Source organism: Camponotus floridanus, unplaced genomic scaffold, assembly GCF_003227725.1.
Source record: "Camponotus floridanus strain SB8 unplaced genomic scaffold, Cflo_v7.5 scaffold107, whole genome shotgun sequence".
Classification (NCBI taxonomy): Eukaryota; Metazoa; Arthropoda; class Insecta; order Hymenoptera; family Formicidae; genus Camponotus; species Camponotus floridanus.
The window spans coordinates 400897-680871 of record NW_020229223.1 but is presented as its reverse complement, the minus strand read 5'-3'; the positions used below and the strand labels follow the sequence as shown (position 1 = coordinate 680871).

General features: G+C 30.0%; 41 protein-coding genes and 4 long non-coding RNA genes across 86 annotated transcripts in view; 24 read left to right on the top strand and 21 right to left on the bottom strand.

Moving 5' to 3' along the window:
* The window catches only part of LOC112639151 (28S ribosomal protein S5, mitochondrial-like), a 1753-nt gene extending 672 nt beyond the window's left edge, over positions 1 to 1081 (top strand). For both annotated transcript variants that reach the window (XM_025412229.1, XM_025412224.1), the window contains 3 exons: positions 86 to 425; positions 578 to 799; positions 875 to 1081. In XM_025412229.1, coding sequence (XP_025268014.1) covers positions 197 to 425; positions 578 to 799; positions 875 to 924 — 501 coding nt within the window. In that variant the 5' untranslated portion in view covers positions 86 to 196 and the 3' untranslated portion in view covers positions 925 to 1081. The remainder of the gene's footprint in view (positions 1 to 85; positions 426 to 577; positions 800 to 874) is intronic.
* A 4625-nt stretch (positions 1082 to 5706) lies between these two features.
* Positions 5707 to 17123, top strand: LOC105250648 (tyrosine-protein kinase transmembrane receptor Ror2). 3 transcript variants are annotated; one of them, XM_025411620.1, is made up of 9 exons: positions 5707 to 5914; positions 6534 to 6649; positions 9207 to 9397; positions 9476 to 9737; positions 9829 to 10071; positions 10328 to 10512; positions 10710 to 11361; positions 11450 to 11819; positions 17071 to 17123. In XM_025411620.1, exons 2-8 carry the CDS (start codon positions 6568 to 6570, stop codon positions 11812 to 11814), a joined length of 1980 nt encoding a protein of 659 aa, XP_025267405.1. In that variant the 5' UTR covers positions 5707 to 5914; positions 6534 to 6567; the 3' UTR covers positions 11815 to 11819; positions 17071 to 17123. The 3 variants fall into 3 exon arrangements, with proteins under 3 accessions (XP_025267405.1, XP_025267401.1, XP_011255140.1); XM_025411616.1 differs by lacking the exon at positions 17071 to 17123 and adding an exon at positions 12387 to 12807 and having other exon boundaries at positions 5708 to 5914; XM_011256838.2 differs by lacking the exons at positions 5707 to 5914; positions 6534 to 6649; positions 17071 to 17123 and adding exons at positions 8630 to 9139; positions 12387 to 12807.
* Positions 16192 to 20541, bottom strand: LOC105250647 (RUN domain-containing protein 1). Its single transcript, XM_011256837.2, has 10 exons — positions 20359 to 20541; positions 20049 to 20251; positions 19351 to 19444; positions 19087 to 19254; positions 18346 to 18526; positions 18174 to 18268; positions 17108 to 17926; positions 16811 to 16908; positions 16602 to 16696; positions 16192 to 16541 (listed from the first exon to the last, which is right to left on the bottom strand). The coding sequence occupies exons 1-10, from the start codon at positions 20359 to 20361 to the stop codon at positions 16435 to 16437; spliced, it is 1863 nt and encodes a 620-aa protein (XP_011255139.1). The 5' UTR covers positions 20362 to 20541; the 3' UTR covers positions 16192 to 16434.
* A 562-nt stretch (positions 20542 to 21103) lies between these two features.
* LOC105250649 (muskelin) lies at positions 21104 to 25528 on the top strand. The gene is made up of 12 exons (XM_011256839.3): positions 21104 to 21204; positions 21410 to 21479; positions 21539 to 21681; positions 21752 to 21956; positions 22028 to 22220; positions 22314 to 22549; positions 23034 to 23314; positions 23407 to 23575; positions 23683 to 23889; positions 24107 to 24298; positions 24673 to 24915; positions 25040 to 25528. The coding sequence occupies exons 1-12, from the start codon at positions 21116 to 21118 to the stop codon at positions 25271 to 25273; spliced, it is 2262 nt and encodes a 753-aa protein (XP_011255141.1). The 5' UTR covers positions 21104 to 21115; the 3' UTR covers positions 25274 to 25528.
* Positions 25529 to 27615: 2087 nt separating this feature from the next.
* On the bottom strand, positions 27616 to 29701 carry LOC105250650 (transmembrane protein 64). 2 transcript variants are annotated; one of them, XM_011256841.3, is made up of 4 exons: positions 29408 to 29701; positions 28697 to 29290; positions 28453 to 28614; positions 27616 to 28381 (listed from the first exon to the last, which is right to left on the bottom strand). In XM_011256841.3, the coding sequence occupies exons 2-4, from the start codon at positions 29219 to 29221 to the stop codon at positions 28217 to 28219; spliced, it is 852 nt and encodes a 283-aa protein (XP_011255143.1). In that variant the 5' UTR covers positions 29222 to 29290; positions 29408 to 29701; the 3' UTR covers positions 27616 to 28216. The 2 variants fall into 2 exon arrangements, with proteins under 2 accessions (XP_011255143.1, XP_011255142.1); XM_011256840.3 differs by having other exon boundaries at positions 28697 to 29301; positions 29408 to 29700.
* Positions 29702 to 30220: 519 nt separating this feature from the next.
* Positions 30221 to 31767, top strand: LOC105250692 (THAP domain-containing protein 2-like). Its single transcript, XM_020027358.2, has 5 exons — positions 30221 to 30598; positions 30781 to 30946; positions 31128 to 31212; positions 31338 to 31406; positions 31490 to 31767. The coding sequence occupies exons 1-5, from the start codon at positions 30492 to 30494 to the stop codon at positions 31765 to 31767; spliced, it is 705 nt and encodes a 234-aa protein (XP_019882917.1). The 5' UTR covers positions 30221 to 30491.
* A 493-nt stretch (positions 31768 to 32260) lies between these two features.
* LOC105250651 (neuroguidin) lies at positions 32261 to 37964 on the bottom strand. Of its 2 annotated transcripts, none has more exons than XM_011256842.3 (4): positions 37655 to 37964; positions 36439 to 36976; positions 35935 to 36285; positions 32261 to 35858 (listed from the first exon to the last, which is right to left on the bottom strand). In XM_011256842.3, the coding sequence occupies exons 1-4, from the start codon at positions 37661 to 37663 to the stop codon at positions 35833 to 35835; spliced, it is 924 nt and encodes a 307-aa protein (XP_011255144.1). In that variant the 5' UTR covers positions 37664 to 37964; the 3' UTR covers positions 32261 to 35832. The 2 variants fall into 2 exon arrangements, with proteins under 2 accessions (XP_011255144.1, XP_011255145.1); XM_011256843.3 differs by lacking the exon at positions 37655 to 37964 and adding an exon at positions 37083 to 37632.
* Positions 37965 to 38726: 762 nt separating this feature from the next.
* On the top strand, positions 38727 to 42824 carry LOC105250653 (transmembrane 9 superfamily member 4). Its single transcript, XM_011256844.3, has 10 exons — positions 38727 to 38919; positions 39498 to 39745; positions 39874 to 40020; positions 40096 to 40251; positions 40449 to 40723; positions 41025 to 41243; positions 41322 to 41479; positions 41666 to 41925; positions 42049 to 42232; positions 42441 to 42824. Exons 1-10 carry the CDS (start codon positions 38917 to 38919, stop codon positions 42678 to 42680), a joined length of 1890 nt encoding a protein of 629 aa, XP_011255146.1. The 5' UTR covers positions 38727 to 38916; the 3' UTR covers positions 42681 to 42824.
* Positions 42825 to 44057: 1233 nt separating this feature from the next.
* Positions 44058 to 46574, bottom strand: LOC105250654 (metallophosphoesterase 1). Its single transcript, XM_011256845.3, has 9 exons — positions 46332 to 46574; positions 46105 to 46247; positions 45929 to 45999; positions 45722 to 45862; positions 45419 to 45586; positions 45260 to 45345; positions 44987 to 45109; positions 44756 to 44896; positions 44058 to 44394 (listed from the first exon to the last, which is right to left on the bottom strand). The coding sequence occupies exons 1-9, from the start codon at positions 46437 to 46439 to the stop codon at positions 44233 to 44235; spliced, it is 1143 nt and encodes a 380-aa protein (XP_011255147.2). The 5' UTR covers positions 46440 to 46574; the 3' UTR covers positions 44058 to 44232.
* Positions 46575 to 46939: 365 nt separating this feature from the next.
* LOC105250655 (cell division control protein 6 homolog) lies at positions 46940 to 50234 on the bottom strand. Its single transcript, XM_011256847.3, has 5 exons — positions 49980 to 50234; positions 49535 to 49867; positions 48355 to 49365; positions 47727 to 47938; positions 46940 to 47512 (listed from the first exon to the last, which is right to left on the bottom strand). The coding sequence occupies exons 2-5, from the start codon at positions 49836 to 49838 to the stop codon at positions 47279 to 47281; spliced, it is 1761 nt and encodes a 586-aa protein (XP_011255149.1). The 5' UTR covers positions 49839 to 49867; positions 49980 to 50234; the 3' UTR covers positions 46940 to 47278.
* Positions 50235 to 50769: 535 nt separating this feature from the next.
* LOC105250656 lies at positions 50770 to 51583 on the top strand. The gene is made up of 3 exons (XR_889146.3): positions 50770 to 50931; positions 51229 to 51333; positions 51417 to 51583. It is a non-coding gene; the product is annotated as an uncharacterized LOC105250656 (long non-coding RNA).
* A 518-nt stretch (positions 51584 to 52101) lies between these two features.
* LOC105250658 (mitochondrial assembly of ribosomal large subunit protein 1) lies at positions 52102 to 53594 on the top strand. The gene is made up of 3 exons (XM_011256850.3): positions 52102 to 52457; positions 52739 to 52999; positions 53375 to 53594. Exons 1-3 carry the CDS (start codon positions 52136 to 52138, stop codon positions 53545 to 53547), a joined length of 756 nt encoding a protein of 251 aa, XP_011255152.2. The 5' UTR covers positions 52102 to 52135; the 3' UTR covers positions 53548 to 53594.
* A 234-nt stretch (positions 53595 to 53828) lies between these two features.
* On the top strand, positions 53829 to 55682 carry LOC105250657 (syntaxin-18). 2 transcript variants are annotated; one of them, XM_011256849.3, is made up of 2 exons: positions 53829 to 53847; positions 54394 to 55682. In XM_011256849.3, the coding sequence occupies exon 2, from the start codon at positions 54473 to 54475 to the stop codon at positions 55445 to 55447; it is 975 nt and encodes a 324-aa protein (XP_011255151.2). In that variant the 5' UTR covers positions 53829 to 53847; positions 54394 to 54472; the 3' UTR covers positions 55448 to 55682. The 2 variants fall into 2 exon arrangements, with proteins under 2 accessions (XP_011255151.2, XP_011255150.2); XM_011256848.3 differs by lacking the exon at positions 53829 to 53847 and adding an exon at positions 54016 to 54114.
* Positions 55683 to 56460: 778 nt separating this feature from the next.
* On the bottom strand, positions 56461 to 62878 carry LOC105250659. Of its 3 annotated transcripts, none has more exons than XM_025411800.1 (6): positions 62631 to 62878; positions 60120 to 61904; positions 58218 to 59953; positions 57779 to 58055; positions 57029 to 57242; positions 56461 to 56819 (listed from the first exon to the last, which is right to left on the bottom strand). In XM_025411800.1, the coding sequence occupies exons 2-6, from the start codon at positions 61878 to 61880 to the stop codon at positions 56617 to 56619; spliced, it is 4191 nt and encodes a 1396-aa protein (XP_025267585.1). In that variant the 5' UTR covers positions 61881 to 61904; positions 62631 to 62878; the 3' UTR covers positions 56461 to 56616. The 3 variants fall into 3 exon arrangements, with proteins under 3 accessions (XP_025267585.1, XP_025267591.1, XP_025267594.1); XM_025411806.1 differs by having other exon boundaries at positions 62696 to 62878; XM_025411809.1 differs by having other exon boundaries at positions 62523 to 62634.
* A 575-nt stretch (positions 62879 to 63453) lies between these two features.
* Positions 63454 to 70001, top strand: LOC105250660 (serine/threonine-protein kinase/endoribonuclease IRE1). 2 transcript variants are annotated; one of them, XM_011256855.3, is made up of 15 exons: positions 63454 to 63629; positions 63689 to 63774; positions 64003 to 64098; positions 64300 to 64420; positions 64514 to 64556; positions 64793 to 65172; positions 65304 to 65508; positions 65615 to 65850; positions 65998 to 66317; positions 67006 to 67154; positions 67287 to 67573; positions 67680 to 67976; positions 68153 to 68325; positions 68805 to 68996; positions 69400 to 70001. In XM_011256855.3, the coding sequence occupies exons 2-15, from the start codon at positions 63721 to 63723 to the stop codon at positions 69784 to 69786; spliced, it is 2940 nt and encodes a 979-aa protein (XP_011255157.1). In that variant the 5' UTR covers positions 63454 to 63629; positions 63689 to 63720; the 3' UTR covers positions 69787 to 70001. The 2 variants fall into 2 exon arrangements, with proteins under 2 accessions (XP_011255157.1, XP_011255158.1); XM_011256856.3 differs by having other exon boundaries at positions 63455 to 63629; positions 63859 to 64098.
* A 2354-nt stretch (positions 70002 to 72355) lies between these two features.
* Positions 72356 to 81776, top strand: LOC105250661 (putative epidermal cell surface receptor). Of its 3 annotated transcripts, none has more exons than XM_011256857.3 (12): positions 72356 to 73019; positions 75702 to 76247; positions 76815 to 77105; positions 77539 to 77731; positions 77843 to 78057; positions 78165 to 78517; positions 78861 to 79128; positions 79259 to 79448; positions 79727 to 80225; positions 80450 to 80807; positions 80971 to 81189; positions 81604 to 81776. In XM_011256857.3, exons 1-12 carry the CDS (start codon positions 72914 to 72916, stop codon positions 81609 to 81611), a joined length of 3246 nt encoding a protein of 1081 aa, XP_011255159.1. In that variant the 5' UTR covers positions 72356 to 72913; the 3' UTR covers positions 81612 to 81776. The 3 variants fall into 3 exon arrangements, with proteins under 3 accessions (XP_011255159.1, XP_025267688.1, XP_025267692.1); XM_025411903.1 differs by having other exon boundaries at positions 80971 to 81164; positions 81604 to 81762; XM_025411907.1 differs by lacking the exon at positions 72356 to 73019 and having other exon boundaries at positions 75890 to 76007; positions 76091 to 76247; positions 80971 to 81164; positions 81604 to 81762.
* Positions 81777 to 82399: 623 nt separating this feature from the next.
* LOC105250662 (tyrosine--tRNA ligase, cytoplasmic) lies at positions 82400 to 85753 on the bottom strand. 2 transcript variants are annotated; one of them, XM_011256858.3, is made up of 8 exons: positions 85617 to 85753; positions 84788 to 85195; positions 84189 to 84451; positions 83878 to 84093; positions 83565 to 83756; positions 83208 to 83475; positions 82956 to 83097; positions 82400 to 82691 (listed from the first exon to the last, which is right to left on the bottom strand). In XM_011256858.3, the coding sequence occupies exons 2-8, from the start codon at positions 85159 to 85161 to the stop codon at positions 82578 to 82580; spliced, it is 1569 nt and encodes a 522-aa protein (XP_011255160.1). In that variant the 5' UTR covers positions 85162 to 85195; positions 85617 to 85753; the 3' UTR covers positions 82400 to 82577. The 2 variants fall into 2 exon arrangements, with proteins under 2 accessions (XP_011255160.1, XP_011255161.1); XM_011256859.3 differs by having other exon boundaries at positions 85599 to 85621.
* A 299-nt stretch (positions 85754 to 86052) lies between these two features.
* Positions 86053 to 88082, top strand: LOC105250663 (28 kDa heat- and acid-stable phosphoprotein). The gene is made up of 5 exons (XM_011256860.3): positions 86053 to 86140; positions 86233 to 86330; positions 87227 to 87358; positions 87467 to 87600; positions 87701 to 88082. Exons 1-5 carry the CDS (start codon positions 86131 to 86133, stop codon positions 87915 to 87917), a joined length of 591 nt encoding a protein of 196 aa, XP_011255162.1. The 5' UTR covers positions 86053 to 86130; the 3' UTR covers positions 87918 to 88082.
* An 88-nt stretch (positions 88083 to 88170) lies between these two features.
* On the top strand, positions 88171 to 89871 carry LOC105250664 (thioredoxin domain-containing protein 15). The gene is made up of 4 exons (XM_011256861.3): positions 88171 to 88555; positions 88793 to 89007; positions 89087 to 89313; positions 89413 to 89871. The coding sequence occupies exons 1-4, from the start codon at positions 88504 to 88506 to the stop codon at positions 89765 to 89767; spliced, it is 849 nt and encodes a 282-aa protein (XP_011255163.1). The 5' UTR covers positions 88171 to 88503; the 3' UTR covers positions 89768 to 89871.
* A 760-nt stretch (positions 89872 to 90631) lies between these two features.
* On the top strand, positions 90632 to 95124 carry LOC105250665 (zinc finger protein 658B). 2 transcript variants are annotated; one of them, XM_011256862.3, is made up of 7 exons: positions 90632 to 91061; positions 91690 to 91786; positions 91858 to 92180; positions 92311 to 92685; positions 92833 to 93187; positions 93420 to 93820; positions 94410 to 95124. In XM_011256862.3, exons 1-7 carry the CDS (start codon positions 90822 to 90824, stop codon positions 94950 to 94952), a joined length of 2334 nt encoding a protein of 777 aa, XP_011255164.1. In that variant the 5' UTR covers positions 90632 to 90821; the 3' UTR covers positions 94953 to 95124. The 2 variants fall into 2 exon arrangements, with proteins under 2 accessions (XP_011255164.1, XP_011255165.1); XM_011256863.3 differs by lacking the exon at positions 90632 to 91061 and having other exon boundaries at positions 91705 to 91786; positions 91929 to 92180; positions 94410 to 95120.
* A 1187-nt stretch (positions 95125 to 96311) lies between these two features.
* LOC105250667 (ATP synthase subunit beta, mitochondrial) lies at positions 96312 to 100436 on the bottom strand. The gene is made up of 7 exons (XM_011256864.3): positions 100239 to 100436; positions 99297 to 99509; positions 98345 to 98608; positions 97880 to 98223; positions 97542 to 97767; positions 97236 to 97465; positions 96312 to 96900 (listed from the first exon to the last, which is right to left on the bottom strand). Exons 1-7 carry the CDS (start codon positions 100336 to 100338, stop codon positions 96727 to 96729), a joined length of 1551 nt encoding a protein of 516 aa, XP_011255166.1. The 5' UTR covers positions 100339 to 100436; the 3' UTR covers positions 96312 to 96726.
* Positions 100437 to 103666: 3230 nt separating this feature from the next.
* LOC105250668 (protein yellow) lies at positions 103667 to 107177 on the bottom strand. Its single transcript, XM_011256865.3, has 3 exons — positions 107106 to 107177; positions 105399 to 106289; positions 103667 to 104461 (listed from the first exon to the last, which is right to left on the bottom strand). The coding sequence occupies exons 2-3, from the start codon at positions 106169 to 106171 to the stop codon at positions 103942 to 103944; spliced, it is 1293 nt and encodes a 430-aa protein (XP_011255167.1). The 5' UTR covers positions 106172 to 106289; positions 107106 to 107177; the 3' UTR covers positions 103667 to 103941.
* Positions 107178 to 109463: 2286 nt separating this feature from the next.
* Positions 109464 to 112486, bottom strand: LOC112639063 (potassium/sodium hyperpolarization-activated cyclic nucleotide-gated channel 1-like). The gene is made up of 8 exons (XM_025411888.1): positions 112256 to 112486; positions 112018 to 112155; positions 111708 to 111903; positions 111385 to 111576; positions 110959 to 111057; positions 110588 to 110709; positions 110238 to 110502; positions 109464 to 109889 (listed from the first exon to the last, which is right to left on the bottom strand). Exons 1-7 carry the CDS (start codon positions 112466 to 112468, stop codon positions 110269 to 110271), a joined length of 1194 nt encoding a protein of 397 aa, XP_025267673.1. The 5' UTR covers positions 112469 to 112486; the 3' UTR covers positions 109464 to 109889; positions 110238 to 110268.
* Positions 112486 to 113647, bottom strand: LOC112639055 (potassium/sodium hyperpolarization-activated cyclic nucleotide-gated channel 1-like). The gene is made up of 3 exons (XM_025411882.1): positions 113564 to 113647; positions 112848 to 113173; positions 112486 to 112781 (listed from the first exon to the last, which is right to left on the bottom strand). The coding sequence occupies exons 2-3, from the start codon at positions 113120 to 113122 to the stop codon at positions 112553 to 112555; spliced, it is 504 nt and encodes a 167-aa protein (XP_025267667.1). The 5' UTR covers positions 113123 to 113173; positions 113564 to 113647; the 3' UTR covers positions 112486 to 112552.
* On the bottom strand, positions 113576 to 121400 carry LOC105250669 (vacuolar protein sorting-associated protein 41 homolog). 5 transcript variants are annotated; one of them, XR_003123268.1, is made up of 15 exons: positions 121209 to 121400; positions 120804 to 120944; positions 120335 to 120617; positions 120031 to 120229; positions 119645 to 119799; positions 119263 to 119503; positions 118399 to 118663; positions 117775 to 118266; positions 117262 to 117598; positions 116874 to 117110; positions 116588 to 116632; positions 116434 to 116507; positions 116253 to 116354; positions 115716 to 115860; positions 115566 to 115629 (listed from the first exon to the last, which is right to left on the bottom strand). XR_003123268.1 is itself a non-coding variant. In XM_025411871.1 (13 exons), exons 1-13 carry the CDS (start codon positions 121227 to 121229, stop codon positions 116304 to 116306), a joined length of 2541 nt encoding a protein of 846 aa, XP_025267656.1. In that variant the 5' UTR covers positions 121230 to 121400; the 3' UTR covers positions 116140 to 116303. The 5 variants fall into 5 exon arrangements, 1 of the variants encoding a protein (XP_025267656.1); XR_003123270.1 differs by having other exon boundaries at positions 116299 to 116354; XR_003123267.1 differs by lacking the exons at positions 115566 to 115629; positions 115716 to 115860 and adding an exon at positions 113576 to 113789.
* Positions 121401 to 122763: 1363 nt separating this feature from the next.
* LOC105250672 (thioredoxin, mitochondrial) lies at positions 122764 to 124557 on the top strand. Of its 4 annotated transcripts, none has more exons than XM_011256875.3 (4): positions 122764 to 122801; positions 123273 to 123457; positions 123652 to 123775; positions 124287 to 124557. In XM_011256875.3, exons 2-4 carry the CDS (start codon positions 123285 to 123287, stop codon positions 124398 to 124400), a joined length of 411 nt encoding a protein of 136 aa, XP_011255177.1. In that variant the 5' UTR covers positions 122764 to 122801; positions 123273 to 123284; the 3' UTR covers positions 124401 to 124557. The 4 variants fall into 4 exon arrangements, with proteins under 4 accessions (XP_011255177.1, XP_011255176.1, XP_011255174.1 ...); XM_011256874.2 differs by having other exon boundaries at positions 122788 to 122864; XM_011256872.3 differs by lacking the exon at positions 122764 to 122801 and adding an exon at positions 122813 to 122909.
* A 284-nt stretch (positions 124558 to 124841) lies between these two features.
* LOC105250694 (uncharacterized protein C7orf50 homolog) lies at positions 124842 to 126298 on the bottom strand. Its single transcript, XM_020027360.2, has 4 exons — positions 126238 to 126298; positions 125781 to 125898; positions 125370 to 125547; positions 124842 to 125202 (listed from the first exon to the last, which is right to left on the bottom strand). Exons 1-4 carry the CDS (start codon positions 126281 to 126283, stop codon positions 124924 to 124926), a joined length of 621 nt encoding a protein of 206 aa, XP_019882919.2. The 5' UTR covers positions 126284 to 126298; the 3' UTR covers positions 124842 to 124923.
* A 190-nt stretch (positions 126299 to 126488) lies between these two features.
* Positions 126489 to 128595, top strand: LOC105250674 (phosphatidylinositol N-acetylglucosaminyltransferase subunit Q). Of its 2 annotated transcripts, none has more exons than XM_011256877.3 (5): positions 126489 to 127368; positions 127528 to 127808; positions 127891 to 128083; positions 128162 to 128276; positions 128388 to 128595. In XM_011256877.3, exons 1-5 carry the CDS (start codon positions 126583 to 126585, stop codon positions 128567 to 128569), a joined length of 1557 nt encoding a protein of 518 aa, XP_011255179.2. In that variant the 5' UTR covers positions 126489 to 126582; the 3' UTR covers positions 128570 to 128595. The 2 variants fall into 2 exon arrangements, with proteins under 2 accessions (XP_011255179.2, XP_025267929.1); XM_025412144.1 differs by having other exon boundaries at positions 127876 to 128083.
* Positions 128596 to 128816: 221 nt separating this feature from the next.
* Positions 128817 to 129670, bottom strand: LOC105250676. Its single transcript, XM_011256882.3, has 2 exons — positions 129544 to 129670; positions 128817 to 129291 (listed from the first exon to the last, which is right to left on the bottom strand). The coding sequence occupies exons 1-2, from the start codon at positions 129606 to 129608 to the stop codon at positions 128946 to 128948; spliced, it is 411 nt and encodes a 136-aa protein (XP_011255184.1). The 5' UTR covers positions 129609 to 129670; the 3' UTR covers positions 128817 to 128945.
* A 310-nt stretch (positions 129671 to 129980) lies between these two features.
* On the top strand, positions 129981 to 146233 carry LOC105250675 (DAZ-associated protein 2). Of its 3 annotated transcripts, none has more exons than XM_011256880.3 (5): positions 129981 to 130135; positions 142449 to 142517; positions 143311 to 143414; positions 143497 to 143643; positions 143858 to 146233. In XM_011256880.3, exons 1-5 carry the CDS (start codon positions 130120 to 130122, stop codon positions 144035 to 144037), a joined length of 516 nt encoding a protein of 171 aa, XP_011255182.1. In that variant the 5' UTR covers positions 129981 to 130119; the 3' UTR covers positions 144038 to 146233. The 3 variants fall into 3 exon arrangements, with proteins under 3 accessions (XP_011255182.1, XP_011255183.1, XP_011255180.1); XM_011256878.3 differs by lacking the exon at positions 129981 to 130135 and adding an exon at positions 130175 to 130588; XM_011256881.3 differs by lacking the exon at positions 142449 to 142517.
* Positions 146234 to 146608: 375 nt separating this feature from the next.
* LOC105250677 (recQ-mediated genome instability protein 1) lies at positions 146609 to 150572 on the bottom strand. 2 transcript variants are annotated; one of them, XM_011256884.3, is made up of 10 exons: positions 150514 to 150572; positions 149870 to 150013; positions 149590 to 149793; positions 149321 to 149478; positions 148947 to 149249; positions 148523 to 148759; positions 148292 to 148433; positions 147416 to 147622; positions 146869 to 146964; positions 146609 to 146796 (listed from the first exon to the last, which is right to left on the bottom strand). In XM_011256884.3, exons 3-10 carry the CDS (start codon positions 149782 to 149784, stop codon positions 146698 to 146700), a joined length of 1437 nt encoding a protein of 478 aa, XP_011255186.1. In that variant the 5' UTR covers positions 149785 to 149793; positions 149870 to 150013; positions 150514 to 150572; the 3' UTR covers positions 146609 to 146697. The 2 variants fall into 2 exon arrangements, with proteins under 2 accessions (XP_011255186.1, XP_011255185.1); XM_011256883.3 differs by lacking the exon at positions 150514 to 150572 and adding an exon at positions 150315 to 150503.
* Positions 150573 to 151606: 1034 nt separating this feature from the next.
* LOC105250678 (charged multivesicular body protein 1b) lies at positions 151607 to 153262 on the bottom strand. Its single transcript, XM_011256885.3, has 3 exons — positions 152972 to 153262; positions 152274 to 152739; positions 151607 to 152042 (listed from the first exon to the last, which is right to left on the bottom strand). Exons 1-3 carry the CDS (start codon positions 152991 to 152993, stop codon positions 151928 to 151930), a joined length of 603 nt encoding a protein of 200 aa, XP_011255187.1. The 5' UTR covers positions 152994 to 153262; the 3' UTR covers positions 151607 to 151927.
* Positions 153263 to 154973: 1711 nt separating this feature from the next.
* On the top strand, positions 154974 to 156452 carry LOC105250680 (bolA-like protein DDB_G0274169). The gene is made up of 4 exons (XM_011256887.3): positions 154974 to 155025; positions 155634 to 155845; positions 156067 to 156135; positions 156276 to 156452. Exons 2-4 carry the CDS (start codon positions 155675 to 155677, stop codon positions 156354 to 156356), a joined length of 321 nt encoding a protein of 106 aa, XP_011255189.2. The 5' UTR covers positions 154974 to 155025; positions 155634 to 155674; the 3' UTR covers positions 156357 to 156452.
* A 447-nt stretch (positions 156453 to 156899) lies between these two features.
* On the bottom strand, positions 156900 to 163159 carry LOC105250679 (set1/Ash2 histone methyltransferase complex subunit ASH2). The gene is made up of 11 exons (XM_011256886.3): positions 162967 to 163159; positions 161913 to 162062; positions 161654 to 161832; positions 161380 to 161552; positions 161058 to 161232; positions 159892 to 160100; positions 159233 to 159410; positions 158642 to 158786; positions 158221 to 158356; positions 157776 to 158027; positions 156900 to 157156 (listed from the first exon to the last, which is right to left on the bottom strand). The coding sequence occupies exons 1-11, from the start codon at positions 162987 to 162989 to the stop codon at positions 157052 to 157054; spliced, it is 1725 nt and encodes a 574-aa protein (XP_011255188.1). The 5' UTR covers positions 162990 to 163159; the 3' UTR covers positions 156900 to 157051.
* Positions 163160 to 165575: 2416 nt separating this feature from the next.
* LOC105250682 (frizzled-4) lies at positions 165576 to 174375 on the top strand. 4 transcript variants are annotated; one of them, XM_011256888.3, is made up of 8 exons: positions 165576 to 165767; positions 166507 to 166813; positions 166892 to 167157; positions 171169 to 171391; positions 172532 to 172713; positions 172804 to 173088; positions 173179 to 173383; positions 173607 to 174375. In XM_011256888.3, the coding sequence occupies exons 3-8, from the start codon at positions 166942 to 166944 to the stop codon at positions 174167 to 174169; spliced, it is 1674 nt and encodes a 557-aa protein (XP_011255190.1). In that variant the 5' UTR covers positions 165576 to 165767; positions 166507 to 166813; positions 166892 to 166941; the 3' UTR covers positions 174170 to 174375. The 4 variants fall into 4 exon arrangements, with proteins under 4 accessions (XP_011255190.1, XP_025267570.1, XP_011255192.1 ...); XM_025411785.1 differs by having other exon boundaries at positions 165579 to 165767; positions 166507 to 166757; XM_011256890.3 differs by having other exon boundaries at positions 165579 to 165767; positions 166507 to 166795; positions 166936 to 167157.
* Positions 174376 to 175556: 1181 nt separating this feature from the next.
* LOC105250683 lies at positions 175557 to 177322 on the top strand. Of its 3 annotated transcripts, XM_011256894.3 has the most exons (5): positions 175557 to 175781; positions 175855 to 176273; positions 176319 to 176495; positions 176625 to 176785; positions 176848 to 177322. In XM_011256894.3, the coding sequence occupies exons 1-3, from the start codon at positions 175733 to 175735 to the stop codon at positions 176391 to 176393; spliced, it is 543 nt and encodes a 180-aa protein (XP_011255196.1). In that variant the 5' UTR covers positions 175557 to 175732; the 3' UTR covers positions 176394 to 176495; positions 176625 to 176785; positions 176848 to 177322. The 3 variants fall into 3 exon arrangements, with proteins under 3 accessions (XP_011255196.1, XP_011255195.1, XP_011255197.1); XM_011256893.3 differs by having other exon boundaries at positions 176625 to 177322; XM_011256895.3 differs by having other exon boundaries at positions 175558 to 175781; positions 176337 to 176495; positions 176625 to 177322.
* Positions 177323 to 179106: 1784 nt separating this feature from the next.
* On the top strand, positions 179107 to 181156 carry LOC105250695. The gene is made up of 2 exons (XR_002192528.2): positions 179107 to 180135; positions 180226 to 181156. It is a non-coding gene; the product is annotated as an uncharacterized LOC105250695 (long non-coding RNA).
* A 3008-nt stretch (positions 181157 to 184164) lies between these two features.
* Positions 184165 to 187298, top strand: LOC105250687 (snRNA-activating protein complex subunit 1). The gene is made up of 6 exons (XM_011256903.3): positions 184165 to 184287; positions 184993 to 185122; positions 185261 to 185558; positions 185702 to 186030; positions 186124 to 186260; positions 187113 to 187298. The coding sequence occupies exons 1-5, from the start codon at positions 184272 to 184274 to the stop codon at positions 186239 to 186241; spliced, it is 891 nt and encodes a 296-aa protein (XP_011255205.1). The 5' UTR covers positions 184165 to 184271; the 3' UTR covers positions 186242 to 186260; positions 187113 to 187298.
* Positions 186695 to 190374, bottom strand: LOC105250686. Its single transcript, XM_011256902.3, has 7 exons — positions 190212 to 190374; positions 189709 to 189903; positions 188943 to 189227; positions 188365 to 188489; positions 188184 to 188301; positions 187670 to 187836; positions 186695 to 187376 (listed from the first exon to the last, which is right to left on the bottom strand). Exons 2-7 carry the CDS (start codon positions 189892 to 189894, stop codon positions 187151 to 187153), a joined length of 1107 nt encoding a protein of 368 aa, XP_011255204.1. The 5' UTR covers positions 189895 to 189903; positions 190212 to 190374; the 3' UTR covers positions 186695 to 187150.
* On the top strand, positions 190353 to 197080 carry LOC105250684 (prostatic acid phosphatase). 6 transcript variants are annotated; one of them, XM_011256897.3, is made up of 8 exons: positions 190358 to 190538; positions 192673 to 192832; positions 193473 to 193558; positions 194807 to 194905; positions 194990 to 195229; positions 195401 to 195586; positions 195682 to 196014; positions 196409 to 197080. In XM_011256897.3, the coding sequence occupies exons 2-8, from the start codon at positions 192778 to 192780 to the stop codon at positions 196583 to 196585; spliced, it is 1176 nt and encodes a 391-aa protein (XP_011255199.1). In that variant the 5' UTR covers positions 190358 to 190538; positions 192673 to 192777; the 3' UTR covers positions 196586 to 197080. The 6 variants fall into 6 exon arrangements, with proteins under 6 accessions (XP_011255201.1, XP_011255199.1, XP_011255200.1 ...); XM_011256898.3 differs by having other exon boundaries at positions 193494 to 193558; positions 196409 to 196585; XM_011256899.3 differs by lacking the exon at positions 192673 to 192832 and having other exon boundaries at positions 190353 to 190538; positions 196409 to 196585.
* Positions 197081 to 197178: 98 nt separating this feature from the next.
* LOC105250688 (probable ATP-dependent RNA helicase DDX23) lies at positions 197179 to 201962 on the bottom strand. The gene is made up of 10 exons (XM_011256904.3): positions 201801 to 201962; positions 200912 to 201603; positions 200441 to 200773; positions 199667 to 200089; positions 199370 to 199496; positions 199091 to 199214; positions 198867 to 198982; positions 198141 to 198401; positions 197760 to 197934; positions 197179 to 197501 (listed from the first exon to the last, which is right to left on the bottom strand). Exons 2-10 carry the CDS (start codon positions 201496 to 201498, stop codon positions 197278 to 197280), a joined length of 2370 nt encoding a protein of 789 aa, XP_011255206.1. The 5' UTR covers positions 201499 to 201603; positions 201801 to 201962; the 3' UTR covers positions 197179 to 197277.
* A 218-nt stretch (positions 201963 to 202180) lies between these two features.
* LOC109609957 lies at positions 202181 to 203993 on the top strand. Its single transcript, XR_002192526.2, has 3 exons — positions 202181 to 202214; positions 202676 to 202816; positions 203648 to 203993. It is a non-coding gene; the product is annotated as an uncharacterized LOC109609957 (long non-coding RNA).
* Positions 203994 to 206347: 2354 nt separating this feature from the next.
* LOC105250690 lies at positions 206348 to 262364 on the bottom strand. 4 transcript variants are annotated; one of them, XM_011256906.3, is made up of 7 exons: positions 262183 to 262364; positions 260821 to 260975; positions 235916 to 235975; positions 224161 to 224184; positions 217189 to 217282; positions 209745 to 210048; positions 206348 to 206761 (listed from the first exon to the last, which is right to left on the bottom strand). In XM_011256906.3, the coding sequence occupies exons 2-7, from the start codon at positions 260897 to 260899 to the stop codon at positions 206594 to 206596; spliced, it is 729 nt and encodes a 242-aa protein (XP_011255208.1). In that variant the 5' UTR covers positions 260900 to 260975; positions 262183 to 262364; the 3' UTR covers positions 206348 to 206593. The 4 variants fall into 4 exon arrangements, with proteins under 4 accessions (XP_011255208.1, XP_011255209.1, XP_011255210.1 ...); XM_011256907.3 differs by lacking the exon at positions 224161 to 224184 and having other exon boundaries at positions 262183 to 262363; XM_011256908.2 differs by lacking the exons at positions 260821 to 260975; positions 262183 to 262364 and adding an exon at positions 242253 to 242459.
* On the top strand, positions 206589 to 209826 carry LOC105250689. 3 transcript variants are annotated; one of them, XR_889150.2, is made up of 4 exons: positions 206589 to 206776; positions 207246 to 207432; positions 208338 to 208566; positions 209642 to 209826. It is a non-coding gene; the product is annotated as an uncharacterized LOC105250689 (long non-coding RNA). The 3 variants fall into 3 exon arrangements; XR_003123244.1 differs by lacking the exon at positions 209642 to 209826 and adding an exon at positions 207741 to 208020 and having other exon boundaries at positions 208338 to 208697; XR_889149.3 differs by lacking the exon at positions 209642 to 209826 and having other exon boundaries at positions 208338 to 208697.
* Positions 262365 to 269823: 7459 nt separating the features above from the next.
* LOC105250691 (renin receptor) lies at positions 269824 to 275382 on the bottom strand. 3 transcript variants are annotated; one of them, XM_025411968.1, is made up of 9 exons: positions 275200 to 275382; positions 274790 to 274917; positions 274290 to 274526; positions 273615 to 273923; positions 273373 to 273459; positions 272517 to 272600; positions 271766 to 271957; positions 270402 to 270510; positions 269824 to 269969 (listed from the first exon to the last, which is right to left on the bottom strand). In XM_025411968.1, exons 1-9 carry the CDS (start codon positions 275240 to 275242, stop codon positions 269890 to 269892), a joined length of 1269 nt encoding a protein of 422 aa, XP_025267753.1. In that variant the 5' UTR covers positions 275243 to 275382; the 3' UTR covers positions 269824 to 269889. The 3 variants fall into 3 exon arrangements, with proteins under 3 accessions (XP_025267753.1, XP_011255213.1, XP_011255212.1); XM_011256911.3 differs by lacking the exon at positions 271766 to 271957; XM_011256910.3 differs by lacking the exon at positions 272517 to 272600.
* Between the last annotated feature and the right edge of the window lie 4593 nt (positions 275383 to 279975).

Here is a 279975-nt window from a genome sequence, read left to right as displayed (position 1 = left end):
GAACTTTTATGGATATAGCATTTTGATAATAGTTTATATTTATAATAGAAAATAGTTTGTATTTCACTGTGCTTTTGTTCTATAGAACCTGAAGATGAATTATGAAAGGGTGTGACAAGTATCAGTAATGCAGGAAGACGCAGAGGTAGAGCAAGAAGAGTAGTGAAAAGAGAGACCTAAGGGGCAAATAATTGGCATGGGAAAAATTCCGATACAATTTCCTGGTCTGAACACTTCTGTGTTTAGAGGAAAAGAATTAATTCAACAGCTAAAACTGCTTGTAAATCTTGAAAGAAAGCAAAAACTAATGGAATTACCACAAAGTCAGACCAGGCCAATGCAAATAAAATTATCGCCATTGAAATGTGGTTGGAGGAGTGTTACAATGGATGGCAGAAGCATTGAATTAGATCTTATTGGAAAAGGTTAATATTTATGCTATTATTGGATTATAATGGTTAAATTACATACATACAAAAATCATGTGATACGATGTCTATTATCAATTTTTTTTTTTTTTGATGTTTCAGTTCTAAATATTAGAATCTTATATAATTAATATCTTTGTTTTCTGCAGATACATTTGAAAGTTTTGAAACCTGGATTTTGGGAAACAAAATGATAACTTGTATGACCAGTAATTTAGCACGTAAGACTAGAATCAATTCATATATAGTAACTGGGAATGGAAATGGATTGGCTGGATTTGCGTTATCAAAAGCCAAAGCATCCCTAAAGACGATTAAAAATAGGACTGGTCAAAGATTAATGTATATTCCTACATATAAGGAACACACTGGTAAGAAAATACTTGTCAATACTATATAATATAAAATTTATTTCTTCTCTTTTAATATCACTTTGTATTTTTCAGTGTTACATGATTTCTTTACACAGTTTGAAAATATAAAAATATATTTGTAAAGAAAATTCATGAAGGATAATGGGGTTTGTCATCATGCGATAAAAGCGTGTTGCGAGATAATTGGCATAAAGGATATGTATGCCAAAGTACAAGAAGGAATGTAAAAGCATTCTTTGATTGGTTTATTGCAATAAGTGTGAATATAAAGTATTTAAAGGCATATTACTTTTTATTTAATTATATTAGAAAGTAATATTTTTTATTTATAAAAATATATATATATATATGTTAGACATAAAGCTAAAAAAAACGTGGATTGTGTCGATTAATTAATTAATTGTTTTATTTAATTATCAATTTATATATGTATATTATTAACAATGATTTTTTGTTTACTTAAACTTTATAAGGTTGTACATAAGAAACAATCTTTTTTATTTATTTAGTATTTCAAGCATATTTTCATAGAACTTTAATTTAATTATTATATTATTAAAAATATTGAACAAAATAAAGAATTAAAGCTGGCTTTCTCTGTAGCCTCATGGCAGATTATATCAGTAATCATACTTTAATTATTGCAATATATCATGAAACAAATCAATATATCAAATATGCTATATCAAATATGTAGTGTAAATATTTTAATTTTTTCGTATACGATCTATTTTTTATTCTATCGATGTTTTCATAGTGATGCACCTTGAGCATTTTACTTAATATATTTGCAATAAAAATATATTAAAACAAATTATTTTGCAAATTTATTATTCTAATTTTTATTTAGAAAGAATATGATTTAAAAAAACGTATGAATTTTTTCAGATTTTTTTACATATTTCTATTGAATAAAAAGCATCAGATAAAACTGACTTTTCTGTACATTTTAAATGTGCCAAAAGATTTGCTCTTTATTTTTTATACTTACTGCAATAATGTACACTAAAAATGACAGATCTATATTAAAAATGATAGATTAGTAGTATATTTAGTAGTTGGAAAGAAAGAGAGCAGAAATGAAAAGTCTATCTAGAGAATTTAAAAGAATAAAAACCAAATCTAAAAATAATACATAAAGATTAATATTATGTATTTTTTTCATGAGGAATGTGGAGCGCACATTTATGCATTTATTTATTTAGATGAGATTTACTTTAGAGCACATTCAGTATTCAACTTTAATTTTATTTTCTCTTTCTTACGATATAAAAGTATAACATAATTACCTGCAAATGCTATCATTTTTGTATGCTTACAGTGATACAGAAACAATATTACGAGTACTATATTTACAGATAACATCTGTATAATAAAAAAAGTACCAAAGTCTAATGGTGAAAAAAGGGTAAATATTGTAGACCAGCATAAGTATCAACCAATTATTCCATTGCTCTGTTTCATTAGAGTTGCAATTTTCTTTTATAATATCATGAATATTATAAATAAGATAAAGATTTCAGTACGTTTCAAATAAATTTATATATTTTATGTATGTAATACTGCGCACACATATTAAAAGGTGATAATATCGTAGTTATAATAAGATACAATCCTGGCAATGTAGCGATGTTTTGATTCTGACAATAATTTAATTTGATTTATTTTTAAGAAATGCGCACAATACTTGAGAGCAAATTATTTTTGTGCCACGTATTACGTGTGTAAAATTCCACACACAGTATCATATTGTCTGCGGTATATGAAAAGCTTCATCGATGAAATAATGTGATAATACAATTGAGATATAAGAAAAATAATATAGTACTTGTAATAAATAATGTTAATGTGGAATACATAAATATTTTATATTTTAATTTTATGTAATCGAGATGAGATAAGACATTCATGATTACTTTAAAAATGTGTCCAAATATCATGTAACTTCAATAGCTGCACATTCGTCAAATTAATCCTATTACGTTAAATGAATCACAGCAGCTTGTTTTAATTTAATCTAATCTAACCAATTATATTATATGCTCCTCATTAAAATGTGTAAAACTATACGTCGCACATTTAATGCGATTAATATACTACGTAATAAAATGTAATACACTAATGAAATAATTAAATATTATTTTTGAAAGCATGATACAATCCAGGCAGCATACGCTTGTGTTTACATTCGATATCCAAAGACACTGAGAGGTTAGGTTAGGTTAGAACAAACAAATTTATCGTTTAACAGTTGGCAACCCTACGAGATAGGCTGTGCAGCACTGCGCGCGCGTATACAAAATAAATTTGAAATCGCTTGTAGCATAACCGTCTTCACGCGATCGACTTTATTTGAATTGCACCGAATCGAATTATGATGCCGATTTGTCCGAATGTAATTCGGGACATCGCGATGCTGTATAAGCGTCGAATGAGCACGAATTATCACGCAAATATGATAAATGAAATCTACTCACCGGCTGTTCCACAGGCCGCTCCTCCTCGGGACAGTTCGCTCGCCTCGGGACGTCCTATTTCGATCTTGATGCACACAAATCCACACGATATCATCAACGCGAACGCGCAACACTTTATTCGGCAATCCCGATATTCGCTCGCATCCGATAATCATCATCAAGGGCGCGAATAATGCGACGCAACTTCGCTCCATCTTCGCAATGACGCCATCATTGAATATCGTCAAAAATCGCTGTCGCGCGTTTCCATCGACACACTATAAAAGTCGCGCGATCATCCTTCGACACTCTCGACGCTCGTTCACTCGCGATATTCGTTTAAAAACGGTTAAAAGATGCGAAAAATGCGGACGTACGACGATCCGTGTAACTGCGTATGACTCCGATTCACTCGCCAACATGGCGGCCGTATGACGCGTTTGACGTAGCAGTGACGTCGCAGTGACGTCGCAGTCACGCGCCAACATGGCGGCCGAACCAGTGCGCATTCGTTTCTGCCCATGGCCATTCCTGCGCTCAACGTTCGCACAACTTTGATTTCTGAATATTGTCTACGGCTTTAATTAATAGCACATAATGATAAATATATAAAGATGGAATCAATTAATCATATTGGTCATATATGTAGACTTGCCCGAAGAAATAGAAAAAAAATTGAGATATATTTTTAATTTCTTTTTCTTTTAGTAAAGGATGGAAATGTCTATTCATAGGCTTGTTCTTTTTTTCCTCTTTCGCGCAATTTCGATTCAATATATAACGTAGAAAATTCATAGTATATTATGCTAATGATATGAATTACGAATGATTCGATTGTTTTATCGCGCTTTTCCAAAGTCAAATCTTATAATATTTATTTTTGCATTTTAAAAGACTGAGAGCGATTCATATACAGAGTTTGAAGAGATATCCAATGCACGACAAATTATACTTGCGTTGATTAGTATTCATCAATACCGAACTGTTAATCGCGAATACGTACAATACTTTCATACATTTTTTTCGCAAAGAACGATATACGAAATGCAATATTTCGCGCCTCGCGTTTCACTCATGCAGCCATCTTTCTTTGCTGTTTAGTATCGCCATCTGCATTCGCGTTAAACGCCAGAATTACGTAATCCCGATACTTCGACTGCCGGTAAAATCATCATTTTGTGCATGTCGGTAAATTGTTAGAATCGCGTCGCGCAAGCATGATTTTTTTATTTGTAACCTAACAAAATATGTAATTAAAAGTTCATGTAAAACACGTGTTTTTAATCAAATTACATATACTTATTCCGTTACTCTAATACTTGTACGTTAACAGATTTAAGTTACACACATTGCATAAAGCTTCCAGAGAAAAATATCCAGAGGCACAAATATTTTATTATTTAAACGAAAATCATGCGAAGATGAAACAATAGGTTAAAGAAGCCGTATAATCATTGTACTTTTATGTATAAACGTTTCACAAAATAAAATCTTTATAAATGAAGTATTACATTAAAAATATTAGTATAAAATTAAATATCCATGTGAGATTTAAAATTTCTTGTCCTTTTTTTTCTTTAGAATTTTTTTATTTTTTTTTTCTAAAGATTCTTTAAGCGAGAACTGCTTCTTTCACAAGACTATTGAACAATTTGAATATCTGATATTTTTTTAGTAGTTTAAATTTCGTGAAAAAATTCGAGAGTAAATTAGATTTTACCGTATTACTGCACATATCGATTAAATGCTATATCAAATATGTAGTGTAAATATTTTAATTTTTTTGTATACGATCTATTTTTTATTCTATCGATGTTTTCATAGTGATGCACCTTGAGCACTTTGCTTCATATGTTTGCACTAAAAATATATTAAAGCAAATTATTTCGCAAATTTATTATTCTAATTTTTATTTAGAAAGACTAAGATTAAAAAAGACGTATGAATTTTTTCAGATATTTCTATTGAAAAAAACGCATCAGATAAAACTGACTTTCCTGTACATTTTAAATGTGCCAAAAGATTTGCTCTTTATTCCACTTACTGCAATAATGTACACTAAAAATGACAGTTTAGTTGAGTTAACAAAAACTTTTTTTTCTCAATGTACGTGTGTGTGTGAGACTTTAAAAATATACTTGGATATAAATACATTTATATTATTAAACGATTAATATATCTCGTGAGGTTTAATAAATAATTAATTAATCTGTGTACACTGAGAAAAAAAGTTGTTAACTTAACTAAACCATTTAACTAAATTATTGCCTTTTTAATTGGAATATTTAACTATTATAAATCTAACATGACATTTATTTAACTTGATTATTTCAATATTTCAATTAAAAAAATAATAATTTAGTTAAACGGTTTAGTCGAGTTAACAACTTTTTTCTCAGTGTACGCGCGCGTGTGTGTGTGTGTGACTTTAAAAATATACTTGTATATAAATACAATTCTCACATACGTCACAGTACGCGTTAAATATTTCGGCAGCGAGCTAACACGTCATTCGACCTTGTGACGTCATTTGGCCTTGTGACGTAGCGCGCTATTGTTTACATACGCGACGACCTCCCCTCATTCGCACGGCGACATTCCAACGGAGAAAGTAGCGATACGGACCGCTCCGTATTATCGAATTCTTTTCCTAAAGGTACGATCGCGATTAGATCAAAATATAATAATTCGACTATTACAAATGACAAATAATTAACTCTTATAATAAATGCAATTGTGGCGACGATAAATTCATCGAAACGCGATCTTTCATTATTGCAAATAAAAATTGAAGCGAAAGGGGCAAAAATTACAAATTTTCTCGCAATATTCTCCGATTATCGAACTTTACGAATAATAATTATTTCTTTAACATTGCGTAGAATGAAATTCGATTTCGCCCGATGTTTTAAACTTTCCTAAACTGCATGCATATATATCATATTAATTAAACGATTGCTGTATCATCAATTTACATTACTTTAATATTTTAATCTTATGATTCGCGTTATTATGCATATATTATACATCAACAAATAGAAATAGTTAATTAGTGTAAGAATCAAGTGGTGCATGATTTTGGCTTCGTTTAAAAATCGAGCGAATTATTGTAATTTTTGTGTTCTTCTCTTGCAATAATAATAAAATAATAATAATATTATAAAAATACGTATCTCGTATGATTATTTTGCGATCGAGAGTGCCCTGCAAAGTGGCGATCGTTTCTGTATATGACTGAAATATAATTAACTGAAATATAATTGTTTGTTCGCAAGTGAATACGTGATTGCTACGAGGAAACAACAAAGGATGAAACAACAAAAGAGAAGGACATCTGGAAAAGTATCGGACAGAAAGCAGGGAGAGAGCCTGAAGCAGCCAGAGACATGCGGTGAGTAATTTATAAAAATTATTTATTATTTATTATTTATATACACTATTTTTAAAATAGATATATTGCTTATTATTTTATTATCGTTTTATTTTTCGATCATTTAAATATAGAATTCGGATTGAAATGCAGTAAAACAATCGAATCGTAGATCTAAATAATTAACTTAACAAAAAGATCCATAAAAGATATATTAGTTCTTTTAATAAATAATATCGTATACTTAATCTATATAAAAATGAAATATTATCTATTTATTTCTAAATATTAAATACTATAAATTTAATAATTATATATTTTGTAAAATTTAATTAAAAGAATCTTTAAGATATTCCAAAAGAAACGAAGAACTTTTCTCAACGTAGAAAAAGTTTATTATAAACAAATTTAGTTAATTATTAATAAGTTTAGTTAATTATAAACAAATTTATATTTAATTATTATAATTAATTTGTATTTAATTTTATTGAAATTTTATTATTAATTTTATTGCATTGTCAAACTCTACGCGATCTCTGTAATGATAGCTATTCACGAAATAGATACAGTGAAATAATCAATTATTATCGAAAAGAGGCAATAATATAAATCTTTTAAATCTAATTTAAACTTTTGATAAACGATATCAAATTTTTTTATTATGATGAGAAATAATCAATTATTATCGAAAAGAGGCAATAATATAAATCTTTTAAATCTAATTTAAACTTTTGATAAACGATATAAAATTTTTTTATTATGATGAGAAATCTTTATTAAAGATCATAATTGCAAATAAAAATGGAAATAACGAAGTATAGTACGAAGTATAGTAATCGTTTAATAAATAATTAATCCGTGTGTACGTGTACGTGTGTGTGTGACTTTAAAGATGTGTGTTTAATAAATTATTAATCCGTGTGTACGTGTACGTGTGTGTGTAATTTTAAAGATGTGTGTTTAATAAATAATTAATCCGTGTGTGTGTGTGTGTGTGTGTGTGTGTGTGACTTTAAAGATATACATGTATATAAATACACTTGTATATAACTTTAAAAATATATATTTCCGTTATGTTAATTATCCGATTTTTATTCGATCGTTTTATTGCGCGTTCTGAATCAAATTATATTTAGATCAAATGATATCAGAGAGAATATTTATTTATTATATTAGAATTCTAAATGTGTGTGTGTGTGTGTACACATATATATTAGGATAGAAACGAAATAGAAATACAAGAATAATCATTGCTCGTAAAGATTGCAACAAAGTAATAATTTATAATTTTGATTCCTATCGTATAATCGAGTATCGTATTTCGAGAGCAATCAACTATTTAAATAAAATTGTATATAACTTACGAATATATTCCACTTATTCCGGACGTTAATATCGCGACAACGACGAATAAACTTTTCAAAAAAGTTCAATTCAACTATTTCATATATAAGGCAGTTCTACCAATCACTGATACAAAAAATTCGTCAATTGACCAGTTGGTGAAACTGTTTCAGTCCTGAGTATTTTCTTAAAAGAGCTGTTGGCGTACATACATGCGTGTATTATGTTTACGCGCGTTACACGTTCGAACGAACCTTGACATTCTCGCGGGTAAAGTCACTAGATTAACAAAGTACCGCATAGTGCAGATAGTGCACACTTTGTGTAGCTATCTATACTAAGTGCAATTTTTCTAACCTTGATCCTGGTTTGTCCTGTGTCCTGTTGTGCGTGAGGTGAGAAAACTCCTTCTGTTGCGCAGAAAAAGAAGAAAATATCAAAAATGCCAGGTTGTTGCGTGGAGAAATGCAACAATCGCCTATATCTATACTATCGGACGCCATTTTTGCTCCAGCTTATCTTATTGAGATCAAAATTGCGGTACTTTGTTAATCTAGTGAATTTACTGCTTAGAGAGAGAAAGAGACATAACCTAAATTCATTGCTATCTCTTTTGTGGCGCGTTTGACTCTCTTACAATTTATTCTTAATCTATGGCGCAGGCAGCTCCACCATAACCTCCAAATTGAACTGATACCGCCATGATACACTGCCGATTAATACCGAAAAGTAGAGCGATAAATTAAAAATATCAATAATCAGGAATCACGCAAGATCTCATGTGCTCGATTATTGTGGTCGCTCGTTATGGAATATGATAATAAATCGTTTCGCGGAAGATATTTGGTCATCGCGTCTCTCGGTCACTCGATTAGAATAGTTCGATGTAACCGTTGAGGAAAAAGTAAAGAGGGGTGAAAACGTTCGCGGACTTTACGAATCGCCTGTTTTTTTTATCGAATATGTGAGCCTTCCTCGAGATTCGCATCACTTTACAACAGTTTATAAATATATATATATATTTATACATATAGATCTACGTATATATAAATAAATATATACATACATCTATATATGTATGTATATGTAAATGAATGTAAATAATGGTGTTTTGGACTGTCATTTATTCGCTAGCGATATTTCTGCACTTCAGTGCCATACAAGCAAGTATGTATCTTCTCAGTGTAATTATTGTATAAATGTGAAAGAAATACAAACTCTTTGTTTCCTCCAGAGCCAGAGTCGCAGGGTTACTGCGCACCATACAGCGGCAAGATCTGCAAGAAATATCTCACTGGTATCGGGAAAGTCTGGTTTAATGATTCCAACGACAATCCCGGTGGATGGCTGAATGAGAAGATCACGTCGAATCTCTGGGAAGAATTGATAGAAACGCTTCTAGAGCCATGTCGTTCGGCGGCAGAAGTGCGTTGTCTTAAAATTATATATTCCAAAGGATGAGGAATCAATGAGTTAATATTTGTTACTTCTATTCTGTTGTAGAAAATGCTGTGCATGTATGCATTTCCGTTATGTCACGAATCGGTAGGCCTACCCTTATGCTACGAGGATTGCATGGCTGTACGTCAGCAATTTTGCTTCAACGATTGGGCCATCATCGAGGACAACAAGCAGAGAGACATTTACATTCGTTCGCGTGGACACTTCGTGCTACCGGAATGCGAGAGCCTGCCCAAAGTGAACAAGAAAGTGCCTACTTGCTCGCATGTACACCTTACCGATATGGATGAGGAAGTTGTCACTTGTAAGTTATTGCACCTTTTTTTGAATAACATCACATGATATAAAAACAGATTATAGAAAGCTATAATAATAAACTATCGTATTGACTTTAGATGATTGCATCAGAGGCAACGGTAGATTCTACATGGGAAAGGTCAACAAAACGAAATTTGGATTAGACTGCCAATCGTGGAGCGCCCAAGTGCCGCACAATCATGATAAACCGCCCGATGTCTTCCCGCAGATTCAATTCAGTGAAAATTACTGTAGAAATGCGGGTGGCGATGAGCCAGTGCCATGGTGCTTCACAACCGATCCCCTCATACGTTGGGAGCATTGCGATATTCCTGTATGTGGTGGGTATAATTGAAATATTAAGAATTTTTTTTTATGTAAATTATATATCAAAACATTTAGAAAGTAGTAAAATTCGAAAATATATTTTTTAAAAGAATAATTCGAGTTATTGTATCAAAGAAATGTTTATTTATTTATTTATAAAATATATTTTCTACAAATATCTTTAATGTAAATTAATATTTCTTTAATTATTTTTTCCTAATACAATAAATAGTATTGATGTCAAAATAACGATTCAATATCTTTACTCAGATAACATGACAACTAAAGTAGAGATTGAATCAAAAGATATAACGATGGATACTCTATTTAATAACACACTGGTGCTCATATTATCAGCATTGGGCTTTGCAATCATAGCCGGTGCATTACTGTCTATCCTCCTGAGCCAAAGACTGCACAAACGTCATCGAGGCTATAATCCAACTGATAATCAGGTGCGTTTATTTAAAAAATATTTTAGTAATTGTGTTCATATGCATATATACACAATTAAATATAATTTAAAAAATGTTTTATATATTATTTATAAATTATATTATTTCAACTATATTTTCTTTTTTTGTTTATATTTACAATTTTCGCGTTGATTATGTAATAATGCAACTATTCTAAAAATCTTCCTTCTTTGTAGGACGTGAACATTGATTTAGATAAACTTCCCAACAACGAAGCGTATCATAAGACGAGCGCGCAGCTGAATCCCAAGTTGGAAAAGCTGGAGTTTCCGCGAAATAATATTATTTACGTGCGGGACCTGGGCCAAGGCGCTTTCGGTCGCGTGTTCCAGGCAAAAGCGCCAGGGCTGATCGCGGGTGAGGAATTCACGAATGTTGCCGTGAAGATGTTGAAGGAAGAGGCATCGGACGATCTGTTGCGAGACTTTGAGCGAGAGGCGTGTCTCCTCGCCGAGTTCGATCATCCCAACATTGTGAAGCTGTTGGGTGTGTGCGCGCTTGGCCGACCGATGTGCCTGCTGTTCGAGTACATGGGCCGCGGTGATCTCAACGAGTTCCTACGCTCGTGTTCGCCCAGCAACTACGTCATCCGAATGTCCACCACGGCAGATGACAATGGTCCCACAGCGGGAGAGCCTTCGCGGCTCTCACACATGGACCTAATCAACATCGCCCTGCAAGTGGCGTCCGGTATGGTATATCTGTCCGATCGAAAATTTGTCCATCGCGACCTAGCCACGCGCAACTGTCTGATCAATGATCAGATGATTGTCAAGATCGCCGATTTTGGTCTATCACAGAAGATATATTTGCAGGATTATTATAAAGGTTGTTTCTCATTCTCTCTTATTAGTATTATTAATATTTAATATATCTAGACGATGGAAAATGTAATAATATTCTCATAACAATATAGGGGACGAACAAGACGCTATCCCCGTCAGATGGATGCCTCTCGAAAGCATACTTTACAACAAATACACTGTCGAATCGGACGTGTGGGCGTTCGCTGTATGTTTATGGGAAATCTTCAGTTTCGCGTTGCAACCATATTACGGAATGACGCATGAAGAGGTGGTCAAGTACATTAAAGAGGGCGATGTATTGCGATGTCCAGATAATACACCGCAGTCGATTTACGATCTGATGAAGCTCTGTTGGAACAGGCGACCATCTGACCGGCCTACATTTCGCACAATCTACCAGACCCTTGACGGCATCAGGCAGGAATTGGAGGTCGAATGCAGGTCGGACAACGTTCCGCTACGTATTCGAGTGTAATAACGGTAATAATCGATTTAGTTTTTTTTTATTTTCTTTTTACAATCGCGTACACAGTGTGAAAAATTTACATAAAGTATTCTAGATATTGGCATATATATAAAAATATTCTCAACATTTTTCATTTTATTATTTTATTTAAATAAATTGATCTAAAATTCAAATTTGCGTTTTGACAATAAATATTAAATATTTTTTATATTTACATGAAAAATGTTGAGAATAAAAATTCAAAACTTTAGATAGACTTAACTTGTACCAATAGTTTAGATATAGAAATGTTGCCTGAATAGCATTTTGTGTTTTAAGGAAGATTAATAAAGATTAATAGAAATTAATATTTCTCTCAAAATGTATTTAAAAAAGATAACAATCATCTGGACAGTTCAAGTTTGAGAAGAAAGATCGTTATAAAAAAGTATAAACAAATTTCATTTTTATGCAAGTTAAGTAAAGTGTAGAATTTGCATTATATTATTTTGAATCAGAAATTTCACACTGTGTAACAGATTAATTAAAAATAAGAGTTAGCACGTTATGTGCATCTTTACTTACCTCGATTACATTTCCAGGTAATTAAATCTGTATTGTGTATCATGTGTGATGTGAAATATCTGCCTGCTTTTTTTAATTGAATTCACCACGATATTGAATTAGTTATCAGTCGCGAGAAGTCAGAAAAGGACCAATGTATAAAGTGAAAGCGCAATACTGTATGATGTTGCGTTAACTTCTCTTCGTCTTCTAAAATATGGATGTTCGTCCTTATCGAGGGACATAGTATTGCTCTTTTATACTTTCCCGAAAATCTCTTCTTTCGGATATCGTGTTAACTCGAAAAGATCGACGCTCGTTTCTATTTAGTGTTCAATTAGCTTCCGATTATCCAATTAGAGCTGCCATTTTTCTGATTCTCGGAATCAAAAATTCCGAAGATAGTTTTTTTTTATCTCCGGTTCATAATAAATGTAAATATATATATGGATTCGCGCGTGTTTGTATCAATGTAATTTTAATTTGAAAATAATTTTTATAAATGACAATTTTATAATTTAATATTTATTTTTTTTATTACTTTTTAATTAAAATTTCTAAGTATAATTTATACAAAAAGAAAGAGATCTTTATTCTTTTATATAATTCATTAAAAAATGTAGCATGTTATTTTTATACATGTACATTATACATTTTTCTTGAAAAAGTTTTATATTTCATAATTGGTTAAATTATTTTCATTATATTTTCAAAATATAAAGTTGTTTAAAATTATCTTTCTTTAAAAAGCAATTATTTATAGATAGAAAATTAATTTCTCGTATTATATTATCCTTATTTTTCTCGGTAATATAAAGTAAAATTTATTATTATAAGAGAGTTATTTAAGTTATATTATTATTAAAATTTATTTATTTATTATTTATATATATTTATAAAATTTTACAAATGTTTTTAAAAATATTTGCGAATGTTGCACATTTTCATTATTAAATATATTTAAGATTCGTTCTCTGTGCATCTTATATAAGAAAAATCGACGATTTATACTCATATATATAAATATTTTCAGATAGTAAAATATTAAAGTGGCAGCTCTAATTTCGGATTCAAGTAACGCTTTTAGCAAAGCATAACTCGAATCTGTACAAATAATAATATAAAAGCAGTGTGGCTATAAAAGTGCATTTAGCGACGTTATATCTAGAGGCTCCTTGATTGTTAGACGTGTGTTAGGTTGTTAGATCGTTTGCTGTACTAAAGAAAAAAAAAAGACATAAATGAAACCTATATTAAGTGTGTCGAAGAATTAAAAGAATTATAAGGAAAAAATGTTAAGCGAATCATTAAATGAGTGTACACTGAAAGATTGTTGTAAATTAAGGAAAATCGCGTTTCTTCTACCGATGCAAACCGACGTTTCGCTATAATTTTCTTTTTTGTGTGTATAATAATTTTAAAATTATCTTCAACATCGGTTGCATAGCTCTTTTAATTGCGTTTAGCTTACTAATTATGTTTAATGTGTGATGCGTAGAGAAATTCGAAGTAGGATTTTAGTATACGATGTAGGTATATGGGAAAATACCTTACGGAAAAGGCTAATCGTGTTATTTAGTTGTCACTTATTTATAGTTCGCGACCTTCGACTCGCTAACTGCCTTGTTAGGAAGATAATTTGCTGTTTCGTTCGACTTGTAATTTTAACGAAACACACCGAGACTGAAACCGACACTAGCCATTTCATCACTGCCGCAATTACATTCCAATAAATGTATTATTGTTGCTATACAAAGGAATCGTATCCACATACGCTATAGGTGTTGCGTGTATAAGGATTTTTTTTCTTCTTTTCCTTCTATTCAGCGTGTAAGAGTATGCATAAGCTATATGTAACAGTATTTCTTCGATCTTGTCAATTTATTTTTACGAGTAATTCGCGTGTTCGTTCCGATTGATCGTTAAAAGGAAAAAGAAAGGAAAAGAAAGAGATAACACCACCCGGTACGTCTCTATCAGGAAAGATATTTTCGCTATATCAAATGAAGTACTACGCTGCGATATCATGGATGTCATCGCAACGAGGACAGAAAAAATTAAATCGAAGAGGATTTATTTCCGAGAAAAAAAATATCCACATCTTTTTGAAAAATAGGAATCACGCGTTACAAGAATCGCCGTGAATTTTTCTTTGTTGTTTTTCAATGTGGATTGAAAAAAGGATTTCGGAAATAAGTTTCTCCATCGACGCGCTCTTCCATACATCGATGTAACTCCTCCATTCTGCGAAATACGACAACTCAATGACATAACGCGATAAGACATGCGAATTCTTCCAACGAACAATCGGTGTAGTGTGATCTTTGTAAATAATCGATAAAACGTGTCTCACGAATCTATACCGCTGACAATACCGTTTATACTATTTCTATACAGTATATACAGTACCGATTGTACCGTTTTCGATCGCTCTTTCCGTTGTAGATTTCAATTGTATCACGCTGAAAATATCCAATAATCGATATAATTGTATCACAAACACCTTGAGGGAAAAAGTACGAAACTTTACCGAGATGTACAACTTTAACGGAAGGAATAAACAACCAATTTCATATTACTTTAGATTATTTTCTCCTCTATTACAGATGTCTCTAAACAAAAATGGAGTACGTGTTTTTTTTGTGTGTTGCATATATTATATTAAATATCTAAAGCTAATATTGACCAATCAAAGAACTGTATTATTGTACACGACTATGTCTTTACATTGCATTGCAGATATATTTTCTGCAATTACATTTTTTTTGTTTATGTATGTGTGTGTGTGTGTGTTTAAAATAATTCACTGGTTTTATAAAATTAATTAATTTAAAATAATTCACTGGTTTTATGAAAAACAAACTCGATTTGCATCTTGCTCTTATTTATATTTATGTAAGATATCACATATATTTTATATATGTCGCAGACTTTGTAAATTTAGCATTATTTTACACAAAAGGCCTAGACTTTTTATAAGACGCCAGACGAAAAAATTCCACGTCCTATAAAAAAGCTAAATCTTTTTGTAAAAATAATTTTGATTTTATAAAAAGCGCTACAACAGCTTATAACAGCCTACAACATATATATTTATATATGAATTATATATATATATATATATATATATATATATATATATAACATTTTCTTATACTAATTTAGGTGTAGATATACATAAAATATTTTATATATGATATAAATGTGTTCAGTGCAACAAGTTTCTAGTTACGATATGATATTACACATTTTTGGTATTTATGTCTCTCTCTCTTAAATGCGTTGTGATACTTAGCATAAATGTGCAAAATATGGAATGATTATTTTCCGAAGTGACTAGCTTTGCTTGACTCAGTTCTTGTATCTTTAACACGCCTTGCGCTTACATCGAACAAAAAATATCTTGATGTAGATTCTAATCAAAATTTTTTTACAACATTTGTAGACTCTATCATTCTACATAAGCGAAAATCAAGAAACAAGTTTGTACATTTATAACTGATTTATACAAATATCTGATGCGATACCTTAAATCATTATTACGCCTAATAGTTATTGCAATTCAACTCTTCCTATATATACGTCTAATATATGCTGAACACTTAGGGACTAAGGAAAGGAACGTGACTCGAATCGATACTTTGAGATCTCCTAATGCGTGCTCATATACAGCATAAGTTACCGGAAATAAAATGTTTTTCTTAGACTAAAAGTACGAAGGAAATCGTATAGAGCACAATTTGGATGATTTTAAATATTTTTAACATTTTTATAATTACATTAACAATTACATTAAATATTTAACAGGAATATAATATTCCATTAAAAAGGAAACATTAACGAAAAGAAAAAAAATTATGTATCAAGAATTTATTTTTATTTAAATTGTGCTCCAGATCTTTTCGTACTTGTGAGAGAACTGTATTTAAGTATTCTATTCCTAGTGACTCACCTTGTACATTTTTATCGCTTATGTGTACAATTCTTTGTGTTATAGCTTGTGTTATGGAAGATACTGAAAGGTATATGCAAGTTTTATGGCCTACATTGTCATTTGTATGAAATGGTAATAGTAAGATTGTACAATCAAAATGCGTCCTTTATATTTTGAAACTGTCGCACAGCCAAATCTATCGGTAAGTTGAACTTGTAACTGGTGAGGCGGTCCAAGGTATGAAATGCATCTTGGAAACCTACAAGTTTTATCGTCAAAAGTATTACCTCTCTTTAATTATTTAAATTTTGATACGTACCTGTCTTTACAACATAGCTCCATGAAAGATAATAATTTTCCAGAAGATATTGGCATTGCAGGATCAACTTTAGCCATATCACCAGTTTATTCGCGCTAAAAACAAAAATTATTCTATACAAATTAACAAATAACTATAATAAATAAATGCACATTGATGAAGAGCTATAATAAAAAAACTTGAGAAAGCAATATCATGCCATTACTCACTTTAAAGCCGCGCAGACGAACGCCTTAAAGTGCGAATCGTAACTTCGCTTGTATGGACTATGGGAGGCAATAATATTACCTATGGTTGTCAGTAGGGTCTAGAAAAAAATATATAGAGATAAATAATGATACAGGATTTCCATTTGAGCGCAAAATGTCCAGTGATATCATATATTAGTATTGCAATCCAGCGTGAAGAAGATTCTCGAAGACAATCAATTGGAAAGACTTATTTATTTTATTCTCTCGTCAATTTGCAGTTTCCTGGACATCCTGCATCTTTTATAACGTGGATACCTGCTTCGACGAAGTTATCCTCCCAGCCGCAAGGTCGAGATTGAAGCTCTGTGACAGCTTCTGCGCGGGACTGGAATTGTAACGTCGTCCGTTTTTAATCTCGTAGTACTTGAGTATCAGTTCCCAGACGTGCATAAAATTCGCCGATGTGACATCGCGCTGCGGAAAGCAGCCAACGAACGGCACAACGCTGGATCCGGAACGCGTCACATCCGCGGTCAAGCCGTGCTGCACGAGATCCCTGATCGAGGTCGCGAGATGTTTCCTTACGGCAGACGTGAGTTTCGCGTTGGCATGAGACGCCGAATCCGAGTCTGATGTGTAGTCGTTCTCGTTGTCATCGATATCGTCATCATCTTCCTCGTCGTCGTCGTCGGGCCGGCGCTGCTGCCGCTGCGACATCTCCGCGATCGTCTCCAGCACGTGCTCGACGGCGATGTCCAGTCTGGTGCGTAGGTCGCGCCAATTGTGTACCGAATTCTTATTTCCGCCAAAGTTCCGACGTACTCGTTCGCTGCCACAACCCAGCTGCGACATCAGGAACATATGCAGGAGCGCGACTACCTTTCGCACGGTATTCAGGGTCCTGGTGCGACTGGCGCTGTTCGATTCCCCCTCAATCGGCCCCCTGCCCCGGTCAAAATGCCGTTTGGCGTAGGAGGCCGATGAACCGCTTGCGTGCACTGGACATGCACACGTGCACGCCAACGTTTCCGTGCTGACTTCGCCCTGAAGATAGTTTATGAAACGCTCCAAATCAGCGACCTGCGTCTTCAGCTGGCAGACAAGTTGCTCCTTCATCTTCAGTGGGCTGACAATCTGTCATATGAGATATCATTAGCAGTTGCTTCAACTATATCGCATACAAATATTACGTTATGCTACACAAATATCTCAGAGACACATGTTCTTTTGATCATAGCTTGTATAACTTATTTAAGGATTAAGCGAAAAAATATTTAGCTTTTTTACAATTTTGAATATCCTTTGCATATCTTTGATTTTGAATTAAGATTTTATTAAAGCCTCGAGATATTTTAAACAATGATTTCGAAATTTCACATACTTGACTTATGGCATAATCGACTTGCCATCTGAGATCATCCGCCGGTAATTTGCATAGATCGTCAACGTCAAAGTTCAACTTCTCTTTTAAGTGACCTGCGAGTAGAGCGTTTTTATTATTTTCCATTTCCTCTCTTTTGCGCAATATATTTCGATAAAATTCTGAAACTCACTAATTACGATATTTTGCCTTTCGAGAATGACGCTCTGCGGTAGATCGGCATCACCAGTCTCATACGCATATTTTTCGAGATCTTCTAATTGAGATTTCAATTGACTTATCAATTCTCTCTGTTTCGTTCTTTGCAATGCCATTTTGGATTCGACTTCCGCATCAGTAATTACATCAGTTACCTATAGTTTTAATGCGATTAAGCAAATAATATTAAATATAAGCATTAAGAAAAAAAGGGATTTTGCAAAATGTTCTCTTATCGTTACTGTTATAGCTAAAAAAATTTTTTAAATTGAAAGCATTAACAAGAATTTAAGCAGACTTTTATCTATGACAGTTTAAATTAATAACATATAGAGAAGGATTGGATGTGTCTGGATATGAAAATAAAATAAATAATTAAAAGAAGAATACTTTGAAAAATTTTATTGTGCATTTAGAAATTATATTAAAAGAACAGAAAAAACACAGGTATAAAACATAAATATAAATTTATAACTTATATAAATAAATAAAATATAAAATGAAAAAGAGATGAGTAATAAATAAGAGATAAATATAAAAGTATGATATAAAAAAAAATGAAAGTGACTAGATGTAGAATGAATGAGTAAAGGTATGCATTAAAGCGATAAAAATAAAATCGCTAAATAAAGCGATAAAGAAAAGTTAATGAAAATACTATAGAAAAGTCATCTACACTGAAAAAATTGTAGAAAATTTGCTTTCTATGACTTACGCTTCGATCACAGCCTACAGGAGACATCGGCGTGATAGATCTACTTTCTAACAATAAGCTGTTTGGTACATCCGGTATTCCCCTAAACGCGAATTCCTCCAACTCTTTGAGCAGTGTTTCCTTTTCGCTGGCTGGTGCATCCACAATTTGTCGTAGACGAAACTGAACCTGTACAGAAGTTTTCATTAATCAGTATATTAGTATTAATTAAGCGCAAAGTAAGACAAGTTCAATTGTGGATTAATATAGTTTCGATTCTTGTACCTGAGCAAAGTGGGTGGTTAGTGCTATGAGAGACGAGTTCAACATCTCCTGCTCCTCTTCCAGCACTTTCACCCTCTCCATATCATAAGCAAGACTAGAAACATAAGGGGAAATTATTTTACCTATAATGCATGAAAAAACTTATTTTCTATTTACATTTTTAATTATGATTTTTATGTCTTAATATGAAATAAATAGAATCATGTAAATGCTTTGTTGTAAATTATAAGTATATACTTTTGCTTATAACAGAATTTGCCAAAAATTCAATTGATGGATTAGCAGAAGAAAACCAAATGACCCAAAAATATTTTGTGATTAAACTCCTCTGAATTATTTATGACATTTCAAATTTTCTTACTTAAAATATTGCTACTGTAAGAATATTCTGAAATATCATCACTCTTTGTGTCATGAAATTAAAATTCTAAAAATTTTTAAATAATCCACGAGATGTTGACGAGAGACAAACATTATTGCAGAAAGTTACTTTCAGCAAGTTGAACAGCATTCTTGGCAAGCTCTGTCATAAAGAAAAGGTATTTATAACTCGAAAAATAAACAATTCTAGGTCCAGGTAACTCTCTTCATCCTTACAAAGAATATATGCTAAAATCTGATCATGATTTCTCATTCTCTATAGATTATATGTTACATATGTTATATATTCCAGATTGTTGAAAGAGAGAGAGACGCACTTGTCTATGTTGGCATTGACGTATTTATACTCGTCCCCGAACTCATCGCCGTCATTCGCCCCAACTGGGGCCCATCTTTCCCCAGACGGTCTGCTCTCGCTGCTCTCGTCCGAATTCTCAATCTCGTCGCTCTCGCAGAGCGCCCGCGAGTGTCGCCGTACGCCGTCCATTGTCTCCTTATCGCTCATCACCTCGCCTACCTCCTGGTTGGCATGTTAACAATACGAAAGCATATCGATCTGTACGACCTTTTGTGTGTCGGACACGTATCCGGATCGGACAGCCCGACGTCTCGCGATTGTTTACGTACCATGACAGTTTATGTCCCGATGCGCACGATGGCTACCTCGAACGCAGACGACCCAGAGACTCTAGATCGCAGACGCTTCCTTTTTTTTATTCTTTTTTTCCCGATATCCAAATCATTATTAATTGATCGGGTGCGCACGTGTACGTCCGTGACGCCACAGCCACAGCACAGACGTCAAACGGATAAAACATGGACTGCGATAAAGAAGATACGGACGCAATATGGAAAAATCGTGGACAAAACCCGCGCATGCGCAGTAGCACATGCGCGGAGCGTCCCGTTTGCGATTGGCCACAGCCAATTATATCTGTGCCTAGGGTAACCAGCAACGATTGACCAACGGCCGCATTCAGCGAACTCAACAGTTGGGCAACATTACTAGATTTTCCGATGTAATTCGACGCTGATTGGTCGGACCTAAAAGTAGAAACCAATTATATTCGATTGTTACTTAGCGGTTGAATCCGCTGAATGCGGCCAATCAGAGAGTTCTATTTTGAATTGGCCAATTGACGACGTGGTCAATCGGACGCCATCCGCGGACGTCGGGCTTTATAAGAATGTTTATATTTCATTGCAATGAAAATATGTATTTTTTATTTATTTATTTCGAATATTATACAAAGTTAGTAAAAAAAGAGAAAGTGCAGAAGTGTAGAAAGAAAGGAACAGATATCTACGTTGAGCTTCCGTTCTATTCTCTCGCTGCGTTTATGACGTATCTCAGAACGTTTGAAGGTTATGTCATTTGTATAACATGGCGTCGAGCGAGAGTGGTGATTTTCAAAAGGTGTTGGAGTATCGGATTTTCAAGTGCTCCAGTTATTCTTCCTGTTACGTACCCGAGTGAGTGTCCAAATCGGCGTCCCTAAGTCGTATCGCAGCTGTTTTCCTGACGATCGAGAAAGGGGAAGGGAGCAAACCCCCCTGTACATAATCTCTTAACCTAAAACTGACTTGATTTCAGCGAAATCTCTTTTTCTATTCGAAATAAATAGCGTAAAGCTCAAGGAATATCTCACGATCACTCATCGATTCGTCTTTTTTGCAGAAATATCATTGTCGATGTTCCATCGGATCAGACTTCACGTTGGTCCTCCGACATCGATAATCATCCACAGGTAAATTGTCCATATATACCCACATCATTTCATTATTTATCTTCTTGTCGATTTTTCAGTACCTTATTCTTAAGCTTCAAAGTCCTTCCATCGTCAAGTACATCACTTTTGGCAAATATGAGAAGACACACGTGTGTAACATAAAAAAGTTTAAGATATTCGGTGGATTAGAACCAGAAAACATGATGGAACTTCTCGAAAGGTCCGCTGAGAATTTATTCTCCGCATTAACTCGCTCTGTTTATTAACTAACTTGGACTTTGATGTTTCAGTGGATTGAGGAACGACTCGATACCAGAGACATTTGATTTGAAACATGTTTTGGGAAGCGAAGGAAATTGCTTTCCTATTCGATATGTAAAGGTGCTTCCATTACAGTCTTGGGGTCCTAGTTTCAACTTTTCAATATGGCATATTAGACTAACCGGTATCAATGAATTCAAGATTATAAGGCCTTGTCTCGAATGGTTCAACATGGTAAATTCATCATGGAATAAGAAGCTTTCTGTTTGTGAAAAATGAAAATATAATCACGCGTCCTATTGCAGTATCGGCAGAAGGAGATAATAAGACTGTGCATGAAACACTTTCGACAAATGGAACAACCCGAGATTGTTGAAACTCTGCAGAGGGTCACCGGCGTCCCGTTGGAGGACCCGCGACTGTCGACGCTGTATAATTTGCTGGTTACTAAAGGCGACCATCTGCAAGCGGAACGTTTCATCAGCAATGCGCTCTCAAGTGAGTCCAAACGTGTGTTGATCGCATTTAGATCTCCTTTGTTTCTTTTACATTCGTGATGCTTATAACATCGTTAAATGCGTTAATTTTTAGCGGGGCTCTTAAGCGATTATATCAATGCTCAATCTTATAGAGCAATTTGGACGAAGTTATCATCTAGCGAGCCCAAACCCGGGATGCGGGGCGGCCATCAGATGGTGCTCGACCCTACGGCCGAGGTGCTTTATCTCTTCGGCGGGTGGGACGGTAACCAGGATCTTTCCGACCTATGGTCTTATGATATAGAAGCCGGCAAATGGACATTGATATGCAAGGATACCGAGGCGGTGGTCGGTAGTACTCGATAAATTTAATTCAATTATACAATATGATATATTGCAAAAAATGCATAATTCTTTTATCTGCACGCATACATTGGATTCAACAATAAATATAATCAAATATGCTTTGCAATTATTTATTCAATATTGTATCTCTTTATGCTATGTCAAGCTGCACTTTGGAAGAGAAAATCGATATAAAATTCTTTCGAATATATAAATGTATGAAAAAATAATAATTCTTTAAATAGAATCGTAAAAGAAGCATATTTGTTTATATTATAAGATGTGTGTATGTGTGTATATGTAAAATAAAATATATAGCGATTTATAAAATAAATTCCATATCTTTTTGTAGATTTTTTACGCGAGAATTCCTTCACGTCGAGAAATTGCTGTGCAAAGAGTTTAAATTTTATTTATAAACAATTTTCAGACCAAGAATGGAGCCTTTGTTAATTTTTCTCCTCTAATTAATTTATATTATTTTTAGGGTGGTCCGAGTGCGCGTTCGTGTCACAAGATGTGCCTAGATCCACAAAGACGGCAGCTCTTCACATTAGGCAGATATCTGGACACACAATATCGTACGTGTGAAAATTTGAAGAGTGACTTTTATGTTTACGACATTGAATCAAACAAATGGACACAGATCTCAGAGGATACAGGGACTATGGGTGGGCCGCCACTCGTGTTTGATCATCAGATGTCCATGGATGTGGAAAAACGCACCATCTATGTATTCGGCGGACGAGTATTGGCTCATCCGACGAAGTAAGTTGAAGGAAGAGAGAAAAAGTAGCTTTATTCGCATTCTGTTTATTTACGGATTCGTTCTGATGTTGTTTCTTTGATTACTCACGCAGTGCTGACGAACACGGTCTGATACCGGAACCGCATTTCTCGGGATTGTACTCCTATCATGTGCCAACCGGTACCTGGACCAGACTCGCCTGTGATATCGCCGATAAACCTTGCTCGAGAGATATGCCTATTTACAGATCCCGCGCCGGTCATTCCATGCTATTTCACCCGGTCGGTAGCTTAATTGTTGATTGAGATATAAGAACAATAAGAACAAGAGCGAATGCGCGCTTTAGATGAGACGAGATATTAATAATGCATACTTGTAATTTTTCCAGCGATCGAGAAAGTTATACATATTCGCAGGTCAGAGAGGCAAGGAATATCTGAGTGACTTCTTCACTTACGAGGTCGATACACAGCATGTCGAATACATAAACTACAACGAATTTGGCACGACAAAAGACTCCAGTCATGTTCCCGCAGCCGGATTCACTCAAAGAGCGACCATGGATGCTGAACTCGGCGAGATTTATGTTTTATCGGTTTGTATCCACGCGCAGTGAAATTTGTTTGTCATTAAAATTATATAAATTATTAAAGTTATATATGATTATAATCATTATACAATTATATACATGTACTTTCATACAATTGTAATGTATGATTTATATGTATAGGTATGTAGACACAAGGTGTCCGGAAAATTTAATTTAAATTTTAATTATAATTTTAATTTTTAAATTTTAAATTTATTCTCAGGGTTTGAGTAAGGATAAGGATAAGAGGGACGACAATGTGCAAAACTCTTTCTGGGTGTACAATATTCGGAGCAGCAAATGGTCGTGCATATATCGCAACGAGAATGTCGGTGAGAAATATTGGAGCAAAATGCAAGATTACGAGCCGTGTCCGCGATTCGCGCATCAACTTGTTTACGATCCCACAAGAAAGGTATGTTGTGATTTTGTATCCTGGTGTCTCTTTAAATAAATAAGTAAATTTTTAAAATTATTAAGTAATTTCTTTTCAAAATTTAATTGTAACTTTTCTGTAAAAATTAAAGAAGTACACAATTAAAAATAAAAGCTTTATGTAGAATCATATTTTCCAAAGCTGATAAATTAACTGATAAAAAAAAAGTAGCTGATAAAGTACTGATAAAGTAACATTGAAAATTTATTAAAAGAAGATTATTATGTGAAAATGTTCAAAATATGTATAGTATATCATAATTTTTGCTACGCGATCAATTTAAATATAAATAAAGAATATCTCACGACGATACAAATTCAGCGATAATATTTTACGAATCACTTCCTTATCAGGTTCATTTTTTATTCGGCGGCAATCCAGGCAGATCTTGTTTACCAAATCTGCGTCTGGATGATTTTTGGCAATTGGAACTGCGCCGACCTACAGCCGAACAAATCCTGAAGAAATGTAAATTGATTATTAGGACGCATAAATTCAAGGAACTCGCCTTAAGCAACAGCATAGAAGCTCTTGAATATCTGCAGACGAAAATCTTTGAGATTATCGATCACGATGACACGCAACAAACGAGAGAGGTATCGAGATGAAATCGTATTTATATAATCGTACTTATTCATATTTATTACTCGCAGGCCAAATTTAATTCGTTAAACGTAATTGTTGAAATCTTATTCATCTCCAGTTGTTATTTTCTTGCAGTTTCAATTGTTGACGTCGATTTTATTCCGGAAACAAAATAGTTTGTCAGAAGATGCTTCCCAATCGAACACGATTCTAAGCGAAACATCCTCCGGCACGACGATGACGCAGCAAGGCACGAACGCGCGCGATGTACATAATTTGCGAACCGAGCTTTATGACAAGCTCGTGGAATTTTTCCCAGAATCATTGACGCAACCGCGGGCGAATCTGATTGATCTCTTACCGTTGTAATGGACGCAGTGACACGAGTCGTAAGACCTTAATGACGGAATGTTTTCTGGTGCATGTTATTACATTATTTTTTTTTCTTTTTTTGTTCTTATTATTTGAGACGAGAACTTTTTACATCACAATTCTGTAAATGGATGACGAACTTTGCCATACTTTTACTGATACGATTTGCTCTCCTATGTTGGATAAATCATACTTAATCGCGAGGAAAAAAATGGTTAGAGTACGGTTCTACTAAAAATGGTTAATACAACTCCAACAATTTTATTTATTTTTTTTTATTCTTATAAAATAAATTATTAAAATCGTTAGAGAATTTTCCTTTTACAACAAACTTTTACAAAACAAAGCATCCTTTTTGCTTGTTTATACTTATACTTTGTTATTGTTTGTTTGTTTGTTTATAGTATGTACGATTAGGTATGATTTGTGAAATCAATCCCTTGGAACTTTGTGATATCGATAGCTTTCTAATCAACTGGTTAACTAATACATAAGTAAACTAGAGATTGATTTTATAGATAATCTTTTTCATATTCTGTATATGTTTATAGCGCGGCCATAAAGTTGTTTATTATGTTTGCTGAAATAATATATTTATCGAACGAAGGGCTAGAGATGATAAATGCACTAGGAAAGTTCTTATCGAGAAACGTGGCAATTTAATATTCGCGAGATGTTTCACTCAATACCGATATATACTCAATTACTTTTAACGCGAAAAAGATCGAGAAACAGTTCGCTCCGCTAAATTCAAATACAAATGTTGTAAATTTAGTGAAACGAATAATATATTTCTTAATTAAAAACAAGAATATAGTGTAAACGAGACGAGAAAAGACATAAAAAATATTATGATCAATCCATATGAAAAATTCTTTCCTTTATCAGTTAATTATAATTTCAAATTCTAATTAATTTAATAAATTATACTTGATTAATTATAATTTTAAGTTATAATTAATTGTAAATAACGCGAAATTTTGTGCACTGATCATAATATGTTTATTCCATGATTCCATGATTGAAATAATCATCTCTCTACAAATTTTTCGCGTAACAAAAATAACAGAGATATTTCAGGTAATTGAGTTGTGGATGAAACATCCTGCTTATATATCGATATACTTTTTCCCCCTTGTAAAATATCTTTTTTTAGATATATTAGTTCTGTACTTTCGTTATTCCTTTCACGCTCAATTAATTGAAAAATAAGTTTCTACTCACCAGGAATGCCTTTTAAATAATGAGATGTAAAATCTGAAAATGTATTATTACAAATGTCGACGCGAGTTGGTAATGAGACTCGTTTTTCTTTCTCGACTTTTCCATAGAAATGTTATTAGCTCTTTCCAACACAAGGATAAATTTTAAAATCCTTAGATTCTCATTAGTATGTAAATATTCGCGACGATAGATACGTGGTATTTTTTCTGTATCCTAATCCCCTATGCGATAATTCACTTGTTTTATCGATGACTGAAAGATCTTGTATATAACGATTGTATCACCTATATTTCATAATCAACCTCACGAATTTAAAATCGCTATAAAGAAATGAGGTGTATAAGCGAAATTGTAATATGTATATTGTGAAACGTTAGGAGAAGCGAGAGATTATTGCTAAAATCCGAACGTGGCTTACCTTTGTACATAATATATAATTATACGATGTATGGAAAGTGGAAGATTTTTATAATGTGATTCCAGTTATGCTAGATTACTGCAACGGAATTGTAAAGAGAAAATAAAGAAGGAAGGATATTAGAGATGTAATATACATATATATGTGTATATATAAATACATATATATATATACACATATACATGTATATTGCATCTCAATTGCGATATGGGCTATAGAGCCGAGTATAGTTTTTGTCGTGATAAAAAAAAAACGACGAGATGGTGCCGCTGCCATTCCTCCGATATATAAATACACACGTTATAGATATCTCGAAGTTAGAAGGATTAGATAATACTTATGTGCATACAGAGATATATAACATAACATACATACGCGAAATATTGATTTCTTCATGCTTCGAGATGGGAACGAGACGAAATGTTGATATAGCCGCGCAAATACTCTCTAGTCAGATTAAAAAAATAAACGTTTATAAAATACATATGAAATTAATGACGAGTTTGGGATTTATTTACACACAAATTCGCTTAAAGAATGCTAAATTTATTCACCGAAATGCATTTTCCATCCAAGAGATTATCGTATAGAGATAATTTTATATATGTGTATATATAAAATTACAATATACGATAATTATATAATTATAATTATTTATATACATAAATTATATATATCTTTATAATATATATGTGTATATATATGTATAATATACAAATGCAATATATATCGCATGAGAAGACGGACAAATGCATAAATATTAACATTCTGTTAACAAACGGACTTGAACCGAAAGAGACCAATAATTGATTGATAACATGTAAAAGGTATAAGTGTAAAGTTTCTCAGTCTCTATTATTAATGTAAATGTAAATGTATATATGTGTATGAGCAATATATATATATATTATAATATACACTCTTATTGCAAGGAAGCTTTATACACCGGTATTCGCAATTGCATTGACTTCCCCTTGCGCTTTGTTCATTATTATTTACGAAAATATACGTGCTTACATCGATAACATCACGTGCTTCATTGAACTTTGTGTTTATTATTAAAATTACGTTAAAACTTTGGTAAGACTTAATACGTGTTATCCCTATTAATGGATTCATATACAATAATGCCTAGATTCGAAAGTCATAGATTTTTAGAAGCACCACTGGTAGGTTAGCGTAATACTGGAAGAGAATATAAGAAGTCGCAAGACTCGAAAGAAATAATGATATCAAAAAAAATTGTGCTACATAATAAGCAATCGTGCAATGGTCTATAATTTCAGCGTAAGAAAAATTTACGCAATTAGATTCGTTAAGATTATCTTGGAGTCTGGCAGACCATCGAGAATATAATGAGGAGAATTTCCCATGGACGTGAAGTCGGCTTTGAACAACGTCAACTGAAGCTCCTTTCGCGCTTTTTGAACGATGTAAACCATTAACGAGAGTCCCACCAATATCTGTAATGATAACGATGAAAGGAATTATTACTTTGGACGTGAACTTTTTTTACAAAAACATATAAACGCACCTGCATGCAGAATATTATGTAGCCAGTTGCAGCCGTAGATCTATCCTCCAGCACGTCTTGCATCGATCTCAAACTACTGCCCAAGTAGACATTGATTAATTGCGCCGGCAACAATCCTATCGCGCTCGCTATGTGGTAATGAAAACCACCTATGTTACTGACCTATTTACAGATACATAAGTACAGATATATAAGTATATACAATATATGTATGACATACATATAGATATATTATATTATATACCGCAAAAATAGTGTTTTGAAGACCAAAAGGAATCGGAGTGAGTCGCGCGAACAGCACGATCTTGAAGGCTTGAGGCCCAGAGATGACGCGGAGTATCGCTCTCGCCGTATCGCTTTGCAGGAGGGCGCCTATCGGCAGTCTGGTGGACAATAATCCCAGAGTGACATGGGCTATGGCTATGCCGAGATTCGCAGAGAGTATCACAATCGCTATGCCGTGCACAGCACCGAATAAATAGCCGCTGGCGATGATGAGGAACAGATAGCCGATCACAATCGGGAACGACACCACCGTGAACAGGCCAATGAAGATTATAGCGATCATCCAGGCGTTCTGATGTTCGATCCAATAGAGGAGCACCTTGATGTAATCCCTGCAGACGAAGACTATGGCGCCGAGGAAGGCCAGGGTCGCGATCGTGATCGCGACGTAGCATATCGAGTTCGAATTGACGCAGCTGACAGTCGTATTCTTGGACGAGTGCATCTCATCCTCAACATCGTCAATGTCGATGATCTGATCCATATTCGATCGACCTTTCTAATATTTTCGACAATCTCTCAGCGACCAGACATCCCTCGACGACAACGTACTCTTCGAGAAATCTCAAAGCGATAATTAATAAAAAATCGTAAAGGATAATTTTAATAAATAATACTTGAAGCACGTTGTATGTAAACTTAGTGAGACGATAAATTAAAGAGATTTTACCTCGCAATATGTATCGAAGAAGTAAACTGTCTTAAAACCAACGCAGATCGTAAAGTCCCAATTGTTAAATGTATTATTTGGCAACATGACATCGGAATATAACAGATCTATTAAAAGAGTGTTACGTCAAAAAAAAGATATATGAACACACAATTCAATTCTGTTATTCCAATTACGCATAAAGTTCTTGCTAATCATCAATAAAAAAAATTGTAATCTCCACGGTACATTAAATTAACTGTCAATGATCCAGTTATTGTAAACAATTGTGGGAAGCGTGGCAAATGAACATGAATCATGAGAGTGGAGTGAGAGGGAAACATTTTTGGGACGGGATCAAAGTGCATTTTAAAAATGAACCTGGGGGGAAATGAAGTAACGTGATGGGAGCGTCCCATTTGACCAGAGCCAATTGTATCGACCTGTGCCTAGGGGTAACCAGCAACGATTGACCAATCAGAGAGTCCTATTTTGAATTGGCCAATTGGCGACATGCCACCCTAACGTGATTGGCTGCGCCATATTGTTGCTTTTGCTTTGGCGGTATCGCATGCGCATGTGCAAAGACTCGTCCCAGACTCGTATTCGGATACAATGCAAGAGGACTCTATCTATTGATGTTTTTCAGATATTTGAAGAGTAAAGAATTAAATTTCACAATTTATTCTATATTTCATATTGTCACATGAATATAAAAAAATCCATATTTTTATTTCCGAATTTAATTCCTTAATTTAAAAAAAACACAGAAAAGGAATTATATTTATGTTTGGAGGATATAAATAATTGACATATCCCTCCTATAGCGAAGTATATACGCTACTGAAGTCTAGGCTGATTATCTTTACTGTATGCGAGCAAAACAAAATTAAAAGCTCCGATTACTCCGATATTAAATTATCCACAAATAGGAGTAATGAGTTAATTAAGATCCAGGCAATGGATTGAAGCGCAATTTTTTTTCTTTAACTGTGATTTATTATATAATTATTTAAAGTCGCTCATCTCGGTCTCTTATTTGGAGCATCAACAGTAGCTGTCAAAAAACAATTTATTTACATCGATATATACACACATACGCAAAATGCCTACACGTTGTATTGCTGTTGGATGTAAAAATACCGCTAGTCCTAGCGGGAAAACTGCAACGCAAATGAAATTCGAGAAAGTAATGAAAATAACATTTCATTCGTGAGTATAAAATCACAAGATTCTATTAGAAAATAGTAGAAAAAGATATTTCAAATAATTTTAGTTACTTTGTGATTTTAAATATTTTCCCTTAATCTATTTTAAAGAAATCTTGTTATATAAATAAAAAAAGACATTGATTGTTTTTTCATATAATCTACATGTATTATCGTACTTTGTAGATTTCCTTCTGATCCTATTAGAAGAGCAGAATGGATAAGAATAATGAAACTTGAAGACAAAATTATTACCAACAGAAGTCGTCTTTGTTCTCTTCATTTCAAGGAAAAATATATAGATCGTACATCTTTAGTATATGTAAGATTGAGGGAAAATGCTGTTCCACATGCAAGTATTTTAATCCTTTATATAAAAATGTATGTTATATAAAAATACACAAACATAAAATAAAATATACAGTATAAATGTAAAACATAAGCGTATAAAATAATATAATTGATACTTTTGTATGGTTTAAGAAAAAAAAATGTAAAATTATAATTCCGATCAATTAATGTATTTTTTACAGATATTTGAGGATTCATTAGATTGTGACAATATAGACACAGCTATGAAAAATGAAAGAACCATATTACCTGCACAATCAGTTAAAAGTATAACTTTATTACATCTTATTCTCTTATACATTATTCTCAAATTAAGATTGTACATTTTTTTTTATTGATATAAATTGTTAACTTTTTAAATAGCATAATAAAATTAAATAAATTTATTCCAGCAACAATTTTGACTGAACCTTTGAAGCCTATGAAACAGGGAGATAATCTTGAACAAAATTCTGTTATTCGTAAGTTTGATAAATTATGTATTTATTGATAAATAATTGTAAAATATTTTGATGTAGAATGTAAATAATATTTTATATCACAGATTCAGTATGTGACAAAGAAACAAATACGGCGCCTTTCTTATTACAAGAAATACGAACATCAACTGAGGATAAGGAAACAAGAATCTCACCTGAAAGAATACGGAATATGAATCTCTCTGATATAAAAGTAATTAGACAAGAAAGATGTACAGAAATTAAAAGTTTACGTAAACAAATACAAGCTTTACAGAAGAAAGTCTGGCAAAAACATAAAAAAATTGCAATTATGAAAACTATCTTGAATGAATTAAAAATAGAAAATATAATTAGTGATTAACAAAGTTTCTTTTTTATGTTTTAATAATATAGAATATTTTATATATAAAATTAATTTTCTGTCTGATATGCTTTAAAACTCAGATAAATACATATTTCATTAATTTTGAATTATATATAACTTATTTTTGTGATACTTTGTAGTGTACATAGGATACATTTATAAAACATTGAGAATAGAAAGATGTAGGAGTGTAAACATGTAGATGCATGCAGCACATTTTTTTATGCTGTCTTGTGTATTTCTGTTTGCCACAAACAAATTCTCATAGTTGAAGCTAAAAAGTATTGAAATTTTTATATGTAATATATACAGTCTCTCTCTACTTTAATGATCTAATTGCAAATATAAGAATATAGTGAAAATTTAGTATTATATTTAAATTCTCGAATAAAAAGTTGTTATTAAAATTTATTTCTTTAATATATAAGAATTTTGGTTATATTGTGAAACAACAGTTGAGCGAATACGATAATGTGCAATAGGCATTTCGTGACATTGAAAACATTTTATTCAGTCAGTAAGAAGCATTCTACATGATGATAATAATAATCATAGTATAATCCGTGATAATAATAATAATAATAATTAATAATCATAATTCATTCGTAATAACCACAATTTGTAAATGTACAAGGTAAACACACACATTCTCTCTTTCTCTCTCTCTCACTTTCTCTCCCTTTATTTTTTTCTCTCGCTCTTCTTTCTCGCAATTATCTCTCTTGCTCACATACGTTGAGAATTGTCATTTATATAGTACACATAAAATTACAGAGAGAAAAATTCACCAATATATAAATCAAACATCGTACTCTCTCTTCAAAGACTATGAATGTAGTCAATAAATCATCCCTATCATCATCTCGTCTCTGCTGCAAAGATACTTTTCTTCTTGATACTTTTCTTTCTTTCTTTCATTTTTTTCAGTTCGGCATTCGGCAGCGTTGTTGGATTTGAAGGACTACTTCTCTTAAAAATCCGCAGCGGCAACGCTCTTACACAATACACTTTTCTAATACATTTGTACATTTGTAGGTCCGTCTCTCTTTTAATCCTGAGAAACACAGTGTAGATCTTCAAGTGCACAAAATCGATCGGTGAATTTATCGCTCTCTCTCTCTCTTTCCCTCTCTTTTGTACTGAAACGTACTTGTAGAATGAACAAAGGAATTTAAATACAAGCTGCATTCTTCTATAATACAGACTCAACAAATAGAAATCTCTAAATTTCCACAGAATTTCTTGTTGATAAAATTAATAAAAACTCCTTATTCTCGTGTCTCTCAGGATTATCATATATAGAGGCGATATTTCATACTCGAGAATAAAAATCTACACGAATAAAAGTCTATTATACGCGCATCTCTCGACGAAGCGAGATTTTGCGATCCCGTAAAAAATAACGTCGGTGGCCGGTACGTGTGTAGAAAAAAAAATGTATAAGTTGTCCGCTGTGGAATTTATTTTTCTTTTATTACTGTAAATCCATATTTCTATTGATTTGAGGTAGTGTATTAAATGTAATAATCCTATTACCTTGCTGCTTCTATATGTTGCGTGTGGATATGTGTGTATCGTATGAATACTCCTTTCGCGCATCTTATCACACTTGCGACCGCGAGCCCAAAGTAGGTACATATATATGTATAAATATATGCGCGCGCGCGCGCGCGCGTGTGTGTGTACGTATAAAAAATCCAGCGTATATAGAATACAAATATTTCAGGCCTTGTAGGAGGAGTATGTTTCGTCTATTGCAAAAAATCTCGTTCGCTATTGATACACTATTGGTAATCGGCAGTAATCGAAACTTGAGAGTCGCAAAGATCGGAATTGCATCTTTCCTTTTGGGCTCGTAATTCGCGTCGGTTATAAGTGCGCTTCACAAAATTATCATCTATGCAACGAAGCCCGAGGACGCCGAATATCGGACAGACTCGAGACGTTCCGTCGTTTTCGCGCGCGTGACGAAACAATCGTTATCAGCCGCGTGGGTGATTCTTTAGAAGAGCGAAGAAGAAGTCCCGTCCGTACAAAATTCGACGTCTTCAAGCTTCATTTTCTTTTAATACCAAATACGACAAGGCTGCTGACATTAGGCTTGCTAGCACTTTGTAAATAATGCCCAGCGATTGTGCTATTTTGTTTAAGTTTCTCTTTAACTATTATTTCATGAATAATCATTATCACATTTTTTTCTTTTTTTTTTCTCCTTTAATTAATTCGTTCTCGCAGAGATCGTCGGGGAGAGAGAGGGGGAGGGCGTGCGACACATCGTCGGCGCCGCGCCAAGTTGGCTCAATCTATGAACACTTCTGTAAAAAATATAATATCTATGGATGGTTGAGCCCTTGGCCAGCATACGCAGCGAAGTTCGAGTTTAGTTTACTTTTTCGCGGAGGAAGAAGGGGGAAGGGGGGTTGAAGGGAGATCACTTCTGCACGGAATGTGAGCAATATGAGCTATATAACGCATATATTTCTAACGTATATAGTCTCTGTATAGAACAACGTATATGTCGCTCGACTCTTCTCCTCGCTATTTTAAAAAGGAACATTTCACACTCGCGGGGGGAGGGGACGCAAACGAGGCTCCCACCCGCTCGTTGATACACGATATAACAACGTTAAAAAAATGCAACCTATATATTTAAGGGGGATCGATTAACGCGATTCCTCCCCCTCCTCCCACGATTCCATGCGCGCGGTTTGATTGTACAAATATCCTATTTTATCGGTTTGCAGAAGTGATTATCGCCCTAAAGTCCTTTTTCCTTTGTTCGTTTGTACGTTCGTCCGTCCGTTCGTCTATTCTTATCGTATATGTGATATGACAGGCTCCCCCCCTCTCTCTCTCTCTTTTTTTCTCTCCGAGAAATCAAACAATCAGTCAATCAAAATCAAATCTGAGAACATGACGACAATTTTGAATTTTGACACGCTCGTGTTATCCTTATATTACCATCAATATAAGTTTAACGACTTAAATCCAACGCAAAAACAACATATATATAAATACAATGCACAAGCACATTGTAATAATAATAATAAAAGAAAAGAGAAATGAAACTTAACGTAAAAACATGACTCACATCCAAATATTTTTATAATAGCCTCAACAGTTTCACCAGGGGAAAAACACAAACGAAACATACATATAATATAGTAAAACTAGTAACTACTTCACTACTCTAAGACAGCGAGAAAATCCTAAGACATGCGATATCGACGAAATATCGTTTTTTGCTCGTTTTTTTTCTTTCTTTTTGCTCGTTTTACAAGTTGCGTCGACTGTGTGCAAAGTTCCTAGAGATAAATGTGTTTCTTTTTTGTCTCCTCTTCTCTCGTTTCTTCTTTTTTTAATCTTGAATTTTCCAACTTGGGCTGAATGTCTTGTGATTTTTACGCTTTCCATTAACAATTAATTCAATATCGCGTCTCTCCTGCTATGCGTTTACTGATTTCCTCCCTTCTTCTCTTTCCCTATATAGCCGGAGAATATTTCAAAATAAAGCAGAAAAATGTTCTGCTTTCAACTTTTACGTGTAATTCACAATTTTCAATCTTGGAGCCGTTAATCCGCTACTCGATCCAACATTACGATACAATATTACCCTATTACGACACATAATTTCCATTTAAGCTCGTATGTGCCATCATGTTTGACGTCGTTTCACTCGCCACGTTTTTTACGCTCGCGTAGAATACCATTCTTTTTGCGATGGATCTCATCTCTCAACTCCACAGATCAAAATTGATCTCTCTCAGACAACAGTTAAAGATTAAAATCATTATTAACTAGAATTATCAATTACACGACCATTAGTATGTCTTATACAGTAATAAATTACCATCGTGCTATTTTTACTCCGTCGACACGTTGCCCTTTTTTTTAAATTACTAGACGTTACGACGTTATTTTTAGCTTAACTTAGTAACGAGTATTAGTGGCATCTGCTTTTTGTTTCGAAGAAGAAGTCGAATAAATTTATTTTTTGCCTTTTACCTTAATCGTTAATGCTGTATGAAACTCCAGGTCTCGCCAAAGTCCCGAAGTCGTTACTTAATGATGCCGCTTTTTCTTGAAACCTACAATAAATAATTTCGTGATTTTAGTTCTCTTTATCTTATCGCGTTTTGCGAAATTTATCGCGAAAAGTCTTACTCTTTTTAGCCTTGCCCTTCCTCTGAGCTTTTCTCTTTTTGGCGGATTTGGCGGATGACTCGCCGAAAGTGGTGATTTCTTCGCCGAGAGTGCCCAGAGTCGTCATCTGACGACGCCTGTGTTTCTCTTGCTTGGTGACGGGCAAGCGTGTCATATAATTCTCTTCGTATTCGATCTTCCGTTTGTCCTCGTGCACCAAAATCGCCCGCTTCTCGCCCAGACCCTGGCTGTCTTCCACAGGCGCGTCTAGATACTCCTCCTTCAACTCTCGCAAAACTGTGTTCGACACAGCACGTCTACGAGCTCTCTCGCTGGCCTTGCGCATCTTCTCCGCCATTGTTTCATCGCCATCTGGAGAAATTACATTTTATTATAACGTAATTAACAAAAATTAGCAGCCGAGTAAGTCCAAGAAATTTAAATGTCATGTATCAAGAAGCAGCCGATAAGAAAAATTAATATCTGGTATATATTAAATATATAAATATTTTTATCAGAACCGACCATAATGGACCGCAGCGAGTTTCGGCGGCACATAAACGTTAGACTTCCTAGACTGTTGCGTTGTTGATTTGAAGCCGTCCGTCTCCTCCTCCTGATCGCTGTCGGAGTCCTCGCCGTCGAGTTTTGCGACCAGCGCATCGGGATTCGCCCTAAAGTTACTGGGGTCGTCGCTGTTGATGGTACCGGTTACCGCAGTCTTGACGAGCTTATCTATTTGGTACTTGAGCTTGTGATCTATTGGTCGGATTTTCTCTAGGACAGTCCTGATCTCGATCAGACGATCGATCGACGGATCACCCTCGATACGCTCGCCGGAACATTTTCTCAATACCACGTAGGTGAGATTGATAAGATAGGAGAGTAACATGTGATACTTCATCTCGAGAAAACTCAGACCCTTATCCGTGGAGATCTCGCCGTTCTTCACGCGCACCAGCATATTGTCCACGAGCTGGTTCACCTGCAGAACATTGGCATTCATCTCCCCCAGCAGGCGGAATGCCTGTGGGAGATCCCTCTGCTCCATCTCGTCGATAGCCTGCAAGACGCATCGTCGGGATTATTAAAAATATAATCATACGGTAATCATATGATAATGACAGAAAAAAAAAATAAAAGTGACAAATTAATTTTACGAATCTTACGATCATCGCGATAAGCTTCCGCGCGATTCTCCAGAGTTTCCGAGAGATTCAGCGCGCGACGTCTTGTTTATTTACGTCGGATCCGATCTCCGCACTCATAGGTTAAGCACGGGGACGAGGAGCGAAGGAGCTTTTCCGGCAAAACGCTCGTCCGAGCGGCGAGTCTCGCGCGGAGGGCGACGAGAGCCCGTGTAAAAACCCGTCGCGAATCGCGTACGTCCCGTCAACGGCGGTGTTTCATTCAAAAAACGTGAAACGCGGCGGATTTCGCTCGTGAAAACGCGCTCGGCGGGTGATTTCGTTAGGATTTTCGGCGAGAACAACCGTTCCCGGCTCACCCGCGGTGATTGTCCCGGGAAAAATGTCCGCCCCGGGACGAAAGTACGGGAAAAAAGCGCAATAATCTGCTGCCATCTTTCCTATTTACTAATGGATGACAGAGGTGGAGGAAAGAAGGGAAAAAAAAAACAATCAAAAATTCCCGACGCGAGAACCGACGCGAGAAACGCGGGCGGATTCGCGCGGCGCGGCCGAAAAACACGAGGATAACACGTCGCGGCGACGTCGCTCACCTGCACCATGCTTCCGCGTGGAAAATCAGCCCGACAGACGCATATCCAAACAACGTAACTTGTAATTAAACGAGTCCCCACGTGGGACGATATTTTCCTCTTTTCGGGGAAGAGTGGGGGGTGTATTTTTTCGCTCGGAAAAGTCTCGTCAGTGGAGCGACCGTCGCGCGGACCGTCGACGGGATCCGCGACGGTCGCGTCGTCCAGGACACGCTCCCCCGGCCACCGATCGACGCGCGGCGATTTTTCCGGACTCGGCGAACCGTTGACGCGTCACCTCGTCAAACGTCAAAATCGCGTTCGGTCTCTCAACGAGACGGGACTTCCGCTCGCGCGACGTCGACGCCGAGAGGCGCCATCTTCGAACGCCAGATCCGCGCGACTCGAATATTTACTTCTTTATTTATTTATTTCGCTACTGGAAATATATCAGGGTGTTCTCTTTGTCGCGCTATTATCGATAGGAAATACGGGGAGACTCGGAAAGTCTGTTTCCATCTTGGAAATACTTTTTTCAAATCGCGCTTCAGTTTTCGCGGATCTCGCGTTTCCGTTCGTCTGGCGTGTCTAGGGACTTTTATCCCCTGAACTACTAGCGTTGGCGCGCCGACGCTTCGCCGCCAACTTCGGATCGTACGATTTTCCGACGCATGCGTAGATGCGAGTGACCGGTCACGTGACTGTTGCCTTGACAGCCACGTGCTTTGATGCGGCGCCTCCTGGGATCTATAAAAATTGTTTATATATCCTTTATTATTCAAGTAATTATAATTACAATTGTTATCGATTCTTTCATTACGATATAATATTATACGTAGTATTATAATAAGATTTAGAAAGGAAAGATAATCGCAATAATTCGAATGCATTTCAAATCTTGTATTGATTATATTAACATCAAAATGTTATTATCATTTATATATCGCTATTTATCGTGACAAACTTGATTGCGAGAAAAATCTTCAAGCTATTTTTTTCTTCGATATATATTTTATTCTACATTTTTTCATTGAGGAAAAGAGAGAGAAAGACCTATTGGAAGTTGCGCTACTGCGCATGCGTCGGAAAAGCGATCCCGGGATCGTCGCACGCATGCGCGAAAAGAGGGCCTGTCTATCAACACTACGGTCTTGACGTGACATCGCGGGTGCGAATTTGAGGTGGCGACGAGATCGAGGACGAGAAACTGTGCGAGTGAAAGAGAAAGAGGGAAAGACGGCGTGGCGCGCCTTCGTAAAGAGTAACGATACGAATCGCGTAGAATGGTAGGTGCGATTTTCTGGCCGGTCCTGGCGAGGTTCCCCGATTTCGATCTCATGAAATTAACGCTTCGCATGCCACGCGGATTACGACACAACCTTTCGCGTTTCACGACTGTGCGAGGCGCGTCTCGCCGCGTGCGAGCCGCTGTCAAACGGCGCGATTGACAGGACGATTTACGACGCCGATCATCCCCTGCATTCCTCCTTTTCGTCTTCCGCTTCTATCTTATACGGCGCCCGAACTGTGCGACACACGTACACGTCTAATGATTCACTTCGCTATGTATGTTTGTGTTTACGCAATTGCGTGGTCACTAGCATAAGAAAGAGAGATCTGTCGTCTAAATTAGATAAAAGAAAAAGAATGATAAGAGTCGGATATAATAGTTTATTGACGAAAAGATGTGTCGTAGCACTTGTTGCATAAACGAATACTTTCTTTTTTTCATAATAAAATACTGATTTCTTTGCACGCGAACAAAATGTTCTGCTTCGCGCAAATCTTGCCGGTTTATTCTCAATATATTTTGCAATGTTATTTATGCAATTTTAATATCAATCACTTGTATTTGTCGATGCAGGGAAGATTACAGAGACATGGTGCCGTATTAGTGGTAATATCCCTCTTATTAGAAACCAATGGCTTCTATGTACCTGGAGTTGCTCCAGTGGAGTTCAAGAAGGGCCAGAAGATTGATGTTAAAGCTGTCAAAATGACCAGCATCCATACGCAATTACCATATGAATATTACTCTCTTCCCTTTTGTCGACCCAAGAAAGAAATTGTTTACAAGTCTGAAAATTTGGGTGAAGTGCTGCGAGGTGACAGGTATGATATTTTTTTTTTACATTAGGAAATTTTATGAAAATAATTCTTCGACTTTTATGATTATAAATTTAATCTTATTATTTTAACTTTTATTATTATAAACTTAATTATTTTCATTTTCTTTTCAGGATTGTAAATACTCCATACGAGGTTGTAATGGGAGAAGATATCAGTTGTAGATTGTTATGTCACAGCTCAAAAATGCCGATGACCTGGAACGAACCTGAATCCCAGCACGTTATCCAGATGGTTCAGCACGAATATTTTGTCCATTTGTTAGAGCATTTTATTACTATACTTGTTTAAGAAAAGAAAAATATTATTTTTGCTCATCTCTAAATTTTTTTCAGATTAATAGATAATCTACCAGCAGCTACTAGAAAGAAACACAAAGAGACAAATAATGTGGTTGTTTATCAAGGATATCGCTTGGGTGGAATAATAAATGATCAAGTGTACATCAACAATTATCTTAAGCTAATATTAAGCTATCACAAACATGGCGAGTTAGTATCCATTTTATACAGCTCTCTGTATAATTCAATTTCAAATTTATTTAAATATATACAAGAGTTTAAACTAAATCGAATAGGAAGATTTAATAGTTAAAATTGAGTAAATTAAAAATAACAATAAGAAAAAGAAGTATAAAAGTGAAATAACTTAAAAACTTATTATTTCTTTTTTACTTGTACAAATGTAGGGACGAATTTAGAGTAGTCGGATTCGAGGTTGAAACTCGATCCGTTGACACATCTCAATTAAAGTTCGACGGGAATACCTGTATGGTACCGAACGAAGCAAACCAGCAGTTTGTCAATTCCAAAGGCACAAGCCTCCTGTTTCTATATTCGGTTGAATGGAAAAAATCAGACGTGAGTTGGGCAAGCAGATGGGACGTGTATCTGGGCATGAGTGATGTCGAGATTCATTGGTTCTCGATCATCAATTCCCTCATTGTCGTCTTCTTTTTATCTGGTAATATAAGCACTATAATTTGACTCTTTTAAAATCCTTATATTTAAGAAACATTTCACTTTTAAAAACCTTGTATTTGAGATCATTTGCATTTAGTTTCTCACAAACTTTTTTGTTACAATATTTTTAAACATTCTATCATATTATGTATCAATCTAATAATAAATTATTATTGTATGTGAAATATGATTTTCAAGAAACAAAATATATACTTAATTAAAAGAATTTAATATTCATATATATTTCAGAATACTATACATTAATCATTTGTTAATTTTTGAATTGTATGTTAATCGTTCAGGAATTCTGACAATGATCATGGTGAGGACGCTTAGAAGAGACATTGCTCGTTATAATGCAGGCGAAAGCGACAGTTTGGCTGGTCTTGACGAAACGATCGAAGAGACTGGTTGGAAGCTAGTCCATGGAGATGTGTTTCGACCGCCAACCAACTCCCGCTTATTTGCTGCCGTGATCGGCAGTGGCATCCAAATTTTTTTTATGGCTTTGATCACAATATGTAAGAGCATAATTAAATTTTCAATGATTCAGTGTAAAAATTATATGATGACTATATATTTTCCATTTGTTTCTGCAGTCTTTGCAATGTTAGGGATGCTATCGCCAGCGAGTCGAGGTGCCTTGGGCACTTGTGCGATATTCTTGTACGTGTTTTCCGGTTTGATCGCCGGTTATTTCTCAGCGCGATTGTACAAAACGATGCGAGGTCGAGAATGGAGAAGAGCCGCCCTGCTGGTAAAATTTAATAGATTATTTATAACAATATAAATGTGTTTACATATTTATGTAACATATTTGTATTTTTCTATACTTACATATATAATTAATTTTCTTCTAATTCTCTCTATAATTATTAGTGAAACAAAGTATCTAATTCTAACAGCATTACTGTTTTATATTTTAAAAATTAATATTATACAGACGGCGACATTTTATCCTGGTATAGTCTTCACGACATGTTTCTTCCTAAATTTCTTCATATGGGGAAAACACAGTTCCGGTGCAGTCCCATTTACTACCATGATAGCTCTGCTGTGCCTCTGGTTCGGCATCTCACTACCTCTGGTCTATCTCGGTTACTTTTTCGGCTACCGTAAACAGCCCTTCACACATCCAGTTAGAACAAATCAAATCCCCAGACAAGTTCCTGACCAGTTGTGGTACATGAATCCAATATTATGGTAAGTTTAAAAAAGATTAAACTTTAACTTATTTTAATTTTGTTGCCAAGTATCATTATTAAAAATTTATGCTATCCGTTTATGTATGAATACATTAATTAGATCAATTTTTCTTATTTGCAGTACTTTAATGGCTGGAATCTTGCCGTTTGGTGCAGTATTCATAGAACTCTTTTTCATCTTGACTGCACTGTGGGAAAATCAATTCTACTACCTCTTTGGATTTTTATTCCTTGTTTTCTGCATCCTTATAATTTCGTGTTCGCAGATATCGATAGTCATGGTCTACTTCCAGTTGTGTGGCGAAGTAAGTATGAGAAAATTAAAAAGCCATATTTTTCTCTTTGATGAATTTCTAATATTTTATTCGATATTTTTTACCTTTTTTTTCAAAATTGTAAAACGAATATAGTTTTATACTTTAATCATTTGCAATTTAACAGTACATTCCTTTCATTTCCTGAGTTTGTATCAGTACTAATATCTTGATTCCTACATTTTAATTTCATCTGCAGGATTATAGATGGTGGTGGCGGAGTTTCATCGTGAGCGGTGGATCAGCGGTTTATGTGCTGGCGTATTCCATCTTTTACTTCATCACCAAACTGGAAATTACCGAACTAGTACCAACCCTCATGTATTTTGGCTACACCGCGTTGATGGTCCTTACATTCTGGTTATTGACCGGTACGATCGGTTTCTTTGCCGCGTACGCTTTCATCAGAAAGATATACGCGGCTGTCAAGATAGACTAGTCAAAATTTTCACTAATAGAGTAATGCGAGTGAATAAATAGATTTTTAATTTAATGAAGAGAAAATGAGAGAGAGAGAGAGAGAGAGAAAGAGATACGATTTAAGTTTTTTGTATAGAAACAATAAATGGAATAAGTGGATTCATTTACATCTTCCACAGAATTTCGAAACTGCAAATATTTGCATAGGATTTTGTGAGTGAAATATGTATACATGAATATTTGATGTGTCAAATATATAGGATTTCTATTTTCTGTTTATCACCTGTCATCATGACTGCAATGGAAGCTCCTTATTCATCATAAAGTTTACATCGTGTACACAAACTGTCAAATATAGAAATTATAAGGAGCAATGAGAAAAAAAATATATTGAAAAATTAATACATTTTTAAAGAGGAAATATGTTTTATAGCTTTAACATATTTTTTATTTTATATTAAATATTTACCTTAAATAGAAATAATGCTTTTTTTATAACATGCACTTTTTATGTTAATTTTTTTCCATTTACTTTATGTGTAATTTTTCTACTTTTGTGATTGTTCCGAATTGTGGAATTAAGGAAATATATCTATAAGGAATATATCGAATTAAGAATATATATGAATAAGGAATAGAAGAATGTAAAGCTTCCATTGTACAATACATATACTATTTTATTTCACTTTTAGTGTCGCGCGTTTTTTCTCTAAGTAAGTACTTATGATCTATGACACACATTCACACGAGAAAATAATCTATAAAATTCAACAGATTCATGTTGGCTATATCAATATCGTTCCTTGTCTCATGGAGTGAGAACAAGCATATAATTGTGTAAAAATATTCAAGTAATGTGATATTAGTGACAGTCAATGTGCGAAAGTATTATATAGTCTATAATGAATGAGCCAGTCTAAAGTGTTATTCGTTTCAGTTTTCTTTTTAGTAAAAACATTTTACATAAAAACATTTTACTTGCAGTTGTCTCGGCCGATCGTTGTTATAATAATAAGCATACATGCAATGAGTAAGAATAATGATACAAAGTTTGTGTATTTACATTCGCAATTAATCTGCAATTATATTTTTTCATTCCTTACTTTTTAGATATCACTGTTGGAAACTTTGAGCGTTTAATTTCATTAAATTTTTACTTGTAATATCGATCTTTTTTTTGTGACACATGTGTATAGTATCCATCAATATTTTATATATATATATATATATATATATATATATATATATATATATATATATATATATAATTTGTTGATAAATGTGTCTTGTGTCTTGTGTTTTCTGTAGTAAAGTTCTATGTACATCGAAATTGATATTGATTATCGTTATAAATAATTATACATATACCTATATATATATATTATAAAGTATTTTATACAATTACTAATGTAAATAATATGCAAATGATAGTGTGTATGAAAGATGTATACAAATTTGTCTCTATCACTTGAAGAATTATAGCCTCTATAAATTGCATTGTATATAGAATTATTATAACGCTGGTTCGTGTTTTAACATCACAATTGAATTTGTCATGACAGAGGAATTATTCAAGGCATCTTTAAACGAGAGTACGCATGCCGTCTCGGTCTGAGTTTTATAATCAAATATATCAATACACATGTAAGGCTAACCTTATAAATAATAATTACGGTAGATTCTACAGGCATGTAACACTTTGAAACAGAATAATTGCTTGGAGTGAACGTACCCTGGAATAAAAATATTCACAGATATATTGTGTTCCAAATAGAGATAATCCATCAAAGGTTATAATTTTATAATATAAGATATTCTAATTAAGAATTTCGATTACTATCTTCTCTAAAGATTTCAGATTGAAATACTAGAATCAAATAGATAAGAATATAAATTAAGTTAAGAAATATTTGAATAATTATATTGGAATATTTTTTGGTAATAGATAATATCCCTTATTTAGAGATCTCTGTTTTTTCACCTTTTATTTAGATTATTTATTTCATAAAACTATATAAGAATTATTGAAAATCTTGTTTCAAAAATAAGACATTGACCACTAATTTTAATATCAAAATCATAGTCAAGATTTACCATTAGAAGAGACGGATTGATTTTATTACGCCAGCTAAAGGACGGGATGGTGAATTCCAGCACGTCGTCCCGATGTATTCTTCTGCAACCATGATGAGTATGTCCGGCAACTATCAGTCGTGGATTCAAGATATCTAAAAGCTAATGAAACAAAATTGTTCAATTTTGCATCAATGTTATCATGTTTTCCATATATGATCGCAATCTACGAAATTGTCAAATAATATGTACTTGTTCCGAGGCTTCCTTCGATAAACATTCCCATCGTTCTCGAAACTTTATGGCCTTTATCTCATCGGGAGCCTGATCCAACTCGTTACAGATTTCGTCTGATTCTCGATACATCGGATAATGCTGAAATAAAAAAAGATCGATATATTTATCTGCTTTTTCAATCTAGAAATTAATCCTTTATATATTTAAAATTTTTCTAGTGCTACTTGTTTTCTTACGTGTTACTTGTAAAAGTAAGACAAAAATTTATATACATGTAGTATAACTAACTTGTAACAATATAGGCCTACTATATCTGGCTATTGCGCTGGCATTGCGGCAATCGTTGCTCATCTTTCTCGCACATTTCAAATCTTCTGTAATGTAATATGTAAAGATTTATATAACAATTAATCAGCTAAAAGAATCTTGGCTAGTATGCGAGCTCACTGGCTATCTTATTCACCGCGATCTCAGTGGGTCGGCACAGAAAACAGCCATCCCCTTCCAACGCCATGCTATTGATCAACACAAAATGATTGTCCCTTATACTCAGTCGCCGCACACTTGGGCTTTTCAAGCCGTTAATAAAACGCTGATTACGATATGGCGTGATTGCTGAAAGTTAAATGATAAACGTAGTTGAAAAATATGATTGGAAATATATTTTTTTAATCCAATTTAATTGCAAAGCATAGATGATTTTATTATTTACTGAGACAAATTCAGATGCGAATGTACTCTTTACTTTACCATAATGAAATCCCATATCGTGATTCCCAGCAACGACATAGAGACGAGTATCCTTGGGTACATGAAACAGGGAATGAAATCTTTGTATATAGTTTTCAAACTCTGTGGAGCTGCACCATTGTCCCTCATCAAAGACATCACCTAAATATTATATTGACAAAAAACAATGATTATTTTGAGAAAGAATGTCAATATAAGCATATGTACCTAATATAAAAACCACCTCTGGTCCGTATATCGACATCATAGTTTGGAATACTCTGTACATTTGCCACTCTCTGAAATAATAATTCTCAATAAGTTCTCTTTTAATAAATATTATATAACACAAACAATATGCAAAATCCAATATATTCTTAATATATAACTTAAGGGATACAAACCTTCGTAACTTATCGAACCAGTGACCTTCTTTGGGCCCTAATAAATGAGTGTCCGCAATGAACATTGCTTTGACAGGTCTGTCTGTTGCTTCCGTATGTAGAGCTAGGTCTTCTTTTTGAGGGTTTAAAACAGGCCATTGACACTAGAACCACAGATTAGAATTATTTCTAAACCTTGTCAAGGACAGATCTATTCCTATTAGACATTATGACTTATAGAGACTCACCTGTATAAGTACTATATAATATATAAGGTATTCACAGAAAAATAGGATAAATAATAAAGCTAAAACCACGTAGAAAAGCGTCGGAAGTAGTTTTCCGAAATGTATCATCTTTAAGATTTGATATAACTAATGAAGATTGTATATTAAACCGTTAATTACGTTATTTTTTGCTCATTTTAGTAGGGCTAAAAATGCAAGCATAAACAAGGACTCTCAGTTTAACCTAGCCTGACCCTCTTTAACTGTACTTAACTTTACACGATCGTGTATAGAACATCACGGGCCCATGCCTCTTTCGATTAAAGATAAACTTGTTTCTTTTATGTTATTTAAACTTTATTGCAAAAATAAGTATCCAAAAAATGGAGAAAATTAGTTATCAATATAATTACTGTCTTTAAAACATATAATTTTTTTCCGTTTCCATTTCCTCAACTATATTCAAAAAATTTAATGAATTTTGAAAGTAAATGAAATAATTCTTGAAATATAAGTTTTATACAGAAAGCATACAGTTTTATAAAGAAAGCATAAGTAAAAAATATAAATGAATAAAAATTTTTTAATATTCTATTTGACATAAATATTTGTACATAAAATATTTCCGCATTTTCTGCAATATCGTATATCACACTCAATATATTTCATATAAATTTTAATCAATTTTACACGACAGAATATATAATTTCACGCAGTCTTACATATAGGTCAATTCATTCAGTCAACTCGTCTTATCTTGTTGAGTACAACATGATATAGAGACGTTTATGGTAACAAAGAGATTTTAACGCGTTAACGATACAATGCGGCTATTAAAAAAATAAAAATATATAAAAAACGATAGTGATGTAACAATCGCAATGTTTTCCACACTATGTAAAATATAAAAAGAGCTATAAAATATAAATTAGAGATATAACAAATATTATTTAATTTCTCTAATTATTCTACAAACAGCTTATGTCGTTAATTATCTCGGCCATCATCTGTTTGTCCTGCAAGGCTGCGTCCAGTTCCTCCTGATCCCATTGTAAGTTTACTTTACACAAACGCGCCTCCTTTCTGCCTACTACTCTTAGAATGCCCCTGGTCTCTATCAATGAGCATAGGTTCACAAATTCGGAATCGTCAACGGCGAATATATTGCGCTTCTTGCAAACTTTTTTATACACCTCATGCAACTGAAACATGTAAAAGTGCTGTATAAGAAAGGAACACTTGCAATGATAATAATTTATTATATTATTATTTGTATGTAATTAAATTATTTTTAATTATATATTATTATTTATATGTAATTAAATTATTTTTAATTATATATAAATTTAGTAAATGAATTACACAATTCTATATTCGCTTATAACAAAACTCTAACATGAATTGTAACCAACTTACTTTTCCTACGGTAACATCTTTGTTTCTTCCTTTATTTAGGATAAGTAATAGAGAACAAAGTAACAATTTCTGTTGAAGAGGAAAAGTCTCTTGTTCTTGGTCGATATTCTGTGTGCCACCATAGACTCCATTTAGAATTGTAACTACCTCTTTTAAATCGACTGGCTTTTCTGTTACTTCCATCTCTTGCTTCAAGGGCTCTATGTTTGTGTCTAATTTAAAAAAAAAGAGAAAATTGGATATATGTATTGAATTATTCTAATTTCCTATTTATATGTTATTTATATTACATTTTTCATTTCTAAAAGTGAATCAATGTATTATCACTGATTTACTGATAGTGCTTATAACTGCTTATAATCAGTGACTATTTACTGTTTTCAGTGATAATATACTGATTCACTCTAGTGAAAGTAGTATATATTACTTTCACTAGAATGAATCAGTATATTATCACTGAAAAACAGTAAATAGTCACTGATTACAAGCAGTTATAAGCATTGTAAATCAGTGATAATACACTAATTCACTTTTAGAGAGTATTAATGTTTCCATATTTATGACTTACTCACATCATTTTATGTTGCATTGTATGCATGATCTATTGTCTTTAAAAAGAATTAATTACCATTGTCGTTTGTTGGACGTAACACCTGTGCCACTTGATGCGACTCTGCCAATTCTACCACTCTTCTGCTGATATCCAGGGCTCTTCTGATATCCCCGGAGATGGCGGCTACCTTGCCCGCGAGCAATTGTATCGCAGACGATGTAAACACACCGTTTGCGTTTACCTGATTCAGTCTTGAGGATATTATATCAGATATCTGTTGTTTGGTATATGGTGCAAAGTGCATCAACATTGGCTTCAGTTCACATCTGGCCTGCAATCTGGGTAATATCCTGTCAGTCAGATCCAAAGCATTGGCGATTCCAATGAGAATCAGCTTGGAATTTGATATAGATGGCCACTCAAATATAGAATAGAGCACTGACTGTTTTTTACTCTCCAATTGATCTATCTCATCCAACACTAGGAGCAGCATTGATTTCTTGGATGTTAAATATCTCTCTATAATGGCCTTGCCATTCTTCCCCGACTTTGTCGCACTGGTTATGGCCAGCTCTTGGATTATTTTCGCATATATGGCAGCCGCAGATTTCATGCTGGTGCAATTGATATAGACTATCTTGAGTTTGGATTTTAAGTCTGACTGCCGCATGATCTTAAATAGGCTGGCGGTTTTCCCAGTGCCTGGAGGACCTGAAACATACAGGGAACCCGATGTTCCTCGCTCCAGATGTCTCTGAAAAAATTCCTGCAGTTTGGCTAACTCTTTTTCCCTTCCAGGCAGCTCTTCCGTTTCAGAACTGTGCAATGCTTTACGCGCATTCTGATACTTATTGAGTCCAAATAATGAATTGAATAATAATGAATTACAATTTAATTCATCTTTCTCTTCTTTGGAGTGGGATTTAAATAATTGCTTAGGATTTAATCTGTTTTCTTTTGCAGTGGACAGCTCTAATTTGTTCAGAAGAGTAGACGGAGTCAAGGAAGACTTGTCCTTCCCTTGCAATTTGTCTCCTTCTTGCGATCTGTTTCTTCTCTGCTTATGTGGAGAAGGAGAGAGTTGTTCTGAAAGAAGGTACAATTTGTCTGTTTTATAACAATAAATAAAATATAAATTAAAAATAAAACAAAAAATAACAACATACATAATTGCCCTAAATTACAGGAGAGTTTCACGGTACAAGTTAATTGATAAAAAGTAAAATTAAATAAAATATGAAGTAATATTTTTTACCATCCACTTCGCCGCTACACTTGCGACGTCTCGATCTCGGCGTATTGTCTAAGCTGCTCGGTCGCCTGTCATCGATTATCCTATGTTGCTCTTCCGTCCTGCTGTTCTCGATATCGGACTCGGATTCGGACTCGGATTCGCTGCTAGTCAAAGTAACAATCTTCTTCACGGTCGGGGTATACTTGCACGGCGTGTATCTCGCCGTTGCGTTTGTGAAGTCTTCCTTTGCGACGTCGTCTTTTCGACCGTAAAAACTGCACTTCTTCCGTATGGGAAAAGAAATGCTGGTTTGCGTGGTCGACATCGCGCTCCAAAAAATCCGTCGATGCGTTTCTTGAATGAAAGTGAGATTAAGCGCAAGAATACATCACGTGGAAAGGATAAAGAAAGTCGACGATCCCTTCTCGTCGAGGAAGCGACAGGGTTCGATAGAATATTCACGTACCTTCTCGAGATCCTTCCCTCGTGGAAACAACGGGATCGCGATCTTGTGAACCGATTCTCGTGCAAAATGTCGTTATATTTATCCGAATTTAAACTTCCCGAAATGTTCCTCGAAATAGTCGGACGTCCACGTCACTAATAAATCACGCGATGCTCAAATTCGTGAACGGGACACGTCATTTATCGCGCAACAAGTGCACCGGTCGATCCTTCAGCTGTGTTGCAATTTTGGCGGGACGGACTTTAAACGCGGGAAAACAACGGAACACGGAATCGCACCGAAACGTGGACTCGGAATATATATATACGAACGTAGGGCATTGGTAAAATAATGCAAGAGGGTCAAACTGTCAGAGGATTCGATAGACATACACGGCAACCAATCGAAACAAGGGAACAAAAATTTCTTTGTTCTGATTGGTCAACTAAACTTCCAAGCATTTATTGGATGGTACCTGATTGACCACGTTGCCAATTGGCCAATTCAAAATAGGACTTTCTGATTGGATAATTGCTAGTTATTCTAGGCACTAATCGATATGATTGGCTGTGGTCAAATGAGGCGCTCCCGAATTTATTTCGCAAATTGAACGAATTTTCAATAATTATATTAAAAATATTATATTTTAATGTTAAATATAATATTTAAAAATATACTAAATATAATATTATTTATAGTAAATAATATACAATATTAATTATAATAAAAAAATTGGATATATAATATAATAAATGAAGAGTTTCCTATTGTATGAAACGATATTCTTTCTTTCCAATCTTGGTACTTTGTTTAATTCATGCCGTATTCAGCGCGCATGCTCCAATTCTTTTTTCACTACGTCCATTTTCTCAGATGAATCCGTCGGGTGCAGTTGGTGTGTAATAAAATCCAAAATAATCGAGCGATTCTGAGGGCGATCTGAGATCTTTTAATCTATAAGATGAGAGCTAAGGTGAGCTGATTTTCGTTATCATTGATCATTATTATTTTTCTCGGATATATATAATTATTTCTTGGTGAGAAATATGCGAGTGTTGGGGTATGGCAGCTTGTATTACGAATTTTATGTCGACATGCTGACAACAATTATGGAAAGAGTCTCCTTCTATCACATTAATAGGCTTATAATCTAATCAAGCTTGCCGATTATCGTTATTTCAAGCGAATCTTTTGTTTCATAATTTTGTTCCTTGCTGATTCCGTGAGTCATCATAACCTCGACTAACGGTGTGTTTAATTTAATTTACAGTGGCGTAAGAAGAGGATGCGCAGGCTAAAGCGCAAGAGGAGGAAGATGCGTGCGAGGTCCAAGTAAACAATCTCGTACGTGCAAACACCTATGCACGTAAGCTCTGTAAGTATAAATTTTATTTCACATAAGCAAATCTACTTATCCGCATAATTTAATTTTTTTGTTCTTATTCACAATTATTTTAGCCGTGGGAAGAATAGACTTGTGATAGTTTCACTAACTTTTCCAGCTATACCTTCAACTATGACGAAAATTCCAAAGAAGACTTGTTCAATGGACGTGTTTTTCGCATAGAGAGCATTTTATACATGTAAATCTTGGTTGGTTAAATGCAGCAACTATTCAAGATAAACTCACTGCTTTATATTTGAAACTTCCTCCTGTCCTTTCTTCCTGTAAATGTAATTTCTTTAATTTTAAACTGAGAGCTACATGTAAATTTATGAATTTATAAAATATATAAAAGTAAAATTGAGATTTATACTTTCAATTTGTGATATATTGATATAAAATAATTTTGATTTATGAACTGGTATGTAATGTGTATACAGAAAATTTGAAAGAACTTTATACAATCTACTTAATTATTTAAGAATGTCTTACAAAATTAAGTATTCAGGAAATATAATTTTATATACTTATTTATCTTTCTTATAAAACTTGTGATATTGGAAATAGACAAAGTAATTTAGAATAACGAATTTTACACATTAAAATTTTATATATTATATATATATATATTTTTATACATATTAAAATACATATAAAATATATTAAAATTTTATATATATATGGTATGTGTATTTTTTATTTTCAATAAATATATATATATATAATACATACTTAACCTAACTTACAACCTAACCTAATATTGTTTTTAGCCAGATTTGGTATATTGCTCAAGATGCGCATCCTGAGAAATTTACTTCGCGCTCAACGAATATCACGCAAATCTTTCAGCAGTAATCGTACACAATTACTAACGTACTCGCAATTGAAATTGACGAGGCAATTCGCAAGTAAGCCGGATAGAAAACCTGGTAACTGTGATACATCTAAAGAGAACGATGATAACCTCCCGACCGCTATTAATATGAAATACAAAGCCTTCCACGACGAGGATGCAGATGTTATTCTGGACGTGAGCGAGGAGATGCAGAAAATCAGTCTCGAGGAAATAAGCAAGCAGGAAATTCATGATCCTTACGCCGATATAAATTTAAGTCGTGAGTGCAAATCTAAAGAAATCACATGATAATGCGTGTAAGAATTGTATCAGAGGATTTTTAAAAATAATTAATAATAATTTTATAATTATAACTCTTATTTATATTATAAAACATTAAATATTTATAACAATATTTTAATAAAGTGTAATATACTTATTAATGATAATAGTTATAGAGTGTATTTATCACAAAAAGAATACCATGAATATAAAATGAAATTTGATAACAATTTATAACAGATATAGTAATAATAATAATGAAATTTATATGTGTGTTAGATGGTACTACTGGTGTATACGATATCGAGGATCTTGTTGCTCTGTTAGAGGGGGATAAGGCAAACAACATCTTTGTCGCTAAAGTACCAAAAGAATATGCTTATGTGGACTACATTGTTGTGGTGACTGGAAAATCACAAAAGCATATGAATGCTCTTGCTACTTTTGTACGCAAAGTTTATAAACAAAAGAGATATCAGACTGATTTGATACCCAAAATTGAAGGACAAAATTCGAAAGATTGGATAGCTCTAGATTTAGGTAGATAAATTTCTCTCTAAATTTAAAAATATATTTATGTGTATTTATCTTTTCCATGCTTCACAAGTCTTTTTTTAAATATTTTTTAGATTTATAGCAATTTGAAAATGCCCCTTAATAAAAATTTGTCCACATATTTATATAATTATATGAAAGTTTTGAAAAAAAAGTTTTTTAGTTGTATATTAAGAGATCAAAATAAAATATATAATCAATAAACATACAAATAGAAGAGATTAATAATATAGTGCATGTGCATAGTTGAATGTGAACATATCGTGTATAAACAGTTGTAGACTCAAAGAAGCTTATAAATTCATCAATCTTTTGAATTGTTAATTATTAAAATAAATTTTAAATCATTATTTATTGTAGGAAATATTGCTTTACACATCTTTTCTCTCTCTGCAAGAGAGCATTATGATTTAGAAACTTTATGGACAGTTGGTTCGCAATATGACGATAAGAGTAACAAGCCTGAGGAATTAAATATTATGGATAAATATAATGCCTTCTTGGCTGATCTTCATCCAGCTGACATTGCTTGATGATTCGTTCTTTGTACATTGTAGTATTAAATTCTTATAAGATAAATAAGTTCAATAAAAAATGATAAAATTAATAAGCAAAATTTGATTAATTGTATATCCTTCTATAATTATGAAACTTGTATTACATTGTCAAACTATACACCACAGATTTTATATCAAAAAATAATTTCTATAATTTCATTTCTAGAAAATAGATAACTATATTTTTAAAATATTAAATATTATGAATATGTTAATATCTTGTCAAGCTAGAAAAAGTTCTCAAGTTCGATTGTGTAAAGCTAATTATTTATCCAAGTAAGTTACTGATTTATGAAAATTAAAACTTGCTGATCCTAGTAACTTTCTAATTTCTAAAGACTTTAAAAGTTACTGTCAAAATAAATATTTTTTTAGACGAGTAACATATCCTTATATATTTTACTATTTATGATTTAATCTGTATATTTTTGCTTTTCTCGTGTTTTTTTAGTACTTGAGCAAGCATATGTTATTGACAAGTTATTACATAACCTAACTTTTAAATTGACATGTGATGACTAGTGTTTGCATAAAAACCGACAAGTATCTGCGATATTACTATTTTTTCCAAGCTTATTTTAAAAGAAAATAGATTTTATTGTATTGTAATTACAACAAATATATATTACACTCATCAATTATAATTGGAATATAATAAATGAAACGCTAAGAGGGAAAAGTGACATTGCGGAAAAATTTCTGTTTTTGTTGTTTTTCTTATTTCATCAGAGTTCATATTTTTAATCTCAAAGGGAAAAATATATTGTGTGTAATTTTTTTCTTATTCTGTCTTCAACATCAGATATATTTTAATGTTTATAGGATGAATTGATATTCGTGCCGGGGAGAAGGTTCAACTGGAGGAGACAGTTTCTAGAGGAACAATCCACGAGGAATCGTTATGGATGTGAGCGCGTTATTCAAGGCCAGCGTGAGGACGGTGGACTCGCGCAACAAAGACCTCGGCAACCCGGACAGCTCCCCGCCGAAGAGAACCGGTGCCAAGAGTACCTTCTGCTTGAAGGCGCACGCGGTCGTCGTGCAGATCTCAAAGCTGCGCGAGTTCCTGCTGGAGAATCGTAAAGCCTACCTGAACTTCTCCAGCTACCTGTCATCCGCGCCGCAAATGACAGACGCGGAACGCGACGAGATCGACGTCGGGGGACAGCGGATAATGAGCACCTGCTCACAGCTGGTCAAGGATCTCAGGAGAGAAATCGCGACATCCGCGGAAGATTTGTCCCGGCAGAACGTCGAGCACCGCGAGATCATGTTGCTGCTGATAGAGGATTATCTTAAGAACGTATGTCACATATACTCGGAACAGAAGGCTATGCGGGTGAAGAGAACTGTAGAGATGCAGAGGATCTCCAAGTTACAGGCGGAGCCTAAACTCGATCGATCAGACATCAGGAAATCGGCATTGAATGCGACAGAGAGATCCACGGATGATCGCGAGACTAGAAGTCTGTCGAACGAATCGAGTCCGATGAAGATACAAGAGATCAACGAGGATGTTACGAATACGTTGACGTATGAAGAAGAATTGTCAGCTGAAGATATCCAGATGTTCGAATCGGAGAATGAACAATTATATAACGAACTGAATAACGTGACAGAGGAAGTTAAACAGATCGAGAGCAAAGTGATTCACATTGCCGAACTTCAGGAGATCTTTACGGAAAAGGTTCTGGATCAAGACAAGGATCTAGACAGACTGATGACAACGGTGGTCGGATCCACGGAGAACGTGAAGGAAGCCAACGAGCAGATTCGACAAGCAATTCAACGGAACGCCGGTCTCAGGGTGTGGATCCTCTTTTTCCTTCTGGTAATGTCGTTTTCGCTATTGTTTCTCGATTGGTACAATCCATAAGAGTTACTTAATCTTAATTACTACTATATGTGAGGAAAGGAAGATTATTTGCAAAAAATATTGATACAATCTATAAAATGTAAATTTTTAATTATTAATTTGCAATTATTCTTAATAAATTATATTAAATTTTATGGATTGTATCAATTTGCATAATTTTTTTGTAAGTATAAAGCGGCGATTTAAGAAAAAATAGAAGAGTTTAAGAAGAGAGAAGTAAAAATATCTCCCAAAATATGTGTTGCTGTATTTTATCTCCTCAGACATTATTGTACATAAGCTACAATTAACTTATTTAGTAATAAAACTTGTATAACTAATATGTATATATATCTATATATTTACTTATGTACACGCGCATCTTACATATATGCACGGACACATATATACATATTTTCCATCGCTTGTTTTTTTTTTTTTTGTATTTTGTCAATTGTACTACTAACTGGTTGATAAATGCTAAGGAAATAAAGTACATATTGCTTTATAGAAAATTGTTCTTTAGCAATTATCAATCAGTATGTGTAGGTCTCTAAAAGTACGTTATTTGTAAAAAAATCTTTCACTTTTTTTGTAAAAAATGATTAAATCGATTAGATTCGATAGATAATTACATCTCGTACAAAATATATAAATGTCTATATTTGTAAAAATTAATAGAAAGCGGAATAAGAATTTGTGTTTGCTCATATAAAATTGTGATTCGACTATTCTGATTAAGATTTCTTTTTCCATTGTCTCGTTTTTACTTCAAAGTATAAACGTGATCACATAGTAATTTTGCATACTTTCAAAACTATGATAACTTACTATGTTACACATATTTTCTATTATATATATATATATATTATATAAATATAACTATTATATTTATATATAAATTAATAACAGAAAACAAAATGATTGCATCAATGATTTTTTTTAAAACATTAGAATAAGAACAAAATGACTACGTAGTGTATTATTACTGAATTATAAAAACAATAAAAATATGTAAAAAGATAAAATTGAAAAACTTCATAATATACAATCACGTAAAATCATTTTGTATCTTATACGAGATAATGAAAAAGAAATTTAAAAAATAAGAAGGAAAGGAAAATAGTCTCTATACAAATTACATTGTTCCTAAACAACGTAGGGTAAAAACAATAAACTAATCAGCTTTCTTAATTTTGTATATAATTGTATTTGAAACGCGGATGCTGGTCATATGAACAAAGTTTACCCTCGATTAAGCACTGAACTACCCATGTGGTTGATAGTACTGGAATTCGCAGGTGATTTGCTCTGCTCACAGCCCACGACGGACATGTTAGATTAGACAAAACTATTACGTTATTACTGCCGAAATCCATAGCTTCCATGGCTCCTAAAAAAAAAGGGGGGGTTTGATAAATTCTTGTACGAATATTGTAATCGACTAAGGCATATGTGTAATGCAATTATTTTATACATATATATATATATATATATATATATATATATATATATGTATATGTTTATATATAAATCTACTTTGCGAAAGAATCTATAATATTGGCAATAAAGAGAGAATATACAAATGAAAAAGTAAAGTACCCAAGTTATCGGCAATCAAGACCACCGCGCCCGCGTTCTCGCAAACTTGCCGCCAGAATATGGCAAACTCTTCGTCAGATACCAAATTGGGAATTATTACGATCTTCTCCGATAACGGCTTATTTTTACCCACTTGGAACGTTTCTACATAGGTTTTCTTCTGCAAACTCCAACCAGTTGGAAGCGCATAATCCGCCGCGTTCACAATCTTTCCCTAAAAACATGATTGCGATGATAAAAATAAAATTATTATAAATATAACAAATTATAACGAAAAAATTATAGTAATATTATAAGAAAAATATAGTGAAACAAAAAAACAATATATGTATGTATATATATATATATATATATATATAAATTAATATATTTTATATGTAAATATATAAAATATATAAATATATAAAAGTATAATATATAAATATATAATAAAATATAAATATATAATAAAATATAAATATATAAAATATAAATATATAATAATATATAAATATACAAAATATATATATTATTATATTTATATAATGTATATAAAATAATATATTTTATATATATTTTTATATAATATAATATAATATTTTATATATATATATATATATATATATATATATATATATAATATATATATATATATATATATATATATGTATGTATATATACATAACAAAAATATATAATATATAAAATACAACATCTTAAAAATATCCAACACGCACAATTAAGGAATTGGGATAAGAAATGTCAACTTACTTCTAAACAGCATCTAATTATCCACTTATGATTGTAGGCGGAGATGCCAACTGATAGGCACAGTATGTTTTTTGCTGTTCTGTTTGGCACGTTTGTAATGAGTTTTGTATTTTTGTACTCCTCCTTTGGTATTTGATCAAAGTCCTCGTAAATTTTACCGCCGCCCGCCAGGATCTGCGTGTGCAGCCTGTCACGCACGAACGGTTGCTCCATCCAATCATCCTCGTTCTCGGTCTCTGTATCGGTAGCTGTTTCTACGCTAGATATATCTTTATACCTAAAATAGGATAATTTAATAGATATTATGTGTAAAAAATATTTATATTTTAAAGTTATTAAAAATCTCTATAATTTACTAATATTTTTTATACTTCCAGTATTCTCTTAATTGAAATTCTCGCATAAATTTTGATAAATAAATGAGAAGAGAAGAAAGTACCTATCCAACTCTTTCATGAGCACGCAAGTGAGGATAAACGACATGCCCTTGAAAATATTAGAGTTTGCCTGTGGAATCGGGCCAAGTTTGGCAATGGTCTGCGGATCGTCTATCTTCTTCCTGCTGCGCGGCTTTCCTTTGATTCTATTCTGCGAACCTTTCGCAGTCTGTTCGTATGGTGTGCTGATAATTTCTCGTTGCACACCTTTCAGAACGTACATGTCCATTTGAGCCGATTCGACGTTCGAGTCACTCGATACGCTTTCATTTTCCAATGTGTCCTTTAATCTGACGGACACGCCGGACCCAGAGGGTTCCGAGGGTTTGATCTTGCTGCTAATCGAACTGCTAGTCCCGCTGCTCTTGGACTTGGGAGTCGAGAAGACCGGCGTACCGATTCGCTTAGAGCGCCTTTTGCCGTCCACCACATTATCGAGCGTTACCTGACCCAGTGCCTTCGGTGTGCTCGGCAAGGAGCTCTTGTCCGCGTAATCTACTTCCTCCTTAAGCACCTGCGCCTGATCAGCCGAAAGAAAGATGTCCCGTACTTGCACATGCAATGGCTCACCTTCGTCGATCTCCACCGTGTAATACGTGTCGCTATTATCCTTACTGTTGCTCATCGTCGATGATGTATGAGAGTCGACGATGATACCAACAGAGCCGTAATCATTGGCTTTCGTGGTCGCGTACACGGACAGACCCTCCCTCAGAATCTTTGGTATCGGTATCAAGAACTCTGGTATGAGTGTCTTGCTTTTGCCGTCATAAAAGTTCACTTTGTACTTGGTCTTGATTCGATCACCTACTATACCGGGATAATAATTGTTGTCCGACCATTTGGCGAACACACTTTTACCGATTAGTTCGTCGGCCGGATCGTTTTGCAGCGAACTCGCAGGTGAATTCGCTAGGACGTCTATGCCTAATTTACTTTCCGTACTTTCTAATCTGCTCTTCTTCCTGCCGGACGGTGTGTCGGTCTCTGCGAAGGAAACATGCAGAGCTGGTTCGGTATTTATATTCGTCACGTCCTCATTGCCGTTAGTCTGCGCGACATTTGTCCTCGTTAGTTTGCTCCTCGGTCTCTTCACAGCCTTTCCCTTTTTCGTGCTCTTCGGTGTAGCGGTTAACTCTATTTTCTCATCGGCAGCGGCATCTTCCGATGGTGTCGATGAACGTACAAAGTTCTCTCTTAAGTGCTGATTACGATGATCCATCAGCTCGACGTTGCTGACATTCGTGGTATTGAGTTCCGTGTTCGCGCAATTCAGAATTGTTGCAGTCACCAAGTGGTGATTTTTCCACTCGCGCGTCACGCGACTATAGGTCTCGTCCGATATCAACTTATCTGTCAGTACGTGTAGCGCTTCCTGGGAAGACAGCTTCTTTGCGTATTTCGTCGACCCACGTGCCTTTAGGGCGAGCTTCGCGGTTAGAGCAGCGGCACTGGACATCGAGCTCGATGAACTGATCGATGACATAATGGACAATCGGGAAGGTAGCTGATATAATTGGGGATTGCTATTGACAGAACAGGGCGGCGAATCCTTATTGTCGGAAATATCCGCCAGTGAAGATTGGCTGTCTTCGTTCTTTTGCCTACCCACCGTAGACTCGATTACCGCGGGTTCGCAATGTACTGCCGTTAGCTCCTTGTTCACATACTCCTTCGTGTTTTCGTCCATGTGAAGTACGCATTTAAGCTTGACGTACATACCGATCTCTCGCTCCATCTGTAATAACATTTATATAGGTATTTTCTATAGTTTTATACACACAATTTACACACACACACACAAATATCTTTTTTTTATACAATAAACTTTCTAGCTTTCTTTATATTAATAATAATGAATTTGTTAATATCTTTTTTATATTAAATATCTATTGTGCTTGTACCTGCACAGTCTTCGTCGATGTACCATTGTGAATTAGATCAGATTTGTTCTTCTCCTCCACATTGGATGTATCATTATCGCTTATATTGATCAACTCAATGTTGTCCGGATCCCTGAATACGAAAGAATTACTCTTGACGTTATCCGATTTTTTTATATTGTCTAGATTGCTGTCGGTTTTTGTAAAGATTGGCGCATCATAGACGGAGAAGGTATCGGATTCCGCGCTCAGAGTTACATCATTATCAGCTTTCTTGGATTCGAGACTACCGTTCATCACTTTATTGTCCGTCGTCGGTGGTCTCGAATCCAATGACGACTCTTTCATACTCTCCGTAGACTTGTAGTTGAAATCAACGCTGCTCTTATTCTCGAAACTGTTCTTTTCCATGACTTGTACCTCGGAACCCTCTCCTGAGTCTGGAACGAGTCCCGGACGAATCCTCTCGTTGTCCTCGCGCGAGTCATCTATAATCTCAACAATTTCCGGCTCCGGTTTGGTATTTTTACGATCGTAGATTACCTCGGTCGACGAATCTACAATCTTATCACCTTCATCCTCGTCGATCTCTACCACTTCCTTCGATTTATTTTCATCATTGTCGGCAATTTGACTCGTGCTTTCGTATATCAGTTCCACGCTGGTTCGCAGTTTGACTCGAGGAGTTTCTTTACCATCATCGGTAGTTTTCTTGATGCAATTCGTGTGCTCAATTTTATTGCTTTCGTTGGAAATCGTTTCGGTCTCCTTTACATTTACAGATTTATTTATCTCGTCTAATGTTTCAGTCGTGGATTTTTCGACAGTGACCGTTGAATCAGCATTCCTCTTCACTTCGCTCGGCAAATCATTGTCTTCTATTTGTGAATCACTTTCGTGCATGGAATTTACATTGACAATAATACTATCGTTGTCGCTGACGTCGGCCAATTTCGCGGAAACATTCAAATTCTCATTCTTCTCCATACTGCTACATTTCTCAGAGAAGACTTGCTCTTGTGGATTTGTTTGTTTGGAATGACAAGGATTCGGCGTCTTATTATCATCGGTTGTACTTTCAAGGGGACTCGCTAAAGAGTTTTGAATGAATTCTTGGTTGGTTGACTCTTGGGTCTCTTCTATTACGACGTTTTTGTCGACATTTTTGAACAGATCCTGACACGAATCATCAGATCCATCAGACTGATGACTTACCTCTTCTTCTTCCAGTCGTTTCTCAGCATCTGCTACATTTTCCACAGATGCTGTTCTAGCGATTTTAGCTGGCAATTCGTCCATGGACTCAGCTTTACGTTTTAGACTCGTAATATCGATATTACCAGCTCCTTTCTTAGGTGGTGAATGATTTTGTGGAGGTGTAGCTTGGATGATTTCATCTTCGTCAGAAAGTTCATCTTTCCTCGCTGAATCGTTTACATCGCTAAGTACATTCCCCACACTCTCGTCTTCTATTGTTTTTCCATCTGTGATATTTTTGATCTTTTCATCATTTGTGGCCATTATTTTATCATCTGTTTGTGACATATCTGGAATTTGTTGCAGATTTGATTGTTCAGTAGAATCTTGATGATTAGCATCTTCCATGGAGAGCTTTGTTCTGTCTGTCATGCTCTCATCTCCTTCGACAACGAGATGAAAATCTTGACTTTCGTTCCAGCTTGCATCTTCATTAAAATTTTTTTTATTCGGTTCTTCATTTGCATTTTTGTAGGCCTCTTGCGTATCTGATACGTAACTGTCCATTTCCTCTGAATTTGACATTGTCAATAGATTCTGATATGCATTCTAGAAATAAAATTAATATGATATTATATTTTATCTGTTCTGATAGATATTTTAATATCGATATAGACATTGCAACTATTATCAAATATTTTTTATAAAAGATAAAAACATTTCTATAAAACTAGAGAAGCAAACAGGTATGAATATCAATAAATATCAGTGAAAAAATTATTTATTTAAATAATTATTTAATGATAAATATAAAAAATTATTTTGCAGAAAAAATTAAAAAAATTCATAATTAATTCCCCTCACCATTAATTAAAAATTAAAAAATTTTAAAAATTCATAATTAATTCCCCTCACCATTAATTCCCCACCCCATTAATCCCTCTCTCGTTTATTCGATTCAGTAACATACGCGTGTAAAAGTGTTAAAAGAAAAATTTGAAACTTTAAAGAAAAAAAATTCTCTTTTAGAGAAAAAAAATTAACATGAAAAATTAACAAAAATGTTTGATCAAAATGGCTACAAATGATAATTTAATCTCATGTGTAGGCGTTAAATCAGTTGTGCGCAATAAAAAAAACTAAATACACTTTAAACCATACACGTTTACACGTGTATTTATTTAAGGAATGTATTTCGCGTGAAAAGAGCGTATAAGTTCCACGTACGATGAATTAGTAGATCCCGCGTGAGGTACGCATTTAATGGCGATGGAAAGTTACGGCGGGATCCGATGATGCAAACATTGGAAACCGTGACGGAAACACGAAACTCACCGATACTTGGCGTCGCGTCCCCTCCGACCGGGTGGTACCTACATCGACAACTCCGATCAACGCACCTGCTTGTCGCCTGTCAACGACCTGATCAGCCACGGGAGTCAGCGACACGTTTCGCTTAGTTTCCGCACACTTTCTGAGTAGTGCCGACAGAGAGGGAATCGTTCCGCGCGCAAAAATGCATCGGGGAAGCCGGTCGTGATCGTGGCCACTCTCGAGGTAATCGCGCGCCGAGACACCGCTTCCCTTTCCCCTCCTTCCGTTGTCTTGCGAAACTGAAGCCATCCAAGGTCACGTTCTAAAATTTACCTCTTGAAGCAGAGCATTCACTTGACCAATCAGAACTGACGAAAGAAAAATTCCTCTATCCCGATTGGTCAGTCAAAGGCTACTTCACTTTGAGAAATAAATTTTAGAACGCAACCCTGGAAGAAAATAGACAGGTAGACACATCGTCGCGTAATTGGCTGTCGAATAGGGAATTTTTCGAATCCGGAAGATGTTCCTATTCAATAGCCAATCGTTTCCGTAGGTATTTCTCCCTAGAAAACTTTCAAGATATCCTTCAAATCCGATTGGTGAATTCATGCGCGCAGATCCACCAATCGAATACTGTCTTTGAGGGAGGATGACGTTTGATTGGTCGGCCAAATGAACGTGCTCGATCGGATGACAGCGCATGCGCGTTGAAAATTTTATTTATCCAATCAAGTGTCATTTCATCCTTTTTTCTCATCGATGTTGACAAAGACAGACTGATGGAAAACACCCACTGTGAACACTTATACACGCAAGTTTATGGCGTGGTGTGCGCTCAAATATACATAGATATATGTGAGAGAGACACGTGTCTATATAAGATATTCCATGAATTTGCGTATCATTCTATCATTCCGCTTCTGAGAATGCTTCTGTTGATCGAGTCTCTTGGAGGCCGAGGAAACTTACGATGAGATGAATAAATATATTTATTATAATGATTTTATCTTCGCTAAGGTACCTACATGTAATTATTGTGATAACAAAACAAATGTCTTGTATAATCATTTTTACAGGATGATGACATCTGTACAACATTGTACGCACTATGTGTTTTTGTCTCGAAAATAAGAACGTTAATGTATACTTGAGACTTGTACAAGTACGTGATTTTCATCTCTTTTATCGTATTTCGAAAAAAAAGGCTATGTATGATAATTGTATTAATGGTACATTCATAATATAGTTGTATTAATGGTCATCTGTCGCAAATACTACATAAAGGAAATACTAATGCATTGTGATTATTATTGCATGGACTTAAACCTGTGGCAGGAAAAATTTCACATTTGTATATTGTATGATCGACGGTATTTATATATATTCATAGATACTTTTCACAATGCAAAAGCGGTTAACAATTCAGTCACTGATGCTTGTTATTTTGGCACTGTTTGCATTTATTGCAAAACAGTGCATGGTAGATGTACGTATAATATAATTTCCTTTACTGAACATTTATTATAAGAAATTGATCCATTTTTATAGAGTTATAAGTATGAATAATAAAAGTAAATTTTTTCAATTTATATTTTTCTGGCATGCATATGGCTTTGCATATTTGAAATAAATTGGGGAAGCTACTATAATTATGGGATTAAAATTTAATTCAAATATTTCTTATTAGAGTCTTAATACTGAACTGATAGCAGGAGAAGAAAATAGTCTTCTTGTATTTTCGACTCTTGGAGGATTATTTGTTGGTGTCAGTCAACAAACAGGAGAAATACGTTGGCAACAAGATGATGGTAATTATTTTGCTTTCTTACATTAGGAAATTATATATCTAATTGATTTATAATTTTTGTTATATTTATATACTATGGTTTATCATATTTCAGAACCAGTAGTCAAAGTGCCTATTAATCCATCAGAACCTAAGATGTATGTTATATTTATTATTTTTTTTATATTATATTAAATATGTTACATATAATAATATGAGATAATTAATATTTTATAATTTTACAAAACAATTTATGGTTTTAACATTTGTTATATCTATATTTATTAATTGAACTTTAACTACTTATATATTATGTATCTTGTATATTAAATAACACAAGATGCAATAATTGATATTCTTTTGAATTATTATTAAATGAATTTTTTATTTCTAGGCCAATGTTTCTGCCAGATCCCAGAGATGGTTCCCTCTATCTATTTGGCAGAGATTTAGGAGTATTAAAAAAATTGCCATTTACCATTCCTCAGTTAGTGGCCAATAGTCCTTGTAGAAGCAGCGAAGGTATATTGTACACTGGACGAAAAATAGATACTTGGTTTAGCATTGATTTAACAACTGGTGAAAGAGAACAGCTTTTAAGTTTTAATAGCGAGAAAAATACTTGCCCTTTGGAAATGCAGAATGCTATTTTTGTGGGTCGCACAGAATATAACATTATTATGGTAGACAGCAAGCATAAAGACAGAAAATGGAATATGACATTTTATGACTATTCTGCTTCAGAAATGGAACCTGATGTAATGAACAATTATGGTATGTTATTTATTTTTATAAGACAATTATGCATTTAAAAAATTTTTTTATAAATTATTTTATGGAAAATTTATAATTATAATTATTTTAAGTATTTTTAACATTTATAGTAATATAAATTTTATTTTCAGATTTATTACACTTTACAACAAGTTCAACAGGTCGTGTTGTGACTTTAGATAGATTAGGCAGAATTATTTGGAAATTAGATCTCAAAAGTCCAGTGAGAGCAATATACACTATAACTAAAAATGGTTTACTAACAATTCCTTTTAAAAGTATTGCTGATTCTTCATTAGAAAGTTTTGCAGAAAAACCAACTGATGTGCAATTATTGTAAGTTACAAAATATGTGAAAAAAAAAGATTTTGATAAAATTAAATAAAGATTTGAAAATTTAAAGGTGAACAATTAAAATTAACATAATCTTTTCTTGCTTCAGTCCTACCTTGTTTGTTGGGAAGCATCAACATGGTCCCTACGCATTACCATCACTCGTCGATTCGGCAACAACAGTATCGAACAATATTGAGCATTTATTGCTGGAAATTCCATTATTGACTTCACATATTGATGAAGCTGGTAATAAAATACCATTGCCAGGAGATTATGTTTTTATTCCTAATGTTGACACAGATAACAATGGTTATCAAAGTGTCGAATACAAAAATATGTTAGGTAATATCCAAATCATAAATGTACATTGTATATATTGTATTAGTAAAACAATAATTAGCATTAATAAAACATTATTATATTCTAGTTTTATTATAGCATTGTGCAAATTTAATACTTTTTGTAATTTAGATTATAATATATTTATAGGGTATCAACCACAGAGTCAATTTCTTCAAATAACCGGACGGTCCGATCCGATAATTTTGGAAACTGCATCATCGAATGTTACCGACATGAAGTTGCCAGTTGCCATGCAATTGGATATATCTAATAATACTGTGCAGTCAGAAAGCAATCATAATTGGAAGAAAATTCTATTAGATATGTATAATACGGCCAAAGTATGGATCAATCAACAAGAAAATACGGGTATAAAATTGGTCCTGATCATATTTGCAGGATGCATGATTGCTGCATTATGGTATCTATATGTGCAAAATAAACAGCAATCTCAGCAACTCTCGCAGGTAAAATATTTACTATATTATGCATTAGATTGTGAAATTAGAAGAACAATATAATGTTAATTTTTGGAGAAAGAATTTTTCAACAAATAGATTGTATATTTATATGAGAGCGCATATTAATCAATAAGTTTTCTTTTATTATTTTTAAAAAAATTAATTTTTTAATTAGAAGATGATTACATATTATACATATATCAAGCAACATGTTTATTAATTCGTTTGTTTTACCAAATCAAATTTTGTTAGTGATAATAGAAATCTACAATTCTGTTGCTGATTTATTTAAAAAATAAGATTCAACACAAAAGAAATTTATAAATTAAAAAGAAAGGTTTATAACATAGTAAATAATAATTAATTTTAAAAAAGTTAATTTATATAAAACGATTATTATTATAAAAATTAATTTATTAACTTATATTCTTATGCATTATTATGTTCATAATAAGCAGTTATACAATATCAATAAAAATAGAAATTAAATAAGCATTAAAGAAGAAAATGTTAATATTGTTATTTGATATATGTATATTTATCGTGATTATATTATAGTGTGATTGAACAATATTCAATTTTTTTATCTTTATCACACATAATGCAATCTCAATTTCAGTTTTTAATATATAGTTTGTATACAGGATTAATTAATATATTATTAAATTTAAATTATATTAAATTGTTTTTTAAGTTTTCTCGTGAAAACAGTCGCACGAATTATTCAGGCAATTCGATTATCATGCCAGAAGATATTGGAGAGGGCTTAGTGAAAGTGGGGAAAATTATTTTCGACACGGGACAGGTTCTCGGCAAAGGATGTGAAGGGACATTTGTATATAAGTATGTAATATTTCTAATATGTTTGTAATATTTATCTTGATTGCTTTAAATATTATTTTTTTCATGCAACGAAGTAAGTACGAGTAAATTTTTAATATGAAAAATCTAAATTAATTTTGATTCTTTATTCAGAGGTGAATTTGATGGTCGTGCAGTGGCTGTGAAGCGTCTGTTGCCGGATTGTTTTACGTTCGCTGATCGAGAGGTAGCTCTGTTAAGAGAATCAGACGCGCATGCAAATGTAGTCAGATATTTTTGTACTGAACAAGATCGTATGTTCAGATATATTGCCCTGGAACTAGCCGAAGCCACTTTACAAGATTACGTGACTGGCAAGTACGACAGGGAAAAGATATCTGTGAAAAATATTTTACATCAGGCTACCTCTGGATTGGCACATTTACATTTTTTAGATATCGGTGAGTCTATATATGTAACTTTGGAACATATCGAAAAAAATTTCTCGAATCTGTAATAAATTTGTAGGAAATTAATTCATAAATCTTATATAATTTTTGTATATAGTCCACAGGGACATTAAGCCTCATAATGTATTGCTCTCTGTTGCTGGACCTCGAGGAGAAGTACGTGCAATGATATCGGATTTCGGATTATGTAAGAAACTTCAACTTGGGCGCGTATCATTTTCCCGGAGATCCGGTATTACCGGGACTGATGGCTGGATAGCACCGGAAATGTTGAATGGGGAAAGAACAACATGTGCTGTCGATATCTTTTCACTTGGCTGTGTTTTTTATTATGTTCTCTCTGACGGCAAACATCCTTTCGGCGACCCCCTACGCAGACAAGCCAATATTCTTTGTAAATAGCAATTCAAATGAAATTTGAAGCTTTTCTATTCTAGCAAATTCTATTTTAAGTTTTAGTTATTATACATTAGTCATGTATTCTTATATACTTCTTATGCACTAATTAAGAATATCGACAATTATTTATTGAATCATCAATTATTTATTTGATTTGTTTTATTTCTGCAGGTGGGGAGACTAATCTGACCGCGCTCCGAGGAATATCCTCGAGTGACAAAGAATTAGCGTTATTATTAATTAAGGCGATGATATCAAGTAATCCTGCTGGGAGACCACCAGCTTCGGCAATTTGTAACTATCCGATCTTTTGGAATTCAATAGAGATTTTAAGTTTTTTCCAGGTTTGTAATTTTATTTTTCATATAAAATGTTTTAATATTTTCAAGATTAATTTCTCTATTCTTTTTGAATTCTAAATAGATAAAAAAATATATAGCAAAAGATATCTATTTAACAAAATTAAAGTTCTCTGATTTTACAGCAGCCATATTATTAAATTATTGTATAAATTGGATGTAAAAATTATGTGAATTTACTTGACTAACGTTCATTTGTCTCAATGGAGACAGAACTTTTTAATTGATTAATCACTAGGTCTTTTAGATTGGTTAACATGAATAATTGTGTCCATTCTACTGTACCTAAATGAATCTTTCTTATTATTTTGTATTTCCTTCATTTGTTCAATGTATTTATGATCTTGATCTCTATAAATATTAGTTAAATACGATATTTTATTGAAAAATGTATACTTATAGAAAAGTAATTATGATAATTGATATAACTAAAAATTTTATCATTATCATAATATATGTAACAGGATATTAGCGACCGAGTAGAAAAAGATCAATATGATAGTCCAGCTTTGATAGCCTTAGAAACTTCCAGAGAATACGTGATACGCGATGATTGGAGATTGTATATAGACTCGGAAGTTGCATCAGACTTGCGAAAATACAGAAGCTATCGAGGTGATAGCGTAAGAGACCTACTCAGAGCTTTACGGAACAAAGTTAGTGAAGAAATATGAATATAGATAAAAAATATAAACACTATATAATTAAAAAATTCTTTAGATGACAAGAATAATTAAAATTTACAAGTATAAAAAAATTAAAATTTTGAAAAATATTTTTTAACAAAAATCATTTACAACACAAAAAGCAACACACAATGTATTTGTATATATTTGTATATATTTAATACAACATATTCAATGGAATAAATTTGTTCTTCTATAATGTAAAATCTCATGTTAAAGAACATAATGATTTTTACAATTAGATAAGACGTGGCTTATTTACAGAACTAATAAATAAAGATATAAGTAAAAGGGAAATATAACATAATTTCAATAATATTTTAATTGTAATTTTCTATTTAACTTATTATTAATCTTAGAATGTGTTTTTTAGAAACATCACTACAGAGAACTAAGTCCAAAAGCGCAAGAGAGTCTCGGGGAAATTCCTGAAAAGTTTACAGAATATTGGCTGTCGAGATTTCCATGTTTATTGTGTCACGTATGGTGTGCGATGCAGAGTTTTCGAAACGAGTCGTGTTTGAAACAATATTATCATTCGCAATATATTTTCGCGAGTGGTTATGAAGAGCAACCATTAATGAAATTCGCACATGTAGAGCGAATTAATAATGTACTATCTACGTCAATCAAGATACGACAGACAGTCGATGTTGATTGGAATCCCAATCGAATAAAATATCGTGGTCAAAGAAGAAAACAGGAGAAGAGAAAACAAGAAGAACCCTCGCCATGGATATTACAACAATCGCCGAATTAAATTATTTTAAAATAGTAAAATATAATTATGAATTAAAAGTGAACAATAGTGTGAGTGTGTGCGAATATCTCAATCAAAATAAAATTTTTATCAGACTCATAGTTTGATAAAATGAAGTTTCGTTTTTGATTGAAGAAAAGAACTAGAATCATTTTTTATAAGTGATATTTTAAAAATTTTTATATCAGTTTAAAAATCTATCATAACACGGAATTATTATAGTCCGTAGAATTATTTTTTTATCAACTTTTTTGCAATCTTTAAATTTTTTAAAGATTTTCATTTTTTTAAAGAAACATGATAGAAGTATTAGTTAATATTAGTAATAAAAAAATTAATCTCTCCATCATTATTTATATTTTGAATTATGATATTAGAAATCATGTAAATTTTTTTTACATTATATATTGAAAGAAATGAGCTTTTTAATAAGTATAAATTGAAATATGCAAATAGCTTTTTTTTGGTTCATGGATTAATAAATTATAACTTTTAAATAACTTCAAAAATTTTGATTCACTTTTATACAACGTCTATTGTCATTGAAATACATTTTGCAATAAAACTTCTTTGTCTTATATCATGTAGCTAACAAAATATATTAAAAATCTTTTTTTTACAATTTTGAAAAGCAAATTTCTTAAAATTATAGAATTAAGCAATTTGGAAATCGAAATCGTATTCAATGTTAAAGATATTGGAAATTCATTAAATATATCAGAATTTCTAAATCAGACAAATTCCAAAATGGAAATACACATATATATTGATATTAAAGTTCTTTTAATTTATATTTTAAACAGTATGAATTTGTAAACTAAAGCAAAATATCTAGAAATTTTGACGAGAAAAGATTTTCTAAATTTTTTTGGGTCTATTTTTTGTATTCTTGTGTTTTTTTTTTTATTAAATAGTAATCCGAATCAAATTTTTTCTCTTATTTTCTCTTCTTTATAATTTTTATTTTTTTTCCAATTTAATACTTTAATATTTCAAGCAATCTGGTTGATTTTTTTCGAAATTTAATCTGTAATTACAATGTTTTTGAAATGCTAAAATATTAAATAAGAACGAACTTCGTCTCTCTTTTGATCCATTTATATATTAAATTTTTCTCTTTTTTTCTAATATTAAACTTTTAATTTCTATTTTTTCGATTATTAAAAATTGATTTAAATTCTCGAGTAAGTTACACAATTGATATAAGTTTTAAAATATATTAATAAATAATATTTTATATAGGCATAAAAGATAGAAGGCATGAACTATTCAAGTAAAAAATTATATAATATATTTATTTTTAATAATTATTTTAAAATAATATAAGTTTAATGTATAGTTATTTTAAAATAATAATTTTATAATATTATTATTTTGATATATGCATATATATATATATATATATATATATATATATAATTATTAAAATAATTTAATCATTTATTTTAATAATTATTAGAAAATAATAATATTATATTTTTTCTCATTCTGAAAGAGAAAGTATGTGTATATATATGTTTATATATTATATAATAAATTTTACATTATATATACAATAAAATCAGAAAATAGGAAAAAAACACGAAAATAAATTTTAAATACATACATATATGTGAACATGTGTGTACTGTAAAAAATTTATGTATGTACAATATGTACATTATGTATGTGTGTTTTGATTTATATACATACATATACATTATATATACATAGATCTAATTGTGAAATATTATTTCTATTACGATCATTATAATCGGTATTTTCTACATGAATCAATATAATAATAAATTATCTTGATGATAAATTATCAGCTGATATTTTCATTATTAAGAGAAACTCATTATTTCATGAAGAAATTGTCAATTTTGTAAAACACGTGCGTGAATATTAATTTATAACAATGGTACTGACAGCATTGACAGACATCTGTGTCATTAAGAGATTTATAATGTATGTATATAAAATTGTACAAGACAAATTTTTTTAGGCTAATATAAAATACAATATGGATGCAATGCGTGCATGTATCAAGTGTTTAATTGTAATAATTGTTGATAGACAACATCTATTATCTATTTGTAGAAATGTATTAAGTAAGCTTTTTTAAAAATAATTATTTTCAGATCTAATTAATTACGATTTTCAATTATTTCTTATTTCGACAAGATTTATTAATCATATATAGATAAAATATATATAACAAGTAATATTTTTATACAATATTTTTTAATTGAAACAGATGCATGGTCCTCGTGTCTTTTATCTCTTTTTTTGGAAATATAATTTCTTAATTAAATATTCCTTTATTACACATAGGAATCATCTCACTCGCTCACTCATTTTCTCACATGAACGAGTGCGTGCGTGCGTGCGTGTGTGTGCGTGCGTGCGTGCGTGCGTGCGTGTGTGTGTGTGTGTGTGTGTGTGTGTGTGTGTGTGTGTGTGTGTGTGTGTGTGTGTGTGTGTGTGTGTGTATATATGACTACTAAAAGAGTTTATAGACAGGAGTCCTTTAATACAACTTTGTAAACAAGAATTTATTATATATCTTTAATTAATTATTTTAATGTTATTATAGAGTTATTATATTACTTAAAAACATTTTTTTAACACTTAGAATTATGTTTCAGATCTTATACACGATATAACTCCGATGATATATACGTATATACGTGCTATGGGGAGGTGAATCCCGTTCACCGCTGCACTGCACTTTAACTCCAGCCTCGGAACGGATCATAAACGAAGACGAGAGAGAGCGGCCAGTCGATCAGTTGCCACGCTTTCAGCGTGCACACACGACATACAGTGTTTCGTGAACTGCGAGTTCACAGCACAATCCTTTCGAGAAACCTGTCCTCTCCCCTCTCACGCATATACACATACATGAAGAATGGACCATTCTCTCTCTTTTTGTCCTTGCTATCCAGGTCTCTAAAACCCGTTTCAGTCAGCCACGGGCTGTCCGTTCTTCCCGCGTTGTTGGTTTATTGCGAACAGTGGCTCATCAAGAAGGTATATTTGCAATTTTTTTTCTCAATACATTTCTGACTTTCTCATAAAAAAAGGACAGTAGGTGCACGTGTTTGTGTGTGCGTACGTTAGTTGTACAGAAGAATGCAGTAGAATGCATGTCCAGGAAAAATGCTTTCTGCTAAGGCTGTGCTTCTTAGGCGGGGTCGCCTTTTCCTTGACGACCGCCAATACCGAAGTGCAAATTGCCACAACACCCGGTGAGTTCTCCTTGAAGCTAAACCTGTCTTGTAATATATTTTTATAATATATCCTATATGTAAATTTATAGATGTATAAACAATGTATGAAAAAATAGTGCATGTGTAACAATTGGCATTTTTTAAATATATTTTTATAATTAATCATAATAGATTAATTATAAAAATAATTGATTTTGTAAATTAACAATTATAAATGCAAAGGTAAATTACTTATTGCAAAACTCAATTTATATTATAATTTTCATTCTATTATTGTCTCCAAAATATTTTTTTTTTAATTGTATGATAGCGATTTGACATTATTACATCGGACATTATACTGACTGCGTTATTTTGTATATTATTGTATACTTTTATTGCCATTAGACATTGCGAATGAACCGGAGAGGATCGAAACATCGGTGTTTTTATTTACTTTGAACTTCGATTTAACGGTCTTTATGTTCTCTTTGAAGAATAATATTCGATAAGTTATCTGTAATTACTTAATTTTGCATTTTTAATTTGTTTCTGTTCTTAAATTGCGTTGAACTTCAACGCTGGTGGTGATTAGCCTTTTTGAATAAGTTCTTATTGATAAAAATTATTTTTTCAAAATAGTTTTTAAAATTATAAAGTTAGTGATTAATATTCAATAATTTTTTTTATAATAAAATCATGTTTCTTACGTGAAAGACAGAGAAAGGAGAAAGATGTTATAGTCGGTCTTAAAGAGTTCAATGATTTAGAGCATCGTGATAAATTATTTTTAATAAGAGAATTAATTAATTAGTTTAGTGATTTAATTCTTGATTATAATATTTTTAATTACAATTTGAATTATTATTTGAGCGTGAAGTTTAAAATATAATTTTCACTCTTATTTTAATCGCACATGTCTAGAATAGAATCATTGCACGTCCCGCCTTTCACTCGCTTTCTCACTCTAACATCGTCACATGCTCGCATAACAAATGTAAATGGAAGAGCAGCATAGAAAGAGACCATTATTTTATGTGTGAACGTTAGTTGATTTACAAGATCATAATGCGAAACTTCATTATACGGATATGTGATAATATTAAAATTTATGGAATATATAAAATATTAGAATATTAGAATATATGTACGCTGGACTTTTTTATTTTATAAATTATAATTTATAAAAGAAAAGTATATTTTATAAATTATATATTACTTTTATAAATTGTACTATTTTATAAATTATATTTGCCAATACACTTTCTTCTTTTGAAAAAACTAGTCCACTGCACATCGAATAGCAAAATTCTGAGAGATTTATATGATTAAAAAATTTTGATTTTTAAAAACTTAATATAACGGCGTAAGAAAAAAATACAATAAGATATTAATTAATTAAGATATTAATTAATAGGAAAGCTAAAAGAAATTTATAAAATTTATATGTATATGTATTAAGTGTAAATCATATGTAGAAAGTAGAGCTGTAATTATATATGATTCGAATTTTGATTTTTTTTACATTTGCATATATGAATATATATATATATGTGTGCAGAATATTTAAATATTTAATATAATATTTAATACAATATAATTTAATATAATAATATTTTTAAAGAAATACTTTGTAAATATTCAAATTTTTTTAAGACATTTAAAACTAACTTTCAAGACTTTTTGATATGTTAAAGAATGTCCAGTTTCGAATAATATTCCAAGCCATTCGCGAGATTTTTATATAATTAAATTATTTAAAAACTTTCGAAAGAAAAATATTTGAAGTTTTATCATTACCTATCAAAGATAGATCGGTTAAATCTATATACAATTTTTATATTAAAATATGTAAAAAAACATATTGATATATAAATGAAAATATAAAAGAAAACATAAAATAAAAAAGAAAACATTTATTTTTAAATAATATAAATAAAATCTTACAACATTCTCTTTAAAATAATTTTACAAACTATATTACTATCGAAAAATCGGTAAAAAATAATATTATCGAAGAAGACAAAAATGTGTGCATCTATTTGAAGCATGAGTCTCCTTTTCGGATCGCGGTCAAATCCAATAATTTGTACCTGTGTATGTGTGACTTCCCTCTCCTGCCATTCCTTTCCTTTCACGTCATCCGTGTGACTACCGTTATTCGGCATATCTTGATTCCGTTGTTCTTTACGACTTAATTAATAGAAGATTAACATAATATCTTCTCTCTCTTCGGTATTTACGATCAGACATTCAGAGACATGAATGACCGCATAAGAGAGATGCTCGGTTTTCCTAAGACTTACGACACCCGCGAGTAAATCACATGGAAAGAGAAAATGTACAACATTAAAGTCAAGAATTACAAGATATGATTGACAAATATTTGGGAACATATATGAAACAAAAGGATCTGTGCTTAATTTTTATGTCATAAGAAGCTAACTATGTCTTATCACCGACAGCGATCTAATTCTCGACAAATGAATGGAAGATTTACACATTTTCATACATGTTTCACAATTTTCTCGAATTTTTTTTTATCTGAAAAAATCGTTATCAAACAAAGTTTTAACAAAGCAAGATTTTTAATATTTCTATTTTTTATCTGACTTTTATAAAATGTATTAAAAATTTATTGCATTTAAAGCAGCAAAATATTTAACAATTTTATTGGATATTTGAATTTTTCTGACATCGTATCTCCTTTTTTGTTCGTAGATATCAATAGCAAAGATACTCTAGGAGTGCAACCTCTTCAAACAGAATGGCAAAATAATATAACAGAATTGAAAGCGTACCCAGCGAAAGAAGTTGATATCAAGGCTGCAATTGAAGCAAAGAAAAAACCTCTAATAGACTTTAAAACCAAAGGTGATCAGAAATACCAAAAACCTGTAATCAAAGAAGATGATTCAAAGAAAAACGCAGATTCTGATGCTTTAATGACATTATCAATTTCATCTACGACTACTCCAATAAATTTCGATCAATCTTCGATGACAATGAAATCCATAAATGCCACAAGTATATCGATTCCATTTCTTCTTCGTGGAGAACCGATAATTTCTATGACGAAGACGACACTAATCAACAATCTTACTGCCCAGAATATGATGAACACGGTCGAGGCTCAAACGGAAGAAACAATGTCATCGAGAGGCAGAGCCTTAAACATTTCTTCTCCGGAACCGACGAACTCATTGCATACTAATATTACGGATCTTAGTGACATCAGTATGGATGAGGATGACAAGAATGTCGAAGGTGAACATTATAGAGAATAATAATGACGAATATTCATTTTTTTGCAATTAATGATTTACGGCGAAAATTATTATATTAAATCTAAAGAAAATGTGTTTAATGTAGTACAAGCAATAAATGTTTTAAAAAATATTGTGCTGCTGATAACGAGAGCAAATTTTAAAAGTACTATGAATAGCATACTTTAAGCATTACCATAGCATAAACATTTATATCTGAATTAAATAATATCGTCTGGATTTTCTCTAAGAAAAATAATTAATATTTATTTTTTAAGTAATTTTTTAAGTAATTATTTATAATACGATAAAAATTATTCTTTTCGGAAACAACTAAATATATAATATAATAATATAATAAAAATATACTATCAATATTATTTCTTAAAAATTTTTATTTGATTTTTTTAGTTGGAACATTAAAAAACATATTTTATAAATTATAAATTAAATAATTAATCAATATAAAATATTTTTTGTAAAAATCAAAATAGTGAATGAATTAAATTCCCATCTCTTTATAATTCAAATGTTTCGTCATTAATTTTAGTATATTTTTTACTATTAGGTGGAGAATACATTGCATCACACAATGAAACTGCTATAAACGTTTCCTCAACATTATTTCCGAAAATACCAACGTGCATCTATGGAAATCGTACTTATTCAGTAGGTGAAGAAGTTATCCGAGATTGCCAGGAAAAGTGCATATGTTCCGAAAATGGAATTACAAATTGTCAGCCGTTATGTGTTTCCCCTTATGTCAGGGCGGGCAAACGTATTGAAGATCCTTTGTGCGAAGAAAAATTAATCACTGAGGAATCATGCTGTGCCCTTGTTGTCTGTGCCACAGATTCGGGTACGTTTCCTTATATCTTCAAAAATTAATGAGCTCAGCACAGACTGAGGTAAGTTCATGATTTATAAATCCATAATTCGTTTGTTCACTTCTAAAGTAAAATAATACGAATAAATAAATTTTATAAATTGTAAACTTACCTCATTCTAATATTAAATTATTTAATTTCTTCATCTTTCTACTCGAGAGATTTTGTTAGTACATTTATCAATGTTTATTAACATTAGAATAGGAACAGTATTTGCTATCATTATTTACAGGAATGGAAAGAATTTTATATTATAGTTTAAATCTATTCTCTACAAACATATAATTCATAAGCAACATCAGAGCATAAACTTGTATTTTATTCAAGATTTTTTATATTTTTTGGGATAGTTTATTTTCATATTAAAAAACTTATTAAATATGAAAAAGAAATGTGCTGTTGCAGCTACTGAACCGGAAGAAACGTGCATATTCGGCAATAAGACTGTGACTAGAGGACAACGTATTGAAGATGGCTGTTCCAAAGTATGCATCTGCGAGGCTGACGGTCATTTAAAATGTCAACCCAGATGTCCACCAAATGATACTACTTCCATAATCAATCAGCATGAACGCTGTGTTGTATTAACCGATCCCAGGTATAATCTTCTTCTTTGAAAGAAAAATTAGCTATCATAAACGATTGGATCATGTGTGAAATATAATACTTCATAAACAAAATAATAACTAACATATTACTTGATCTTTAGAGATGCCTGCTGCACTATTACACTTTGCGATGTTACTTTGGGCGATCACGAAATTAAATCAGAGAATACCACAGATTTAAATGTACATTTGATAGACGCAAAAGTGTTGAACTCAACGGCAATCAAACTGAAGATGTCTGTAAAAAACATTCAAGATATTACTGTAGAAATCTCACAGAACAATCACGTGTGGAGACAACAAAAACCTGATAAAGGTTGATAAAGTTTTATCAATGAAAATGAAGAATTGTTAAAATTTATTTACTTTTCCTTTGCTAGCTTTCATTAATTACAATGCTATGTATAACTATATATTTTACAGACGGTATTCTTTCAAATTTGGAACCCGCACACACATATTATGTTCGTCTCGCAGACGGAAGTCGTACTGGACCAGCTATACAAGTGTTTCTGCCAGCTGAAGTAGTAAAGACGAATATTTCCGAGAAATCTGACAAGAATTCCTGCAACTACAGAGGAAAATCATATAAAATTGGCGCAGAATGGTATGATGAATGCATCAACTTCTGCGTATGCGCGGAAGATGGCAAAGCTGAATGTAATACAATAGAGTGTCCCACAGACTTTGGATTGGATGTGTTAGATCCTCACTGTCTAGATTGGGAAACAGTTCCAGAAAATTTTGTTCCAAAGCCACCACAATGTTGTCCTCAGGTATGATCTTTAATTTTGAACTGAAAGTTTATAGGGTGTTCTATATAAGTAAAGTACAGACCAAGGTTGTATATTTTTTGTCAAAAATATTTTTTTCTTTTGATACAAAATTTAAATTTTTCCAAAAAATAAATTAATTTTTATTCATTTATCTTATTTATTTATTTTGATTTAATTTAGATTTATTTAGATTTTATTATCTAGATATGTATATTGCTTAAGATATATTATTAAATCTTTGATAAGCATTATGTATGTAGTCGTTTTCAGATATTTTAAAAATATAATAATTATTTTTTTGCAAAAATCATTTTGTTTCGTATTAGAAGAATAACTTTTCTAGGAGGTACGCTGTAGAAATAATGGTTCCTGTAATTATGAAGGAGTTATCTATGATAATTGGAGCGAATTACCTTCAAACGTTACCGGTTGCGAGAAACGTTGTTATTGTGAAATGGGCAATGTGTCTTGTCGAGAAGCTTGTAAACCTGTACCAGCTCTACCACCTACTAATTTGCCGTGTCCTCCTCATCAAGCAACATTAATGCATCTACCTGTTAATCCATGCTGTTTACAATGGACTTGTAATCATTTGTCATCACAATTGCCAGGTAAATAACGATTAAATGGGAATAAAATATAATTTCTATACATATAAATATAATTTACATAACATAATCTATATAAGAAATATATAATTTATAATACATTTTCTAACAAATATATTACAATGTATTATAGGCTTGGAGCATAATATTGTACCCCCAGGCTTTTCACTATCTGGATTTGCAACTTCACCTTCTTCCAGTGAAGTCATAATGCAAGTATTGGAAGCACTAGATGAACATACAGTTCGGCTAGTATTTACTATACCTCAAGTTCTGGTAGGATTGCATGGAAGAGTCGAATTACGATATACTAGCGATAAGACGTAAGTACTGGGACATTAATTACGGAATTGCACAATTTATATTGGTAGCTACTATATTTATTTATTTTACAATTTATGCTAACACCACAATTTGTATTATATTTCATTAGCTTGCTTGATCAAAAGTGGTTTGCATGACGAAAAATCATTCATGTGATTGTAAGTTGCAAGAACCATTTGTATATACTTATCTCCATTTTTCTCATGTGTGCGGCATCATCATAATCCAATATATCCAATTTTAATATCTCTCAATCTTTGTATTTCTCATTTTCTAGAAATTTCGATCCATCTACATGGAAAGTACAAGTATTTGCTCCTCCTAACGACTTAATTGCAACACCTCAACTCGAGTTCGAGTTAGGTGATTTAAAGCCAATGACGGAATATAAAATGAAAATTACAGTGAAACTGAAGGATTTGACTAATAGTCCGACTAGCAAGATTTATAGTGTACGTACGTTAGAGAAACGTACGGAAACGATAACTTTGCCTCCGCAAATACCAATTGATACTGAACTTAGAATAATGCAAACAAACTCTACCTGGATCAATGTTATGTGGAAGAAATTCACAGAGTACGAGTTACAATTCATAGACGGCGTTCAATTGAGATATAAAGAACATGATGGTAAAGTTTATGCAACAACACCACTAATTCATCGTGCTGTGACGAATTATGTAATTGAAAACTTGAAACCATCAACCATATATGAAATCGGTATTTATTTTATACCATTTCCGGGTCAATCAACAGAGTTACTAAGTGAGAAAACGGTAAGTTATTTACTGATTATTAAAATTATTTTATATTTGTAATTTTTTATTTAATTATGAAAATACCTTAAACGTTAATCTTAATAATACTTGATAAATGATAATATATATATTGGATTAAAACATTATGAAAATTATATATAAAATTACAAAAAAATGCAAATTATGAATCTATAAAAATTGTTTTGTGTATTAATAATACATAGTATAATCTATTATAATAGATTCAAGTAGCTACATTGATGGAGCCAGATCCATATTCTTTTGATATAAAAGTTGAGATAAAGACAATCAAATCGACAAACGTAGAAGTGCTATGGAGTGGTGTGCCTTATCCAGAGGACAAATACGTAAATATCTATCGTGCAATTTACCAAAGTGACACTGGCAAAGAAGATACTAGTATCTTCAAAATTGCCAAAAGAGATTCTGATGCCAAAACTGTTATCAATGATCTCAAACCTGGCACTAGGTATCGATTATGGCTTGAAATATACTTAACAAATGGAAGAATAAAAAAGAGTAATGTGCAGGATTTCATCACTAAGCCAGGTCTCTTACCGGCTACTGTGTCTCAACAAGGTAATATTTTTTTTACAATTTTTTTGTTAAAAGAACATTATTTTTCTTTTATTATTATCATATCATAAAATTACTTTATTGAAAATTTATAGATGTTATATAAATTCCACAGAAATTAAAAAAAAAATCTCTTCACTATAAATCAAACTGAATCTTTTTTCAGCCGGAAAAATTGCATCATTTCCTCTTTACGAAGGAGATTATTATGGTCCCTTGGTGATAGTAGCCATTGTGGCTTCCTTGGCGATACTATCCACTCTGATATTGTTAATGATACTCATGAAAAGACGGACGAGTAGTAAGGCTGATATATCATCTCGTAAAACAACATCAGCGTATGACAATCCTTCCTACAAGGTAGAATTACAACAAGAAACTATGGGTAATTTACTATTATTTTTTTGCAACATGAAGTAAATGCATCAATATTTAAATCTATGCATCAATTGCTAAATTTATCTAAGCTATAATTTATTAAATGGTTTTAAAAAATTCAAATAAATTTATTAAAAATCTCATATTACATTTTAAAATATAAAATTATTATATATTGATAAAAACAATTTAAAAAATATGTAGTGAAATTTAAGTAGCTTTTTTAATTATGATGTCAGAAAGCTCTAGACATTGAGTACATTAAAAAATTATATAATGCAACTTGATATATTAAAACATTTTATAATGTATATTCTTAAGATGCTATTGGTGCGCTTATTTGCAATAGATTCTTTGTTTTATATAAATATACATATTTCATTGTACCAAAATATTAAAAACATTTATGAATTTTTTTTAGACTTGTGAAGATATGGTTATGATATCTAATGGGAGGAATAAAACAACAGATCATGAAATGGCAATCATCAATTTGAATATTAAGGAAACTGCCTAAAATTTTATAATTTATTAAATAAATATTTTTTTTTATTTATAGGATATATGTATACTCACGACAAATCATAAATAATAAAATTTTAACAATATTTCTTAATATACGTGTTAAATTAAATCTAGATAGACACTATATAGAATAAATATTGTTAATATTATTATAATTTATAAATTAATGTATGTAGATTATAATATATATAAAGAAATATTAAGAAATACTAAGAAATATTGTTAGATTTTATTTTAAAATAAATATTGTTATAAATAATTATATTAATATAATCAAGCTGCATCATTCGGCAAATTGTTTAATATTTAATTTACCTGAATAACTATTTATCAGAGGAAAAACAAGATGTTTTAACTCGACTTAGCCTCAGGAATACATTGTTAGAATAGTGTAATGTGAATGTCTATAGTCATTTTTTTGTCATATATATATAAAAAAATATCCTATTTCAAAAATTGTGAATTATAGAAAAAAAATATAAAAAGTTGTAGAATTTTAAGGAGTCCATTACTTGAAAAATAAAAAGAGCCATCATGCAGCATTTCATGTACCAGATATCACTATTTTATTTAAGAAACTTTCTTTATGTTAAATGATAAAACTGATGTTCATTATATAATTTTTAAGAATCATAATTAATAAATGTCATGGAACTTATTTATTTATACATATATATTTGCTACTCTTGATCAATCTTTTATAACTTAAATTAATTATAAATCAATATTTTTTGTATATTGATGGGTGTATATGTATGCCCATTAAATGCTAGAAAAATGGTGGAAAAATGCAAAAGAAGCATTTCATAAGAGCAACAGATTTCTAGCCAATTAATCGATGTAAAGAATGTAAAGCTAGTTATAATTGCATTATTTAATTGGAACATTTCTGAGAGTATCACTTGTTATCTTGCCGCCCATTGTAGTGAGTAGTAGATTCCCACTCCAAGATGCTGCACCATCTCCGTTTATCACCAAATCAACCTAATGATATAGTATTTTGTTATAAAATACTTTTTATCTTTAACTTCTTGAATTAAAAAAATGCATTTAATGCAAAGATTTAGTAGATCAACCTAATGCCATAATATTTTGTTAAAATACTTTTTATCTTTAACTTCTTGAATTAAAAAATGCATTTAATGCAAAGATTTAGTAGAATGTCCAGCACAAAATGATAAATTTAAATGATCAATATATATATATATATATATATATATATATATATATATATATATATATATATACCTGCAGTTTTTCCCACACTTTCTTCTTTGGATTTAACACATCATCTGCTGTCCCATCTTCATATCCCTCGATAATAATTTTATCACCTGGCATGCTGTTTGCAGGAGGTCTCAAAGGCTCTACTTGCCTCGTTGGTTCCTCACTATATTGAGTTATTTCGATTATTTATGCATATATTTTGCCTTATTCATATACAGTAGATGTATACATAAGTAAGACTTTAAGATGTTATTCATATAACAGAATATTTACACTGAAGCACATAGAACCATTCCATGTGATGAAATTCCTCTAAGAGTTGCTGGCTTTAAATTGGCCAAGATTACCACCATTCTATTTTCCATTTCATTCAAAGGTACAAAATTGACTAGTCCACTGACTATAGTACGTGGGCCACTTAATTCACCTAAATCTATTTTCTCAATGTAGAGTGAATCTGCATCAGGATGTTTCTTAACTTCGACTATCTTGCCTACTCGAATATCCAATCTTGCAGGAGTAATTTCCATCTCCAAGGGCTCTAAGTAAATCAAATGATAGATCATAATTCTCTAGCATTTCTAGACAGAAACAATTTTTTTACGAAATACACATAACAAACTAAATTACTCTGTTTTTTTGGTGGAGGATATGCTTTGCTTGCAAGCGTTTTCAACTTTGAATTTTCAAATTCCTTTCTTATTGGATCTAAGAGTTTATTGATGTATATCTCTACAGCGTTCTTCAAATCACCAGGATGTATATCTTGCTTTGCAAAGGCGGCTTCTAAATCCTCATACTTGGAAAAAGACACATCGCCGCCTAAAGTCACGGAAATTCGATAAAGAATATTTATTAAATTTTATTTTATTTGCTCATTTTTTTATAAAATCACATGCAGTATGATAAAATAATATAAAAAATTAAATACCAAATTACATACCAAATTCTATGGTTCTTGATACATTGAAAGCATCGCCATCTTTAAATAACGGGAATAAAATGTGTTTGGAAAATGCTAAGACTCCATTGTCTGCAATATTTCCAGGTTCACAAAATGCTTTCTTTAACTTTTTCTTTACTGTCGCAGCATTATCCAACAAGTCAATCTTGGAATCTTCTTCGGATGAAGACATTTTTGCTCCTGCCAAACCAGGAACTGGAAAGAAAATAAATGTGGAAGAGATGTATGAAAATTACAATATATTTGAGAGACATGTAAAAGCTTGTTCATTTTTCCTGTTTAATACTAACTCATTGGATTCATTAGATGAATACATTTCTGATATCCCATTATAGGCAGATACTTCTCTGCAAAAGTAAAGATTTTTCTCTGATCAACACCACCAAACTGTGCATCTATCTTTAAATGGTGTTCATCAAGTGCTTGTAATCCTGGATAAAGAAGACCAGATAACAGAGGATTAGAAACTTGTTTAACAACTTCAGCACCAGCTTTTTTCGCATCATGTTCTGTCACAAGCGAGCTTAGACGATATACATCCAACGTGTATTCCCTTGAAAAAAAAATTTGAATTAATTATAATTAATATGAATATACAGAATTAGGGAAAAAGTGATAAAATACTTTTTTGATAATTATAGATTTTAGATATAGATATTTGAAATAAAAAAATTGTTTCAGGAATTCAAATGACAATATTATTTCAATTTTAGATCACTCTAAGTTCTACAATTTTTATCCAAAATATTTTCCTTTAAAATTCATAATTTTCAAAATATCAGAACATTCCATGACTTTTTCTGTATCCTGTATATAAAAATATATATTACAAAAATCAATATAATGCAAAATGCAGTAAAATACAAGTTTTGAAATAATGCCAACCTACTTTGATAACTGATAATCTGTGCCTTTAACAAACTTTAATTTATCCAATGGAACATCAATGGATTTCAACATTGCTTTTATTACAGCTTCATAATATTGAGTACGAAGTTCCAAAAGTTCCCAAGGTGCCTTCATGTTATCTAAATATGCATGAAGATCTGCAAAGAGTACCGTCACCTCCACTCCTGCTCGTAAGAAATCAGCTATCTTGCACATAGGTGCAAAGTAACCAATGTGAGGCCTCCCTGTTGTAGCTGTACCCCAATACAGCTTGAGATCACGTTCCTTTAGAATGCTTTTGAGTTTCTCATCCCCTAACCATTCTGCCAGATTCCTGGTAATAAGTCTATATTTCTCATCCCATGTCAAGGTCATTTTTATTCCCCTTAATATCTGTCTTGCCAGTTTCCTAAAACAAATTACAATTTGTTAATTACATCATTGTTTCAGCATTCACCATTACAATTGCATCATTTCCTAAATTTTAATTGTGTCAAGTAGGCTACATACACACATATGTTCCATATGTATATCATTATTTTTATACATTTCAACAAATAGATTAAATTAACATATTGTAGTATACTATGTAAATGCACAAATTTCATAAATTCCATAAAATCTTTTTTATTAAATCAAATTTAAATGAGAAAAAGACATTTTCTTCGTTTACATTTCTTAAGATATATATCTATGAAAAATTTTGAAAGAATGTTCAAAAGAAAAGATTTTCAAAGCAACAATAAATCGAATCAACATATTTTCCTGATGCGAAAAATTTATTTAAAAATTCAAAATGCATGAGAAATAACCTAAAATGTCATACAAACCAAGAGAGTATGAAAAATAATTTGCCGGTCGAAATAGTTTCACGTGCGAACGCAGGAAATACGTCAAAATCAATGACTACAAACTTCTGTGCATAGACTTTTATATATTGCAGTAGCCAAAAATAGTAGCCATTGCACGTGAAATGATTTTAATTGAAACTATAAGCGAATCAACCAATCACAGTCAAATGTTCTTACATGGATAAAAATGCTTGACTGTCATTGGTCGATTTCAAACTTTTTCATGTGCACCAGCCTTAACTCCCGGATGGTAAAATTTGATGCGAGAGCGGCCATTTTTTGGGTGGGCAAAATGTCATCGCATCTATCTTTTTCTTATGTTTATGGATGTAACCTTCTGACTCGAAAAAGGAGGAAGGACGAATTTTTTGCAACATTTCATTCTCGACAAACGGAAATCCAGAAAAAATAATAAAAAAAACGAAGTACTGTATTGAGCTCTTTGAGATATTTGAATCACGAAGACTTGCAGCACTTTTTATCACAAACTACAATGCCGCGAGGTAAATGCATCCTTTAATCTTTTACTTTCGAGGGAATTTACTCCGAATTTTTTTCGTGTTATTATTACTATGATTATCTGCTTGTTATGCAGGAAAATTTGTAAATCACAAAGGCCGAAATCGACATTTTACGAATCCGGAAGAGCTGGAGGAACAGCGCCGCCAGGAAGAGAAAAAGCAACAATGGAGAGTCAGTATTTTTAGGTTAACCGATAGTCATTGCGTGATTACTTAAGTATATCGTGACTATTAGTTCGTATTACCTACTGTGTAAGCTTTTTACGCTACAGATTTAATTTTCTCATATATATATATAATCGATTTATGCAAATAAAATTACGCAATATTCGATAAATATGTTAGATACATACGAATACAAGGTTATAGTTTCTGCTACATATGATTAAGAAATGGAGTACTATTTGTAATACTAAAACATATTTGTGTTCAATTAAGTTATATTATTCAAAATTTATATAACTATTTTAACAGTATTTATAAAAGCAGATAATTCTGTAAATTTTGATAACACTTAGAAAATTCTTTTGTGATTGTGTTGATTTTTCGAGATTTATTTCTTTTTTTTTATTAGATTTAAAAGATTATTTATTTCCACTATATTATAATGTATATTATAACACGTAATATATATTTATAGAAAAATTTTTTATATTGATTTAATTTATTCTAAGAGCATTAAGAGATATAAGCTCGATTGAAAATAATTGACTGTTTAAATTTAAATCTTTTCTCAAAATTATATATAAAAATTGTATATATATATATATATATATATATATATCAATACATTATAAATTTGCAGTTTACTTAACACACATCTAATAATAACATTGAAAAAAAATTTAAATTAGTAATCAAATACGAAATAATATATTTATGCAATGGAATATATATAAATGAAGTTACAAATATTTCTAATATTTTCTGATATTTTTGATGTCATAAAAGAGCTAGAAATAATAATTGTAATGATTTAATTTATAACAAACTAAAAGTTCATCTCAAATCCTATATTATTATGTTACATTGTTCAAAACCAAGATTAACTTAAAAATTATTTTATAGAAAAATAAAGAACAGGACAGTTCTGATGAGGAAGAAGAAGATGATGAAAAACCCAAAGCAAGTGGCACTAAATCAAGAAATCTTAGTGCCACAGATAGTGAGAGCGAATCAGAATCGGAGTCAGAAACAGAGGTATTAAGAAACAGAGTACTTAAACTAAAAGAATTTTTCATATAGTTGTATTTAATAATAAAAACTTTTTATGTAGTCTAATTTCTTATTAATATCCTATTTGTATAGGGAGGCAAAGCAAAAGGCGTAGAGAATTTAATTGAAGTAGAAAATCCAAATAGAATACAAAAAAAAACTAAGAAACTATGCCAATTGAATCAGTCATTAGATACCGCAAAACCAGAATTATCTCGAAGGGAGCGGTATGTGCATTATAGCTTTAAACATAATCATTATTCAATTATCGAATAATGTTGTTTCATGTCAAAGATATATCCATTTTTTTAATTCTATGATTTTCAGAGAGCAATTAGAAAAACAAAGAGCCTATGCAAATTATCAAAAATTACATGCAGCTGGTAAGACGGAAGAAGCTCGGGCAGATCTAGCACGATTAGCTATAATTAAACAGCAACGAGAAGAGGCAGCAAAGCGACGAGAGGAAGAAAAGAGGCAAAAGGAGATGGCACAACAGAAAAAAACCGAATTGACGCAAAAAGCACTCGGGAAAAAATCCTAAAACCTTCCGATAGTTAATTGCATGACTAATTGATTACTGCAATATTAATCTCTTCACATCTGATTAAGTAATGATAAAATTTGACGAACCAATACAATATGTTTGCTATATGCGTTTTATGATATGTTAATCATTGTTTATATATAAATACAATTGAATCTAAATCAAGTCTAGCATTTACTATTTTATTAATCAGATTGAAATTATATATGTAATGATATGACATGTTTGTAGTATATCCATAATTTGTAATGCATATATTAATTTATTGTATAATTCACATATCAAATTACGATTTTATATCGGTAACAGAAGTATACTATAATCTCGTATAGAGTTTGACGATTTTTTAATTAGAAACATACCTTTATAATATATTCATATACATTTGCGGCGCATGCGCGAAAAATTCGGCTCGCTTTCCAACACTGGTATATAAGAGTTATAATACAGGTTATAGAGTTCATCGAGTTCAACGATCAATCTTATTCATTGAGGTTATAACTAAAATGTTTGGAATATAATTCAATTTGATTATATGTAATTTTTTTATGTGGTTTATACTATAAACATAAAATCGCACAAGATGATCTTATTAAGAAGCTTTATAAACTTTATTGTGCCTTTTCTAATCTTAGGTAAAAAAGACAGTTTAGTTACATATATATATTTTTTTAAATTTTATATATTTACGTTAGAAAATTTATGTAATAATTAAATTTTTAAAATCTACATTAATTCTATTATATATACACATAATATATATATAAAATCTATAAATATAATATTTTAAAAATATGTTAATCTGATATAAGTAATAAAAGTTTGTAATTTAATTAATTTTTTAAAATAAATATCCGTTGCATCGTTTTTAGTTACTAATATAACCAGTGAAGAGACTACAGAAGAAATTGTAACACAAGCAATTGTCAAAGATGCTGAACAAGAAAGTGAACAAGTACATACAAGTGAAGAAAAAGATTCTGTAAAAATAAATGCTGAACTGGCAGTAAATGCCACTAATACGATCTCAACTAACAATATTACAAAAATTAATTGTTCATTAGAGAAGATATATGGTCCTGTTGAGGTTGGACATATATATAAAATATTATTATATAGAATAAACAAGAAATATTCTTTTTAATCTCTCTTACACTATATTGCAGATTGTTAATGCAACAAGGCTTATGGAATTATTAATCTTAGAACCTGGTCCATCTAATCGTTCAAGAAATGACAAAGATGGCAAACAATTACCAGGAACATGTGTTTTAGTATTATTTTATGCTAGATGGTGCATATTCAGCAGTCATGCTGCACCGCATTTTAATGCCATACCACGCTCCTTTCCTCATATAAAAGCTGTAGCCATTGATGCTATAAAACATCAAAGGTATGCATGTAAAATATTCACAAAAATAAAATTTATATTAGTTTTTTGTCAGTTTTTGGAATTGATAAAGTAATCTAAAGAAAATATGTTTTTTTTTAGCTTCAATGCTCAATATGGAATAGTTGGGGTACCAACATTGATGCTAGTTCACAATGGCAAGCCTGTCGCCAAATTCAATGACACTGTTTATACCCTGGAATTGTTTGCTAAATTTGTGTCTCATCTAACAAATCTGCAACCAAATGGTTCATTGTATGTTACATCGGCAGATTTCAAGGGACCGGTAGCAAATACACCTTCCAATGAAGTGGACTATTGTCTAGTGTTATCATGGATCTTCATAATTGCTTGCGTGTTGTACTTTACGTCGCGCAGCAGATGGTGGCAACAATTTGTCGAGCTTATTCAGAATACTTGGCGTGAGAGTAATGCACAGCACGAACATGTCGATTAAATATAAGATTTTATTACTATTAAGTTATCAAGTTATTTATTCAGGAACTTTGTAAATATGGTGTGTATATAATACAAATATATTTATATAGAGAGAAAGAGAAAAGAAGAAAAATAAATATATAAAATTTAATTATTTCATATGTATCTATCAAAAATATTTTAAAATATATAATAGTTACTTGAAATCAAAATAGAATAATTCATGCTTATAAAAAAGACAATTAATTATGAACCATGATACAAAAATCACATACAGTGAATTTTCATTTGATATTAAATAATTTTTATAAAATTACATTTCTTATATGAGACTGTAAATATCAAAGCTTAATCATATTATTGTACATAAAGACTCTTAATCATATTATTGTACATAAAGACTCTAGATCAATTTTGACTTTAAATTTCGTATATAAAATAAAATTTTTTTATGTCTGACTTTAATTTTATATTTTAAGATACTTTCTGTTAAAAAAATTAATTTTTCGTATATCATAATTAAAGGAAAGAAAAAAATATCTTAAAAATAATATATTTTTATTCTAAAGAATTAATTACGTATCTAATAAAAAATAGCGAGCAACGCATTCATTCTTTCATCAGACACATAACTGATATATTTATCTATACATATTTATATTATACGTTTATACAAGAACTATTTATGCAAGTTTGTTAGACCTCAACTTAATTTTGGCGGCGACATATAAACTGAATGGTCGTAATGGCCGACTTCGAGATTCACTTATCAATTTCCCAACTTCACGATTGTTGTGTGCGGCATTTGTTTGCGATGAAGTTTGTCTCCAATGGATATGTTATTGTGAAGGACTAGAGACTAGACTGCCAGTATTGTGGATCGTTTATGAAAAAAAGGGATTTTCGGCGAGCGTATAATTTTGCCGAATAATCAAATGAAATGAAATTTTCGTATACAAGTCATCTCAACACTTCTTCCAACATTCTACGCTAGGTTAGATCATCCAAACGAACCTATGGTGGTCATATTAACGCAATAGAAATTTAACTTTGAGAAGTGAACATAGTTAATTATGGGTTCGCTGAATCTTATCTGCCCAATGTGTTGTGGTGAAACTTTTAATAATTCTGAGTCTCTCAAATACCACTTGTTAAGTATTACGGACAATCTCTATTGTCCTGGCTGTTCACAGCGTTCTGATTCTGTGGCAGCGCTCATTCAGCATCTTGATAAATGCAAACAAGATTTGGAGCGCAAGGTGAGACTTGACGTTCTGACAGATAAACTCCGGAAAGAGACCGAAGCCAAAATGGTTGGTAGAGAAAATTAAATAAAAAGTTTAGCATGCATTTCATACAAGTTTGCCATTCGTACAAGTCTGTCATTTTTAAAAGTTTGTGTTATTTTTTAAGTATTATCTAAAATCAAGAGCTTTTGAAGATCTTTCAAAACATTTTTTTCCAAGAAAGATGTTGAGAAAGGCCTTAATTTTTAAGTCAGAAAAGTTTATATAAATGAATTATATATAAATAATTAAGGGAAAAAGCTTTTTCATAAATAAAGTTATAAGCAGCACAATAGATGTGATTTTTTATGTAATTTTAAGTATTTTTAATAAAACTTTAATTTTTCAAGGCTTGGTTATAAGAATGTAAAAATTGAAATATTTAAAACTGATTGGAAAATTGATTGTAAATTGATTGAGAAACCTCTCGTTACAATTAAGTTAAAAGTTATAAGATTCTACATATATATATATATATATTATGCTTTAACTTTCTATAAATATTCTTTACATAAGATATAGGCTGGTTTGCTAATTTTAAATAATATTTGAGAAATGATTTAAAATTTTTTGTTGGAAATTTAAAATATTCTAAATAAAAAATTAATCCATCTTTTGTTCCAAGATATCTTGTGAATATAATAATTGATTTCAGGATGCTAAAGTGATTAATCGAAGCTTTCTTGCGACTGTGAGTGACAATGGAATTGTTATAATGGGTGATCCACAGACGATACAAATGGATGAGAATGGTTCGTAGAATTACTGCTTTGTTGCATAAGGGTTTTCCAAGAATGAATATTATTTCTAATGAAAACATCAGGAGAAATTAAAGTCATAGAAAAGATGGACACGGAAGAAATACAACCAGATCAAAATTCTTTGGATTTCAAGATGTCTGAAGAGCTTTGTGGAGTTAGTGACAGAGTACAAAAAAGACTACAGCCAATGCAAGAATTAATAGCTGTTCCTGTATCAAACTCCAGTACAGAATCCAAGGCACTGACAGAAAAGAGCGTAATTGCTGTATTACCGGAAAATTCCGAGTTTCTGGATGCCACTACCTTGATTGACGTTGACCGTATAAATGAGGCAGAAGAGATGGATGAAGCTGGTCTTCTGCATGTCAAGCAAGAACTATGTGAGGTAAAGATATTAATGAAAATTAGATGTCATTCAAGTTATTTCTTGTACAAAATTGACAGATATCTCATTATATCAAATAATTTGTATTAATGTATATTTGCAACTAATATTGTTTATTGTTTTTTTGCAGATGGAATCTGATGCTGTATATAGCTGCACTAGCTGTGAAATCAGTTTCAACTCCATTCTAGAACATATCAAACAGTTCCATGATGGTCAGGAAGTATTGCTCGAAATGGCAGAGCAGTTAAACGATCTGTCGACGCCCACGAACCAAGTTTCCGCAATACCAGATTCAAGTTCTGAAAACATAGTAAATGCACGACAACGGCAAACAATGAACACGCTGCGTACAGAGGAATGTGTAGACAATGAGGGTAGGTTCTACACGAGAAAAGTAGTGCAAATTGAAAGATTCTGGGACCGTACACCAATCCAGATTACATCGCAATCAACAAAAGCTCCGATGATTGAGAAGTTCTTTTCGAATGTGGAAGGTGTTAAGGTGTGATCCGCTTGATTTTTAACGAAAGAATAATCTTGTGCGAGATCTTAAGGATTAACATATAAGGATAATGTGAGATTATATAAGAAGAGGATTATGTAAGAAATTACATATAAGGATTAACATCTACAATATATAATATCGCAGGTACGAGAGAAGCGTTTGGCGACTGCGTCAATGCGAATGTACAGATGCAATCAATGCTTGCAGCAATTCTCCAAGTTAGGAAACTTTCGTGTGCATGCCTGTGTTCATGGCAACAATCGCTGCGAGCACTGCGATCAAAGCTTCGCGACACTCAAGGCTTTGCAGCTCCATGTGAAAGTACACGAAGGCGACATCGATCCAGGCCAAAAGTCATTTATTTGTACCATTTGTGGAACCGAGTTTTGTTCTCACAAAAGCTTACGTTTGCATTCGAGAATGCATGCTCCGGTAAGGGCCAGACATGTTGATGCACCAGAAGGAACTCCTAACGCGACTTTCACTTGTCCAGAATGTGGTAATAAATTCTTTTCTTGCATTTATTCTTTGAATTAACTTAATTTCATTTATACTATAAATAGACCCATTAATTTTTCTTATTTACTGAGCTAGTAATCAAATATAATACACTTAATTTTATAATGAAATTATTATTTGTTATATTACAATACATCTCTCTAATTTAATATGTATGATCAGGTTGTATCATTTTATCTGTCTAGTATTCTCAAAATATTAATGCTTCACAGGTAAAACTCTATCAGAATCATACAAAGATACACATATGGCACTACATACTGGTGATTCAGTGACATGCGCTGTCTGTAATCGGAAATTTGACTCCGCGGATAGTTTAACAATGCATGCAGCAGTGCATAGTGAAATAGCACTTCCGCAGTCGCCTACTCCGCCTGTTCCTATTTCATTCTCATCGACCAAAGAGACGGCAGTAACAACAACAACGACAATGGCGACGACGATTGCAATAACGTCAACAACGATGACAGCAACGACGACAACAGCGACAGTGGAAAGTAGTGATAGCCAGAAACCCTATCAGTGCCAGCATTGTGGTCGCAGATTTACCAGACCTCACGAAAAAGTGAAACATGAACGAATTCATACTGGGGAGAAACCACATGCTTGTGAGGTAGAAGACAATCATCATATAATCATATAATCGGATCTTGGGCTAAATATTGCTCAAAAACACAAATGCATAGTTTGAGAAATAGAATAAGACATCTAAAAATTGCAAGGAAGTGTTAATATGTAGTGTTAGAGATTGATCGAAAAAGATTGTTGAACAGAAATAGAAAAGTATTGCTTTAATGCATAAAGAAAAGATGCCAAAATCGACATATATTATTTTATTTTTGAATTATATTTTCTAGCTAAAAATTCAAAATAAAAATTTATAATTATGGATATTTATTAAAGACTGCTATTAGACCATATCAATTTTGATAATATTTAAAATTTGCCTATTTTCACAGATAAAATAACAATGAAAAAAAAAAGAAAAAGGAGAGAAAAAACAAAAGACTTTGTTATAATAATAAATTTAGTACACAATTTACATATAATAATTTTAATTTTCTAGTAATGTACATGAATGATAAAACCATACATTAACAATAAAACAATAATAAATTAATTCATAAATTTTTTGAAATTTTCTAATTGTCGATTACATGAAGTTAAACAAAAAAAAAGATGATGTCTATGTCTGCCGGTAGGTTTGTGGAAAGACTTTTCGCGTGTCCTATTGCCTGACCTTACACATGCGTACACATACCGGCGTGCGGCCTTATGCCTGCCAGCACTGTGGTAAACGATTCAAGGCATCCTCCGTCTATAATCATCACCTGCTAACACATGGCGAAGAGCGCGCTTATATGTGTCCGTATTGTCCGAAGACGTTCAAGACACGAGTGCAGCTGGCTGGTCACAAGAACAGCCACACGAAGCCATTTCGATGTACAGAGTGCTCGCGACCATTTGCATCGCTGTACGCCGTTCGCGCGCACATCCAAACGCACAAGAAAGATAATAATCTCAAGTTTAGCTGCTACATATGTGGTGCATCATATGGTCGGGCTTTCGCTCTAAAGGATCACCTGAAGCAACACGGTCAGAATGTGCTGGCACCACCAGAACCTGCACGGGAAGAGGAAGTACACGAGGACTTTCTCCTCAAGGAAGAAGGAACCGATCTCGTAGTCCCATCGGCTTCGCTTCCTCTCGTCACGCATCCCTCCGATGTGGATGATACCGATTAAAATCAATTATTATTGCAATTCGAGTCTAGTCGAATCTTAGTGCGTGATTACAAGATTCACGAATGATATGGTCGCTGTGTTGATCTGTGAGTCGCTTTCGTGGATCTGTGAGTCTATCTTTGTTTTAGCGATTATATGTTCCATGAGTTATTGCATAAGCGATAACGAATTTTTTACTAAAAGTCAGAAGTAATTGACATCTAGTTATATGTAAGAATTGTTAATTCGTTAATAAAGTTTACTCGTTCGTATTTCATATATATGAAATACATAGTTAATCGTTCTTGATTATAAATTTGTGAATTGAATTAGCAATGGCAGGATTTTATCAAAAATGATAATTGGCGCAAGAATGTAAATGTTATATAATTTTAATGATTTTAATTACATATAATTAATATAAAGAATTCACTGTTTTTTTAGTTTTCTGAAGATACTTGAATATATTTTCTAGTAATATTCTGACAATAAATTCACTTTTCTCCATATGACAACATATAATATGTTGCTTCAATTGTTATATTATTAAATTTTTATATATTTTGTAATACAGAAAAGAAAATTAAAAAATTATATGTATACATACATATAAAAAAGTAACAGACAAAAAAATTCGTTTTAGAGTTTTTTAAATGTTATTTAATAAATTATACAATGTCATATGAAACTATAAAATTTAGTTCGAATAGAAATTAATTTGAGATTATTTTAAATTTAAAATATAATGCTTTAGTTTCAATGAAACATACCTTTAATGTTATATAATTTATATTGTTATTATATGTGACGTTTGTGTATTTTCAGATGGATTCAACTTTTATCTAGAAAGTTTCATGTTAATAAATTTTTGTTTTGTTACATTAAATTTAATTATATCTAAAAAATAAAAAAGACAAAAAATAGTTCAATATTATTTTTCTTTTCTTATACATAACACACTAGTAAATATGTGTATACGTATGATGTACACACTTGCTTATTTCTTCATTCACTCACTTTCATTCTTTCTCTCGCTATTTCTCTTCTCCTCCTTCCCTCTCTTATTTTTTTCACACTAAATAAAATTTAAAGTGGTTATATATCTTGTACCTTTTTTTCTATATATTTTGTATCCTGCAATTTACGAATCCTTCACGTGACATCTCCAAGTGCGACTTTACATATCAATGCTTTCTTGAAAGACCTTCGTTGCTCTTGCCGTTACCACATAATTTATAATCTTTAATGTACATTTTCAGTTATATTGTATTATTTTCTCAAAATTAAGATTTAATAAAATAGGAGTGTTAAAATGCAAATTGTTTTTGTAAAACTTTTATTAGTGTCTAACACTATAATTATTATATGATAATTAGTATTAACATGATTACTGATTTAATTTATGAAGACCAGAAGTAACATGTGTAAATATGCATCCTGATTGACTACACATATTCATTGTTCCTGATTTCTAATAATTTCATTATTTTTGTAGTAAAAGGAAGATAAAAGTAAGCTTCACGGGTTTTACTGTGTTTGCATAACAAACTTTGGCAGTATTTTAATTAATCTATTACAATATAATAATATAATAATTTATAGTGTTATATTGCAAAAAAGTTGTGTCTGGTATTTTTGTATCTGCCTTTTATCATTTAAAAATTTAATTTGAAAAACTGTAACTTAATGAAAATCACAAAAGATCGAAGAATTCAAATTTTAAAAGGTTGCTTCCTCGAACGAGTGATGACTGAATAAATTCTCAACAACACTTTTACGATAGATGTGATTTAATTTATTGTTTGGCCAACGATTCTGCTTTTGCTACTACTTCCTCGATCGGGCCGACCATATAAAATGCTACTTCCGGTAGATGATCTAATTCTCCGCCCAATATTTTTTGGAATCCTTTGATGGTTTCCTGCAATGGTACTAATTTTCCGGCGTGACCAGTAAACACCTCGGCGACCTAGAATGATTCATTTTTTAGTACATTATTAAATGATGTATAATTAAAAAATATGTTAAATAATTAAATAAACTATGTTCACATAACATAGTAATGATATTGCTATTTTGAAAGAGGATTACTAAGATTATTGGAAAAAGAATAACATCAGACACACAAAAATTATTTCTAACAAATTTTAAAAAATATGCATTTTATATAAAAATTTTTCAGATAAAGTTAGTTTCAAGAACATCCTTCTTGCCAGTACAGGAAAATATCTTCTTTATAGAAATTATATTTAAAAATTTATGAAAGTAGTTTTTGGTAATTTCCACATATATAGTATATTTCACCTGGAATGGCTGGGACAAAAATCTCTGGATTTTGCGTGCACGAGCAACCGTCAGTTTGTCTTCTTCCGATAACTCGTCCATACCCAAAATGGCAATGATATCTTGAAGTGATTTATAATCTTGAAGAATCTTCTGTACACCACGAGCGATGTTATAATGTTCCGCGCCGATGATATTGGGGTCCATGATACGGGATGTGGAGTCGAGAGGATCGACGGCCGGATAAATACCTATTTTATCAATAAATTCATATTTGAATTACAGACATTGTTGTGCAATATATTTAATTCTCAGAACAATATATACCCAGCTCAGCAATGGCACGTGACAACACAGTAGTAGCATCCAAGTGAGCGAAAGTAGTCGCAGGTGCAGGGTCTGTCAAGTCATCAGCAGGCACGTAAATAGCTTGTACAGAAGTGATGGATCCCTTCTTCGTCGTAGTAATACGTTCCTGCATGGTACCCATGTCAGTAGCTAATGTGGGTTGATAACCTACAGCAGATGGAATACGACCTAGCAAGGCAGACACCTAAAACATGTATACATTACAAATATATATATTATGTAGCATACTCAAAAATGTCGCTTCATTTATTTTAATTTGCTTAATAAACTGTATATACTTATACTTTTTCTCTTACCTCGGAACCAGCCTGGGTAAACCTGAAGATGTTATCAATGAACAATAGTACATCTTGACCTTCCTGGTCACGGAAATATTCAGCGACAGTAAGTCCAGTGAGTGCCACACGGGCACGAGCGCCTGGCGGTTCATTCATCTGTCCATACACTAGTGCTACCTTAGAGGTTTTATCTTTGAGGGAAATGACACCAGATTCTATCATTTCATGATAGAGATCGTTGCCTTCGCGCGTCCTCTCGCCCACGCCGGCGAATACTGAATAACCACCATGAGCCTTGGCTACATTGTTAATCAGTTCCATAATGAGTACAGTTTTGCCGACTCCAGCACCACCGAATAAACCTAATAAATAATATCATTATTAGTGCAAGTGATCAGCAATATGTAATCTTGATATTTTTGCTAAGGAAAGATTGATCTTTTAAATTAATCTATAATTAATTCTATTTCAATAATGCCTCACCAATCTTTCCACCCTTTGCATAGGGAGCCAATAAATCCACGACCTTAATGCCCGTTACTAGAATCTCTTGCTCAACAGACATCTCTACGAATTCGGGAGCATCCGCGTGAATAGGAGCCAATTTATCAGTAGGAATAGGTCCACGCTCGTCAATGGGTTCACCAATGACATTGATAATGCGACCCAGGGTTTCAGCTCCCACAGGAATACGAATAGGATATCCAGAATCCAAAACATTTTGACCACGCACCAAACCTTCCGTACCTATAATACAAAATTGATAGTAGATTACAATTTTACTAAATTGTAATAAAAAATAATAATCATTAATACTTTATAATGATGTTAAGATGTGGATCTTGAATACAGGATGTGATTGTATTGAAATAAGCAAAAATCTGTAACTTGTAAATATCTGAAATAATAATTCTAATGAAGAAATCTAATCAGCTGGAGATAATTACTCTTTCAGAGGACATTGGTGTTAAGGAAAAAAGTAATTTATCTTTTAGAAATCAATTTTTTAATCTTTGAAAAATAATATGGAAATGAAGGATTCAAAATACAAGCTGAAGTTTATAAACTAGTATAGTCAGATTTGATAGGAAAAAGTAAGCTTTTAATATTACTCTAAATTCTTCTAAGTTATAAGAAATATATCTAATTTCTTATATGATTCTTATATCTTTTAAGGAATATATGTTTAGTACAATTTCACAGAGTTCAAGTTATAGTACTGTAGATGTGTGTGTGTGTGTGACTGACATGTTATGTTAGAAGAGTGATCTACAGTAAATGGATAAATTTGCTAAAAAATTTTCAATCTCTAGGTAAAGCATAGTGGGTGTTTAATAACACTTTAAAATTTTTATATAAAAATTCATAATTGTTATAAACTCTTACTATTAAATTCATAAAACTTACATATTATATAATATTTGTAACATATTACCATCCATAGCAATGGTGCGGACTGTATTTTCTCCAAGATGTTGAGCAACCTCAAGTACAAGCCTGGGTGTACGATTTTGAACTTCCAAGGCATTGAGAATTGGTGGAAGAGCATCTTCAAATTGCACATCAACAACAGCACCAATGACAGCAACTACCTTCCCTTGTGCGCCTCCCTTTGGCGCAGCTGCAGCTTTCGCCGCATAGTCTCTTTCTATTTAAAAGAACGTTTGTATACGACTAAATATATAGATTAAATGTCTCTTTAATTCTCTCATTTTTATAAGAGAGAACATAATTTCAAAATTTCAAATATCTTTACAAAGATTGACTTACAAACACAAGAAATGCATGTTACATAACAAAAAAATATACTTGTATGTATAAATATTGTAATAAATTATTCTCTAAGTTATGAATTCCATTGAGCATTATTTAATGTAACTTTGTTACGCTACATTTTCAAATATATTCTAAAAAATATTCAAATAGAGAAATAGAGGAAAATAGGGAGAAATAAAATATTGATTATAAAAACAAAAATTATTAAACAAATCATAAAACAGATAACTCTATATGAACTCTGGAATAAAATAATAAATTATTGCATAATTATGTTGAGCTTTAATTCATTCACTAAGAAAATGCAATGAACGAATGTGACTTTAGGCCGCCATATTGAGCAGTGGAACCTGCGACAATCGATCACCGATTATATAATCGTTGTAATAAATGTTTTTCCCTCATATCTCGAATATAATCTGTATGAAATTTAAATATATTGATTGTCATATGTCATGAACAAATGACACTTTAAATCAAATCGTGAATTGAGGAACGCTTTCGGAACAAGGGGTGGATTGCGAGAGACGGCGAATACATCGACAAGATTTCGCGTTATCGGCAATTTTTCAATGCATTAAATAGCGAAATGCATACTCACTGTTAATAGCGAGAGCGCTCGATACTTTCGCTATTTCATTTTGAAAGAGGCAGGGCTTTACAGCCCTCAAGGCTGCTTTCGATACAGCACTCAACATCATGGCCGGTCGATTAAAACGAGACTGCCACTGCTGAGAGACAGGTTTCGTAGATCTCCCGTCAAGTTCAGTCAAGTTTCGTCGAATAGAGACTGCGTAACTAGTGTTATTGCAGACTCATTGCGCATGTGTGGCGAGCTCGACGTCATTGGCCGCATCCAGCGGACTCAATAGTTGGGCAACATTACTAGATTATCCGATGTAACTCGACGCTGATTGGTCGGACCTGAAAGTAGAAACCAATCACGTTCGATTGTTACTTAGTGATCGAGTCCGCTGAATGCGGCCAATCATAGATCTCGTAGCATAAAACACCCTAGATTTGAACATCGATCAAAGAGAAGAATTCATTTGGACACAACCATTCACATTGACCGATGCTAGAGTAACTAGAACAATTGACCAATCAGAGAGCCCTGTTTTCAACTAGCCAATAGACAATGCGTTTAATTGGACGTCATCCAATGAAGAATGAAGATTAAAATTTGACCAATCAGAAGAGGGAAAGTTTAGTTCCTTTTATTCTGATTGGTCCAGTTCTAATCTTTAATCTTGTGAATGTTTCGCTCTATGTTTCTTTTTTTTAATGGAGTTAGAATTTTACAAACGCGCGCCATTTACTCTGTACTGTTTATTTGTTGTATATTGATCTAATTTATTTATCGTTTGATATTCATAACAAGTATATTAATTAATCAATCATTAAGCTAATTTATTAATCATTTACTATTTGATACGCGTATCATTGGTGTAAAAACTATGCACAAATTCATCGATAAGGTAAATTTTTTTATTTTTTAATAGATATTTTTGTCAACGAAAACATGATAACAACAGTAATGTAAAAATATAAAATAATAAGAGTAATAATGATAAAATATTATAAGTAATATTTTAAAAATAATAAAAGTATATATAAATGATAATAATAATGTAGTATGTATACACACACACATACGCATATACACACACATACATACACAACATAACACATATATATGTATATATATACACACATATTAAAAAAAAGTACAATTAATTACAAAAATAAATTTAATGGTAAGAACAATTAATTGGAAATAATTTTTTTCTTAATAAAGAAAAAATATATTTCAAGTATATTATTAATATTATGTACATATATATTCAGTGCAACAATTTACTGTATATACAATATATATGTATTTCGACTAATCTTGCCCCAGGTAGCAAGATTATGTCTTTAAGACATCTTTAAGATGTCTTTAAGCGTATTTCTGTTTTTTTTTTCATTTTGTACAATTAAAATATCGCATAAAACAGAAAACGCGGTTCTAATTTGCCAATTTTGATTCAATTTTTAATTATTATTATTCGAACCAAGGTTCATTTAAATCTTTATAATTGTCCTTGCCGTGTATGCATTCTTTTATGAGCGCATACTATTTATACGCACGCATGTACGCAATTTTTTGTAGGCTTCAACTGTAATTAATAAACAAAATTATAAACCTGAGAATTTCTCTCTCTCTCTCTCTCTCTTTCTCTCTCGCGCGCGATTACACCTGTAATTCAATTCATTCACTGGATCCACACAATACGCTTCTTAGTCAGAATTGATAACGGAGATCTCAAAGTTTTCTGAGAAAAGCAGCTTTTATTAACGTCAGTATGTATACATAATGTATACGGCCTTATTTACAGGATGAATTGAACAGAGAAAAACGAGGCAAGATGACTCATTCGACGAAAGCGAATGGAACATTCCATCGGTGGATGGAATCATAAAATGTATATATTGCGTAGAACATATTTGTGGATACTGCAATGGGAAGTAAAATAAGAATTTTCTGAACTAAACAGTTTATTTAAAATTTTGTCTTTATTGATGTTTCTTTTATTTTTTATCAGTAATAATAATATAGTAATTATTATAATATAGTAATTATAATAACAATAATAGAGTAATAATAAATTGATACTTGATGACTTACTCTATATATATATATATATATATATATATATATATATATATATATATATTTAATAATACTAACAAAGATTTTATGTATACACAAAAATATAACATGAAATAATGTGTTAATTTAAGTATAGAAATTGTTTAATGCAGGACTAGACCAAAGAGAGAAAGAGAGAGAGAGAGAGAAAATAAGAAAATAAAGAATAAACAACAAAAAGAAAAATTTTTTCAAAAAGGAGAAAAAATAAGGAACAGAGTTAAAAAGAAGAAAAAGAAAGAAGAACAGGTAAATATTCATTGAAATATTAAAAATATACATATATAAATATAAATTAATATCGATATTATATAAATAAATATACATGCCAAATTTTTTTCTATTTATATTAAAAACTTTTATCAGCACCGTTTTACTTTTAAATGCTGTTTATAAATTATTGTAATGATCATAATTTACAATTGGATATAACGAATAAACAAACAAACAACAATTGCGAATTATCATTATTAAAATCAGAGATATTGATTTAATAAACATAAGCAGAATTTTTAATATTTTATATTCGTTCATTAAGGCATTTCAAAATTTATTTTTAGTACTAGAAATCTATAATCTATCTATTATAAACATCGAATATTAATAGTAAATTTCGAAACGTCGATAATAATAGATAATAGATACATCAGAGAAAGTTTGACATGTAGATAATATATATGTCAAAGAAAGCTTATACGTAATGTTATTATGCATTCGTTGTATTGCTTCTGGATCTCATGCTTTATTATCGTGCTATTTTTATCATTCAATTTTTACATTATTATCATTCATATTTTTATATCATCTATTTTTATTTTTTCTTTTTTTATCAAATAATAATAACGATAAAGCTTGCGCATGTGCAGTAATTATTGCATCTGATAATTTTATGTTTATGCATGCAGTGTCTAATCTGAATACAATTGTTCTCGGCACAAATGTGCCGAGAATTCGCATTCGTTGTTTGTTTATTCATCGTACTGATCTTATAATAAAAAGTTACAGCTGCATAATTTAAATTGAAAGTGCAAATCCAAGTTTCTAATTTAAGCCGTCTATTTGGATCGATAACACTTTGAAATCATGACGATTGGACGCGCTTTGATTAATTAAGGGTTCGAAGGGTAGTTATAAATAATACAGTGAAAAGAACACATTCACGCGTGGACATAATCCACGAAAACTCCGATAACAAAAATCGATTCTTAAGTATTCCTTTTGATATACATGTAAACAGAATATCCTTCGATTAATATAGATTTTTACATCTCTCTAAAAATTTATATTATACATCGATAATTAAAATTTGGCTTTAAATAATTTTAAAATAATTTTAAATATTACTCCGGTAAAATTTTTCATGATATCGTTAAAAAGATATTTGCTATCCGTTACGTAATTGTTGAATTTTTCTATTCTGTACTATTTTCATTTCGTGTTTTATTCAATTTACACCTAAACATATAGACATTATGGAAAAATTCTGGGCACTTAAAAATGTATGCAAAATATAATCGATTTTTTACTAATGTGAACTTATAAATCATTTCTTCTAGCGTTTGAATCGGCAAATCTGCACATCTTTATATATATTTTTGATACAAAGCAATTACTTGGCAACAAATACCAGAAGTACGGCCAATAAGGTGGCAAGGGCGAATCTGACGGATTCGGCACTGGCGGTAAAATCCGGCCATTCCGGCGCCGTTCCATTCTCGTAATATTGATAACTCTTGACTCCTAAATGTGTTCGAATCAAACGATAGTTGGGTACACTGATATTGACACGATTGTTCAAAAAGTTTTGTAACATGTTAGTGACACACCAAAAGTTACCGTCTTCGTCGAACGTGAAGCTATCGGGCCACTGCGTCAACACATGATCGCGCGATATAATTCGTCGACCGACAGCAAAGGAAGATTTTTTGGTATCCCACATAACGATAGCGTCGTCAGCTAATAAGCCGAAATAAAGCACGCCAGTAGCCGACATTGCCATACCATCGGTCTGCGATTCCTTCCGCCCGAGTTCCTTCACGAACTGATCAATGTTCGTCACGTTGTCTCTCGCAGCGGATACCGGGATTGAGTACAAATGAAACGAAGATAATGGCGAGTAGTAAATCTGCCTGAAACAGATTTCCATTCGTTAAAATCTCTTGCATAAATTTGAAATTTACTTATTAAAAATACTGCGGAGAAAAAATTTCTTAATATAAATAAAATTAGGGCTGTACTCGCGAGATATATAATAGAAATATTTATACTCGTTTGACTTATAATCCGCACCTTCTTAATAGCTCATCAAAGATATATTTTTCATTCATTCATCATTCTTTTATAAATCGAAAGTTGCTCTTGTTACTCCCAGTGTTATTTGGAATCAATAAAACGTCAAAGACGTTTGATCTTTTTGAAATACTCTTTTACTTTCAGAAAATTATTTTTTTACACATATTAATACAAATAATAATAAAAATATTTATAGTTACTGCTTTGAAAATATTTTTTTAAGTATGAGTACAATAGTAAAAAAATAAAAACAATACAATAGAAATAGCATTGAATATTTAGCATTGATTATTTAAAAATATACATACGATAAGATACATATGAAGATAATATGTTTTAAACATTAAAAATCTAGCTAGCCATTTTTGAGCTTGTGAGATAAATCGAAGGTTAATAAATAGAATGATACAGCATGATGAATATGTAAATCCAATCGCAAAATTTATACAGTAATACACAATAACATAATTTTATTTGCAATTACTTGCATTGTGCTATAAAAATTTTACTATCGCAAAAAATGTTACGTATCGTAATGCATTTCTATTAATAAAATATTTGATATTAATATTTTTTTTATTATAGCAATCAAGATGTTATATCTTGCATGTTAAAACTATCCAGGACACTGATATAAATGTTTCTTTTAGACATCACTCAAAGGGGATCATTTCTCGAAATTTTTCGCACAGGTTTAGAAACACCCTGTATTATATTCAATTCTCATGTGATCCCTTGCGTAAGAAAAAAAAATTTTAATTTTTTTTAAAATACCTGTTGGACTCGCTTGCAGGTGAGAGCGCTATGCCGTCCACGTTCACCGGGTTGATCACACGCGTTTTCGCTACCATAAACCCGACCGCCTCTTTCTCCGCCTTCATGGAGTCGTGCCGAATCTTCCAAGAGGTATTATTCTTCACGGAATACACGATGATGCCAGGATCGTCGAGACCATTGTCAGTAATGTATGCCATGCCACCGTTCTCGTGATCAAGGACAATATCGTTGAGATATGTCACACCGCGGCGAGCTACGTAATCAGGGAATTCGTAAGTGCGTATTATTTTGCCGTTGTCTTCGAGATCAAGGATGACTAGGCGAGCCGGACAATCTCTTTTATTTTCCATCCGCAGAGCTGTAGATCGACCGGTATCTAGCACCCACATGCGACCTTTAGGATCGATTTCTATGCTGTGGACTAATTGAAAAGCCGAGCAGTCGCCCAGCTTCTGCATATCCCAGGTGGGAAAGGGGTCCAGAAAGGGCGCCGTTTCATTATTGTTCACCGGTTTTGCCGACGTGACCCCCAATGTCACTGGCACCCCGTCCTTCCATCGTGGTATTGTCAGGTACATCTTATCCTTCCAGAACTTCACGGTGGTGATGAAGTTGTTCATTGGTATGTAATCGCCACGCAATAGAGCATATTTTCGTACTTCCTCTGACGGCCACTTAAAGTCAATCGACTTCCACTCGAAGATTACTTGGAATTGTTCATGACACAATACTACGACAAGTGAAAGAGTCAACAGTAGTAATCGTTGCATTTTATCGTTGGAATCAATTCGATGTTTTACTGCACACGTAGTATTATGTTTTACGGGTGCTGTCTTTCCACTCTTTTTTTACGAATCCAATGTATATATGCCGGAGAATTATTTAACCCTGTTTTTAAGAATTAAATATAAAATTCACAATTAATGTACGTGATATATAGAGAAATTTCAGTGAAGCGTTTATGTAAAATGTATTAAAAGATCCATTTAAAGCAAAAAAGATTGGAAATGCTTCCCCTTCGAAATGGATGTTAATTATCAAAATTATTTATTATATAAAAAACAAACAATAATTTAAAAGTTCTCATAAGCACATGCGCGTATGAAGTATATACAGTAATATGGTATATATATTTTTTCATACAATAAACTTAATATAAAATCACATTGAGAGATTTATATTTGTATAAATCTTTCATACATCTTATGTATTCTTTGTTGTATATGTACTTTTTATAAAAAAAGATTCCATTGTAACATATATATAATTTGCAAATTCATGTCAATATTTCAGGAGTTATGTGTTTAGAGAAAAAAATATACATATATAAATTTGTAAATTTTATCATTGATAACTCAGGAATTATATGTAAAATCCATTTTTATACACCATTTTTCACTTTTTAATGTTTAAATATAAAATAGATATATAATTTTATAAGAGAAAAAATAATCCCGTTTAAATATCAATTATCGATTTATAATATTTATTTATTTATTATCAATTAATGTTTTAAATTGTCTTTTTTTCGATTTTTTCTATGGACCTATAAAAAAATCGTAAAGTTGCGGAATATAAGTCGCAAAGTGCGTGAAATCTCGGAAGAAGTCGTAACTCCGTGATAGCTTAGTTCTTGATGAAAATGTTATTTTCGTATGTGTAGATATATATATAAGCGCACGGCGAGGTGCTACATTTGTATACCAAGTGCAACGTTAAATGGTCACGCAACGACGATCACAATTTGACTGACGAGAGACGCCTTCGTACTTCGCCAACATCGTCGGTTAGGGAGGCGATCTCCCACTCATTCGTTTGGTGTGTGTATTTACACTAGCGGTCAGAGAGATGAGGGGAAGACGTCACGCATGTAACACTGACATAAGCCTACGTAGGTAGCAAAGGACGCAGAAATGCAAAGATTGCTGCATTTTCTGCTTGATCGCGCTACGAATTGGTCCAATAATGTAACCGAAAATAGCCAGCCCCCCTTAACTAATTCTTTACAGATAAATAATTATAAAATATAGGAGCAAATTAATAAACAATTGGAAAATAATTGGCAATTAAAATTTATAATTGTTAAATTATTCATGTGCATTTTATTTCATTTTTTTTATTTTTAATAATTTCTTAACTTTTATCTTTGAAGAAAAAATTGTTTTTGTGCGAATTTAATTTTGTATAATAAATCTGTTTATTGCTATCTAAAACTGTCATATATTTTGTATTATTACCATCAAAAATATATTATTATGATAAAAGCAATTTATTTCTTAAATAAAAATGATTACTTATTAATAATTCTTTCTGATAAATAATACTTTTAAGAAATAATCACAAAATATATATAAGAAAATAATTAAAAACGTAACTAACTGACATTTATGATAATTTATAACTGGATGTGGTTTGTTTACGTGCGTTTCATTTTCTTTCATTTTTAATAATTTCAATAATTCTCTAACTTATCTTCAAAGAAAAAAAAAAGGAAATTGTATATTTTTTTAAATAAATGCTAATATAATTTATATTCTTAAAATTTAGCATTAACATCAAATTATAAGTATATTTCATACAACAAAAATATCAAATATACAATGAGTTCATGGTTACTCTCCGCTCATGTCTCTGAGAGTGAGGATGACTTATCCCACTTATTTGTCTTTGAGGTGTAGGAAAACCTTGAAAGTAATACGTTTATAGTAGATATTTGATGTAAAAGAATTGCCTTGAGTTCCATGAACGTGATTCTCATGCGAATTTTGTCATGTATATGATACATATTAATGTACATACAATCGTCATTAGTGGATGCTGTATATCGTAGGTATTTTTGAGAATTACATCAACGGGATGCAATGTTATTGCAGCGTCGAACAACAGGCTATTACGCAATGATACTATGTGCCTTCTTCCCTCCTCACCACGGTCTGCTTCCCGCGACCGACATGGATCAGGCATACACATAATGCATCGTATGTTGACACGACGACTCTTCTGCATTATGCTTCATCGTTGCAATCTTGTATCAAGATCGAGAAAATATTCGCAAGAGTTAATGTTGAAATGGAGATTTAAATGAATAGATTTTTCCATGCCCATATACATGGAATTAAATATAATCTTAAGTAAATTTAATGAAAGAGAGAATTTTCTTGTGTTTGATTTTGGAAGATAGAATTTTGCAAGAGAGATCTTTTTTCTAAGATTTAGTATATAATATCTTGTAAAATAAGCAAAATAAAAAAATTTCCTTGCTTCTACGAAAGCTATCCCGTAAAATGTACATAAGATAGATATAGAATATGGAATATAAGCGGGATATGCAAATCTTTAGCATAACTTTTATAAATTGAAAGGGATACATTTTTTTCAATAAATCAATATTTTCTCTCTAAAGTCTTCTGGAGATAGGAGATTTATATGCGAAAATATTCCAATTAATATTTTTTTTTTTTTTTAGTTTAAGTAACCGACATTTATTTTAACTATATTGGTTTACTTTTTTTAATAATATTGAACTCAAAAAAATATTTATTTAGAATTATGAAATTAAATATAATGGATCTAATATCATAATAAATTTTATATTTTATAATGATTTATTATAATTTAATAAAATTTAATAAAGTTAATATCTGAGAATTTTTTTTATTAGCGTTCCGCATTTGAATCTGCAATTCCGATAATGCTATTTACGGCAGAGATCAAAATGATCGAAGGTGCATAAAATATTCAATACTTATTGTTAGACGTTTTCAATAATAAATTGTTAAAGAATACGGCTCTATGTATTTAACAACATGATAATTATGAAACGAGCGATAAGAGCCTAAAAACGCGGATGGTATTGCGTAAATTTTTTTTAACAATTAATGTTTGAAAAAAAAAAAAAAAAATTACGCAATACCATCCGCGTTTTCAATAATGTTGAGAAGGAATCTAAAAAAAATATATTTAAATATACTTAATAAATATATACTTTATAAAATTGGATTGATTTTAATGTTTTTACGCTCTCTATATGTATCTTATATTATTATTCTGTATATTAAAAATTTTATAAATTAGGAAGATATTAAGTTCTTGTTGTTATTTCAGACTTTTAATGCAATTCTTTCTATGATGATGCTCTAATATAACAAACATCCATTAAACTCGATAAAAGTCAGCATTAGTCTTATTCCGAACCCATTTAATCTCGATCAATCGCAATTTCCGGCTTTGATCGGTTTCTATCCTGTATACACATATCCCTTTATCACATATATGCATACATATACAATGTATATTTCTCGTTGTCGTTGCTGTCCCTAATTCATTGGAGCTATTAGATGTTGCTCTTCGAATGGGGATGCTATTTCGAGCGACCTCGGGCACATGTCGATTTTACTAGGCCAGTGGGAAACGAAAGTGGAGCTTTTGCCACATTTATGTTCGTTTAAATCAGACTTATTCTACCGATGATAGCATTTCTGTTCCATTCTAAACATAAAAAAAATGCCATACCTTAACAATTATATTTTAATCAATTATACCTTAACAGTTTTTTATAAAAATTTAACGTTTAAAAACAAAATATAAATTAATGGCATAAAAAATTACTAAAATTACAAAAGAATACAAGTATGTTTAAAACTTTAGAAAAATAACAATAGAAAGATTTTTCGCTTTTTATTAGCATTCACAAGCTACAAGAAAAAAAACACAAGGACATGGCATTCAGTGTTTAACAAGTTTTTACAAACAGTATCTTTTTCAAGAAAATTTTTCTTAATTTTTTATCTACGTAACAATAAATAAAATGAATTTAATTTACAGAATCTCAATTACATGGAATGAATAAAACTGCTTTTGAATTCTTTCAGTTTCGTTCGTGCTCTTCATTCAATTTCTTAATTTTCTGCGAACGTTCTCGGGCGATATGCTCCAAGCTATGATAAAATTCCGAGCCTTTGGCAAAAAGACGCTTGAAATCACGACGATGCAAGCGAAGTAGCTCGCACACTTCCAGAGCGATAACAGATTCCGCTCTACGCCGATCCGGATGGACCATACCAGCTTCGCCAAAATGATCACCATCGTGTAAGTGACATATCTTAAAAACATTTTATTAATTTTAATTGTAATTTTAAGCGAAACAAAGGTTCATTTTTTTCACGTAAACAGGTGCAATCTCTTACTTCTCTTCCTGAGAATGTGATTAATACAACAGCTCCGCTGGCTATAAAATACATACAATCACTATCAGTGCTAGCTTTATAAATTATATCTCCTGCTAGATATATCACCGGTTTCATTAAATCTACGACAAACAGATAAAATTTTCAATTTTTAAAACAAATAATAGACCAATAATAAGTAGATTAATGATGAATAGTAGAAAACGAATATTACATTAATGCATATGACAATAATATATAATTATATAAATATCGATTATTAATATTGTTTTATTTTTAATTATTATTTATATTTATTATCTATTTTTTTAATAAAATATATTTTTTTAATAAAATAATATTTTTTTAATATAAGAAGAAGAAATAATTACTTATTAAATCACCAAGAACATTGCGGGGCAAATTATGAAGAATCATGGTATCTATTAAACCTTGGCTGCTATGAAATAAAATTTCTTGATTTAAATGACCTAGAATAAATGAAATAAAAAGTATATATGATATTGAAAATATTGAAGGAAATGTAAGCTGTATAAATAGACTGTAAACTTTCCTTGCATAAAGATAATGTTAATGGAGAGTAGAGTCAGATGTATGCGTGTGTGCGTTTTTCTTATTGTTAAATTATTTATTAAATAAAGAAGACATTTACCTCTCTATTGTCTTTTCTTAACATTCATGTCATCAATGCGAGAGTGCGCAGTCTATTTATATAATTATATGAAAAATATACTTTTATAATTATATTTCAATTCCTTTCTTAGAATTTTAATAAAATTTTATTGCTTTTAACTAACTTGAAAGAGTGTCAAAAATAACATTTTCTTTGAAGAAATTGCCTTGATAACGATACTCATAGTAAAAGATAAGCTTATCTTGTAAATATAATGGAAGTTTTTTTTGACGAATATATTCCTTTACTTGATGCATGATTCGTTGATATTTAAGTTCAGGCTCTGCTAATGACTCCAAAAATTGCAGGATTGTTACTGTGATCATAAGAGCATATTGTAAGAAATTATTATTAAATCATTAAACATTATTATTATATCATTAATAAATTATTAAATTATTCTTTTTAATTAACAAAACTTGATATAAAATAGTGACAAACAAATACCAATCAAATAAATTGTATAGCCTTTCCCGAACAGCAAAAGTGTGCATCGTATTACTTTATCACAAATTCCAAAACTGTCGAATTCCATGAAACTCGAGCCAATTAAATTACTTACTCCAATATGTACAAATATTAAATACACTTTCCAATGTGGTTTATTATAAAGTTCTGTGACTATATAATACACATCGGAATTCTAAAATTATCGTGTTATATAAGTATAAAAAATATTTTAATATAACAATTTATATAAACTGTTTATCGAAAAAAAAGAAAACGATTACAATATATGTATAAGTACTGAATATACTTTTATCGGTTTTTCTTGTATATGCATAACGATGTAAGGAAAGACGAAACTTATACAGCTACTCCAGTGGAATATCAATAATGTTAAGATAACAAGCCATATTGCTGTCTCTCGAGTTTGAGAAATACCAAAAATTTTCTATTTAAAAACGATTCAAATTTATTTACTTTGCTTACAAAATTCAAATCGGCAATTTGAGAATATTGTTATGTATACGTGATATAAAAGTATGAATTACTGCATTGATGTGTTGAACATTGCGTCGTACTGTAGGTATGCGAATTATTTTCAAAATAGGTAGAAATTCAACAATAAGCAATACAGAATTTGAATCCGGACCAGGTGGTAAGATACGTGTTGGATAGAACCACATATATGGGAGTGTACTGATAAAATCAATGAAAAAATATCCTTTCACGTAATGTCTATAATAAATATGTACAATTTTCATTTATACTGAAATTTTTGAAGGAAGCGGAGTCGAGCGATTTTTGGTAAGATTAATTTATACGTAATCACACATGAATCATCGGAATCACCGTGCGATTAAAGCAGTATCAAGAAGAATCTCATTTCTATCCGAGGACACATATCCAGTAATAAAATTAAGAAATATATCGATGATGCAAATGACGTAACTTGGATACACAATATTCCAATATTCAGGGTCACTACTTCTTCCAATTCTGTAGAAGCATACAATATGCGGGACCATCACGAAGATATACAGAAATGTAATAGTCATTATCGCATCCCAGTAGAATCTGTGATAATTTTTCTTTTACTGCACATATATTTACACAAAAATCTATTTCCCTTAATTATTATACCTTAACATACTACAAGGATGAATTATCCATTGATTAGGTGATCTTGAGTGTCTTCTTTTTTCGAAGGCAACAGCTGCCTGACTGCGAAAGATTAATCGTGTCAAGGGATGCTGAGCGGAGACAAGAACGAGCTTTTGAAGATTCCGCTTCCAACGACTGTAGAATTTCGCGTTCGGAGGTAATTTAGGCAAATTGCTGCCAGACGTTCTAGGCAAGTCGCATATATGTGTGCGTAGGCTTGCTCGCTTTTTCGAAATGTTCGAGTCTATCGCCATGTTGACACATGTCAACGATTGTTGAACGCAAAATATGGCGATTGGCAATCGCTTTGGGACAAATTCAAGTTTTAAATAAATATTACCATAGGAACAAGTAGCAAATGCTTTTAAATCTAACTAAATATTTTTTTTACGTTTCAGGAAAAAAGATACTTTTGCGTCAAATCGCTAACATGGAAAAAAAGCTCTCCGATGAATCAATTCATCTTCGTAAATGCATTTCTAAATTTTGTATCGGTAAATTTACTGCTAATTATGTGTGTGAAAATTAATAATTTTTTCAATCTTATAAAATATATAAATTATATATAAAATATATAAATATATATAATATATATAAAATATATAAATTATATATAAAATATATAAATTATATTATTTGTAATACATATATATATAATTTTTTTCGAAATTATATTTATGCTCTTTTGTACTCACAGATGATTCGAATCGGATGATTTTATGCTTCAAAGAAGAACTTATCGTCGCTTTAAAGGGTGATTCGATGAATGATATCGAGCAAATAGGTAGATTTTGTATTCAAGTAGAACCGATTGGTCCTCAGGATCGCGAATTTCTGGTATATGTGTATTCCTTGATAACTATTGATGGTTGTTTAAATGAAACAAGACTCATCAGCTCGATGATGGACAATCTGCAATGCCTGGAAGAAAAACATACCGAGTATAATTCATGATTACAACACGATTTACTAAAATACAAAAGATAGTCCAGAAATAATGGCAATGTTCATATTATTTCGATGAATGCTATTTTAAATAATACCATTAACAATAATATTAACTCAACGTTATTCGATGATATGAATGCAAATGGCGAACTGATAACAATGAATTGTTATCAGTTTGCCATTTGCATTCATGTACATCTAAGAATTTTCTTAACAAAAACATTTTTTCTTTAACTTATCAAATTGGAATTCCTATTTTTTAATAAAAAATATATATTTTAAAGATATTTAAAATTTTATTATATTAAAAATATTATGCAATGTGGCGGAGATAAGGCTATTGATCCACACTACATATAGCAGTAAATAATTTAAAAAAATATTTATCGATTGTAATAAAATTATGAACTAATTTCAAAAAATATTTCAATGCCAAAGAAACATATTTTAAGTAAAACAATTTTGCCATTACGATTATTATTTGATTTTAGTTTCAATCCGATTATTTTTTAGCCATACCATTATTTATGGATTCCGTTTCGTAAATTCAATATATGTAGAATTTTTAATAAATTTTTAATAAAATTTTGTCGCAAAAGAGCATATATCTTTTCTTTTCGTATTAGGTTTCTTTACAAGAAAATTGGTCTAATGGTCTGTGAAAAGTCATTGTTTATAGGTCTTGAAGAGGATACATATCACGTCGAGATTACGTACTTTTGTCCTTATTGTTTATCGACATTAACAGAGAACAAAGACTTGAAACTTTGTCAATATGAAAGTTTAATTAATGAAGGTTCCAATATATTACTAATGCGATATCTCTCAATAACAAATTTCGAAGGCACTTTATATTTTCAGAATATTACAATAAATGGGAGCGTAACTACTAGCGAATATGTAAGATTGATTATATATCTTTGACAAAACTTTTTTAAATATATACCATTTAGAAAATCATGATTGCACGTAGATAAACTTCGTATGAATCTAAAATTAAGAATTGAAACTAATCTGACAATTAAGCTTATTTAATTGTTTATAATATAATAATATTAAAATCTATACTTTATTGATCAACTCCGGATTAGAAAATTTGATAAAAGAAAATATTTCCTAATAAATCTAAGACAGTATAATATATTAAATAGAGAAAATAAAATTACTATTAAATAATATATTATCAATGCAGATTTGTACCGCATTACAAAATATGGAGTTGCATGGAAATCATCAGGAAATATATACTATTGAACGAAGAATTTATAAAAAAGATAGCTTTACAGAACGAGTCAAAATTTATTTGACATCACGAGGAAGAATACTTGTGTACGATTGGTTGGATACACCTTACAGAGCACAAAAAAATATATCCATAATGGACAATATAAACAAGAATATAAACGTGCAAATTTCATTCAACTCAAAAGAGTCTTCGATGCAAAATATCGAAATGCTTTCCAAATATTTGGATATGAAAGTAATTCTTTTATTTTTTTAAATCAATGCTTTTTTATATTATATTAATAAATAAAATTAATATATTAGAATTATATATAATTATAATTATTATAATTATATTTATGTGTTATTTCTTTTTACTATTTAAGAATGCATTGCTAATAAACTGCACATTTAATTGCATAATTGAATACTGCTTTCAAATGTAGAAAATGTTTAATTAAAACTATACACGTATAAAGATATATGCATACAAATTTTAAAATAAGTTTTTATATTAATTTCTCCCTTTTTTCTCTTTTTTTCCAGGCTTACAATATAGCTCAATACACAGAATATCTGATAGATCATCCTGAAATAAAACAATTAATTGCAGATTACATTCAGATTCTTCTCATTGGTAATAACTCATTCATTGAATAAATTTTAATAATTTACTTTTTTTTACTCTCTTTAATAATTTACTCCTTTTTTGTATTATACACACTTAATTGTTTATTATCGATCTTTGATTAGTGAAACCTATCGACGTTATGGACTTCACGATACAACATTTCAAAGCGTTTGCCAGAGAATTAAGAATCTAGAATATTATTAATGAGTTATCAAAATAATTTGAAACAAATTCGCATTTATTGAGAGACTAATTTAAAATTGTCCACAACTATTATGGAATCTATATCAAATGAACAATTGAATAAACTATGATTTAAATAAAGTAAATTCATAAGAAATATTAAGGAAGTCTCTATCCTGTAATGAAATAATAAAAATATTTTTTTCAAAATCTATAAAATTTGATTGCATGAATTGAGAAAAATTTTTATTATAGATTTTCATTCAAGACTATTATTTCTCAATTAGAACCTGTCTGTTTCATAAGTAACTTCAACTTATTTATTATATAAAAATTTTTTATACATTAGTGCAAAACATAATTTTGGTCACACAATGAAATATGACACTATACTTCACTTTGAACTTTGGATATTGCACATGTCACATAATATAGTGCTATTACTTTTATCATTTTCTGCCAAGTGTCATCTCCTGCGAGTTGCATATCACACAATTTTCCTATAAAAAAAGAAGCATTATGATACACCAACAATAGAATAATATAAATAAATATATAAAAAAAACATATTATACATACAACAAATTCAAAGTTAGGTAGACAATCCTCGTGAAAACAATGCTTACAATAAAATACAACTATATTCCGTAGCTCTAAAAGAAAAGATTAAAAAATGAATTATATATAATTGTATAATTTATATTATAATTAGCATTGCAACACTTATAAATACCTCTTACAATTATCTTCCTATGGCAAGCTCCACACATTTGATCATCTAAAACAAAAAGAAAAGAAAAATGATAATTTTATTTTATGTAATAAACAGTTTACTAATCTTAATTAAATTGTTACATATTAAATGTATTAATTTCTAATACATCTAATGCAATCTATTAAAATGTTAAGATGTTTAATCACATACACAATTCTTTATTCAAAGCGGTTAAGATTTCTAAAAATAGATATATAATTTTTGTTTTTTGAGATCAATATTTTTATAAAGTCATATATATTACCATCGACAAATATGCCTTTTTGCTGACAACGAACAAGTCGTTCATGGAGATTGAAATAATCATTAGATAGTATCTTTTTGCAACCTTCTTGAACAGATACTTGCAGATTATAATCGCACATCATTTTGACTAATGCTTTCTTCAGCCCTGGAATTTCCAAAGTAGGTTCTATCCTTTGTACCATAAGTCGGGGATCAACGTAGGTGCCAATCTTTTGAAGAAGAAATGTAATTGCCGCTAAAATCCGTGAAATTATTTCTTGTAATGAAAATTATTTTATCTGAAGATCCATAATATGTTAAAGTAGATTCTTTTTTGGAATCTTCGCATGTACATACGCACGTATATGTATATATATACATTTTAAAAATAACAATATGATTCGTACTAGGTTTGTCGAGCGAGTAATTAACTAGATCGTTCCATAATTCTTCGTCATCGTGTTCTTGACAAAATGCAATCGCACTCTCCATATCGTCGAGTTCTCTCGTCATGAGCGCCAAAGCTTCAGAAGTGTTTCCTATCCTGCCCAACAAATACACCATTTCCGGATAAAATTGACGCTGGCTACAGATATCTAAAGCTTGTTGTATTGGATAATTATCAGAGCGACGTAGAAGCGGCAATAACTTGTCTCTTGAATAATCAGCATATAGTCGCACTAGTAAGCCATGATATTTGCCCTTAGAGTCTTTAGTATCTCTCTTGTCTAAGGCATCTAAATACTAAAAAGAAATAATTATATAATTATTTAAAAGCGCTAAAAATTTCTATATCTATTTTAATAAAAAAAATTCAAAATATACAAAAGAATTTATAATAGATTGATTACAATATGTTAAATATGTTTTTTGAAATTATATATTTCTCATATGAATAATATAAATTATTATGTCATTACCAAGTATAAATAACGATGATTATGTTGTAATTTCTGTACAATGACATCAGATGCTACTCTATCTTTTTCCAAAAAAAATTGTATGGCACGTTCAGTGTCTAGATCCATTAGACCTTCGATCATATCATAAACAGAATTATACAACTGATACTTCTGAATCAGCTGAAAGACGTCTTTGTGTCGCAGTTTCAAGTACATGGCGAGTGCTTTATCGTATTTTCCATCATGGATGTATAAAATAGCTAATGCTTCCAATAATACATTCTGTCGTTGATTGTGGACTAGTAAATGCTCCAATACGCCATTAACTACCGCTGCCACTGTGTATAAGGTTGGAGACCATTCTTTGACCAACTGCAAGAAACCGTCGGGATCCATCTTTAAATACTCATATAGCACCATCTCATACACTAGTGGATCAAGGGTGACATCGCCTCGAGGCAAATAAGATGAAATAGAGCGTAACTGGTGCAGTCTGGCGAATTTATAAACCTGTCTCGGAAAAATTTAAATCATACTAAAGCTACTAAAGCTGCTAAAGCGAAAAAATTTCGCAGATACAAGTACAAATTATTATTTGCAACACGGATTATTCTATTATGTGATATTAAATAAAATTCTCACCTCTTCTTCCCACAACTTTTTATTTCTTCCTAGAATTTTCAGGCAAAGTTTTCCAGCCTCATCATATTTCTCATATGCTAACAAGTGATCCAAATAAATTCGTCCCACGTCTAATACAGTATGCCTTTTGCAATCTTTGCCATTGTTCGTTGTTACTGCTTCTAAAGCTTGCTCAAATTTCCCGTGGCTCAATAACCATTCGATTCTGTCATCTGTATCGTATAAACTAGCTACCACGATATCTTTTGGACTTACGATAAAAAACCTATAAAAAAATTTTCGCATGAGAAACAAAAATAACATAAAGATAAAACGTAATCAATTGAAAAAAGATTTCAAAATTTCTAAAAATAAGAAAATATATTTATATTCAAAACTATTTTTTTCTCATTTTAAATATCAATATAAAAGTTTATAATTAATTGTATTGACATTTTCTCTATTAAAAATATATATATTATTCTCTGCTAAAAAATTAATGTTTCATATGCTTAAAAATTATTATTAAGTGAATATTATTCAAAAACAAATTAATATAATTATATTTGATTAATACATAATTTTAAAACTGAAAGAAAGATTAATAAATGGGTTATAGCTGATAGTATATATGTGTTTATTAAATAGAAAAAATTTTTACACATATTAAATCCAAAGATTTTAATCTTAGAAAGAGAGAAAGACAGAAAAGAAGAGAAAAGATTTGGGATTTAGTATAAAAAAAAAGTTTTTTAACATCTTTACTTAATCGAATTTTACTAAAAAAAATTATCTCGCAAATTAAATATCAAAACTATAATTAAAAGTAAATAATAAATCCTCTATTATATACTCTATATGTATTAAGTTAATTTTACCACTTACCTATTTTCCTCCTTTAAACAATCCAAATGATAATCATTGCAGCTGTATTCTTTGTAGCCACGTAGAGTAAGTGAGTTTGCACATAGCACTGAAAAATCCTGATATTTTGGTTCAACCACGTGCAGTGTCGGACGTTGATTTTTTCCATCTTCGTCTAATTCTTTTAAGCATCCCAGCAATACCAATTGATTTTTCAATGGCGCTATACCAGATATATAAAAATCTACTTGAAATGTAGATACTGAAAAAGAATATGCAATTCATTAAATAAATAATTAGTATATTATATTGTATCAAATAATTATCATATATACATATTACCATGTTATATTGATTTTTTAACATTTGAAACAGATTGAAGAACAGGTATTTTATTGATTACCTGGATCTACTACAAATTCAGGCAAATCTCGATTCACCATCTCCTGCATGGTACGTTTTCTGATATGACAAATGCGTACAATGTCCACCCATCCAATTAACAATGTTTTACTGTCTGACCACTGTAAATTGCATCTATAGTGCTCTGGCAATGTACTGTGTAAAATAACATACAAAGATATAGAAAACAAGGATATGTAACACATATTACAAAAGAAATTTTGAGTGAATCATTAATTCAAAAATTTAAATGATTTATAATCAATTTGTTTAAGAAAGATACAAGATAAATAGTTTCATCAAAAGCTTTTCAAACAATTTCTAAACCTTTTTTGAGATTTTGCAATATACAAAATATTGTAACTGTTAATTTGTATCAATACTTACTCTGGAGTACGAGACCATTTGATAAGTCCCAATGAACATCTAGCATCGAGATCATAGACTCTCACACCAGTATCAGAGGCCCATGCTACAAAGCGACCAGACCATGCAACGGATTTGACTCCACCTTCCGCTTCACAGAGTACTGTTGGCTTCATCCTGGCCAAAAAAGTCTTTTCATAGAGCACCAACTTGTCATCACCTGAATTGTATAAATATATTTCTTTTATATATAACTAGAAAAATATTATATATAATATTTTAAAGATTAATTCCATTTAATTATAAAAATTATATCCAGTTAAACCTGTAATAAATCTTCTGCCACTGCCACTTTTATAATAATTTGGGTCAATTGCTATGCTTTTAACTAGTCTACCCATGCTCATATTGTGATTATCCTCTGTACTGTATAATCCATAAATGAAAACTTTTCCATCATCACTGCAAGAAGCGATGAAGTCCCCATTATGATCTATGGAGATTTGATTAACTGCCACTGTATGTGCCTGTAGTGTTTTAGACTTTACATTATTACCCTGATGATCTAGAAGATGGATCATTCCCCAATGTGATCCCAAACAGAGAAACTAAGAAAAAAAGATATGACAAATAAGTACAACAAAAAAGTTTTACATTTTTATTCATATTTCTATCTTACTTAAATCTTTAAAATTGATAAAATTAAATATTTTATTTAAATATTTTTAAATTAAAATTCTGTTTATATTCTTAGAAAAATAATTATGTAATTATAATATTTTTATAATGCTTACCTTTGGATGCACAGCAATACAACTAGCTGCATCATTTTGCAGAATATGTTCTAAATCATTGCGTATCCGTATATACTTTAGTCTGGGTTCTACCTCATCCATTTCTGAAGAATCTGAATCTTCTTGATTGTTTTGCTCCTCCTATAAATTTTCGTGACCATTACACACACAATCATTCTATATATATTTTACATGTTTATTTACTATTACTTTAGAAAACGAAAACGAAATTACATATAAATAACAACTTTAATGTCTATAAAATTAATTATAAATAAAAAAGAAATTTAATACGTAGATAATCAAAAGATAATGAAACATATAAATAAAAACATTCAAGAAATGGTGTTTAAGTATTATATATGGAATAAAGAAAAGAATTAATAAATCGCGATGATACTTTACTTTGCTAGATGTGGACTCCATTCTTGTTTTTCTCAAACTTTCTCGACGCAATGTTATTACAGAGTACAATGAGTCAAACAGAATTGTCAAAATTATTTCAAAGTTAAATGAGAGAGAGAAAGAAAGATATAATCACAGATAAGAGATGAGTGGCGATGTGAGCTCAATAATAGAACTCAAGTCAGGTTAAGTAAGCTCCATGATACTAGCATATATATATATATATATATATATATATATATATATATATATATATATATATATATTTCTCACAAAGATGGTAAAGGAAGAATGTGATGCGTTAATAATAAACATAAATAAACATTATTTATAATTCGTAAATATATCAAATTTCATCATAAAATACATTATATGTACATATTTTTGCATTTACGTACTTTAATTTTCATTACGTATGTAAATTTTTTTCCCTCTCTTCCTCTCTACCTCCCGTAAATTTCCTTATCAAACATTAAACATCTGTCAAACTCAATTTCTGTGAAGTCCGTATCAGACAGACCAATCAGAATAAAAGAATTTAAGTTTCTTTTGTCCTGATTGGTTTAATTTTAATTTTCAAATGTCTACATTTTATAGTCGTTCTATGGTCGAGAAGACGCTCTGGAAGCTTTGAAACATTTGATTGACCAACCAGATTAAAAAATTCTTTATTCCTTTTGTTTTGATTAGTCAAACGCATCAAAGCATCTAGAACGTCTTCTCGACCGCAGCCATAGAGGCGCTTTGAATATGAAATGTCCCTAGAAGATTTAAAAACAAGGAACGTTCCATTTAATTACGTTGCGATTGGTTACAGCTAATTATATCGATCTGTACCTAGGGTAATTAGATTGACCAATCAGAGAGTCATATTTTGAATTGGCCAATTAGCGACGTGGTCAATCAGGTGCTACCCAGGCGCTTTGAATACAAAATGTCCCTAGAAGTTCTAGAGACACTAAAGTTCTACCCATGAACGTCTTCTCGACCGCAGCCATAGAGGTGCTTTGAATATAAAATGTCCCTAGAAGATTTAAGAATAAGGAACGTTCCATTTGATCACGTTGCGATTGGTTACAGCTAATTATATCGATCTGTGCCTAGAGTAACTAGATTGACCAATCAGAGAGTCATATTTTGAATTGGCCAATCGGCGACGTGGTCAATCAGGTGCTACCCAGACGCTTTGAAAATAAAATGTCCCTAGAAGTTCTAGAGACACTAAAGTTCTACCCATGTCTTCTCGACCGCAGCCATAGAGGCGCTTTGAATATGAAATGTCCCTAGAAGATTTAGGAATAAGGAACGTTCCATTTGATCACGTTGCGATTGATTACAGCTAATTATATCGATCTGTGCCTAGGGTAATTAGATTGACCAATCAGAGAGTCATATTTTGAATTGGCCAATTGGCAACGTGGTCAATCAGGTGCTACCTAGGCGCTTTGAATACAAAATGTTCCTAGAAGTTCTAGAGACACTAAAGTTCTACCCATGTCTTCTCGACTGCAGCCATAGAGGCGCTTTGAATATGAAATGTCCCTAGAAGATTTAGGAACATGGAACGTCTACCCATGGACGTCAGAAAATCAGGTAGCGCTGAAAATCATTTTTATATTTCCAAGAGAGATTTTTTTTTTGACAACGTATAGAAAAGTGAGGAGATACGTGTATCAATAAATTAGCGTAATAATATATCAAGTAATGTAACAACAGAGTTTAAATACGATTGCATATCGATTTTTGATCATTATACAAATATACATGTACTTTTCGTCATCTCTCCAAAAAAATGCGCAATTGTATTTTAACCTCAATTGTACATAAATTATATATATATATAAAATAGCAAATGAGAAAATAATTACAAGTCATAGCATAAATTTTTTAAATAACGGAATTTCATTTTAGCTGTATAAAATATCATTTATTTAAATGAAATCTAAAAGTGTAAATTTATAAATATATAAATATAATGCTAACTGCTAATATAGATAATATAGAAAAAATTAAATTTAAAAATTTATGATATTGTGTATTTATTTATCTTGGAATTATCAACAGTAAACAAGGAAAATGCAGCGTCTAAGAATTCAAGTTGTTCGTAATATCTTGGGTACCAAGACATATACCACTGTTCCTAAACAAGAGCAAGTGGTATCTGCTACATTTAAAGTTCAGGACCCCAAGGATTTTAATGAACGTGTAAAAAACTCCAAAGTACCTGTCATTGTAGATTTTTTTGCAACGTACGCATTTAGTATTTTAATTATTAAAATACTGCACATTCTTATTTAATTGAAAAATTATAAAAATATAGTAATTTTTAGTTGCAAACACCATTTGTTAAATAAAATAATTATTCATTATAATTAATAAGACTATGAATGACTTATGAAACATTATAATTTCTTGTTTTTGTAATTATTTCTTGTAATTTCAGATGGTGTAATCCATGTCGTATGTTAACTCCGAGAATAGAAACAGTTGTTGCCGAAAAACAAGGAAAAATATTATTAGCTAAAGTTGACATTGATGAAAATACAGATCTTGCTCTTGATTATCATGTAAGTGTTTTTACAATAATCATGTAAAATTAGATATTAATTAAATTTTATTGAATTCAATTTCAAAATCATAAGTTCATAATATGCTTATTCTTTAATTTTAAATAAATCTTATATAAAATTTTAGAATTAATTAAGCATTTTTTTTCATGACTTTTTAACTTTGATGAAATCTATTGTTAAGATTCCTGTATCTTCAATGAAATTGAATTATGAATTATGATTGCAAAAATAAATTATTGTGAAATATATTGAAATAAATTTTTTTTTATGATTACTTGTAGTTAATGATATGAATTGGTAAAATATATTAAAGACTTTTGATTCATCAATTAATAAATAGCAATAAATTTTAACTATGAATAATAACATTTAAAAGAATTTATTTCAATATAATTTGTAAGAAAAAAAATTTATATGATTTTTTGAAGTTGTAATTCAATATGACATCAGTAAAGGACTTAAAAAACAACGCATTGAATTATTTATTCAATTATATATAAATTTTTAGGTAGGATCAGTGCCTGTACTCATTGCTATGAAGGATGGGAAAGTTTTAGAAAGAATAGTTGGTCTTCAAGATACTGATAAACTTAGACAATTTGTTAACAAATATGCAGAGTAATACATCTAAAAATTATGTAAAACACTTTTAAAATGGTTGCAGTTTATTAATTCTTGTACAGATATTTACTATATGTAATATGCTTTGCATTTTACAACCATATTTATAGTGAATTTTCTTTAGTTGTCGAGTAAATAATATATAAATAGATGTATCTTTCAATGTAAATTTAAAAGATTTCGATTAGTAAAATATTATAGATTATAATTTTCAAATATACACATTTATACAATAGATTGTCAAATAAAATTATTAATTAAAAATTAATTTAATTATTTAATCCCATTTTACAAATTGTGCTAAGTAAGTTCTATAAATGTACTGTGCATATAAGTTATATGTGTGCGCATGATTCCACAAACTTAATTTTTAATATCTAAATTAACAAAAGAATTTTGCTAATAATAAAAAAGAATCTTTTCCTTACAAAGAGCTGTCCTTATTATATTTTATCCAGATTTGATATAGATTTAAACTGTTTTTTTAACACTCTTTTATTAATAAAATTTTTTTAGACTTAAAACTATATATCAGATGGTAAAACTTGCAAAAGTTGCCTTGCTCGCTTATAAGCAGTTGACTCTATAATATCGTTTTTGATTTCATCATTTTCTTCAGCTTTTTTTATAACATCCATTCCTTTTTGTACTAATACTTTACGTGCTGTGCCTTTGCAAGCTTCAAAGTATTCAAGAACAAGAGGAAAAATTGTATCAGGAATGGAGTTTTCATCCAACAAATTATCCATTAACCAAATCTGCTTAAGCTTCTCGAATTTCCATTCACTTCTAGAATGTTTCCACTGCAAAAATGCAATAAATTTCGAAAAAGTAAATATATCACTAAACTGTTTGAGATTATTTATACAGACAAGAAAAAATAACCACATTTATCTTATATCTACATAAACATATTGCAAAATATATCTTTTAAGAATTAAAAATTTTAACAAACGATTCTACAACTTACCATAGATATATAATTCAAGACCTTCTGCATGGTATTTATTCTACTACTTTCCTTTTTTTGATTAGCTGCTTGGATAGCTCTTTCTCTTTTCAACTGCCTTTTCGATGGCTTTTTTGGAATCTTTGCATTTTCATTAGTATCTTCTTTTTTCAGGGTAATCGTATCAGCAGGAACATTGCTAATAAAAAAAGTTATTTTATAAAATTTGTCAATCATTATCAATTACATATTTTTGTATTGCTATTTCTTATTCTATATGGAAAACTCTAAAAATTTATAATTTAATATATTTGTTACATTAAAATATTTTTTGTAATAAGAAATAATTTTAAAAAATAATTTTTTGATATATATGTATACACAGTGACATAAAATTTTGAAATTGTGATATAAAATTTTGAAACTTTTTACCTAACTTGTTTCAGTTGTTTTATTGAACCACCCTCAATTTCTTGCACTGTGGATTTTCTCTTTCTCTTTTTTATTTGTTTTTTTTGCATAACATTCTCCTGAAATACTTTGTCATCATCTATGAAAAATTATTATATAGTATTATTACATGTTACATATAAATATTATTTTTAAAACAAATGATTAAATAGTACATTTTATTCATGATAAAAATAAAAAATAGTTATTAACACATTTTAAGAAATATTATTATATATTTAAATAGTATTTTATTACTTGCTTATAGATCCAAAACACTCTATTTTAATTTATTATATATAAAACTCACATATTATTAGGATAACCTAAATATTCTTATATTCCTCAAAACATAATACAATAATTTTTTTCAAACATTATTAATATTTTCACAAGCAAAATGAATTTAAATAAATAAGTTAGGTCGCTAAAAACTTACCGTCAATCTCTTCCTTTTTTATATTATATTTTATCTTTGTGTCCATATTTTATAGTAAATTAATATTATAAATTGAGATCAAGTTAGGTAAAGTTAGGTTAGATAAGATATTCACAAACAGCTGACGAGATCAAAGTGTTGTTAAAGAAAAAGAAATAAATTGACTGCATTGAAAATTATTGGTGCTGTATTTCGTTTCTTCCAATTGATAAGAAAGACATATGATTTCTTATTTATTATTAATACTTAATTACTTTTTTATTTAATTAGAAATATTTGTTTGTACAATACAATGTGTTAAGATATTCAGGTAATTATCTGTAGAAGAGAGTACCCGAATATAAAATGATAAACAATTTGTTAATTTTTATCCCACAAGAATTGTGTATCAAACAATCTGGATATATGTTTGGTAAAGTGATACATGATAAACACAGTGATTTGAAAAAATTTTATATTATTAATTTATCTAAGATAGGCTTTTCAGAATTAACTAAATGTATGTTAGACACTATCGGGTATTGCTCTAATATGAACGATGAAATCAAAGAATTTTTAGACTATAAGCATTCAGACTGGATACAAATTACAACAAAGTGTTCTGAGAATAGACAGGATGAATATCATTTGGCAAATATTGTTCTCGATAATAAAAGAATAGATTTATCGACGATACGTGCAACAATTATTTTGTATAATCACAGAGCATTACAGGAAACAGAATTGTTTGAGAGCAGAGCTGTATCAGGCGATCATTTTTATGAACTAATGAAGCTAATACAAAACATGAAAGATGAACTGAAGAGCAAATCTAAATTTGTTTGCATCTGGGAAACTCTGTTGACTTATCCCATATTCTTTCTTTTATATCCTGTTTTATGGCTGTCCACGATAACAAAAAAATTATTGCCAGTTTTAAAGTACTCTTCTCTTGGCTTGCATGTCTATAACTGGTTGGAAAATATTAAGTGGATGCTAATCACAATTTTACACGACAAAAATTTTAAGCTTAAAACCGCAAATTATGCATCGGCAATTGTGGTAGATATAGCACTAGGAATCTTTGTGTTACGATTATTGCAATATTATATTGAAGATCAACCATCACAGTTGCTTCTAGACAATGCAGAGGTAAATTTGAAAAAGTACCTTAAAGATATGTTTAAAGATGTACACCACAATAAAATAATTTATATTATTAAAAATAAAATTGAGTTAAATATTTTGAATTTTACTTCCATTTCTCTCTCTTTATCACACAATTTTAATTAAAATTTTTCTTTAACACAGAAAGTTGTGGAGACTTTAAAGGATCTAATTAATTGGTTGATGGGTGTACCAGCTGGCTTGAAACTTAATCATGCTCTAAATAATAGTATGGGAAAGTTTTTCTTGTATCACATACAGCTCTGGTGGACCTTTCTGACATTTTTAAAGCCATTTCTAGATTTTGCATTCAAAATATTGCTATTATTTGGAAGATTGGGTGTCACATTTCAAATATCTATTATTGCAGACCTTCTAGCTCTCGCTAGTTTTCATACATACTGTATCTATGTTTATGCAGCAAGGTGTATATACTTTTTTAAATATTTAATAAAATTCATGTCAAATATTTTATCTCAAAAAATTAAATAGCCAAGTTTATTACAGGCTTTTCAATATGCAGTTAAAAGGAATTACAGCTCTCTTTAGACTTCTTCTTGGGAAAAAGAAAAATCCTTTACGTGAAAGGGTAGATTCTTGTCAATATCAAACAGATCAATTGTTTGTTGGGACACTGTCATTTACCATTCTTTTATTCTTAATGCCAACAACATGGATATATTATACTGTATTTACACTAGTAAGATGTTTGTTTTATTCTTAACTTTTTTAGCATACTCTTTCAAAGCAATTACAATATTATTTATACTCTTTATAGCTCAGGCTAATATCGATCGGGTTTGGTGGTTTTTTGACTAGATTGAAATTTTATCTACAAATTATGCCTGTTTATACTTTCTGGAAGTGGTTGTTGCAATCTTATAGTACCTGTAGTAAGTACCATAGTGGTAATAATAACATATGTTGCATCATGGGAAGAGAATAATAATTCTTTGCCATCTGTCACACGATTAGAATATTATTAACCATAATTCCTCCCATAGGCACTGTTGATATCAGATTGCATTCTCACTGCACAGAGGGATTTACAATATTATCAATGACTATGGTTGTTGCACCTTGGAGATGTACATGGAGGAAATGTATCGCAGATACAATTATTCGCCATCCATCCATTGAATGGTGCACAATATTAAATAATATTATATGGGGTCAGTTGTTATAGAATTATGTTATATGAAAAATAAATTAATTTTCAATTTGTATATATATATATATATATATATATATATATATAATTAAAAATTAATTAACATTTTTTATATGTACATTATAAACACATACATATGCATATACATGTAATGTATATATAAAAAATATATTTTTAACATGTTTTTTTCTAATATTTTGTACAGAAAATATATATAATATTGAAATTATTAAATAATAAAATAATTAGCATTTACTGTATCTATTATAACATCTATTATATCTGTTATAGAAAAAAAGATATTAAATTATGAAGAACAAATAATTATTTTATTACATAACAAGGACAATAATATTACATAAAATAAGCTAAGGTGATATACTTAAAACTATCATGATTTAGCTTCTTTTTGTGTTGATTTTTCGACTTTTTTTAGTGTATCTTCCAAATTAGTGTAGAGTATCGAATCGATGTCATTTTCCTCTCTTAAGATACAGAAATATATTAGAAAAGCAGCCAAGCTGAACACTATGCTATATATTTGATACCATGGTTCTTCATATTCAGATGGTTGACGATATTCGTTTATTCTCATAGAGGCAGCTTTTGAAGAAGAGAATTTAATAGGTTCATCATTAACATCGTCATTATCAGTTTCTGTCGCTCCATGTTGATTTTTAGTAGATACAGTACTTTGTTTATTTCTAATATTAAATATTACTTGTGATAAATTGTTTCTGTAATAAAAATGAACATGATTATCAGACAGTTATATTATAAATTATTTAATATAGAGTTCAACTTATCTTGGAATTATATAGTTTGGTTGGAAATATATATTTCAATATTTATTTTTAATAAAAAAATAATATTAATAAGAATTTGTGAAATTTTTAAGACACTATAACCTTATCTTAGTAAATATATATATATATACACGAAATATAGGATATAGTAAAACTAAAATACTTTTTTTCACTTTTAATTACCTTTTAAATAATATATTTTTATCTCGCGATAAGAGAGAAAAACCATTTCTAATATTGCCTAACATTTTTGCATCATTACAATATCACACACATAGGCAAACGGAATACATAAATAGATAAATAAGATTTATTTCGCGAGAAATGTCCAACACTGCTTTCGAGATTACGTTCTAAAATTTATTCCTCGGAATAAAGTAACTCTGGCTGGACCAATCAGGACAAAGCAATTTCTGTTTCTCTTATCCCGATTGGTCAGCCGTACGCTACTTCTGTTCCAAGGAGTAAATTTTCGAACGTAACCCAAAAATGCCTTAAGTATACACGTTATTGTGGATAAGCCCTTAGGTCGCGCATGTGTCACGACGTTGACGCTGCGATTGGTCAGTGGGAGGCGCATGCGCGAGAACGTCCAACGCTAACGCACTGCCACAGGCACGCTCAATAAACGGCGCTAGTGTTTGTCAAGTGTCATAGCCGTTCCCATCGGCCCGACAGTGTTGCAAGACTTAAATCGGTGATTTAATTAGGAATAACGTACCTCTTTTTTTTAGTAAAATTGTGAAACTTTAAGCAATAATGACCGACAAAAAAGGTAACTATATGTCATAATCATGCGTTATTGTTCATTGCGTGTGTAATGTGTATTGAGGCAGTGTGAGGGAAATATACAGACACACATACGCATATCATCGCGCGTTCACGTACACGTATACACGCGTATGCGCGCACACACCACATACATACACACACACACACGCACACGACATAATACGAATACAAGTACTCGTCGAGATAAGCCGTATACCTCGCCACTTGTTATTCGATGGGACGCCGACGTCGACGCGACTCCTGGTGCAAACGGCCCACAGCGCGACCGTGGTGTCGCTTGACCCTAGTGCGTTGAAGCCCAGGCGCCGGCATGGATCGCTCGAGTGCCTAGCCCGAGTTGACAGAACAAATCAATACCGTACATCGCGCTGGGCATACAAAATGGCCTCCGGAGACTTGTTCATTCTCTTTCTTCCAAGAGAGAAAGAGAGAGAGAGTGAGAGAGAGAGAAAGAATATTTTTTTGTAGTTATACAAGGATCTTTTCTGCTTTCTTTCCAAAATCTTATCTCTAACCAGATTTCTCCATCAGAAATTATCTCTAACTAGAATCCTCAAATTCCTCCTATTCTCGAGATTTCGTCATCTTCGCGAATCCTTCATTTTCTTTTGTATTCGCGAAACTTGGAAATTTACATTCATAAGCTTAAATTTCCAACTTTTTTTTCTATTGTTCTTGCTGTGTATCTAAATTTTTAGATTGCCAATTGTTGGACACTTTGAAATTTTTGAAATGCGAATTCCTTGTAATCTTTAATTTTTTTAAATAATTGAACTATTTTTTAAATTCCTAATTGAATTATTAACTTGACTTTCTTTACTAATTTACTTTTTATTTTTGAATTCGCAGATTCCCAGCTCTTTGAATTATAAGTTTTTATTTTTAGATATTTAAAACTTTTATCTAAAAATATTTCAAGCAAAAAGTTATTCTCCAGGGATATGTAAAGTATTGATTTTAGTTTGCCCTTGAGGTAAAATTTGAAAAATCAATCTATTTTAAATGCAAGAAATCTGTCAAATTTTATTAACATACAAAATTTTTATCAAGCAATTTGATAATCAAATTTTTCTATGTAATAATAATAAGAAAAAATACAATAAGATAAAATTGGATTATTAAGATGCTTCATATATATATATTTATATATATATATATATATTATTTATATATATATATATATATATATATATATATATATATATTATTTATATATATATATATATATATTATTTTATATATATATATATATATTATTTTATATATATATATATATATATATATATATAACTTTATATATTGTATATTAATAAAATTGACAGGTTTTTTCTACTCAAAAAGATTTGATTTTTCAACCATTTATTCCCAAATAAAATAGTCAAATAATTTCAGCAACTTCCTTCAATTGTCACTCTCTGTACATATATATCTACTCTATGCATATATATTTACATAAATACATGTGTAAAGTGTGTCGGAAATGGTGCTATATACAAATGAAATGGAGATGATTTTTCATGTAAATGCAAATGAAAAATGTAGGATAAAACTTTTTCACACAAGGTTTTATTGTCGATAAAATCGGCTTTGACTTTCAAATAGAGATATACATGTGTTGACTAATAATCAGAATCAGCTGAATGAATCTCGCAATTATTTCTGTTCTGATTTGTAAACGATGTCATGATGTAAATAATGTTACATTCTGTCTCCTATCATTTCTACTATTTTTTACTTGAGGAAATAAGGAACACATTAAGAAAACTATCAATGATTAAAATTATATAAAATTACAATTACAAGATAGTAATATATAAATTCGAAGAAGTGAAAATTCTAAACATATGGTTACCTATTATAGTTCACATTTCTTTAATTCGTCGAGCAACATTTTGTGTAAAAAGAAGGGCGATATTTTTATCAATTTCTAATTTAACGAAATAAATGCACCATTGAATTTATTGCATTTTTTTAATTTGTACCAAGTTATATTCTTTATAAACAAAATCAGAAATAGATATATATGTAACAAGATTCATTGAATTTCGAATTTATCAGAATTTCAAAATCGAAAACAGTTTTGTATGAAAAAATTTCATTTTACATTTTTAACTCGCGTTTGCATTTGAAATAATTTTCATTTTGCTTGTATCACGATACACATTGTATACATATATATTCGGTAATAAAAATATGTGATTTAATAATACACAGACACACACACATATACGCATACATGCGTACGAGTAGACACACGTATATGCTTGTATCTATGTATGCAGATGTGTGTATATCAAATGTATAATACTATTATATGTATGCATATATATACATGTACAGAATGTCCTCTTATCATAATCATCCTAAATATCTTCGTTATTAAAATGATATAAACATTTGTCTAAAAAAATAATTTGTTCTTCCAGAAGGTACATGATTAGTGAGAAGTCTTTTTTAAGATTACAGTTTTCTACGATTTCAAGATGATTAAAAAACTATTTTAAATAATTTATCGATTCGATATTATAATTGATGATCCTTAAAGGATTATTAAATATGAGAAATATTTGTTTTAATCAATTTTAATATATTATGGGAAAGGTAATGTTTAAGAGTACTTATGATATTTTATATAAAAAAGCTGAGAGTCGGAAATCGTAGTACAAGTAAAATATAAATATAATTTTTTAAGAGTAAATCTAAAGGTGTATATATAAAATAAATTTTTTTATACAAGGATTTTGTTTCGAAAAAATTGTTAAATATGAAAGTGCACGTGGCTTTTGTAATGAATGATGTAACAAAATTAAAAGTAGTTTTGATATTTTATACTCTATTATATACCATACTGTAAGCACACATACATATATATCTTTTTCTTCTTAGTAATTTAAAGTATTTTAAATCATTTTACTAAATGGAAAATATAATACTTTTATCTTTATATCAACAGCTGATAAATCGAGATGAATTAGGCAATATATAACATAAGATTATTATAAATCATACTCAAAATAAAACAAATATGTTATTAATTTTCCAATTTTTAACATTATTTTTTCAAAAACACAAAACTGTATGAATTTAAAGAGAAATTTTTTTTCTCATTTTTACATAAGAAATCACTTCTATTTTAGTTGTGCTACGGTCTCCGATTAATCTTGTGTGCGTGTGTATGTGCGTATGTTATATAATCATGAAATCATACATTGTCAAGTGTTAAATTGTATACTTTTTTTTCGCAAATAACACATCTATGAAAACACATCGTGAAACTATGATAAACTCGGTGATTCTCAAACATTTTACGAATACAAACTCATTCTCATTTTTTTTAGTTTTCATTAGAGTGATATTTGTGATACATTATTGAGCTCCGGAGGTCATCTCTTGGTATTACTCGGTGGTATTTTTGCAGATTCAGCGGCTGGTTGCAAAAGTAAGAATGTACAAACAACAAAAAGAGAGAAAGAGAAAGAGAGAGAGAGAGAGAAAGTGTGTATGATTAAAAGACTCGTAGGATTTAAGACTCAAAGTTTCCTAAATAGTTTGGTTCGATAATAAAATCGAACAGACACTGAATCCGTAGCGATCGAGTCCACTTGTAAGCATTATCGTTCATCTGCTCAAGCCATTCCAGGATCCTTATCTCGGATCCTCCTGTTTTGTTCCTCCTGCATGACGGAACGGGGTCTCTGAAACAGCTCCCTGGAATAGTTTTGGCAGAAATCACTTTCACATAAGTAAAAAGTACACGGTAACTTCGACGGTGCGACATTTCATTATCAGGTCTGGTCTGTCTGTCTGTCCCTAAGCAGGTGCTGCGCTCCTATAGAGCACAGTAGATACATATTAAGGATACATAAAGCTTAATCTAAGTAAGCGGAGAGCTGAGATGGCCCTCCTTATCATAATAATATTATTAGTAATATGTGAAGACACGGCGGCGGGCGTGCAGACTGCTGCTGCGAGTCTGCTACCATTTATATGTGTATGGCGGTGTAGCGGTTGAGCGCGGAAGGATAGCGCCTACAGTTTGGCTGTCAATATGTTTGCAGCGGACCATTACAAAGACGATTTGATCCCAGTCAGTAGGTGGAGCTCCGGAGATCGGCGCAGCCTAAGCCACGTATCTAACCTCACCTTACTCTATATATTACCTTAACTCACTACGTGTTTATATACCAACATATATTACGTACACACACACAACACACACGCATACATATATGTGTATATATAATATATATATGTATGTATATATTTTTATATATATACGCATATGTATGTATATATTACCTGTTATATATACGTTGAGGCTGATGCAGAGGAATCGATTGCTTCTGTCAACGCATCCTTTTGCAATAAGGATGGCAGTCGAGATAAGATGTCGCGAAAAATTTTCGAAAACACGATATCTCGTGTCTCGAGCGATATCATTTTTTATTATATATAATTATATTAATAATATATTTTTTTATTATATAAGTTTTTATTATATTACAATTTAAGTTATATAATATAATTTTATAGGGTAAATGCTATAGCATTTTATCCTTTGGATTTTTTAACAATAATTTGAAAGTACAATATAATAATTTTTTTATTTTCAAATGCAGATGATACTATAAAGATAGAAATTTATACATTGTGTAACAGACACATGCATATGCAATTAATACTAGTTAGATGTAACATTGCAGGAGCTATTGTTCTACAATTAATATAATGCAATTCCTGAATCCATTGTTCCAGAATTATTGTAAAACGTATTATAATCTTAGAATTGCAGATTCATATATTGTAATTTTAAAAACAAGCATTCACGAATGAAATTATCCGAGTTAAAGTTTTTTCTTGTAGAAAAATTTAATATTTTTTAAATTATAACAAATCACAATTTCTAATATTACATATATCTATAGAAAAAAAACTAATGTGTTAATTATATTATATGATATATAAATTTTTCTATACGATTCGTTAGATTATTTAAAATTGAATAATTAAACCTTAAAAAGGGAGAATATAAATAATTTTGAAGTAAATTTGATTCACTTGAAATTTTATTATATGTAGAAACTTTCTTTATATAACGGACATTAATTTATTTTATATTTAAATTTTCTTTATCGACAAATTTTTGTTTTGTGAAAGAATTTTTAGCTTATCAATAAATAATTCCTCCAAAGATATTTTTCTGAAAGAAGCGATCGCTAATTTTCTGCTAGCCTCAACGTGCATAAAGGTATAGAATGCACCAGGCGTCTCTCGATTCAAAATAGAAAACGCCCCACGTTTAAATTGCGAATAAAATGTGACTTTCAGCGCAGCTACATGTGACATTTTAAAACCTGTCGCTTAAGAGACATACGAAAATTTCTCACTTTCAAGTTCTTCAGACTTTAACGATCAAAATGCAACATGATCGTAATCGAGTCTTGTTCTTTGAGAAAAAAAAAAGTACATAAAGTGAAAGTCGTGTACGTTTGATTTGTATTAAATACACTAAATATTTCTCGGGAAAGAGTGCGCGCATGGAATTTAAATCTCTTTTCACTTTTGCTGCCATGGACATCACGTGAAGCTTTCGCGCCGTTCGAATGGGCGCGTTTGACAATCAGAGGCGCAGGTCGTTACATGTATCCAAATCAATGCAGCTCCAAGATATTGATATGGATACATCGATATTTCGTATTAGAACTTGGTGATATTGGCTGACTACTTTAACTGTCCTTTTATATACTTTTACATTATTTTTTATTATTCTACGCTCGACATGTCTGCGCTCGTGTCTGCAGTCGCAGTTCTTTCCCATACAGTTATTTTTTTCTAATATCCATGATAATTCAATTATCATGAGATAATTTGGGAAGAGAATGTTTTAGGGATCTTTATTATTGCAATTTATTATATTGAGTTTCTCAAAGTTAATTAAAGCAGATTCTTGTTCTAAAAGTCTCTCAAAAGTTTTGCATAATAGATTTATAAATATATTTGTTATATAATTGTTATTAATTATTTTAATTTTAATTTTTTTATTAATTGATTGTTCGACATTGATATAATTTATTGATGAAATTAGATTATTCGAATTAAATTCTAATGTTCTGGCACGTGCTCGCGCGCATACATGACGGGCCTCGCGAATGTACACGAATGCTGTATTAAGCTCAGCGTCACTTTTGACGATATTTATACTTTATTTGGAACTTGCTAGCTCACTTTTAACAAATAGTGCACATTGCTTGTAACCGCGCCACAAATTTCCCGTAAAATCTAGCATGATAAAATTAGAAAGAAATGAACGAGATAAACGGGAGATTTTTGAAAGATATTTGTTTAAAAAGATTTTTTGGAAATAAAAAAAGTGCGAAAAATTGATCGATTGCAAGGGAAATTTGTGGCCACGTGGCTGTACGTCATAGACACGTGGTATAGTTATCTAGATATATAGATATCTCGACTTCCTCCTTCGATGATTGTAAACCTTACATCGATTCTTCTCGATAGCTTGAGAGTAGTTTGATTTGTAGCGAAGAGAGAATCAGTGAATCATGAAACGTAATCTCACACCTACCGTTCTGCTGCAACTCGTAGTTGTCGCGTGGCTGACTTGGAGGACAAAGAGAGAGAGAGAAAGAGAAAGAGAGAGATATAAGACAGCCGTGCGGAGGGAAAATACAAAGTGAAATTGCGTTCACCTTTAGCATCCCAGTAGATCTCCATGCAAGTACGAGCTTTGATCTTTCCACCAGTGATTATCTCGGCTCGCATGCTCCGAACGTTTTTTCCTTGGCGACGAGGAGTGCGCGATCGCCCACTGTTGTGAGAAAGAAAGAAAAAAAATATCGAAGGGGGCGGTCGTGTCCCCCGCTATATATCATTGTTTTTATAATCGTGCATGTTTTTTTCTTTTGATATGCTGTTTTAATCAATTTAATCTCACGATTTCGCTTTCAACATTGTTACTTCATCCACGTTCGATCCCTCCTTGGAATTATATCCAACTTCGCAAAGGCAGGATCGAGCGGTCTAATGTTATCATTTTGAAATCGTCGTATTGTTGTGTGATCATCGTAGTTTCATCAATCTCGCTGTCGCTCCGGAAAACTCGCCCTTGAACGGTAAATTTTTTTTGCACCTGTCGCGAAAAAAAATACGTTATATATCGTATTATTATATTTTTGGATTATGCTGTATAAAGAGTATATATATCGATTTTCGCTCAATTGATCAACTTGGGCGAGATTTCCCAGCGACACGATGACTGCATGTGCATGATTGATAGGATTTGTACACTTGTTAATAGTGAGTTTAAGCAAAGTAGCTAGTAAATACGCTAGTCGGTACTGAATAAGAGTGTCCTCATAACGATCTAGAGATCATCGGGAGCGAGAAATTCAAAGATACATCTTAAATATATAAAGATATGTATACTTTTTTTGCATCTCTATAGTTTTAAAGATACGTATATTCTCTCTTTCGACATTTTTGATGAAGATTTTTGAAGAGAAGCGACACATTCTTTTCACACACTTTCCTCTTTTTTTTTTTTTTATATATTGCCAAACATTTTTAGTTCATTTTATAAATTGATATTGAAATTCACAAATACATAGTTTCTTAGCAATTTTCCGATGATCCAGTTTGTCTCGAGAACACATCTTGTCCACGGAAGCATTTCGATGAATCATCCGCGTCCGACAGAAAAAGAAATAGACAAACTCTCGATATCGTTTATCGATTATTTTAACGTGAGTTGTTGAAAGTAGAGAGGTAGCAAGTAAAAAAAATGTAAAAAATAGCGTCGAACTGCTCATTGGGACAAATCGAGGAAGTGAAAGAGAAAAAGAGTGTACATGAGAGAGAGAAAAAAAGAGCGATAGACACTTTTACCATTAAGCCGTACTAGCATTAATATTACAATCGGTTGTGACTGATTCGATTATTGTTTGCACCGTGACACATAGACATTTAACTTATTACTTCCCAGAGGCTGCACGAACACGCGGGTAAACCAACGGTTTGAATGTGTGGTTAACAATATCCAAGATAATTATTGTTACCGAACTAATTATCATCCAATATGCAAGAGATAGACATTTAAAAATAATAAAACGACGTTATATAAAACGTCGTCACGTTTTCCAACTTTAATTGTCGGTACTTGATCCTTTGAAAACAAGTTCTAAGAATTACTGGGAATTGTCACATCTATATAAATAAGTTTTGATTAATCTTATCATTCTTCGATTTAATTTTCTGAATCTTTGAATTTCTGTCTCTTTCAAAATATTTAAATTAACTTTAAATTAACTTTTCCGATTCCTCGTATTCTTAGATCGCTAGAGAATTCTTTTCATTCAGCGAATACTTGTCTTCATATCTGGATATGAAAGTAAAATATTTGCATTATCGATCACGCACTCTCTCTCAGTAAAAACAGTCGTATTGAAAGCTACACCGAATCGTTGTTCGTCTCCGCTCGTTCGTTCAGCTTCTGGTCATATCATGAACAATTTGGTGTGGGCTGACATTTATGTTAGAAAATATATCCATTTCCCTCGACACCAGCGCGATCGCGCACACAACGCCTAGAGGACCATCCTTTTTCAAGAAATTTGCTCTTCTAAAAATATTTTCGAAAACGATTATAATTTTTCAAATATTTAATTAAAGTGACTTACAAAATTACATTTCTCGATAAATTAAATGGACAATTTTCAAGAACAGCTCCAATATAATTAGAGGAGCGAAATTTTACTGTCTCGTCTCTTTTTATTTTCCCTTCGAGTAAAATAGAAATTTTCACTTATTCTCCGATTTGTTTTCGCGGATAAATTTTGGATAAATCTATTCTTTTCAAGTTGTCGAGCCTCGATATGTCACTTGCAATGATATATATTTGAAAAGAATGATTGAAATATTGGAAAGGATTATTGGCGCCTCTTGATGGCGGCGGCACGTAGCGCATGGTGCGATTTAGATAATTAAAAGGATTAGAGGAAAAAAAATAGGCGGCCGAGCGTCTCGCGGCGTCGCGATGCGGCCGGTCGCTGACGTTAACTACTTACTACTACACACGATTCCGAGGAACTTTTAATCATGTTTAACCTTTATCTCTGGATATTTGCAGAAATTTGTGGTTTGCTGAGTCTTGTCACGACTTTTTGAATGTGTGGAGTCTGATATGTGTATATAGTCTTATATGCTATATATGCATATATGTATAAATATATTTTATATATACATATATATATACATTTATTTTATATATATATATATATGTACATAACTATTGTACCACTATACTCATTGTATAAATTACACATTCACTGCCCCGAAAAAGAGAAAGAGAGAGATGTAAAGCCTCTTCTTCTCAGTTTGATTTGTGGAATCGCGGCTCGTCATCGCTGACGATGACGAGGGTGACGATGATGATGAGGATAATAATGATGGTATAATAATATTGATGATGATGAGGATGTTAATAATGATTATGATTATAATAACATTGATTATGATTATGATATGACGATGATTATGATGATAATGATAATGATGTTGAGATGGACTGCCGTTCTCACATCGCGAGTCCTTTGATTATTTGGGCTTGTTTTAACATCACTTTTTGGAGCAACCGTTATCCTTTTTACCTCCTAGCTTTATTTTAGCTCTGTTTTTGTCGTTTTTTGTTTTTTAAATACGATCGAGCCTCGGGATTTGCTGGCATTTAAATTAATACTTAATCCGTTATATCCAAAATCATTCTATTCTTCATACATTGCTAAAGACTCGTAAATAATATATAAGACATCAAAGTATAATTTTATATTTATAAAGAGTACATGATGGAATGTAACGGGTTAATGATGAATAATTGAGAAAACGAAATAAACGGACGTTATTGTTAAGATTTTGGATAATTGCAGTAATCGCCTTGAATCTATTTCAGATATATGTAATCGCGAATGAGGATGCTTAAAGAACAACGTTCAAAAATGTTTCAATAAGAATTTCAATCCCGATCATTCAAGAATGCAAATTTGCAACTTTCAAGCTTTCCTTATTCTTAAAACATGCATTTTCTCAAGTTTTTACAAATCATTAAGATTAAAGTTTTCAACTTTTCAAATAATAAAATTTTTAGTAAAATAAAATCCAAATTAAACTTTTAAAATTTTTAGCAAAATAAAATCTAAATTAAATTTTTAAATATTCAAGCATTCCAAGTTTTATACAAACCAGTGTCGAATACTGCAAATTGTAAAATGTTCCAATTCGGAAACATCCAAACATCGATCTTTGTAAGGATTTAAAGGACGCTTGCAATAATACAAGATATTAACAATCTTGAAATTTCATATATTTGAATAAGTATTTATTGACGTATTAATTGAAATGAATCCCTCAGGCTCGATCTGTTAGACGAATGTATTTGGCTTCTACTTTGATTGCGTAACGCTATTTGCTTTGAGATCGGTTTCGTATCAAATCTTAGTTCTAGAAGTAAAGGTTGCTCAGTGACGAATCATTGTTCGAGAATAACCATCGGCAAAATTGCAGAAATTGAGCTTTGAATAACAGAATTTAAAAAAAACTCACACAGAAAGAAACATTTAAATATTTGATGAAAAATTTTGGCAATTTCTAATTTTTAATCCAATATAAAATCTATTAATATATCAAATTATTCTCAAGCATGATTCGTTTTAACTCCTTGAGCGTGGATCCATTTATGTGGATGATTAGCAATCTCGATGGATCCTCGAGAGGGTATGGTCTAAGGTGATCAATTTCTCGAGAAGAAAAAGAACACTTGAAAAATCTAATGCAAAGATTTTCGATTGTTCAGTTCAAATTGAAATTTTTCTAATCATATCTCAATTGATAAAGATCTTTGCTTTTTCGTCGTCTTCTTTGATTTTTTGTGTATCAATAATTATGTTTTTCTTTAAAAAAAAAAACCTTATATGATATTAATATATTAATTATATTAATTATAAAAATATCAAAATGTTCATTTTATTTGTATTTTAAAAAGAAATTTATATTTTTCAGGGAAGTAAAATATTAGTGTCATCAATTTCGAGAAAGATAAGCGATGAGATCGAGATCTAACCGACTAAAATCTCTCAAAATAAGGAGTTGATCACCTTGTAAATGTTTTTATAAAAAAAAGGTCCGCCTGCGTCCCGGCAATTCATGCTGGGCGGAATAAAAAGCTCAAGGAAGGCCCCGGGAGCGACAGGCGGGCATGATATCTTCGGTTATTTCTTTTCACCATTATTTAGTGACTAACATTGTTTGAGCTTTAAATAGTACCTTGATCAAAACGGTGTATGTCATGTGTAAGATATACTTGGGTGTGGGAGTACTATTCTGGAGATCGGTAACGCGTTGGACAACATCTCTCTCTGTTATGGTGAAAATATATTTTTTTGAAGTATCTTTAAAAGTACGATTTTATAAAATTAAAATTATCTCAACGCCATTATTTGGGAAATATTTCGAATTAAAAACAATTTTGAAGCAGTTATTCTGAAACGATTTCAATTGAAGCAATTTCAATTGAAAGCAATTTCGAAATTATATGATTTCGAAGCTAAAACGATTCTAAGAAACAATTTTGAAACAATTTTCTCTTCAAGATATTTTCTATTATTTATCTCATTATTTATAAATAAGATTGCTTGTTTAATTAAATATTTTATCTTGAGATATACACAATACTTACATTAGCAATAGCATTAGATTTGACATTATTAAACTAATTTTTAAACATGTTTTTTACATTGATAAATAGCAATTTGATATCATTTCATTATTATCTTGATAAAGAAGAACGCAAATAATCGAGAGCCTCTCTATTGAAAGTTCGAGCTTCGCTAAGAAATTTGCAAATCATAATAAAATTAAATTGAAGATTCGTTTCGCGACTGCTTCGAATCATTTTGAAACATCAATTTCTTTATTGTTGAAAAATTAATAGCAAAAAATAACTGTCCATATCATTCCAAAATTATAACGGAGAAGAAGATCCAATCGCGTCCCGATCTCGACGACGCGCTCTACGCGTACTCGACGCGGGTAAGAGTTGCACAATCTGTCGAGATGATGCACAGATTGCGTTCCTTGATACCGCGTCGTGGACGTGGACGGTGCGCCGGCACTCGTCCTTTCTGGCAGTGTGGTACCACGTACCATGTTGGCTTAGATTGAACACACACACACATGTCGTTCACGACCTGCGAATTCAGTGAAGCTGCATTTCGCATTGCCTTGTGTTGCAGCGTATCCGGTGGCCCCGCATCCACCGACCGGCTTTGTCCCTGCGCCAACGCAACCCCCAACTTACGGTGGTAAGGCTGTGTGATTTTCTGTTATTTTATCCTTGTCCAAGCTAGCAGAGCCACTGTGACATAATAAAAAAAAGACATATTTCAGGACTAGAAGTTTATTTATATTTATATTTATAAATTTGTTAAATTTTTGAATTCTGAACTCATTATTTATTATTATTATTGTTTATTATATTATTATATTATTATATTATTATATAGAAATTTTATGTTAGTTTCTTGGAGCTGGAATTGAATTGACGTTTACTCATTTTTCAAAAAGAATATTTAATTTCTGCAAAATTTTGGAATCTATAAAGTTTTAAAACCATATAATTAAAATTTTTTTAGCTCCATTTCTGCCTCTTATATCAAAAAATTCACTTATATCAAAACCACTGTAATTCTCAAGACTTTTCGGATTAATTAATGAAATTAAAAGAGAATTTTTATGAGAATCTTTTTTTGTAGTTATATTCAAGAAAAAAAATATTAAGTTTAATATCTCTATTTTTTTAAATACACATCTATTGAAAACTTTACAATAAAAAATATGTCAGAATTTATTATATTAATATAATTAAGCAGGCCAAATATGTATCTCGCTCTATAGGACGCATATGATAAACTTTATTATTAATTTGTATTAAAATAAGAAGGACAAAGATATTCTATGTCATTATTTCTTTCGAATCGCATTGAACCGTCAAAGCTACTTTTAGATTGTACCGAGTATTGATTGTATTGAGAGTTCAATGAGGATAATGTTTTACACTAACTATATTGAATGATTCTAATAACATATATCCAATAGTTGCAGGCGCCGCACCCTATGGAGTATTTCCCAATCAACCTCAATTATATGCGACGCAAGGTCCGCCGCCACCGACATACGATCAGACCCTTACGCATCCTATGGTGAGAGTTATCATCCAGTTTTATTTCTATAAAAGACATAAAAAGGAAGTCTGAACTTGAAATCCATCAATAATGCTTTTAGATGTATCAACCAATGTATGGACAGGGATATCCTTTGCAATATTATCCACCAGGGTACCCATTGCAATATTATCCGCCGTTGGCTGCGACTACAGCATATTATCCTGCTATGCAGCCCGCTCCTGTAAGGCCCACTATCATGGTACCTGTAAGTATAGATATATATATATATATATAGATATATATACGTAATGTTTTTTTTTCTACGATTCCTCTATTATACGTTAACTATTTTCAAAAATGTATATTATAATTACACTTTGCACCATATATATAGAAATGCTTATTTTCTAGTTATTCACTTTTAAATAATTAGTAAATTTTGTCACAGTTGCTTAACACAAATAATATTCACTTTATAGAACGGTTTCGATGGTACCCGGTTCGATGGCATCTCGCAGCCGGTGTTGCCGCCACCACCACCTGGAGTGGCCGCCAATGCTGCACAATTGGCCGCGATGGCTGGTCATAGCGTAGCCCTATCGCAAAAGAAGGGTTCGTTCCTAGGAGGAGGAACGGAGGGCGGTTATACCTTTTGGTAAATCGTCAAACCACCTCTTGTGTAACATACATACATGTAGAGACACATGTATATTACTCATACAATTACATTAACTGTTGGAAGCGCTGTGTTGTCGAGGCGACGAGATTATGTAGGCAACTTCTGGTAGAGCTCCGCTTTTAGGCCATTGCATGTGAAAGAGTTTTAGTCTTAGTAATTATAAGACTGTAAGCGAACCAACAGTCACTCTACTACCTTGTGATGGAATGCTTGACTGTGATTGTGGTCGATTACGGTCTTATGGTTATGACTAAAATTTTTTACATGCAATAGCTTTCTCTCACTGCTATTGGAGACAACACATACACACAATACACACATATATACACTACATTATATATATCGATATTTATTAATATTGATAAAACGTGTGAGCGGACTGATCACACATACGACACATTTGCGCGGGTGTCACACGCGCAATGCACACGCATACACATACACACACACACACATAAATACACAGCAGCAACATACACATTTAAACATAAGCAGCAACCGTGAGAGTTCTCACACGATTCATCTACGGCGATATTTGCGATCGATAGAAGCAATCCAATGATCTCAAGGACACCGTCGCCGTCTTGGTGATCAATTTGCGTATTTCATGTACTATTGAGCCGAAGAGAATCGTCTTGGCCGAGAAAGATTCGGACACAATGACACTCGTCGAATACCCTATAAAGATAGTTTTTTGAAAGCTCACCGTTCCGTGAAAATCGGGATGAAAGCACTACACGAGTTTTGAAGGATCCAAAGATCCGAAAGTTTCGAGCCCAAGATTATCCGTAATTATCGAGAAAAACGTCCGTTAACGGACCATAGATCCGAACTAATGGAAATTCAGAATTTCCGCAATTAAAATTTTTTAGAATTCAGAAAGTGCAAAATATATAATTTGCTAATGATCAAATTTAAAGAATTGAAGAACATTTAGACCTATGGAATTCCAAGAGGAATTTGGAGTTTTAAAAGCTTTAGAATTTCAATGTGTATCACACACAAGAAATTTATTCTTTTTAGCTGAACTGGAACGGAATAAAATGAAATAGATATATTTAGAAATTAGAAAAAAAGAAAAAAAGTATAACAAGTTCTGCTAAAAAGATCTATGTACTTGGAGATTCGAATTTTCATAATGTAAGGTTTTAGAACATTAACGACATAATCTACAGTTGAATTGTTTAAGGAAATAATAATTGAAATACTAATTGAAAATAAAAATTGAAATTTATGATTATTGATTTTCTCAAGATTCAAAATACTCAGAATCTAGCATCGGTTAGTAGCTTTCATTCAAAGATTCAAATATCGAGAAATGATTTATCGATTAAATTTGCTTATATTTAGTTATTAGTTGAAATTTGCTTATATTTAGTTATTAATTGAAAAGATAAAATATTAAGAATCTATGGTCATAAATTTCTGAGAATCTTTAGTAACCTGTGAAAGGATCCATGGTATCGGAGGATCCGAAAGCTCGAAGCAGTCGTTGTGTCTTTCTTACGAAAAAGATATTGCGAGAATGTTATTTTACGAACTAACTAGTTAGACCAGGAAAAGATGGACTAATGCCATTGATGAGAAGCGATCGATGTCGCTGCGCTCATCAAAGCAGAAGGAAAGAATCAAGAATAGAGTGCATGAGCCCAATGTCGACTATTGTAGGAATTCACGTGACATATTGCGTTGATATTTATATTTAAATTATTGTTATTTAAACAATTTATTTGCAGACCCTCCTTAGAGACAGAATCATCAGTGCAACATGTTTCAACAATTAATTTTGTATCTGGAGAGACTGTGAGTGAAAAAGAATGGAGAGGGAGAGAAAAAAAAAAGAAAGAGAAGAAGAAAGAGAGAAAGAAAGAGAGAAAGAAAGAGAGAAAGGGACAAAGAAAGAATGAGTTTTGTTATCACGAAAAAGTGTGCAATAAGCGTAAATCTATTGTAATAATAAAAAAAAAAACAATATTAATTGAAACTGTGCACTTGTTATTAGGTTGAATAAATGAGTGAGAGAAATAAAAAGAAAACAGAATACATGCGAGTGAGTGAATGAGTAAAAGTGAGAGTGAGTGAGACAATAGTGAATGAAAGAAAACAATGAAAATGTATCACTGCGCAATGATCAATTGTACCAGTTAATAAATGCTATGATCATGAAATTCGTTAATTGAAATTTGTTCTTTTTTATATACATATATGAGCGATTATAATCTTTTATTATTCTTTTATTCTTGCAATGTATACTAGATATGTAAAGCTTTATAATTTTATTGAGTATTTCTCTTTAATTTATATTGTTGAATTAACCTTCAACATGAATACAAGATTTTTTGTTAATATATCGTTTTCTTCTATAATAATTTTATCTTAAAATTGCAATACAACGATAATAGAGAAAATAATTTCAATAAATTTTCATTTTAAATTTGTATTTAGAAAATGGCAAATTTATAATATTAAAAGAAAATGTTCATACATGCATTTTGCCAATTATTTTATTTATTAAAAATATATGTGCATTTATTATAAATTGTAAAAAAATATTCTCTATAATTTAAAATTTTTGAAATATGTACAATACTTTTTGTTACAAATACACAAAAATATAATTTTTTTGCTTTTTATTACGAGTTACATAATATTAACAATTTTGGGAATTTTACCTTGTATCAATTCTAGTTCCAATAATGCATTCAGATTTTGAATTTGATGTTGCGCCCTGCGCAATTTCTATAGGAAGTGGGTAAATTTAAAAATGCCATTCTCAATATTAATTATTTAAATATTCAGCCTTAAACTTACCAGTCTTAATTCGTTATTTACTTGAGGATCTGACTTGGCAAGCTTTTTCTTTTGCGAAAATTCCTGAACAGAGAATCCGATATATTTTTCCAGGATCTAAAACAAAGATGTAATTCGCGTTTTTAAAATATACCACTCATTCTCTAACAATATTTAGTTTTTCTTTGTGACCACAAAATTTTTCCAAAAAAAGTTATATGAATTTTAATTGTTGATAAATTAATTTTTTACATGTAATTTAATTATTATTGCACACATATACATTTGATACTTTAATAAAATATATGAAAGATTCTTTTTTCGAGATATATAGATTATATATAAGATATATAGATTATATTATAAATCTTAATTATTATACATAGGGTTCATTTTCGTTGAAAGTTTATTTATTTTTTTACGTATATTTAAATATATAAATATCTAAACATTTAAATATGTTTATATTTTTTTAGACATAAATTTGTGTGACTTTCAATTTTTATATCAAAATTCAATATAGTCGCAAAAAATCAGAACCTAAGAAATTTCTTGTTGTATCACTTACTTCAGAATCGAAACAAACTTCTATACTGGAAGTGTGATCTGCAATCAGTGCTGTTACTGTCCAATGTTTATCCTGTTTTTTTAATGCTGAATGACTCTTCACTTGAGCTCTCACTATTTTATGTATTTTTCCTATAATAGGCTTGGATAATATGTCGCTCAGAACATTAATGGTTGCTGCTTGTTTGGTTGTGCTCGAAATGCTTGCCTTTGGGAAAAATATAGAATTGAATAAATAAGAAAAATTTTAATATAAAGAAATATATAAATTGTTAAAAAAATAGTATTGAAATTAGATAATGCTCATTAAGAGAAAATTATTATACTGATTTTTATGAAATTTGCAGAAATGATAGAATATATTACTACTATTCTTTTGAATAAAGTTACACATATGTACCTTAGAAATTAAATTATGTAGAATAAGATGATTTCTTTTTCTGTTATGGTATATCTTTCAATTTAAATTTGATTTGTTTATATAAATATCTTAAGAATTTAATATTTTTCATTAATAAATGATATAAAAAATATATAAAATTTACATTAGCATATTAAAAAAACATAAATAATTCAAATAAACCTAGAAATTTATTAAAAAATTTCTAATTCTAGATAGAAACATTTGAAGTATGTGTGAAATGCATAGAATATCTTTTATACATGGTTTTAATTCTTTTATATATATTTACTAAGCATTTTTTATTTATCTTAATGAGCACTATTTATTTTATAGTCTTGAATCCCCTTCTTTAATATCCTTAGCACACATATGGATCGCTTAGAACATATACACACGTAGAAAAAAAAAGAAAAAAAAAAATATATATATATATATATATATATATATATATAATGTAATCTTGCAAATACATACCATAAATTTTTCGTTTTGTTTTGTCAAAGTTTCCATATTTGTTTTAATTTTTTTTGAGGTATCATGAGTTGCCAAATTCGAGCCAAATTTGGGCGAGGAATATGCTTTGATTTCATCTTTTGAGAGATTTTTATTCTGTTTACTAAAACAATATGTATATAAAATGAAATAAATAAATACGAAAATTAGAAATAACATTAAAAAAAAGAGAAGAAATATAAAGATGAGAACCTCCGCGATTTTTCTGTGTTAACAATGATTTCACAATTATCGAAATCATTGTTGCGAAATTCCGAAGCATCTTTATTTATCTTAGAAGAACTTGCGAAAGATAATGGTTTGCTACGAAAATCATGTGCTGAGACTGATACTTCTTCAACTATCATTATATTATTATCCTCCTCATTGAAATTTTCAATTTCCATCCGCGAAGCAGGCGATACAGATCTCGTGGGGGAATTATTGGGCCTAAAATATGCCGCTTGATATACAATTGGAGAACATTAATAAGCAATAAAATCTGTTATATATCATAGAATTGTGAATTCTAAAATAGATATGTAGAATAGTCTTATGATTAAAACGATGGTAATTATTATTTGGATAAAATTTCAATTAAAAAGTTAATATCTGTTTTATTAACTTCAATACCAACCAATTCTCTACAGGGTCAAAATCTATGTCCTCTAAAAACTCTTCCATAGTTTCTTTTGTTTCTCTGATTTGTTTCTGATTATACACACTTCCAAAGCTATTTTCAATGGTTTTTATTTCTTGATTTCGCCGTTCGATTGCCGTTACTGCTTCTAAGTCGACAGTCTCCTCAAAATCATCATCGAATAAATTATCATTGCTGTTAATATTGTCATTCGATTTGGGCGAGGCGTTATGAACATTCTGATTCACAGGTCTGGATAGCCCATTATCATTATATGGATCAGAATTTTCTGGTTCTCCACTAGAAAATAAAATAAATATCAAGAACAAATTAGAAAAGCTATAGAAACCTTAAGTTCAACAAAGTCTTACAGAGCTCTAGCCAAGACATTCTCCAACGCATTGGATTTTAATAGAGATTCCACTTCCCCACCGATTTCCTTATATTTTCCATCTTCCAAGAGAATAATTCCACGTCTACAATTAATTGGACCAATTATCATCACTTTATATCCAGGAAGCAACATATTCTGCAAAAACAATTGTACAATTATTATTTTAATTCAATAATTTAGATGAAAAGTAATTTATTCAAAATTTCTCATAAAAAAAAAATATAATGCAGTAATGAAAATTCTTACAGTCATTTGTTTAAGCGGTTTATACTCTATGGCAGTAATATCCTGTACTCCATCAGTAAGATACAATTGTATCATTCTTCTAGCTTTAGGTTCCCATTCAGCTGGTTTCTCTTCTTCTGGTACTATCAAATTCTCATTATTGATTTTACGAATTTCACAAAGTTGCTTGTATTTAGAATTTGCTATATCATACATCTTGTCCACCTATGCTTGTATTGGATAATTTTTGTATACAGATTTGAAGAAATATACACCAAAACAAATGTTTTACAAAATTTACCTGAAGTATATAGGTACCAGTTAATACAGTATGCACTTGTTGTATCAAGTTCCTTGGTAAACATCCATTCACATTGTTGATCTCTCGCAAATCACTTAATTGCCATTGGCCCTCTACAAATTCCAAAATATGCCTGTCTGTTACCTATAATGATAATTGTTAGTGTTATTTAAAGCTCTAAGTAATCTAATTTATTAAAATTTTGTTCATTATTAAATATTTCAAAAATTTCTCAATTTTTCTTATAATACAAAGCTTTGTAAGCAATCAACTTTACAAGTTAAAAATATTTAATATTATAACAAAACAAAACTTGCATGTATAAAATATTTCTCATTGATTTTTCTATAAATCTTGAAATAAAATTATTATACAATTATTAATACATAATTTCATGTAGTTTTAGTATAATTCATAATTTTAAATGATGATACACAAGACATACTTCATGATTTTTGTCTCTGATAAAGTATTTGATGCAATCTTGCAACCACGCGTCGTTCATTACATAAAACTTTGCATTTAATTGGTTTTTTATCCGTTTTAATAAATTCTCATTCATTTTCACGTTTTCTTTCTTTTTCTATATAAATTTGAGTATTATTTATTGTTAGCAAAAATATTGTTGTATTATTTATTATTACCAATCAGTACCGAACCATATTTATGTACCAAACATTGTTGAGAACAGTGACGTATAAATGACGTTTAAAATGGCTGCGTTCCAAAATTCACTGCCGATACTGAAATCTATAGTTTACGTGACATACACCATAGATTTTCAGTACTGGCAGTAAATTTTGGAACACAACCAGTATGACACGTGATGGGCATTTCAGGTGACAAGATTTCATAGAAAACAAGTTAAATATCGATATAAATTAATTAATTAATATAATTGATAAATTTTTTATTTCATATTTTTAATTAATTTTAAAAAAATTTTAAAATAATTAAATTATTTTTTTGGATTCGCGTGCGCATGAAAAGTTTATTTCCATGCGCGTGCGCGAAAATTTAGATTTTGTGCGCATGCGTGATTATTAACATGATTGATAAGTTCAAGATGTTGTATAGAGCTCTTAATTTAGTTTATAAATTAACAATATATTTTTATAAATTTTTAAAACATAAACAAAATATAAAAAAATTTAAATATAAATTTAAATATAAACAAATTATAAAAAATTTCTTAAAGATTATAAAATTTATTTTATTACATAATAATTCTCTCTATTCAATAACAAATTTATTTTATAATGCTAGTATTTATATTTCATTTCTAATGTTTAACGGAGAAGAAAAAATTATCTATTATATATTTTAATATATTTTGGGAAAATTGATTATATATATATATATATATATATATATATATATATATATATATATTTATATAATATATTTATTGATCTTTATAGTAGATGCACATTTATATATATATATATATATATATATATATATATATATATTTATTTATTTATTAATCTTTATAGTAGACGCACATTTTAGAGAATTATATTTGATAATTAAACTATGTAATGAAAGATTTAGTTAACTGATTGGAAAGTTTATACCAAGATTTAACAAATTCTCCCTTTTTAACAAACTTTTGCATTTCCAAGCAGAAATTAGTTAATTAATCATTCACTTTATTAATTTGTAAAAATAAACATGAGAGATATCTCAAGAACTTAAAATTCTTAGAAAGTTTAAAAAATATAAATAAACAGAAGAGACTATTTATATCTTAAAATGTTATTCTGCGCAAATCTTTAAGATAGAACCTAATCTTTATAATTTTCCTAAGAAATACATTATATTAAAGCTTGATATTGTTGCCACATATAAACTAAAGATATAGTAAGTTATTTAGAATCTTCTCTTTTAACTTTTTCATTTGAACTTATTATCCCAATAATGAAATGTAAAAAATATATGTTACACATATGTAACATTGTAATGCACATTATTGTAATATTGGGAATATATTATATAACTTATAAAACATTTTAATTATATATTAATCATGTATATATACAATAAAGTATTTTGCTATTACTCTCTGAGTCGCGCCAATCTCTGTGTCAACTCATCTTGTTCTTGGCTCACCGCTGTCGAAGTACCGATACTGCCCAGTTGACCAGAGGGCAACTCCATGTTCAGCTCCAGACTACAAATAAATAAAGTCAATTAAAGTTTTCTGAGCAATTTAGATACTTTTATTTAAAAATAAATAGTATTCTTTTATATGTATACATCATGGATTAAGATAAGAATACATCAAAATAAGAATCAAAATAAGAATCAAAATTCTTCATTGTAATCATAATAATCAATTCTTCATTATAATCATAAAATAAACTTAAACTGACAAATAAATATTATACATAAATATTCTCACCCAGCTTCATCTGCAACTTGCTGCATCAAAGAATCGACATCATTTTGAGGTACATTGGTAGTTGTAGTTTGCGACATAGCATTTTCCATATATGAACTTTGTACATCTAGATCTTCAAATTGACTTTCAAACTTGTCCATAAGTCCAGAGATTTTTTCCAAATTCATCGATTTCATTGCCGCATCCATGGCTTTAACAACACCAGCCATAGACTGAGTGACTTTACGAGTTGTGAGTGCAGTCTGTACTCTGCTAGCCACTGCATCCACTCTGGCACTCATCCTAAGATAATTTAAGGCCTGGTTTTTCTGTCGAATTGCATTCTCTGCATGGATACGAGCACCTTCCATATTACCTTTCTGTATTGCTTTCTTAATCTTTGTTTTCTCTATTTTTTCCTCCTTCTCACATTTTTTCGAGTTTCTCTCTAACTCCTTTACCGCAAACTTCAAATTGAATAAATTTTCTACACTTTATTAAGGAAAATAGTTCACAAAAATTTGCAACCTCTTGTTCAAAAGGGAGTTAGAAGATAACTTCCGACAATTCCTATGATGTGTCATGATGTGAATATCCTTTGAAGATGCATTGACAAGTTTTGCTTCACTTTATAAAGGAAATCAAGAATTTCAAAATGAAAATAAATAAATAAAATATTTATTTAATACTTTAGTATAAATAAAATATTTAAAGGATACTTTCCATTTGAGAAACGGACATAGCTGATTGTTCGGCCCCCGTTGTGAAGAAGTGAAAACCTAACCACAAAAATAAAATATCGGCTTTAACGCGTCGCTCTTTGTCGACGAATTAAATAAAATGACAAATCAGTAACTTGTCATAAAACAGGCTATATTGTTATTTATAATATGTTTCTGTCACTCGAATTGGAAGATGGGAAGAATAAAGGCTATCTTTTTCGTTCTCGTTCAATTGACATGACAGTTTCGCTCGAGATATTACGATATTACTCATCCCCACACGCCATCTGTGGACATAGAAATGTGGATATGAATTACGAAGCCACGAATATTTGCCATGAATATTTTCAGTCGGTAACACATAATGGACACAGTTTCGAGTTGTGTTCCATGCTACGTGCATGAAATGTCGGTAACGCGAGTGTTAAAATATTGTAACGCAAATAATTGCTAATGTATAATTTTTATAAATAACGTGTAACTGATACTTATATGTTTGGCAACGAAAATTCTTAAACTGCATATTCTGTGTAATTTATTCATTTAATCAACTAAGAATAAACATCATGTTTTAAATTGATTATTAATAAATTCGTGTTACCAACACTTCGAGCATACAGCACGGAACAGAATCACAATGTGTGAACATAGCATGTTAAGAAGTATTGTAAATGTCAAAAAATGATCGCGAATTTCTATGTTATATATTGAATCAAAATTGCACAAAAGAGGAAAAGAAGAACAAGCCTATGAATAGACATTTCCATTCTTTACTAAAAAAAAAAAAATTAAAAATATCTCTCAATTTTTTCTCTCTTTCTTCGGGCAAGTCTACATATATGACCAATATGATTAATTGATTCCATCTTTATATATTTATCATTATGTGCTATTAAGTAAAGCCGTAGACAATATTCAGAAATCAAAGTTGCGCGCAGGAATGACCATCCGCAGAAACGAATGCGCACTAGTTCGGCCGCCATGTTGGCGCGTGACTGCACGTCACTGCTACGTCATACGCGTCACTGCTACGTCAAACGCGTCATACGGCCGCCATGTTGGCGCGTGAATCGGAGTCATACGCAGTTACACGGATCGTCGTACGTCCGCATTTTTCGCATCTTTTAACCGTTTTTAAACGAATATTGCAAGTGAACGAGTGTCGAGAGTGTCGAAGGATGATCGCGCGACTTTTATAGTGTGTCGATGGAAACGCGCGACAGCGATTTTTGACGATATTCAGTGATGGCGTCATCGCGAAGATGGAGCGAAGTTGCGTCGCGTTATTCGCGTCCTTGATGATGATTATCGGATGCGAGCGAGTATCGAGAATGCCGAATAAAGTGTCGCGCGTTCGCGTTGATGATATCGTGTGAGTTTGTGTGCATCAAGATCGGAATGGGTCGTCCCGAGGCGAGCGAGTGGAGCGGCCTGTGGAACAGCCGGTGCGTAGATTTGATTTATCATATTTGCGTGCACAATTCGTGCTCATTCGACGCTTATATGCACGCTTATAGCATCGCGATGTCCCGAATTACAATCGGACAAATCGGCGCCGCATCATAATTCGATTCGGTGCAATTCAAATAAAGTCGATCGCGTGAAGATGGTTATGCTAGGAGCGATTTCAAATTTATTTTGTATACGCGCAGTGCTGCACAGCCTATCTCGTAGGGCTAGGGACAGCTGCCAACTGTCAAACGATAAATTTTTTCGATCTAACCTAACCTAACCTCTCAGTGCTTTGGATGTCGAATGTAAACACAAGCGTATGCTGCCTGGATTTTATCATGCTTTCAAAAATAATATTTAATTATTTCATTAGTGTATTACATTTTATTACGTAGTATATTAATCGTATTTCGTTTTTTCAAAAAACGATTAAAATTGCGGTACTTTGTTAATCTAGTGACTTTATTTGAAGGAGAGAGAGAGAGAGAGAAAGAGAAAGAGAAAGAAGAGAAATGTCACATTGAAAGTAATATAAATAATCATGAATAAATGTATAAATGTAAAAACAAGGCTTCTAAGAAAATTGATATTTAAAAGAAGTAAGTATTAGTTCAATTAAAACTGTTTTTCATATTTTTTGTGCGAATAAAGTTAAATAATCATTGTACAGGTTAAAGTAATTAAAGTCTAAGATCTTATGTCTTACAGTGGTTATATTTTCATTATTTTATTATTGTTGTAAACATTTTAATTACAAATTTATTATTTCTTTCATATACGGTAGACTGATTAATTAGAAGTATATAAAGTGATTATATATAAAAAGCACATACATTTTATTATATTGGAAGACTCAAGGGAATATATTTATTAAGAGAAATTCTCTTAAATTAAATATTTATTAAGAGAAATTCCCTTTAACTAAATTAAGTTTAAATTAAATTTATTTTTACAAGTTTCATTTTTGTGTATTGTAATGCATAATTTACTTAATAAAACTTGTAAAAGTTGTATTTGATTTTGTCTTAATTAATTTTCATTTTCTTATTTTACATCGATACAAATTTCTTGACTATCTGTAGTACATAACTGTATACAATTCACTTTTACATCCGTTTCCTTAGAATCTTTATAATATAAAAATTTTTTATCTAATGCATATTATTCGTACATATGAAAGTAAATTAAAAGAAAGCACAAACCATAGATTATAGTATATTTCACCGGAAAGACATAAACAGTGAAGCAATGCTGAAACCAATAGAAAATTCAATCAAGAGAAAACTGGAAACCGCATTGAGACCTCTGTACTGTAATATCATTAATGAATCTCATATGCATAATGTTCCCAAGGACTCCGAGACACATTTCAAAGTGGTGATTGTATCAGAAAGATTTAACAAACAGCCATTGATTGAGGTAATTATTAGAAGAAATAATGTTTTTTAATTAAACATTTAATTTTAAATCAATCAAATTTTTTAAAACCTGATATGATTAATCATGAGCATATGAAATATAACATGCAATTTATATGAAAATAAAAATGTTTCTGAAGCAAATAAAATAATAATAAAAAACATGGATTTTTATCTATAAATTTATGAAGAACCTGAATTAAAATTGAAATAATCATTTAGAGACATCGAATAATAAATGAATTATTGCAAGTGGAACTACAAGAAAGCGTACATGCTTTATCAATAGTAGTAAGTGATAATAATGATTAATTCTTTTTACTAGCTTAAAAAATAAATTATGCTCCATTTTTTCATATCCAATCAACAACTAGATTAGATTATAGAATATAGATAGAAAATTTTTGCATTAATGCGGTTTAATGTTTAAGGCAAAAACACCAGAACAATGGGAAGCAAGCAATAAAACAGTGACTGCGAGTCCTGCTTGCAGAGGTGGTTTTGGAAAATAACGTTATTTAATAATTTAATTAAGGATAACTTAGGTATAAAAATAAATTATGCAATATACGTAATATAAATAATAAAGACATATTTTAATTTGATTTATACATAACTACTATATACTTTTTCTTTTTAATGAGATCTTTAGTATATACACATACATACATATACATATATATATATATATATATATATATGTTCTGCATTTAAAATATTTTCTATACGTTAAATAAAATTGCTAAAAATGTTTTTTATTCATAAAATTGAAATATAACAATAAAGATTTTAAAAAAAAAGTTCAATATATAAATATTCATATTTTTATCTTTAGAATTTACTATATTATTTGAATTATATCTTTCTGGAAATATAGCATTGCTACAATTACTTCTTTAGTTGCAGGATTTCAGTCAACAATATGATAAATTGTAACTTAAATTTCGTATTCTCTCACATAGAGAGAATTATATATTATTATTGAATAATTTAGTGTTTTTCCTTTTAACTTTTTTCATATTGTATATTAAAAAGTGAAAATTTTTAATAAATATAAAAATTATGTATGTGTATGTATATGTAATTAAAAAAATTAAAGATTTTTTTTGTAACTCACATATTGTTGCGTCAAGTTCTACATGCATGAAGCATACCAAATTTATAATATAATACAATAAAAATGACAAAAATAAAAAGATGCCTAATGTCACAATACAAATGTATCCAATCTTAGTTTGCCTTCGTTCTCGGTGAGATAAAGCATGTCTGCCATTGATTGCTCAGCTATCGCCTCTTCTGCCTTCTCGTGCATCTATGATAATGACATAGTTTAAACAAGCAAGTAATAAATTAATATTATTAATACTTAAAACTTCCATATTTTCATTAAATGAAATTTAGTATTAAATAAGTATTTAGTTTTAGATTAGTAATTATATTATTTAAAATAAGGTAAATGTAAAAATTATAAATAATCTACATTTATATTAATATATTAATATTATATATTAATATGTAAAACTTATTTTTATGAGATAGTTGTAAAATTAATTTCTTCAAAATGCTTCATATTTTAACTAGATGTAATATAATCTATATAATATCTAAATGTCTATATATTTCAAAAAAATTGATCATCTTAAAGCTGAACGTTTTACAATTGTAAATAGCATCATTAAATTGTAACATAATGCAATAAAATTTTCTTAGTATGTTCAAATCATGGTATATAATTAAAAAAAAATAAATGACTAGTAAATGCAATAGTAACAATTATTTAATAAAAAATATTACAAGAAAGATTAAAATTATGTTCATCATATAGTTTTTATTATATCATCTAGAAAGATATTTAGAATTGTGAGTTGAATGATCTGTCAACTTATATCATCAATTATAAAATAGAATGTAAAAGGTGTGATTACACTTACACCTCTGAATGTAATATCAGTTGGAGGACATTTGAAATTTGGTCCGAAATTCACAGACACTGTTGCACTTTTATAGATCGAAATTCCAGGATAATAGGCGCCTTTATTGATATCCATAAAAGCATCACCTTGAGTGATTCCGTTTTTGTAATATATAATTTTGCTACCTTCCAAAGACCGCAGAGCCTTTAAAGCTTCCTGCACTTGATCTTTCTCCTCATAATATAAGTGGCTCTTGAACTTCACTAAAGGCTAATTTAAAAACAAGAAAACATAAAGGATAAATAATTCGTAAATAATTTTATAAAAAATTATTTGTAAGACATTTTGATAATAAAAAGAAAAAAGAAAATGAAAGTATCATAATAATTTAATTATTTCAAAAATATTCGAGCAATTTCAATTAAATTTTTTTCTATTAATATCTATTAAATGATATACTCACTCTGTCTTTATAAGTATTTGGAATATGCGATGCATCATATGCGTTTGGAAGAACTATGAGGAAACCCAATGTGTCACCCTCGCTATAACCATTACTATAATGTTTACCGCGGCTTTCATGAAATCGCGTACCCTTCCTATTAAATATTGAATCATGAAAGTATGTTGAAATTTTTTCTTTAAGACAAATATACTATCTTTAAAAAGTCCGAAAATATAAGTCTTATACTAAAAAGTAATAGAATAATAAATCATTTTCTGAATTGAGAAAGCATAGATTTTTTAAAACAAATTATTGTTATAAGATTTATCAATATTTCATATCAAAAATAAAAATATAAAAAAATAGAATTATGATTTAAAACACATTTTAAGATTTTTTTAAATGTACTAAATGTAATAATTATAAGTATATATAACACCTTGATCTCCATGAATAACCAAACTTATCATAGCCAAGTGGAGCTTGCAAATTCGCGTATTCTTGTCCCCATCCAAGTCTTGTCGCGGATCCTTCTGGCATTTCCTCGATCGTAGCTTCCCAATACCAAGTGCCCCTACTTACACCTATAAGAGATATTGATTGATATAATTAAAATATTTATACAGACTATCACAAATCAAAAGCATTTTTCAAATAATATTGGAAATATAGAGACAAAAATAACGGAACGAGATTAAAGTGCAAAATGATATAATGAAAAGAATAAAAATTGAAAATAAATTATATTGTTAGCAAGACAATATTTTATGGAAGAGAAAAAACTACAGGAAGAATAACATTGTATGTGAATAATGTAAGAAAATCTAATCTATCTCTCTCTCTCTCCCCCTCTCCCTCTCTCCCCCCTCTCTCTTTTTGAGACAAATTTATATTTTAAAAAATATATAATTATAATTATTTTTGTAGAGGATATTATAAAAAATGTTATAAAATTTTTCTCTTGCAAGATTGTGTTAAATATCTCGACACAACGTTATCGTATATCTTTATAAATTGATAGCGTTCTCACTGTGTGTAGCTCTTATCATGCAATATCCTTTTTCCCCAGTAACTGCCAATCTATCTTCAGCAACTTTGAGCTGTGGTGCGCGATCATGTAATGCAAGCAATACAGTACTCGGGCTAAGAGCGCGGTACAGCCATCCGGGTATAGGTTTACCAGCCCAGTCGCTACTCTCGTCAAACTCCTAAATACAAATTAATATAGATAAATTAAAATATTTGGAAAATTTAAAGAGCACTTTTTTCTGTTACTTGAAGACATTATTATAATTTAAGTCTAGAATTTTAACTCTTTATTTATAATATATAAAAACAGCTTATAGAATTTTCAATCTTAGAGATAAATATATATACATGTGTAAAAGAATAAAGTTTCATATACATGTGTTAAAGAATAAAGTTTCTATTTTTTATTATATTTATATGTCAAGCTTAAGAAAAAGCAAAAAGTAAATATGTATAAAAAGTTAAGACATCAAAGATATATTAAAATATTTCTTATCATCTTTTTAATCTTTAATTTTTTAATTTTTAAAAGTTTTATCTAAAAAATTAGTTTCTATATTTTCTATTGTTTTTTTTGTATTGCATTATAATTTCCTCTTTCTATACAACTTATACAAAGATTATTAAAAGAATTGTTAATATCAAAAAAGTACATCTTACTTGTCGGAAAGGTGCATGAGGATCTGGTTCTGCCAAGATATATCTGTAGCCATCTTTATTAAACGGATGTTCCAGTGGATAACCATGAGCAGGCAATTTAGGAGTAGTCATGTCGGATCCTCTACCCTTTTTCCCAGAACCTGTACCAGCGGCTTCGCCAGGAAACTTGCGCTTAGCATTACGACCGCGCAATCCTCCACTAAGTGGCACTAAACGTTCCATTTTAATGCAATATCACTTCACTTTTGATATCAATAATATCGTTCTTAAATATTTTTTTTTCAAATTTAATCACGTTTTTTTGTAATATATTCAAATTTAATAATGAAAATAAATAAGTAATTAATCAATAATTTATCTTTTTTTAAATTGACTAATTAATTGCCACAATAAATTCCTTATATATATGTAGATAATGATATGTAAATGATATGAATAATGATATCAAATATAACATTACAACTTTGTGAAATGCCTTAGGGCAAAGTTTATTAGAAATCTATTCAATTTCTCTGTCGTGATTTAAACTTGAGTAGCTTTTTGATAGCAAGTTGATGCGTGCGATTACATCTCTGTGATAAGATAAAGAATAACAGATCTATATACATTTAGTTATGATCAAAATTTGTTCTGAAGATTTGCAAAAGAGAAAGAAAATTTAATAAATTACATATATTTGTTTTTTTTTTTTTAATCTAGGATAGACTTTACATTTTTTAATCTAGGATAGACTTTACATATTTTGTATAAATATTTGTTTTGTATATATTGTCTTCATTCATTTATATTTCATAAATATTGAAATACATACATATATATGTATATATAACAAAATAATTGTGTGTAATCGAAATAAAGTCTAAATATTTATAGATTGAAAGATATAAACAAAACTAAACTTTTAAAAGTTCTAAAACTTTTTTCTAAAACTCTTTTTCTATATCTTGAATTTAAAAGAGAATAGATCGTTTTTAGCAAAAATTTTGGTAAATGCTAGTTTTTTCATAAATTTTTAATTTATATTATTAAAAAAATATATTATTAACTTATTAAGTTTAAATTGAAACTTTGTTATACAATTAATATAAAATTATACAATTAAAATTAAAATTATGACATTATACAATTAATGTAAAATTAACAATAAGAAAGTAGTAGATACATACCAACATGCTGTAAACCCATTTCTGTCGCTCGCAAGTGACCATTTTTAATCATGGCTTCATAATTTGGTTTAATTGTTGTAAGTTCAGGACTTGCCAGACCAAAGAGTTGACCTTCAGACGTACTCTCGTCCATCGTAAATAGCGTTCCGACATCTTTAAGTAATGCTCTGTGGATCTAGCAAATCAAATGTTTGTCAAAGATAATATAATTATTGTAGAATCAAAATTTAAAAATACTAATATAATACTAGTTCATGTCTTATACTTATATTATTTATTAGGTTTAATGCAATTGTAGTAAGAAAAAAGGTTTATTAAATACTGTAGCATGCCAGGATTGGGTCACTCTGCGAGGCATTGTAGTCATGCTCTCCCAATGACAATCAATAAATGGTATGATATCTTTATCCTTGTGAAAGAGAGTTCTCTGTTCATTCTCCTTTTGATACATCTGCAGCAGGTTTGCAATTGCTGTTATACACATCTGAGGAAATGCTGGAATATCAAATAGAAGCAGTATGATTAATTAAAATATATCTTATTAGAAAATATTTTATTTCATATATATATATATATATATTGTAGTTAATACTCACGCGCCTGATTTTTTTTAAAGCTCTCTAAGCCAGTCGGTGAACAATTCTTACACATGAATATATAGTTCATCATAAAAGGTACAAGTTTGCCCAATTGATATCCAATACAAGATTCATGAAACCAACGAGAACAACTAGCGCAAAGTAGTTCTACAATATTTAAATTCCTTTCCTTGTTGCTACAAAATGTCCATAATAAATCACAAAATATTACAAAGAAATAGTCGCATAACATATTACTAATAAGATTTACAATTACCAGTAACAATTTCCATTTTCATTGTTACTGCTTTGTCCAACGAGTCTTTCTGCTGGTTCATCTTGTTTAGACTTATATTTGTTCTTATCATCAAGCTTTAATTTTACCTTTTCTTCAATTGCTTCTGTTGGTTCAAGCTTATCACTTGGACTAAATTATATATCTTTAATTACTAATTTATTATAATTTTAATAATAGCTTATAATAACATTAATTTTTTACAAAATTATTTGTATAGTTTATTTTATCAGATTTTTAAAAAATTATTATATTTATTCTATATTTTTAAAATTTTTACAGATTTAAATTTTTTTCCTCCCTCTCATCTGAATTTTAAAATTTAACTTTTATTATACATTTCATTTTATATTTTTTTACATATTGGTTCAGTTATTAATATGCTTGCATTCTTAGATTTTTGTTGAATTGACAATATTGAAAATAGATCATTTTATATTTACATACAAATCTTCCTTGTGAATTTTTGAATAAAAATATTTTTATTTCTCGGAGTTTTGAATTGTTTATCAACAATTAAATCAGAATAATGAAACATAACCTTAATTTATGTTTAACACATCACATATCATACATATATACATATATATATATGATACATATGATATATATGTATAATATTCTATAATCATGCATCTGTTATATCTGTATCAAACATAAATTAAGGTTATGTTTCAATATTCTGGTTTAATTGTTGAACAATTGAAAAATATAAAAATATTTTAATTCAAGAATTCACAAGGGAAAGATTTGTATGCAAATATAAAATAGTCTATTTTAAATATTGACAGTTCAAAAAACTAAAAATCTGAGAATGAAAGAATATTAATAATTGAATCAATGTATAAAAAATATAAAATGAAATGTAAATAATAAAAGTTAGATTTTAAAATTCAGATAGGGGGGGGGGGTTTAAAAAATGTAAATGTGTAAAAATTTTAAAAATGTAAAATGAATATATTTTTTTTATAAATTTGAAAGAACAAACTATACAATATATATGTATATATATAAACAATGACATCCAGGACGTTACCTGCCGTTCTTTTCTTCTGCCATTGTCTTACAGATGTTTTTCTTTTATTTTTGTTGGAGTCCACTATAAGCAATCATGAATACAGTACTCGAGTACTATAGTTGATATGACGATGAAATACGATGTAATTATAAATTGTAATAAAATCCCAGTGGTAGCATTGCAATTCCAGCCGGTTTTCACATTGCGCATACGCGGCATCAATCATAGACTTGACATAGATGAGACACTCGCATCGAAGACTGAGATTAAAGCGAAATTGAAATTGACCAATCAGGACAAGGAAATTTTAGTTCCTTTTGTTCTTATTGGCCGTAAGTACACTAGGGTTTGCGGTTCAGTTGCAGTTGAAATTGAATCAGAGTAGCCGGCCGATAAATTGCTTTGTTCTGATTGGTCAATTTCAACCGTAACCGACTCGCAAACCCTAGTGTACTTACGGCCAATCAAAACAAAAGGAACTAAAATTTCTTTGTCCTGATTGGTCCAATTTCAATTTTCGCTTCGATCTAAATCTTTGATGCGAATGTCTCATCTATGTCAAGTCTATGATTGATTACGGTTTAACACGAATTTTCTTGAGAAGAAGCGATGAGTGATGACTTGAAAAGGTCGCTGTACGCTAGCGTCCTCTCAGAAATATTGTGGATAGAGTAATCAAAACAGGAACTGAAAGAAAGAATGGTAAAATAATTATTAATTAATAATTAATGATTAATAGTTAACCAGAAAAAATGCATTATTCGGAAAGACGTACCCTTGCTTCAGAATACACACAAGTACAAAAATTATTGAAATAATTGTAGGTATATATCGAGTATCCTATTATATTTTAATCAAAACTTTTTCGCAATAATTACTCAAATATCAATTTAATTTCTTAATTTAGCTTGCTTTTATATTAAATTAGATTATTTCCATGTCAATTTAGTTCAATTTCAGCTTTTAATCTACGTCGTATCTTGCCCCAACTTTCTCTAGAAATATATTTTTATACTTTAAATGTAATTTATATTTGATTAATACACAAATTTATTCAATGCACGGTAGAATTTTAAATAACATACGTACGCATACACGCATACATCTGGAAACATGTTGGGGCAAATTTAGTATGCAATCATGTGGCGTAAAAGGGCCGTGCAGGTTCACACTTTCGAGATACATGAATGGCAGACCCTTCATTACACGAACGAGACGTGAGAGAGAATGTAGCCCCTTAGGCTATCCCTGAAGATACGCCAAGTAAATTATACTTTATACTTACATCATATCAGGCGAAAAATCGCCTCGTAATTTCACGTCCTAGCTCCTATCAAGATCAAAATCTGCAGGTCGAGAAATTTTTTATCCTTTAATGAAATATACATTTTTTTAAGTAAGTTATCTGACTAGCGACATAAAGTTATTTTATTAATTTTAAGTAAGTTGTTTAAGTAAAAAAAATTATAGATTATGAATAAGAATTACGTAATATCAATAATTTGAAAACGTTTGTTATCACAAAAGATTATTTATCGTTGAAAAATTATGTTTTTAAAAAATAAAAAGTATTGGCTAATAAAAGTATTGTATAATAAAATTTTGCTTTAACTCTAACAATGAACGACGTAACAGCCGCGAAAATTCTTGATCACAATTATGATCCATAATAAAATTCTTTATATATCTCATAGAATAAAATTTTATGCTACATTTTAATTTTATTGTATTTTTAAAAAAATGTTGCTTATATATAATAAAAATTAATCGTCGCCGGACGAAAGATCCCCCATGTAAAAAGAGTTCGGTTTTTCTATCGTTCTCATTCGGTCTCGCTCGTCATCGATTCGTTACACGTGGCCAATATTTCACGATGCTCAACTCAAATACAATACTATAAAATCCGAACGTGAAACGCAAAAATATATATTGGTATAATTTTAAAAAATATATAAAATAGAGCACAAGTGTAATAAGAAATCATATCTTTGAATAAAATTAATTCGCTTTTATAAAATTTAAAGAAATGATCTATTTGCAGAGAAATTGAAATCTGGGATCAAAAACCAAAATTTTATTATAATGAAATGTTTATAAAATTATTTCTTTTCATTATATCATTTTTATATAAAAAAAATTAAAATATATATTTAAAAAAAAATATTTATTAAAAGGTATTGATGGAGAGATTCTTTTCTTGATGATCTTTGCAGTTTCATTTCTTTTTATTCTATTTTTATTTCTATCTTATTTTACGTCTATAGTTTTTATGTTGTGTTTCTAGCCTGTTAGAGAACAAAGATAGCGACGCGCGAACTGAAAACTACTACAAGATCTCTAAAAAGTTGAGTGCCGCTATAGATATTATATGATGGCGCGGGAACCACAGGGATAAGACAAACGGACCCGCCAAGCAAATCAAATCTTCCCTTCACGGCTTAAAATGATCATCTAAAAAGCCACCTCATCGTACCTTCAATTTTCCCCTTTTCTTATTCCTCTTTCTTGCATCATGTTCTCGGGCGTCGTTATTTTCGTTATTATTAATAAATTTCATTTTCGTTTTGTTTATATTCCATGAGAAATCTTTGTCTTATTTGTTGAATTTTCCAGAATTTTCTAATGGATTCAGATAAGAGTGAAAATATCTTGTACTCTTACATCCGTGATCCTAAGAAGCGAGAGAACTCAAACAAATCAAGCACTTCAAATACGAGATGTATGGAAACTTATGTGAAACATGCACCTCAAAAGGGATTAAAACACTATTGTGTTTCATCTTTACATAATTCACATTGTATCCTCGGTGCTAAAAAGAGGTATAAAATTTGAAAATATTGTAATTTAATGTAAAATATTTTGAAAATTATAAACGGACTTTTCACTTCATTTTTCGAGAATTTTTCTGTTATAGTATTTTTAGTCATGAATTTTGAAACACTTTGTATAATATATTGTATATATTACATTTTTTCTTTTGTTCTCTTTCTTTTTCTATTATTGATTTTTTATTCAAAGACTATTATCTATAATATATTCAAGAAATTATAAACGTAATTTAATATGAGAATTAAAAAAAGCATGCTATAATTATTAAAAAATTATTTTTTCCAAACAAAGGGAGAAAGAGAAAAAAATTATCATGCATCGATTCTAAACATTATTCTGCAAAAAGATATTTTAATTTATATTGTATCAAGTAAATTTGTTTTTCTTATAAAAATATCAGAAAATTGCGCTTGTTGAAAATGAAAATTGCACACATTATAGAATTCCATTATTTTATCAGCACATTATATAGTTTTATATATGTTTCAGGTAAAAGTTTCTCAAAAAAATTTCTTATTTCTATATATGCTAATAAAAATTAAAGTAATACTATATATATAATTTTTAAATATATCTTTTTGCATTAATTTTTTTCATTTTAATTGAATTTTACTTAAATTTTTATTTTTTTATATACACATATATATATATATATATATATATATATATATATATATATATAATATAATATAAGCAAGCACTTAAAAATTTTTTATTCGCATTTCTAAGGAAGCGGCAAAAATTTATCATCGAGGTAATCTAGCATCCGGCGGTTTCTTTGTTCCTAATTATGCTTGCGGGATCGGTCCTATAATCCTCGGCAGTTGGGCCTGGAGATAATAGGACCCGCAGTGACGGCAAAAAGTGGAAGGTGCAGAAGAACGCACGGCCGAACGTGCGCGGAATCGCCCGAATGCGTGCGTCCACATTGCTTATCCACCAGTATCCGTCAGTCAGTCGGCTGCCGACCATTGATGCGGGTGAGTGTATTTGGCGGTGTATTGTGTTACACGGAAATGTGAGTCTTTATTATCACGTGAGTGTTGATCGCGGACAAATTTTATATATATATATATATATATATATATATATATATGTATATATGTATGTGTAGGTGTGAATATATCATTATTATTTACGCATATTGTGCAAAATAAGATGTGAATGTCATCAACATTAAAAATGATATTGCCTATTGTGATGCTTATTCTGTCGGCAATATTGGGTCTGGTCCAAGGATGGGGCATCAATCACGGACATGCCGGCACCGGCCCAAAATGCGAAAAACTTAGCGTATCTTTTTGTCGGGGACTACGTTATAATTTGACGGCGATGCCGAATTTTATGGGCCATGAGGATCAACGACAAGCTGAACGAGGAGTATGTTATAATTTTAATTCTTAAAATATTATTTTTTTCTTCTCTCTGGGAATGTATTAAAAAGACTAAAAAACATTTATTTTTTGATTTTTACTTTTATGCCATAAACACGATAAAGATGTAGATAGATGTAGATAGATAACTTATCGAAATATAAAAAATTGCCGCTTACTCTGAAAGACTCAATTTGCAAAGTTATTGTAAATAAAAATTAAAATTCATTCGTTATTAAAATAGTAGATAATTCAGATAGTTCTTTTCATAAACTTTAATTTCTCACTATCGCTTTATTAATTTATAATTTATTTCTTAACAACTAAAAAAAATAATGATTAAAACATATATAATGACCTGATTTAAAAAAAAATATTAATCAGAATCATGTAGAACAGCTTTCAAAAACGGTAAAAAATTTCTCAATTCTCCTCTTTTCTTCTAATAATGCATGCAGATATGCATTTATCTAAATAAATGTTTATTTAATTATTTATTTATGAAAATTATATCTATATTATTCATTATTTATTATATTATCCATTTATTATATTTACAATATTCCGTACATATATATGCGGAATATTAAGTTAAAAAAATATTCTAAATTATAGATTTTTAAAATTATTTATTAAACAATTGATGTATCTCTCACATTCTTATATTACTCGATATTATTATTCTTATTATCATAATATAATTTCTTTAAATTGTAATCCTTTTTTTCTTTTCTTTTTTTTTTGAAACTTTCATATTGTACATCATGTACATCAATATATTTTAATTGATTCAATGAATTTTTCATTGTCACAGTGAAATGATCACGCGAAGAAAAAATTACTCGTATGCTTCAGGCTTTAACGCATACGCTTGTATACACATACACATACACACACACATATACATACATTCGTATATGAGGGAAAGAAAGGTATTTATAGTTGTGGAGAGGGGGGGTTTACTCTCGCTCGCTCGCAGTTTTATTATCGTAATAACGTTAAGGCGGCTTCCTTTGAAGTCGCCCGAAGCGAGATAGCTCTGACGAGCAAACTGCGTATTTTTATAACAGCTACGTTCCCCCGTGTGCACGTATGCGTGGAAGCGAGTGCGTGCGTATATGGGAACATTGGCGGATGTGGATTTGATATGCGCTTTTTATGGATGAACTCTTTCGAGAAGTCGGAAATAATGATGATAAATTGTAGAGAGAATGTGAAAAATTTTTAATTTTAAATTGGTAAATCTTTTAGTGCCAATATACAATGTAAATTGATATAAATAAAATTAAAAGATTTATCAAACAAAGATAATATATATCTGCAATATAAATTTTAATATACTTTTATAAATAAACTTTAATAATAAAATGTCAAAAAGTTAACTTTAGATAGAAAAACTTTAATAGAATTCTAATGGCTTGATATAGATTTGAAAAATTATATAACTAATGGCGAAAATTACGAAAGCTAAGAATATACTTTTTTGGGCGGATAGAAAAAAAATTTTTAAAGAAAATTAACAATTCAAATTAAATAATTATTTTTAAGGATGTATCTCTTTAATCCTATGCGTATATTTATAAAAATTATAATAATTTTTTAATGCCGATTTATATATAATTAATTATTGAATTGATTGAAGTTTCAGGAATCCACTTTTTTCATTATACCATTAAGTCATTATACCATTCAAAAATTAAAAAAAATGTTTCTATTTTAAAATATCGTTATTAATTTATAATAGCATTATTTATATTATTTCAAAACATTCCAAGAGTTTATCTTTTGAAAGTGAATGCTTTGAAAGCAGTAACATAATTTATTATTTTCATTTAAAAATGAACACGAAAAAAATTTAATTTTATTTCCAAAAATACATTCAATTGCATTTTCGCACAATAAGTATCCCTTGGCTTGACATCCCTTGTCGTGTCCCATGCGTTGATACGCATAAATATTAAGTCTCACAAAGAGTTTCGCTGACTCGATCAAGGTAGAATGCGCACAGTGTAAAGACAAAAGCGGGAAAAAAAGAATGGATAGAAGTAAGTTACAATAAGAAATAAGTCGGTCTCGTCCGTCTGTTCTCTCCTGCGTTTCTTCTTCTATCTGCGAATTGTCCGTCAAGCCGCTTTGAAAATTCTTTGAAGGGACCATATAAATGGGATATAATACTTGTTTCCTACTCCTTTTTCTGGTCATTCCCGAAAAAAGAAAAATGAGATAATGAACGAACCGGTCTATATACGCACATCTTAGCATCGCTCTTTCGTTTTTGCGAACACGAGATATGAGGGGAAATCTAAAATTATAAAAAAATAATTGCACGAACATGTATTAAATAATTTCGATAAATTTATTTATTATTTATTCGTAAATCAGAAAAAAATTAGAAAAATTATTTTTATATTTTTACAATTGTTAGAGATTGCTGTGTGTGATTATCTTATCATATAACTATTTTATAATCTAATTACAAGAGTGCTGCGAAAGAGAATTTCAATTGAATTAAAATTGATAAATATGGTCAACAAATCAGTTTTAAAATATATTGTAAGTTTCGATGAAATTGAAATATCCAACTTTTGTTTGAATTTAACTGTTTCATCTTATTATTAATCAATAATATATATATATATATATATATATATATATATATATATATAAATTTATACAAAACAAAGTACTAATTATTTCTTTTCCTTTTTTACTGTAAAGATTAAAGCAGCTTATATACATTAATTATACCAATTTTTTTCGCTATATCAATTTCTGATATATGTTTATCATGCGAAAAGAAGTGAAAACGATTTTGTGCGATTTCCAGATAGGGCTTTTCTCTGAAATGTTCTTGGCTGGGTCCAATCCTTGATTGGTGAGAAGAGAAGCACGATACACGGTTGAGATGAGAGGCTTCGGCGTTACGGGTTACCACGTAATTTCATGAGGCTATAATTTGGGGCGCATCGTGGAAGAGGAGAACATCGGGCCTGTGTGTTCGTAATGGGCAAATCTAGGGGGAGGGGAAAGGAGGAAGAAAGCGGCTTTGGTGGGCCGCAGCGACGTGCGAGGATTCATTAGGATCGAGGCGGGAAGAATGGGCGGGATAATTACCCCCAATGCCCATCGCTCGTTATATTTCATAGAAGCAAGTCTCCTCTCCGCTTCCTTAGATGCATTATCTTCCCTTCATCCCTCTCAGCGTAGGCTTTGTGTCCTGTGTTTATAAGATGAAAGGAAGAGATGCCTACGAAAAAATCCCTTTCTAAAAAACATTCGCCAGGTATACAAAAAAGAATCCGACTTTATATATGGATAAGTAGAAATTTAAAAAATAAAAACTGGTCAAGCAACTATTGAAAAATTTATTTTTTTCTTTATTATATATGAAATGCGTATAATGCAATTAGTCAAATAATTAATGCAATAACAAAAACAATTTAAAACATAATGACAGAAAAATTTCGGATGGAAAAAGCGATAGAATAAACATAGATAGTACAACAAAATAATATAATTAATAATGTAAAGATAATAAACATAGATGATGTAACAAAATAATATAAATATTATAATATAATTAATAATGTAAAAATAATATAATTAATAATGTAAAAATAATATAATTAAATAAAATAATATAATAATATAATTAATAATGTAAAAATAATATAATTAATAATCTAAAAATAATATAGTAGATAATGGTATAAACTTATTATTGGTCACAGTTGCACGTGCGCGCGATTTGTCACTTTGACATGTATGGGGCATCGCACACATATTACATATCTTTTTCTCTCACGATCGATTTAGTTTAAGTATAGAACATTTCCCAAAGTTAATATTAAAATTAAAATTAAAATAGTATTAAAATTAAAATTATTCATGTTCTTTTAATCAAATTCCCAGACTACAATTAATTTATTAGTCTTGATTGATTTAATTTATTAATCTTAATTAATTGAATTAATCAAGTGGTTAATCCTTAATTTAAAGTGATATCGTATATTCACAGCTGACGACTTTCATGCCACTGGTCCATTACAATTGTTCGAGACATCTCAGGCTTTTCTTATGTGCCGTCTTCGCCCCGGTTTGCTCGGAGCATGTGGCAATGCAGATACCGGCGTGCAAGTCCCTCTGTCTTTCCGTAAGAAGAGACTGCGAGCCGGCTTTAACCAGTCTCACGTTGCCGTGGCCACACATGTTGGATTGCGATCGTTTCCTCGATCGTGGTAGTAAGTATTCATCATGTGGTAGTAAAGTATTCATCATGTAGTTAAATTAATATGTACCGAAATTTAATATTACTCAAATTAATCTTCAATTTTAAATAATAATAATAAATTAAAACAAAAAGATTAGAAACTTTACATCTCTCTTGAAACATTTTTAAACACATGCACATATATAATATGGTACATATATAATACATGGAATCTATATATACATGGAATATTTGAGATATTTTGAAGAAAAATCTTTTTTAAGAAAAAAGAAGAATTATATAATTAATTTATAATTATATTCTAAATGACATTTTGATTAAGTGTGTGTGTGTGTGTGTGTGTGTTTATATATATATATATATATATATATATATATATATATAATATGTATATAGGATGTCTGGAAAATCGCCCGTAGTACTTCAGAAAGTGATTCGAAAAAGAAGAAAAAAATGTAATTATATAAACATAAATGTAATTATATAATTCCAGAAATAAGTCGTTTCCGAGTTATAGCCACTTTTATGTTAAAAAAATTGCGTAATTTATTATAGTCTGTTTTGCATCCCTCCTTTTTAAATTTATTTTGAATTTTAAATTCAAATTTTAAATTTAAATTTTTAAATTCGAATTTTTAAATTCAAATTTTTAAATTTTAAATTCAAATTTTTAAATTCGAATTTTTAAATTCAAATTTTTAAATTTAAATTTTTAAATTTTAAATTCAAATTTTTAAATTCAAATTTTTAAATTCAAATTTTCAAATTTTTAAATTCAAATTTTTAAATTTTAAATTCAAATTTTTAAATTCAAATTTTTAAATTCGAATTTTTAAATTCGAATTTTTAAATTTAAATTTTAAAATTTAAAATTTAAATTTAAATTTTTAAGGTTTCCAGACATCCTATATGTGTATGTATATATATATATATATATATATATATATATATATACAGCATATATATATATATAATATATGGGGAAAGAAATGTAATATTAAAATCATATATTATATATAAAAATATATAATCTAATAATTAAATATATATATATATATATATTTAATTATTAGATTATATATTTTTATATATAATATATGATTTTAATATTACATTTCTTTTCCCTCTAATTAATACTCTTATATTATAGGAAACACATTGTGCGTGCAACCACCAGATGAAACATTAGATGATGCTAAATCATCAGCTTTACCTACTGTTCAATGGCCAGCGATGCATGAAGAACCACTGCAGACCACACGAATACAACAACATCAACAGCAACAACATCAATGTCCACCTCATTTTGTACAAATACCTGATGTCGAAACGGTTAGAATAAGTGCATGACTAGATGAGAAGATAAATAGATTAGAATAAAGATAATGAAAAAATATATTTTTTTACAATGTTTTATTTTAGATCTTTTGTGCACCTCGTTGCGGTACTGATGCATATTATCGCGCGGAAGATAAGAGATTTGCTGAGCGTTGGATGACTGGTTGGGCGTGGTTATGTTTTTTGTCAACACTCTTTACTTTGTTAACCTTCTGGGTTGAGCCATCCAGATTTCGTTATCCTGAAAGACCGATAGTTTTCTTGGCGCTTTGCTATAATCTTCTTTCTGTGGCTTATATCATTCGGGGGGCAGTTGGCGGTGAAAACATCAGCTGCGTTAGTCAGATTGATGGGCCAAGTTATGTTCCAGTAAGTAAATAGATTTCTTTTTCCAATAAATAAATATATATAATAAAATTTTTTCTACTGTTATATTTGTTGATATTTATTTATGAATAGATTCGCGATGCCTTGAAGAATATTCCCTGTACTATTTGGTGGATAGTCAGGTATTATTTAGGATTAGCTAGTAACGCATGGTGGGCAATCCTATGTGGTTGCTGGCTTCTGAGTGCCAAGAATGAGTGGAGCAGCGAAGCTCTTCACAATATTGCACCTTATCTTCACGCAGCTGCATGGATTCTTCCAATACTCTTCACAGGAGGTAAAAATTTTTCGTAGTCATATTTTTTATACACTATATATATATATATATTGATTTCTATTCTTTTTGAGCTATAAGTTTTTAATATCTTGACAATTCATAAATGTTAAAAATCTCTTTTTGTATATATATCATTATTAAATGTTTAAAAAATTATATTTTTTGAATATATTATGTGGTAATTTCTCTACAAATATGTAAATATATATCTTTCTCTATACAGGAGGTTTGCTGTCGCACAATGTGGTGGCCGATGAATTAACTGGATTGTGCCAGATCTCTGACGAATCGGCATTATGGTTGGAAGTGCTACCGCATACTCTGTTGCTGTTTTTGGGTTGTATATTTGGTGGTATCGCTGGAAACGCTTTGATCCGTGTGCGAAAGGCCGTGCGTTGTGCCGGACGCAGCGCAACAAAGCTGGAACGTCTAATGACACGATTAGGCATATTTGCATTGTTATATGCATTACCAGCACTGGGCGGTCTTGCCTGCGTACTGCACGAGGCTTCGGTGAAGCCGCGATGGCGGAAACTGGCACTGCTTGCCGCCTTGGATTGCCGTACGACTCAGAATTGCGCTCCAGGTCCGATCTATCGAGCCGCCGGTCTCGAAATTACCCTTCTCAGACTCTTCTTGTCTCTCATAACTGGTGTCACTTCTGGCATGTGGGTATGGTCTAATAAGACATGCCGCGCCTGGAGCAAATTACTTAGCGCACCCAGTAAGCCTATTAAGATGCAGAAATCTTTTCAAAGCTTTAAACATGACGGCACTGCTGCTTAAGAACTTTCAAGTTCGATCTCCAAAACTTATTCTAATTAATTTAGGCGAGATAAAGGCGAGATAAAGATCTAGAGAACGTCTCGCGAAGGAATCTGAAAATGTAAATAAAAATTCTAACTTTACACATATGTTTTGGAGTCTTTTCTAGAGATGTTTCTATAGTATTAGTTTATAAAAAAGATAGTTTTACAAGATAGATTTTATATATGAAATTAGAGAAAGCAGTAATTTATATTATTGTGATTTTATTTATCTTGAAAATTATAAAAATAGTTATAATATGTAAAATAATCGATAAAAATGATTACCTTTTTATATGTATATATGTATTGTGTATATATTGTAAAAATAATGTATATTCGTTTTATAATATGTAAAAATTTTTACAACTTTGAAAAAGGAACAATTGATTTTAAAAGTTTTAAAAATAAGCATTTTTGTGTATGTTTCTCAAAGCAAGTATATATATATAAATTTCAGACCTGTATTTAAAAATTTAATCGTATTTAATAATTTAAACATTTTCTTATAGAATATTTGAAAAAAATATTTTTAAAGTATATATAATTCATATTTATTCTTTTTAAAGTATAATTATTCTGAACCTTAGTAATATCAAAGATTATATTTTTTAATTCATATAATTTTAGTAAAATTGCCTCATTATTTTTATTGAAATGTCTTTATGTTCTAATTATTTTAGTTTCATAGTCGTGATTCTTCTCTTCATTTCCTATTTAATTTTAATTTAGTAAATGTAAATATTTGCAGCTTCTTTAAAGCCATTTGTTATAAATTTTAGTATAAGTTCAACAACCCGAACTTTATAATTTTATAAATAATTCTGTTTCCCGCCTAAATATCATTCGCTCATGCCCAGCGCGTGGACTACACTAGTGTCCCTAGGGATACCACTAGGAAGCTGAGACAGCCCATGCGCGCATAAAATGCGCATGAAGTAAAATGGAATGATCTCAGATTCAGTGGACTCAATCGTAGCATTCGAACGTGATTGGTTCCTACTTTCAGATCCGACCAATCAGCGTCGAATTACATCGGAAAATCTAGTAATATTGCCAACTGTTAAGTCCACTGTGGCCATAAAAAGATCCCCTCCTTTCTTTTGCTCGTTCTGACTGCAGCGCACTATTCCTACGCCGTGTAATCCACTTTCACAATTGGATTTATTTTCATTTTACACACTTTAATTTCCGCCTAATTTGACAGCACAAAGTACTTAAGCGCTAAATTAATGAATCGCGTTGTGTAAATTCACGAAAATCCTCAAAATCAAGCATATTTTGCGACTCAATTGCGGAACTACTTCGTGCATCAACGCGGAGGGTTACACTTTGGAAATCGCTCCGCAGCTATATAACGCCCTTCCACTTTCTATTCATCTTCATTTCCCATTGAGTCACACCACGGAGTATTACTCTCAGGTACAGGGAACGCATTTTATTTGTGCACGAAGTAAGGACGACCACTGAGAAGGTACAAAGAACGCATTTTATTTGTGTACCTTAGAAGTAAGGACGACCACCGAGAGACACAAAGAAGAATATGAAATCTTCGAGCAAGAGAATTATCGATACGTACGAGCTAGATACAGGTTAGTGCATTAATAATTAATCAATACTTTGTTGAACAATCGCGCAACTAGTAAAAGTGGTTCTTGATTGCAGAAGAACAAAGAGATAAAATGGAGCAGAGAAAGAGAGATGGTCAAAAACGACGTCGGAAAATTGAAGGGGGACGTCGGGAGATCGAACGAATGCAGTACCTGGCCGATTGGATTGACAGTGTGCGTGAGAAGAAGCTGCAATTCAAAAGGAAATATAAATTACGAATGACGGCCATGCTGACTCGCACTTTGCGCAGCATGGAATATGAATACCGAGTTCAAGAGATATCGGGAATACATCGTCAGCCTCTCAAGTGTGTGGAGAATGTGGGAATTGTACATAATCGTAATTTGTACAATGCAGCTGAACGTCGGGATATAGAATATCAGCAACTTATCTCGAAAAGGAATAATGTTTGGCAGGGATCTTTGTGTGAGGATCTTAGCAGCTTGGATGACTTCCTGCAGCAACTTGGACAGGTAAAGTCAGTTGTGCAACGATAATTAGATTTGAAAAACTTATAGTCTTTCCAATTATTAAAGCAAGTGACATCTATGGAGTCTATGGAAGAGAAGTCAGAATATTTCTTTCAAAGCTAATTTATTGATCTGGACTTGTTATCGTATATGAAGTGGAAAGACTTTTGAATATTGCTCATACTGTTGTAATTTCTAATGGGTAATCTTTCACAACAACTCAAGGTAAATTTGGTTGTGCAGCAATGATTAGATTTAAAAAACTTATGGCTTTTCCAATCATTGCTGAAGATATCTATTGAGTCTATGGAGTAAAGAAGCCCAGTCCTTTTCAAAACTAATTTTTTGATCCAGACTCATCGTTGGTTACAACGGGGCCTTTGGCAATTGCTCATGCAACTATATTTCTAATCTAAATAACTTTCCTATAACAACTCGAGGAAGGGAAAAGGAAAGTCAATATAATGACCAGAACAAAAAAAACTTATGACTTTTCCAATTATTATTGATGGAAGGTATCTAGAATCTATGAAGTAAAGAAGTTCAATCTTTTTTCAAATGCAATATTTTGATTCAGACTCGTCATCAAATTTTTCGAAGATCTTTTATTTCTTCTCTTACTCAAAGAAACAATGGAGATTTTTACTCATGTGCCAAGAAAAAAGTCTATTGCAATATTAACAGCATCAATATATTTTGCTTAGAGAAGACTTGATGAAATGTCTTTGTGATCAAATAGATATATTTGATACGTGACGATCAAACGAATATGTTCCTACTTTTATTATTAATGAGTAAGAAAAATCTATAATAGATGCACTATATGTAATATAATACTGAGGACACTGCTGAACCTTTTTAAGAAGAAGAAGAAGAAATCTAGAAAGAGCAACAAGAAGACTACAAAAGTTTTTAGAGGAATCTTTTGAGCCATGCATAGGCAGCATTGTCACAATTTTTACAATTTGATACTTATCCTAGTATATATCTAGGTATTTTTTACTTACAGTCTCACCATTTGAGATGACAATGAATGTACATGGACAGAAAAAGAAGAGAGTTAAAAAGAGCTAAAAAGAGAGAAAAAATAGTTACTATAATACAGATGCTGGCCTTGTCTCAGGTTTTACGTTCATGTATTTTGGCCCTTGTAAGTCTGTTAGTCATATTTTAGTTGATAAACCATCAAAACCAAAGTACCTTGACTTACTTGGTGCTTGTCCTGTAGCAATATGGTACATATTTCGTATAATAATATGTTACATAATTATTTATATTTTAGATATAAAATACTCTTACAGGGATTAGAAAAGTAAAATTTTTATATTTAAAAATATTTTTAAACTTTTTATAAATTTGTAAAAAATAAGTACATTGTAAGACTTTTATACTATAACTTTTTACCTGTGTTTAGTATTTAGCTTTTTTTTATTCTGAATGATATGATAGATTAAATAGTATAAAAAGATTAGATAAAAAAAATTAACTAACAATTAATTGAAAATTGTGGTTTTTATTTTCTTAAAACTGATTGCAAAATTTATGTATTATTTGCAACTTTGCAAGACTTTAACCATATGTGTATATTTTCATATATTTTTTAAATAGTTTATGCTGTTTAGGAATAATAATGAAGGATCTCGCAATTATAAACCGTACCAAATGTTATTGTGATACGTTATATCGAATTTACTTGTAAGTGATGATCTGCGATATAGTCTAAAAGAGGTCGTTATGCCGAATAAAATAAATACATTTTATAAATAACAGAGTAAAATATTTTTTTTTTTTAATGTTTCTTACCAAATGTTATTAATACCAACAATCCTTTTCAGTCTGGCATTCCAGAAAACAAACATCCTAGAAAACACATCTTATTGGGCAAGAGATATTGGCTCTTCACATAAAGATGACATCGTGGTCGTCATCGTTGGTGGCGATTTAGAAAACATTTAGATTGCCATAAGCGAGAAAAAAATGAACTAATAGAAATGAGAGAAGTAAAATATATTTATAATTTAATAGAGAAGAAGGGAGAGAAAAAGTTTTTATTTCTAGAAACTGGTTCAACAAACTCGACACACAAGCGAAATTATCTTTGAATCATCGTGATAATGATCTCGTCTGCGTGATGACTCCGATGATTGTAGATGATATTCATCTGGTGAGCTCCCGTTTTTCCGAATCAGTTATGCGTTTCCCTAAGTCGAGAATTCGATTTTCATTGAGTAATATAGGATATAATGGTCTTCAAATGTGGAAACACAGTTGTATTAATCCAAAGGTTACAGGTATATTTTAAATAAGATAATTTACAAGCATGTAAAACTATTTGAGAGTTGTCAAAAATTTTTTTTTACTTGGTATGTAAAATGTGCTTGTCTAATGTTGTATAATAGGCCTATTCTTTTTAACTGAATTGGCTACATTATGGATACTTTCCGATTCACGCATGATGCGCATGAAATGACAGAAAATGTATAGTTCATGTCATGCATATTATTTGTTACTTCATGCGCATCATGCGTGAATCGGAAAGCACTCTATAGTTCAAAGTTTATCTTTTTCTTTCCAATGTGGAATAAGAGGGATAAACTCTAGCGCAGCCAGTTCAACTAAAAAGAACAGATCTCTGTATTCATACATCTACTATGTTCATAGATCCACATCATCTTGATCATATTGAGACTATAATTAAAATAGGATACCTATATACACACACACATATATATATATATATATATATATATATATATATTATATATATATAGATATATATGTGTGTGTGTGTGTGTGTGTGTATATATGTATGTATGTTTTAAAGTTTTAAATCTTTTAAAAATATAAGAATGATCACACAATAGATGCTGGAGATTTTTATTAAATGAAGGACACATGAATGTATCGATATGAAGAAAGTATATGCACAAGAACACATTTTGTAGAATAAAAGAAGAAAATTTTTTTAGAATATAATTTAAAGTTTGTGTTATATAAAACATCAAGAAATTAGTCTCATATCTTGGGTGAAGGTAACAAGGCGTATATCTTTACTTTTAGATATCTTAAAATAGGTACAAATGTGTTGGAAATTTCAAAATAATGAGTAAAAAGCTCCAAAATCATTTTTATTCATGAATTTATGAATTTATAGATTTTTGTATTTTTCTGCAATATTTACGTCTTAGGAATTTAAAGCTGGAGGGAAGAGGTTATTAATCTTGCAAGATATTCGAAATGTTTCAATTAAGAAACTGAGACTCTTTATGTGGAAATTGTTTTTTTTTAATCTTGAAAAGCACATGTGGATTCTTAAAAATATTACGAAACCGATTGAGACTTTGACGACTTGCACTTTCTTGATGTCCTGTGAAGAGCAATTATATTTTTTCCCTTGCTACATCAAACAGGTTTGATATCATTCTCTTTTAATAAAACATCTTTTAGGAGAACTCTTTTTCCCGCAGCAGTCACTGCATTAAATAGATACTTTAGGTATGAATTAACCATATCTAACATTTTACCTGGAGAAGTTTAGAGAAACATAAACATCAATCATATATCATGATCTGTTGGCATTCGAATTATCGTTGGTCTTCAAAATATTGATTAGGGTCAAAATATGGATTTGGTTTTCGATGTTTCCTGTGTTGGTTGTTTTCGAATTTTAAGGTTTCTTCTGCAGGGATGCTTTTATATTATCTATAGTTTATTGTCACAATTGAAAAGTTCTTTGTCAACTGAGATTTTACTGCAGAGGAGGATTATTGTGGATTTTTACTGCAAAATGATTTATTGTAAAACTTGCATGGGCTCAATTTTTTTCAACAAGGTCATTGCAAAGTATGAAGCGTTCCAAAAAAAGGTATGCTTTTTTTTAAACAAGATGTATAATTATTTAATCAATTAAATATTCACATTAAAAAATCTAAATTTTTTTACATTTTTTTTGCAGGTTTATTTCTCTAAGTCCTATATATGAATGAAAAATTGTTTATTGCATTATCTAGGGGAACGTAGAATTTAAAAGAATCGTTATTAAAAGATGCAAAGGATTCTTATAAAATCAATGGAATTATGGCGTTATAGAGTATTCATTCTAAGGCATCATTTCAAAAGTGATTTATGAAATATAATTGAAAAACAGGATTATAATAGGATTTCACAGAAGAAAATTATTAAGAAATTTCACTGTTAAGACACCATGGATTTTAATAATTGAAGAGGATCACTATAATATTTCACTGTAAAAGACGATCATCGCGAAACTTCATCGGACAATTAGATCGTCATGGGACATTATCACAGAAGAGGATCACTGTAAGATTTCATGAGGGAATTGGATCATCGTGGGACTTGATCGGAGAAGTGGATTCTTTGGTTCGTTGTAGGATTTAATCGGAGAAGTGGATCATCGTAGGACTTCATTGGAGAAACGGATCGTCGTAGGATATTATCGCAGAAGAGGATCGTTGTAGGACTTAATCGGAGAAGTGGATTATCGTAGGACATTGTCGCAGAAGAGGATCATCATAGGACTCATCGGAGAAGCGGATCGTTGTAGGATATTATTGCAGAAGAGGATCGTCGTATGACTTCGTCGCAGAAGAGAATCACTGTAGGATATTATCACAGAAGAAGATCATCGTGGGACTTTATCGGAGAAGCGGATCGTCGTAGGATATTGTCGCAGAAGAGGATTACTGTAGGACTTCATCGTAGAAGAAGATCAGGACTTCATTACAGAAGAGGATCATTGTGGGACATTCATGAGGAAATTGAATCGTCGTGGGACTTCATCGGAGAAGTGGATCATCGTGGGACTTCATCGGAGAAGTGGATCATCGTGGGACTTCATTGGAGAAACGGATCGTCGTAGGATATTGTCGCAGAAGAGGATCGTTGTGGGACTTCCTCGCAGAAGAAGATTATTACAAGACTTCGTTGCAGAAGAGGATTACTGATCGTCGTAGGACTTTATCACAGAAGAGAATCATCATGGGATTTCATCGGAGAGATGGATCATCGTAGTACTTCATCGGAGAAGCGGATCGTCGTGGGACTTAATCGGAGAAGTGGATTATCGTAGGACATTGTCGCAGAAGAGGATCATCGTGGGACTTTATCGGAGAAGCGGATCGTCGTAGGATATTGTCGCAGAAGAGGATTACTGTAGGACTTCATCGTAGAAGATCAGGACTTTATTACAGAAGAGGATCATTGTGGGACATTCATGAGGGAATTGGATCGTCGTGGGACTTCATCGGAGAAGTGGATCATCGTGGGACTTGAACGGAGAAGTGGATTCTTTGGATCGTCGTAGGACATGATCGGAGAAGTGGATCATCATAGGACTTCGTCGCAGAAGAGGATTATTGTAGGACTTCGTCGCAGAAGAGGATTACTGTCGGACTTTATCGCAGAAGAGAATCATCATGGGACTTTATCAGAGAAGTGGATCGTCGTGGGACTTAATCGGAGAAGTGGATTATCGTAGGACATTGTCGGAGAAGAGGATCATCGTGGGACTTTATCGGAGAAGCGGATCGTCGTAGAATATTGTCGCAGAAGAGGATTACTGTCGGACTTTATCGCAGAAGAGAATCATCATGGGACTTCATCAGAGAAGTGGATCGTCGTGGGACTTAATCGGAGAAGTGGATTATCGTAGGGCATTGTCGGAGAAGAGGATCGTCGTAGGATATTGTTGCAGAAGAGGATCATCGTGGGACTTCATCGCAGAAGAAGATTATTACGAGACTTCATCGCAGAAGAGGATCACTGTAGGACTTTATCGCAGAAGATGATCAACGTGGGACTTCATCGGAAAACTGGATAGTCGTGGGATATGATTGGAGAAGTGGATTGTCGTAGGACATTGTCGCAGAAGAGGATCATCGTGGGACTTCGTCGCAGAAGAGGATCATTGTGGGACTTCATCGGAGAAGTGGATTCTTTGGATCGTCGTAGGACATGATCGGAGAAGTGGATCATCGTAGGACTTCGTCGCAGAAGAGGATTATTGTAGGACTTCATCGCAGAAGAGGATCACTGTAGGACTTTATCGCAGAAGATGATCAACGTGGGACTTTATCGGAAAACTGGATAGTCGTGGGATATGATTGGAGAAGTGGATTGTCGTAGGACATTGTCGCAGAAGAGGATCATCGTGGGACTTCGTCGCAGAAGAGGATCATTGTGGGACTTCATCGGAGAACTGGATCGTCGTAGGACTTTATCGCAGAAAATGATCATCGTGGAACTTCATCGGAAAACTGGATCGTCGTGGGATATGATTGGAGAAGTGGATTGTCGTAGGACATTGTCACAGAAGAGGATCATCGTGGGACTTCGTCGCAGAAGAGGATCACTATAAGACTTTATCAGAAAATGATCATCGACTCGGTTATCATGGAACTTTGTTATAGAACTGAATTATTGAATTTTATCAAAGATTTTTCTTTTAATTAAGATTTTTCTATTAATCTTTTGATTATTGTAGGATTAGAAGATAATTGTGAAAAAGATAATTTTGAAATTTTGTTGCAGAAAATTCCCATAAAACTTCATTTAAAAAATTAATCACTTTTAATCAAGATTTTATTGTAAAAAAGGATAATCATATCACTTATAGTATGAAACTTTATGACATTTCATCTTAGACATTGTGGATCTTCATAGTTTTATATTGTGGGATTTAGAGTTTAAATATCAAAAGACTTTGAATTTCTATATTATAGATCTTAAACAATGTAAAATCATTTTTTTTTTATCAATTTGAAAATTATTTTCAGCTACATTTTGAACATTGCAGAACATACGTTTTAATAATAGTTTCAATAACAAAGAACCGATAGTATGTCGAGGATCGTAATATATCAAAATAGGATCAAAGATGATTAAAGAGAGGTTTTTAGTGGATATAAGTTATATGGAATTTTGCTAGACAATTTACAGCCGATGAAAATATATAACTTTTTACGTCCTATAAAAAAAATCAAAATTATGTTAAAAGGAAATTTGAATCCTTCACATTGGGCTGACTTAATTTCCATAAAATTTGGTCTTTTATTATCAAGAAATTTGTATTATTAATATTGCAAAATTTTTCAAGAATTTATATTGGAATAAAAAATACAAAAATTTTTTTATATAAATGTTTTTACTAAATTTTATTTTAATTCTCCAATATTTTTTATTAATGAATTATTAGCATCTTTGTTATTTTGAAGTTATGAAATTTGTGTAATTACATGAATAATGAAGTTAATATAATGGAATTTGTAATTATATAAGTATAGATAAGTACAGAATTTTCTTAAGTTTAAATTGATACATATGTGTTTAATAATTTAATACCCTTTCACATATATTTGAAAAAAATAATGTCGCGTTATCACTAAATAATTACTGCTAATTACTACTTTTTTTTAAATATTTTTATTTATTATTTTTGTATTCATTCCATCAGATTTTCTTATGATAATTATTTTGAAGCAACCATTGTATTTACAACTATCTGATACAATTTTTATCGCTGCACTTTTTTATACTCTATGGTCTCTAATCCAGTCACGTGACTTTTTTATCGTTCGAAACACGCAAGATAATCGATGCATGAAAAGATAGCCTAAAGTATCTTAAGGAAATCAGCAGTCATGGCTGCTCTCATACTCGAACATTTCATGCTTTGTTTTTATTGTGTACGTTAGGTTATGTATAAAACGTATAATTATCAGTAAAGCGAGAAAAACACAAATAGTTGGTTTTATTTAGCTGAATTGCAATTTTTGCATTTCTCGTTTCTCCTTCTTTTGGATTCTATTGGAATATATTTTCATTCTCTCTTAATTCTGTTCTAATTCAGCTAAAAAGAATAAACATAATTTCTGTTAATTATACATATAATTTGTTTTTTGCAATTTTTTTTCTAATTTAAATTTTTGTTATTTATTTGTAATCAACAGTAATTCAACAATTTGTAAAATAGTATAGAAGATCATGGAATATTCTCAGCGTAAGTAAATGTTAAATTGTAAAAAAAAACATGCAAAAGTCAACGCATTTGTTGTGTTTTAATGAATAGAGGGAAAATAATAATCGAAACAATTATTTGATGCTGCAAAATATTAAATATAAATTAAAATGAATTAATTTGGATACAGTTTGTGTAATATAATAATTTAATAGATATTAGATGGATATTTATTTCAATCGACCTTTGATTTACTAAGAAAACACATTTAATGCCTTACAAACGTATACAAACAAAAATTTGAACAATTAGATAAGAAAATGCTTATCAAGTATCATAAAAAAACTAATTTTAACTAAAAATAACATTTTTTTAAGGTTAGAAAAATCTATTATATCAATAGAATATAGTGATGTCGAGCATGCACAGTGATAAAAATAACGTGTATGCTATATAATTTAGTTAAAATTTAAAAATTATATAATAAATAAATATATCTAACAAAATTATTTAAAATATTTATGATAATTTATGAATTTTATATTTCAAAAGTATAAAATAATAGGATATATCATGCTTTGCAAACAAAATTGTCAATTGTAAAACTGTATACTTTAATCATAGATAGAGATAATACAATGTAAATTACACATCGTAACTAATGAAACAAATATCGTTTTATGAATTGCAAAACTTGTGTTAAGGAAAGAAATAATATGATTTTTTAAGTATGCTTTTCTTTTACAGAGAAACAGTTGATGCAAGCTTTTCGCATTGACTGCCAGGCATTAATAATGCGTTTTGAACTATCTTATAATACTCACTTTCAAAACTTCTGTGAGATCTGGAGAGATATGCAATTTAACTTGATTTTTACGTATGTATTTTCTTTATTTTTACAAAAAGTGTTATTCTTAAACATCAATAATTTTTTCTAATTTTTTTGTAATAATTTAATTATTATTAAGTAAAAATCTCTTAAGAAAAGTAGTTCATACAAATTAATAACTTGCAGTTCTCATTCTTCTGAGGTAACTTTAATGGCACTTTGTGAAGATGCTCTTTGTATAACAAAGCAATTTCTGATAAGTGTAATCAGTTTAAAAGAACGTATTGGAGCTCTGTACCTTATGTATGCAGTATATTACAAAATGCCAACAGATCAGCTAAAAATTAGAATGACCTTGTCAGATTGGAAATGTTTGATGGAATTACATAGTCAGATTAAGAAAGAAGAATATCTTGATGCTAATTATATCTTATGCAAGTTGATTGTTGATCGTGCATTTATTCATTGCATTAGCGATAGAGAGGTATATAGTTCTGGCATCGAAAAATATTAAATATCAAATTCAATATTAAAATGGCAACTTATAGAAATATGATTTAAAAAGATTGATTTATATTCGTCAAAAAATATGTTCGTTATTAATATGAAAACTTTTTTTGTCCATAGTACGGCATCGAGAGACATTTTCGTAAAAAGCAAGAACAGCCTAAATTGGATGCTAATTTAATGCCAGAGATCAAGGATTTAGCAACGCCTGGAAAGCTGTTGTCAATGATCGATAAATTGAGCAAAATCTATGAAGAAAAGAAACGCGTTTTATGTGACGCAGAGGGAGATTCCAGCTTGCAACTTTACGACGCTAATATGGCAAATGATATTGTTAGTAATATTCGTATAATGCAATCAGAGATATTTGCCAGTTCACAGCCCAGCTGTAGCAAGCCATCAACAGTATCATCGTCGAATAGCGAAACTGCTCAGAAAAGTAAAAAACGGTAATTTTTTAAATATACATATAACCTACTTATAAATTGCAATTTTGGATTATTGCAAGGAATTTGATTGTGTATAATAATAATTCTTTGCAGTATTCGATTCCGCAAGGATAATATTTTATCCAAGATAGGCCGAGCGTTTGAGGAAGGGATACAATCAGAATCCGAAGAACAGGATGACTCAGAGATGGATTTTCTAGAAAACGCGTGAATAAAGCTCAGCATTAAAAGTAAGTAAAAAAAGATGTAAAAAATTAAATAATACAAGACTTCATTCATGTATTAATTTAAATATATATAGATATACAAGAGAAATATGAAAGGAAATAATTTTGAAGCACTTTTTTTATTTTATGATATTGACAAATAAAGATTATAAAATTAAATTATAAGAAATAAAATTCTATTGAATTTTATTGTTAAAACTGTGATTTTATAAGTTTTTGTAACTGTAATTTTATATTTTACAAATTAAATTTTGTAAAATGTTTTTTGCCAAAATGTGATATGGATAACCAAAAAAGATAATCACACAATATATGTATATATATATATATATATATATATATATATATATGTTTTTGAAACATCTGTTATTATAAATATAGATATAGATATCTATATTTATAACATCTGTTATTATAAATATAGATGAGGGAATTAGTAGTTACATATAACTTTTTGTATAATAAAGATCAGTTGAATTTCTTATAAAAACTATTTTACTCTCATCAAACCAACATATCAGATAAGACAATTCAATTAAATTACTAAACTATAGCAAAATGAAATTCTCAAACATAAATAATTCCCTAAACATAAAAGCTTGGGCATAATTGAAGAGTAATATAATAGTAATCTAAGTTACTTTTTTTAAAAACTTCATTTTGTAATTTGATGTTAAGATGACTACTTTTGCTATTTGGGAAGACTTTCAAAATTTGCAAGCATGAACATTCTTTATTTTTCAAAAAATTATTTAAAATTTTCGTCACGCGTTTAAGATTAATCCGTCACTGGCAGAAGCCTCGAAAGGACATATTTAACAATCCGAGTTAGCATTACTCCAATGCTGTTTACAGGCAAACCTAGCAGAAAATGAAGTTGTTCGCGTACTCTCCTAGTAGACTTTCAATTGGTTATTGTCATCAAAACCAGCGCTATGACCCGCATTTCTCACTATAAAACTGGTGCCGTCGTAGTGCATGCGGCGTTCGCCACGACGCACGAATAGATGTGATGTCTGACCCAGAGACGCAGTGCAATGCAAAAAGGGCGTTGTCAATGACGCCGTGCCATTGCTAGGCGATGTACGTAATTGGTACTTGTTGCTATTTCGCGCAATCCTGTACACAATAAAAATATTAAATTTGTATAAATATCATAAATATAAAAATTTTTAACTTATACTAACTTTCCTAATATTCAGCATAAGAAATAAGAAAAGAAATCATTTTCTATAATGTATTTGAATAATGTTTATTATATATGTGTACGTGAGAATATATTCTATTATTTTAAATTAATATAAATTAGTGTGGAAAATTTAATGTTAAAAGTGTTTGTTTATAATTTATATATTAGCTTTTTCTTTTTTGAGTTTTAAATATTTCCAGATTAACCAATTAAATGCGAATACCTGACGAGACCATCGGGAGTCTGAGATATTCTAATGTTGTTGATAATCCAATTCTCAACTCCTTCATCTGTTTGCCAATACTGAGCTGTACTGAGATGTGCCGCAGCTTCTTGCAAACATGTTGGTCCATGACGAGAGTCTGAGTAAAAGACACTGAGCGAAAAGTCCTGTGAGATATTAATCAAATTAGAAAAAATGAATTTATTATAGTTTTCAATTACACAATTCAATAAAAAAAAACATTAAAAAAGACTAATTGTTTTTCATAATCTTTTTGTTGCTGACGTAGAATATAGATTAAATTTATTTATTTACCATAAATTTGTTTTTCAAAATTGTAATGTAATAGAGCAATTTGGAAAACGACATCGTATTCAGCATCCAAAAAATATACTATGAAGGATGTTTCTTGTGTTTGAATAAAGTTTGAATTTTTTATTGAATTGTGTTATTTATATAATAATATTTGAATATATCGTCATATCGTGAATTTTTATTCGCTTTTTCGTTTTACCTGACTCATATCCGAGAAGGAGTCTGTTGTGGTCCTAGTCCCAGCTGTATCCACCAGATAAACTAGCGCGCATTGCTCTGATGTGAAACTGACTCCTTTATACCACATTTTCGCATATCTAATAGAACAAAAGTATTGAAATTAATATGACTAATTGAATAACGCGAAAACTTGGACTAACTTGTTATTGCCATGCATATCGTGAGCAACTATCTCCACCCGAGAACCGTATTGATATATCCTACCATTGGGATGTAACAAAGCGGCAGCTGCTCCGGAACCGCTCAATGAAAGGACAATGTTATTCTATGAAGATAAGGAACGAGGTATAAATCTGGATTAAATCTAGATCTATTTGTGAGTTGATATTTAATTTTAAAATTTAATATAAATTATTTTTTAATAAAATATATATTTTTTAAAAATTAAGATTATATGCTAATATTTCTTTACAATTTTTTAAATATTTAAATATTAAGTAAATTTGTATTTATTTCATAAAAATCAGTTAAATAAAAAACTAAAGATTTAATCTATATTTTATTTAGCTCATGAAGTGTGTAATATGCTATTTTTATTATGAATAGCATTCATAATAAAAATAAATTAATATCTATAAAATTATTTGATTAAATATTGATAAATCTAACTCATATATTCAAATATTTATATTGATAAGAAGAAATAAAATCTTATTTTCATTTTTAAGGGGAATATACATATGTTAATATTACAAGATATTTTTATACAAAAAGCTACCTTAAAGTTAATGACCCGGACGGCGCGATCAATGGTCATGTCCACGCGTATCCTATTGTGCAGCCTCAATGATATCGTACCATGGGGAGTGGCAACAACACCGCCAACACCACTGTCAGTATCATGCTCCCTCCAGTTTTCTGTATAAATGGAAGCTTCATCGTTTGCATAATAAGGTACGCCGATCGACTTCCTAGGTTGTCGCCAGATCGCCGCTGATCCTCCATTTAACCCGTTCCATTGTTCAGCCGGAGGCTCGAAATACTTGGACAACTCATTGTATCGCTGCAAGATTATTTAAAAGAAAAATCATGAATGCAAGGATAAATAAATCTCTGTATATTATATTTTATAATTTTTATAAATCGAACAAATATTTATGCTTTCAATGTAGAAGAAAGTTTTGAAAAAAATTCAATATTATATGTTTACACAATGTTATATTTTTCATATTTTCATAAGAAATTTCGAGTAAATAAGTAATTTTGAAATGCATGAAACAAGTTTTTTTTTATATATTTAAGATTCTATAATTTATAATTAGTTTTATATGTTTATAGTGTTTCTTGTATATTCTATTTATCATATTTTTCCTTTTAGATTATCTTCAATTATCTTTAAAGTATTTGATTTAAACTTCCTGAGATCATTTTATTGCTATTTAAAGATACGAACTCTCGTTATGTAAAATCATACTTGTTTTTTATGCTTGAAATAAAAATACAAAGATAGATTGAAAATGTAAACGTTCAAAGTTTGACTATACTTGAAAATTGGAATCTTCAGATTGAACATGATAATTGTGTGCAGTATAAAGAGATCTAGGTCGTATAGCTGTGCTTGAGCTAGTCTGATTCTGTATCGTCACGGGATACGATGGTGCCGTTTGCATCGTTGACAAAACAAAAGGCTTATGTATCTCCTTCCGGTATTCGTTGCAGGTATTTGTCATTTCCTTTACCTCAAAAGGAATATAAAAAAATCATCATTTTATATCAGTTAATTTTATTGCAATAAAAGTGATCTAACTTATTTTTTTAAGAACTTTTGAGAAAATTGATATTGCAATTGAGAAATTAAATTTAAGATTACTTTTGGAACTTTTAATTAATTATTTCTTATTTCAGTCAAAATTTTGTTAAAAAACGATTTAAAAATTCAAAACAATTTTAAAAAGCTAAATTATTAAAATATAAAATGCGATCAATAAATTGTAAACATAATTATAAATAACAAGGCAAAAAGAAATGCTAAATGTAAAAAACGTACTTTGGAATCGCCGGCGTTCTTTGGTTTCTTGCGCCGGGATTTCCGGTGCTTGGTGACCGCCGTCTGGCCGACTTCGCCTGCGTGATCCACGGTTGAAGCGATTTTGGATTCCCCGGGATCAACGATGTTACACTGCGAATCAACAGTCGTGGCTGTTAGCTCGCGTAAGCTTCACCTTGAACGGAAACTCGCACGACAGGCTGCTGTGTGCTAATAAGTGAACATCTCAGTCGCCCTGGTGATCCGCCGAAAGACAGTTGATGATCTTATTGATGATCCGGAAGCTCTCGCGGCCAACGTAGATCTCCGCTCGCATGATTGTCGGTGGTAAAGAAATATCCAATTATTTCAATCATAAATTGAAAACCAGTTTTCATAATTTAATGCAGTATTTTAAAATTTGAGTCTTAACTTAGTTGATAAGTATATTACACAATTAGTTTTTATATAATTAATTGAGAATTAAAAGAACAAACCTTTACAACTTTGAATATCTAAAAGATTTGAATATTTGAATATTATTGATATCTATATATCAATATTATTGATATCGGTAGTCTGTACATATAAATACACACACACACACATATATATTTCTGCAATATTCTAGTGTCACTATTTTGAGATATTGAAATATATATTATATTTTTTTGCTCGGTCTTTGTAAATATTTAAATTTACTCATAAATTGTAATAACAAAACAACAAATATATATATATTTATGAATAAATTTAAATATTTATAAGGATCGAACAAAAAAAAAGAAAAATATATATATTTCAATATTTCCAAACAATGACAGAATATTACATAAGTCTGCCTTTTATAAATCGCGAAACAATAATGAAATCTCGTTAGCATCTCGAAAGCATCTAATTATCATCATTATCATGACCAATTATTTGCGAATAATTTTTTCAGTCTTGAAAAGCATTGCAATGTAAATTGAAACATGTATTTATTTATAAGCTTGATATAGCGATGTTAAATTTTTTTCTCATTCCTCTTTTTTTCTAACGATTCAGTTCGAGGATAACAAATTAGAAGTTATATTCTCGAATTAAATTAATTCGATTTATATTCTAATGAAACTGGATTGTCAAAATATTTAATATTTTTGTATAATTAATTAGCGTAAGAATTATAATTGAGTAGAAAAATGAAAGATCAAGATCAAAAAGAATATTGACCTTGAAGGAATGGTCATGATAGAACAAAAAAAAACATTGTTGAACATTTGAAGCATTATATTTTTATTCGTTCGTGTATTGTGTGAATGTTTCTTTTCAACTGTTCTTGTCATTGCCAAGTCTATAATACCCGCGATAATAATTATCAATAGTTATGCGTCCTTACTTTGCGAAAAAAGTGACTTATTGTTTTTAACATTTGTAGATACGTTCAATTATTATCATACATCTACGCAATTATCAAATCATTTGTCGTATCAAAATCGAGCCTTTAATGGAATCTTAAATATTCGGTCTCTCTTTGACAGAGAGAGAAAGAGAGATAGACTCCTCCTCTTTCTACAAATTCTTCTTCAAACAGCGCATTTTGTTAATTCCTCGTTGTCATTACATATTGCGTAACACTAAAAAAAGTGTTTTGTAACAATGTACATACAAGTTTGGCACAAGTATCATGCAAAGGCATTTCTGCGGAAGTAAAAGCATACGATTATTATGATACCGTTTTTTTTTTCATATCACGATAAAGATTGACTTTTTTCAACGAAATGTGCTGCGATAAACTTTTGTGTGTGTATGAGAGAAAGAGAGAGAGAGAGAGCAAAGCTCCAAGAAGATAATATTATCTTTATGTTGTAGGCATTTTTTCAAAAATCTTTCGCATCACGTTCAAATGTCATGCCATTCTTGTTCCATATTATATCGATTCACTGACGTTGTTACAAAATTTTTTGCGCATCATTGTAAAGTTGCAAGTCAACGATTGAATAAATCCAGGAATTTGATGGAAATAATTGCATAATGGACTTTTAATACATAGATAATTTATGGAATTTTAATACACAAATTGTTAAGCATTCAAGAAATTCAGATCTAAAACAGATAAAAAATTTTGCTCAAGATCAATCTTTATCTGTCATCGTACAATATTTTTGTTTCCGTAATGTTCTGGTTTTTACTGGTAATAATTACGCACAATATATGCATGTATATTATTATTATTTATTACGCGACATGTAATAACAATGATAAAATAATTGATAAAAGTATTGCGCAAAAGTTGCAGAATTTATAAAGAAAAGAAGTCAGAGAGAAATACTTATGGTTTCATTGAAAATGATTGACTGACGAGACTGAATTGACAAACGGTTTGACAATACACAATGTTACGCGCGATAATAATTATCAATATAATTATGAAAAAATAAAACAGGCTGTTTTTTCTCAGAGAAGGGATATGTGACTTTATCTATACGCACGTGTGTTGTAGATTTCTCTCAGTACACGATCGTCCATATTCGCACGTGCTTCATTCATTTCATTCTGACTCTATTTGTGAGACCAATCAGCCCTCGGCATCATTGATTAATTCGGAATGATTCCTTCGGCAGTAACTATCGCTCTGCTTCCAGTGCTTGCGCTGAGACTAGGTAAATATTTTTTTTGTCTTTCTCTTTACAAATTTACTCTGTTTTATACAAAATGTTTAAGAGCAGAGATTGCGAGCTTCAACAATATATTCCATGCCAAATTTATGAATAATTATAAATAAAATTTGTAACCAAATAAATACAATTCAATAAAAAAATAATATAATACATTGAAAAATAAATGTGCCTTCAAAAGCTAAGCTAATATCAGATGTCACTATAAGAAATATAAAAAGTAAATTTTTACTTCATTAGATACGAATTGTATTTATTTCATTATAAAAATGTAAATTAATGGAACACCTGAGAAAATATGAGACCTTTCACATTCCACACTTTTATAATATATATACATCTGAAGTGTCCCGAAGTGAAAATTCATATATCACCAATATATATTGTAAATTATATATATTTATATTTTATATAAATTTTTCCCAGGACTATAATTTGCATTGAAGAAATATTGGTTTAGATACATAACTCTCTTTCTCTGTCTTTTTCTTTTCATTTTTAGTAATGTTTATTATTATTATTGTTTTCAATAATATTGCAGTCACAATATTGTTTGAATAACTATTATATTGCATTATTTTTTACGTGTATAAGAAATGTCATATCTTATATATACTTTACTTAGGAATATCTTTGACCCCCAAAGTTATAGGCGAGGAAGATGAGGCAAATTATGAAATTAAAAAAGACACGTTGCGACTAGTCACTGTGGTATGTACATGTATTAGAAATTTAAATATACATACGAATCAAATTTTTGCATAGTTAATCTTGCAATCTCAAATTGTAAAAAAACTTTCAGTTTCGAATTATAATGTTTCAAAGCTCTCTAATATAATTAGAATATTTATTAATTAGTATAGTATCAATATCAATTAATATAGTATAATCAATCTCTCTATAATTCAGTACAAAAGAGATGAACGAAATTTTAATAAATAATTAGGTAATTATTAGTAAATGAGGACTTGAAAACATCCCAATCAATCTTAAAATTTGAGATAAATAATATTCTCTTTTACATAGAGAATATATATTTTTCTGTCATTTTATTTAATATATCAGTTTTTAACTTTTATTTCATTATTTAATATAATCATTCCTATTTATAACTAATATAATTATACCATTATTCCAATCATTATAATCATTTTAACATAAAAGACACATCACAGTAAATCAATATCAATATCAATAGCATCAATAATAAGCTAATAGATTACTCCTAATTTTAATTTTTTTTTATTTGTGTGTATGTTTTAATAATTTTCTTATTTAATTCTTATTTAATTAATAATCTTATTTATTTCTTATTTAATTAATAATTTCTATATACTTTTTCTCAGCGTGAATCGATTAAATAATAATATTTATTAATAACATAAAATATATATAAATAATATTTATATATATTTTTGGCAGGCAAAAGAAAAGAGATTTAAATGAGACTCAAGCATCCACACATTTCATCAATTCATGCCGCACCACATCATAGTCATTACCTTCAAAATCAACAACTATACTTGTAAAACTGGATTAATTAAATTGTATTTACACCGGGATTAACGTTATCATGAAATATTCTCTGTATGTATACTCTTTACTTCAGTTTTAAAAGTTTGAAAAAAATGTTAAAATTTAAGTTTTTATAATCGATTTATCAAGCAAAACTGCTAAATATATATCACTAGTTTTACTCTAAACGTTGCATAATTAATAAAATTATGCAATAATTGAATATATATATATATATATATATATATATATATATATATATATATATATAAGCGAATAAAATTCGTTAATTATTGTAAGAAAATCAAATTTCAAAACATGTATCTAAATTGCAAGATATCGAATCTCTTTCGTTTAAGGGAATAATTAAATTTCAATCGCTCATTTGCTCTAAAAAACGAAAAATTAACATCACGTGATATGTGAGATTTTTTTATTTTTTAGATAACAAGACATGGAGAAAGAGCACCCGTAGATAGCTATCCGAAAGATCCTTACATCAACGATAATATGGAACCCTATGGCTGGGGTCAGCTGACAAATGTAAATTCTATTTTGCCTTCCTTTTTCAAGCATTATATATTTCTTCCATAAATTGAATTTAATTAAATCATATACGCAACTTAGGAAGGAAGAAGAAATCAATACAATCAAGGATTATTCTTGCGAAAGCGTTACGATAACTTTTTAGGGTCGATGTACAATCCCGATATATTTTATCTGCAAACCACCGCTGTAGATCGTACAAAAATGTCAGGCATGCTTGAGGCCGCTGCTCTGTGGAAGCCTAACGAGAAACAATCGTTCAAAACTGATCTACCTTGGCAACCAGTCACATTATTCTATCAGGAACGTTCGGACGACACGGTAAAGTAATTGCGTAAACATTTGGCCAGACAAACCGATACTTTTTATTCTTTTTCAATCTATTTCGATGCATATATCACTCACGATAATCGCTTCTGACATCATGATCCAAAATATATCGAGATGTCTTTTTTTATCAAATTTTCGTCGTAAACAGTGTGTATTTTACAGCTAATGTTAGTGTGGAATACATGTCCGAAGTATACTCAACTACGCACTTCGGCGAACGATTTGCCGGAAGTTCGGAAAATACAGGAAGACAATAAACAATTGTTCGACGAGCTCACCAATTTGACAGGCATGCCGATCACAACTATCGACGACATCAGTTCGCTTTACAGCACGTTAACAGCTGAGGTCAATTTTATACTCATTACTGATTTATATGCATATAATGAACTTTTCGATTCGAACTGTTAATTTATTATTATGCTCCCGAATTATTGTTACAGAAACAGATGAATTTGACTTTACCAAAGTGGATAGACGACTATTATTCCAAATTACTACGCTACTACTTGTACGAACAACAGCTTAATACGTACAACGATGAATTTCGCAGGCTAAAAGGAGGTCCCATGCTACAAAAGATTATTAATGACATGAAAAATAAAAAGGAAGACACTTTGCAACCTAAAGAGAGGAAAATGTTTATGTACATTGGCCATGATAGCACTATCGTCACCCTGTTAGATACGATGCATATTTGGTACAACCAGATACCACATTGTAATATTATGATAATGATAGAGTTACATCAAGACGAGAATAAATGGAATATCCAAGTAAGTATAAATTTTCCAATCACACCCCTAAATATTTCGAATTATGTAAAATTATTTGAAGACAAAATTTTACAGAAAAGAAGAATCGTTTTCGATTTTAATCTTTATATATTTAATCGAGATAACAATTTCAAATAATTTTCAAAATATATTAATATTTTGTCGCTCATAATTTATATAATAACTTAAAAGTTATAAATAAAAAAATTTCTACAAATAATCAGACATTAATTTTGACAACATATATAAAAATAAAGCTCACTCATCAAATTTATTTTAAAATTTATTATAAAAATAAACTATTTTTTCATCTTAAAATATATTTTTTAAAAGTCTCGCTGTTTTGATTCTTAATGATTCCTAATTTTAAATAACGAGAATATTTTTGCTGTAGGTATTTCTGAAAAATACGACAATCCATGAGCCATATCCAATGACAATACCTGGATGCACCGTTATATGTCCTTTTAACAAGTTTGTAGAAATTTTAAAGCCGATGATGTCGGGCAATTGGAGTGAGGAATGCAAGGTCGAAGGTGATTATGTAACTCCACCTCCACCAGTTCCATAATTGTAAAAAATTGTCGTCTTACTCTTATCGTATTATAATTAATATTTTATATTCAAATAATGTTATTGTACCTATATATATAGTAATTTATTTACATTTATTTACTAATAACTATTAGTAAACGTTATCATGTCACCGTGTATAAATCGAATTTTTTGTAAAGATTTGAAATATTTGTAATAATATTTTCGATTCATTTGGATCGATCAATTTCTGTATTTTGCACTTCTTTTTCAATATTATATCGTTAACGACTATTTATATTAGACAACTATTTATATTCACATTCATAAGATGAAAATGACATTACACAGAGATTCATGTCTGTCTATAATCTCACTTTCATCTTAATCCTTATTAAGTAGCAACTGTGAAAAAAGGAGAGCAATATAAGAGAAATTCATTTTATAAACATGAAAAATATGTATTTAGATTTAACTATATGAAACACACAAATGATGTACATTCTTGTAAAATTGCAAAAATAAAACAAAATTTTATAAAAGCTTCAAAATTTAAGAGAACACATTTTCTCTTAATTTGTAATAAAATTTTTCTAAAAATATAATTTCCTAAAAATTAATGATTCCAATTCATGGTATTTTTCTCTTATATTTTTTGCAACTCCGAATCTTCTGATATTCCGATGTGGATACAAGCATCTAATTAAAATACCTACCATGAAAAAAAGATTAAGCAAAAATTTTCTCTTCTCGCCGCTTCTTGGTGACCACCGTTCCAGGCTTATGTTGAGCATCTGGATGATTAAGTAGTTCCGGCGGACAGGTAGATATCGGACTGGCGAGAATGGTTTGCTTGAGATCATAAAACAAATGACTATCGTCTTTTGTGCAGAAGGAAATAGCAAGACCAGCTTTGCCAGCGCGACCAGTTCGTCCGATCCTATGTGTGTAATCTGCAAATAAATATTATAATAAATAGATAAATTATACAGGATATTTCTGAAAATATATTGATTTCTATATTTAAATTACCAAGGCTTAAATTACAAAGATTTTGTTAAAAAATAATTAAATCTTTACAGATTTCAGGGATAAATGATAATTTTTAGCTGATTTATTTTTGTTGAGGGAAACTCAAATTTATAGCAATTCAAATTCATATTAATAATTTTATGAAAAAAGACGATAAAAGCAGAAGAGAGATAACTTACCCTCGATAGTTTTAGCCATGTCATAGTTGATGACCATAGAAACATCCTTGATGTCAATACCTCGACCTGCGACATCTGTGGCCACCAAAATATCTTTGCTCCCGCTTTTGAGAGATGCCAAAGCGTATTCTCGCTGTTCCTGGCCTTTTCCACCATGCAGGGTACATGCATTGTACTATGATGAAATAAGATAAGTCAAGTTAGGTATTTATATAATATTCTACTTTGTTTCTAGTCTTTAATTTTTGAATGCAATAATGGAAGATTTTAACACATGATCAAAGTTTTGTGTTTCAGAAATTGAATGCCACAAATTGATAAACTCCGTCGAGAATTCCAATTGAACTCACAAATCATAAATATTTTTTGTAAATTACATACCCCGAATTTTTCCAAGCCTTTCGCTAGAACGTCTGCACCCTTCTTCTGATTGACGAATATAATGACAGGAGGTTCGACACCTCTGCTCAATATCTCCATGAGTTTCTTTCGCTTATCAGCCTCACCCATTATATGGACTATCTGTTCGGTGCGTTCTGTCGGTTTACCGACGCTACCGATGTATACTACCGCCGGCCTCCTTAAATAAGTTCTAGCAAGACGTTCCACAGCCGGTGGCATTGTGGCGGTAAACATTACCGTCTAAAAACAAAAAAGAATCATTAGTAAAAATAAGCATTAATAAAAGTAAAAAGTATTATTTGCTTTTTAGCATTTAACAGTGTAAAGTGCAAACGACAAGATATTTTCGTAGAAGAAAACGACACTGAATAGCAAAACAAACAAAAAAACATTTTCATCTTATTATTATGATATTAATGCATTTGAAATTCAATTATTTGTTTAGTATATTTCTCTATTTCTTGGGACAATGATAAATTTTATTAAAATGAGTGAAAGGAAAATTATTTTTCTATATTTAGATATATTTTAGATAAATTTGTAATGAGAAAATAAACAAAAAATAAAAAACAAAAAATAAATTATATGCAAGATTAAAAAAAGATTTAGAATTTATAAAAGGCAGTATTCTCAAAATTAAAATTATCAAAAAATTAAATATTTAACAATTAGTTAATCATTATATCAATTAAAAAAATTTTTTACTTGTCTATATTTCTTCTTTGTATTATAGTTGGCTAGAAGCTTCTCTTCATTTTCTGCATCCTCATTGTCCGGTTTTAAATTTGTGACAGGCATGTATTCCAGAATTTTTTGCACATCTAAAAGAATTTTTATAAAAGAGAAATTAAATTACTGTAAAAAACAAATGTTAACTTTTTGAAATTATAAAATATTATAAATTTGTTATAAAAATTTATATAGAAGACCTGGCTCAAATCCCATATCTATCATCCTATCAGCTTCATCCAGTACAATATAAGTGCACTGATTCAATACGAGGTATCGATTTTCCAAAACATCTATCAATCGACCAGGTGTAGCAATAACAATCTGAAAAAAAGATTCTTAATTAAATATCTTATATTACTTTTCGATTTCACATCATCTGATTTAAAAGAAGTTGATAAAATTATTCGTTACATGTACATTTATGTGCGTGTGCGTGTGTTATATATACATATGTAATGCATTTCAAAAATTATTACCTCACAACCCATTCGCAATCTAAAACCTTGTTCCTCTCTCGATAGACCACCTACTACCACAACAGTTCGGATGCCCAACGGTTGTCCGAATTTATTAGTCTCTTCTTCTATTTGTTGTGCTAACTCACTGTAATACAAACCAAATATTTGTAGATATTAAAATGTCTTATATTTTGTCCAATTAATCAATATTAATATCAATAAACTAAAATATTAAAAATATAAAAGTAAATATATGCACATTTTGCATCTATAATAAAAACATAATTCTATAAGAATTAGAGAAACAATTAATACCGTGTTGGCGCCAAAATAATACTGTAGGGCCCTTGGTCCGCTTCGTCGAGCCTTTCGATTTTTGGTAGATTAGTAATCCATAATAACAGTGGAATCAGGAAGGCTAATGTCTTGCCCGAACCAGTCTCAGCAACACCAATGATATCTCGATTCTGTAAACCGATAGGAATTGCTTGTCGTTGAATGGGCGTGAGATCCTTGTAGCCCACTTTGTCGATAATGTCCAGGATTTCTTTTGGAAAACCGGATTCTTTCCAAGAACGAATAGGATCAGGAATACGACCACCCTTTATTGTGATATTATAATCCTCTCTGAAGATACGCCAATCGCGCTCAGTCATTTCATTCAACGCCTTCTCGGACCAATGTCGATCGTCCCATTTTTGTTTCTCTTCTTTTCTCTTCACTTTTTTCAATCTCATTCTTAAAGATATAGAAAATTACAATTTATTAAATAACTCCCCTAACTATTCCATAAAATAAATAATAGTAATAAAATAGACATAGATAAACATAGTAACATAGATAAAAAAAATTGATGGAAATATTTGACTGTACAGGATGTTTTATATTTCCTACCCATTAATTATAAAAAATTTTGAATCAAAAAGTTTTAAACTATTTTTTTTTCAGTAGTATTTAACAAAAAAGAATTATTAAATTTCATCCAATCTCATACACACAAAGTTATCGAAAATTGAAAACACAAAAATTAGATTTTTCTTCTAAATTCGATATTTTACTAAAACTAATAATTTTTTCCACAAAACTTACTTTTCTTGTTCTTTTTCAGCCTCTGTGCGTCTCTTCTCTAACAATTCACCATAAAATTTGCTTTGATCTCGTTTTTGTGCTTTTATATCAATACCAGCCAAATTGCCTCTACCAAAGAATTGCACTTGATGTCTCTCTTTATAAATGTTGTTGTAATCCACAGAAGTATCTTCTGAAGTGTCCCAATCGAAGACAAACTTTCTATCATTTAACCTTCTGACTCGTCGCTTTTTTTTTATTATTCCCAAGTATCTTTCTTTGATAGCCTCTACTTCTTTCTCTTTGTCTTTATCTTTAATATCATCCTCGCGCAAACGTTGTCCATCTCTTCTCCTATTAATAAAATTCAACTTTTAAGAATTATTTATTCCATATAACTGTTTCAAAGTAAAAGTACAACATCTTAAAACTAAATTTTTTTCAATACTCAAAAACACTAATACTTAAACAATAGAAATTTAATCAACATACCTGTCTCTATCATCCCATTCTCTCTCTTTTCCAGAGCTATCACTGTGAAACAACTTGAAATCTTCTTCCTGCTGTTTCTTTATCGCCTCTACCTCTTGTTGACGTTTCTCCAGAGCTATGGCCGCGCGCTCCTCTTTGGTGAGGAACTTTGGTTTAGCTCGAGCTTCCTCCTCTGCTTTCTTCTTGGCCAGCAGTTCCTCCAGACTCAACGGTTCCTTCTTTGGCATCTGCTTGACCTTGTCCTCCGACTCTTCGTCATCTTTCTTGATATCGTTTTTTAGATCCTTCTTCGAATCATCTTCAACAAGCACAGGACTACTCTTGTGCTTCTTCTCATCTTTGGATCTGTCCTTGACATCTCGACCATCCCTCGAGCGTTCCTGATCCTTTTCCCGCGACCTGTCGCGCTCGCGCGATCTACCTCGCTCTCGCGATCGTTCCCTCGATCTGGACCGCTTCCTATCCTTCTTGCGATCCTTGGACCGACTCCTGCTGCGTCGACGGTCACGTCGTTCGCGATCACGCTCTCGTTCCCGTTCACGGTCGCGAGATCGACTGCGCCGCGTGACTTTTTTGTCGTGTGGCATTTAAAGACCAAACGAATAACACAAGCAAAAATTCCTCTTTTTACAAATTTTAATGTGTTTCTAGCTGCAGGTATGGCTTCTTAACACTGCGTCTATTAATCTCCTCTGAAACAAAATAAAAAATCATGGTTAAAATTGGTTAGAATGCTCACAAAAACTCACTGGAATAATGCTAACGCAAGAATATAATTTACTGAATCGATAAATTTAATTTAATTTACAATTAATCTCTTTTTAAAGAGGTAAATAATCTAATTATAAATAATAAAACGATTTGTAATATCTCGTTACATTAAAATTACCTTGCAGATCGTTTTCCTTCGGTATACGCAAGTATATCCGACCTGTTTACTCGCACAGATTTTGTTGCGTCAAGGCGCCTTTACATGACAGCATCTGCGCATACGTACGTAGATGTTGGAAACGCGCATGCGTAAAGGTGCAATTTCATTGGCGCTAAAAAGTAGCGTCAACCATTGGTTGAACAATGAAGCAACTACTTACTTCTTTGTTCAACCAATGGTTGACGCTACATTTTAGCGTCAATGAAATTGCACCTTAAAGGTGTATTTAAATGGCAGCGTCAAGCGTCTGCGCAGAAGATCATTGCGCATGTCTGCGCGGTGCTATTGCGCAGGATTTAAAATAAGTTAGATGCTCGGTCTATACTTACTATGTCTATGGATTCCAGCTTCTTGCGACGAATAACGAACATGGTAAGTCACACGAGATAGAAAGAGCTAGATTCTAATATATAATATTTACTAAAATTAATATTTATTGACATTATACATAATAGTATTATTATTATTATTATATAACTAAATATATAGAACATTACTACATCAATGCATATGTTAGAATCTAATCAAACATAAAAAATTAATTTTTATGAACTTTTCTTGAATGCTTTTTGTAACATATAGACAGTCCTATTTTATATATCTCTTATTATATATCTCTACGTCAGAAATATTTTATAACATTGTTTTTATAGGCAAGAAATTTGGTACTTATTGTAAAGTTTTATATATCAAGTGTATGAAAATTAAATTTTAAGTCATGATTACATTAAGGATTAATATTCAGTCATTATTCACAATAAACTTTTTATCCTATTAATGGTAAATATTATAATTGATTAAATTATATATGATAATATAAACTCTTTTTGTAGGTCTGGACTCGAATTCATTTTGAATCTGCCCAATGATACCGGTAATAGTTTTCTGAGAAGATGCTCGACGCTTGATGCTGCCATCTTCAGATCATCTGCTACTGTGGTCATGTGACTTCAAATGGCAACCAATAGCAACTCGTATGTACATAACAACCATAGACATATAATATATAGATAAATAACTGTAACAATAATAGTAATAATAATTATTATAATAATAAATAATAATTTTAATAATAATAAAGTAATAAAAATAATAATAATTGCAATAATAATTATCTGAGAAACATGCAATAAAATTTAAATAGGTTTTATATAAAAATTTCTTCTACTATTTATTATGGTATATTACGAATATCTAGACAAAATACTTTAAGTGCATCTAAAAATTAATACTTTATGTATTAAAATATTTATAATGTTCAATATATACTGAGTGCTGAATAGAAGTCTTCAGCTTATTAGCCTTTAGCTCAAAAATGCTATTAGTGTACCTATTTTGCAATAAAGTTTCTTAGTTTTATACAAAAATAGGTATGTATTTTATTCAATGACAATAATGGATTTGTTAAGACTTGTGAAAATATGGCTACAATATTTAATAGAAGAAACAAAACTATAGAACTATAGATTATAAGATGGCAATCACCAATATACTATGTTGTATCATTTAGAAACTTGTAGTATCTATTTTTTATAATCAAATTTTTAGCAGGAAAAATAATACATAATAGAATCTCTATACATAAAATTTTAAGAAATAATTTTATTTTTATCACACTTTCATCTTTGTTGCTAGATATTAATTAATTAAACATAAATAATCAATTCAATCTCAAATTAGAATTAAAAGATTCATGAGAAAACAAGGGAATTTTGAAATACTTTGTGTATTATATGCATTAAAGTTGAATAAATCACAATTTCTTTCTATTTATGATATCTGTTTATTTCTTTATTTGATTTCAGACAGAAGAGAGAAAGCTGCAGCAAGTGGTTTTCATTATTACAACTACAACATTTCAACAAAGTATTAATCGAAAGAGTGACTAGGCGATGGAAACTTATAGCCCCATCTTGATACTGATTATTTACAAAAAAAGAGACGGAGAGAAAGAACAAAAACGGCATGTGCTGTACAATTTCACTGTACAATCAGGTGCGTTAATGATATTGAATATATCCGCATTTACAACATCATACACTTTATGACACGCGACTTAAATGTATTAATGAAGAAATTTAATATTAAAATTGTTTTTTTATGTTAATACTAATATTTTATCAATTTTATATCCATATAAATCTTACATTTATCTCAAAGAATATTATAAAAATTTAGATCACAATGTGTTTTATGTCATTTTTAACTTAAATTATATTTGTATGAGAATTGAAATACAATTGGTAAATAATCTTGACTAATAAAAAATCTTTGTTATCTTTTTTTTCTTTGAAACTTGACAAATTATTGAATTATCATAAAATTACTTATAATAACATACAATGAAAATAGAATCAATGTAAAACTAAATATTTTGTGTCAATCATGTGAAATTTTGTTTATAACTTTTTGCCACATTTTTATAATATTTAAAAAATTAAAGTCGCGAGTCAATACAATATTAAATTTAATTAAATCACCATTGCAGGATAAATCTCATCGATTACGCTCGTAAAAGTATATAACTCTAAAAATCAATTTCTCGTTATTTTATTTACATTCTGCAATATAATAACGAGGATTATGATCCTCTAGATTGTTGATCATTCTTGAAGTACTGCAAATTTTCGTAGAAATTAGCACCAAAATAAATATTCTTACTAATAAAGAAAATATCAAAGATATGAAAAATAATTAAAATACTAAAAATAATGGCACATACATATGAAATGAAAAGCAATCATTATTATCATTATATCAGTTATATAATCAATCAATTTATATCTATCAAAATTATATAAATAATTTTAAGTTTTTTTGTAATATAGAATATATCTATGATATTCATTAAACACAAAAAATTATTTTCAAAATTACATAACATAAAAGATTTCATGTTTATAAATATATTTTCAGTTTCAAGATAATTTCGACAAAATTTGCAGAACTTCTCATCTTTGAATGGTCATCTTTGTCAACCATAAATTAATTACTGACGCAAAAAAAAACTTTTATGATATCACTACGCAGTTCAATTCTTCAATCGACAATTCAGTCGTGACTAAAATTATATTCAATTTACATTTAAATAAAAAAAAATGTTAAAATAAATATTTCTCATTATTTGTCAATTTTTGAAATAAGATATATAAAAATTTAATATGGAAATAATTATATCAATTAATGTATCACATAAATAATTTTTGTAATAATGTCATAATTTTTAAACATTATTTTGTTGTATTTTTTTGCAGAAAAGCAGATATAATATTTTATTCGTCAAATACAATGTGTATTAAATTGTGAATCAATAACGATTGAAGTATTAATGCAAGCGTACAAATGAAATATCACGTCAGCGTTACAATAATGCGAGCTCAATATGAGCCGTCGTAATAATTCGACTCAATCTTATAAATTGGCCTATCTTATTTTTATTACGAGATACGCCGTATTCTATTTTAAGCGGGAGGAACTTTTGGATTCATGAATCCTAGAATCCTCTTCAGGCCTCCGAGGATTTTAGGAATACCAAAGTCCATTCGTTTAAATCATATATCCCACGGACATTCAAAAATTTGCTACATTTTATGCATATTTAGGTCAGCGGCTACGAAAATTAGTTATGGAAACGAGCAAGCGATGTTCGAATTTGTTGTTTGTATATGATAAATTAAAAATCAACTGCCCAAGAAGAAATTCACGAGATAAAGCCAAAACGGATCAAATTTAATTCTATTGCAAATTGTAAATTTCACTTTAAATGTGGAATCATATTCAAAAACCTTCTAGAATATATCTTTGATCCACTTTAGCTCTAAACACTTTATATACTTATAAATTAAATAAAGAACGGATTGTTGCTGGTTTCGTTGTATTGTTTCGTCAGAGAAAAATAATATAACGCACGATGGTATACAGCAGCTGCGTTTTTTCCATTCATCATAAGACTAGTTTGCACTTTAGGAAAATTATATACTACTGTTTTTCTTAATAAATAATACTTAATAGTTTTACAATTGAATTTCCTCTCGAGATCGCGGTTACTGACTTACTGAAACTGTAAATCGAGATTCGATCGAGACTAATCAAGAACATATTTAAAAGTCGAGTTTTGAAAAATATTGAAACTCGCTGAATAATCAATTGCAGGCTGCTCGTATCTTTCGTAAATCAAGCCGACGTACTAATACTAGTTAATTACCGAAATACGGCGATCTATAGACTATACTAAGTGCGCAGAAACATACAGGCAGAAGCTACGAGATAACTCGCTTTGTCACACCATGTATCGCGGTTTCTTCGCGGTTTCAGTCTCGTGAGAAAGGCTCGTGGAATAAAAGAAGGCACTTCGTTCAGGCATCTTCTTCAGGCACTTTCTGATATGTCAGCTATCATTAAATTGACCTGCACTGTTCCTTCCCTGAATATATTTCAATCCTTTGCCAACTTTATTCTTACTCTATTTTAATTCTATTCTACCAATCTTCTTCATTTTTATCAACCATTTTCGTTATTATCAGCTATCTTTGTGTTTTTATCACTTTTCTTCATTTTCCTAGCATGTTTTAATCTCTTCAGATCCTTTTTTTATTTTTCTTCCTAATCTTCATTTCATTTCTTGTCAATCTCTTTCATATTTTTCTCAACTTTTTGACTAGAGCCTCTTGTTTTTATCAATCTTTTTTTCTGTTTGACAGATTTTCATTGATAATTTTCGGAGACTCTTTCTCAGGACAGGCTTTCGGCTGTCAATAGACATAGATGGTCTTCAGCTGATCCTTCAGTTCGGGAGGAATGGCACAGGTATCTGACTCGGCTTTTCGTTTCACCAACCGACGCCAGCGTCCACCGAGGTTCTTACGGAAGCCCTTCGCGAATCCAGGCCTATGCGACGGCAAGGCGTGTACAAGAGTATCCTATAAAGAAAGAAGGTATATAAAGATTTATATTTACGCTAGTAATCTTTAATATAAATTGATTAAGTTATATTATGTGGGATAAAAATATATCATATATATAAATGTTTGAAAATAAATATATTTAAGGAACGAAATAATACCGTTTTTTATTAAAGACTTTTGTTGAAGAATTAATATATTTTTGCACTTTATAAAATTTAATTATTAATATTATATAAATCTGTTAATTATATAAGATATATAAGAAAAAATTATTTAAGATATATAATTATTATATCTTAAATCGAGATTCTACTCAAGCGAAATTTGTTTAAAATCGAACGAAAGATATTTTATTGTTTGTTTGAATCTTCAAATACGGCTTGCTAAAAGCTTTTTTTCTGTAATTATTATATGATATATTAAAGATTATAAGATTGAATATTTAGCGGCTATATAATAATTTTATCGCTTAAAATTAATCATAGATTTATATTATTAGATCAAATTGCGGCGATTCTAATCCTGCTGATATCGCAAAGGAACAATTTTTTTCAAGAAGTGAATGCCTCAACAGCTGCAGCCTATTCGGTTCTCGGCGATATGTAGACGCCCACCGACGACGCTAAATTTAGCGTCAGGTCGGAGAAGCGTCAAGAGCTGCGCCCGTTTTACCGGTGTATTTATAGGTACATTCTATCACTTTTTATTAGATCTAATGAAATAATTGTGAAACGATGTGCGTGTAATTACAGTTAATTATTATTATCGCAATGCAAGAATTTACGATACATTGTTAATTTGTTACCGATTGTTATTAATTTCGAACGCGTTAATTAAGTTATTTTCCTGAACGATATTATTTCGAGTATTCTAAATAATACTAAATAAAATCTTTCCTTTAAATTTTTAAATAAAATCTTTTCTTTAAATTTTTAAATAAAATTAATTTTTCTAGTTGTCATCTCTTTTCTATGTATAAATTTTTTTATTGCAGACTCGGTAAATTGTGTCATGGCTTAAGTGTGAAATGAAGATAGGTTCTTTAGGGAAGATTTTTATATTTTGTTACTTTTATTTAATAATATCAAGAGGAAAGAGTAAATTATAAAAAAAACAAATGATGTTTCATTCGTCGTGATGGAATCGACTTTTCTACGTTATATTACGTTAGGCTAAAGTGATAAAAGCCACTCTGCAGCCAATCGACGATCGCGGCTTGAACGGCGGGAATAATCGATCGTCCACGAAGTAGCGTAAAACCGCGATGGCCGCAGGTCACTGTTCCGACTATCGATTGACGAATAACTTTTCTTATTTTTAGTATTATAGAGGTTGTATTAAATATAATTAAATATATCTGACGGTAAATTTGTTACCGATTTTTTCTTAGAAAAAATTTTAATCAAACTTTTCATACGAAATTACAGAAATATAACTACAATGTTTTGCAAGTACTATATTTCAGTCATTTTCAAGTTACTAATGCTCTTCATTTAAGATTGAAAAGAAAAACAATTTTCAATTTAGAATAAGAATTGAATTTTATTTCAAATTGGAGCATAATTTAATATGAAGATCAATCTTTTTTTAGATTGTAAATAAGGACATTAAAATCGGAGCGTGCATAAGGAAGATCCGAAGACTCATTATCGCGTGACTTTCTCAAGAAAATTGACCCTTGTAGAACTTTGGCCGCAACTGCGTTCACCGCTTTCTACGCTTACGAATCTTTTTTGGATATCTCCGGTCGACATCGCATGTCCTCGAGTCATTGGACAGCAGGGACAAACCAGTAAAATCTGGTAATACTGGCTCCACCGGTTAGTCGGTTAGCCATTTGCGACGGTTAGATCGGCGGATAGATCGCAAGAAAGAGTGACGGTTGCCTATATCTTTGTATATCATCTATTCCTGGATTTATGATTAATGATCAGTTAAAAAACTATACTGAGTAAGAAATTTAGAAACATTTTGAAAATTTGGATATATTTTTGAATAAGTTAACATACTTAGAAACTTTAAAAAATTAGATTTTTACCTTTTATTGCATTAATATTTTATCTAAGGCAGATAGATGTAACATTAATAATAAATAGATAGTTTGAAAAGAATGATGTTAAAGAATCTCGAATTTGAGAACCACTGAGATGATAAATACGCTATATTCGAAGTTAATGCCACTGACCTAAGCTAATCGAGTTTTACAGAAAGTGCCTGAAAATGATATTTTCTTCCGTGTTATTGTGATATCTCATTAAAAAATAAGTGAAAAACACGTTAAAATAATTTTTATATATAATTTATATAATTGCATATAAGACTGTATAAAATTATACATATAAACTTAATCATACACATTTTTATATCTTTTACATTTATATATGTATAACTAATTATGACAGTTAAGATTAATACTAATATAATTTCGATAAATTCAATTTCTAAGGTTTTTATATTGTTTCGAATAAATAGGAATTATTTTCATCTCTTTATCAAAACTTGTAATCAAATTGAAGATTAAATTTATTTAAACTCGTTTTAACAAAATTTGAGTTAATAAAAGTTGACGTTTTTCAGTTATTATTATGGGATTCTTTTGTGACAAATGACAAATTAAGTATTTAAGAAAAAAAAAATGCACATGTTGAAGTAATTTAAATACTAATACTATAAGTAACTACTATTGTTACCAATGTTTGTTATATTTTTTCAAGAGTAAAAACTGTTCTTAATAAACATAAAAAATTGATATTTGTGCGACAAGACGCGATTAACTTAGGTCAGTGGCATTTACTTTGATCAAAATATATTTATCATTTCAGTGATTCTAAAAAAAAAATTGAGATTCTGGATACTTTCGACATTGTTTTTATTCATTCGTTATTGATCTTTCAGTGAAAACCTATTGCTTTGGGTCTCTCGCATCGGAAATGGGAATTGAGAACCCCGTGAGAAAAGCGCAGGTACAAAATACAAGATATATACAAGGTGCACCAACCTGATCGTTGTACAACGTGTACTGCGCCGATGGCACGTGGGGTGGTGGATACGGAGGCGGGAACTGCCACGCGAACGGCTCGACGGGATTGGCTGACGGCGTGACGGTCGTCGCGGCGTAGACGTGCTCGTTGCAGACACCGTTGCCGATGTCGGTCGATATCTGCGTGCGGCAATCGTCGGGGTGCGCCGGCGTCGTCGCGATCGTCGCGATCGTCCCGGGCGAGGTAGCCGTCTGCACCACTGTCGCCTCAGGATGCACCGCGTCCGTGCTCGAATGGTGGTCCTCGCGTTTCCGCAGCTTGCTGCGGACAAGGCGGATCGCGATCATGGTCCCATTACTGCCAACCATCTTTCTATATTTCTGATACAGTCTCGTGAATTTGCCTATCTTCGATAATCTTATTCTCGAAATCAGAAGTGGAGATCTGAGTTCTTGATCTTTGAGTCTCTCCCCGAGAATACTCAAATTTCCAAGGTTATTGGAGATTGGAAAAGAGCAAATCGATATAGGATTTAAGTCCAGATCTTGCACTCTTTTTTGTAATATATCGAACTTCCGAGGAAGTTTGGAAAGTTAGTTTTCTGAGAGATAGGATTAAACTTAAAAAATCTCGATTTTCGAATTCTACAAAAGTATAGCAAAGGGTGCACGTTTTATCGAAATCGTTGAGGATTTCAAGACGCGCGTTGGTTTTTCCCGATCGGGAATTCTAGGAAAACCGAGGAAATTATGCTAATCTCAGTCTACGTGTTTTTCTCTCTCTTATGCTTCTACGTCACACGTGGAGCTGTAACGTCATGAAATCAGCTGTCTACCTCCGTATCGAGGAACGAGATCTTCTTTCAGTTTTTACTCTCTTCAGTCTGACTCTGCGACTGATTTTAAAGTTTAGGAATGCTGTACGACCTTCTTTCTCTCCGATACTTTCGCACTCGTGTTTTTCTCGCAGAAAAAAATGCAGATCTTTATCTTGAAGCTTCTTTCTCTCCCTCTCTCTTCTATCTCAAAGTTTTAGGAACGTGGAAGGATATTTTTCTAGGTTACTCTTCGCGCTATTTCCTACTTTCATCTCGCTCTATCGAATAATATGCTTTACCAACGCACACTTTCAACGCTCTCCTTCTCGACCTTCCGCTTCACCAATGACAAGGATACCACTATATTTACACTCGCGCGATATACTCGCACTGACTAGCTTTACGAATCCCTGTCACTCGATCATCCAGAAGGATGACTCTTTCGATGTTTTCTCCTGCTGTCGCGGACGTGAACGTGAATCCTATCGAAGGAACGACACGTGCGACGGCGTCGTCGTCTCTTAATCGCTCTAAGGCCGTCGCAGCCGACGCGACGCGTAAACTCGACACGTCGACCACCCTCGCTCATCGACAGCCAGCGCGCATCTGAATCGGAAAATGACGCGTGCCCGTCTCTTATACGGTCCTGTGACATCACGGGCGAGCGCGATCGCGATTGGCGCGCGTTCGATCGAACGGCCAATCGCCGCCCCGAAGAAATTCAAACGGTACATCCGCACGACCGTCCCTTCCCCGCTCGTCCACGTTTTACTATATTTCGCGTGCGTCGTCATAGTTGTCGCGCCAGTCGCGCCGGAAAGCCCACTGGCGGACTTGTCTCTTTACGTCACATAATCGTGATGCATAACCGAATGATAGGCTGTGGCCTTTTGTTTGACATATCGCTCCTTTCCAGTTTTTCTTTTTTTATTTATGTAGCGTATGTTGCATGTTTCTGTGACGCATCGCAATTATTAGCATATATTTATAATATGTATTTTTAATATATAAGTCGCAAATTTCGAAAAAAAGTTTATGCATCTTCAACAACATTGCGTAAATCTGTTGCGTGATATTATGTTTATGAGGTTTTTATTGGAAAAAATTGTTCACGTAACGCAGTTCTTAATACGTAGGTTCTGATTTGTAAATTAAAATTTTTGGTTTTATTGATTATTTAATATCAATTGCACGTTAATTTAATGCTCTATTGTTAAATAAAATTAGCATTCATTTAAATTAAGTAAAATTGTACGCAGAATGAGAGAGAGAGAGAGAGAAAGAGGAGAGAGAAAGAATATCATAATGTTTTATATCTTTTATAAAATGAGAGAAATGCGTATTTAATAAACTTAAAAAAACAATTGAAATATTAATTAAATTAAATAAAATTAAATGTATTTTATTAAATTTAATTTAATCAAGACAAACAATAAGAAAATAAATTATATAAAATTAATTTATAATTAATTATCAAGATGTTAAAAAGGATTGAATTAAATTAATTCGGACAAAGTAAAACGTTAAGTCATATTACATACATATATTTGAATTAATTTAAACAAATTAACAAAGAATTTACAAAGGAACATAAAATAATCGCGAGGGGAATTTTTTTGTTAAATCGCGAGGGGAACTTTTCGTTAAATCGCTAGAAGCTTATCAGATCGTAATAAAAAATAATTGTTTTTAGAATCGACTTTGCATCCATGATTATGCAACGGACTATAAGAACGCTTTTATTACTTCACATAGAGCTTCTCGGTGTTATATGTACGTCGTTTACGCTGATCTAACAATAATAGCAAGGTCCTCATCTCTGTTATATACAGTTCTCTCTTATGTTCAGTCGAACTTTGCTTTTGCTATCGTATTTCTGAAATAAATGATACATGTATATGTGTGTATGTGTGTGTGTGTGTGTGTGTTTCGGAGAGTAAAAGTAAAACAAACAAAAGAAAAGAAACAGCATGTTCAATCTCAATCATAAAACGCAATTTAATTATTATAAATGAAATAAAGAGAAATAAAATAAAAATAGGGTGCAAAGTTACACAAAATATATAAATTTTTTTTCCAAATTTTCGAAATTTTATTAACCGAATTAAAAAAGATAGAATGAAGGAAAAACCCATTTAAAAAATCTGTTTAATCTCAGCATAATCTTTCTCAATCTCTCCACTTTTAAAATCTATTCTTACACATGATAACATAGGAAATTATGATTCTCAGAATCAGTTACTCAAGAAGGTTTTTCACCTACTATCGAGATGCAGATACGATCATTTATATTAATTGATTATCAATGTCTTTCATATAAATGCGATAACATGACTGAATCATGAGCGATGGCATTACGAAATAATGAATATGATGAATGATACGAAGAAACATTGAACTTCATCGAAGAAAATAACAAGATACAGTTTTTTTTTTCTTTTCATCGGAAGAATTCAACTATTGCTATTGCGTCTCCAGCAACATTAAATTCATGTAAAAAATATATTTATAAATGTAGCAAATAATCTATGAGTATAAATTATATAATAAATTATACAATTCTATGAGTATAAATTATATAATAAATTATACAATTTTATTTGTTAATTCGTAAACAAAAGATTGAATTATCTATAGTAAATATTTTTATAATTTGTAAATTTTATCAAGAACTTTTAATAAAACAGCAAAAAATGACAGAAAAAAATTGTGATATAAAATTCAGATGAGATGCTATTGACTAATAATAATATAATGATCGAACAATAATAATAAGAATTGTTTGAATTTTATATTTTTATATTATTTATTTATCGACTCATTGAGTTGAAAATATATATAAGCAACTTTTACGTCAATCTTTTTTATGAAACCAAAAGAAAAATCATTTTTTAGATGTGTAATAATTCTCATGAAAAGATATAGAATATTTACTTTTAGCATTGACAAGAATAGAAGCGCGTCTCGAGTTTCAGGTAATTGTCTAAGATATACGATAAAGTAAACATCGATAAAATTACAAGAATATATATGATATATATATACATATATATATATATATATATATATATATATATATGTATATTTTTTTTCTGCACATAATATCGATTTGAAATGAAAGAACAGAAATATAAATATCAGTATATGTAGATACCATCTCATAATTTTATAATTTATATAATTTCAGTAAAAAATATTTAATAAAATATGTTATTTTTCGCAACTTTCAATATTTCTAACTTAAAAATAAAAGTTTTGTTAATATTCTTTCAACGCAATATATAAAGGATATCCAATTTTAATCGATACATTCGAATATCCAAAATATATCTCCTATTCACTTAAGTATTTTAAATTAAATCATCATGGTCAGTATGACTTCTCATCCCGAGTGAAAGCACTTTTGAAATTTCAAGATAGAAACTTTATATTTGTGAACGAAATCATACGTTCTTTATATACATATATTATATACAAGTCGATTCTTTTTGCATATAAAAAATGTTAAAAGCATCCAAATTGTATGAGATACTGAATTATATAAGAGATTTCATGATTTATTTATTATATATGATAAAATATATTTGACATAAAATATATATATATATATCCTCTAAAAGTATATACTTTTTAATAATTTTATCTTAATATTTAAAAACATAAGAGAATCATGAGATAAATTATTTGATTTATATAAAAATATAACATTTTGCATTTAAAAAAAGATATGTAATTGTATCTTGAGAATGAGAGAAATGTTGTATATAATATTTATATAAAGATGCAAACATTAATTGTCTATTCATATTCGGTAAAAATTTTAATAAAAATTTTAATAAAATGAAGTATTTTAATTTTAATAAAAAAATAAATTGATTGTAATCGATATCTGTTAAGAAAAAAATTACATAGTTTTTAAAATAAAAAAAAAAATAAAGATTATTTTCAAATCACAGGAAAATGGTTCCAAAAATTGTGCTAACTATAGAATATCTTCTTCAAAATCGTACAATTTCCTTTTCAAACATTGCTTTCTGGATCGTTCAATTTTTGATTATATATTTATTATATATTTATTATATATTTGATTTTGATATATTCACATTTATATATATGTATGCAATAATTTTACACACACACACACACACACGTGAGTGTGTGTGTGTGTGTGTGTGTGTTTGTGTTTGTGTATGAAACACTATAATATATAATTTTTTATTAACTGATAATTTATTTTAAATCTTTTCCAGAGGCAAAATATGTTTCTTAAGAAAGAATGACGTTATTCTGATACTAATGAAGGAGAAACAGTATCTCTTGATGATGCCTCGTGATGACGCGCGCGCACGCGAAGACGTTCTGAGAAAGATTTCTGAAAGGGAAACTACGCCACGTATATATACATACGTACACATACATATATAAATATATTGCTGCTATCTTTATTTCTGTCCGACGCACACCAGACACCAGACTATGTCCGTTTTGCCGTTTTCAGCCACGCGTCTTGACGCTACGCGACACTACCAGACAGAGATAGGTGCTCTCGGATTTCGAATTCTTGTTTTTTGATTTTGTTTTCGTCTTTTTTGTTTTTTTAAATATGTATATTTATTTCTATATATTTTTCATGTCATTAAATACATTTATTCACTATTGCATTTCAATTATAATCAATATTTTTAAATGATATCTAAGAGTAAAGAACTTACTCGATTTTGTTAATTACTCGACTGATCGATTTTCTTAATATATAAAAATAATTACAATTTCATTTAGAAATATAAAAAAAAAAATAAATTATTGCTTTATTAATTATTATTTTATAAAAATTATTTTGGGAATTTAATTCATGTCATTCTATGTTAAAAATTATTTTGGGAATTATTTTGGGGATTGTAGTTTTAGATTTAATTATAGTTTTTTTATTAAATATAATATTTCTTAAATTTATATTTTTTATATTTCTTATATTTACTCTAAAATGTATATTCTCGATTTAATATTTATAATATAAGGAAAAAAAAAGAAAATAAGGAAAGAGAAAAAGGAAAGAAAAGAGAGAGGGAGAAAAAGATCTTATTGACTTTAATTAACAGCGATTTTCAACGAACAATCTGTTGATACGAATTTAAGGTAGTGGTCGAATAATCGCGCATTCACTTTGTGAAAAATTATCGCTATTTATTTTTTACTTATGTTTTTTTCCGCATTTTTCTCGTGAATCTTATTGTTAGTATTATTTAACGTCGGTAACGAGACTGTACCATCATATACGCTTACATCATATTTATTTGACAAAGATGCAATATCTGTAATGAACTAGGAAATGATTTAACGAATTCAAGATAAGATAAGGAGCATATAGTCATTGCATGCTTGTTTTTAGGGACAATTTAACTTCGAAATTTTAAGATTTTGCAGAGAAACAGAAAACACATTTTGATATTTTATATTAATATATAAAAATCATTACTGTGTCATTACTCTCTAAAGTAATTAAAACAAATAAAATTTATGTAAAGTAAATTTAAAAAAATTTTATTATTATTAATAAAACGTATCTTTCTAATATATACTTTATTTGCCAGAAAATAAATAACTTCAATCCAAGATAAGAATTGTTTTATGTTTAAGTCTTAATTTCGAAATCAATTATTACCACATCACCTGAATAACTTATTAAAAATGTACTTATTGTTAAAATATTATTTAAATATAATTCAAATATAAAAAAATATTAAAATTGTTAGAATATTATTCAAATATTATTCAAATATAAAAAAATAATTTCAGAATAAGATATCAATAACTATGCATTTTATGAAGAATCAACGTCAGAATAATTTTAAGAAGAATTTTATTGACCATTAAATGCGAGGAGCTTATCGTGTCATTGATAATTCTAAGTCATTCTATGTTAACGATTTCTTTTCAGAGTATTTAAAATGATCCTTTGAGATTTCAATCGCTTTAAAATATATTGTAATTCAAGGAATTCTAAAATTAACTTGTTCCGAGAAAATATTTTTAGAAAACTGCATTGTTTTCACATTTATAAGCAGACATTGAATTTTCAAAATCATATCGATAAAAATGATCAATGTTTCAAAATATAAATTAATATTAAATTTTTTAAATTGTAATACATTTTAAGGTGATTAAAATCTTGTAGTACTCATTTTAAATATTTAAAAAAAATTAATTATTTTTATATGAAATGGCAAACGTAATTTTAATAATGTATGTAATATACAATTTGTAAAAAGTTTGCCTTACTCTATATATTACAAGCTATTTTCTTGTAAGTTATTAGAGATAGCAATACAATTGTTTTTCACTGTTTTAGGACTTATTACTTGAACTGTCTGAAATATATAAAAAATATTATATCAAATTGCTCAGAAAAAAGGCTAAAGAATTCTGTATTTTTTTATTAAAATCATTTTTTTAATATAAGGAAATTTCTTAAAATTAATTCTTTTTTTATATAGTTGTATTTGCACTTATACTTTTGTATATTTATGTAAAGAATTTTGTTGTTAAAGAAAATAACTTGTAATACTTCGCAAACTATTGAGAGACATTTTTTTCAATATATGAAAAAGATAATATGTGATAAAATAGCATTCTCTCCGTCTTACCTGATCGTTACGGCAAGTAGGACGATCAAGATGCCGACCAAAAGCATAGCGATCAACACTCCATATATCATATAAACACTGTCGGTGGGTGGATCTGCAACACAGATATTTTTTGAAATAAAAGCGTAATGTTTTTTCACACACAAACATGTAACAATAAATTCAAGCACTTAATACGTTCAAGAATTCAAAAATTTAAACGCACTCTAGTTGTTCTGAAATTTAGTAAATATTCCAAATATTGTAGCATTAAAAAATTTTAGGAAGCAAGGATAGAAGCATTTAATAATTCAAAAGTAACTAAAGTTGGAGGCAAGAGTACAAGCATTTATAATTCAATAGTAACAATATAAATATACATCTTCAAATATTCAATTTATTGAAATATTATAAAAAATACCAAGATCAAAAATTTCAAATATTCATAGATATTTGAAACTTCAGAAAATTTCAAAAAATGATTTGTTAGTTTAGCATTAATTAATTTAGCATTAATTTAATAGAAGAAATAATATATAAATGATATTTGAATCATTTCGTTGGAAACATTTCATTGAACTTGAATAGACAGAAAGGGTTAGGGAAAATCGAAAATAATAAATCAGTTGAGCGAACTTATCCGGTTGAGGAGACTGATTTTTCGATAAAGAAACTAAAGTACATTTTTTTATTGTGAAAGAAGAAGAATTCATCCTTTCAAGTTCAATAGTATTTTCGAATTTTTGATTTAGTGCCAAAGAGTTTGCGAGAAAAGAGCATGTGTCGTTGTCATATTGGATATTTCTCGTTTTGCAAATTTAACTATTAGCTCTTAAGCTTCTATGTAAATCAAACGAATCTGCAATTTTTTATTGGATTATTTCGGGACCTCAAAACAAACCATGCATCACTTCACTCTACTAATTCGTAGAAACACTGCACATAAATACCTATGCTTTATTTTGGATGCAAAATGAAAGATATTTTTAGATATGAAATTTTTTTAATCTTTAAGAAGAACATGTAAAGTTTATTTTAATCATAATGAAATCAAATAAAAGAAATTTTAAATAGAAAAATGTTGATCTTTAAAAAAGACAAACATTTTTTTTTATATATATAAGATATATTATTTTTAAGATATTTTAAGTATATATTTTGGAGATATCCTAATATTATTTCAATGATAAAGAAATATTTTTTAAATTAGGAGATTATTTTAAAGATAATCTTTCGATTAAAGATAAAGATTTTTTTTATTTTAAATAGAATTTAATTAATCTATATTAAAATGAAGAGAGAAAGAGAGAATGAAAAATTATTTTTTATATTATTTTCTATTAAAAAAAGAATATTTTTTTCTTTTATAAAAATCAGAAAATTATTTTTTTTACGGAATTCTTTTCCTTATATACACGCATACATATGCATATGTATAAGTAAATATATATATATGATTTTTTCTTTCAGAATTTGCCGTTTTAAAGATTTCTCATTAAAAAATTGTCATTTTATTTAAAAAAATAAAATTGATTTTTGAATTTTTAAAATGCCTTTAAGATGACATCGAAACCATTGCCATCACCATATAATATGCACCGTAAAATACTATAATTTCAATTTTTTAATTGTTTAAAATAGCAGAGATAATTCGAATGAATAAAATTATTAAGTTATATATGTATATACACTGTGTTTGCATATTTATAATAATCTTTTTTCAAGATAAATTAAAGTCATAAAACTTGAATCATAGAGATTCAACAGATAGCATATAATATGGTAGGATGATTTTCACGCGTTTTATACATACACAGTGAGAATGCACATATTCCATGAATCAGCGTAATATCCCGACCGTGAGACGTTTTGCGTCTCGTCTACAGATAATTTGGAACTTGTTCACTCACGACGTAACAACATTGTCATAAACAGCTCACAGGTTGTCGTCAGCTGATGTTGTTGGCAACCTTAATAATTGGCAAACGGCAATCACTATTAACAAACTTCGTGCTTTGTATTATCATTTCATCAAAATTGACATATATAATTATCAGAAAATCCTCGTTTAATAGATTTTTCTCGAAGAATAGATTTTGAAGACATTTCATCAATTTTAACGAATAAAATTGTTGAAATATTTGATCGATTTGATTCAATATTTCAGAGAATTTCCAAACGCTTTCACAAAAAAATCAGTTTTGTTTGATTAATATTAGTGAATAACATTTCATCGAAACATTTTAAATAAGTGTATCGTTGAAAGTTGATTTGGGGACATGTGTTCTCGATATTCAAAATAGAAGTTGATGGATAACATCTTGAAGTTTTCTCTTTCTCTCTTCTTGAAGGAAAGATTCATTATATATACATCTTTCACATACATATACACACACACACACACACACGCAAAACATGGAACTATATTATACTTTATTAGATATAACATTTTTAATATTAAAATGTAGTAATATATAAAAGAATTATTTTTTCAACTAGCATTTCTTATATATTAGCATTTTTATATAAAAAATAAGTTGAAATAATAAAATTTTTTAAATATAAGTATCTTCCTTCTTAATATAATTATAAATTTTAAATATATGTTTTAAATATAAATATATTGTTTCATAAATTCTTTCTTTTTTCAAATGTTTATGAAAATTCTCAAAAATCCAACAGATTTATTCAATTAAATATCTATAAGACTAAACAGCCAAAAAAAATTTTAAGCTATCATGCAATATAATTTTTGAATTTTGCTCATGTCAATTTTTTTCAAAATATAATTAGTTGCTATATAATTATTAATTACTTGTTTTTCTCGTTTTCATATGTATCGATTTATTTTATTTAAAACTTAAATTTTTTATTATACAGATCTATTAAATAATATATTTCAAAAAAGTAAATGTCAATAAAATTTAAAACAAATGTCCCAAGTTTTTTTTATTCTATACTAGTTGGTTAGGCATAATGTTGCGGTAACGTAAATCATGCATTGTGACGAGAACAGAAAATTCGGTTCACAACTCGGCCGCACAGTTTTTCCGAATCATGTTTTTCAGCACTAATGATGATGATGGAAGAATTTGTGAGAAAAATTGGAAAATGTCGTCGTCGCTATCATCATTCATTATTGTCATCCATTGTCGTAATCTATAAATCTCGTGTAAGAGAAATTTTATGCAAGAATTGTGTGCGAGGGAATATTCAAATGAGAAATGTTGCGAATAAAATGTTCTGAACTAAATGATTGCACCGTGTAATTTATCATTCAGCTGACGCGTAATCCGATTTATCCGACAATATCAAAAAGCTAGATTATTCTGTTAAAAATAGCAGTACCATATCACGGATGACGCTTGTAATAAATCAGATTAATAACTTATTAATAACTTGACTTAATATATCGCAATGAGAGATATAATTTCGTAAGACGTAAATACTCCTCAACCATCAATTAATTAATATAATTGATAATTAATAAAATTACTAAGAATAGAGAAAAATTTTTTAATTTTAAATAAATAAGTGTAAAATATATTAATAATATATAATAATTTTACATTATATTAATGTGTGTATTGTAAAATATATTAATAAATAATATAAAAAATATAATTCATTTATCTGAAAACATAAAGAAGTGCTGTAATATCTATCAAATTAAAGAAGCTTATGTGAAGATCGGGATCAAGTTCAAAGTAATCTGGAAATTAATTTATTCCACCAACGCATGACGAAGAACAATTTTCCACTAAAATTATCTTCTCTGAAAATAAAAGAAACGTAGAGGATGTCCCATTAAATCTCGTTTCCGCTACAAAGATTCGCTATAAATTAATCTAGAATTGATTTTAAAAATATCTAATTCCATGTAACACTTTTTATGTATATAGCTATAAAATTGTTTCCTAGTAAGAGTAACAGGTGACTCGTCAATCTGATCTATGCTCTTTGTGTGATTAATCAATGACTAGATGACTTTAATCTCATTCTACATGATTCACGCGCATTAGCCGTGATAGCCATTCTCTTCCGTCTCTCTCTATCTTTCATAATTATTTATATTGTTATAAAACTTTTGTATATTCCTCTGATCGTATGATCCCTTGATATTGGAAAATAAATTGATAATTTCGCTTTTTTTCGTTCAACGTAATCGAGCTTTTAAAAAAATGAAGAAGTTTAATGAAATTTTACTTTATTAGAATTTTAAACATATTTGGAGATCGTTTGAAGCTCATTATATATTTATACTCTATTAAATTATTGATATTATTTATAAATATTGATTTATAAAATACATTGATTTAGTAAGACTTTCGATTTATTTTGCGAAGTAAGTGATCACTTTTACTAAAAGACATTTAATTTTGGAAAATTTAAATGATATAAATCTAAATCTGAAAATAAATTTGTAATATTGAGAATAATTAAAATCTTGAATACACATAATTGAAATATGATACAGCTAAGACAAAGCTTCACGAAATAATTTTTAGAAACCGTCTAGCAGTTTATAATACAATTAGAAAATGGGATTTTTGAGAAGAAAATATAATTTAAATCATTACATAAAACATTTTGTATTTCTCAAAAATATAAAGTGATTACAGAAACTTTTGAAGCTATCTTTTATATTATACATACTAAAATTGAAATTTTCTGCGCTATCTCTATTTTTCACATATCTTAATGAACTATATTAAATGAATTCTAATACACCAGGAAAGTGAATATATTAGTGGAAATATTCATAATAAAAAACAACTTGAATGCTATATTTGAATTTTCGTAATCATATTCGTCTACGTCAGCGTAAACGCATGTAGATAAATAGTCATTCTTATACAGACTCTTGTCATTTGCACATACAATTGGAGTTCCAGAAATATTGTAAAGACGCAGGTATTCCACATGTGACGTTATTTGTATCTTTTCCAACCTGATTCTTTGTTATACATCGACATAGTTGCATACATGTACATAGCATAAATATTATTAAAATTCAAATGTAGAATTTAACATAACAATATTTATTCTACACAGAACAAACCTCATAATTTGATGACTAATTATTTCGTATAAGAACTAAACGTGGATAGAGATCAAATGAATAAATATTTAAGAAACATTTAAGAAAAAAAACAATAATTAGTTTTTTATTGTTTCAGAAACGTCCGCACATGAAATATGCTGTATAATGAGTCTTTAGCAATGTTAAAATAAATTTGTTATGTAAAATTTATTTTTAATCGCCAATATTGTAAATACGTTGATAAATATATGATGAAAATATGGGAAGGCATATCTAAGCACACACATTCTATAAGTATCTAATTCTAATTCATATATTTTCTCTCTATAATTTAACAGCGAAAAAAACATGCAAAATAAAAGAACAAATTATAAGGAGGATGTCTTAAATATTTTAGTATTTGTTTAAATACGAGCAATATTGAAGAAAAATGTCTCGTTAAAGTAATTGGGCACCTCTGTGGTTTATTTTTGTATTGCTTTCGTTCGATAACGATCGTGCCATGACCTTTCCGATCGTGAATTGCTGTCGTCTGACCTCTACTGCGACCTAAATCCAATCGAGACACCGATCAATGTCGAAAATGCTCTTAATCTCAAACATTTGAGCCTAATTTTTATTTAATACAATAATTAATCCTACATTGTAATACAGTAACATTGAAATGAATTTGGTAAATGACAAGTTTTAGTCTGTAACTATCATAAATAATTTTGTGTGAAATGATACAACGTTGTAGAGTAGTAATTTTTCGACTATAAATTGAGAATTATTACTAATATCATTACATGAAATGAATTTAAAAAATCTCCTTTTCTCTCTTCGTGTTGTTAACATAAAATTTGAAAATATTACGAGAAATTCTTAATTTTTTATAATCAATTTATCCTCATCAATTATTTAAAAAATAATATTAAAATGACAATCAGTTCAATTTAATTAAATTAAAGTTTTTGAATTTAATGTCATGGAATTTTCCATTTTGCGTTCTTGTATGAGATTAAATTATACTAATCCATCAAATTGTATTGTGCTTTAACGGATAGATGACTCGCGTACAAATGTATTTCTTTATTGCAGTTGTGCAAATAATCTTCTTGCTTTATCAATTAATACACGATTAATATATGATCAACTGTCACAGTTAATTTATATGCATATTTGAAGAATTAAACAAAGAATTTCAGAGGTGTTTGTGCAAAAGTTTAAGTGTAAAATTTATAAAAAATTATACATATTTAATATTAATTAAATTACTTATTATTAATTTATTATTAAATTTATTATTTAATATTAAAATCAATAGATTGCGCTAGTCAGAATTTGCGAAAATTGAGTTTGTCCCTTTTTTTTATCTCTTAATAATGCATTATTATAGAGGTAATAAAATAAATCATAATATCATAATAAATTATAATATTATTAATTATTATTAATAATTATTATTATATAATTATAAATAAATAATTAAATTATTAATATTAATAAATAAATATATATCATTATAATTAGTATATTTAATATATAAGAAATTTATATATATATATATATATATATATATATAATTAATAGAATTATAATAAGATTAATATAAATTAAATAAGATTAATATATAAAATGAAATACAATGAAAATATGAAACGTGTCTGCCGCGCGTGTATTTATGTGTGAAAGTGAGTGAGAAAAAAATAGATAAAGAGAGAGATACACCATATATACGCATACTTACACATATAAATGAAAAACATGCAATATGATGATAAATACCCGGAGACTTAATTTTTATTTGTTAATGAATAAAATAGTATACATAGTATTTATTTGTTAATGAATAAAAATAGTATACAAAATATATGAACTAAAAAATGCTGAATTGAATTTAATTAAATGAAGCTAACAATAAGAAGTATAATTTGCTGCGCATGCAATGAGAGAGAGAGAGGACTTACCGAGATGTGACAACGAATATGAATCTGAAACAACAAAAAAGAAACACACACGATTAAATTTTATGTGAATTTAAATGGTCATGTGATCTGTGAAGGTTCAATTAACATGCGCACCTCTATCAATAAATGATTATGATAACAAACAAAGCGAGAAGCACGATTTATTCCGAGCAGAAACAACGCAGATTGCGCGAGTTTCGCGAAATTCATTTATAAATTCAATTCTATCGATTTCGCAGTAAGAATATTACACGATATCCTTCAGTTGGTGTCGCAGGGGATTTACTTTTCGTTATTTACGTCAATTTCATTATTTACATCAATTTTTCCTTAATAAAAATGTCGGCATATAAAATTGCTCTTGAATTATAAATAGAAACTCCTTGTCATGAATTATAAGCTCCTAAGGTATATTCATGTTGCCTTAATTAATCAATATGATAAATAATTGTTTAATCATAATAGATTGCAGATAAAAAATAAGTCTTTTCAAATAATTTGCTTGATTAATTCGAATTATCGATTATTCGTGCGATTTTGGTAAAACCATTGTTCACTCTTCTCTTTTTATCGAGAATTATTCTAGAACGTATTGTCTACGCTCAAGGCTTACTGAGTGTATCGACGTACATTAAGTGAAGTAGTGGGGAAAACTTGCTTATAGATTAAAATCGCTGTATGTAAAAAATATCGTCGTTTTTTCTCGAGGAGGAAAGTAAAGACAATTGACTGATTGAAAGACTTTTCTCGAATCGCTACTTCTTCATAACGATATATCATAAATATTATATATATGTGTGACCAGTTACAATTGATTCATTAATCGCAATGCATTTCGATTCATGATTGTAGATAGTTGAGTTGAGATTGTATAAATTAAATTTATTAAAAGAGAAGAAAATCTATTAACACAAGAGTAGAATACAATTTTTTCAAGTATAATTTTCAATTATATTAATTAATTTTCAATTTTTCAATTATAATTTTCAAGTATAATTAATTTTAATAAAAATATATTTATACATGTGTAGTGCATTTTCTAAAATATACTTATATCAAAAATATTATAAATTCGAGTTAATTCTGTAATAAAACATCCTTGATAAAATAAAAAGAAAATTCAAGGAAAAAAATAATCACTTCGGCGAAATTGATTGATAGATTGATAATTAATTTCAAGTATTATTTCAAAGATAATCGTTTCTTTATCTATAATACTTATTATAGTCAAATAATTATTACATTAATTAATATTTACTTATTTTTGAATATCATAAAAAATTATCCAATTCATTCTATATAACATTTTGATAATTCTAATTATCTTTATAATTATCTTTATCTGAATTATGAATTTATATGATTTCCTTGAACATTTAATTTTAAGATTCGTGTAAAATAATAAAAACTGACATGAGTTGTATGAGAGAGAGATTAATTATGTATAACGTATAATTTAATATTCATCTGTTATTATGTCTGAATTGAATTCTTTCAAAAGTATTAATTTATATTATGTAATTTTTAATATTTTTCAGGTGATACTCATTAGCTGACGACAATCTTTCTGATCTAATGAACGAAATTGTTTTCGCATGCGGCGACAGGTGTGTCTCGTCAATAACATTCATGTTTTGACCTCGGATCAATGAAATATGAAATACACGTCGAACAATAAAGTTATTACAAAATGTAATCGCATTATCTATGTAATTGCATCTAAATGTTGCAAGATCTTTTTTCATGGTCATTTCCGGCAAAACAATATTATCGAGAGAATTTCCTAGATCTCTGCCAAACAATTTTTTATTTCCTTCAACGATGAATCGCACATGTTTTACAAATGAAAAATAATCTCTCGATAAAATTTATAATCTCCTTTATTTTCATTTTTTATTAAGTCAAATTTTAAATTCACAATGGTATATCTTGAAATTTGCAATGAGGCAAACAAAAACATCGTTTTTCAATATTGAATTAGAATTGTCCTACCTCAAGTTACTCAATAATAATTTTCTTGAATAAACTGTAATAATTTTCTTCTTGAATAAAACTAATCGAATTGGATTACGCGAGATTAAGACGCAAGAAGAGTAAAGGGGGAGATTCATGCGTCACGACACGTGCAGGCATCGCTCTAAAAGCCACTGTTTGCCACCCTAAATGCTGTGACTATTTTCGAGCCATGGCCTGGCAGAGCGCGGAGTTTATATTCGAATACATGAGGGTGAAAGCGGCATTATTTTCGGCCGCATGTGTGAGATTCGATTTAAGCCTGAGTTTCTCGTCGATCTAAAGAGAATCGTGAAAGAAATACTGCGAAATCTCCGGAAACCGCTAACTCAAGAATCGAATCTCAAACTTGCTTTTTTTCAATTTGAGATAAAACTATACGAAACTGTAAAATATTTGCATTTCTTAAAATCATATACTATTTTAACAACATACAAGGTAGAAAAATTCGATGTATAAAGAAAGTTTCTATATTTTAATATATCTTTCTTAAAATATTCAAAAAAGCATAAATAATTTGTAACTGATTTTAAATGTCAATATATTACTATGTTTTAAATGTCAATATGTTACTATGTTTTAAATGTCAATATGTATATAATGTTGTTTTGTCATATTGTTAAAAAAATATTGTTATTAATGGTTGCTTATTGTTGTTGTTTGAAAGTGAATTTTCGTAAAATCATAATACCAAGAAATGCAATCAACCAGTATCACGAGTTTCAACTGATTGTAAACAAATTTAATACTAGAGGATGTTTTTCCCAGTCAATCAATACCTTAGTATCTTTAAACAAAATTAATACTATATATTAAGAATAAATAATCAATTAAGTTATAATATGTAATATTTATGATACATTCTATGCAACATGCAATAATGTGATACGATTTTTGCGCGACGATTTTTGCGCGACTGTAATATTCAATTAATAAAATTATATTAATAAAGAGCTAATTAAGAATTTCACTATTTTTTTGTTCGCTAAAGTAATGATAAAAAATATAGGTTATTTAAATATTGAAAAATACGGTTCATGAAAATATGTCTTGTTTGTCTTTGAAAATGACGTTACATAAAAACATCACGATCGCGATATTATCAATAAACTCCAGATAATATTAATAAATCTAAGAGGATCAAATTTATGTAAATAAATAATCAGATAAATACTTTTATTCCCAAGAAACATGGTGATCTAATAATGCAATTAAGTCCTGTTTATCATGCTTATCTCACAATAGATAAACAAAATATGCGAAGCTGTCCACACAATCGATCTTGTTATAAGAAAATGACTGATCCTATAATAAGTGTTTGTCGTACACGTTTATAAGTCACCGTTAATTCGTGAAATTGAAATTTCTTTTATTTATCTGATTATATACATCTTCAATTATATCGTATGAATCCATCAAGACGATAATTAAATTAAATGCTAAATTTATGCTTTACATATTTTAATTTTAATTCATCTACTTTTTCTTTTAAAATTAATTAATTCAATAATTATATTTAATTGCTATAAATAAATTTCGTACATATTTTTTAGAAACAATTGTAATTTGACTTATTAAAAATGTCTCAAAAGATTGTCATTATTGTAAATTAGCGAAAAAATTAACACGGTTTCTAAACATCGATGTTAATAAGAATAAAAGATGTGTATTACACAATATTTATCGATCATTTTTCCATATCACATCAATGCGCACTAATATTTAAGTAATACATATGTTTTCCACATTAGCAACTAATAATACATATTATTATTTATTACTAATATAAAAAACAGATACAACATATTTTTAAAATATTTATGATTAAATTTAAAATTTCTATTTTCCTTTCAGAAATAAACATATATTTTCTCACACAATATATTATATTTTCATTCAACTATCTTTTTCTATAGACTTGTAAAAATCAAGAATGACTAATCCTTTGTACACTTTCTCATAGATTTTAAAGTAGATATTCCGAATCCGGCACGATTCATTAGGTCTACATATCTACACATATCTACATATATAATATTTCCCATAGCATACTTATGTGAGAAACCTACTTGAAGAGATGTCTGAGAGGTCTTGTACATGAATAAATATTTTGTACGCAGAGACAATATCTGTTGTCTCTCGTTCGAAAATAAAGGCTATGATTTTTTGTCTAGTATCGCTGTTGACTATTGTAATGGATTAAGGATTGCCACACATATTCAGCGAAAAAATCCATATACATATTTCTTTAACAGTGACTTGACGCAAACAATACGTTAATTTTGCCGAATTCGACGGAATAGCTCCGCTTTAGAACTGTCGACAAACAATGGATGCAGCGAAATCACGTTTTCCACTGACGTAACGGCGTGATCGTTCGAACGAGCGTTTCATTCTCCATAATTAAGCGGCAGGCAAGGTAGAAGTTATCGATGGCGGCGCATTAAAGGTTTCGCGAACAATTTCTGCAATGCTTTTGCAACGTGTCGTCGAAACGCGCAGTTGGAAAATCACGGGATTGCCGATTTTGTAAGCCGCACAGTGCGACGTAAATATGTGTAAATTTATTCGTGTAACGAACCTATAATTACGTTATGCATTAAATTATGCAAAATAGTGATAAATTGCAAGTTATTAGGAAGAAATAAATTTACAATGAGATAAATATTTATAATTACTGTTTGTACACATTTGTAATTAGTATTCATAACATCGTCAGGTCTAAATCATTTCTGATTGACATACATTGTCAAGGTCATGTTCCTGAGTAGAAGATACAAGAGATTTTAGTCATTGCTCTTGTTGATTGAAAACTTACTTTTTCATCATTTTAAATGAAAAAATTCGAATGTTCAAGCAATGAATTTATTTTAAATTTATAATTATATGATTCACCCATATATGAGTTTGTAACATTTTGCGCAAAGCGATAGACAAAATATACGTAGACAAAAATAAACTTTTACATGCAAAAAATTGCAAATTCATATGGAATCATATAATTATAGACCTCGTCACTACCTCAACATCAGGCGATACGAATTGGACTTTGTTTCGCGCGGATTGCTGTAAACTCTTTTTTCACGTATTTTTAATCTTTGACATTTTTGAACACCCTGTATAAAGACTTGCGTGTTTGCTAAATGTGTATAATATAGGGGTATAATTATATTATATACAATGTGTCTAATATTGAATTTATCATTGGTACTTTATGTTCAAACTTTGATGAGCATGAATCTTTCTTTGAAATTTTTTTAAAGTGAAAATCTCTTAAAATTAAATATTAATTTTTTATAAATATTAATTTGCTACTACTGAGAATTAACAGCAGTCCACACTTTCTCTATGGGAATTTTTTTTACTTTTTGACGTCTCGATTTTACATCTTTTCGTCACGTACTTATAAATATCAGATTTCAAGACTATCGAAGATGTAGATGTTTGCAAGCTTCAAATCGTCGAAATATCTGCCAGGTCGTGCACGTGGTGCATCGATGTTGCATATGCGACGGTTGCACGCGTCTCGGGTTATAAAACGTACACATTTAAATTCCAAGTCTCTTTACGTTCAGTCACGTACACGGATCGGAAATATTACACCGCTCGAAAATTCAGAGATCACTCTGTAGAGATGACAATCTAAAGTAAAAAATTCCAGAGCTCTGGGGAAAAAAGTTAAAACAGATATGGCTTCATGTATCTCGCAGAGAGAGTTGGAAAATTCCCGAGATTTTTCTTCCTCAAATTAATCATCCTAAAAGTCTTCTCTCTGACGAATTTCATCAATATCCTTTTTAAACGATCATTCGATTGTTTCGATCGGTATACTTCACGCGCCACAAGAGCCTGGACGTCTTGTGGAAGAGAATAGGGATCACATCTCTCGAGAGGACATTGCCCATACTTGTTGCTAGGCGCTCCGAGGTCAACCGTTATAATTTCCGTCGACTGTGTGTTCGACGATTAGATACATCCCGATCTAAATATCCGAATTTTATTCTGCGGTTTCGAGCGCGTATAAAATTAAATATATCCTGCCAAGCATTCATTTATATGGAAAGAGACTCTTACTTTTTAATTTTGCGCGTGAAATTCTGTTTGCATTAATAGAACTTCCATTTAATTAAATCGGAGATTTAAAGGACTTGCTCCCTGATAAAATTTCTTCCAAAAAAAAAAAAAAAAGAATAAATTTTTCGGAAATGACACTATCTATAAAATAAAACGATTATGATCGCGAGACGACGAATGAATTCGAACATTATAATTGAATTTAAATTAATTAGGAAAGACACTCGCAAATGATAATGTTGTTAATTCCAAGCTTATCCTGTAGAAGAAAATTAAAATAAATATATTTATTTCTTTGCTTATACTTCACTTTCATTCGTATGATCCATTATTTGCACAAACAGTTTCGACGCTCGTTTAAATCTAATAGACTAGCTTTCCATCGGCCAATTGGTCGCGGCAATTGGTTAACCAATTAGAGCCAATTACGTGCGTCACATCCTTTCGAGTGGACGCACGCGCGCGCACAAAAAAAAGAGTCACGATTGTCGAACGTGAAACCTAAACTTCTCGCGGGAGCGAGACGCACGTGGCATACTCGTGTACCACATGGACACGTCTCTGTTCCCCCTGTGCATGCGATACCATTGTCTCTCGTTGCAGCGCTTAATGATTAAATTAGGACGAGGACTTGCGAATTAGATGACAATAGTTTTACAAGCGACGTCATTAAGGATACGACGTATAATTACAACGTATAATTAACTTGACGTAATAAAGCAATTTTTTAACATCAAATATGAAATATCTCTAGCAAAATATTGACTTTTCCATTATCTTGATTTCATATTCCTAAAGTAACAAAAATGTTGATTTATGTAAAAAAAATTCTATGATTTAAAAAATACTTAGTTTCAAAAAACAATGCAATTGTATTACATCTTGCAGTTGCATCTATGAAAAAAAATATAATTACAGAAAAGCAAATAAACAGTGTAATATTTCTCTATTATTTTTTACTTCTATTTTTATTTAGAGAAAAGTTATATTTATTATTAGTTTCTTTTTCTTATACGATTTCTATTTGAATAAAAATAGTACAAAATATTAATAATTACGAATTGTTTTTTATTAAATTGAAATAGTTTGAGTAGAAAAATATCACATCATCACAAAGTTATTTGTTTGAAAAACCTTCTGACATTATCATGTAACGATATTTGAACTGCCGTTGATTAGACGATAATAACTAGCAATTAACCAACGATATTGCAAATATTTTCGCAATATTTGTTTGTGATTACCAATTATGTAATTTTGAGACGTTCGCCTTTTTTTTTTTTAGATTATCGAGCATGTGAATTTTCATTAACGCGCGCATGATTGATGATGATGCAAACAGCATGTTGATGAAAGCGCGATGTAATGTTAATAATTAATATCGATATATAATAACGATCGATATATCGGATTGTCGACTACACGTCACTTGAATAAATATCGAGTGAACACAAGCGGAAGAGAGAAAAGTAAACGAAAGAGCTTGATTAATGGGAAATCAATATGATTATTTGCGCGATAGATTTGGAAACATGTTTTGTAGCATTTTCATCATTGTTACGAAATGCAAATGTGCAATAATAAAAGTAAGTATAAAAGAATACTTATTTATATTATATTTAAAAAATGCTTAACATATTCTTACATATTTTTGATTTTTTAAATCTTTAATTTTTCTCTTATTAAAATATTTTTAATGCGAAAGTTTTATTTCTTTCGGCAAATTTTCAAATGTTTCAGAGATGAGGCCTTTTTAATGAGGAAATTTTGATTAATGTGCTCTTATCAGACTTTTACATATATCTGTTTTCCAGTCAGAATTGAAACTAGTTCACTCTTTCTGTCTTCTCGATTGGAAAACGTCAGCACCCGGAAAGCGCAGTTGGCGTTTATTGTCACGTCTCGTTGAGACCGGAGGTTAAGCGACAATTGAACTGCAGAAGGCGGTTTACTTTAACAAGACGAATAACAGATACAGTGAACATTGTTTAAGAAAAATGCGCGAGTATAAATGTTACAATGTAACATTTGTATATTTATTGTATTTATATCTGAAATCATTTGATATTTTAATAACGATACTCTAGAAAATAATGCATTATTGTCAGAAATTAAAGGGATATAATATATGTAAATAATTTAAAAATAAAAATTATAATCATATATTTTAAAATCAAGAAAATAAAATTTGAAATATATAAATTTTAAAAATAAAAATTTAGATATATAATCATTCTGATGTTTTAAAATTTAAAAACAAACTGTTTTACTATTTTAAAAATTTACATCGAAAAGAAAAGAAGAGAAGAGAAACAAAGATCTTAATAGACACCAGATCTTTTCCCTTTCTTTCTAAGCATTTTAGATATTAAACTTATATATTAGATATATCCACCTAATTACTAGTAATAGAATAAGATTGGTAATGTTGTGAAAAATATCCATGAATTTTTTCTTGGAGTATTTTAAATATCTAATTAAATTCTCTTCATAAACCTTTGATTAATTCGTAAGATTGCAATCTTACGCAATATTGCGACGTGTGCAACGTTAACTGCGTCTCTACTTGAAATAATTTTGATATCTGATTTGCACACGTGTTTGCACAACTTTTATGTCGGACGTTAAACGTATGACATAAATGTTACGTGTACACATTCGTTCTATTATAATAATGTGTTTGTTATTAAAACAAAATTTTTATTTAATTAATTTAAAAAAATGAGAACTATGGTTATTTAATATAAAGCGTAAGATTTTAAGTTATTAAAATATTATAATGTGTGGATACGTTAAATAATATTTAAGAATGAAATTGCATAATGAATACGAAATAATAATTAATATCTTAGATGAATTTAAATATATTAATTATAAATATAATAAATAATATCACCTAATTATTATCAAAATGATGTGATCAATAGTTGTAAAATTTGAAAACATACTATAAGAAGCTAAGTATCATGAGTCGATAAAAAAATTATGAAAGTTACGTTACTAACAAACCAGTAAGAAGATCTCTGCTTTATCTACAGTTTACCTACAGTTACCTACTGTTTCATATTCAAGAATAAGTGAATACTCCGCTAGAGGACCTCAGAATTACAATTCTATACACTGAACTGTCAAAGGATGACACGTGACTTTGATTGATGATCAGCTGATTTTTATTTTGATGGCGATTTTCACGTCTTTCTTTAAAAAAACTTTTTTACATGATTTACATGATTCTATGTGATTATAAGCAAATAAAAATCCCTTGTCATTTTAAACAATAAAATTGTATACAAAATATATACGAAAAAGACACGCAATTAGAAATAATTACAATTTATTAGAAAGATTTGAAATTATTTTATTATATGATTTTAAAAAATTGTAAGATAATGGCTGACATGCAAAACAACTGATTTTGGTATGAAAAACTATTTTAGAGAAAAATTTTATGATTTCTAATTTTTACAGTAAATTTATATATAGATATGATTTTATATTTCACGTAAAAATTATTATGAGATTAATATTCTTAGATTCAAATTTTTTAAATTTGTAGAAATACACTTTTATATTTATTTATTTCGTATTGTACGATTTCTATTTTTAATTTTGTTTCTGTTCATATCTATAATTAGCTTTAAATTTTCCTTAAAAAAAAAATTTTTTTTTGCACATTTTCTTTTTGTACAATATATAAGTACATTGAAATATTTTGTGTTTTAAGTGAAAATAATATCGCGTGTATGATAATATTATATATATAACTATACTCTGATATTTAAATTATTCACCTGTTATGTAATACATTGCGTATTGCGCGTGCATGAAATTGTATAGAATATGAAATGGAATAGACTGTTATTAAATATTGTGCGGCACAAACTGTGCAAGATTATAGATTGAACGTATATTGCATATAATAATGTTTAAAGCTCATTTCCCAAAAATGCGCTTTTAGAATGCAATGTTATTATATACGAATGGATTTCATATTAAACATTTTTTATTTTTTACTCTTATAAAAAATTAAGAATTTGCAAAATTACTGATAAGGGATGAGACTATATTGAAAAGCATAATATTTCCAAAAAATCTATAATTAAAAATAAATAATTTTGAACAAATTAAAAGTCATAAAACTTTTGCCTAAAATAGTCTTTCATGTATTTCATGACTTCGAAATTATTCACTCAAAATCAAATATATCGAATATCATCTCCGAGGGTGTGTTTCAATTCTTAAACATGCGAGAAAGAATTTAAAAAATACGTATCTTTTATATATTTCAATATATATATTTAAAATAGCCTTAAACTCGCAAAAAGACACTTCTTATATTTCATATATTTATATATATCTTTCGTTTTTGTATAACATTAGAGTCACATGCTTATATAAACTTATTTAAAAAAAAAAAAGAAATATCGGTTCTCATGTAAATTTGACGTGACTCATTTCGTGAATGCAACGCAAAAACTCGCATACGCGCATACGCGTAGACTATTACTATGACAGCTGGTTTGTCACAGTAACGTAAACTATATTTAAAACCAATCCTTTATTTATTTTTTGAGATTAGACAGGCATTCGCGCTCATGTATTCTCAGAAAAAATTACTGTCTCGTACGAGTACTAATTAATCATTCACTGTCGCGAGTGAATGACAGATCTTCTCGAGATACATCTGCATTCGTTGCGAAAACAATGATCCAAATATATCCTTAATAATGTGTCAAAACTTGGATATAATATATATGTATATTCGAATATAAACCAATAAATCATACATTACAATTAGTAATCAATGGGCGTGATTAAATTGGCGATAGTCGCGTGTTCCATCAATCGAGTGCATCAATAATGTGTGTTATTAATCTAAAATTAATCTAGTCGCTCACGTGGAAAATTAACCAGTCGACCCTGGACCAAATTCTCAACAAATATTTATACAAATTTCCAATTCGTGCGCAGTCTTTTGTTTTTTACACATTTTCTGTCTTTAACATATCTTTATGATTAGAAAAATTAAACTGCGAATGGAAAATAAATTATTAATACATGGATGACGTGAGCAATTTGTGATTAAATGCGAACTAGATCATTGAGAATTTGTCAAATAGTTTTCAATTATGTATTTCAACACTTATGGATTTTTTAAGTCTGAATTTAAAACTTGAAGTTGATAAATTCAAATCGTACTTATAAATTTTTGCAAAATTCCAAATTGCAAATATACCAAATTGTAGCTATAATATGTCAAAATAAAACTTTAACAAATTTTGACGTGATTGAAACAATTTGATGAAATCGAAATCGTACTCGGTGTAAAAAAAACTACGGGAAATGATTAATCCTATATTTTTTTTTCTTGAATAATTGATAATTTATGATCTCCCGATTAAATTTTTATCAGTTACAAATTATATTAAAATCGTGCAGAAATTATAGCTACGTATTTATATATAATTCATGGCCTTAAAATAAGACCAAAGTAATAGAGGATCAATTAAGAAAGAAATAAAATTTACCATCAACAACTCTCCCTCGCGTAAAATTAACGACTCTCATAAAGTTCTTTTAAAATTTATCTGTTCTGAATTCGTGCGAAAAAACGAAAGATTGAAAAAAACAAAGAAAAACAGAATTTTTTATAAAGAAACTCACTCACCGGTGTCGTTTTCGTGCCCTTGGGGCCCGTCTCCCACATCCTCGGTGGCTGTAGAGAGTGCTGCAACAGAGATAAGGAAAGAGCAAAATAAGATCAGTAAGTGACTACCTACCATTTTATATTAGGGGACATTGAAGGCAGGGACACGGAACGAGAAGGGGAGGGGGTGCGATTATTAATGCGAGTCGCATCGTAAAGTTATGTGCCCTTGAGACAATCGCGATGACTTCCACGTTGACGGACATTGACGGGCATTAAACTATAAACTATAGCCAGAGTCTCTCGCGACAATTAACTCTTTGTCAGAGTTATTTATGCGATGTGATCTTTGACTGGACCCTGAGTAAATGACTGAATGAAACGAAATTAAGCTTATTTGCCTACTTGATTATCACAATTTCGGTGTAATAGAGTTACACAGCATCTGTCACACATAAGCGCGAATGAGAAAAAATTATTCTTTAAAAAAATCACATATACACACACGGAGTTTACAAACATACATTTAAAAACATACAATTATTATTATACACTTATCTAATAAATCAAAATCTGTTATGTTATCGAATTTGATCTGGCATCTCTTCAGCCTTTTTTACGAAAGATAAAATATATATTTCGATCATACTTTCTAATAGAATCCTATCCTTATTAGTAATAAAGGATACAGCACTGAGATAGCTACTATTATTTATTATTAAAGAGACTTAAATATTATTTTATTTCATTAAATGAATTTTTTGGAAAAGATTTCTCAAATAATTCTTATTTTAATTAGCCGAAATCAACTTCTGAATCATTGCCGGAACTTGGCACGATTACACCTATTATGGACTGCGTTTGATTGCGCATTATATTTTAATTCACGTGCGCATAATTGTCATGAACGTGATGCGTCAGTAAATCGCACGTTACTTGCGTTAATTAGCGAATAAACTTCTAGTACTTCTTAACTGCGGATACGATACCCGACATGTGACTGTTTGTGAAACAGCGATATAAAACAGCATATAAAATATATTTATTATAAGATATTATAAAATATTGTATATTATAATTAAGTCAATAGTTATCCGTTTCTATGAATTATCAATTGTGCGTGTAAATATACGCAAATTTTTCGCGAATGTGATCGAACTCAGCAGTGTTCTTGAATCAAAATATGGCGACCAGTTCAAGGATCATCTCGATTGTGACGATGAGATGTCCTCAATGAATTGAGGCGTGAGCCATGCGTTTTCTCAAGGTGAGCTTCTCTTTATTGCCTGCATCCGAACAATCCGTAATTTGTGTAGTAATCAGTTCGAATGGATCGACCACACTTGTTTTTTTCTCTTTCATTTGCATTCCTCCTCAAACGGTTCGTTTTGAAGAATATTTTAGTAGAATTTTTACGATGAATAATTAATACATATGCAAGTGAACCTTTATATTAGTGGACATAAGTCTCACGTTTTCCAATGCTTTAAATAAGATTCACTTCAGTGCTTTCAGTGCGAAATAAAGTCTACAATAATTCAGTTCCATATGATAATTATAGGTTCGAATAATTATAGGCTTTGTTTTAAACTGAAAGCATTCTGTGATATGAAATAGATCTCGCTTTGCAAATAGTTGCAAATTCATGTAAAAACATAATTATAATTTTATCAGTTTTTATTTTTTATTAAAGAATACTTAAAGAACTAAATTTTTATTTGTTAATAATTTTTAATATGAACAATAAATGACAGCTAAAATTGTTTGAAAGTCACTTATTGTTGGAATCATGTCTTGATAACATAAAAATCAAGATATAATTAGCGAAAGAAGTCATAATAATGTAAAGTTTTTTTATAAATTTTAAAAGTTTTTTTTATAAATTTAATTTTTAATTTCATGGATTAATATATATTTCAATCAAATATACCAAATTTCTTTGAATCCTTAAACAAGAAAGTACAGGTAAAAAAATTTTTTTATTTTTGACGGTCTTATAATATATTGAGACCCATCAAAATGGGTAAAGGATAGTTCGAATAGTTTTTTTGTCATAAATAGAAGCAAACAATCGCTTATGGAGTGAGGTAATATTGTACCTTGAACTTTTAAATCCTTTCGGCATCGTTATTACCTGTAGATTTTTTTTCGTAAAAAAACGCACGTCCTGACCAATATGAGTCGAGTATTTGCTGATAATGTGCATGTATAATTCTGTGCTTATATTCCTTCTTCGAAAATTGCGAATTCTACCTCTTTTTTTTTCTTTTTATTTGTTTTAATTTTTTTCTTCGAAAAAATATTTTCTTTCCTATTACGTATGGTTGTCTAATCAATACTCATAAATACTAATCACTGATCACATTGAATTAATGATAGAGATCCAGGAACTTCGCACGTGCAAACATTATCGAATTGCGTGTGCCGGATTTCTATAGGAATTCAGAATAATGTGTCGATTACGTGACAACGATGTGAAATGTTTCCCTTGCATTCCAATGGAAATGTTGTCAAGAGCCACATTATAAAATAATATTTAATATAAATATGTAAACATAATCGCAATAGTATATCGAAGTATATCGTAATGATATTAGAATATTTTAGTTCTATCCATTTTTTTATCCTTGGATAAAATATAGTAAATAATAAAGTATTTGATAACTTATACATTATATGAGTCAATATTGGAGCTACATTAAAATTCATCGAATAATCAGGCTAAACAAATTACAATAATTGAGGATTAATTTACTGGCCCTTGAACTTTTTAATCGCTCGACATTCTGAAGCTATTGATGCCTCAAATCTTATTAGCATACTGGAAATCGGCACGAGCTGTCTACGATTTATTTAAACAAGTCTCGTGCGTTAGTAATTTCGAAAGGATGTTGCAATTCAGACATGTTATTCAGCGGATCCATTGCATTTGGAAATCCATGCAGGGTCGCACACAAAAAAGTAATTTTTGTTTCATTTTTATCATTTGATGGTAGTGTTGTGAATTGACAGTGAAACATTAATTTTATTGTGACAGGAAAAAAAAATGGTATGTCTTGTAATATTACGCGATATTAATTTTTTATTTGTCTAATAAATTTTTTATTTGTCTAAATAATGAGCATAGACAACTCCACGCATTTAAATACATTGAAACTTAATTTTTAAATTAAAATATATCGGTTTTTAGAGAGGATTTTTTAGAGAAGGATCGATTTTTTAGAGAATTTTTAAAGAGGATTTAAAAAAAGATTATTTATATTTTTATTTATAGTATATAAAATATATCATTATATAAGATTATATGCATATAATATAATATACGTATATATAAAATTATATAATATATATAAAATAAATACAATAAAAATTGTTAGATATATAAACACAAATACAATACATGAAATTGTGTAATACTTTCCATTTGATTTATAATGAGATTTCAAATTTCTGTTTCCGCAGTCGTGTAAAAAATTTTTGCGTGCGTCCCTGAATGTCGAGATTATTCGCGTTTTTGAATGGAGCTGTAAGTGATGCTGCAAGCGAGTACGAAAGATGGTGAGAGGCGATCTCGGGATTATAGAAAGTCTTCAAAACGATTTTTAGCATGCGCATCATCTCGCATCATTGGAATAAAGTGGAGCGAATTAATATTGGCTTCTGAAGCTAGAGAAATAACTTTTTTGAGAATTTATTAAGAATATATCTTGTGTGGGTATGTGTGAAATGAAAATGTCACGGCTTTATAAATATAAAGGAATATTGAGAGAAATATATTCAAGCATATTATTATTTAAATATGTAAATAATTCAATATTTAACATCAATTTCAAATTGAATTGTTTTAGTATCTAAATATTTAATTATTCAACTGTCAAAATATTATATAATATGCAAACATCAAATATTTATATAAATATCTAAATGTGCAGATATTTAGAGATATGTAATTATTTAAGTATTTTCCGAAAAATTTATACGTTAGATAAATATAATTTGTACATTAAATAAATATAATTAAATAAATTTTCAAATATAAAGAGTTTCAAGTATGTTCTCTTATGACAATATTTGAGTATTTAAATATTCGTCCATCACGTGTTTCTTCCTGATCGTTTACTATTCGGGCTGCATACTTGGATGCCAAGTATCATCGTTCATTGCGAAGATACCACACATGCGAAATAACGCGAGAGACAAGGAATGAACAAAAAGAGAGATGGAAAAGGTAAAATACCAAGTGAACAGCAGGAAGTCAATGAAAATAACGTGATTATAGTCGACTTTCATTTGCATATGTCATAATATAATTGGTTACCTGCAACACGATTAGCGCATTTATAATTCGAATATTGCAAGTAATAGTTTCTGATCTTTGGAACGAAACGCAATGAAAAAACGCAAAAAAATTCTAAAAAATATGCTGCAATGATCAATATTAAACATTTTTTTATTTTCAATATTACAAAACTATCGCGAAGTAGAGAATCACTTGATAAAGTTAATTTTTAAATTAAAATTTTATTAAATTGAAGTTGACTTTAAATGAATTTTTTAATGTAATACATTTATTTCTTTGGAAAGTATATACTCTTTTCGCCAACAAAATAAAAAATATATATTATAATTTTCTATTTTACATTCTTTCATTAATAAAATAAAAAAGTTCAAAATTGATCTTGATTGATGAATAGAACACGTTCCTTCGATTTAATGCCATTTAATTTTTTTCTTTTAAAGTTAAAAAATATGACATAAACCAGAGTCACATCGAGAAATATAAGGCAATGGATTATGGCAGCATATGTCACAATAAATCTAGAAATAATAAAATTATATGACTCAACGTGATTCGAAAAAAGATTACAATGTTATATCTTGCATATTATATCATATATGCATACACGTACGTGCATATGTATATAATGCACATTTATGTAAATTAATATTCTTTTTGTTAGTTATACTTTACATATAGAAATATTAGGATAAAATAATAAAAAAATTAATTAATTACAAAATATTTCATGGTTTAATTAAACATTTTACGACATAAAATATGATAGAATATTTCGCAAATATTAGATTTTTGAAAGTTTATCTTTATATTTTTTTATAAATAGAATAATAAGATGAAATTAAAGAAATTAAATTATTGTTTATTAAAGAAGATATGAAATTGTATTGTACACTATGTATTGTACACCTTTTTTAATATTATGTATATCATATACGGGTTCGATGTTGTAATTATATAAGGATAAAGTCATCGATCGATTCTATTAATTAATTTATAAAAAATTTTAAAAATTTAGAAAATTTTAATAAAAGAGTGTGAGTACCACCACTTATCATCAAATATTTCATATTTCATGTTTTATCTCTTAGAAATATTTTATATTTTATATATCTTGCATTGCGTAGATATACGAATCGATAGATGTAAATGTCAAGTCAGAAAAAAATCAAATATTGATATCATCTTCCTGATATGTGACGGCTGTTTATAAAATGAAAATTACATTCTAGAAAATGTAGATAGACTATATCGAAAGCAAAGAGTGATGAGGTCAATTACAGTTAACAAGATAATATCGTGATTATTCAATTGAGAATCCCTATTGACAGTACACGCACGTGCATTCATTGTCGATATTGTGCAAGCGTGGCATTCGAAAGGGCGCACAACGGGTCGTTGCATTCACAGAATTCCACACTGCTCTATAATTAGGCTAATTATAAGCTGACGTTTTCAAGCCTGAATACCGGAACAGAACGATTCGTACATTGCACTGTCTAAGCTTTCTCTATAAATTGGTTTTCTTTCCGTTTGTTTGTAATTGCAACTACTCCAGTTTGAAAAACATAAAATGTAATAGTTATAGGAATAAATTATAATAATTTATGGAAATTAATATTTATAGAATTATATATGAAAGAATTTTATTTTAATTAGGGAGAATAGAAATTAAATATCAAAGTTGTTTATTAATTTTTAATGTAATTTTGATAAATTGAGTTAAAAAACTAATCTTCATTTATTTAATAATAATAATAATTGTAATTTTCATGTATTTATATATATATTCGATGAAGATTTTAGTTTTTACGCTATTAATAATTTTAATTATTTATTAATAGTATAATATAATTAACGCACTGATTAATTACAATTATTTAATTTTGACTAATATAGCAAAGCAAAACATGTGACTTTTGATACATTGAACACAGGATACAGGAAGAAAATAAATAACAAAAGAAATGCAGGCGGTTGCAAAAGTACATCCGAGAAAGTGTTTTCTTGCCGTTATTCCGCACACGCATCGCGTCGCATCGCGACGCGGAATCTACGTACCGACTTCAGCATGTTGCACAGAGAACTCCAACATGGTCCACTGAAGATTATCGGCAACCAATGACAATGCTGACGATTATTATTCTTATAGCGATACTGGGAGGATCTCGAAAAGCCGCTCCGATCAATCGATCCTTAATTATTCGCGCACTTTCAGGCACTCGAGGATCCAATACGAAAATATTATGATGTGGGTTTCAAGTAAATCTTAGCAGATATTAAGTGTGAATATATATTAATTTATTTATAAAGATTTTATAGAAATAATGGGAAAATAACAACGTGCGTTTGGAAAAATATCTTTATGAGTTTATGGAAATTTAATTAAAAATGTAAAGATATTGAAATAAAAATTTCTCCAGTTTGTAATTATTTATTTTCTCAAATTTATACTTATGTCGGAAAAATTTCAGAACTCAAAAATACCAAGGAAATATCAAGATTTAACAATTGTAAAAGAAATTTAAGGATTTGAGGAATTGACGATTCCACAAGGAACATAAGCATCTGGAGAACTAACGAAAGGATCTAAGAAAAAAAAAAAAAACAAAATCAGAAAGAGGAAGAGAGTTCGTCGATGTAACAACGAATCAAGGAATTAAAAAGAATTAACACTTTCAAGGAAAATTTTCCCGTTCAGTTTCGTAATTCTAGTCAATTATAACGTCACTTTCTATACAATTAAAGAGTTACTTCTTCCTTAAAGTGTAATCTTCCGTCGAAGCACTAAAGTCAAAGTACTATAAAAAATATGAAAAATCGCAATTTCGTTAATGAAGCCTCAATCGACAGATTGCCGTAATCGCACCTGTCAAATAGGTCCAATCGCGAGTTCCGACTTGCGTCGACACTCCGGATGATAAGATTGCAGTGACGGATCACACTTTTTTTCGCTCAATTTCGCTCGTCGCGCGCGCGCGCGATTTGATACACCGAAATGGCGACGGCCGAATCTCTGACATACGGAAGAAGAATAGCTCAAACACGACGACAAGAGGACACGCTCCAGTAGAAAGCGTTCGAGACGCACTAATACGCTCCAACATCGCGACGCTGTGCAAAGCCGAGCCGATCCCACGAGCGTCATTGCGCGATACGCGCCCTGAAGTAACGGGGCGAGCCAATTGTACATGTGTGCGTGTGTGTATGTGTGTGTATAATGTGTGTAAAGAGTGCAATGTAAAGAAGAGAGAGGCGGGGAGAAAGAAAGAAAGAGAAAGGCTGAGTTACAAGAGAGGAGGAGGAACGGATAGACTTTTCACCTTCGACGACCATAAGTGACCGAATGGAGTAAAGTGAGAGAAAAGACTTCAAGATAGGACATTTAGCGAGGAGTTAATGGAAATTGATGGTTTATTTTCATCAATGCGGAATTGCAGGAGGAGAGACAGAGAGAGAAAGAAAGATTTATTCCGTTAAAGAATTCGCGTACATGTTTCTATCCCGTTATGAAAGTGAATTATTTCAGATGCTTTTTGACTAACAATAATTTACAACGACGCATGGAAAGTAACAGCTGTGTTATTATGTAAATATATATAGAATGTCTCAAGCTTATTGAGGACGAATTTTCAAATATTGAAAGATAAATTAAAAGAGATGTCAGTTGTTTCAATATCGTATCGAATTACTCAATGATGATTAATAATGGCACTCAAAATGATAAGACTAGAAGGGGTAGCACAATCTTGCGTGAATACAATATGAAAGAAATGTCAAAGTTTTATATAAAATTTATTATATTAATTTATATATATATAAAATTAAGCGTGGAAAATTCCGAGAATACATAGGCGTTTGGAAATTACTCAATAGGAATGTAAGAGAATGTTGTTTATTCAAATTCTATCTGCATGATTAATTTAATCAGCGATAAAGACTTGAAAACAACGTGTTGTTACCACCCGCGAAGGATAATTCTTATTTGCGTGTTTTCCAGCAATAATTGCCTTACAGTATTCGTTTCAATTAATTGTCCACATTCCTCAATGATTATGAATCAATTTATTTCACATTAAGGACAATTAAAAATTTAGAATAAAAGTCTTTTTCGAAAGATTATTTTAAAAAATCATCAAATATCTGAAATACACATACACATAGTTTTTTTATAAAAATTCTTTAAAACATTTTAAGAATTGAATAAAGATTTTTAAGAATGTCTTTATGGGTATTCAAAAATTTTACAAATGTCTTTTTAATGTTTACCTTTTTAATATCACATATAATTTAGAATATTCATAAAAGTATTTCTAAATCTTTCAAAAAAAAATTATAGAAAATTTTAGTAGATATGTATCTCTCTAAAAGAATATAAAAATTATCTATAAAATTTAAAAGGGACACTTAAAAATTAAAAAATAACAAAAAATTTAATAATTTAGAAATGATAAAATTATTAATAAATAATTAAAATAAATAAATAAAAGAGATAAAAGAAATAACATTAATAATTGTAAATAGGTAATCTCTAAGAATTTTAATAAAATTCTTTTATAAATATTCAAAAATGTTTCAGAATGATTAAAGAAATTCTTGGAAAAAGTTTAATAATATCAGAAATTTTGCGATTGCAATGTCATATAATAATTGTATATCTGTCGCATTATTGTCGAATAATTCTGTTTATCTACACGATCGACGATCAATTATTCTACCGGATGCGAACTCGTATCGGTGACATATTAATTCTATTTGAGTGACAAGCATAACGTTTGTAATTGAGGCATGATGAATGCCAAGTGGAAGCAGGAAGGAAAGTCGACAGGCTCGTCGTTGTGGCTAATCGGAATAATAAGCGATCATTTTCTATTGCCAAAGAACATCAGTCGATTCCGGATTATGATGACATCAGATCATCGATGAAGGACGATGCGTATTGTTTAAATATGTGTTCTTATCTTAATCTCGAATATGTAGTAGCATCACAAGATATCTTCCTCATTTTTCTTTCTTTTCATATAGATATAGGATGTCACGCTAAATCGTTAGACTTTTCGACCGCGTGTTTTTCAAAGTGAAGATATTTAAGTCAGTACATTGACAGTTGAAAAACACTGATGCTCGTGAGATACACAAAGAGTAAACTTCTATCGTTCTTAAAGTATTATGTACATCTTTAGTAATAAATGCAAAATTCGTTTTCAGCAGCAGAACTACTTTTGATCTTTACTTCTTTTGATCTTTACTTCTTTTCTCCTCAGTTAAGGAATAATCAATCTTCGGTTGAAGAGGATCTAAAGTTGGAACTATTATGCTATTATGCTTTTTTTCATCTTTATGATACTCTTTATGAATTTACAATAAAAATTATAGTTAAATAAACTATTAATATAGTCATGCTTGTTTTTTAATTATCTTTTTACTTATTATCTTTTAGTAAAGCAAATGTTAAGAGAGCATAGTTATATTTACAGAAATGTGATTGCGTTGTTTACATAAAAGTGATTATTTTATTTCTCTTTTTATTGATATTTCTTCTTTTATTGATTTTCTTTTATTAATATTTTACTACATAAATATTTAAAATTATTATATAATTTATAATTATTTATTATGTATTATATATAATTAATATAACACACATTACAAGTAATAATTATAAAAATAGGAATCTCAATGGAAATTATTTTACTATGCAACTATAATTGGGAATACCGGACATTTTTCTCTTAGTATAATTATTTCAGAGAATTACATTCCACGCGCAAGAATGTAATGCATGCATTGTCATATACTACATATACATATTCAAAATGTAATATAACCATCGTGCATTATTGTAATGGCAAAAACTGATGAGTTCGAAATCAACTTGAATTTATTTTCTCAAGTTAAGCGAAGGCTTGATTGCTCAAGCTGTTTTCTTATTGAAGATTAAAGAATTCCAATATGAAAGAATAAAGTCTGAGTACACATGTACAACACAATTTTCTTCATTTAACTCAAGCGGATATCTATTTATTCAGTCAACAGAACTCAAACCAGTCAGATAGAAAATAATTTCTTTATTTTCCTGCGGTTCTAGCTTAATTTGTAAAGCGCAAAAATATTTGAAATAAATATGAACAAATTCACAGTCAGTGCAAAATATAAAAATTCATTGTTGAAATTATGATGTACATATATTAAAAAGATACACATATGCAACACGAAAGATAATGATAAGAAATGTTATTTTGTGGTGTATAAAGAATCGTCATTTCATACGTAAAACTATTTCATAATTTCCTCAGTATAATTTTTTTTCCATAGAGTTCTGTATTTGCTTCGAGTTTTTTTTTTTCAGATGATTTAAACTCATTTTGAAATTTATATTGCCTTTAAAATTATTTTTCATAATCTAAATTTATTAAAAATCTTTAATCATTTTAATTTTGATCATTATTAATGTAATAATGAGCACATTAAAAAATTTTCACATCGAGATTCAAAATTCTTTTTTCCATTTTCAAAATCTATTCAAAATTTCTAATTTTTAAATTTCTAAATTTTGAAATTCCTATAAACATCGACAAACTCTCAAGATTCTACATATATTCTACGTACTTATCAAATACTATCTTATAAGTTCGACCGATTATTAAGCAGGTCTTATCAACGCTTGCACGTGACATGATATGTGCGTATAAGTAATCATCTAGCTGCCCGATGTATATGTATAGAATGCCACATACGTGTTCTCTGCTTTATGTACCCTAAGGCGCTCCTCGGTGACGACGTAAGCCATATTTGTACTTGTGATAATGGCGACCTCGGGAAGGCCTCGTCGTCGACCTCTTCTCCGATCTCTTGATCTCGGATCTCGGATCCCTCACGTGCCTCGCAACTGTCTGATCTCTTCAAAGAATTATTCTCTCAACTATTCGACGACTATGTTTGATTCACTCTTGGTATATCAATGACAGTCATTTTGATTCAGCGATGCGCGTCATTATTGATCATAGCACAATGCAGAAAGAATGCAAAATTGATTTTTACTTTATAATAATCACTTTATAGTTTTATTATTTGAGGATATTGCAATTTATTGCTCTTTGCTCGGCAGCTCTATTAGCATATTGATTTCTTAAATATTTGATATTTTAATATTTGGACTTCTCTTTCGAATTCTAGGAGCTTGGAGACATAAAGAAAAATACTCATTTTCAGTGTCTCTAATGGAGGCATAAAAAAAGCGATTGCGTAAATAAAGCTGAAACGTACGTGCGTTGGAATACATTTAGTATATCAGTAGTATATAGATTTATATACTAGTATATAGATTAGCGCATATTAAACAATTCTTTGAAACTCGTGTGTTAGATCATAGCGCTGAACGGAACATAAAATGGTAAATTTTTGTGCGATAAAATAAAATTACAGAAATTTAACTTACAACTTTTTTCGTACGCGCAAAAATGAGAAGAATAAATTCAAGTGATACTTATCAAACTGAGGAAATTCATTTATCGGAATGCGCCGTTTATAATTGACATTAATAATTTAGTTATAAAAGAAGATCAATTAAGAGATTTGTTATCGCGAGCGATATCGCGATATTTCATATGGAGGATGAATTAATTGCACTAACTCTATTCATTTTGCTGCCATCTTCGCGATTTGTGGAAATCACTCTCGAGGCTTGCAAACTGCGATAATAAAACAAAACGCACGTAAGTCAAACATAATTCGTAGGTATGTTGCTGCCAATCAGTACACGCGAGTGATAACGCGCGAGCAAAGCCAACGAGAGATAAGGTATCGCGCGAGTTAGACTAAAAATCGAATAGACGTCAAGCGAGATATACACACGGAATACAATACAAAACAAACAATTTTAAAATGACAACCGAACAAAGTGTTCGACCGAAAAATTCCGCTTTAATTTCGACTATTACGGAAATTTTTACACACGACAGTCTACGTTATAAATTTCTTTTCCATTCTTCAAGAAATAAGTACGATACAAACATAATGACGAATGTTGAAGTAATAAAATATACATATAGGATATTCCAATTTCGTATCAATCAGTTGATAATAAATTTAATCGATTAATCCGAAAGTATAAATAGTTTATAAGGTTCTCTTTATAAAGTTGTATACAATTTTGTCTTATTATAACAAAAAGGTGCATGTTTTCTCTATTAAATTTTATTTTTTACCTTCCAAAAACTGATTTATAATTATTTCTGGTGACTTATCGAGATAAAGGCGAAATGAACGATAAAAAGAAAAAATAAAAGCAAATGATTTTCAACATCAAAACTTTTAAAATCACATTCCATAAGATTATATTTTTTTCTAATGATTTTGATAAAAGATTATTGTATTTATACTTTTATTACACCTTTAAGCCTGTTATAAAATTTTTATCTTATAAACATTAATAAACTTCAAGTTGTGATAATATTTTTTCAAACATTGCTCTCTTGTGTGAATTCCATTTTTTTAACTTGTAACGTAGAATAAAATATAAAAATTCAATCAAGCTCATTTCAAATGTACAAATCTTGATTCTAGCAATGATTTATTTGTCTGCACGCATATGTATCAATAATTTTAAATCGATTAATCGATCGCTCTCAGTCAAAGTAATTTGTGGAGACAATTTCTGACATGAGAATGAAATCTCATTTTTCTGAGAATAAATATATAAAAGTAAACATTCTGTAGTAGCTTATCACTGGTGTCGTTGTTGCTCACGAACCAAATTGTTTGCTTGTACTTGTATAATTTATATCGAAATCTCTATCAGTAGATACGACATCTAGAAGACATGCTATTGTCCAAATGAATTGTAATTCTTATCTTTGTCGGGAAAAAACAGAAAATTCCGTTACGATGATGTGCTTAATATATAAATCTCTTAACTATAATTAATATTGTTTTCCAAATTATGATTCTAATTTAAAGAAATAGAGAAAATATAGAAAATAATTTTCCGTGTAAAAGAAAAATCTGTTTTACTGATCTAAGATGGATTCCGTCGACATAAAAACTATGACATGTTTACAATATATCAAATATTTGCAAGGCTCATAAATATATTCAGACACTGACATGTTTATTGCAAGATAATTTAATTTTTTTTATAGAGAAATGTATAGTATCTTTTTACAAAATGTTATTTTTTTAGAAAAATGATGTTAGAATAATTTCATATTTACAAATATTTTAGTACAATTGAACAAATTAAAAAAAAAAGAATAAAGTATAATTTAAACCAAAAATATATAAAAATGATATAAACAAAAATCATACATTTTATTTATATAAAATAGTATTGTCCAAGAACGACACATATAATATGCCAATTTTCTTAATTACCAACTATTGCTATCCTCTCATTCACGAGCTATCGTTTATCTATTACTTCCCCGCGAGCGCTTCCATCTCATAGCAGGGAGCTACAAGGTTAAACGCAGGACGATAACGCAATAGAGAGAGGGGGATAATAACGTGAGGTAGGGGTCTCTATCACGGACAATGTTGAAATACAAGTAAGCAATATAAGTCTCTTAAACTGACATATTTTTATTTCTCAGTTTAAATGCAGTATGTAATCAATAAATTAATATAAACTTATCATTTATTATTAGTTAATCAGAATCAGAAATCCTTAATTTATGCATTCATTATTCGTTTATACGCCATAGCTTTCATATCAAACTATTCAAGAGTCCTGCGTAATCTTCTTTACATAAATAACTGTAAATATTTTTTAATAGAATTTTTTATTTTACATACTTGTATATTTTCAAATCTATTTTATTTTTAATTTTTTCGTTTCTCTTTCTCTTCTTGATTAATGAAAAGTTTGACAAAAACATCGACATCAATTACATACATATATATTATGGTTTTTATATGCTTTTATTTACATTTCTCGATATCTAAATTTCATTTATAATTCATCTATCAAAATTCGTCATGTCATTTTTAATACATATATGAAAAAGCTGTTATTATATTATTTGAAATCAAAGTCTGGCTTTTTTTGCTTTTTTAATTTCTATGTGTCATTTTATATATTAGAGAGTTTAAAATGATTTCTTTTGTTTTGAAATAATAGATATATAAAATATTCAGAAATAAAATAAAAAAGTAAGAATAGAGTATGGAAAAGAAGAAGAAAGAAAATGAGAAAAGGAAAAGTGAAGGAGAGAGAGAAAAAGAAGAAAAAGAAAGAGAGAGAGAGAGAGAAAAGAAGAGCGTTAATTAAATTTTCAATTAATTAACTCGCATCATGAAAAAATATTTCCGTATTTTTGGTATTGATAAAATCAATATAAAAAAAAGTAAAATGTGTTTAATGTAAAATGTAAAATGTTCTTAAATGATTTTATTGTATCAACAAGATTTAAAATATCCCAAGAATGAATTATGTGTGCACATAATAAACACAGACATCTCTCTATCTATCTCTATTATTTCCTTTTATCTTTCCTCATCATTTTATTTTTTCTCTTTTTTTCTGTTTTGCTAATTAGTAAAAAATTATTTTTATTTACTGTTTGGTCATTTATCGATCATTTCAACAACATTCCAGCCAGATAAATTATTTTTGAATCAAAACTCACACAATCAATCACTTAAAATAGTACTCATGATTATTTATCGAATCTCAATATAGGAATTTTTATTGTCGAAAATGAAATTATAGAATTTAATAGCGAATATATAAAATAAAATGTCTCGTTTTCTTTTTTTTTTTATAAAAGTTGAAGATATAACAAAAATAATAAAATAATAAAATCAATAACAATAATAAACATTTATGACTAAAGTACGTCAGAGATCAGTGAGATACAATTAAAATGATATGGAATGAAACATATACACGTTATCAGAAATCTCGAATGATATTCTTTCGCTTATGAATGTGTATGTATGTATGTATGTGTATAAATACTTTGTTTGAACAGATGCCAAGAGATATTTTCAGAGAATGCGTAATTTAGGAGTCGAATATATAGTTGTGAGAGACGTCTCTAATTATATTTCCAAATGTAAACAAAATGCAATGAGGAAACACAGATCTAAAAATTCAGCATTAAAGATTGATTGCTTCCTTGAACAATAAATTATTCCGATCTTGTTTGGACACACTTTCTTTTTCTCTGTCTCTCTCTTTCTATTTTTCTCTGTAAAAATATTTCTCTAAAGCAAATTAAATAAATATAAAAATTAAAATTCCACTGCAATTAATTAACTTATGGCCGTTTCTACCAACGTCGTTTAACTTTAATCTTAGCTTAACTCATTCTTTGTCTCCTTCTAACTGTTCCTTTAGAAAGAGACAAAGAATGAGTTAAGCTAAGATTAGAGTTAAGCGGCGTTGGTAGAAACGATCATTAATTGTATTGATTGATTAATCAAGCACTTTTTTCGAAACGATAAATAACTCCAATTTTTTTAATCGATTTTTCGAGCTATCTCAATTTTTTTGGAATAATATAATTTCTCTAAAATAATATATTTTTTGCATAAAAATAAATAATTATTTTTAAAACCAATTATTTTTTGACATAAATAATTATTTTTAAAACCAATTATTTTTTGACATAAAATACACGCGAAATAGGATTTATTTTACTAGATTTTAAATTAATAGATTAAATTAAATGCTTTGTTAGATTAATTAACTTTAATTAAATTTTTCTCATAGTAATTAATATAGTAATTAATGTAGTAATTAATATTGTATATTTTTATCCTTCTGACAGTGTATTTTATGTGATTATATATTTTTCTTTATAATAAAATATAGTATTTGAAATTTAAATTAATATTTATGTGCTGAAGTATTATAAATTATATCATATATGTGTGCATCTGTGTGAGTAAAGAATACATTTTGTGCGATTTTACGACATTAAATTTTCGAGTAAAATCTTCTTTTATTTAATTAATTTAATTGTTCGATTTTTGATTGAGAAATAAATCTTAATAAGTACATCTTTTTTGAAAAATAATTTTCTTTTCCTCGAGTTCATTAATTTATTTTCGTCGTATTTCTCCCAGCGTGTCATGTAAGATTGATTCAAAATAATATCTTGCTGATAATCTGATATTAACCGATGGATCGCTTTGTTTTTGTGATTTTTATGTTTCATATTGTTCATAATTTACAATAAAAAACCGCGGGGAAGAACCATAATACATGAATCGAATTGGATCACAATCCGCTTAAAACGTGGTATGAAAGATAATCGTTTCAACCTGCATTTAATATATCGTTGCCGTCTCGTCTCGTCTTATTGTTAGCAACGTCAAGGTGAGACAGCTTGTGAAGGTTTGAAAATGCATTTGACGAAGGAATACAGCATTGTATGCTTAATTGCGCGTGATTAATACTACCATTAGCCGATATTAAATACTTTTTGTGCTAATTTATGCATATGTAATTCAACCGTAACCAGTTTTCCTTTTTAAGATAATCGGCAATAATCGCTACGTGTCTTCCATCCACCTGATCATGATTAAGAATATATTATACATCGATTATGCCAAAGCATTATTCTAATCTTTATCTTAAATTGAGGTGAATAAACATATAAAAAATGAAATTTTATATTATTTAGATTTTTATATTAGATTAAGCTTTATCTCGTGATCTTCTGAAATAAATATGCACATAAACATCAAGTCATACCTTTGATCTTAACATACTTTGACTATATTATTTGTCTGTATAATGATTTTTTTATTAGAGTACTTCTTGAAATCTGCTTTTGATCATTTTTCTTTGTTTCCTATGGATCGTTATATCAAGAATGAAATAATCTAAGTTTTATTTAATTAATCAAATAGATGGAAAAATATGAGATATAAATTGCCAAAAAAATAAATTTGTTTCCTATATTGTTGTATATATAAAAGAGTTAAATCACAAATTTTCTGGAATCGAAATCGATTGTTACATCGTTGTCAAAGTAAGTGCTACACTTCAATTGATAGCCCTGAGGAAACCCAATCGGTGTAGCCGATACACGCCATTGTCCAAGGATCTTTTTCACTTAAATGCTCAATGAGAAACTCGTTCGATGCGGAAGACGCGAAGGCCTTCCAGGCCCACTTTTTTTGTTGATGTTGAACCATGCGAACCAGACTCATGTCAGTTTCCATTCACGACAAACCAGTCCCGATATTCGGCCATTTGTGCTAGTTCCATTTACACGACAAATCAGCGCAACGGTGAGCGGAAGTTAGATTCTTAATTATCGCGAATAAGTTCGTAAACAGTGCTTATTGTATGAATAGAAAAAAATATTATTAGATTAAATTATTATTAGATTTTAAGATAAAATTATTATTAGATTTTACGATCTTTATTTCCTTGAATCTTTGAATTCTGGAGTTTAGAAAACTAATAAAATATCTATGCATTTAAAAATCTTAGATTCTAAAACTCTAGAATTTTGTAACTTAAAATTTCTAAATTGTAAAATATAGGTCGTTGAACTTTTAAACGTTATTCATGGAATTAGTTCTTTATAAATTCCAAGAATTTTTTTAAAAATTTTCAAATCTTTCATTTTCTTTGATATAAGATATTTGTATAAAATTTTTGTATAGGATATTTTTTTATATGTATAAGATATTTCAAACTAGTAATATACAATCAAGAAGAAAATAATTTTATATTGCATAAAAAAATAGTAAAATGAAAGAAAACGAAAAATTGAAAGAAAAAAATAGTTTACGCTTGAAAACTTAAAAATGCAAATATGCTAGAAATGTCTATATAAATTTTAATAAAATCATTTTCTTCTCGTAAACTTTATTTTTATTTCTATAATAAATTTTTTATCGTAATTATAATACAAATTTTTTTAACAAAATTACCTCTATCTAATTTTTATAAATATATCTCACATAAATCTCATTTCCGTTAATTAATGTTACATTTTATATAAATATAACTCTATAAATTAAACTCTGAAAAAAAAGAAAATTTGACTATTCAATATGACCTCATACTTTTTGTGATTAGATTATTAAATAAATCTATCTACGTCAAAAATCATGAGTATAAGCACGAATTAATATACTCTTTAAGAGACAGCTAATGACTCTATTCGGATACGGATGCACGCCGAATAGTATTTAATACGTGACTCGCATTTATCGTTGTGAACGACCGTCAACGTTTTTGAACTGACGATCAGAGTATACTCTGTAGACGACCTTCCACGCATAATTGCGCTCGGCATCCTTGTGTGGGCGCGTTAATCCGCGTATTCCGCCGCGGATGCTGATGCACTCGCAACATCTTGACGCATTTGAAAAGTTTGCTGTGGAAGTTTTGCGACCAATGGATCAAATGTGTGTGTGAGAAAATTAGTAATAAAAAAAATAATAAAAGAAGAATTAATATCTATTTTTTAGAAACAATTTTGAAAAGAGGTTCTTCTACATTAATATGATTTTTTATTTCTTCCTCCTTTCTCTTTTCTTTCGCAATTGTTATTCTCATAAACTTTATAGACGTAGATGCATAATGAGATATCAGAATATTTTCTACAAACAGATTTTCTATTTAATTTCATTCGATTCTATCGATTTTCTATCTAATTCCATTCAGATTTTTTATATTTCAAGAGTTTCAATTAAAGATACGCTCGTTAAAATTGTTTTCCATATTTGATATAAAAACAAGATGAAAACTTTATATTAAGAAATATTGAAAACAGATCTTACGTAATACGTATTTTATATGTATTATTTTTCATGTATAGTTTCATATGTATATACGTATACGATCGTATATGTTTTTGCGTTTCTTGAAAAAAAATAGTGAAATTTTTCTTATCGCATGCTTAGAATAAATTCTTAATATAGACGAAAATTTTTTCATCCACACATACGCATGATATACACGCACGCGCGCACGCATATGGCTTTCTAAGTGCTAATCAACTGTCATCACGCTACATCCTGCCGAGCTGCATATTTTTCGATACCTCGTATAATTTGTTATTTGACGAGTCGTCCGGTTTTCATACGGGCCGACGATAAGCGCCGCGGTGAGCATGAATATGGATGCAGAGAATTCGCGATGGCGGCCGATCGATTACCTAACACAAACAGCAGGATGGCTTTTCTTCGAGATGATACGTAATATAACGGAGAGACGTAATCGGCCTCGGATCGCATCACGGCACGTTCTCATACACCGGAACACGATGATTTTCATGGAAATATCTGCGCACATGTGCGTCGCAAATACGAAATTTGTCTGATTTAGAAGAGTAATTAATTACGATTGCGCATGTAGGTGCAATGTTTTATATATTTATGCTTTTATGTATAATTTTATTTTATTATTATATTCTTACTTCTTATTTTTCATATTATTGTTATTATATTGTTGCGATTTATTTTATTAAAATAATAATAAAAGTTACATACAGTTTTATGTATCTTATTATTTTAAATCTGATTTTAAATCACATGTGTATGTAATTTAATAACAGATTTAAAATAGTAAGGTGCATAAAAGTTTTTTATTTGATATTTACTGCACATGTATATGTGCGTGTGAATGGCAGACGCGTTTATATACTTTCAAATCAATTTACGTGAGAAAATTTCAATAAATCATGATTCTTTTATAATTAGTCAGTTAGTGATTACTTTAATGATGTATTAATTAACACATGCGTTATGATTCATTTTTTGTACGTTTATATTCGATTTATATTCGTAAAAATTAAAATATCGATACATTCGATGTCGGTATTTAAATACCATATATAGGCTGATTTGTAAGAATTTTCGGCGATTCATGCATTGCAATAATAATCAGAGTTCATAAAAATATGATTCATAAAAAAAATTCCGAAGACATTTTTACATGAATTTCATAACAGAAGTTATCGATGATCCTCAAGTCTCTGGACTTTGAGACAAGATGAGATGATGCGTGAGTGTGCTCTGTGCGTAGTTCGTTGCTCTTAGGATTCATGATCCTGTAAGGATGACATCACGGTCATTTATTCGGCGAATTATGTTTCCATTAATGAGCATGATGCTAAAGGTCCGTCTCACGTAATCGTCGATTACAAACATTGTTAAGCGTAAACGAATGAGTCAGTTGTTATTATCTTCATTGCAATTTCAGTGTCTTCCTGTTGTGCTGCATCTTGAAGATTATTTACTAATTTTGACTAATGTCCAGAAATCTAGCTATTTATGATAAGATGATTAAGAACGTAGAAAAATATCTTAATATAAAAATATTTCACCATGTAAAAATAGCGTCAAAAAATTTTGCAAGCGTACGATGATCAATTTGCCTATTAATTTTTTCAATTTTTTATTAAATTCTTACGACTTATTAAATCTTTAAGATTAATGTGTTAACGGCAGAATATTCTGGCAATCTATAATTTTCTATTCATTAAGAATATAAATGGTTTTTTCAAATTTTTCATTAAACTCTTATTAAATAAACTCTTAAAATTAAACTATAATTGTAATAATTACTTTAAGACATAAACATTTCAAAAATTCTTAATAAAACACATTTAGTAATTTCTTAACTGCAAAGAACTAAATTGAAATTGAATTTAAAGATTTTTCAAAAAATTTTGGAAAATAATAAGCAAAAAAGGTCTCGGAAATTTAAAAAAATAAAATAATACATTATTTTTGTTTATTGTTCGGATTATTAGTTTGATAAATAATAAATTTAAAATTGTACTACTTTTTGTTTTTATGTTATTAATTAAAAGTAAAAGAAGTTATAAAAAAATTTTATTATATAAAGATGTTTCTTTTAAATAAGATTTCATGTGCTTTTTATATAGCTACTAATTGCTTGAACAATTATAAATAATTTTTAAACTGTTATAAAGAATTATAGATAAAAACGAAAAAAATATTCCGGTATATCTCATTAGTTATCTAAATTTTTTTATGTCATATTAATATGACATATTGATATTTGTGACATATTAATTTTTTTATCGTACAATATATTACATATGTATATTAATATATATATATATATATATATATATATATATATATATGCATATATGTATATATAGACGTGCATCCATGTAGATGTATGTGTGTGCATGTAGTGTGTGTTTTACAACATTAATCTATTTTATAAAATCATGTAAATATTTTGTGATATTATTTATTAAAATATTTAATTTTTGTAAATAATCATTTGTATGTAAAACATTTATCATAAACAAAATCATAAACAATTAACAAAAAATCACGAAAAACTTATTCGAATGTAATGGCTCCTGTGATAGTAGCTTGCACATTTGAAAAATTAACAATTTTTTGTGTTGGGAATTTTTCTCTTTGCATATGAATAATTATTTTTTATGTTAAAAGATTTTATAAAAGATTAACAATATAGCGTATATTCTAATTTTTATATCGGTTTATAATATTTACGTTTTAAAATAATTTAAATCTCTGTAAAAAACAAGTTTTTTATCTTTCGTAAACATCATATATCTCCTTAATGATTTGCAATAAGATAAAAGTGTGCATTCTTTTATATTTATATTCATTTTTTTATTCGTCAACAGCTCTTAGAACCTCAAGAATATTGAATGTATAATGAATGTATAATAATTTAAGATCTCTTCTTGACTGGCAAAATAAAAATATCTCCGCATTCGAAAAGTATCAAGACGTAATAAAAGGAGTAGAGAAAAAATGAATTTAATTTTTCTAATACCCTAATATAATTATTCTAATATTCTGTAATATTTATATTTTTTTAAAAATATAATATATTCAAAAATTTGATCACAGTTTTATCTTTAAAAAGGCTATACACACGAGAATGATAGAAGATGTAAGAAATTAAGAATTCGTATGTTCAACGAGAACAAAACATGTTTCCGCATCCGACGAAGAGATAAGAGAAAAGCGCGTGGATTTGATTTATTTATTACGCCACAAAGTCAAACACGTGACACATTTGCACGTGGTGACAATGTTACTTCCTCGTCAGGTAATTCCAAAGTGGAAACGGCATCGATAGTGTCCGCTGGAAATTGCGGAACGTGCTACGAAGCATAACAACCTTGAACTTGGAGCCGTGGAGAACCGCAGAAAATTTCATTAACCACAACGATGACGCCATTTCGCTTCCGATTACCGAAATTTATACAACCTAGATATATTTTACGAATGACGTATTCAATTCTTATTCAAAACTCGTTGGTCTTTGAAACAGCGGCAACCTTTAATATTTTCTGTAGCTCGGAACATTATGTTATAATGTAATAAAAAATCTATCGAATGCATTATTTAAAAATAAATGAAAATTATTTTATATATAAGATAATTTATCTCTTTTTTCATACGTATCAAAAATTTTCCAAAATTTGTGAAAGAGAGAGAGAGAGAGAGAGAACTCAATATATATATATATATATATATATATATATATATATATATATTCTTTTTTTTTTTTTTTAAATTATGATAAACAAAAAAAATTGAAAAAAATATAATGAAATCTTTAAAATATATATATTTATAACTTTTAGAATCTCTGGAAATTCGAGAACACGAATTAAATTATGTTTTATTGTTTGTATGCATATTGTGGTTTAAAAAATATACAAATATTTACGTCTCGCACATTTTTAAATTCGTAAAGGTAATATGCTTCAATGTCGAGGAGTAAGAGTTATTTCATGTTTTCATATAGACTGATGATAAGGAATGTAAAAGCATAGTTAAAATAAAGATCGTTATATAGCTAATTGCTTATTATCATCATGTCGATAATGTAATTGTTCAGTTATCACCCCTTCTCTTGTATATTTCTCCCGTATTAGATTAGATTAAAAATTTATGCTTCGTCATGCGAAGACGAATGTTTTTTAACTTCATTTTTTAGTGGATATTATAAACATTAGTTTAATCATATGAGCAAAATTATAAACATTTTTCTCATAAACAAAGGAGAAAGAATATAATTAATAATAAAAAAAATAATAAACAAATATTTAATTCCTGCGAGAAAAATCAACGCAAAATTATCGATGAATCTCAACTAGCAAACAATCACAGGCGTCAGTAGTACATTATATTATATAATGCTGACGATATAATTACACTGATTTATTTACATACATAAAGCCTATTAAATTATGCTGAGTAATAGTATCTGTTCACCAGATCGAATAATAAAATCGATATCTAGATCGAATAAACGTCTCTAGATATTTTTAGAAAACTTATTAATTATTTACAATAGAGTATATATGTAATACTGCATTATCTAAGAATTAACGTTTTACATTAAACGTCTTGCCAGATTATTCGTCGCATTTGATATTTACAATAAAATATCTTATCTTTTGTTTAAAAAAAGTTTTTAAAAAACTAGATTTTTTTATAAAAATATTAAAAAGTATTATTTCTTTAAATATTAAGAAAAATTATTCTGAGAAATTAATTCACAAAAGTTTACGAAACGTAACTGATGCCATGTGTCGTTCTTTTTAAAAAGAAATTTTAAATTTAAATTCTAACTGCCGAAAATAGAGTTCAGACGAGTCATATGATAGCGAAATTTAATCTCGTGGTGTGTTTCATTTACTGATCTCATCTGTTGCATGCGAATGAGTCCCGTAAATGACGTGTGGATATTTATTTGCCATCCAAATTAGTAGCAGCAAAACGCGCGCACAAACTCGCGTAATTTCATGTACAAACGAGCCAATCGACTTGATTTAGCAAGCGTATTATTAGCCAAATAAACGTGTATCTTTTAACGCATGCGATTAGTCGAAGTTTCCCTCTCTTGTAGTTTTTTTGAAATTTAACACAATATGTAGATTTCAAAGTATACACGAAAAGTTCTTCCGTTTTTATCTACGTATTCTCTTACTCTTGTGTCACACAATGCTATAAAGAATTATGTAAAAACAGTCAGAAAAATAAATAATAATATTATATATACATATATAATATATTAAACCTTATATTTAATAATTATATATGTAGATAATATAATTAATTTATAATATAATTAATTTGATTATATAATAATTTAATGTATATAATAATAACTTTTCAATCCATGCATTGCAATAATTATATCGATTACGAGTATGGCGAGTACGAAAATATTGCAAGTACAATTAATAGATCGCACAATCGTGGAAGTCATTCGAATGATAGCTCTCACACAAGAACACTTGTTATATATAAACTCGAAATCCTTATGTTTTACTTTAGACAGCACCGCTTTTTACGTCATGAAATGTCGCTTACGTAAGTAAGTAATAATCGCCTCTATATATTCTCGATACGAACGGATATTATGTGTGTCTCTAGTCTTATTCGAAGATAAAGATTTGAACATTGATCGCGCATAATCAAATATTCAGATGTAGATACAAATCGATGGTATTGCTATTTACGATTGCAACTGACGCGTATCGATAAAGACTCTTTATTTGTGCGACATAGTTTTGCCAAAATACAATTTGAGAGATTGTTTATTACTAAGTACCTTTCTATTCATTTCTTTTGTAAAAAGATAGCGTTTATCAAATAAAATAAAAAATTTGAAGAAAAAACTTACCGATACCCTCGACAAGATAACGATCCTTGGCATCCATATTCGTAAGCTCGGTGACACTCACAACTATTCTGACGCTCATCGTCCTGTCTGCTCTTGTCAAGTCCCACGAAGCGTCGCGACGTCAGGCATCCGGCGTCCTTCGCCGTTGTGCTCACCTGATTGGCAAATATAACGTTGCTTTTTATGACACTTAGATTTACACGTTGATTTACTTTAGCGAGTATGATGTAAAAAAACTATTAATTTTTCTAACATTAGCGATACTTTTTAGTCATGAAATGCAGTTCCAATTCCAACGTAATCTTTTCTAATTAAAAATGTACCTGATATGTACATTATAGAGAGATACCGGAGAATTTTTGGCCTAATAATTTATAAGAAGAGAAAAAAAGTCGAAAAGATAGAGTAATATCCCTTTTATGATTTTGTTTTCAAGAAATAAGAAGAAAATCGAAGAATAATAAAATATCTTTATACTTTTTTAAACTTAGATAATTTAACATTCTCACACATCAAACTCATCTTGAAATATATATAATAGACATTAATAAAGAGAAAAAAATATTACCTTTAAAAAAATATTAAATTTAATAAAATAATCTAAATTACTGGATAAATAACGTAAAATATCAAGATTTTTATTTTTACATTATATTTGTATAGTTGTGTTAAATTTAAAAAAACAAAGATATTTCCAATTATTCAATTTTTAAAATAACGCCTCGCATAATATTTTTCATAATTTATTATTATTTTATTTTTGCATGTAGAATTATTTACTTTCCGTTTTGTTTCTGTTAATTACGAAAGAAGAACTTTATAATGTTTTGCAATATATGATTTTTCGATTTGACGGAAATTCGACTTAAATCTAGACTTGAAGCAAAAAAATCTGCAGTAAATAATGATTCCAAATCTTTTTTCATAAAATATCTTTGTAAATTATCTTAAAAATAAAAATCTTTAATTAAATATCGAAATCTACCTGGATTAAGCGACGATTTTATCGCAGAAATAAAACTGTTCGATACAATTTATCAATCCGAAATCCTTTTGTTCTACAAATACAAAAATGTCTTTTATGTCAGGAAAAAAACACTCGAGAACTAATCCGCGAGTATTGATAATACGCGTCCGCGTTGAAAGTCGCGACGAATCTGCGAGCAAACTTAAAAGGACTCGTGATTTAGGACACTTGAAACAAAAATAACAATAGTGTGAACAAATTCCATTCGAAATTTTAGAAGTACGTTCTCACGCTTAATTTCCGCGACCCCTTCGTCAAAGGTCCCTCAAATACGAACAAAAAAAATTCCTCAAAGAAAGGTGCCTGATAATATCTAGACAGGAAAAGACACTTACGACGTTCTCCGCAGGCAAGGTCCAAGTCGCCTTCGAGCTTAGATTTCTTCGAGATTGTCTGATAATATCTCTTTTCAGCTTTACTTCTTCCGACTATGCGTAAAGATATCTTCTTAATTTAACTTGATTTCCATAAAAATTCAAGAATCAGTGTTTTGAATCGAGTAGAAAATTAAAAGCGGTACTCAACGGAAGAGAAAAGAGAAAAATTTTTTAAATGTTTGTTTTTCTCGATATTTGAAAATTTCAAAGATTTGAAAAAGTATTTTTAAAAAAAGAATCAACCTATATCTTGATATTCAATTAACGTTTTCATTTCTTAATTTTTCCTCGATTTTTATATTTTATTCTCCGCATATTCTCTTTTATTCAACTTATCGTCAACTCTTTCTCACTTTAGCTAATTCAATTTTTCTTTTAATAATTTTTCTAATTTTGTTTATAGAATTTTAATTAATTATTCAATCTTCATTTTCCATATATATATATATGTGTGTGTGTTTTTTTCAGTTCAGTTTCTCCAATTTCCTTTTTTCTTAATGCTTCTTTCGTTTTCCATCTATCTTCTAATCTCTCGGATTTGTTAATTTCGTCATCTAATGCCTTAAGTTTCTTTCGTCTCTTCTTTCTTATTTATATTTCTTTCTTATTTTCGTCTCTTCCTCAATGCTTTAAATCCCGTTTCATAAATAGTGAATTTGTTTATTTTTTCAATTTTTTCACCTTCTTTGATTTCTTCAAGGGCTTCCGCTCTCTCGACTTGTGAAACTCTTCGCTCCTCACTAAGCCAGTAGAATGAATGGTGGCTTCAGCAACGGCGTTTCGTTACAGGCCTGCAGTGCGTTTTCCGCAACCCGTGACCTTGACAAGTCCTCCCAATGATGTTGGTAGCAGCAGCAGCAGCAGCAGCAGATTGACATTACGTAAAACCGAAGTCGCGACGCTTAATTCGTCGACCCAGCGTCGCGACGTCTCGTGATGATCGTACAAATAACTCCTCGAGTGTCATTCTTGTCTATCAGCGAAGAAATATCAATCTTCACTAAATCCAGAAATAGAAAGCGATCAGCTTCGAGAATAAGAAAGGTCAATCAGATTGAAAAGCAAAGAGGAGGAAAACTATAAGAATAAATAAACCACTTCTCTTCGAAGATTCTTTCCTCAAAAAGATTCTCAAGAGAGTCAAGGAAAAGATAACTATTATCTGAGAAAGAGAGAGAAAGTGTGTGCATACATTTTTCTTTTTGATGTAGACTGTTCACTGACGGTTCAAAAATATTTTCAAAATATTTTCTTAGAATATCTTGGAATATCTTCAAAAGAATTCTCTAAAATAGTCTCTTCATAAATAATTATTTCAAAACTTGTTGTTATTAATAACCCATTCTTCCAAACGGTTTCATCTCATGTATCTTTTCACAAAAATATTCCTTTAAAAACTTTTTTTTTAAATATAGTTCTTTAAAGAATTATTCTTCGATAACGTTTCCCTTCCGTGAATTTTTTTGTTAAGTATGTTTTTAAGAGTGTTTTTTTTATAAAAAAAGGTTTCGATATTTCTTTTTCAAATAATCACTTTCCTGCGACATATATTTCGTTTTTTAAAAAAGAACATTAAAATTTCAAAGATATCTTCTTAATGAATTTTTTTTACGAATTATTTTATATTTTCTCAATTATCGGTTTTTCTCAAAAATAAATCGAGAAATCTCATTGACTGTCTTGATATTACAATATAATATCTAAATTCTTTTTAAATTATAAATTAGCCGTTTTCATGTGTACACCACCTAAATTATTTAAGAAAATCAGTGAACTTAATTAATATTCTCTGATATTGATTCTTATACGCACGGTAATCACATAAATCATTCTACTAACAAGTTGGTTTCCTTATTGTTCGACATATGGAAGAAAACAGTGCTTATTCGCGAACAAACATTTTGTTTTATTACAACACTATTTTAATTGCTATAAAATTTTAAATATTTCCTCAAACATTAGCACACATACATATAGTATTAACTTGACTATTCATAGCTATCTTCAAATTTTGTAATTCTCGAGAATTAAATTTTCCATTAGTTTAAAGCTTTTATCATTAGTTCTAATATACGAATTATCTCTGTGCAAGAATTTTAATGCTTATTTTACATACACGATATTATATAATTCTAAAATTGTTCTAGAATTTCCTACTTTGATTCTTCAATCACAAACTTGCAATAAATTTACATAAACAAAACATGAAATTATTTTCTCTTGAGAATTTTTTTTGAAATATTTTTCTGTTTTTTTGCCTATTTATAGTTTTTGATTTTTTCTTCTTTCACAAGTTCAAAACAATTTAACAGAAACATTGTATTTGGGATATTTGAGAAATCTGATTCGAAGTATGTTTATATTAAATATATAATTATTTATATAAATAACTACTTATTGTTATTTATATAATAATTAATATAAATTACATCAAATGCAAAAATAATTAAATAGAAAATGTTCAAAGAAGAAATGAAGATCGAATTAAAACTGATATAATCACAATAAATTCAGATTCCACAAAACTAAGTTTATATTTATTTACGAAATCGTGATATTCGACAGAAGAAATATTTTTTTATCTTTATTACAGATACAGTATAATAAAGATATAAAAAAATTATCTATAAAGTAATCTATATAGCAAATTGGCTTCGCCAAAACTATATAGATTTCGATCTTGGATGTAAATACGATCTTCAAATATCGATTAATACAATGAAAGATAATATTTTCCTAGATCATCACGGGTACAATAAATATATTTATAAGATTGCGATCGACCACGTGGTGGATGCAGAATTACAGGTATGACTGGTCTCGAAGTAGCACGACAATGCGCACATCACGTGATTTTCATCCGATTCTAAAGAATACAATATGCACTTTTCTGCAATAATTAATCAATTTCCAATTTTTACAATTCTTTAAAAATACTACAATCAAATTATTTTTTTATGTTTTATATGTATATATAATTAATAATTATCCGTATAATTTTATTTTTACACGACAACCTAATAAAACTTTTTAGTAAAGAGTTATGTTTTAATACGAACAAAAATTGTTGAATAATGAATCTTCCAAAGAGTAAGTTAAATATGTGTAAATACAAAAATTGTTTGAAAGAATATTATAAAATTTTTTTTTCGTTAAATTCTTTCTTAAATTTTTTAGACGTTAAATAAAATTTAAATCACACAAATACACATAAACTTAACTCATTATTTAAAACTAATATTATTAGAGTTTGTTAGATCCAGAAATTTTATTAGAACTTATTAAACTAAATATCTAGCAGTAAAATAAATCAACAAATTATACGGCAATCATGCTATCTTTCACACTTGATTTATCACGTCTGTCAATAAAAATCTCAGCGCTCGCGCATCATTTTAAAATGATCAATCTTAAACTTTTAGGAAATTGTTTTCGAGATTTAATCAAATATAACGGAATTGACATTTGTTCAAAATCGAAGTTGTCATAAATTCACTTTAAATAATTTTCATTCTTCCACATAACGAACCCTTGTTTTCCACACTATCACTGAGACAAGGACCAAAAGTCCTTTCGATTGGATTTGACACAATTTTTCGTAACAACAAAAGAAAAAAGAAAAACAATCCGGACGACAACCTCGACGCGCGACTAACACGTAACGAGAAATAAATAAATCGCGCTGGAAAAAGAAAACGACAATCAATGCAGGCGACAGGACTCACTGCACGCGACAAGAATCTCTGGAGAACCTGCGACAACCGCATATACATCAGACTAGCGGAAAGCCAGACGCGCGTTCGCCGTCGTAACGACAGGTGTTGTTGAGGAACTTAAGGTGGGGTGGGTACGCAACGAGAGCGTAGGTAGGGGGGGTCGTATCGAACCGAAAGTGGGGTGAAAACCTTCGCCGAGAGGAGTCGGCCTCAGTTCTTACCGCGCGCAGCATCTATATATCATGATACGATCCTTGATACGACTCGAAACAATCAGATAGAGATATTTTGTATTGGATATCAGAAAAAAAGAAGAAAGAATTTAATCTCATTCTTACGTGCGTTATTGTCTTTCGATTTATTACTTTTCACATTTTTTTCTTTCTTTTTAAATTGAACTTTATCTCGTATTTATTTAGATATCAATTATTAAGACCTACATATCGCGCGACAACAATCATCTAATGTATTTATTGATTATATACATTTATTGTATGTTATGATTGTTTTCATTATGTTATTCATCATTATAATCTAATGTTATTAATTATAAATTATATATATATATATATATATATATATATATATATATACATTAAATTAAATCACGTATACACATGCATATGTTAAGTTATTATATGATTGCTATAAACATTTCCCGAATTTTTAACACGATTTTTATACTTGATATATTCTACACTTTATTAAATATATTTATCGCAATCTTCATCATTAAAAAGCATCACATAAGAATATATAATAATATATCATATAAAAAGTATCACATTGATTCTCAATGTGATATTATATCTCTTTTTTGATTACCTTAAATAAATAAAACTAAACTTAATTTGTACGCACATCATCTAATTACGTATCATATTCATAAAACAAATCGGATTTCTGTAGAGATTCACAGAAATGTGTAAATATTTAGAAAGAGAATTTTTACATCAACTTGATGTTGAGAATTATAATTTATTAATATTTTATTTATTAAAATAAAGTTATATAATAAAGAAATTAAATGGAATATAATATAGAATTTAAATGGATTATATATACATATATATATATATATATATATATATATATATATATAATATATATATATATATATATATATAATATTTAAATCCTATTGTTATATAATTTTATTCTAATAAATAATATATTCATAAATCATAATTTTCAACATCAAGTTGGTATAAAAATTCTCTCTATAAATATATACATTTCTATGAATTTCTACAGAAATCGATTTGTTTCATGAATATATATATATATATATATATATATATATATATATAAATGTAAAATACATATATTACTAAAAGAGCTTTAAATAGCGCGTATTGTTGCGAGAATCATCAATAATATAAAAAAAGAACAAAATAATTGATTGTGTGAATCATCAAGAAATTGATAAGCACATTGTTATGAACATAAAAAGTGATAAAAAACGATAAACTCATTATGTTTTGATTTGTATTATATTTGGAAGTTTAAATGTCTGGCAAGATAATTTTTTATAAGAGATTAAAACAAACGAACTTACGTAATGGCAGAATAAAATTAATGTTTTTTTTGTAATAATAAAGCAATAATACAATTATAAATTCCTTAAAAAATGGCATCATTAATTTATCGAACTGATAATACAAGCAAAGCATAATAAATCTTGAATGAATTAATAAACTGATAATTTATACATTCAATAAATGAAAATAGAAACTCATCGAAACATCTAAAGCTATAATAATATAAAGTAGAAAAAATTAATAGATTATTTAGAATAATTACTTTGTAACATATTATATTTATGTTATGTATTCAAAATTTGTCTCATTAAAATTTATTTATTTAAGAATAAAATCTAGTAGTAAAACTAATAACTAATAACTAATTCTCTTTCAAACAAAGAGAAAGTTTGTTATTCGACCGTTAGAAATGTGAATTAAAATGCGCGACATAATAATTATCCATAAATATATCGCGACATTCACATATTTATATATACACACGCGCAGAAAATACAATCACGGACCTGACTTGATAATGTCTAATCCATTGAAACAAGTATTTCAAGGTAAGATACTTGGAAATTGAAAAATCAGAGATACATTTATAATAAGTTGCGCAATTGCGCGGCCGTATGTCGTTTATAAAAAACACTGCTACATTTCGATATTATCGATATTATCGTTAACATGAGATTTGAAGATCAACGACGAAAGTACTTGCGTAATTCAGTCTTGCTAAAGTGTAAGGGTCCAAAAAAACATGAAGATTAATATTTAATATTTAATCTAACACTTTTCTCTTTTTCTTCACTGCAATTATTATATTGAATTGTAACATTTAATATTCTCTTTACGCTGTGCGTTGAAATGAATCTTTTAATCATTTAATTATTACTAGAAAATTTTAATATACACATGTATATAAGTACCTCTATTATTATATAAACAAATGTATCTAAGCGTTTACTCACTTTCCCGCCACTGATTGCTCCTTTTACTACTTCATGTTGAAGCCATACACAATATATGAACTAATATACTTCCGTTTTATATAACTAATAGAGCTCTCCTGAATCTGAATAATCGAATTCACTTTCTCAGAGATTAAAAATTCTTACGTATTTCAGAGGTTCTTTGATGATTAATATTCGAAATGATCAAAATAATTGTGACCGGAAGAAATTTCAATCTCGGAGAGAGATTGTGACTATGGCTTCATCATACTTGCTAGTTTTCAGACATAAATAAAAAAAACGGACGCGAGCGATATATCATCCGATTGATCGAATGTTACGAAAATCGTTTGTCTTTCATCTCAGCACAATTGGTACTCACCTGCTTGCGCAAAATCTTGATTTTCGGCGAATAAAATATGCCAGAGACGTGGAGCGAGTTACCCCCGACAATTCGAAGTGACGTTGGATACGATATGAAGTTTCCCGCGCATTTGAATTCATGAGATCACGTGTCAAAGTTTTACCGCGAAAGTTTGAACTTTATTATTTCGCATTAATAAATACGCAAATAGAATTCTCGATCTAAGGAGTAAATTAATGTCACACGAAAAAGATAAAACTATTTGCATTGGGATGCGCGTCATACAAAATCATGCGAAAAAATATACGAGTCATCAAAAAAATATACGAAAGAAATAAAGTAAAACAGTTTGTGCATATTTGTTGTGTGTCAAAAAATCCAACATAAAAATAGCTAACTTGAACGCGTTACATTGATAATACTAAAATATTATAACTCGACATTTGGTTTAATATTTCTGATGTTCTTGTGTGTACAATTTATTTTCAACATGTGAAAAATGTCAAATGTGACTGTGTATTTTATTATCTGAAATAATGTGTTATCTGTATTGAATTTAAAAACGAAACTTTTAAAAATCGAATATTACATATACATATGAAGATCGAAATTATTATATCGAAGAGAACATTACTTTAATACTGAAGGCAATCGAGAGTGATATCTTTTTTTTTTTTTGACAACGGAAATGCAATAAATATCATAATGATTATTTTTGAATGTTTACAGTACTGGAGATTTAACTTATTCAAATTATACATTTTTAACGATTAAAATGCTTTAATTTGATAATTATATTACATTTAAGATATAAGCCAATTTTTATTGACTTTCAAGGGAATATACAAATTTGCGCAATTTTTAATGCAACGATTGCTTACTTTTCACATTTGATTGAATGAAATGAGATATAATTATATCCTTGCCATTTAATGACTCTGATAAAGTTGAGTCAATCAATTTGCAGAAATATATACGGAAATGTGCAATAGACCTTGCTACTTGAATTTTCTTCAACTAAGCTAATAAATTACGCATACAGGAGCGCTCTGATAAGTATATTTTACACAGAACGCATATCACAAAATTACAACTATATACATCCACACTTAATTATCCTTTTTCATTCGGTTCGACGTCATTCTGTAAATGATAGAGTCCCGTCCTGGATCCATATCCGCGATGGCGACTGAAAATATCAATATATGACTATCGATTTCGAGAGAGAATTCCGAGTTTTCATCCGAATTTTTATCATAGAGACTAAATATAACAAAAAAAACTAATCAGCACACAATTCTTAGCTTTTTTAACTTATAAATCAAAAAGTCCGATGTATTTCAGGAAAAGATATACGAAAAAAAAAATTAATTTACTTCAAATATTCCTCAAAAAAAAAAAAAAAAATCATATAATTTCTTACTTTTGACGTCATAATTAGATAAGATTGCAATGAGGAAATCAAGAATTTTAGTTCACATTTAATTAAAATTTCGAAGATTTCTAATTTTAAATATTATTTCTCAAGTGTACTTTGCGCGCATGAAAGTTTCGTTATATATTCAAAATAAATCCAAGTAAAATCGATTAAATACGATTTGCCATTCAAGAAAATACGTACTACAAATAGCTAACAGCGAGAAGAAGAAAATAACACCGAACCACAGCAATATGTTGAAGATGACTGGATAGTTCTCTGTGTAAGTTTTCGCACGGCCAGAAAATTCGGGCTGAAACAGAAAGATCGATGTAACGCCGAACAGATAAGAGCGGTCTTTGAGAAACCTATAACTCAATTCTGTAAATGCCTCTAGTATAGTATACCTGCTAAATTTACTAGCATTCTACGCTTTTTACACACTTTGTTCGAATACGTGAGGTCAGAAAATTTAGCGAAATACTGATGCATAAAAGAGGTTCTCTTAATTAACATACGTCACGATTTCAAAGATCTAAAATTCGTCAACAAAATCTACTCTTGATATTTGTTAAACAATTAATTATCCAATTAAATTCTTTCCAACGAAAAGTCTCAATCAAAAGTCGTCACACTTGTAAGTTTATTGTCATTATTAAAATGTACACATGCAATATTGAACACGCCAAACCTTCATGCAAAGTTATAATTTAGCATTTGAGAAGCCGAAGGTAACAAGTAAATTTCAAATTATAAATTTTTTGAAACATACATATTTATGTATATGATAATATTGGCATAAAATAATTAAACTTCTTTGTAAAAAATAATTCTTTAAACTTATATCCTTCTGCCTCTCAGATATAGATACGATAAAAAAATTCGTTATTTAAAAGTCGCTGTCTAATTAAAGAAACCTCTATGATTAAGCGGCATATAAGCACTAACTAATTAACATCAATAGCAGATTACAGCCTCAATGCAAACAAGAATCATGTAATCAAAAGTTTTTAAGAAATTGAAGCTAAATTGGCAATAAGTGTCGAAAAATTCTTTGTTAATTTTTGTTTGATATTACTAAAGTATTTGATAAACGCTAAATTAATCTCCTTATAACTCAAGTGTTCTAATATTCCGTATATAAGGTTTGGCAGAATGAAAACAATTGAAGGGCCCAGGAAAGAATTTGACAAGTCATATTTTCTCAATTTTTCCACAATTTTAAACTTGTAGAAATTTTATTTTTACCTTTTTACAATTTACTTTAATTTTGCTAAATTATTTTATTTAAATTCTATCTTGATTGCAATATGTACATAGAATTATATCTGTTAAGTTTTGTTCTTTTTCTTCTAATTTTTCTCTCCGTAAATTTATTTATTAAATTTTTATGATGTAAAATTTATTCTCTTTTTTTGATATATCATATCATTATTTTTATTTTACAGAATCAATAAAATAAAAATATTATGAGATTACAAAGGTATCAAAATATAAAGATATTAAATCAAAAAGACCCATCTGATTTTCCCCTAGACCCATCGATTGTGATGCATGTTAATATGTACCTGTCCTATTGTCTGTGTGTTAGTATCTATCTTATTAACGGAGTCCAGGTCGGATTTTTCCGACGTCCCGCTATCATCCTGAACGCCCGTACGTTCAGTAGTGCTGTCGACAGTGGACTCGCTAGTACTACTCATACTATTTATCTCCTCTTCGTCCTTTTTATTATTTTGCTCGTCTCGTTCGCCGTCTTGCTACAATCAGTGTTGTTCAGTATCTCAGTAAAGTAATTAAAGCATCAGTTTTCAACACTCCGAAGATACTACAACTTCAAGATTCGCGAGTATTTTAATTTGTCGATAAAGCTTCAATTTTTATTGATTTTTAGGATGTTATTTTATAGTATGTATTTAAACTTAACAATTTCCATGAAAATCGAGAAAAATTGGCGACAATCTAAATTTCGAGAATAAATCGCGAGTTTTTGTTTTGATCAAATTTAAGAATAAGATTAAAATATCAAAATTTAAGATTAAAATATAAAGGATTTAATTTGATGAATGTCTTTGTTTTGCCAAGTTACAGAAACTTAAAAAAATTTCATAAATTAGAGAAATTAGACAATGAAAAAAGGGGAACATGATGTAGATAGATATCGGCCAGTTGATGATAAGTAAGTTTGTAAGTTTTCGTTGATTAGAGTATTTCGAGTAATTCGTCGTGTTCGCGAGATTCATGCAGAAAACTACCTCTAAATCGAAAAAAACACTGTCAATCAAGTAATAATTCATGCAATGTGATTCGACACGATACCTTGACCAAAAAATTATTAATGTCTGAACTAATTGGCGCTCCCTTTGCACCCTTTGTAGATTTAACACTGTTAGTCTTATAAGCCTATAAAATATATCCCATAATAATTATAAAATCAGTACAGATAAAGTATAAATACATTTTAATATTGAATTAATATTGCAATTTCTATGCTCAATAAAAAATGAATAATTGGAGTCAAATGTTGATAATTGTGTTAAAAACTTAGATTGACAATTCCTTCCTAATTCCAAATGAGAAAATAAATAATCAATCAGCGGAAAAAAAGTATAACTAAGTATATACTTACTTAAACCAGTTGCAAAATTTGCTGTTTTATAAATGTTTAATAAAATACATTATATTGTTGCAATCATAGAATGAACAGAATAATACATTAAATAATTTCAGATTGTGATTCTCTTTTTTCTTGCACATTGTGATTTAATAAAAATAAATAGATTATTTTTATAATTATTACTTTTAGAGATCAATGCATTTATCAATGTATTTATTTTTTTCAACTTTATTTTTTTGATATTCTTTTTATCTTAATAATAAAATAAAATTGCCCCTACAAAATCTTAACAGTTTTTTTTATTCTATAATATTTAAGATAATGTTAGGCCTAAATGTATCATCTTATATGGAAGTGTAATTATGTTATAATTATATTAATGACAATTATATGTAAATATTGATAATTAAGAAAACTTATAAATTTTTTATAATTCTATTTTTAAATGTTGTTATAAATCTTCTTTCAAATTTCTTTTCTCTGTCAAATATTTTTATGTTTGAAACAAAATAGAGATTGCAAAATGCATGTAAAATTTATGATAATATTAACACTTACCGGAGTATCTCTTCGCTGCCTTTCAAGAAGTACGGAGCGGGCGTTCCTCATCTTGCTGGCGTCATTCGTGAATGCCACAACAAGAACCTAGAACGGATACCCGGAATTTAAATATGTGAAAATATCTGTAATTATATTCATATACAACAATTAACGTAAAAATAGGCTAATAATTAGTAAAAAATAAAGAAATCAATACAGTTATAATTATTACAAGTAAAATTGCGAGTAAATTAACATACCTTGCCATCATAACCATCCACAAAAGCTGTATTTATATGTTCCATTGCATGTTTCAGTAATGTAGACGCCTCTGTGGCTGCAATTGACATGTTACCATGAAGCTCCATGATTGCTTTCAAACCCGATACTACCAGCCAATAGACATGTGTGCCAGGATCATGTTTCTTCGCAGAGGATGCATTATCAGCAATAGCATTAAGAAGTTGTATCACCTCGACGAATTTGCGATCCTCCTCGACTTCCCAGTTTAGAGAATTTAATTTCTCTATGTTAGTTGGCTTCAGTTCGCCGAGAGCCGATTGGCCCAGCTATATTTAAAAAATATTATTTAGAACATAATTAATAAAACAATTAATAAAAGAGACAAAAAAAATATAGATATATACAAAGTAAATATATTGATTATTAAATCCTTCTTTAGAAAAAAGAAAAGAGATGGAGAAAAACAATAGAAACAAAAGAAGAGAGGAAGTAGAAGAGAGAGAATAGTATCATAATAATATAATGACATAGCATTATAATATCAAAATCTTAAAAAAAAAAAATTATATATATATATATATATATATATATATATATTATATAATAAAAATATTAGTACACATATATATTTAATAAGATATTAGATTACTTGGAAATATATTGTTAACTAATTTTTTATCTATTTTGCTTACAGCATCAACTCCATCGCTTAAATTAATTCTGACTAAAGTATTAACATTGCTTCGTTCCTCCACTCTGCTTCTAAGTGCTTGCCAGGTAGTCTCTTCCATTTCATCAACGGTCAAAGGATATACGATTTTCTTGTCTTCCATAGGAGGCAATGTCTCCATTCCATCACACGCTATAACAACCAATGCCCGGGGAATTGAAAACGGATCCCAAATAGCAATGTTATGATACGCATCTTTCTGTAACACCATAAATATATTTAGATTAAGATCTTTAAATATAATATAGCTATAATATCCAAATTATGCAAAACTTTAAAGATTTTAGATTTCAAAGATAGAACTTTGAAGAATTCAGTTCCTTCTTATTTATTCAATGAAGCAAAATTTTAAAACCTTTAATGATTTAAATATTTTATATATTTTCAAAGCTCTGCGGCACATCTTCAACACATCAATTTATACATTTAAAGGTTTCTATTAATAATTTAAAGATTGTATACCTGCTTTGCAGTGTAACCAAGTGCTGCGGATAAGATTTCCTTGAGATTGCTTTGTTCAATCTCTCCATTTACAGTGAATTCTACACTATCAGGTGAATGAAGAACCATGAATTCACCACTGGCATAAACTAAAAGCAAATATTAGGATAAAACAGTCAAAGTGTAAGAACGGAGTATTAAATAAACAAACTTTAACTTTTAATAAATGAAAAACTTAAAATATTAGAAAAGTTTATGAAATGAGGATATTTTGCTCTCCCTCTAAAATAAGTTTGAATATATTTCTAAATGTTTCGATTTTCGTTAAAGAAAAGTGGACTGGTTCCGTAGCTAGAAGTTCAATCACGGCAAACTTGAAGCATCTCTGTTTTTAAAATATTGTTCTTAAAGTAAAGAAAGTAAAGAATTACCTGTGGCAAGAATGCCGAGAAGAAACGACAATTGTTGAATCATTGTTACTCGAGAAAACTATTAAAATCGGAAGACACTCCCTTAACGTCGATCAATTTCGGACATGATCATGTGATAACTTCAGATCACATGTAACCATAGACGTGAAGCGAAGAATAGATTGCCTTCCATGCTCACAGTACTTTAAGAAAATTAGATACGATTGCGCATGCTTGAAAACAAAGATCCTTATTTGAATCGTAATTCACCTTTTTTGAATCAAACAATTCTCCTTCAAATCTTTACTCCATGTGTTTTGTTTTTTAATGATTAATCGCGCGAGCTAATTATAATAATACTAATTATAATTATTCTACGAAATGATCACAAGTATTTCGTACGACGCACTACGCACGACAATACGGCGATATTTTGTGCGCACTTATGCCGCTGCCTTTCTCGCTCGTGCCCCAGGCTGGATGACGTCACCACTATGGAATGTAAACAGAATGGAAACAGCGTTGGTAGCTGGCGCTAGCGTCCCATGGTCACCTTTAAGGTGCAATTTCATTGACGCTAAAAAGTAGCGTCAACTATTGGTTGAACAAAGAAGTAAGTAGTTGCTTCATTGTTTAACCAATGGTTGATGCTACTTTTTAGCGTCGATGAAATTGCACCTTTATTGAGATCAAAATTGCGGTACTTTATTAATCTAGTGACTTTACCCGCGAGAATGTCAGGTTCGTTCGAACGCGTGACGCGCGTAAACATAATACACGCATGTATGTGCGCCAACAGCTCTTTTAAGAAAATACTCAGGACTGAAACAGTTTCACCAACTGGTCAATTGACGAGTTTTTTGTATCAGTGATTGGTAGAACTGTCTCATATAAGAAATAGTTGAATTGAACTTTTTTGAAAAGTTTATTCGTCGTTGTCGCGATATTAACGTCCGGAATAAGTGGAATATATTCGTAAGTTATATACAATTTTATTATTAATAAAAAGTTGATTGCTCTCGAAATACGATACTCGATTATACGATAGGAATCAAAATTATAAATTATTACTTTGTTGCAATCTTTACGAGCAATGATTATTCTTCTATTTCTATTTCGTTTCTATCCTAATATATATGTGTACACACACACATACATTTATTAGAATTTTAATATAATAAATAAATATTCTGTCTGATATCATTTGATCTAAATATAATTTGATTCAGAACGCGCAATAAAACGATCGAATAAAAATCGAATAATTAACATAACGGAAATATATTTTTTTAAAGTTATATACAAGTGTATTTATATACAAGTATATCTTTAAAGTCACACACACACACACACACACACACACACACACACACACACACACACACACACACACACACACACACACGTACACGTACACACGGATTAATTATTTATTAAACGATTAATATACTTCGTGAAGTTATTTCCATTTTTATTTGCAATTATAATCTTTAATAAAGATATCTCATCATAATAAAAAAATTTTATATCGTTTATCAAAAGTTTAAATTAGATTTAAAAGTATATTATTGCCTCTTTTCGATAATAATTGATTATTTCACTGTACCTATTTCGTGAATAGCTATCATTACAGAGATTGCGTAGACAATTTGACAATGCAATAAAATTAATAATAAAATTCCAATAAAATTAAATACAAATTAATTATAATAATTAAATATAAATTTGTTTATAATTAACTTTTTCTACATTGAGAAAAGTTCTTCGTTTCTTTTGGAATATCTTAAAGATTCTTTTAATTAAATTTTACAAAATATATAACTATTAAATTTATAGTATTTAATATTTAGAAATAAATAGATAATATTTCATTTTTATATAGATTAAGTATACGATATTATTTATTAAAAGAACTAATATATCTTTTATGGATCTTTTTGTTAAGTTAATTATTTAGATCTACGATTCGATTGTTTTACTGCATTTCAATCCGAATTATATATTTAAATGATCGAAAAATAAAACGATAATAAAATAATAAGCAATATATCTATTTTAAAAATAGTGTATATAAATAATAAATAATAAATAATTTTTATAAATTACTCACCGCATATCTCTGGCTGCTTCAGGCTCTCTCCCTGCTTTCTGACTGTCCAATACTTTTCCAGATGTCCTTCTCTTTTGTTGTTTCATCCTTTGTTGTTTCTTCGTAGCAGTCACATATTCACTCGCGAACAAACAATTATATTTCAGTTAATTATATTTCAGTCATATACAGAAACGATCGCGAGACACTTTGCACGGCACTCCCGATCGCAAAATAATCATACGAGATACGAGTATTTTTATAATATTATTATTATTTTATTATTATTGTAAGAGAGGAACACAAAAATTACAATAATTCGCTCGATTTTTAAACGAAGCCAAAATCATGCACCACTCGATTCTTACACTATTTCTTAACTATTTCTATTTGTTGATGTATAATATATGCATAATAACGCGAATCATAAGATTAAAATATTAAAGTAATGTAAATTGATGATACAGCAATCGTTTAATTAATATGATATATATGCATGCAGTTTAGGAAACTTTAAAACATCGGGCGAAATCGAATTTCATTCTATGCAATGTTAAAGAAATAATTATTATTCGTAAAGTTCGATAATCGGAGAATATTGTGAGAAAATTTGTAATTTTTGCCCCTTTCGCTTCAATTTTTATTTGCAATAATGAAAGATCGCGTTTCGATGAATTTATCGTCGCCACAATTGCATTTATTATAAGAGTTAATTATTTGTCATTTGTAATAGTCGAATTATTATATTTCGATCTAATCGCGATCGTACCTTTAGGAAAAGAATTCGATAATACGGAGCGGTCCGTATCGCTACTTTCTCCGTTGGAATGTCGCCGTGCGAATGAGGGGAGGTCGTCGCGTATGTAAACAATAGCGCGCTACGTCACAAGGCCAAATGACGTCACAAGGTCGAATGACGTGTTAGCTCGCTGCCGAAATATTTAACGCGTACTGTGACGTATGTGAGAATTGTATTTATATACAAGTATATTTTTAAAGTCACACACACACACACACACACACACACACACACACACACACACACACACACACACACACACACACACACACACGTACACTGAGAAAAAAAAGTTGTTAACTCGTCTAAACCGTTTAACTAAATTATTATTTTTTTAATTGAAATATTGAAATATTTAAGTTAAATAAATGTCATGTTAGATTTATAATAGTTAAATATTCCAATTAAAAAGATAATAATTTAGTTAAATGGTTTAGTTAAGTTAACAACTTTTTTTCTCAGTGTACACTGATTAATTATTTATTAAACCTCACGAGATGTATTATTCGTTTAATAATATAAGTGTATTTATATCCAAGTATATTTTTAAAGTCTCACACACACACGTACATTGAGAAAAAAAAGTTTTTGTTAACTCAACTAAACCGTTTAACTAAATTATTATTTTTTAAATTAAAATATTGAAATATTTAAGTTAAATAAATGTCATGTTAGATTTATAATAGTTAAATATTCCAGTTAAAAAGATAATAATTTAGTTAAATGGTTTAGTTAAGTTAACAACTTTTTTTCTTTTACAATTAGTCTTTTCTCTGTCTACTATTTGATTGTTTTATTACGCTTTTAGAAAGTCAAGTTCTATAATGTAACTTTTAATTTTGTATTTCATATGAAATTATTATTTTAAACATAATAATTTTCTTTCTTTGCATTTCTATCATGAATAGACATTTCCAACCTTTACTAAAAAAACTAAAAATATCCCTCAATTTTTTCTCTCTTCGGACAATTTATTTACATTTATTTACATTTATATATAATTCTCTTTATTCCTTTAAAAATGAACATCGAGAACAAGGTACACGAGTATTGTAAATGTCAAAAAATGATCGCGCGAATATTATAGTTGTGAATATATAAAAATAAATGCAATATACTATGAATTTTCTACGTTATATATTGAATCGAAATTGCACAAAAGAGAAAAAGAAGAACAAGCCTATGAATAGACATTTCCATTTTTTATTAAAAAAAAAAAAAATTAAAAATTTCTCTCAATTTTTTCTCTTCCTTCAGGCAAGTCTACATATATGACCAATATGATTAATTGATTCCATCTTTATATATTTATCATTATGTGCTATTAATTAAAGCCGTAGACAATATTCAGAAATAAAAAAGTTGCGTGCAGGAATGGCCATGCGCAGAAACGAATGCGCACTGGTTCGGCCGCCATGTTGGCGCGTGACTGCTACGTCACTGCTACGTCACTGCTACGTCAAACGCGTCATACGGCCGCCATGTTGGCGCGTGAATCGGAGTCATACGCAGTTACACGGATCGTCGTACGTCCGCATTTTTCGCGTCTTTTAACCGTTTTTAAACGAATAACGCGAGTAAACGAGCGTCGAAAGTGTCCAAGGATGATCGCACGACTTTTATAGTGTGTCGATGGAAACGCGCGACAGCGATTTTTGACGATATTCAGTGATGGCGTCATCGCGAAGATGGAGCGAAGTTGCGTCGCGTTATTCGCGCCCTTGATGATGATTATCAGATGCGAGCGAATATCGGGAGTGCCGAATAAAGTGTCGCGCGTTCGCGTTGATGGTATCGTGTGCATCAAGATCGGAATGAGACGTCCCGAGGCGAGCGAGTGGAGCGGCCTGTGGAACAGCCGGTGAACGGTGAGTAGATTTGATTTATCATATTTGCGTGACAATTCATG

Coding starts and splice junctions, on each gene's coding strand:
- LOC105250648 (XM_025411620.1), top strand. CDS start 6,568: ATGAAACAACAAAAGAGAAGGACATCTGGAAAAGTATCGGACAGAAAG. Junction 9,738..9,828: donor GGATGAGGAAGTTGTCACTT/GTAAGTTATTGC, acceptor TATTGACTTTAG/ATGATTGCATCAGAGGCAAC. Junction 10,072..10,327: donor TTGCGATATTCCTGTATGTG/GTGGGTATAATT, acceptor ATCTTTACTCAG/ATAACATGACAACTAAAGTA.
- LOC105250647 (XM_011256837.2), bottom strand. Junction 19,445..20,048: donor GTCAATGCCAACATAGACAA/GTGCGTCTCTCT, acceptor TTATGTTTCTAG/TCTTGCTTATGATATGGAGA. Junction 16,697..16,810: donor TTCGTCTGCGCGGCTTTAAA/GTGAGTAATGGC, acceptor TTTTGTTTTTAG/CGCGAATAAACTGGTGATAT.
- LOC105250649 (XM_011256839.3), top strand. CDS start 21,116: ATGGCGTCGAGCGAGAGTGGTGATTTTCAAAAGGTGTTGGAGTATCGG. Junction 21,957..22,027: donor GTCTCGAATGGTTCAACATG/GTAAATTCATCA, acceptor GTCCTATTGCAG/TATCGGCAGAAGGAGATAAT. Junction 22,221..22,313: donor CATCAGCAATGCGCTCTCAA/GTGAGTCCAAAC, acceptor GTTAATTTTTAG/CGGGGCTCTTAAGCGATTAT.
- LOC105250650 (XM_011256841.3), bottom strand. CDS start 29,221: ATGGATCAGATCATCGACATTGACGATGTTGAGGATGAGATGCACTCG. Junction 28,615..28,696: donor TTCAAAACACTATTTTTGCG/GTATATAATATA, acceptor ATCTGTAAATAG/GTCAGTAACATAGGTGGTTT. Junction 28,382..28,452: donor ACATAATATTCTGCATGCAG/GTGCGTTTATAT, acceptor TTATCATTACAG/ATATTGGTGGGACTCTCGTT.
- LOC105250692 (XM_020027358.2), top strand. CDS start 30,492: ATGCCTACACGTTGTATTGCTGTTGGATGTAAAAATACCGCTAGTCCT. Junction 31,213..31,337: donor ACCTGCACAATCAGTTAAAA/GTATAACTTTAT, acceptor AATTTATTCCAG/CAACAATTTTGACTGAACCT. Junction 31,407..31,489: donor TGAACAAAATTCTGTTATTC/GTAAGTTTGATA, acceptor TTTATATCACAG/ATTCAGTATGTGACAAAGAA.
- LOC105250651 (XM_011256842.3), bottom strand. Junction 36,286..36,438: donor ACTCGCTGCGGTCCATTATG/GTCGGTTCTGAT, acceptor TAATTTCTCCAG/ATGGCGATGAAACAATGGCG. Junction 35,859..35,934: donor GAAGGGCAAGGCTAAAAAGA/GTAAGACTTTTC, acceptor TATTTATTGTAG/GTTTCAAGAAAAAGCGGCAT.
- LOC105250653 (XM_011256844.3), top strand. Junction 41,244..41,321: donor TATGGCTTTGATCACAATAT/GTAAGAGCATAA, acceptor TTGTTTCTGCAG/TCTTTGCAATGTTAGGGATG. Junction 41,926..42,048: donor TACATGAATCCAATATTATG/GTAAGTTTAAAA, acceptor TCTTATTTGCAG/TACTTTAATGGCTGGAATCT.
- LOC105250654 (XM_011256845.3), bottom strand. CDS start 46,439: ATGATACATTTCGGAAAACTACTTCCGACGCTTTTCTACGTGGTTTTA. Junction 44,897..44,986: donor CGAAGGAAGCCTCGGAACAA/GTACATATTATT, acceptor TTGTTTCATTAG/CTTTTAGATATCTTGAATCC. Junction 44,395..44,755: donor TCAATCCGTCTCTTCTAATG/GTAAATCTTGAC, acceptor TTTTTATTCCAG/GGTACGTTCACTCCAAGCAA.
- LOC105250655 (XM_011256847.3), bottom strand. CDS start 49,838: ATGTCGACCACGCAAACCAGCATTTCTTTTCCCATACGGAAGAAGTGC. Junction 47,939..48,354: donor ACGTCCAACAAACGACAATG/GTAATTAATTCT, acceptor TTTTTAAATTAG/ACACAAACATAGAGCCCTTG. Junction 47,513..47,726: donor AAGATGTTACCGTAGGAAAA/GTAAGTTGGTTA, acceptor TACATGTTTCAG/TTGCATGAGGTGTATAAAAA.
- LOC105250658 (XM_011256850.3), top strand. CDS start 52,136: ATGCGCATCCTGAGAAATTTACTTCGCGCTCAACGAATATCACGCAAA. Junction 52,458..52,738: donor CGCCGATATAAATTTAAGTC/GTGAGTGCAAAT, acceptor TATGTGTGTTAG/ATGGTACTACTGGTGTATAC. Junction 53,000..53,374: donor TTGGATAGCTCTAGATTTAG/GTAGATAAATTT, acceptor TATTTATTGTAG/GAAATATTGCTTTACACATC.
- LOC105250657 (XM_011256849.3), top strand. CDS start 54,473: ATGGATGTGAGCGCGTTATTCAAGGCCAGCGTGAGGACGGTGGACTCG.
- LOC105250659 (XM_025411800.1), bottom strand. CDS start 61,880: ATGTCAAATTCAGAGGAAATGGACAGTTACGTATCAGATACGCAAGAG. Junction 57,243..57,778: donor TAATTAGATGCTGTTTAGAA/GTAAGTTGACAT, acceptor TCATGTTTTTAG/GGAAAGATTGTGAACGCGGC. Junction 56,820..57,028: donor CTTGATTGCCGATAACTTGG/GTACTTTACTTT, acceptor CTTTTTTTTTAG/GAGCCATGGAAGCTATGGAT.
- LOC105250660 (XM_011256855.3), top strand. CDS start 63,721: ATGTGTTTTTGTCTCGAAAATAAGAACGTTAATGTATACTTGAGACTT. Junction 63,775..64,002: donor TATACTTGAGACTTGTACAA/GTACGTGATTTT, acceptor ATATATTCATAG/ATACTTTTCACAATGCAAAA. Junction 66,318..67,005: donor AATCTCAGCAACTCTCGCAG/GTAAAATATTTA, acceptor TTGTTTTTTAAG/TTTTCTCGTGAAAACAGTCG.
- LOC105250661 (XM_025411903.1), top strand. CDS start 72,914: ATGCATGTCCAGGAAAAATGCTTTCTGCTAAGGCTGTGCTTCTTAGGC. Junction 80,808..80,970: donor GGCTACTGTGTCTCAACAAG/GTAATATTTTTT, acceptor ATCTTTTTTCAG/CCGGAAAAATTGCATCATTT. Junction 81,165..81,603: donor ATGACAATCCTTCCTACAAG/GTAGAATTACAA, acceptor AATTTTTTTTAG/ACTTGTGAAGATATGGTTAT.
- LOC105250662 (XM_011256858.3), bottom strand. CDS start 85,161: ATGACCTTGACATGGGATGAGAAATATAGACTTATTACCAGGAATCTG. Junction 84,452..84,787: donor ACAGATTATCAGTTATCAAA/GTAGGTTGGCAT, acceptor TTTTTTTTCAAG/GGAATACACGTTGGATGTAT. Junction 83,098..83,207: donor ATGGTTCTATGTGCTTCAGT/GTAAATATTCTG, acceptor AACTCAATATAG/TGAGGAACCAACGAGGCAAG.
- LOC105250663 (XM_011256860.3), top strand. Junction 87,359..87,466: donor AATCGGAGTCAGAAACAGAG/GTATTAAGAAAC, acceptor CTATTTGTATAG/GGAGGCAAAGCAAAAGGCGT. Junction 87,601..87,700: donor GAATTATCTCGAAGGGAGCG/GTATGTGCATTA, acceptor TATGATTTTCAG/AGAGCAATTAGAAAAACAAA.
- LOC105250664 (XM_011256861.3), top strand. CDS start 88,504: ATGATCTTATTAAGAAGCTTTATAAACTTTATTGTGCCTTTTCTAATC. Junction 88,556..88,792: donor TGTGCCTTTTCTAATCTTAG/GTAAAAAAGACA, acceptor CATCGTTTTTAG/TTACTAATATAACCAGTGAA. Junction 89,314..89,412: donor GATGCTATAAAACATCAAAG/GTATGCATGTAA, acceptor GTTTTTTTTTAG/CTTCAATGCTCAATATGGAA.
- LOC105250665 (XM_011256862.3), top strand. CDS start 90,822: ATGGGTTCGCTGAATCTTATCTGCCCAATGTGTTGTGGTGAAACTTTT. Junction 91,062..91,689: donor AAGAGACCGAAGCCAAAATG/GTTGGTAGAGAA, acceptor AATTGATTTCAG/GATGCTAAAGTGATTAATCG. Junction 93,821..94,409: donor AGAAACCACATGCTTGTGAG/GTAGAAGACAAT, acceptor GTCTGCCGGTAG/GTTTGTGGAAAGACTTTTCG.
- LOC105250667 (XM_011256864.3), bottom strand. CDS start 100,338: ATGATGTTGAGTGCTGTATCGAAAGCAGCCTTGAGGGCTGTAAAGCCC. Junction 97,466..97,541: donor ACGTGCCATTGCTGAGCTGG/GTATATATTGTT, acceptor TTGATAAAATAG/GTATTTATCCGGCCGTCGAT. Junction 96,901..97,235: donor TTTTGTCCCAGCCATTCCAG/GTGAAATATACT, acceptor GAATCATTCTAG/GTCGCCGAGGTGTTTACTGG.
- LOC105250668 (XM_011256865.3), bottom strand. CDS start 106,171: ATGCAACGATTACTACTGTTGACTCTTTCACTTGTCGTAGTATTGTGT. Junction 104,462..105,398: donor CCTGCAAGCGAGTCCAACAG/GTATTTTAAAAA, acceptor AATCTGTTTCAG/GCAGATTTACTACTCGCCAT.
- LOC112639063 (XM_025411888.1), bottom strand. CDS start 112,468: ATGAAAATTGTACATATTTATTATAGACATTACGTGAAAGGATATTTT. Junction 111,577..111,707: donor CTATACAATTTATTTGATTG/GTATTTGTTTGT, acceptor TTATGATCACAG/TAACAATCCTGCAATTTTTG. Junction 110,710..110,958: donor TGTTCTTGGTGATTTAATAA/GTAATTATTTCT, acceptor TGTTTGTCGTAG/ATTTAATGAAACCGGTGATA.
- LOC112639055 (XM_025411882.1), bottom strand. CDS start 113,122: ATGGCGATAGACTCGAACATTTCGAAAAAGCGAGCAAGCCTACGCACA. Junction 112,782..112,847: donor CATCCTTGTAGTATGTTAAG/GTATAATAATTA, acceptor AAATTATCACAG/ATTCTACTGGGATGCGATAA.
- LOC105250669 (XM_025411871.1), bottom strand. CDS start 121,229: ATGGAGTCCACATCTAGCAAA. Junction 120,618..120,803: donor GTATTGCTGTGCATCCAAAG/GTAAGCATTATA, acceptor TTTTTTTCTTAG/TTTCTCTGTTTGGGATCACA. Junction 120,230..120,334: donor TGGCAGAAGATTTATTACAG/GTTTAACTGGAT, acceptor TATACAATTCAG/GTGATGACAAGTTGGTGCTC.
- LOC105250672 (XM_011256875.3), top strand. CDS start 123,285: ATGCAGCGTCTAAGAATTCAAGTTGTTCGTAATATCTTGGGTACCAAG. Junction 123,458..123,651: donor ATTGTAGATTTTTTTGCAAC/GTACGCATTTAG, acceptor TTGTAATTTCAG/ATGGTGTAATCCATGTCGTA. Junction 123,776..124,286: donor ATCTTGCTCTTGATTATCAT/GTAAGTGTTTTT, acceptor ATAAATTTTTAG/GTAGGATCAGTGCCTGTACT.
- LOC105250694 (XM_020027360.2), bottom strand. CDS start 126,283: ATGGACACAAAGATAAAATATAATATAAAAAAGGAAGAGATTGACG. Junction 125,899..126,237: donor AAAAAAGGAAGAGATTGACG/GTAAGTTTTTAG, acceptor AATTTTTCATAG/ATGATGACAAAGTATTTCAG. Junction 125,203..125,369: donor TCTTGAATTATATATCTATG/GTAAGTTGTAGA, acceptor GCATTTTTGCAG/TGGAAACATTCTAGAAGTGA.
- LOC105250674 (XM_025412144.1), top strand. CDS start 126,583: ATGATAAACAATTTGTTAATTTTTATCCCACAAGAATTGTGTATCAAA. Junction 127,809..127,875: donor ATCTATGTTTATGCAGCAAG/GTGTATATACTT, acceptor AAAATTAAATAG/CCAAGTTTATTACAGGCTTT. Junction 128,084..128,161: donor ATTATACTGTATTTACACTA/GTAAGATGTTTG, acceptor TACTCTTTATAG/CTCAGGCTAATATCGATCGG.
- LOC105250676 (XM_011256882.3), bottom strand. CDS start 129,608: ATGTTAGGCAATATTAGAAATGGTTTTTCTCTCTTATCGCGAGATAAA. Junction 129,292..129,543: donor AAAAATATATTATTTAAAAG/GTAATTAAAAGT, acceptor TTTTTATTACAG/AAACAATTTATCACAAGTAA.
- LOC105250675 (XM_011256878.3), top strand. CDS start 130,534: ATGGCCTCCGGAGACTTGTTCATTCTCTTTCTTCCAAGAGAGAAAGAG. Junction 130,589..142,448: donor AAGAGAGAAAGAGAGAGAGA/GTGAGAGAGAGA, acceptor CTTGTGTTGCAG/CGTATCCGGTGGCCCCGCAT. Junction 143,415..143,496: donor AGACCCTTACGCATCCTATG/GTGAGAGTTATC, acceptor TAATGCTTTTAG/ATGTATCAACCAATGTATGG.
- LOC105250677 (XM_011256883.3), bottom strand. CDS start 150,431: ATGAATGAGAATTTATTAAAACGGATAAAAAACCAATTAAATGCAAAG. Junction 147,623..148,291: donor AACAAAACGAAAAATTTATG/GTATGTATTTGC, acceptor TTTTTCCCAAAG/GCAAGCATTTCGAGCACAAC. Junction 146,965..147,415: donor AAGTTTGTTTCGATTCTGAA/GTAAGTGATACA, acceptor TCTTTGTTTTAG/ATCCTGGAAAAATATATCGG.
- LOC105250678 (XM_011256885.3), bottom strand. CDS start 152,993: ATGTCCGTTTCTCAAATGGAAA. Junction 152,740..152,971: donor GTCCGTTTCTCAAATGGAAA/GTATCCTTTAAA, acceptor AATAAAGTGTAG/AAAATTTATTCAATTTGAAG. Junction 152,043..152,273: donor CAAGTTGCAGATGAAGCTGG/GTGAGAATATTT, acceptor ATTTATTTGTAG/TCTGGAGCTGAACATGGAGT.
- LOC105250680 (XM_011256887.3), top strand. CDS start 155,675: ATGCTGAAACCAATAGAAAATTCAATCAAGAGAAAACTGGAAACCGCA. Junction 155,846..156,066: donor ACAAACAGCCATTGATTGAG/GTAATTATTAGA, acceptor ATAATCATTTAG/AGACATCGAATAATAAATGA. Junction 156,136..156,275: donor TACATGCTTTATCAATAGTA/GTAAGTGATAAT, acceptor TTAATGTTTAAG/GCAAAAACACCAGAACAATG.
- LOC105250679 (XM_011256886.3), bottom strand. CDS start 162,989: ATGGCAGAAGAAAAGAACGGCAG. Junction 161,233..161,379: donor CCCAATCCTGGCATGCTACA/GTATTTAATAAA, acceptor TTGATTTGCTAG/ATCCACAGAGCATTACTTAA. Junction 157,157..157,775: donor CTGATATTACATTCAGAGGT/GTAAGTGTAATC, acceptor TCATTATCATAG/ATGCACGAGAAGGCAGAAGA.
- LOC105250682 (XM_011256888.3), top strand. CDS start 166,942: ATGTCATCAACATTAAAAATGATATTGCCTATTGTGATGCTTATTCTG. Junction 167,158..171,168: donor AACGACAAGCTGAACGAGGA/GTATGTTATAAT, acceptor GTATATTCACAG/CTGACGACTTTCATGCCACT. Junction 172,714..172,803: donor AAATACCTGATGTCGAAACG/GTTAGAATAAGT, acceptor GTTTTATTTTAG/ATCTTTTGTGCACCTCGTTG.
- LOC105250683 (XM_011256894.3), top strand. CDS start 175,733: ATGAAATCTTCGAGCAAGAGAATTATCGATACGTACGAGCTAGATACA. Junction 175,782..175,854: donor TACGTACGAGCTAGATACAG/GTTAGTGCATTA, acceptor TCTTGATTGCAG/AAGAACAAAGAGATAAAATG. Junction 176,274..176,318: donor TCCTGCAGCAACTTGGACAG/GTAAAGTCAGTT, acceptor AAAAACTTATAG/TCTTTCCAATTATTAAAGCA.
- LOC105250687 (XM_011256903.3), top strand. Junction 185,123..185,260: donor CAATTTAACTTGATTTTTAC/GTATGTATTTTC, acceptor AATAACTTGCAG/TTCTCATTCTTCTGAGGTAA. Junction 186,031..186,123: donor GCTCAGAAAAGTAAAAAACG/GTAATTTTTTAA, acceptor AATTCTTTGCAG/TATTCGATTCCGCAAGGATA.
- LOC105250686 (XM_011256902.3), bottom strand. CDS start 189,894: ATGACAAATACCTGCAACGAATACCGGAAGGAGATACATAAGCCTTTT. Junction 187,837..188,183: donor CCTTCTCGGATATGAGTCAG/GTAAAACGAAAA, acceptor AATATCTCACAG/GACTTTTCGCTCAGTGTCTT. Junction 187,377..187,669: donor ACTCCCGATGGTCTCGTCAG/GTATTCGCATTT, acceptor TATTGTGTACAG/GATTGCGCGAAATAGCAACA.
- LOC105250684 (XM_011256897.3), top strand. CDS start 192,778: ATGATTCCTTCGGCAGTAACTATCGCTCTGCTTCCAGTGCTTGCGCTG. Junction 193,559..194,806: donor CGTTGCGACTAGTCACTGTG/GTATGTACATGT, acceptor TTTATTTTTTAG/ATAACAAGACATGGAGAAAG. Junction 196,015..196,408: donor AGAATAAATGGAATATCCAA/GTAAGTATAAAT, acceptor TTTTTGCTGTAG/GTATTTCTGAAAAATACGAC.
- LOC105250688 (XM_011256904.3), bottom strand. CDS start 201,498: ATGCCACACGACAAAAAAGTCACGCGGCGCAGTCGATCTCGCGACCGT. Junction 199,215..199,369: donor GATTGCGAATGGGTTGTGAG/GTAATAATTTTT, acceptor TCTTTTTTTCAG/ATTGTTATTGCTACACCTGG. Junction 197,502..197,759: donor CATGGCTAAAACTATCGAGG/GTAAGTTATCTC, acceptor ATTTATTTGCAG/ATTACACACATAGGATCGGA.
- LOC105250690 (XM_011256906.3), bottom strand. CDS start 260,899: ATGAGCGTCAGAATAGTTGTGAGTGTCACCGAGCTTACGAATATGGAT. Junction 224,185..235,915: donor AGGGCACGAAAACGACACCG/GTGAGTGAGTTT, acceptor TTGTTGTTTCAG/ATTCATATTCGTTGTCACAT. Junction 217,283..224,160: donor ATATTCGTTGTCACATCTCG/GTAAGTCCTCTC, acceptor TCTGTGTTGCAG/ATCCACCCACCGACAGTGTT.
- LOC105250691 (XM_025411968.1), bottom strand. CDS start 275,242: ATGATTCAACAATTGTCGTTTCTTCTCGGCATTCTTGCCACAG. Junction 272,601..273,372: donor GGCAGCGAAGAGATACTCCG/GTAAGTGTTAAT, acceptor TATATTTTATAG/GCTTATAAGACTAACAGTGT. Junction 270,511..271,765: donor ACACACAGACAATAGGACAG/GTACATATTAAC, acceptor TTTCTGTTTCAG/CCCGAATTTTCTGGCCGTGC.